Genomic DNA, 288,358 nt, shown 5'->3' with positions numbered 1-288,358 from the left:
CTTTTCATTAAGTTCAGAGAAAGAAAGATGGGTATTAAATGCATTTATCTGGGAGTACAGGTCATCGATATTTCTATCGATGTCTACTAATCGTTTGTTATATTCTTCAATGAGTAAACTCATCATCTGGCTAGAGCATGATTTTAGGATGTTTTCCCAAGCCATTTTGAAGGAGGAGTCAATATTATCAAAGGATGGGAAGATCTGGACCCTGAGACCTAAAGGGTTCAGATCTTCTTTGATATATTCCTCGAAAGTTTTAGTATGCCAATAAAGTGAGGATTTCTTTTCTAGCCACTTAGTGAGATTGAAAAACAAAAATGATAGTTCTGATTCTATTGATTCGTTTTGTCCATATTCTTTCTGAAAATTGTTTGCAAATGCAACCCAAGCTTGCCCTATAAATTCGGCCATAATTATGGCTAGAGATGTACATTAAAATAGAAAAGATATAATTGGTAGTACAAATAGGGGGGAGGGGCCAAAGAGAGAGAAAAAAAAGGGAAAGGGGGAAAACCCCTCTGGGTATCTTCTACCCTAGTTGAGATATAGTCAGTATGATTGGACTACCAAAACAGTCTGGAAGACCATTAGTCAGGAAGAAGTATGAATCACCTCTCTATTTTTGAAGAGATGCCCCAGGGATTTTACGGGTGAGAGGGGGAGAGGGAGTAAAATTGTAGTAAATAGTGAATATAGGATTGGTATAGATCAGGTGGTCAAAAATATGTAAAAATATATACTTTATTCAAAATTAGACATAAATTGGAAGTTTAAAAACAATAGATATATCATACAGCTACTGCACTATATCATGATAATGAGAGTTCTAATACGAGGAACACATGCATACATGATACATTTAGGGATCCAACATGTTTCGGAATATTATGGATGTAATTCCTTCTTCAGGGATTTCCTGTGCAGTTGTATTATACAGTCTGAAAAGTGCATGAATAAACATACCAATCAGAATATATCAATAGTATCAAAAGTATCAAAATACAGTGTAATGAGCATACATAGAATAGGGACTTGGGAAGGGAAGACAGAAAAATAATTGGTAATAGTAAGGAGACTTACTAGTTCACACCGATTGTAATTGTTACATGGACCAATGGCGAGTAGCCCTCCAAATTCTGATCCCCCAAATTGCCAGGCAAAAATATATTTGTATTATGATGTATAAATCCCTGAAGAAGGAATTACATCCATAATATTCTGAAACATGTTGGATACCTAAATGTATCATGTATGCATGTGTTCCTCGTATTAGAACTCTCATTATCATGATATAGTGCAGTAGCTGTATGATATATCTATTGTTTTTAAACTTCCAATTTATGTCTAATTTTGAATAAAGTATATATTTTTACATATTTTTTTTTTTGTTTACAAACTTTTTTTATTTGGTACAAAGAAATAGCACAAAAAGCTTATTGACATATGCCATAAAATGTACAAAGTAATTTCTACAAAAAGGAATAACAATATATATTAAGCGGTTCTTGAATAGAGTATAAATTTATATATAAATATAGCAATTCCTATTATACATTAAACTGTATATTCATATTTTGACCACCTGGTCTATACCAATCCTATATTCACTATTTACTACAATTTTACTCCCTCTCCCCCTCTCACCCATAAAATCCCTGGGGCATCTCTTCAAAAATATATTTTTTCCTATGGTTTTGGGATGAGGTGAGAGGTGATTCATACTTCTTCCTAGACTAACGGTCTTCCAGACAGTTTTGGTTGTCCAATCATACTGACTATATGACACTGAAGATAGTGCCTCGGGATGCTATGATTGGTGCGTCCCTTTTTAATACTAGTTATGTGCTCATTTGCCCTCACTGAAAGTGTTCTTATGGTGCGACCCACATATTGTCTCCCACATTGGCACGTGATCAGATAGACAATATACCGAGTTTGACACGTCAGAAAATGCTTAATCTGATATTCCCTCCCCGTAGAAGTAGAAACAAAGGTTTCAGTTCTCCTACGTCCACAAAAGTTGTGCAAGCATACATTACATCTGCGGCAGGGAAAAAATCCCTTCATATTGTGGAAAAAGGACCCGGTGATCGGGTGATCCGTTACATTGGGGGCGGTCTGTCCACTTATTGGTAGTGCGCCTCTGTAGATCATTCCACCTTGTTCTGGGAGTAAAGGGCCTGGTACTAGACTGCTCTTTAGAACTTTCCAGTGTCTGGATAAAATATCCTTAATTTGTTTGTATTGTACTGAGAAATTAGTAAAAAAAGACCATCTATGTTTATTATTCTGTACGTGTTTCGGTTGTTCAGATAGCAGAAAATTTCTGTCCACCAAAGAGATTTTATTAATCTCTTCATCTAAATCTGAGGGATTATAACCTTTATCGATGAATCTAGATCGAAGAATATTGGCTTGATGAAAATAGTCAGGAAGGTTCGTACAATTACGTCTGATACGTGTAAGTTGGCTCCGAGGCACCGACTTCAACCAAGTTGCATGATGGCAACTATCAACCGGAATGGAATGTATCCATTCCGGTCGGTAGACTTGAAGAATGTTTTAGTCTCTGTTTTAGTCTCTATTTGATTATTAACTGCTTGCATAATTTATTATGTATGTTCTGTCTATACTTCTGGATAGATTAGACCTACAGTCGCTTTTTTACCACACTGTGATGAGTCGCTGGTTATCTATGCATGCTGGGTCGCATATTTATATAGACATCTATTTTGCGATTTGGCATAGACACCCTGTTTTCTAACTCTATTAATGTATCAGTATATCTTGTACATTGTGTCCAGAGTATACACTTATATCCCCTGTTATGTGGAATATCACTTCCGGAGGTTATGGCTAATATCTATTTTTATTTTTTCATGTTCATTTTATTTTTATTAGTTTTCTGTTTTTTCAGCTTCGGAATGGGGATACATTCCTAAGATTTACAATCGTTATACTTTTATGATTTTTCCTATACTTCTCTGTATTTGTTGTCCATTTTTGGTGTTGCTGTTAAGATTTTCATCTTGAGGCATGCACCGCATTTGCGCTTCAAGACCTATCATCTAGTTATTTCCGGTTTTTGTATGGTTAGCCCGTGGTTTGATACCATTGGCCCATACCCTGACCGTCCTTATACTGTCACGTGACTCCATTGATTCACTTGATAGGTCTGACCGATAACCAATGGCTGTTCACGCTGACGGCACGTGACCACTCACGTCCATCGGACAGTCAAGTATTGTTTTCATTGGACGGTGATAGTGAGGTCTGGTTTGCTGTCTACCTAGCCATCCCCTATTCGTCTATCCTCATCACATGACGACATTGACGCCAGTTCTGTGAACCCAGAAGTTAGATTCCACATGGCGTAAACAGGTGTTTTAATGTTGGCATCATATTTTATATATAAATAAGCATATCAGTGGCAAGCAGGCATATACCCCAGTTGAAGTCCTTGAGGACGAAATGCGTCGGGTTGGATATGCTTGCTGAGCCACTAATTTATACAAGTGCTTTTTACTCTGGCAATTTTTATTCTGCCCCTATCTGTTTTGGGAGCCAGATGAACTTTTAAAATAAATTTTCTATGCGGATTTACACCATGTGGAGGCATTCTTCCTTTTCTTTTGAGAAATCCTATCCTTTATAAGAGGATTGAAGACCAAGGCTGGTTAACCCACTACAGCTGTGCAACTAAGGGGAGCTCTAATCCAGAGAACATCCCTTTCCTGAGGGTTGGTGAGTAATGACCAGGGATCTCTACGGATTCTCCTCCGGATACAGCTCACTTACTTCCTCCGGGTTAACCATCCCATCCACCGAATTCCGGTACAAGCCTGTTTGACTCGCTGCCTCTGGCATGTGAGTCCATCTGTTCCGGTAAGGGTATTCCAGCTTCCTTATTCCAATTTTGCAAGCTCTGATCAATATCATTCAAGTGTCTACACCAACATCGTGCATACTGATCAAATTCATCCCATATGTTTATTGAAGACACTAAAGTCGTTCACAGGAGCGTTTGACACACGTCCATGTGAACTTAATCTTTTTCCATCAGGGGTGTCAGTTTCCTACCAATTTGATCTCAGGAACTCTCCTGATTCACGTTGTTTACAGACCTTTTTTCACGTTGTATATAGTGTTGGACTCTTATTGGAGATAACACTTACTTTATATGTTATAAAAGTAATATCTACTTATACACTATGTATACACTTTACAGGTTTATTAGTGTTATTTTGGGTATACATGTCTATTATTAATTTTTTTTGGTACATATATTCTTTTATACACAATATTGTATCTACATTTGAATCTTCTGTCGGCCTGGTGGCTACCAGGAGGCTATTTATTTATCTGGGTATCTAGGGATACCCATTTATATCACATGTTGAACATACTCACCTACTTGCACTCTTACACGTGTATGTTTATAATTCCAGTCTTTCAGTTTATTACTCACAACAAATATTTTCTACACTTGATGACTCTGGTGTTTTATTCAATATTTACTGTGCTACTGACCCCCAGAGCCACATTCTGGTTAGGTTTTTGTACAGTAATAGACACCACTTAGCGCCACATTTTTTGTTAAACTTTTTATAAGACTTAGCAAGAATATGATAAAAAAAATCCCCTTAAGAAAGTGTACAGGGCAAAAGAAAAGGAGAGGTAGGATCTGATGTTAAGAATAATAATAGGGAAGATCATATCATCAGAATGAAAGGAGAAAAAAAATCTGAACCATTTCTTAAACTGGCCATGCTTGAAGTCATGGTAGCTGTATTAGTGCACTTGCAACAGAAACAATTGAGCACTGTCCATGATACTTTTTTAATTGCACTAACATACAGTTTTTCAGGACAGGCTTTCAGGGTCCCCTTCTTCCAGGTCATAGCAGTACTAATTCACAAAAGTTTTATCAGAATGTTAAAAAAAGAATATTTCTGAGGGATAGGAAAAAGAAACAAAAAAGGAAAAAGAAACACACACAAACAAATGTATATGGCAATTGTAATAAAACTAGCATTGTTAGTGAGATAATACAGAGGGAGAGCTATAGACTGGGGGGATGACAGTCACATAGGGGGTCCTAAAACTGTTGGATAATGAGTAAAGAAACCCATATCTAAATTTAGGCCGTTATCTTTTGTGTCTCTATAATGATGTCAGAGATTTAAAAGAGTGGGAATTACATTCTCTAAATGCATGTTATTTTGACAATAGTCATGGATATGAGCCATCCAAGGCCACATTTTTGGCACTGGATTACATTTAAATGCCAAAAAGAATGATCTGAAAAATCTCTTAATAAAGTCAGAATGCAAGTGGATTTATGAACTGAAAGCTACAACATATTCCATTTGAAATGACAAACAGAGCCTTTCCCCCATTTTTATGATAGATTGTTAAATTATATGTATTTTTGTTTTTATGTTCCCTGCCCAATGGATGTGGCCCCACAACAGGATGTACGCAGTATGGGAACCTTGTGGTTCCTCTTTGTTTTTGGTGAGATAAGCTTTTCAGTCACACTCCTCCCCTTAGGCCCCATGTCCTGATTTTAATCACTTATGGGTGTTGGATTTCGTTTAAGAATTTTCTAGGGGTTTGACATGTGGCAATATTAGCCTTTATCCTGACATCTACCTATCTAGCTCAGTAAGATCTTCATTTTCACTCTGTAGATTTCCTCCATTGCACCCCAAAAACTAGATTCTATCAGCTTTAAGGGATATTTAACTATTTGGGAGAACATGGCTACCCTCATATCCAGACAAAGGCGCTCTCTAACCTGAACAACTTTTCTGAAGCAGGAAAGGGAAATAATTTAACTTCAAGATTGTATGTGGCTCCTGTCAGTGTATTATGAGCATATCAGAGTGTCCTGACAACTGTCATGATCGCAGCTTGTGCCATTCAACAATACATGAAAAGTTTGAATGGCAAGAGTTGTTTTTTCCTTTTTTTCTGCAATTTTTTATTTTTTTTCTATTTTTTATTTTGTAATGTTCATTTTATGGTGTTATGGCATATTTATAGAAAACAAGTAAATGTGTCGCCTTTTTTTGGAGATACTGCATGTAAGTGCTTGTCCTGTTTGGCAACATCTCTGACAAAACTGAAAATAGGAACTGAGATTTGTTATGAAACTACACATCAGGGGACCCACACTGTTACTGGGAGGCTATGGGGAATATGGAAATCCATATTCAGATGCCTTGCAGTTCTAGCTCCCTACAATTGTTCCTGACACCCTTCTTCCTCTCCTGCAAACATCTAGGCCTCACGTATACCTATATTCACACATTTTTTAGTTTGTGGCTATGGTTCTTGGATACAAGATTTATGCTTCCTGCAACTAAACATGTTTATAATTGCTAACCCTCACAAACCTTTTTTTGTAATCATATTCCTACAAATGAAATAAAAGTTTGACATAAACCTGTTAGACCTATTATTCCTGTTTGAATTTGTCTGTTTTCTCTGCAGTATTTTCATTTTTTTATTTAGAAACTATGTATGCCATTACTAACAGGTAAATGAAAGGAGTCAGTATAACTTAACAGGAAAAACACAATAGATTAATCAATAGCTGTCTAAAACACTTACTGTATGTCTTAAACAATGAGCTACAAACATTGTTTTTCCTTTTACACAAAAAAAAGGTGATTCTGCCACAAAGATTGGAAAAATGCAGCTGGTGAATTCCCAACAAACTCTTCATTTTTCTCAAAGTTAGGAAAACTGTTGGGTGTGGACTGCCACTACAAAGATTCTGGCTGTTCCTTTAAGGCTGAAAAAAGCTCACCTGAGACAGCTCTTACATGGAAATGATGGTTAGTAACCAGCTCCTTGTTGTCCATGTTTAAAGCAGTGTGCTCTTGCTTGACCCAGCTTTTTTCCGCTTTATCTGTCCCAGACAAATGGCAAATGAGGTTTAATGTGGAGAAATGTAAAATAATGCACTTGGGGGCAAGAAACATAAATGCAAATTATTCACTAGGTGGAAAACCTCTGGGAGGATCAAGGATGGATAAGGATCTAGGAGTCAGATTGAGTAATAGCATGCAATGTCAAGCTGCAGCTAACCAAGCAGGCAGAATATTAGCATGCATAAAAAAAGGGATATACTCCAGGGATAAAACTATAATTCTGCCACTTTATAAAGCCCTGGTTAGGCCACATCTGGAGTATTCTGTCCAGTTCTGGTCACTGGTACTCAGAAGGGATGTGCTGGAGCTAGAGAGAGTCCAAAGAAGGGCAACAAAATTAATAAGGGGACTGGAGGACCTCAATTATGAGGACCGGCAGCAAACACAAAATTTATTCTTGCTGAAGTGAGGCTTGAGGGGGGACATGATCGCAATCTACAAATACCTCAATGGGGATCCCAGTATAGGAAAAAACTATTCAGTCCCAGGGAGTGTATGAGGACACGGGCCACACATTTAGACTGGAGGAGAAGCAGTGTAACCTTAAACTGCGCAGGGGGTTCTTCACTGTCAGGGCAATAAGGATGTGGAACTCTCTCCCACAAATGGTGGTGGCTGCAGGGAGTATGGATATTTTTAAAAGACTATTGGATGTACAGCTTAAAAAACACAACATACAGGTATATGGGAAATTATTACGAACACTGACACACGTACACCTACACAGGTTGACCTGGATGGACTATTGTCTTTTTTTTTCAGCTTTACCTACTATGTAACTATGTAACTATATGTAGCGGGCACCTACTTTTAAGCAGGTGACCTTTCTTGTTAGCTTTCTGTTACAGGTAAATTTAGACAGGCTGATGCTATTTGCAGCAGGCCTGTTTTGTTTGATTTCCATATTTGAGTGACAGGTGGTTTATGGGTTTATGTGTTGGTCTCGGCCAATCATTAATTTGCTTGGTAATCCCGGGACTCTCATATAAAAAGGGGGTCACATGGTGCCCGGAAAGTTCGAGTCCAGCCCTGCTCTGAGGAGCGAGAGAGCCAGCCTGGTTCCCAGAGGGGAAGTTGGAGGTTTTCCCCTCCGGGGAGCCAACGGAGCTTCACCTTAGCGAGAATTGTGGAGATCCGGTCCTCATGGAGGAACAGATGACATCTTGCCGCATGTAGTCGTGGATGTTGCAGGTCGCCCTTGCGGGGAGGGGAACAGGCCACAAAGAGATAGAGAAAACCGAGGATCATTGCGGATGAAGTAGCAACATAGTGGAAAGAAACTGTGCGATTGATCGTTTATGAGTGGCACATGGACTATTGATCACGTGATTGAAAGCCCAAGGGAAAGGTACTGCCAGAGACTGAGGGTTGTTGGTGCACAAGTCAGTGAGATGGGCAGTAATGGCCTATGACTTTGAGTTCAGCATTGCCCCGGGATTCCAATCAGTCAAGCGGGAGGAGTTATTCAGATTGGCTCTCCTTTAGCTTAATTTAGAAGTACCATGTCGGTGGGAAGTAGTGGTAAAGAGGTAGCGGTGAAGCTGCAAGCACACATGTAGAGATATGGATCGTTCTTTTAAAGTTATCCAGATGAAGAAGTTATTCAGAGTGACTCTTTATCAAATCATTCTCTATCAAATCTACTTCCATCGTCCCTGATTGAAGAGATCATTGGAAAATGATTTCTTGATGACCTGCAATTGTACTCAGATTTTCCTGTATGATTCATTGAAAGATGACAATGTAACAGAAGAGCATCTCAAAGGAAGTCCTTCTCCCATCCCAGCTTATGTTGATGAATAAAGCATTAATTAAAAGCATTAAGGACTGTGCCTTTTAAATCTATGGGCTGCGAGGGTTGAGTAGTAAACGTGAATTACAGATATAGCAAATATTCAGCCGCTCCTTCGGGGGTAACCGCTACATATATATACTGTATAGTTATTAATAGAGATACCTCCAGATGAATGTTGTAGCAGAGTTCATTTGCAGGGGCCCCTGAGGATGATCGCAAAGCAGTGTTTGCCTTGATGTCGGAGACTTGAAAATGAAATCTGTGATGATCGAGAGATCCTCCAACCATTGTCCAACCAGCCTGGATTGCAGCTTTTCAAAGGCAGAAATTGTGGTGTGGCTTTGGAACGCAAAGTAAGCCTATCTACTATGCATCTTATTCCCTAGTAGCTTCTACTCTGTCAAGCAATTGGCCCTCTAACTACCAAGTGGCCATCAGATGTCTAACCTGGCTCAGGCCTTTGCTGGTTACTGAGCTCTGAGGTAAAACTAGTTATAGAATCCCAGACCAAAAGAGGCAGGGTTAGCTGTATATAAACTTTATTGCAATGAACAGGTTCACCTACTATCATACAGCAAGGTGACCACTATAGACACACATCGTATCACAAACTAGTATAGTGCATGTGAGATAACAAGGGGACAGATATAATTCTGTTACTGGTCTGTAGAGATATACAGTATATATACAATCACCGGCCACTTTATTAGGTACACCTGTTCAATAGCTTGATAACACAAATTGCCAATCAGCCACTCACATGGCAGCAACTCAATGCATTTAGGCATCTAGACGTGGTGAAAACAACTTGCTGAAGTTCAAACTGAGCATTAGAATAGGGAAGAAAGGGGATTTAAGTGACTTTGTTCGTGGCATGGTTGTTGGTGCCAGACGGGCTTGTTTGAATATTTCAAAAACTGCTGATCTGGGATTTTCACGCATAACCATCTCTAGGGTTTACAGAGAATAGTCCAAAAAAGAGAAAATATCCAGTGAGCAGCAGTTGTGTGGACGAAAATACATAGTTGACGCCAAAGGTCAGAGGAGAATGGGCAGATTAATTTGAGATGATAGAAAGGCAACAATAACTCAAATAACCACTCATTATAACCAAGGTATGCAGAGTACCATCTCTGAATGCACAACACATCGACCTTGAAGCAAATGGGCTGCAGCAGCAGAAGACAACACTGGGTGCCACTCCTGTCAGCTAAGAACAGAAAACTGAGGCTTCAATTTGTACAGGCTCACCAAAATTGGACAATAGAAGATTGGAAAAATATTGCCTGGTCTGATGAGTCTCGATTTCAGCTGTGACATTCAGATGGTAGGGTCAGAGTTTGGCGTTAGGGATGAGCTCGATGTTCGGGTTGAACACAAGTTTGACTCAAACATCGGGTGTTCGCCAATTGGCTGAAGAACTAACATTATGGGGCGTTTGCGGGAAATTCGAGCGCCCATGGAACGCCCCATAATGCACTGCGAGATCTAGGCTACACTGACTGGATGCTGCAGAGTATATGTATATATATAGATATATATATATATCTATATATATATATATCTATATATATACTCTGCAGCATCCAGTCAGTGTAGCCTAGATCTACATTCTACAGTGCAGCATCCAGTGCTATATCTACAGTGCATTCCGTGTTGTACTGTTTCTTTTTTTGAATCAAATCCTTTTTTTTATTTTATATGAAAACGACATTGACACAGTACAGAGTCTTGTGGATCTACAATCCAATCGGACACAGTCGGTGGATGTGGAGTGGTCCACTTAAGAGCAATCTGTCTACGGGCAACAAAAAGTGCGTGCCTTATAGTATTACCAGTAGGGGAGGTGTAGATGGAGGTGTCACAGTAACCCAATATACGTGTAAGCGGTTCAACCCGGAATATTAATATCCAATACCCTATTTAAGGTACCAATCACCTCCACCCAGTATCTTTGAAGTTTTGGACATCGCCACAAAAGATGTATTAATGTACCTGTGTTACCGCATCTAGCACAGGCTGGCTCAGATTTCAGTCCAGTTGCACAGAGAAACTGCAGAGTTCTATAGACCCTATGGAGAATAAAAATCTGGGTCAGTCTGTGTGATGGAGAAAGAGACACCCTGCATGGGGACCGGAGGACATTGTCCCAAATCTCCCAAATCTCCTCAGAGATGGGACCAATATCTTTCTCCCAGCCAACCTGAGAACAGATGGGGAAGTTCAATAGAAACCCACCTGACAGTACCTTATAAGTAACTGAGGTAAGACCCTTTGTTGACCCTGCCCATACTATGTTATCTAAGACAGGGATAGAGGGGAAAAATATCTTAGCAGAAGAAAACTGGGCATGTAGAGCATGTCTTAATTGAAGGAATTGGTAAAACCAGTTGGATTCTACAGAGAACTCTCCCCTCAGATCTTCAAAGTATACCATTCTGATATAGCTGAGCTAAAGTGGTTATTCCCAGTTTTGCCCATCTCTGAAAGTCTCTAAGAGCTGAAATTTGAGAAAGTCTATAATTTTCCCATATGGGAGTGGTATTGTGGGATATGAGACACCCAACATTTTTTTAGTAGGCATATCAGCAAGCAAGACACCCCCTCTTGCACCATCGAGGACAAAGAGTTGAGACCGGCCCTTAAATGCAAAAGAAAATAATCGTCGAGCAGGAAAGGATATCTGTTCAGACTCCTATCTGGCAAAATGCTGTAATTGGGAGGCGAGAAAATGTAGCCTTGGATTAGGAGCTGCCAGGCCACCGACATTTGTGGGATGCTGTAAAGTCTCCAGTTTGATACGAGGGATTTGTTCCGCCATATTAATCACCTAAATACAGTGTTTATCTTAATAAAGATCCCGATGGGTATCCAAATCGGGGCATTATGTAAAAAATAGAGAAGCTGAGGCATCCATATCATTTTTATTAAATTGATACGACCTATTAGCGATAAAGGGAGCCTAGTCCAGGTTTTACTCTGATTTTGAAATCTAATAAGTAATGGAAATATATTATCTACAATATATGACTGTGGGGAGTCCGACATAGTTATACCCAAGTATTTTATAGATGATACAACCTTAAAATGAGAACGTATAGGTGGTAGTGGATACGGAAGGGGGTCTAAAGGCATCAACATGGATTTCTCCCAGTTTATACCTAGACTGAAAAACCTTCCAAACTCCATAACATCTTCCATTACTACCGGCAGGGATGAACAGACATTAGACATGAAAAAGAGATAGTGATATCTTTTCCTCCATGTCTCCCCTAATCAGACCAGTAACATCAGGAGAGGCCCGTATAAGACATGTCAAAGGCTCTATGGCCAGGGCAAAAAGCAGGGGAGACAGCGGACACCCCTGCCTAGTGCCCCAGAAAAGTCTGAAACTAGGTGATTGAAAGCCATTCATCCTAACCGATGCCCCCCGGAGCAGTGTATAACAACCGGACCCACTTACAAAAACCACAGCCAAGCCCGAATTTATCAAGAATGGCCCACAAATATGGGCATTCGACACAATCAAAGGCCTTGATTGCGTCTAGTGCTAAGAAAGCATAGTTTGAATGGCCCGGGGCCGGAACCTGCATATTTAAATATGCACGTCTGATATTAAATGCAGTTGATTTGTTGGACATAAATCCTACCTGATCTGGATGAATAATACTGTTAATAACCTTATTTAGTCTAGTTGCAAGTATCTTCACAAGAATTTTAACGTCTGTAGATAATAGAGAAATTGGTCTATAAGATTCAGGGTGTAGCAAATTTTTATCCTTTTTGGGTATGACTACTATTACGGATTGTCCCGTAGAGTCTGGGAGCTGGCCCATATGAAAAGCCTCATTTAGTGTGCTAAGAAGAGCGGGAAGCAATTCTTTATTATATTTTTTATAGGTCTCAATAGGGAGGCCAACGGTCCCTGGGGCCTTGGCATTGGGAAAACTAGCCACTGCATTTTCTACTTCCATTAAAGTGAGTGGGGCATTGAGAATTTCTCTCTCTTCTATTGAAATAGCTGGGAGATCAATACTGGTGTACTGTTTCTACTACTTTTCTGTTGGTGTACACAGTACACAATACAGTGCAGCCATAGTACAGTTGCTACTACATTTCTGGTGGTGTACACAGTACACAATACAGTGCAGCCGTAGTACAGTTGTTACTACATTTCTGGTGGTGTACACAGTACACAATACAGTATAGTGTAGTGTTGCAAAACAAAATCCCCATCATGTCCGGAAGGCCACCAAGGAGAGGCAGATGCTTACAGGCCAATAAAAGAGGGCAAGCAGGCTCTGTGTCTACAGTCAATAGTGCTGGTCGTGGAAATGGTGCATCCTCTGCAGTTGGCCGTGGGGCACGCTTGACCTTTTTTTCTGCTGCTGGGGCAGGGACAGAAAAATTGGGCCTTTGGTGGTGGTGGTGCCACAACACTGTAACCCCTCACAGATACTCTTGTTGGGTGCAGGAATGGGCCCTGCTGTGAAATATTAGATCAGAAATTGTAATTACATGGCCCTGTTAAACAGGGACAGAAAAATTGGGCCTTAGGCAGTGGTGGTGGTGCCCTAAACCAAAAATATTGTTGGAAGCTAGAATCATCAAGATTGAGAAGGAATAGAATAGTCATTCAGTCTTCAAGGGATCCCACATCCATAAAAAAATCAATCAGTTACATCAGCATCAGGTGCTTGATAGCTGCTGCTGATCTAAGATTGATTCATTTTTATGAATGTGAGCCTATCAACGGAGTCTGTGGACAAGCGCACTCTATGATCCGTTACAAACCCTCCAGCAGCACTGAATATGCGTTCAGAAAGAACACTGGATGCAGGACAGGCCAGTAGCTCAATTGCATATTGAGCTTGTTCTGGCCAGTGGTACATCCTCAAGACCCAGTAACCCAGTGGATGCTCTGTTGGAAAAGTCTCCAAGTCTGCTCTTGCCCCTAGATATTCATGCACCATGTAATGCAGATGCTGGTGTTGGTTGCTTGAACCAATCAGACCTTGGCGCTGAGAACTGAAAAATTATCTAAAGGCATCGGTCAGCCGGTAACCTTCTACACCGCTCTTCCTCTGACTGGACAAAGACTCAGCAACACGTTGTCCAGCACCAGGAAATTGTAAACCTGCCAGGGTCTGGAAATGCATTGCACAAACCTTTCTTCAAGGCCTCCTGAAGATGCTTCATCATCTGCTCCCTCTGCGAAAGCAGGATGAGTTCTGCAACCTTACCCTTGTAACGTGGATGAAGAAGGGTTGCCAGCCAGTAATGATCCCTCTCCTTGATACTGTTAGAGAAATTATACTTTAAATGTCAGTTATGAAAGACGCCATTTTGTTTATCATGGCCTAGAAATAAACTATAGATAATATGGAGTCAGCAATATATGGACTCAGTAATATAAAATGCTTAGATCTGCAGTTTTGCATATATCCTGTATTTTTGTGTTGACTTGGGGAGTTTTCAAGTCAGTATCCTGTAACCATTGTTAGATGAAGATAAAGTCTATAACAGACACTTCCACCTTTCCTGTTACGTCCAGAATAAAGTTGAAAATACATGAGACTGGGCATGTTTTAAGACAGGAATGGGGGGTGTCCAGGGCTTATAAAAAAGACATGTACCACAGTATTTTCCTTAGAAATGACGATGACAGCATGAACATGTAATGCTATTCATTTCTCTTGCATATGCAATAAATATTACCTTGATGCCCGAGGACGGTCTGAGACGGTGAATTATTTCCCTAACAGATACCATGAATTTTAGGGTCCTTTCGCAGGCTTTGCAGAATCAGGGAGGCCATGCAGCGCAAGTTTGCAGAGGCATTCGATTCTGAGTCCTCTGGGTCACTAAGGATCACATGATCCGTAACAACCTCCTCCCAGCCACGCACAACTCCTTGGGTTTCTGGGGACTGAAAGTCATCCCTTGAAGACTGCTGCTGAGTGTTATCCTCCACGTCCATGCTGACACAATCCTCCTCCTCCTCCTCCTCTTCTTCCTGTGTGTTTGGCAGGCATGCAGGAATACAATCTGGATAAAGGGGACCTTGAGAGGTAAGGAAGTCCTCCTCTTCCTCCCGCTGTTCTGCCTCAAGTGCCCTGTCCATTATTCCATGAAGCGTGTGCTCCAACAGGAAGATAAGAGGGACAGTATCACTGATGCATGCAATGTCACTGCTCACCATCCTCGTGGCCTCCTCAAATGGTGACAGGACAGTGCATGCATCCTTGATCAGTAGCCACTGGCATGGCAAAAAGAAGCCAAGCTCCCCTGACCCTGTCCTAGTGCCATACTCGCACAGGTACTCATTGATGGCCCTCTGCTGCGTGTGCAGCTGCTGCAGCATTGCCAACATTGAGTTCCACCTGATGGACATGTCACAAATGAGGCGGTTGGTGGGCAGGTTGAATTCCCTTTGAATGTCAGCCAGTCGAGCACTGACATTGTATGACCGGCGGAAACGACCACAGACTTTTCTGGCCTGCCTCAGGAGATCTTGTAAGCCTGGGTACCTGCTCAAGAACTGCTGCACCACCAAATTCGGCATGTGTGCCAAACATGGAACATGGGTCAAATGTCCCTGTCGGAGGGTGGAGAGAAGGCTGGTGCCATTGTCGCATACAACCATTCCTGGCTGAAGCTGGCGTGGCGTCAACCACCTCTTAGCCTGCCCCTGCAGAGCTGACAGAATCTCTGCCCCAGTGTGGCTCCTGTCCCCTAAGCAGACCAACTCATGCACCGCATGGCATCTTTTTGCCTGAGTGCTTGTGTAGCCCCTTGAATGCTTATGGAGCATCGCTGGTTCAGAGGACAAATCTGCAGAAGAGGCCATAGAGGAAGAAGAAGAGGAGGGGGTGGAGGAGAGAGAATCACCACTAGCATTTTGGAGGTGTTGTGGCGGAACAAGCTCCAACAATACTGAACCCTGTCCTGCATCATTCCCAGCTGCCAGCAGAGTTACCCAGTGCGCCGTGAAGGAAAGGTAACATCGCTCCCCATGCCTGCTAGACCATGAGTCAGCAGTAATATACACCTTACTGCTGACCACCCTGTCCAACGAGACTAAAAAATTGCCTTCCACATGCCGGTAGAGAGCCGGAATGGCATTCCATCAAAAAAAATGGTGTTTTGGAAAATGCAACACACACAGCACATTCCACAAATTCATGAAAGGGGGCAGAGTCTACCAGCTGAAAAGGCAGCAGTTGCAGTGCTAGCAATTTGACCAAGCTAGCATTCAGGTGCTGAGCATGTGGATGGCTGGGACAGAATTTCTTTTTACAGTTTAGCAACTGGGGTAGGGAAATTTGCCTGCTTAAATCAGATGGTGGTGTACTGCTAGCAGATTGGCTGCAAGTACTTGGGACATCTATTGCTATACCTTCATTCCTCTCAGTGCAGATTTTTGAGAGGAATGGAGGTATAGTAGGGTTGGAGATCCCAGATGAGGGGCAAGGAGAAGTCCAACTTTTTCTTTGATGTGGGTCTTTCAAGTGCTGTTGCCAACGGACCTGTTGCCTTATGAGTTTATGTGAAATCTCCATTAATAGCTGTAAAATATTGTAATTATGAATATATTTCATTTAGCTTATGTAGCGCTGACAACTGTTGTTTCTAGCTCTTTGTGTAATATTCAGTACAATAGTTGTGTTAGTGCCATCTTGTGGACAATTGATAAAGTACAATAAGTTTACGTCTCAGAATTAAGTGACACGGAAGTGATTCATTGTTTACTTTGGAACTGCAGCTATGACCCACCCACAATGTTTCTGGACAAAGTGAGAACTGAACTGCATTGTGGGGGGATATAAAAGGGTAAGCAGAGGGCATTTTAGGTCTGTTATGCCTGGGACGCGTGGCCTGCCAGCAGAACTCTGTGGGTGTGTGTGTCCCACAGGGTTGCGGCCTACCTGGCGAAGGAGCAGAGCAGATGTAGTATCCTGCCATCGCATTGTGGTGAGCTGGACAAGAGACGTGATAGTTCTGGAAGACCCGTGGGGAGGTTACTGAGGACTCCCGGTTGTTTGTGAACAGAACAATGTGACAGCGTGGTGGTGCCTCCATACGGGACTGAGAACTGCTGAACCGGAGACATCCACCTGCTTGGATCCTGTGGGGTGAGAGGGTTGACACCCAGAAGTTTATTTGAGTATTACACACACATCTTTAGAACTGTACAGAGTGTTGCTGGGACTGATAGTTCCACGGAACAAGTTAAGTCGGAGAGCATTGCATCCGAATAGACTTCAGTGTTCAAGAGCGGATGTTAGATGTTTGTTTCTTCATATAAAGACACCTAGTTACCCTATTGGATTACAATTGTTTTAGTGTGTTATACTACACTGAGCAACACCCAGGAGGAACCTCTTTGCGGATTACAATTATAAAAGCTAGCGAAGACTGAAGACGTCAGGACTACCTTTTCATTGCAGGGCCCTGCATTTTAGTATAGTGACTTTAAAGTCTAGAGCAGAGGGAGCTCCCGGGTATAGATTCATACTGGTATATACATATACATTTCTGTGATTGTTATTGATTGTCATAATCATTTCTTATACTATCACACTACGTTGGTGTGATAGTATATTCTTTGAAATAACTCTTTATATAAATATATTACTTACTCAAAGAAAGAAGTTATTTTTGGTCATTATTGAAGTTTGTGTGCAGTGTTGTCATTCCTCCTACAGGTGGAGCTACCAGCGCCCAGGTAGAGGTAACCCTAATTGTAAGTGTATATTGTGGGTTAAAGTTAAGGCTCATATTGTGTCAACACTGCACTACAGTTGTGTCAAGGGGAGTAAACAATTTAAGAAGGGTGTAGAGCAAAGAGGACAGGCCCACTTAAACCAGCAGCTCCACCGAGAGTTATTGCTACGTGTGGGGGCTCTAACTGTCACTCTAAAGCCAAGCAAAGCACCCTCTTAATAACCCTAGAATGGATCACTGCGGCACAGTGGTGTGAAGCGGAAGGTGTCCGCTCAGAAGCGAGCGTAGCCATGAAACTCTGGGGAGAAGGAACACATTAACCAAGTGGTGAAAACACTATCCACAGGACAAAGAGCCAAGGTGGTCGCAGTAAGACCTGATCATGAGACATGCCGCACCTATGCCTTATTACAATGGAGGAAGGGAGTTCTGGAAAACTTCAAGGGTGAAAGTGTTGAGCTCGCTGACAAGACAAAATTTCACCTGACCCACCCAAGAGAGCAGGGGGAGGATCCTGCCACCTTCTCTCAGATGAGTTTAACAAGAGTCAGAGGTCCATCGCAGTCAGCACCGGCTGCAATTGAGCCTTGCAAAGGGTAAGGAGAATCCCATTGGGAGACCTTGAAGACCTCCGAGAACAGCTGGCTGAGCTAAAAAGGACTGGTATTATCAAAGAGTCCAGGAGTCCATACGCCATTCTGATAGTGGTGGTGAGGAAGAAAAATGGGTCACTCCGGCTGTGTATCGACTACAGGACTCTGAACCGACGGACCATCCCAGATCAATACACTACCCCCCGTATAGAAGATGCCCTACAGAGCTTGTCAGGGGCGAAGTGGTTCAGTGTATTAGATCTGAAGAGTGGCTATTATCAGATCCCCATGAGTCCTGAGGATAAGGAGAAGACTGCTTTCATCACCCCCGTGGGGTTCTATGAATTCAACTGGATGCCACAAGGTCTGTCTGGAGCCCCAGCAACTTTCCAGCGGCTCATGGAGAAGACAGTAGGCGACATGAATTTTATTGAGGTCTTAGTATACTTAGATAATATCATTGTGTTTGGGCAAACTATTGAAGAGCATGAAGAGCGACTGGAAAAAGTTCTAAAGAGGTTACATGAAGAGGGTTTGAAACTTTCAATGGAGAAGTGTCAATTCTACCAATCTTCAGTGAACTATCTGGGGCACATTGTGTCTGAAGAAGGGATAGCAACTGATCCTTAGAAATTGGAAGCTGTTACCTCTTGGCCAAGGCCCACGAATGTAACTGAGCTCAGGTCCTTCCTAGGACCTTCCTTCCTAGGATTCTGCTCCTATTACCGGAGGTTTGTGGAGGGGTTTGCAAAAATCACCCACTCACAGAATTACTAAAGAATCAGGAGGAGGCTGATGTGGATTCGGAGAAACCTGGGAGACAAAAAGAAGGGCCCCGGAAGAAAAAGGAATCTATTCTGGATCAGTGGACTCAGGAATGTGAGGAGACATTCAGTCTACTGAAAAAGAGTCTTACAACTGCTCCAGTGTTAGCTTATGCAGATCCTACCAAGCCCTATGAACTGCACTTGGATGCCAGCCGAGTTGGGCTGGGTGGAGTGCTCTATCAGGATCACAATGGACAATTAAGGCCTGTTGCTTATGTGAGCCGAAGCTTGTCTCCTGCTGAGAAGGACTACCCAACTCTTAAACTTGAGTTTCTGGCCTTGAAGTGTGTTGTGGTAGACAAGCTGAGGGATTATCTTTATGGTGCCGAATTTGTAGTGAAAACAGATAACAACCCCCTCACATACTTATTCACCACCGCAAAATTGGACGCCACAGGCCATAGGTGGTTGGCTGCTCTCTCAACATTCTCCTTTAGCCTGAAATACAGACCGGAAGCAGGCAACAGAGATGCAGATGCGCTGTCAAGAAGACCCCACAGTCCCCTGAGCTCCCAAGAGGATTGGACTCAACTTGCCCCAGATGGGGTAAGAGCCCTTTGTGAAGGAGGCGTTAAGCAGGAGAAAGGTGGAGCCAGAGCTGAAGAGATTGGAGTGACTACGGCAGGAGTACCCAGGTATTACTGCAATGTCTCCCAGATTGCTGCGGAGGGTTTACCTAAATTATCAAGAAAAGTTCTTAGGAAAGATCAACAAGAGGATCCACTCTGCAGCCTGGTATTGGAAGCTCTGTAGGGTAAACACCCTGACCTACTTTTGAAAAGCGCCCGAAAAGAAGCTCTATTGTTACACAAAGAGTGGGATCGGTTGCAGTTGTTGCAAGGGGTGGTCTACTGAAGGGGCCCCTCTGAAGATCTGGAGGAGAAGTGGCAACTGTTGCTGCCAGAAAAGCACAGAGAGACAGTGTGGACATTTGGGGTCAGAAGGAACTCTTCAATTGATAAGAGATAGATTCTACTAGCCTTACATGAGGAAAGAAGTGGAGAGTTACTGTCACTCCTGCCATAGGTGTATCCAGAGAAAGACTCTGCCACAACGGGCAGCCCTAATGGGACATTTATCAAGCCAAGGCCCCATGGATCTAGTTTGCATAGACTTCCTGTGTTTAGAATCTGACTTGAGTGGGCAAGGAAATATTCTGGTTGTCACAGACCATTTTACCAGATATGCTCAGGCTTTCTCCACGAAAGATCAGAAGGCAGTCACAGTGGCAAAGACATTAGTGGAGAAATTCTTCGTCCATTACGGTTTACCACAGAGGATCCACTCAGACCAGGGAAGGTACTTTGAGAGTACACTCATCAGGAGGTTGCTGGATCAACTGGGGACACCCTATCATCCGCAAGGAGACCCTCAGCCGGAGAGGTTTAATAGAACTCTTTTTAATATGTTGGGGACATTAACCTCCGAGCAAAAGCCCAACTGGAGTAAGCATATTGCCGCTTTAGTACATGCATACAACAGCACCAAGAGTGACGTCACAGGATATTCACCTTATCGGCTGATGTTTGGGCGTGAGGCTAGGTTACCAGTGGACCTGGCTTTTGGAACTTCTCTGGATCATACATCAGAAGCTTCCCATCGAGGATATGCAAATAGGCTGAGAAAGAGTCTGAAGGTTGCTTATGAGAAGGCACAGACCATGTCAGAAAATCGGGAGAACAGGAATAAGAGAAACTTTGATCTTAAAGTAAGGGTCCAAGATCTTCAACCAGGTGACCGAGTCTTACTAAGGAATCTGGGTATTCCTGGCAAACACAAGTTGGCAAATCGATGGAGATCACAGCCATACCTTGTGTGTAAACAGTTCCCAGGGTTCCCAGTATTTGAAATCAGGCCAGAAGGAAGTGCTGGACCAACTAAAACTTGGCATCGGAATCACCTTTTGCCCCTTACTGATGCAGTCAGGATAATCCCCGAAGAGGAATTATCATCCACATCAGAAGTTGCACAACGGCCTACAACTAGGTCCCAGTCTGGGACTTCAGCAACTGAAGACAATAAGGAAAGAGAGATGGACATTAGCTGGTTGTGGTCATCTAATATACCCGAAACTTAAGCGAGTGTTTCATCACTCACAGCTGAGGAGAGTAGTGAGGCCCTCAGGCCAGAAGCTCCAGAGTTTGTACCATTGTCTGGAGGAGCTGAATAGTGTTTATCTCCCACTGAAGTAGAAGAAAGTGGTGTTCAGCCAGAAATAGGGGACACACCAAAAAAACAAAGGGAAAAGAGGAACATTCGCCCACCCAAGAGACTAACATACGATACATTGGGTGAGTGTTCTGAAACAACAAGATTACCAGCAGAAGGAACATTGATGAGCCTAGTTCCTCCTCAGTCAGTCTGGACAATGAGAACCCTGCTTCACCCCTTGGCACACCTGTATCCGATACTAAAGTGACAATTGTGGGTACACAGAGTAGCTTTCCAACACCTCAGAATTGGTGGGAGGCTCCCCTGTCGGTCCTGTGTTCTCGTTTAGAGGCTAAGATGTGTAGCAGAAAGAAGGTTCTTCATATCTTTGGGGACCAAAGATTTAGAGCAGGGGGAGTATGTAGCGGTGACAACTGTTGTTTCTAGCTCTTTGTGTAATATTCAGTACAATAGTTGTGTTAGTGCCATCTTGTGGACAATTGATAAAGTACAATAAGTTTGCGTCTCAGAATTAAGTGACACGGAAGTGATTCATTGTTTACTTTGGAACTGCAGCTATGACCCACCCACAATGCTTCTGGACAAAGTGAGAACTGAACTGTATTGTGGGGGGATATAAAAGGGTAAGCAGCGGCCATTTTAGGTCTGTTGTGCCTGAGACACGTGGCCAGCCAGCAGAACTCTGTGGGTGTGTGTGTCCCACAGGGTTGCGGCCTACCTGGCGAAGGAGCAAAGCAGCTGTAGTATTCTGCCATCGCATCACAGTGAGCTGGACAAGAGACGTGATCGTTCCGGAAGACCCGCGGGGAGGTAACCGAGGACTCCCGGTTATTTGTGAATGGAACAGTGTGACGGCGTGGTGGTGCCTCCATACGGGACTGAGAACTGCTGAACCGGAGACATCCACCTGCTTGGATCCTGTGTGGTGAGAGGGTTGACACCCAGAAGTTTATTTGAGTATTACACACACATCTTTAGAACTGTACAGAGTGTTGCTGGGACTGATAGTGCCAGGGAACAAGTTAAGTCGGAGAGCATTGCATCCGAATAAACTTCAGTGTTCAAGAGCGGATGTTAGATGTTTGTTTCTTCATATAAAGACACCTAGTTACCCTATTGATTACAATTGTTTTAGTGTGTTATACTACACTGAGCAACACCCAGGAGGAACCTCTTTGCGGATTACAATTATAAAAGCTAGCGAAGACTGAAGACGTCAGGACTACCTTTTCATTGCAGGGCCCTGTATTTTAGTATAGTGACTTTAAAGTCTAGCGCAGAGGGAGCTCCCGGGTATAGATTCATACTGGTATATACATATACTGTACATTTCTGTGATTGTTATTGATTGTCATAATCATTTCTTATACTATCACACTACGTTGGTGTGATAGTATATTCTTTGAAATAACTCTTTATATAAATATATTACTTACTCAAAGAAAGAAGTTATTTTTGGTCATTATTGAAGTTTGTGTGCAGTGTTGTCATTCCTCCTACAGGTGGAGCTACCAGCGCCCAGGTAGAGGTAACCCTAATTGTAAGTGTATATTGTGGGTTAAAGTTAAGGCTCATATTGTGTTAACACTGCACTACAGTTGTGTCAAGGGGAGTGAACAATTTAAGAAGGGTGTAGAGCAAAGAGGACAGGCCCGCTTAAACCAGCAGCTCCACCGAGAGTTATTGCTACACTTGTATCTATGTAGGGCGGAACATATTATCTTCACAGAAATCTCTGGTAGACCAGACAAGTCGGTGCCTAGGCTTGTGTATGCAAATAATGGGATCTAAACCTCATTGTTTTAAACATACTTCAAAGGATCCCATGCTGAGATATGCAATGAAGGGAGGCCAACTCGTAATCAATACTTAACTTCCCAGAAAAATTCAAGTTAATCTCCTGCTCAGAATAGTAACAAGGATTTGCATTAAAGGGAGCTGACTTATGCAAAGTACAGGGATTGGAGATGTAGCCAGTCCTTAACCAGGAATAGGGAAGCTCACCAATCAGAGTCACGCTATGCCAACCAATGAGGCATCAGCCTGTAATGATATACACAGACTAGATGGGAGGGAAACACACACTTTTATGGGAGAGCAGGCATCCGAATGGAACCTTGGTGCAAAGGGTAATTATGGGAAAGTTCTGCATTTTACTTGTAACTAAATATGTTTGTAGATTAATGTTTTAAGGAATATACTCTGTATTCCTTCATGTAATTCTCTTATTTTAACCTAATATTTTCTTCCTTGGTGTAGACTATAGAAAGATGGTTGTGTCTTAGATAGATTTTCAGCTACTCACCAATAAATGTTGTTATTGTGTTAAAGCTTTCACTCATGGTCAAAGAACTCTCATTTAACCCAAATCATGTCTGAGAGATATTAAAACTCAAATATAGTATACCGGAAACAGAATGCATGGAAGGTCATCATATGTCTGGTCAAGCATGTGGTGCCCAAGCGGCTGCTGTTCTGGCCACGCTTGATCCGCTTCAGACATAGGTTGCAAACAGCAACAGTGCGATCTGCTGCACTCGTGTCCAAAAAAGCCCACACCAAGGAACTTTTCAAAATCTGCGGGGAGTCAGCAGCGCCCTGCTACTGCAGAGCTCTGTGGTGTGATGCAGTAGGGTGGCTGCCCTTAAGCTGCCCCCTAGAGGACATCCTGCCTTGTTGGAGTTGTGCCTCCTCCTTCTCCTCTATTCTATCAGACACCCAAGTAGAGTCAGTGACCTCATCATCCCCTCCCTTCTCGTCACTGGAGCAAATTTGGCACTATGCTGCAGCTGGGGGAACATGACTGCCAGTTTCTTGTCCTTCTTGGGCACCCCCCCTCTAGGCTCCCTTCCTCAACCTGGAAACCAACACCGAAGCCTTCAAATCGCTGTTCATCCTCCAGCAGCATGTACCCGACACTGTGGTTGAATAGTTCGGGGGACTCTTCCGTGCATGATGGTGGGGCTATGGAAGGAGTGACTGTGGACAAGGAGCCGGTGGAATAGGCTGCTTTGGCAGCTACAAAGGAAGGCAAACTACTCTGAGCCTGGGTGACAGAGGATGAGGACGGCTTTGTTATCCACTCCATCAAGTCTTCTACATGTTCTGGCTCAATAACACGGCTAGCAGCAGAGAAATTGGACAAGCGTGCCCCACGGCCACCTGCAGAAGATGCACCATGTCCAAGACCAGCACTGTTGACTGTAGAAACAGAGCCTGCTTGCCCTCTTTTAGTGGCCTGTGAGCATCTGCCTCTCCTCTCCTATGGCTGCACTGTATTGTGTACTGTGTACACCACCAGGAAAGTAGTAGCAACTGCACTACGGCTGCACTGTATTGTAATTACAATTTTTGATCTAATATTTCACAGCAGGCCCCGTTCCTGGGCCCAACAAGAGTATCGGTGAGGGGTTACAGTGTTGTGTTACCACCACCACCACCTAAGGCCCAATTTTTCTGCCCCTGTTTAACAGGGGCATGTAATTGCAATTCTTGATCTAATATTTCACAGCAGGGCCCGTTCCTGCGCCCACCAAGAGTAACTGTGACAGGTTACAGTGTTGTGGAACCACCACCACCATCAGCACCAAAGGCCCAATTTTTCTGCCTCTGTTTAACAGGGGCATGTAATTACAATTCTTGATCTAATATTTCATAGCAGGGCTCGTACCTGCGCCCACCAAGAGTAACTGTGAGGGGTTACAGTGTTGTGGCACCACCACCCAAGGCCAAATTTTTCTGCCCCTGTTTAACACAGACATTTAATTACAATTTTTAAAATAATATTTGACAGCAGGGCCTGTTCCTGCGCCCAACAAGATTAACTGTGATGGGTAACAGTGTTCTGGCACCACCAACACCTAAGGCCCAATTTTCTTCAGAGTATATAGGGCAGGCCGTATACTATATATACTTCTGTTCAGAGTATATAGTGCCTGGGGGCCCCCACGCCATTATTTTTTAAAATTTGGATGCTGGGTTCCCCTTAATAACCATACCAGACCCAAAGAGCCTTATAATGGGCTGGGGGGGACCCACGTCGTTTTTCTTAATGATTTCATCTATATTGTCGGGACATTACAGCCGCAAGCAATTTTAAATGACTTTATCCTTTAGAAATTTAATTTTGCTGTGGTATTATTCTAAACATGGGAAAACTGCGCCACTTTAGAGGCATACTATAGACACACCCCCAGGCACGATATTTAAAGGAATATTTCATTTTTATTGTTTCACTTTAAGCATTATTAAAATCACTGCTCCCGAAAAAAAGGCAGTTTTTAAAACTTTTTTTTGCATTGATACATGTCCACCGGGGTAGGACCCGGGTCCCCAAACACTTTTAGGGCAAAAACTTGCATATAAGCCTTTAAAATTAGCACTTTTGATTTTTCACATTTGTGTCCCATAGACTTTAACTATGTTCGCGTGTTCGAACAAACTTTTTTGCATGTTCGGATGTTCTGGTGCGAACCGAACCGGGGGTGGGGGTTCGGCTCATCCCTATTTGGCGTAAACAACATGAAAGCATGGATCCATCCTGCCTTGTATTAACGGTTCAGGCTGATGGTGGTGATGTAATGGTGTGGGGGATATTTTCTTGGAACACTTTTGGCCCCTTAGTACCAATTGAGCATCGTTTAAATGCCATGGCCTACCTGAGTATTGTTGCTGACCATGTCCATCCCTTTATGACTGATTTCTTGAACATGACAATGAGTTCACTGTACTCAAATGGCCTCCACAGTCACTAGATCTCAATCCATTTAAGCACCTTTGGGATGTGGTAGAACAGGAGATTTGCATCATGGATGTGCAACCAACAAATCCGCAGCAACTGCGTGAGGTGCCATGTTGAACTTCCAGTGACCAGTATGAGAGAGTGAGAGTGATAACACCAAATCTAACACACCTGCTCCCCATTCACACCTGAGACCTTGTAACACTAACGAGTCACATGACACCAGGGTGGAAAAATTGCTAATTGAACCCAATTTGGACATTTTCACTTAGGAGTGTACTCACTTTTGTTGCCAGCAGTTTAGACACTAATGGCTGTTTGTTGAGTTATTTTGAGGGGACAGCAAATTTACACTGTTATACAAGCTGTACACTCACTACTTTACATTGTAGCAAAGTGTCATTTCTTCAGTGTTGTCACATGAAAAGATATAATAAAATATTTTTATTACTATTACTTTTGTGAGACACTGTATATATATATACATATATACATACACACACACATACACACATATACAGTATATATACACAGTATCTCACAAAAGTGAGTACACCCCTCACATTTTTGTAAATATCTTATTATACCTTTTCATGTGACAACACTGAAGAAATGACACTTTGCTACAAAATAAATTAGTGAGTAGGGATGGTCCTGATGTTCGAGTTGAACGTAAGCTCGACTCGAACATCGGGTGTTCGCCTGTTTGCAGAATAGTGAACAAATTAGGGTGTTCGCGGCAAATTCGAAAGCCGCAGAACACCCTTTAAAAGTATATGGGAGAAATCAAAAGTGCTAATTTTAAAGGCTTATATGCAAGTTATTGTCATAAAAAGTGTTTGGGGACCTGGGTCCCGCCCAAGGGGACAGGTATCAATGCAAAAAAAGATTTAAAAACGTCCGTTTTTTCAGGAGCAGTGATTTTAATAATGCTTAAAGTGAAACAATAAAAGTGTAATATTCCTTTAAATTTCATACCTAGGGGGGTGTCTATAGTATGCCTGTAAAGTGGCACGTTTCCCGTGTTTATAACAGTCTGAGAGCAAAATGACATTTCTAAAGGAAAAAAAAGTAATTTAAAAGTACTCGCGGCTATAATGAATTGTCGGTCCCGGTAATACACATAAAAGTTCATTGATAAAAATGGCATGGGATTCCCCCACAGGGGAACCCCGAACCAAAATTTAAAAAATGTAAAAAAAAATGCGTGGGGGTCCCCCCAAATTCCATACCAGGCCCTTCAGGTCTGGTATTTATATTAAGGGGAATGATTAAAAAAATGGCATGGGGGTCCCCCTCAAAATCCATACCAGACGGATTTTAAGGGGAACCCCGTGCCAAATTTTTTTTTTAAAATGGCGTGGGGTCCCCCCAAAAATCCATACCAGACCCTTATCCGTGCACGCAACCTGGCAGGCCGCAGGAAAAGAGGGGGGACGAGAGAGCGCCCCCCTCCTGAACCGTACCAAGCTACATTCCCTCAACATTGGGAGGATGCTTTGGGGTAGCCCCCCAAAGAACCTTGTCCCCATGTTGATGGGGAGAAGGGCCTCATTCCCACAACCCTTGCCCGGTGGTTGTGGGGGTCTGTGGGCGGGGGGCATATCGGAATCTGGAAGCCCCCTTTAACAAGGGGACCCCCAGATCCCGCCCCCCCTGTGTGAAATGGTAACGGGGTACCCCTACCATTTCACAAAAAATGTGTGAAAATGATAAAAAAAACACAATACATGCCTTGGGACAAGTCCTTTATTAAAAAAATAAAGAGTCTTCTTCTTCTCGTGCTACGACAGACCGAAAAGAAAAAAAAAAAAAGCTGCATGCCGCCTATGGTAGGGGTACATTTGTACCCCTTTACCATTTCACACGGGGGGCGGGATCTGGGGGTCCCCTTGTTAAAGGGGGCTTCCAGATTCCAATAAGCCCCCCACCCACAGACCCCCACAACCACTGGGCAAGGGTTGTGGGGATGGGGCCCTTCTCCCCATCAACATGGGGGCAAAGTGCTTTGGGGGGCTACCTCCCAATGTTGAGGGCATGTGGCCTGGTACGGTTCAGGAGGGGGGGCACTCTCTCATCCCCCCCTCTTTTCCTGCAGCCTGCCAGGTTGCGTGTTTGGCTAAGGGTCTGGTATGGATTTTTACGGGGACCCCACACCATTTTTTTTTAATTTGGCACGGGGTTCCCCTTAAAATTCATACCAGACCTGAAGGGTCTGGTATGGATTTTGAGGGGGACCCCCACGCCATTTTTAAAAAAAATTTGGCACGGGTTTGACCCTTAATATCCATACCAGACTTAAAGGGCCTGGAATGGAATTTGGGGGGACCCCCCACACATTTTTTTTTACATTTTGGTTCGGGGTTCCCCTGTGGGGGAATCCCATGCCATTTTTTTTATCAATGAACTTTTATGTACTTTTAAATGACTTTTTTTCCTTTAGAAATGTCATTTTGCTCTTGGACTGTTGTAAACACGGGAAACATGCGCCACTTTACAGGCATACTATAGACACCTCCCAGGTATGAAATTTAAAGGAATATTACACTTTTATTGTTTCATGTTAAGCATTATTAAAATCACTGCTCCCGAAAAAAACATCAGTTTTTAAAACAGTTTTTTGCATTGATACATGTCCCCTGGGGCAGGACCCGGGTCCCCAAACACTTTTTAAGACAATACCATGCATATAAGTCTTTAAAATTAGCACTTTTGATTTTTCATGTTCATGTCCCATAGACTTTAACAGTGTTCGAACAAATGTTTTTCCTGTTCGCATGTTCTGGTGCGAACCGAACCGGGGGGTGTTCGGCCCATGTAAAGTAGTGAGTGTACAGCTTGCATAACAGTGTACATTTGCTGTCCCCTCAAAATAACTCAACACACAGCCATTAAAGTGGTTAATCCACTTATATAAAAACTTCACATCTGCACTGCAATAAACCAGTAAATGTCCCTGTGCCTGTGTTAGGTAAAAAATATGCTTATCTGTATGTATAACAGCGCGACTCCCATTGCTCAGCTGCCTCTTCGGGTCTCCTCTCCTTCTGACTTACAGCTCCAGTCAGCGGGGTCGAGCGCTCCCGCTGACGTCAGCCGGGGAGGAGGGGAGAGAGCGAAAGCCGAATCAGCTGAGCGCCAGGGAGCCGCGCTGTTATACATACAAATAAGCATATTTTTTTACCTAACACAGGCACAGGGACATTTACTGGTATATTAGGGCGCAGATGGGATGTTTTTTAATGAAATATGAGAGCAGCTGGAGCAGGGGGAAAGGGGGGGAGCGGGCACTGACACGCCGAGAGGGGAGGGGGGAAGGAGGACAGAGGAGACACAGAAGAGCAGGCTGCATATGACGGAGGCACGCAAACAGACCACGATGTCAGGGGCTCAGCAGGCATGATTATCGAGGTCTGTTTGCAGAGGGGAGGGTATAGCTAGGAAAGATCAACCAGGTATTACAGGTGTTACAGGGTGCCAAATTACACAGCACAAGCACTGTGCTGTGTAACATGCAGTAAGGGAACAGGGCAGACAGGGGCAAGGTGCAGATATCATGGCTCTGTCCTGAGTGGCTCTGTCACAAGTGATGTGCAGTTTTACCGCCGCAGATATCAATTCTGATCATGTCTTCTCCTCTGCTTTTTTACAGGTAAATGTCTATCCATCTGTACGCTCTACTCTGCTGAACTGACATTACTGTAACATATTTGGTAAATGTCTATTCATCTGTATGCTCTACTCTGCTGAACTGACATTACTGTAACATATTTGGTAAATGTCTTCTGCTGTCATATCTTTAAACTTCTATATTTAATGCTAGCTAGATAACAACCACACTACAATAGCAACATTACTGGTGATTGATTCTCAACCCCATTTGGCTTGAGTGATCAAGAGATGTAATTAGCTTTACGACCCTAGCCTGTGTCTGGTATTGGCCAACTGCTCTCCCATATTCAGGTGTCTCAAATCAGACCCTATGATGACCAATAGAGAAATGCATGCCTGCTCAGTCTCCCTATAATTGTAAAGCAGACTATGGGGTGGCACAGACAGGAGCAAGGCACAGACATCATGGCTCTGTCACGAGTGATGCGCAGTTTCACCGTCGCAGTTTCCCCAAAGCAGGATAACTAAAGCTGGATGAAGATACAACAAGAACTCTGCTCCACTCTGCAAGACGGCAAGCAAACCAGCATTTGACATTTATTTTATATCAAGTCAGATTCCCACTCTATCCACTAACATGCTCCTCATTCTCTTCCTTCTCATATCAGTGTCTTCTATCCTCAAATTATCCTTACTCTACCCTTCCTCTCTACCCTGCAGCATGCACATATCACCCTCACTCCTACCCTCTCCCTACTATTGCACCCATCATCTCCTGCATTTGCTGCACTCACATGCTGGCATAAACACCAGGGCCACTAGACACGTGCGCTCATGCACATCCCACTCCCATCTTTCCTTCCTCACCCTCCTCCTCCTAGTCTCAGGTGACATTTCTCCTAATCCTGGTACGCCATTTTCAAAATGCAAGCCACATCTCCAATACCCCTCCCTCTCTGGCAACCACCGCAATCCACTTAATTTAGTTTCTATCCCCCTGCTTCCTCAAAGCAGCCCACCTATCTCATGCGCCCTTTGGAATGCCCGCTTCATCTGTAACAAGCTAACATCTGTACATGACCTCTTCATCTCTCATGGCTTTAACATACTCACCATAACCTAAACCTGGCTTCAAAATTTGGACTCAGCTTCTCCTGCTGCTCTCTCCCATGGTGGCCTCCATTGGACTCACTCCCCCAGACCCAACGGACAGAAAGGAGGTGGAGTTGGATTCCTTCTATCCCCACAAAGCACCTTCCAAGTCCTTCATATCCCTCGCTCTCTTCTTTTGAGATGCACTGTTTTCGTCTGTTTTGTCCTATTTCTGTGAGGATTGCAGCAATGTATCGGCCTCCTGGACCGGTGTCGCGCTTTCTTGATGGCTTTGCTGCCTGGATACCCTACTTTCTCTCCTCTGAAATACCCACGATCATTCTTGGTGACTTAAACATTCCTGTCAATGTTAACAATCCAGCTACAGCTAAACTTCTCGACTTAACCTCATCTTTTGACCTAACACAATGGACACATACTTCCACTCACTCCAATAGTAATACCCTTGACCTTGTATTCTCCCATCTCTGCAACCCTGGCAACCTCACAAACACCCCCCTTCCTCTCTCTGATCACAACCTCATTAGTTTCACTGTATCCTTGCCTCCAACCACCCATCCCTCCAAGCAGCAAACAATTACTTGTAGGAACCTTCGCCACCTTAACCCTTCTCTATTCTGCTACTGACCACCTATATAATATAATCTCTCCCCTGTCCTGTCCTGACCTGGCCACCTCGCTCCCATCATCACTAGATGCACTTGCTCCTCTAACCACACACAGAATCAGGCCTCGACTGTTACAACCCTGGCAAACTGACAACACTAGAAATCTCAAGAGACATTGTCGCGCTCTCGAACCACTGTGGCGTAAAACCAAATGCCTGCAAGACTTCACCCTATATAAATCTGCCCTTCTAAAATACAATTCCTGCCTCCATGCTGCCAAACAAGCCTACTTTGTTTCTCTTATTAATACTTTGTCATCCAGTCCCCGTCGGCTCTTCTCAACCTTTAACTCTCTGCTTTGTCCCCCACCCCCTCTGCCCACTAACTCACTCACTGCCCAAGAGATTGCCAATCATTTCAAAGACAAGATTGATGCAATTCTCCACTGTACGTACATCTTCCCCACCCAACATACCTGGCCTAACAGCACATTCGACACTCTCCTCTTTTGAATTGGCTACTACTGAAGAGGTTACAAAACTTCTCATATGCCCACCTAACCAATTGTCCCTTGGATCCTATTCCCTCACAACTACTAAGGTCACCCTCTTATTCTATCCTATGCTCCCTCACTCACATCTTTAATCTCTCCCTCTCTAGTGGCACCTTCCCCTCCCCTCTAAAACATGCGCAGATCACTCCCATACTTAAAAAGCCCTCACTGGACCCCACCAATCTAAACAACTTTAGACCCATCTCATTGCTCCCAATCACCGCTAAACTTCTAGAATGCTTAGTCTATAACCGTCTTAGCTCCTACCTCAGTGAAAATAACCTTCTTGACCCATTACAGTCTAGCTTTTGCTCGCATTACTCCATGGAAACTGCCTTACTAAAACTCACTAACGATTTACTAACTGCTAAAACCAACAGCCAATACTCCATACTCCTACTATTTGACCTCTCTGCGGCCTCTGATACTGTTGACCACCCACTCCTTCTCAATAAACTACATTCCCTTGGCCTCCGAGATTCTGCTCTATCCTGGTTCTCTGCCTATTTATCACAGTGCTCCTTCAGTGTCACCTACAACTCTGTCTCCTCCTCTCCATTGCCCCTTTCTGTGGGGGTCCCCCCAAGGCTCTGTCCTTGGACCCCTTCTCTTCTCTATCTACACCTCCTCCCTTGGTCACTTGATAACTGCCCACGGCTTCCAATACCATTTATACGCCGATGACACCCAAATCTGTCTACTCCTCACCTCACTCCTTCAGTCTCCTCTCGCATTACTAACTTACTAACTGACATATCAGCATGGATGTCGCACCACTTCCTTAAACTAAATCTCTCTAAAACTGAGCTATTAATATTCCCCCCTGCACATGCCCCCTCCATGACTTTTCCATCAAAATCAACAATGCAACCATCAGGCCCTCCCCTCACGCCAGGGTACTAGGTGTAATCTTAGACTCTGTTTTGTCATTTCAGCCCAAGTCCAATCATTGTCAAAAGCTTGTAGAATTCACCTCTGTAACATCTCTAAAATTTGCCCCTTTTTAACAAATGAAACCACCAAGCTCCTCATTCACTCCCTTGATATCTCTCGCCTTGACTATTGCAACTCCCTTCCCATTGGCCTGCCTCTTCATAAGCCATCCCCTCTTCAGTCTATCATGAATGCTGCTGCCAGACTTATCCACCTTACCAACCGCTCAGTGTCTGCCAACCCTCTCCTCCAATCCCTACACTGGCTCCCAGTCACCCAGCGATTTAAATTCAAAATACTGACCACAACATACAAAGCCATTCACAACCCTGCCCCAAGCTACATCACCAATCTTGTCTCCAAATATCACCCAAATCGTCCCCTCTTCTCTTCTCTTGACCTCCTACTCTCAAGCTCTCTCATCTCCTCCTCCCATGCTCATCTCCAGGATTTCTCCAGAGCCTCTCCCATCCTCTGGAACTCGCTACCTCCACTGGTCCGGCTATCCCCTACTCTTGCTACCTTCAGGTGATCCCTGAAAACTCATCTCTTCAGGGAAGCCTATCATGTCTCCAACTAATCTCCTACCACTTCAATCAGCTCATTCCCCACAGTTACAACCTTTTGTACCACCTGCCTCATCCTATTAGATTGTAAGCTCTTCTGAGCAGGACCGTCTTAATCCTCTTGTATTTTATTGTATTGGAACTGTATTGTCTCCTTTTATATTGTAAAGCGCTGCGTAAACTGTTGGTGCTATATAAATCCTGTATAATAATAATAATAGAATCTGTGTTTTTTTGGGGGGTTAACAAACACTTTAATGTCTAAACCGCTGGCAACAAAAGTGAGTACACCCCTAAGTGAAAATGTCCAAATTGGGCCAAATTAGCCATTTTCCCTCCCCGGTATCATGTAACCCGTTAGTGTTACAAGGTCTCACGTGTGAATGTGGAGCAGGTGTGTTAAATTTGGTGTTATCACTCTCACTCTCTCATACTGGTCACTGGAAGTTCAAAATGGCGCTTCATGACAAAGAACTCTCTGAGTCTATTGCTCTACATAAAGGTGGCCTAGGCTATAAGAAGATTGCCAAGACCCTGAAATGGAGCTGCAGCATGGTGATAAAAGACCATACAGCGGTTTAACAGGACAGGTTCCACTCAGAACAGGCCTTGCGATGATCGACCAAAGAAGTTGAGTGCACGTGCTCAGTGTCATATCCAGAGGTTGTCTTTGGGAAATAGACATATGAGTGCTGCCAGCATTGCTGCAGAGGTTAAAGGGGTGGGGGGGTCAACCTGTCAGTTGTCACACCATACGCCGCACACTGCATCAAATTGGTCTGCATGGTTGTCGTCCCAGAAGGAAGCCTCTTCTAAAGATGATGCACAAGAAAGCCCGCAAACAGTTTGCTGAAGACAAGCAGACTAAGGACATTGATTACTGGAACCATTTCCTGTGGTCTGATGAGACCAAGATAAACTTATTTGGTTCAGATGGTGTCAAGCGTGTGTGGCCGCAACCAGGTGAGGAGTACAAAGACAAGTATGTCTTGCCTACAGTCAAGCATGGTGGTGAGAGTGTCATGGTATGGGGCTGCATGAGTGCTGCCACCACTGGGGAGCTACAGTTTATTGAGGGAACCATGAATGCCAACATGTACTGTGACATATTGAAGCAGAGCATGATCCCCTCCCTTCGGAGACTGGGCCGCAGGGCAGTATTCCAACAATGGCAACATGTACTGTGACATACTGAAGCAAAGCACATCTCCTCCCTTCTGAGAGTATTCGGGCTGTATTCCAACATAATAACGACCCCAAACACACCTTCAAGACGAACCACTGCCTTGCTAAAGAAGCTGAGGGTAAAGGTGATGGACTGGCCAAGCATGTCTCCAGACCTAAACCCTATTGAGCATCTGTGGGACATCCTCAAACAGAAGGTGGAGGAGCACAAGGTCTCTAACATCTACCAGCTTTGTGATGTCATCATGGAGGAGTGGAAGAGGACTCCAGTGGCAACCTGTGAAGCTCTGGTGAACACCATGTCCAATAGGGTTAAGGCAGTGCTGGAAAATAATGGTAGCCACACAAAATATTGACACTTTGGGCCCAATTTGGACATTTTCACTTAGGGGTGTACTCACTTTTGTTGCCAGCGGTTTAGATATTAATGGCTGTGTGTTGAGTTATTTTGAAGGGACAGCAAATTTACACTGTTATACAAGCTTTACACTCACTACTTTACATTGTAGCAAAGTGTCATTTAGTGTTGTCACATGAAAAGATATAATAAAATATTTACAAAAATGTGAGGGGTGTACTCACTTTTGTGAGATACTGTATCTATATCTATATATATCTATCTATATCTATGTCTATATCTATATATATGATGGGCAACAATAGTAAACCCTCAAACATAGGAGCACTTGTCTAATAATCCCTGTTTCTAGTCTGGATTCAGCAACAGTTCTTCCATGGACGGGATATGTATTAGAATTTCTCTTTCTCACTTTCTCCGTCCAGGAGAAAATACAATCGCTAAACTCAAATCTCTCAACAGAAAAAACACTCAGCTCCCTAAATAAGGCATTACTACAAACAGCAGACTCAGTAGCGCCAAAATGCAGAACACTCATCCGCAAAAAAACTCAAGATGGTTTAATGGCACGCTTACACTACTCAAGCAAGAATGTAGAAGAGCTGAAAGAGCGTGGAGAAGAAACCCTACCAAGGAAAACCACACAAACTACAAAGTACTCACTGGGAAATACCACAAAGCAATCTTCAAAGCCAAAAAAGAACATTTCTCGAACACCATCTCAACTGCCTTAAACCGGCCACGGGAACTTTTCAAAATAGTCGCCCAGTCAATGAACCCAACCTGCTTAAAGCCCCCAGCAAAAGATACTCAAGAATTCTGCAATGAGTTATCAAATTTCTTCATTGACAAAATCGACAACATTCGGAAATCAATTCAACAGAAAAAAACAACCAACTTTACCCAACCAAAGCAAAAAGAGGATATCAACACAAACATCACACAACCACCGGACTTCTTCCTGACCCCAATCACCACTGACACGACTAAAGACATTATGAGAAGCCTTCGAGACAGCACATCACCAAATGACATGATTCCCACGAAACTCCTTAAAGCATGCTCCGACATCCTGGCTCCCACTATAACACACCTCATAAATCAGTCGTTCAAAGAAGGGATTGTGCCAACCACCCTCAAGCAAGGCATCGTCAAACCCCTGCTAAAGAAACCTAATCTCGACCCTAAGGACCCTAACTACAGCAGACCGATAACAAGCCTTAACACCATCTCCAAGATTATGGAGAAAGCTGTAGTACAACAGCTACAACGCCACCTGGACACACATCAACTTCTGGACACTCTACAATCAGGCTTCCGCCCTGGCCATGGCACAGAAACTGCACTTCTAAAAATATGGGATGATGCCCTCGAAGCAGCAGATGACGGAGAATCATGCCTCTTGGTACTGTAGACCTCAGTGCTGCCTTTGATACAGTGGACCACAATACTCTACTTGTCCGCCTCACAGAAGTAGCAGGAGCCACAGATTCTAGTCTAAAATGGTTTGAATCCTTCTTAGAGAATCGGTCGCAGACAGTGAAACTAGGAGCTTTCACCTCTGAAACCCAAACAATCTCCTGTGGAGTCCCTCAGGGTTCACCAGTGTTATTCAACATCTACATCCGCCCACTCCTCAAAATCATCAAAAAATCAGACCTCTGCTTCCACTCATACGCTAACGACACCCAAATCTACTTTCGGATCACCGGACAAAAAGACCACCATCAGCAATTAGAGAAATGCCTCACTTTGATAGATGACTGGATGACCATTAGTTCCCTCAAACTCAACGGGTCAAAAACAGAACTTCTTCTCCTACACGCTAACCAAAGTGCCAAAACCAAGACCCCGTGGACTCCTACCACCATCTTAGGACAAACTATCTCTCCGCGCACCAAAGCCAAGAGTCTTGGAATTATCTTTGACTCAGAAATGACAATGGATGCACAAATAGGATCAGTAGTTAGCGGATCTCACCATCTCCTCCGCCTGCTACGCAGACTCATACCCTTCATCCCAGAAGAGGGAAAAGCAGCAGTAGTTGGAACAATCATCAATTCCCGACTCGACTACGCAAACTCACTCTACATAGGATTACCCCAATATCAGCTTGCGCGCCTACAGGCCATCCAAAACGCGGCGGCAAGACTGCTAACAGGAAAAAAACCCTGGGAGTCCATCTCCCCATCCCTGAGGAGCCTACATTGGCTAACCGTAAAGAATAGGATCACATTTAAGACCCTCTGCCTCACCCACAAATGCATAGAAGGTAACGCCCCTCAATACCTCCGAGAGAAAATAAAACACTACACTCCCAATCACAATCTGCGATCATCTAACCAAAACCTCCTCCTCATTCCCAAATACCACTACAAAGCAAGGGGAGAACGAAGATTCGTAGTCCAGGGACCTCGGCAATGGTATGCTCTTCGGACTCACATCCGCATGGAAGAAAACTATCTGGCCTTCAGGAAAAAACTCAAGACCTTCCTCTTCTAAGAGGATGACAGCACAAAACGCATTAGCACCTTGAGGCGATTCAGTTCGCATTTGCAGCGCTTTACAAAAAATCATTAATTCATTCATTCATTCATTCAGGGACAGGAAGTGCTATGCATAATTAATTCTGTCATAAGTATCCCATCTATTTACAAAGACAGATGTCTTTTTACAAAGGCAGCAGCTCCCCCCACTCCCCACTCCATTTCCCCCACACACAGAGAGAAAGATAGATAAATAGATAGATAGGTGCATGAACTCAACCATGCCCGCACTGAACCCTGGGCACCTGCATCTCTCTTATTCCTGTCCTGCACTCAGTGGGAGCTGCTCAGGAGATAAGATCTGTGGGAGCAGATGGGAGGCAAGGTGACATCACCAACACACCTCCTACACACTACTAGTTTCAACCACTGAGTTGAACAAAAAAAACCTGACAGCGCAGGTCAGAGCCACTGTACTAACATTGCAATGTTAGTACAGTGATCTCCCCTGCTGAGATATTGGCTGGTCAGCAGATCTTTTTCGGTCATGAGCCTTCAACAGAAGCTGGCCATTCGGATCGCCTGCCATACACACGGGCCGAATGTCAGTTTTCTATTGAACGACATTTGGCCCGTGTGTACTAGGCTTAGGGAGGACTGGCACAACTGGTAGTGACATTGATAAACCAGGGACACCTACAAACATTTAAATGCAGGAGGGATTTGTACAGCAAGTTCATAGCATAAAACAAAACATCTACTTGCCTGAGAAACTAACTTAATTATTTTGTTAGATGCTTACAAGATAGGTTTATGCATAGATGCACAGCTGCTCCCTTCTAGTCTCTTCCACCAAGTTGTGTAACTGTTATGCCGCGTACACACAATCGGAATTTCCAACAACAAAACCATGGATTTTTTTCCGATGGATGTTAGCTCAAACTTGTCTTGCATACACACAGTCACACAAATGTTGTCGGAAATTCCGAACTTGAGAATGCGGTGACGTACAAGACGTATGACGAGCCGAGAAAAAGGAAGTTTAATAGCCAGTGCGGCTCCTTCTGCTTGATTCTGAGCATGCGTGAGCTTTTGTGCGACGGACTTGTGTACACACAATCGCACTTTCCGACAAGTGAAGTTGGCGGAAAATTTGAGAACCTGCTCTCAAACATTTGTGGCCGGAAATTCCGACAGCAAATTTTCGATGCAGCCTACACATGGTCGGACTTTCCGACAACAAGCTCACATTGAACATTTCCCGTTGGAAAGTCCGACCATGTGTATGCGGCAATATTGTTCAAAACATCACATATAATTACAGAAATAATACATTGTAATATGTTGCGATCAGCACAACAGGGCGATCATAGAGCGACAACACAATTCTTTCTCTACGTATTTTTCAGACACACAGTCCACTTCTCTGGGCGAACAGGAATGGGAAGATCTAGCATATACAAACCAATAAGACAAAATATGAATATCCTTTCATACATGTCAAATTATGAATATAATATTCTCATGTGTTTGTCAGCAGCATCAGATTTGTAACACAACTAATTAAAAAGCTCATGTCAGTGTTCTCACGCACCTGTCAGTTCCAACATGCAGTTGCAGGGGTCCCTAAGGGATACATCAGAGGATATATGTTTGCCTAGCCAGGCTCCTAACTGTAGTAACCATAAGCATAATAAGATAATATTTTATATATTATTATGTATTTAATAATATATAATGTATATGTATATATAGTATCTCACAAAAGTGAGTACACCCCTCACATTTTTGTAAATATTTTATTATATCTTTTCATGTGACAACACTGAAGAAATTACACTTTGCTACAATGTAAAGTAGTGAGTGTACAGCTTGTATAACAGTGTAAATTTGCTGTCCCCTCAAAATAACTCAATACACAGCCATTAATGTCTAAACCGCTGACAACAAAAGTGAGTACATCCCTATGTGAACATGACCAAATTGGGCCCAAAGTGTCAATATTTTGTGTGGCTACCATTACTTTCCAGCACTGCCTTAACCCTATTGAACATGGTGTTCACCAGAGCTTCACAGGTTGCCACTGGAGTCCTCTTCCACTCCTCCATGATGACATCACAAAGCTGGTGGATGTTAGAGACCTTGTGCTCCGCCACCTTCTGTTTGAGGATGTCCCACAGATATTTTGTGTGGCCACCATTATTTTCCAGCACTGCCTTAACCCTCTTAGGCATGGAGTTCACCAGAGCTTCACAGGTTGCCACTGGAGTTCTCTTCCACTCCTCCATGACGACATCACAAAGCTGGTGCATGTTAGAGACCTGGTGCTCCTCCACATTCCATTTGAAGGTGTCCCACAGATGCTCAATAGGGCTTAGGTCAGGAGACATGCTTGGCCAGTCCATCATCTTTACCCTCAGCTTCTTTAACAAGGCAGTGGTCATCTTGTAGGTGTGTTTGGGGTCTTTATCATGTTGGAATACTGCCCTGCGGCCCTGTCTCCGAAGGGAGGGGATCGTGCTTTGCTTCAGTATGTCAAAGTACATGTTGCCATTCATGGTTCCCTCAATGAACTGTAGCTCTCCAGTGTCGGCAGCACTAATGCAGCCCCAGACCATAACACTCCCACCACCATGCTTGACTGTAGGCAAGACACACTTGTCTTTGTACTCCTCACCAGGTTGCCGCCACACACGCTTGACACTATCTGAACCAAATAAGTTTATCTTGGTCTCATCAGACCACAGGACACAGTTCCAGTAATCCATGTCCTTAGTAGGGATGAGCCGAACACCCCCCGGTTTGGTTCGCACCAGAGCCTGCGAACAGACTGAAAATTTGCACGAACGTTAGAACCCCATTGACGTCTATGGGACTTGAACGTTCAAAATCAAAAGTGCTCATTTTAAAGGCTAATTTGCATGGTATTGTCCTAAAAAGGGTTTGGGGACCCGTGTCCTGCCCCAGGGGACATGTATCAATGTAAAAAAAGTTTTAAAAACGTCCGTTTTTTCGGGAGCAGTGATTTTAATGATGCTTAAAGTGAAAAAAAAGTGAAATATTCCTTTAAATATCGTACCTGGGGGGTGTCTATAGTATGCCTGCAAAGTGGCGCGTGTTTCCAGTGCTTAGAACAGTCCCTGCACAAAATTTTTAAAAGGAAAAAAAGTCATTTAAAACTGCTTGCGGCTTTAATGTAATGTCGGGTCCTGGCAATATGGATGAAAATCAGTGAGACAAATGGCATGTCCATTACCAGGCCCTTTGGGTCTTGTATGGATATTAAGGGGAACCCCGCACCCAAATTAAAAAAGGAAAGGTGTGGGGCCCCCAGGCCCTATATAATCTGAACAGCAGTATACAGGCGGTGCAAACAAGACAGGGACTGTAGGTTTGTTGTTAAGTAGAATCTCTTTGTAATTTTGAACTGGTACATTTTTAACGTGTTTAGCTCAAGCCAAAAAATCTATTTTAAGCTTTTTGGAAAACATAGGGAAGGGTTATCACCCCTGTGACATTTGTTTTGCTGTCTGTGCTCCTCTTCAGAAGATTTCACCTCACTTTTTGTCCCAATGACAAATGTTTTTTTGAAAATTTGGGTTTTTTTGTGAAACAAGGATTGGTGATAAAGCATCAGTGGAAAGGAGAAAAGTTTTTCCCATATTAACTCTTACAGGAGAGAATTTCCCTTCCTAGGGGTAGATTTCATCTCACTTTCTGTTGTCTCCTTCCGTTTGCAAGTAGGAGTCGTTTGTAAGTTGGATGTTTGAAAGTAGGGGCCTGCCCTATATACTCAGCAGAAATTTGGGCCTTAGGTGTTGTTGTGGCCACAACACTGTAAGCCCCCACAGGGCCCTGCTGGGAAATATTAGATCAAGAATTGTAATTACATGCCCCTGTTGAACAGGGGCAGAAAAATTGGGCCTTTGGTGGTGGTGGTGGTGCCACAACACTGTAAGTCCTCACAGATACTCTTGGTGGGCGCAGAAACGGGTCCTGCTGTGAAATATTTGATCAAGAATTCTAATTACATGTCCCTGTTGAACAGGGGCTGAGAAATTGGGCCTTAGGCACTGGTGCTGGTGCCACAACACTGGAACCCCTCACAGATGCTCTAGTTGGAGCGCAGGAACTAGCCCTGCTGCAAAGAATTGCATCAAAAATTTTACTTACACGCCCCTGTTAAACAGGAGCTGAAAAATTGGGCCTTAGGCACTGGTGCTGGTGCCACAACACTGCAACCCCTCACAGATACTCTAGTTGGAGTGCAGGAACTAGCCCTGCTGCAAAGAATTGCATCAAAAATTGTAATTACATGCCCCTGTTAAACAGGGGCTGAAAAATTGGGCCTTAGACACTGGTGCTGGTGACACAACACTGAAACCCCTCAGAGATACTCTAGTTGGAGCGCAGGAACTAGCTCTGCTGCAAAGAATTGCATCAAAAATTGTACTTACATGCCCCTGTTAAACAGGGGCTGAAAAATTGGGCCTTAGGCACACTGTCTGGATAAAGGGGGCCTTGAGAGCTAGGGAAGTCCTCCTCTTCCTGCCTCTGTTCTGCCTTAAGTGCCCTGTCCATTATTCCACGCAGCGTGTGCTCCAACAGGTGGACAAGGGGGACAGTGTCACTGATAGGGATGAGCCGAACACCCCCCTGTTCGGTTCGCACCAGAACATGCGAACAGGAAAAAAGTTCGTTCGAACATGCGAACACCGTTAAAGTCTATGGGACACGAACATGAATAATCAAAAGTGCTAATTTTCAAGGCTTATATGCAAGTTATTGTCATAAAAAGTGTTTGGGGACCTGGGTCCTGCCCCAGGGGACATGGATCAATGCAAAAAAAAGTTTTAAAAACGGCCGTTTTTTCAGGAGCAGTGATTTTAATAATGCTTAAAGTCAAACAATAAAAGTGTAATATCCCTTTAAATTTCGTACCTGGGGGGTGTCTATAGTGTGCCTGTAAAGGGGCGCATGTTTCCTGTGTTTAGAACAGTCTGACAGCAAAATGACATTTTGAAGGAAAAAACTCATTTAAAACTACCCGCGGCTATTGCATTGCTGACAATACACATAGAAGTTCATTGATAAAAACGGCATGGGAATTCCCCAAAGGGGAACCCCGAACCAAAATTTAAAAAAAAAATGACGTGGGGGTCCCCCTAAATTCCATACCAGGCCCTTCAGGTCTGGTATGGATATTAAGGGGAACCCCGGCCAAAATTAAAAAAAAAAAATGACGTGGGGTTCCCCCTAAATTCCATACCAGACCCTTCAGGTCTGGTATGGATTTTAAGGGGAACCCCGCACCAAAAAAAAAAAAAAAAAAACGGCGTGGGGTCCCCCCAAAAATCCATACCAGACCCTTATCCGAGCACGCAACCTGGCAGGCCGCAGGAAAAGAGGGGGGGACGAGAGTGCGGCCCCCCCTCCCTCCTGAACCGTACCAGGCCACATGCCCTCAACATTGGGAGGGTGCTTTGGGGTAGCCCCCCAAAACACCTTGTCCCCATGTTGATGAGGACAAGGGCCTTATCCCCACAACCCTGGCCGGTGGTTGTGGGGGTCTGCGGGCGGGGGGCTTATCGGAATCTGGAAGCCCCCTTTAACAAGGTGACCCCCAGATCCCGGCCCCCCCCCTGTGTGAAATGGTAAGGGGGTACATAAGTACCCCTACCATTTCACGAAAAAAGTGTCAAAAATGTTAAAAATGACAAGAGACAGTTTTTGACAATTCCTTTATTTAAATGCTTCTTCTTTCTTCTATCTTCCTTCATCTTCTGGTTCTTCTGGCTCTTCTGGTTCTTCTGGTTCTTCCTCCGGCGTTCTCGTCCAGCATCTCCTCCGCGGCGTCTTCTGTCTTCTTCTCCTCGGGCCGCTCCGCACCCATGGCATGGGGGGGAGGCTCCCGCTCTTCTCTTCTTCTCTTCTTCTTTTCTTCTTTTCTTCTTTTCTTCTCTTCTTCTCTTCTTCTTCATTTTCTTCTCCGGGCCGCTCCGCAATCCATGCTGGCATGGAGGGAGGCTCCCGCTGTGTGACGGCGCTCCTCGTCTGACAGTTCTTAAATAACGGGGGGGGGGCGGGGCCACCCGGTGACCCCGCCCCCTCTGACGCACGGTGACTTGACGGGACTTCCCTGTGACGTCACGGGGAATGCCACAGGGAAGTCCCGTCAAGTCACCGTGCGTCAGAGGGGGGCGGGGTCACCGGGTGGCCCCACCCCCCGTTATTTAAGAACTGTCAGACGAGGAGCGCCGTCACACAGCGGGAGCCTCCCTCCATGCCAGCATGGATTGCGGAGCGGCCCGGAGAAGAAAATGAAGAAGAAGAGAAGAAGAGAAGAAAAGAAGAAAAGAAGAAAAGAAGAAGAGAAGAGCGGGAGCCTCCCCCCCATGCCATGGGTGCGGAGCGGCCCGAGGAGAAGAAGACAGAAGACGCCGCGGAGGAGATGCTGGACGAGAACGCCGGAGGAAGAACCAGAAGAACCAGAAGAGCCAGAAGAACCAGAAGATGAAGGAAGATAGAAGAAAGAAGAAGCATTTAAATAAAGGAATTGTCAAAAACTGTCTCTTGTCATTTTTAACATTTTTGACACTTTTTTCGTGAAATGGTAGGGGTACTTATGTACCCCCTTACCATTTCACACAGGGGGGGGGCCGGGATCTGGGGGTCACCTTGTTAAAGGGGGCTTCCAGATTCCGATAAGCCCCCCGCCCGCAGACCCCCACAACCACCGGCCAGGGTTGTGGGGATGAGGCCCTTGTCCTCATCAACATGGGGACAAGGTGTTTTGGGGGGCTACCCCAAAGCACCCTCCCAATGTTGAGGGCATGTGGCCTGGTACGGTTCAGGAGGGAGGGGGGGCCGCACTCTCGTCCCCCCCTCTTTTCCTGCGGCCTGCCAGGTTGCGTGCTCGGATAAGGGTCTGGTATGGATTTTTGGGGGGACCCCACGCCGTTTTTTTTTTTTTTTTTTGGTGCGGGGTTCCCCTTAAAACCCATACCAGACCTGAAGGGTCTGGTATGGAATTTAGGGGGAACCCCACGTCATTTTTTTTTTAAATTTTGGCCGGGGTTCCCCTTAATATCCATACCAGACCTGAAGGGCCTGGTATGGAATTTAGGGGGACCCCCACGTCATTTTTTTTTTTAAATTTTGGTTCGGGGTTCCCCTTTGGGGAATTCCCATGCCATTTTTATCAATGAACTTCTATGTGTATTGTCGGCAATGCAATAGCCGCGGGTAGTTTTAAATGAGTTTTTTCCTTCAAAATGTCATTTTGCTGTCAGACTGTTCTAAACACAGGAAACATGCGCCCCTTTACAGGCACACTATAGACACCCCCCAGGTACGAAATTTAAAGGGATATTACACTTTTATTGATTGACTTTAAGTATTATTAAAATCACTGCTCCTGAAAAAACGGCCGTTTTTAAAACTTTTTTTTGCATTGATCCATGTCCCCTGGGGCAGGACCCAGGTCCCCAAACACTTTTTATGACAATAACTTGCATATTAGCCTTTAAAATTAGCACTTTTGATTTCTCCCATAGACTTTTAAAGGGTGTTCCGCGGCATTCGAATTTGCCGCGAACACCCCAAATTGTTCGCTGTTCGGTGAACTTGCGAACAGCCAATGTTCGAGTCGAACATGAGTTCGACTCGAACTCGAAGCTCATCCCTAGTCACTGATGCATGCACTGTCACTGCTCACCATCCTCGTGGCCTCCTCAAATGGTGACAGGACAGTGCATGCATCCCTGATCATGGTCCACTGGCGTGGGGAAAAAAAAACATGCTCCCCTGACCCTGTCCTGGTGCCATAGTCGCACAGGTACTCATTGATGGCCTTCTGCTGCATGTGCAGCCGCTGTAGCATGGCCAACATTTAGTTCCAATTGGCATATCACAGATTAGGCCGTTCTTGGGCAGGTTAAATTCCTTTTGGAGGTCTGCCAGCCGAGCACTGGCATTATATGACCGGCGGAAATGCACACAGACTTCCCTGGCCTGCCTCAGGACATCCTGTAAGCCCGGGTACCTGCCCAAGAACCGCTGCCCCACCAAGTTAAGGACGTGAGCCAAACAGGGCACATGGGTCATTTGTCCCTGTCGGAGGGCGGAGAGGAGGTTGGTGCCATTGTCGCAAACCACCATTCCTGCCTTAACTTGGTGTGGCGTCAACCACCTCTGAACCTGCCCCTGCAGAGCTGACAGAGCCTCTGCCCCAGTGTGGCTCCTGTCCCCCAAGCACACCAGCTCAAGCACCGCATGGCATCTTTTGGCCTGCATACTTGAGTAGCCCCTTGAACGCCTATGGAGCACCACTGGTTCCGAGGACAAAGCACAGGAAGAGGCCATGGAGGAAGAAGAAGAGAAGGGGGTGGAGGAGAGAGGTGTGTCAGAATCATTAGTAGTGGCATTTTGGAGGCGTGGTGGCGGAACAACCTCCAACACTACTGCACCTTGTCCTACATCCTTCCCAGCTGCCAGCAGAGTCACCCAATGCGCCGTGAAACTTAGGTAACGTCCCTGTCCATACCTGCTGGACCATGAGTCAGCGGTAATATGCACCTTACCACTGACCGCCCTGTCCAGCGAGGCATGGACATTGCCTTCCACATGCCGGTAGAGAGCCGGAATCGCCTTCCGTGAGAAAAAGTGGCATTTGGGTATCTGCCACTGAGGAACTGCACATTCCACAAACTCACGGAAGGGGGGCAGAGTCTACCAACTGAAAAGGTAGCAGTTGAAGTGCTAGCAATTTTGCCAAGCTAGCATTCAACCGCTAAGCATGTGGATGGCTGGGAGTGAACTTCTTTCGGCAGTGCAGGGAAATTTGCCTGGTACAATCTGACGTTGGTGTACCAAAAGCAGATTGCCCACAAGCAGGGCTGGACTGGAACAAAAATGTGGCCCTGGACTTCATCCAGACCGGCCCGGGGCATAGCACATCAGGGTACATAGCACATTAGGGCATGGGGCACATTAGGGCACATCATGGCACATAGCACATGGGGGCACATCAGGGCTTGGGGCACATTATGGCACATGGCACATTATGGGGCACATCAGGGCCCATTATGGGGCACATTGTTTACTAGCCAGCATGCAGAGTAGCACAGGAAGCGTCTGTGATAGGTTCTCTCTCATGTCATGCTGCTCCCCGGCGCCCCCTCCTCTCTTCTCGTCCATCCCCATTTGCTTGTGACATCATCTGGGATGGACGAGAAGAGAGGAGGGGCCGCCGGGGAGCAGCGTGACATGAGAGAGAACCTATCACAGACACTTCCTGCGCTACTCTGCATGCTGGCTAAATCTCGATCTACCCATCAGGCGCCAGCTGTCGGCGATTGAAGGGTAGATCGCTGCGGGTCTCCGATGCAATAGGCGGCCGCTGAAACCGGCCCACTGAGCCATCGGCCCACCGGGAAACTCCCGGTAGACCCGATGGCCAGTCCATCCCTGCCCACATGTACTTGGCTGTGACACATCTAATTCTACACCTTCATTCCTCTCAGTGCAGGTCTCAGAGAGGAATGAAGATATAGTGGGGTTGGAGATCTCAGCTAATGAGGAGCAAGGAGAGGTCCTCTTTGTTCTTTGGTGTGGGTCTTTTAGATACGCTTGCCAACGAACTGCATAGCAGGTCAACATATGTCTGGTCAAGCATGTGGTGCTCAAGCGGGAGAAGTTTTGGCCACGCGAGATACGCTTGAGACATATGTTGCAAATAGCAGCGGTGCGATCTGATGCACTCGTCTCAAAAAAGACCCACACCAAAGAACTTTTGGAATAACGCGCAGAGACAGCAGTGCCCTGCACATGCGGAGCTTTGCAGTGTGATGTAGTCAGTGTGCTGCCCTTAGGCTGGCCCCTGGAGGGCATCCTGCCTTGTTGGTGATGTGCCTCCTCCTCCTCCTCTCTCCTATCAGGCACCCACGTTGAGTCAGTGACCTCATCATCCCCTCCCTCCTCATCACTGGAGCAAACCTGGCAGTATGCTGCAGCAGGGGGAGCATGACTGCCAGATTGCTGTCCTTCTTGGGCACCCCCCCGTCTGTGCTCATGTTACTGCCTTCCTCTAGCTCAGTATCATCATCAGAGCCTTTTAAACGCTGGGCATCCTCCTGGAGCATGTACCCAACACTGTGGTCAAACAGTTCGAGGGACTCCTCAGGAGGACATGGTGGGGCTAGGGAAGGAGTCACTGATGCCACTGAGAGGCCGCGTTGGCAGCTGCTTTGCCAGACAAAGTACCCTGAGCATGGGTGAGAGAGGATGATGAGGATGAGGACGGCTTGGTCATCCACTCGACCAAGTCTTCCGCATGTTACGGCTCAACACGGCCAGCTGCCGAAAAAAAGGCCAAGCGTGTCTCACAGTCACGTGCTGATGAGGATGCACTGTCTCCACGACCAGCACTGTTGCCTCTAGACACAGAGCCTGCTTGCCCTCTTTTATTGGCTTGTGACTGTTTGCCTCTCCTTTTCTCCTTTTTGGCCTTCCAGACATACTAATGGTCTGCAGTGAGATGTAGGTGCACTAAGCTGGGATATATATATATATATATATATATATATATATATATATATATACTGATACTGCAGCTAGCAAAATCAACTGCCTGCCTGTAGTATGAGAACACCACCAATCTTCTACAGGTAGCTTTAGATGAACACTGTGCAGAGGTCGCACTACACTAGCTTGTAGCTTTAGCTGAACACTGTGCAGAGAATGCACTACACCAATGTTAAAATAATGTAGCTGCCTGTGGTAGTGATATGATCAGGAAAACACCACCAATCTTCTACAGGTAGCTTTAGCTGAACACTGTGCAGAGGTCGCACTAGACTAACGTGTAAATAATGTAGCTGCCTGCAGTAGTGATAGGATCAGGAAAACACCACCAACCTTCTACAGATAGCTTTAGCTGAAGACTGTGCAGAGTACGCACTACACTAATGTTAAAATAATGTAGCTGCCTGCGGTAGTGATAGGATCAGGAAAACACCACCGGCCTTCTACAGATAGCTTTATCTGAACACTGTCAAGAGGACATACTACACTAAAATTAAAATAATGTAGCTGCCTGCGGTAGTGATAGGATCAGGAAAACACCACCAACCTTCTACAGGTAGCTTTAGCTGAACACTGTGCAGAGGTCGCACTACACTAACGTGCAAATAATGTAGCTGCATGCGGTAGTGATAGGATCAGAGAAACACCACCAACCTTCTACAGATAGCTTTAGCTGAACACTGTGCAGAGGTCACACTACACTAACGTGTAAATAATGTAGCTGCCTGCGGTAGTGATAGGATCTGGAAAACACCACCAACCTTCTACAGGTAGCTTTAGCTGAACACTGTGCAGAGGTCGCACTACACTAACTTGTAGCTTTAGCTGAACACTGTTCAGAGGACGCACCACACTAACTTGTAGCTTTAGCTGAACACTGTGCAGAGGTCGCACTACACTAACTTGTAGCTTTAGCTGAACACTGTTCAGAGGACGCACTACACTAACTTGTAGCTTTAGCTGAACACTGTGCAGAGGTCACACTACACTAACTTGTAGCTTTAGCTGAACACTGTGAGGAGGACGCACTACACTAACTTGTAGCTTTAGCTGAACACTGTGCACTACACTAACTTGTAGCTTTAGCTGAACAATGTTCAGAGGATGCACTACACTAACTTGTAGCTTTAGCTGAACACTGTTCAGAGGACGCACTACACTAACTTGTAGCTTTAGCTGAACACTGTGCACTACACTAACTTGTAGCTTTAGCTGAACACTGTGAGGAGGAAGCACTACACTAACTTGTAGCTTTAACTGAACACTGTTCAGAGGACGCACTACACTAACTTGTAGCTTTAGCTGAACACTGAGCACTACACTAACTTGTAGCTTAAGCTGGATACTGTTCAGAGGACGCACTACACTAACTTGTAGCTTTAGCTGAACACTGTGCGGAGGCCGCACTACACTAACTTGTAGCTTTAGCTGAACACTGTGAGGAGGATGCACTACACTAACTTGTAGCTTTGGCTGAACACTGTTCAGAGAACGCACTACACTAACTTGTAGCTTTAGCTGAACACTGTGCAGAGGTTGCACTACACTAACTTGTAGCTTTAGCTGAACACTGTGAGGAGGACCCACTACACTAACTTGTAGCTTTAGCTGAACACTGTGAGGAGGACGCACTACACTAACTTGTAGCTTTAGCTGAACACTGTGTACTACACTAACTTGTAGCTTTAGCTGAACACTGTTCAGAGGACGCACTACACTAACTTGTAGCTTTAGCTGAACACTGTGCAGAGGTCGCACTACACTAACTTGTAGCTTTAGCTGAACACTGTGCAGAGGTCGCACTACACTAACTTGTAGCTTTAGCTGAACACTGTGAGGAGGACGCACTGAAAGAAAAAAGAGAAAGAGGGGGTTTGAGAAAAAGGGGACTAATCGTATACAAACCTGCATCATAAGGCCTACCTCGATGGGAGATAAGAATGTAGATAGCTGAATACCAGATGCTGTCAAGCTCAGCCTAAAAATGGCTCAGCCGCAGTGGATGGTGGAAGATCTAAATATAAACAATAAAGTATGAATTACACTGCCAATTGCTATAGCTACATAAGTATATAGCGGAACAACAACCAAGTTCTGCAAAAGAGAAAAGGAATACTAACTAGCTGATTCAAAAACTAAAGGTGCAGCCATCACTGCAAACACAGAAGGCCTAACCTTATGTGAAGGGATAAACACCAAACTAATCCTGTACACAGTGGTCATGGGCTGTTCCCTTACAAAGCAACAGCAGTAGAATATCAATAGACAGGGTTAGGCTGGAATTTTGTGAATAACCATCAATGCAGTTGTGCAGCGGTCAAAAACAGGTCATCTATAGGGGCAACACAAAAACTCAGTGTCACCAAACGTAGGATTGACATCCAAATGCACAATACCTCAAATTGGGGGCATTAGGGAACAAGCACTTACCAGGCTCTAGTAGCAATGAACATGATGCCCGAACGCCAAGGCGCCATGGACAGAAGTGGCGTGGTACTAGGCTACGCTAGGAGCCTTTAGTACACGTCCCAATCAGGTGTGCAACCAGTGCAACACCTGACTCGGCTGACCAAGGCTGTGCGCGCATCCATGTAAGTCTGTGCATGCGCAGTGACCGCCAGGCCAGCTACCAAAGACACGGACAAGTGGACGGAGCGCCGCCGTGCAGGTGACAGGACTGGGAGCTCCCCCTAGTGGTTCCTCCTAGCAGGCAGTGTGTAAACACTGCACAGCACCGATGGAATGGGCAAAAAGATGGAAACAAACGCTGCGAGGAGAGCCAAAGCCCACAAACAGAGGGAGAGACTAAAACCACAGGCCTGGACCTGGAGCTGCAAAACTCATCCCCTGAATGGGGCGGAATGCGGCTACCCGGCTGCACATGTGACTGAGTGAACCAGCAAGCTAGTGGAGTCCAGGGGTTGGCATCACCCAGGTCCTAATTACAGGCCCGAAACGCAGGGCCGGTAAACATCAATATAAAGTGATAACAACCATGAAAGGGGGATAAAAACCCCTTCATGGTGCATAGAGCTCAAAAATACACAAATTAACAGTAAATAAATGCAAACATCTTGTGATATTCAATAAGACTAAAATTCAAGACTCTTGACATACTGGCACAATGAATATGGCAAAAACAGCTGAACAGAACGAACTCCATAAACTGGAGTATATTCATAAAATGCTAAACAAATCAGGATCAAAAAGGCAGAAGAGGGGACAGAAGGATCACCAATCTAACACAAGAGAGAATGGACTAATAATATAACTGTATACTCTAAATTATGGACATCATAAGTTTATTAAAAAATAAAATAAGAACCAAAGAAGGAAATTGCCTAGCCAAGGTAAGATTTGTAAGATTGTACTTCATTGATACCTGGCCAGCGTGTAGCATTCAGGCGTTCAATCCATTTCGCCCCCTTTTGGAGTACCCTTCTGTCCCAGTCACCCCCTCTTGGATCCTGTGGGATCACTGCCAATGCAATGAAGGTTGCAACAGAGGTGTCAAATCTATGGCAGAGATCAATATGCTTACTGATAGGACTGAGCATCTTACCATTAGCTATATAATAAACATGATCTCGTATCCTTTGCCAAAAGTGGCGGATGGTCTTGCCAACATAAAAAAACCCACATTTACAAGTCATCAAATAGACCACCCCCTGGGTATTACAGACAGCCAGGAAGTATGGGCGAAAAATCTCGCCATTTGGTAGTTGGAATCTCTGGCCCATGGAAATCCAGGGACAGAAGGGGCAATGCCCACAAATCCGTATACCCATTTGGTTAGTTGTATGGTCCTGTAGGGGCATAAAATGGCTTTTGGTCAGCTTGTCACGTAGAGACGGTGCTCTTTTGAACACAATCTCCGGATGATCACTAACATATTTACCTAGGATGGGGTCCTCATGTAAAATGTGCCAATGTTGTTGTAGTACATTACGTAATTGGTACTGCTGGTATGAATAGTGTGTAATAAACTTGACTGTTGAATGCTCATCTACCTTAGTTTTGTTCTTGTAAAGCAGTGTATTCCTAACTTGGTAACAGGCTTTGTTGAAAGCCTTATGAAGAAGTGACTTTGAATACCCGCGTTTAAGGAGTCGATCCCTGAGTAAGTTAGCATGGTATTTAAAATCGCTGTCAACGGTACAATTCCTTCTAAGCCGAATATATTGTGCGTAGGGGATACTACGCACTAGTGTGGAGGGATGTGCACTCAAAGCGTGCAGAATCGTATTCCCTGCTGTTTCCTTACGATAAAGTGTAGTGGCCAAGCAATTATTCAGATCTTTGTAGATCATCAGATCAAGAAAGGAGATTTTATGACTATTGCTGTTGACAGTGAACTTCAAATTGAAAGTGTTGATGTTAAGGTGATCAACAAAGGAAAACAGTGCTTGTTGGGACCCACCCCAGATAATGAATATATTGTCGATATATCTTAACCATAACAATACCTCGCTGGTATAGTTACTGAGTTGTTCATTAGAGAATAAATCACGTTCCCACCCCCCCAGGTACAGATTGGCGTAAGCTGGGGCACAGCAAGTGCCCATGGCCACGCCCTGTACCTGGAGGTAGTGGGGACCGTGAAACATGAAACAATTGTGTGTCAAAATGAAAAATAGTAGTCTCAATATGAATTCATTAAACGGCCATAGATGATGATCTTCCTCCATAAGGAAGGAGCGAGCCATCCCAACGCCTTGCTCGTGAGGGATGCTGGAGTACAAAGCCTCAACATCCAGAGTCACGAGCAGGGCGTCGGGAGGGAGTCTCTTTTATTGACTGTTCAGAGAACGCACTACACTAACTTGTAGCTTTAGCTGAACACTGTGCAGAGGTCGCACTACACTAACTTGTAGCTTTAGCTGAACACTGTGAGGAGGACCCACTACACTAACTTGTAGTTTTAGCTGAACACTGTGAGGAGGATGCACTACACTAAGTTGTAGCTTTAGCTGAACACTGTGCACTACACAAACTTGTAGCTTTAGCTGAACACTGTTCATAGGACGCACTACACTAACTTGTAGCTTTAGCTGAACACTGTGCAGAGGTCGCACTACACTAACTTGTAGCTTTAGCTGAACACTGTGCAGAGGTCACACTAATCTAACTTGTAGCTTTAGCTGAACACTGTGAAGAGGATGCACTACACTAATTGTAAATAGTCTAGCTGCCTGACTGTGGTACTAATAGGATCAGAAGAACACCAGCAATTTTCTTCAGGTAGCTGTAGATACTGTAACAACAAGCCTGCTTGTCAGTAGGAAGATAATAACAGGAACGGATCTAGCTAAACTGAATACAGTGTATATATATATATATATATATACACACACACAACACCTGGGATGCATATATATACACAATACACTGTAAGTGCAGCTAACTGACTGACTGTCCTGCCTAATCTATCTAACTTAAATCAAATGACACTATCTCTCTGTCTCTGTCTCTCAACGCCGAAACACACTACACAGGGCCGCCGTCCAGGCGGCCTTGTATAGTGTGGGGTGTGTACTAAACCCCCCCGAGCCATAATTGGCCAAAGCCACCCTGGCTTTGGCCAATTACAGCTCTCTCTACAGACGGTGCTGTGATTGGCCAAGCATGCAGGTCATAGTGCATGCTTGGCCAATCATCAGCCAGCAATGCACTGCGAAGCCGCAGTGAATTATGGGCCGTGACGCACCACACGAATTTGGCGCGAACGGCCCATATCATTCGCAATACGGCGAACGGCGAACAGACGATGTTCAAGTCAAACATGGGTTCGACACGAACACGAAGCTCATCCCTAGTCCTTAGTCTGCTTGTCTTCAGCAAACTGTTTGCCGGCTTTCTTGTGCATCATCTTTAGAAGAGGCTTCCTTCTGGGAGGACAGCCATGCAGACCAATTTGATGCAGTGTGCGGTGTATGGTCTGACCACTGACAGGCTAACCCCCCCACCCCTTCAACCTCTGCAGCAATGCTGGCAGCACTCATACGTCTATTTCCCAAAGACAACCTCTAGATATGACGCTGAGCACGTGCACTCAACTTCTTTGGTCGATCATGGCGAGGCCTGTTCTGAGTGAAACCTGTCCTGTTAAACCGCTGTATGGTCTTGGCCACCGTGCTGCAGCTCAGTTTCAGGGTCTTGGCAATCTTCTTATAGCCTAGCCACTTGCTGACCAGTCGCCGTCATTATACTGCGGCAGGTCGGCACGATCCCGCGAGCTGTCGTAGCTATACGTTGGCGCCTTTAAGTGGGATAGCAGGCACGCGCACATGCACCTGCTGCACTGCGGGAGTGCCGATGCTTGTGGCCAACAGTCGCAATGACCGTCGACCACGAGCGATCGTGGGCATGCGAGGCAGAACAGGGACGTGTGTGTAAACACACAAATCCCTGTTCTGTTCTGTGAGGAGAGACAGATCGTGAGTTCCTAATAGCTAGGGACCACGATCTGTCATCCCTTCTAGTCAGTCCCCTCCCCCTACAGTTAGAACACACAGTTAACCCCTTGATTGCCCCCTAGTTTTAACCCCTTCCCTGCCAGTGACATTTATACAGTAATCAGTGCATTTTTATAGCACCGTTCGCTGTATAATTGTCAATCATCCCAAAAATGTGTCAAAAGTGTCCAATGTGTCCGCCACAATGTTGCAGTCATGATAAAAATCGCAGATCGCCGCCATTACTAGTAAAAAAAAAAAAAATATATATATATATATATATATATATATATATATATATATATATATATATATATAAATGCCATAAATCTAGCCCCTATTTTGTAGACACTATAACTTTCGCGCAAATCAATCAATATATGCCTATTGCAATTTTTATTACCAAAAATATGTAGAAGAATACATATCGGCCTAAACCCAAAAAAAAAATAGCTTTTTTTAAAAAAAATTTAAAATTTATTATAGCAAAAAGTACAAAATATTGTGTTTTTTTTCAAAATCGACGCTCTTTTTTTGTTTATAGCACAAAAAATAAAAACCACAGAGATTATGAAATACCACCAAAAGAAAGCTCTATTTATGGGAAAAAAAGGACGTCAATTTTGTTTGGGTACAGCATTGCACGACCACACAATTGTCAGTTAAAGCGACGCAGTGCTGAATCGCAAAAAATGCTCTGGTCATTGAGCAGCCCAATCTTCCAGGGCTGAAGTGGCTAGGCCATCTTTATGTAGAGCAACACTTCTTTTTTTCAGATCCTCAGAGAGTTCTTTGCCATGAGGTACCATGTTGAACTTCCAGTGACCAGTATGAGAGAGTGAGAGTGATAACACCAAATTTAACAAACTTGCTCCCCATTCACACCTGAGACCTTGTAACACTAACGAGTCACATGACACCGGGGAGGGAAAATGGCTAATTGGGCCTAATTTGGTCATGTTCACTTAGGGTTGTACTCACTTTTGTTGCCAGCGGTTTAGACATTAATGGCTGTGTGTTGAGTTATTTTGAGGGGACACCAAATTTACACTGTTATACAAGCTGTACACTCACTACTTTACATTGTAGCAAAGTGTCATTTCTTCAGTGTTGTCACATGAAAAGATATAATAAGATATTTACAAAAATGTGAGGGGTGTACTCACTTTTGTGAGATACTGTGTATATATATATATATATATATATATATATATATATATTCTCTGCATGACAGAATAACATCAAAGCACACCATCGCCATGCATGTGCACCCATAACATCACAGTGCATAAAGTCAGGTACAAGTGAGCACGGAGCTGCCAGAAACCTTGTTTTGCCATGCCTATTTCAAACTATCGTACCACCCTCACCCCTGAATACAGGAAAAGGGAATTAATGTTGTACCTCACTTAAGGCAGACAAATTCTGTCCATCCATAGGCATTCCAGCTGAAAAAGGACTTCTAAGATATATGTGAAACATATACAGCAATTCATAAAACCACCATCAACATGAAAACCATGTATCAATCTATCCAACTGTTGGGATTATCAGCCTTTTTTATGTGTCTATAAAAATGATTTGAGACTAATAATTTCACTTTCTCCAGGCCAATAATTTGCCAGGAATGAATATGTTTTTATCTCATATTGTAACAGATGGTGGTCAAAGTCCACCCCCCCCCCAAGATATACCCAATCAAGGGCTGCAAATTTAACCTGAACATTTTCATTTTTATGATGGATAGCTGAATGTCTCCCTGTTGAGGTGTTGAAATGCTGCTGGCTGCAGATGATTGCGGGTGCCATTAATTCTTAATGGCGCTCCAAAGCATTTCACAAACACAGATGGATTCGTGGTCACAAAAAAGTGTTGCGCCTGTCATACTTTTTGTGCATATTCCCGTGCATTTTGCAGCCTATTGAAATGAATGGGCAGTCAAAAACAGGCTGTATGGGAAGGTTTTTATGGTGTAAACCACACCTGAAAGAGAGAGCCCCTAGTGTAAGCCAGCTCAGATACAAAAAGGCCTGTGGACAGCTGACTAATTAGTGAGCATTGGAACTAGCACTGGAGACTTTCCCATTCAAAGGTGTACAAAGTCTCCAGGTTTCAGAACCTAGACCAGAACTATTAGGCAAAATTCACACCGATTTGCTTCAGATTTGGCTGCAGGCATAGCGGTGATTTTCATGTAGTTAACCCATGCTTTCCTGTAGACTTCAATTAGATCGAGCAGTCATGGTGCATTTTCTGAAAGTGCACCAAACGTCCTGCGCTTTCCGAAAATCCACCATAACCTCCTGATCTAATAGAAGTCTATAGGAAAGCGCTGGTAGAGGCTTGGTTCACATCTATGCAGTTTGATTTTGATCATTTCTGCAGTGCTTTTTGCTGTGTGTTTTGCGGTTTTGCTGTAATTTGCATTTTGCATTTTTTGTGGTTTTTTTTTTTTTGGGCACTTTGTTGTTGGGCAGATTAAAAAAAAGAAAAATGTGCCAAATTGTGGCAAAAAACGCACTATATGCTTTGCTGCAGCTTCTCCTTTGAAGACTATTGAATCAAAAAAGCAGTTTTGCATTTAAAAAAGTCCCTGACCCTTTCCAAAAATGCATTGGCTGAAAAAAGCATAGATGTGAAAGTGTTCCATGGGAAACCATGTTTATTGAACTGTAGTGTGCCCCTCCTTCCCCTGCAGTCTCCTGGGACATATCACATCACAGTGTCTCCTGGGACACATCACATATCCCAGAGGATTACAGGACAATTCATAAGGCGCAGTAAGACTCGCGCATGTGCAATAGGAATCCAGCTGTGAAGCCGCAAGGTTTCACTTCCTGTTTCCCATACTTCAGATGACGGCGCCTGCACCCGAAGCCAATTGAAGAATCGGCTCAGGTGAGGACATCGCTGGATCCAAGGACAGGTAAGTGTCCTTATACTAAAAGACAGCAGCTACAATATTTATATCCTGCTATAATAAAAATTGCATCATGTGATTGGAAATATGCTGTAACTACAGTATTTGTAGCTGCTGACTTTTAGTTTTTTTTAAAGTGATTGTAAAGTCTCCTTTTTTTTTTCTATAAAATAATAAACATTATATATACCTGCTCTGTGCAGTGGTTTTGCACAGAGCAGCCCAGATCCTCCTCTTCTTGAGTCCCTCTTCTGCTTTCCTGGCCCCTCCCTCCTGTCAAATGCCCACACAGCAAGCAGCTTGCTATGGGGCCACCCAAGCCGAGCTGCAGCTCCGTGTGTCCATTCAGATACAAAGCCCTGGTTCGGCCATGCCCAATCTCTCTCCTGATTGGCTGAGAAACCTAAATGACACATATACACCATTTACAATCCTGCTAGTCAATTTCTCACAATATATATTTATATACACATATAAAATACATAGACACTGAATATTTACATAAAAATACAGGTACTTTATATAATATATGTATATAGTATGTGTATATGTTTATATAACAGTTAAATATATCAAATAGAATAAAATAGATACAGATATCACCTTAATTGACAGGGTTGAGTTTATCAATGTATCAACTGGCGATTAGAGTAATAATAATTATGACATTATTAAAGGTAATATACTACAATAAAAAACTGAAAACACCTGAAGGGGTGAGTGGTCCTAAATAATGCACAGACCTAATACCAATAAATTCTTTGCGAGATTTCTCACAAAAACTTTGATTAAAAGGAGTAAAAAATATCATTACACCAAGCTGACTTAAGAAGCAAAAGGAATTAATTGGAGTTAAAACAACAAACAAATATTAGCTAAACCACATGTGCAGCCAATACCAGCATATAATTGGGGTGACTGCTGGTGGAAAAAAGCAGTAAAGAGAGGATATATGGAATGAGACTTACTAGTGAAATTTATAATGAGGCATGGTTTAAAAGGATGGAAAATATAACAGGTGGAAGTTGTTGCAAAACTTAGTACTAGAATAAGACCTAACTAGGCAAAAGTATCAAATGACCCAACAGACAAGAAATAAATTGTCGCAAATAATGCAGTATCTGTAAAACGAAGACCTTGAGAAAAAAAATGTCAAACTGTGTACAATATTGAGTTACCTTAGCATGCCTTATAATGTAAAATAAAAAGCACTCAGTTGGAACTATAAATTCTCAGGTCTCGAAGGGTTATGAAATGATGATCATGGTATTAAAAATGACCACTCTGTATCATTTTATAACCATTATCACAAACAGTAATTTCTTCCGTCCAACCGCTTTCTCTATTGCAATATTTTATTGCATTAAAAATATAACTAAAGATTTTTTTTATAGTTTTGGATAGAGTGGAGAGGGATTAAAACATCTGTCAGTTAGTGGCATCACTAGGGTTGGTGTCACCTGGTTCTGTAAAACATGGTTTTCTGTTAGGGAAATAATTCACCGTCTCAGACCGTCCTCGGGCATCAAGGTAATATTTATTGCATATGCAAGAGAAATGAATTACACGTTCATGCAGCCATCATCATTTCTAAGGAAAATACTGTGGTACATGTCTTTTATAAGCCCTGGACACCCCCCTTTCCTGTCTTAAAACATGCCCAGTCTCATGTATTTTCAACTTTATTCTGGACAGAACAGGAAAGGTGGAAGTGTCTGTTACAGACTGTTATCTTCATATAACAATGGTTACAGGATACTGACTTGAAAACTCCCCAAGCCAACACAAAAATACAGGATATATTCAAAACTGCACATCTAAGCATATTATATTGCTGAGTATATATATATATTGCTAACTCCATATTATCACTATAGCTTATTTCTAGGCCATGATAAACAAAATGGCGTCTTTCATAACTGACATTTAAAGTATAATTTCTCTAACATCTCCCCCCTTTTATACTCATAATGTCAATACTTCAAATATCCAGGTTATTTTATTTTACCAGGTATTATCATTTAGACAGATGAGTCCTTAGCGAGAGTTGTAAATTCATCATCAGGTTCCGAGTATAGTTCCGTGTCGCTCTGGAGGAGCATAGTTTTTTGTTAAAGATGTGTCAATCAGTCTTTGAAGAATTCCCCTAATACAGGGAATGCAGCAACATCCACACAATGTAAGAACTGCGGCTGCCATGACAATAGAGATAAGCAAACTTTTTGCAAGATCACCCCATTTACCAAACCATTTTTCGAAAAGTCCCGTCAGGGGGTTCTCTACACCAGAGTTCTCAGCCAATTCTTCAGATAGCATTTGTAGGCCTTGTAAGGCTTTGGCGATACTTCCATCAGGTGCTGTATTGTTTGGAATAAAAGTGCAGCAGAAGGTGCCGAACATTTTGCATACCCCGCCCCTTTCTGCCAGCAACATATCCAACGCTATACGGTTCTGCCACGCTGTCAAAGAGGTGGCGTCCAATTGTGCTGCTATACCTTTGATAGCATCTCTGGTATAATTCACAAACCTCTGCTGGTTGTAGTAGATGTAGTTTATCAAGTCAACGTTCTTGTTGGGCTGGACCCATATGAAGAGTGAGGTGAGTCCTGCTGTTATTTGATTCTGCGCTTTAAATTCATCTGGAACTCCTCGTGGAACACCTATTTCGTCTATATACACTCGGTTGTCAAATGAGCCTTGTGGTGTTTCTCTCTTAATTCGTTTAAAAAAGTATTTACCTGGTAATTTCATTGATTTATCACTTATAGGAACTATATAAAAGGGAAGCAGCAATCGGGTAAGGGCACAACTACCCCCCCATCTGGGTGGCAGTCTGGGCCTTAGTCTCTTATCTCCACACAGCCACCAAACATCAGCCAATTGCCGTTTCTGTTCCTGAAACCATTTTAGTTGGTACTTAATGTCTGTAGTAAGGATTGTAGTTGCACAGTATTTAGGGGATAGGGTGCCAACATTTGTACCATTACTGTCATTGTTAGAAAAACAAGTAAAATTTCCTGGTAATGCTTGTACTGATGGGGGTATACTTTGCATTTTAGTCTTAGGGTAACTCTTTTTCTCATTTGCACATTCCGACCCAGTAATATTTTCTGAAAACATTCTTATTATACAAGTCAAGTCAGTTTCCTCTTCAGGGAGAGGAACGGTGGCTAATTGTGGTCTTGGATTTGCACAAGAAATACAATCACCTAACCCTTTAGATTGGGTTGTGTATCTGACCCACTCTATCCACTCATTTTTGTCTCCAAATCCTGTTTCTATACTTAATTGTTCTTTATAGGTAAAATCTGTTTTGACCAAAGAGGGATTAAGTTTAAACTGTGTTGGTTCTGGGGCTGGGGTGATCTGACCAGGGGTTACAACCTTAATAGTAATTCTCCCTAGTAGATCACCCTGACTTGCCCTATATACTCCTAGTCCATAAACTCCAGCATCTGATACCTGTGGGGTTTTTTTTGTTATTGAAATGGGATTACACTTCCCACGTATAGTACGGTACTGGTAGCTCCCAGTCCACCCCCGGCGGCTATATATTGATATACGTTCTACCTGATCCTTCCTCTGTTCAGGGATCACGGCAGAACTAGCAAGCCATCCGTCATCATCGGATGACCACCATACATCAGCCCATGTACTGCATTCTGGAGTAGAGCATAGATATTTGCCATCAAAGACATACCTTTGATGCCCAATGTCTATGACCTGACTGAGATCAAATCGTATGGTGGTGGTCTTACCCTGTGTAACAGTTATGGTGGCACCGTCTGGTCCCTTCGTCATCTGTCTTTCCCCCCTTTGACCCATTATGCTCAACATCGGGATAAGGTCAAGAAGCACATAAATTCCCACAACTATGCCCACTATTATCAATATGGCAAAAAGTATTCTCCCCCTCCATGTCTTGGTAAAATACCCTGGCTCGAACAAAAGTCTCTCTCTGGGTCTTCCCTCCACCCCTATGAGTCCATATTGCACCATGTTCTTCCTCTGTTGTGTGGTAGTTAATTCGTAATCAGTTTTTTACTCAAATAGTGTGCCTTCTTGCAGTGGGTGAGATGTGTCCAAGGTATCCGTTCCACGATTTTTACTGCAGTAGGGGTAGACAACAATACTTGATAGGGTCCTTCCCACCTGGGGTCAGACCAAGTCTTTCTCTTTATTATTTTTATCCAGACCCAATCTCCAGGTTGTACAAGATCTTCCTGCTCTGATTTAGTCTCTTGACCTGTAAGAGAATTTGGGCATAGGAGTTCTTTAGTTGTTAGCAACTTCCTCATATAATTTGCCAGTTCATAGTCCATTTCCTCGTCATCTCGAGTAAATGCTCTAAGTTGTGGAATATAATAAGGTTTACCATACAGCATTTCATACGGTGTTAGTCCTTTAGCAGTAGGGGTAATTCTTGTATTCAACAATGCCATTGGCAAACACTGAACCCAGTTTTTTCCTGTCTCCTCTATCAATTTTCTTAGTTTACTCTTTAAGGTACCATTGTGTCTCTCCACTGTGCCCGCAGATTGTGGGTGGTAGACACAGTGGTTCTTTAAGTCAATATTGTACCATTTACCAATTTGTTGTATCGTTCGGTTTACAAAATGGGAGCCGTTGTCACTGTAAATCACAGAGGGGATTCCTTGATGTGGAATCACCTCTTTGATTAGTACTTTGGCCACTGACTGCCCATCTGGGTGTGTCATAGGAAAAGCTTCCACCCATTTCGTAAACATGTCAACAATAATCAGACAGAACTTTTTATTCTCACATTTGTTCAATTCAATAAAATCCATGCATATCGTGTGAAATGGATAAGGGGGTTGTGAGAAATGGCCCCTTAAGGGTCTTAGAGCACCTTGAGCATGGTATCTGTTACAAAGCGGACATGTGAGGCAAAAATTTCTAGAATAGTTCGTAAACCCATATGTTGTGAACACCATGTTGATCACCTGCACCATCCCTCCTTTTGAGATATGGGCTTGCCCATGACTCAATAATGCAGCATATCTAAAAAGTGATGTAGGTAAGATGGGTTTACCTTCTGTACTTGTGTATATACCATTGACCAGCGTTGCCCCTTTAGATAACCACTTTTGTTTTTCACCTGCCGGTGATGTTTTCTGCATTTCTGATAACCATGTTTTATCAATAGCTTTCCGTACCCCATCATTTTCTTGGGGACCTGTATAGTATATGTGTGTTTTTTGCGGTCCTGTAGCAGCTTCCCTTGCGGTCTTGTCTGCTAGTGCATTCCCTAGAGTAATTGGATCTGTTCCCTTTCTATGTGCTGTACATTTACAAATAGCCACTTGTGTTGGTTTCTGTACATTTTCTAGAAGGGCAAGGATAAGATCTCTATGTGAGATTGGTTTACCTGTGGACGTAATCATACCCCTATTTTTCCATTGCTGGGCAAATATGTGTATAGTAGAAAAAGCGTATTGACTGTCTGTATAAATATTTATTTTCTTCCCTTCCCCTAGACTACAGGCCCTAGATAGGGCAATAATTTCAGCTTGTTGTGCGGAGTTTGAACTGGGAAGGGGTCTGGCTTCAATGACCTGGTCATGTGTTACTACAGCGTATGCCGTTTGATTTACCCCTTTATCGTCCTTTTTACAAGACCCATCAACAAAAAAGGTAATGTCAGCATCGGGAAAGGGAATATCAGTGAGATCCTTCCTAGGGAGTACCGTTCATCAATTTGTGCTATACAATCATGTGGATCCCCATCACTAGGTGTTGGTAACAGTGTGGCTGGGTTCAATGTGGTACACCTCTCGATTGTAATGTGAGGCTGTCCCAAAAGAGTAGTCATACATGATAGATGCCTGGCAGGAGATAAATAGGAGATTTTGTCTTGCAGTAAGATTACTGAAATGGCATGTGGGACTTTAAGTACCAGGGGGTGGAACAGTACTATCAGTGCAGAGGACTGTATGGCCAATGAGGCTGCTACTACAGCTTGTACACAGTGGGGCAAACTCCGGGCTACTGGATCTAATTTAGTGGAATAGAATGCAATTGGTTTGTGCTTGTCCCCATAAACTTGTGTAAGAACAGAAGTCATGTACCCTTCCTTACAATCTACAGTCTGAAAAAAGGTTTTACTGTAATTCGGAAGGCTAAGTACAGCGGAACCTACAATGAGGTGCTTTATCTTTGTAAATGCATCCTCTGCTTGCACATTCCACTGAATGGAATCTTTTGCAGCCATTAGTGAACCATAGATGAGATCAGAAAGAGGCGCCACCTCCGTAGCATAATTTGCTATCCATGCTCTACAGAAATTTGCCATGCCAAGAAATGACATCATTTCTTTTTTGGTACGTGGTTTGGGGGCTTGAAGGATGGCCTCTTTTCGGATCTCATCCAAATGTCTACCTTCTTGAGATAAAATATAACCCAGGTATTTCACCTTTTCTTTCCACAGTTGCAATTTGTCTTTGCTGACCTTGTGACCTTGGTCTGCGAGGAAATGCATGAGAGCCAAGGTGTCAATTTTACATTGTTGCTCTGTAGGAGCCGCTACCAGAATGTCATCCACATACAAGAGAATTTGGCTCCCACTGGGAGGTACAAACCGAGACAAATTATTGGACATTTCTTGTGAGAATATAGTTGGACTTTCACAATATCCCTGGGGTAACCTGGTGTATGTGTATTTTTTTTTTTTGTACGTAAATGCAAACCAGAACTGACTATCTTTGTGTAAGGGAATGGAAAAGAAAGCATTACTGATATCGATGACAGAAAATACCTTATTCTCTGGGTGGAGGTCGTTCAGGAGGACATGCGGGTCTGGGACCACTGGGGCCCTCGGTAATACGGCCCTATTGACCGCCTGTAAATCCTGCACGAGTCTCCACCCATCTTCCCCTCCCTTCTGCTTCCTAACTGGGAACAAGGGCGTATTGCATGGTGAATCTGGGCATTCAATGATGACACCTTTTGCTAATAATTCCTTTATCAAGGGATCTACACCCTCTTCAGCGTCTTTCCTCAGTGGATATTGTTTTTGGTGAGGCCTCATTGTACTCTTAGGGGTTATTTGGACTTCACTGGCTGTTTTAATTAGGCCCACGTCCGTCTTTCCTCTTGACCACAAGATATCGGGGACGTCTTTTAGGGCATCCTCTTCCTCTTGGGTCAAAAGTGTCAGTCACTGTCTTTTGTCACAAATTTTAATCATGTGAGTTCTGGGTATACACTTAACAAACCACGTCAATTTGTACCTCCAAATCCCTCTAGATTTTAGTTCCTCGTCTGTCAATTGGACCCAGTCCGTGATAAGTTCTCCTAGCTCATGCCATGATACCTTGGGGTTCCGGGTGACCGAAACATGAGGTACAGTATCCTGCCTGTATATTTGCAGAATAGGCTGTGGTAGGAGACAAGTAGCCATGCTATTTCCTTCCTTATCACAGTACAAGTATTTTAAGAGAACTTCAGTGTTAGTGAGACTCATTAACTGTTTCTCATAGGACTTATCGGGCCCAGAGGTCTTTTTGTAATACATGGTGCAATAGAGGTTTGTCTGGACCTTATACCTTTTCCTCTCAGGCTCTTCTTCAATTATTTCTGTCAGGGTTTTGGGTATATTTAAGCCCTCAGTTTGCAAATCCAGGCTGTACCAGTATCGGGGCTCATTATCCACGGCTGTGATTTGTTTTTCACACAGCCGATGGGCTTTGAGACCTCCCTCCACTGGTACGACAGAAATATCAAGAGCGTGCAACATGTCTCTACCCAACAAATTAACAGGACATTTAGTTGAAATTACAATTTTACACTGAGCCTTTTTACCTGTCTGTGGATCTTCCACAGTAAGGCCTTCGGACACGGCCTCCTGGTGCATCAACCCATTTGCAGATTTCACATATACTACACCTTTTTTCTTTACCCCTGGGGGCATATCCAGTGGGTGTATTAGGGTCCTACAAGCCCCAGTGTCACAAAGAAATGTTACCCATCTACCCTTCACAACCAAGGTTATTTCTGGTTTGACTTCAGCATGCAAACAAGTTTCAACAGCGCATACATCCAAAATTTCAGATTCTTTCTCATCATTTTCTTCTGTATCTCTCTCTGCAGACATACCAACATCTAGTCATGCTTCTTCCTCTCTGTTTGACCTACATTCTTTTGCCAAGTGACCTCTTTTACCACACAGGAAACACTCCCCTCTCTTCTTTTTCCCCTCATAATCTTGAATGCGGGGCCTTGTTCGAGTGTTTCCCATCCTTCTGTTCTCCTTCTCAATGACATACACATCATTACCTTCATCTACCATAAGCACTTTCCCTTTCTTTACTCTCTTTTTTGATTGGAAGTGCCGCTCAGCATGCCTCGCATACTCAATCAGCTCCTGAAGTCTGCAGATCCTATGGTTGATCATGTGTTTGGTAACAAAACTTGATATAGGGGGAAGCAGCCCCTTCAAGATTGCATTCTTTAACTGTTGTTCATATGGGCTATCGTTTACTTGATTTACTGGGACTTCTATTCCAGAGTGATTATTGAAAATCTCCCTCATCCTAACAATGAAATTGTCCACTGTTTCCTCTTCTCCCTGCACACACTGATTTATAATGGACCAGTCGGCTCGACGTATCCATCTATTCTCTATCCTTGCTATAAGAGCATTTCTCCTGTTTTCCAGTGCTGCATCATCATGAGGCAACACAACTCCCTGATTGTTTAATCCACTCCAATCTCCCACTACATGATGCCAGTCGGGACCCAGGATCTGTCTGATGACCTGCTCTATTTCCCTTACATTGAGATGATAGCTAGCAATCATTCCCATGATACCATCTCTGAATTGAGCTATGTTTACCTTGGGATGTGGTATCCCTTCAGTAGCTTTTTTAACATCCTCAGGGGTCCAGGGACGATAGACCATCATAGTGTTGGGGACTACTATACCTCCTACATTTTGTCCTGCCCTAGGGTTGGGAACTTCAATTAGTGGAAATTCTTCCTCTCCACATTCTGTTTGTTCCCCTGCTGTGGGGGTTATCAATTTGTTCACCAGGTCCCCAAGAAATTTTGTAACTGTTGCTGTAAGGGGCGTCCCTTGTGGACTCCTCTGGACAGCAAGGGTCATCTTGAGAGGGGGTTTAGCTACAGCCATAGGAGAATCGGTTGCATCTGTGGGTGACCCAGGTGACCACGGAGGAACAACAAACAGTGGAGAGTCAGGTTGCATGGTAAAAGGGTTATTCGTCGATAGTCGGGAGGTCAATGGGGGTGACTTATTGCATGCCTCTGTCCCATATGGTGGTGGGGACTGCAGGTCTGCAATAGGATATAGGGAATTGGGAGCGGATATTTCAGTCGGAGGGGGAGCAGCAACTGTCAGTGAGGTTGGAGAGGTCTCCAAAGTATGTGCGGGGGCTGTCGGGTGCATTTGGTTTGTTACGTTTTGTTCAGTCAATACTTGCTGAACTAAACTTCGGAGGATGGTCATATTATTGTCCTCCTCTTTGTCCAAAAACATATCTGAATTTAACCTACGGTTAGCCTCCTCAAGCCATTTCTTTGCCTGGGGAAGGCCTAATTTCTTCTGTTTCCTTATTTTCGTGCCGGCATCATTTTTAAGCTTTCTACACAGTTTTACACAACAATCCTTATTTAAAGATGCATCAAAATCATACTTTGTTTTCCACATTTTAAGAAATTTCACATTCTCTTTGTCTAGGCTACACATATACTTAGCATCCTCATTCATACCAACAGATTTTCCATGGATCATACCCATTTAGTTTATCGTGCACACGGAGCTCTTTTTTTGTTAATGTCTTCTCACAATGACACAACACACGCACACAGTATCTTATCACTTGCAATCACTCACAGACTTTCTAGTCGTGATATATCACTTCTAGATTACTGATCTTGTGTATTGCTAAAACACTGGTGTCTTAGAGAATTACAGAATTACGAGGAGACTGAATTCTCCCGACTGTTCTTTCATCCTATTAAAACATTTAATATTTCAGTCCTTGATCCAAGGATATTTATGTGCCTGCTCAGGATTAATACAACATATGAGGCAGGCATGAACACTGCGGTCCGCCAAATGTCCTCTGTTTGTTACCTGGAAATCTATCAGGCCACACCCTTGTATCAACAGAGGGGGGGGGGGGTTCTTTATCTGGAAGTATTTTTGATCCAAGGGTATTTATATGCCTAGAAATCTATCAGGCCACACCCTTGTATCAACAGGGGGTTCTTTAGGTTTTGATCTAGGAGTATTTATGTGTCCCCAAGGGATTTTCTGCAGTTTACAAGGCTGTCTGGATCTAAGATCCAATCGACAAATTTCCTTTATCTGCACCCGGATATTAGTATGGGACCATACCCCTATATCAAATGACTATTAACCAGAAGAATCAAACAAGAACACACAAGAGAGAACACCCGCAGTGCTCGACTGCCGCCAGGTCGCCCTGAGCGCGTCTTCCCAAAACACGGGCTAGTCACTAGGTCTGCCCATCCAGGATGGGCACAGACGGATCTATACGGGGAATACGTGACCACTTATTTCCCCTCAACAAGAGTAAAGCAGATAGGACAGAAACAGATAAACATTCAATCAATCTCTATATTGTATGTATATATTCAAATCCCTTATTCATCAAATTCCTAATCAAGTCTAACACAAAAGGTTAATAATAAAATAAAAATAAAAATCTTACCTTGTCCCGAGAGCGGTCTCTTGTGCTGATCCGGTAAGTCGCTGCCCGGGAGGCACTAGTTCAGCGGACCGGCCTCTTTTTAACCTCTAATTTGAGATGGAGGACTTACAGTTTTGCCGTACGGTCATCGGTCACTGTTGGCCAGTGCGTCTCGGGGAATTGGACTCCCGGCTCGAAAGACCAAATTGTTAGGGAAATAATTCACCGTCTCAGACCGTCCTCGGGCATCAAGGTAATATTTATTGCATATGCAAGAGAAATGAATTACACGTTCATGCAGCCATCATCATTTCTAAGGAAAATACTGTGGTACATGTCTTTTATAAGCCCTGGACACCCCCCTTTCCTGTCTTAAAACATGCCCAGTCTCATGTATTTTCAACTTTATTCTGGACAGAACAGGAAAGGTGGAAGTGTCTGTTACAGACTGTTATCTTCATATAACAATGGTTACAGGATACTGACTTGAAAACTCCCCAAGTCAACACAAAAATACAGGATATATTCAAAACTGCACATCTAAGCATATTATATTGCTGAGTATATATATATTGCTAACTCCATATTATCACTATAGCTTATTTCTAGGCCATGATAAACAAAATGGCGTCTTTCATAACTGACATTTAAATTATAATTTCTCTAACATTTTCCCCCCAATAATTTTTTTCCCATATATTTTTACCCTACTGTTTTCTCTCTGTTCTCCTTTCTTTCCCCTTTTCTCTCTCTCTCTCTCTCTCTCTCTCTCTATCCAGCTTTCTTTTTTATAATTGTATTTTCTATTTAATTTCCAAGAAGAAACAAAAGAGAGCATAAGGAACAAAATGAAAATATGACAGAATACAAAAAAAATTTCAAAAGTAGCATTGAACATAAAATCTCTGCAGGTATTACAGATGTAAACTTATCAAATCAGTACAATAAAACAGGGAGATCAGAGCTCAAATTACTCACAAACTAGGCTCATGAAATCAGTGAACTATTATGGGTTCGTAGTCAAGAAAAGTTATACACAGGAAATGTGTACTGAAACATAGCAATGGGAAATGCCAGATTAAAGAGTCATGGCAAATGGGCACCAGACTCAGACTGGTCCCAACCAGGGGCGGATCCAGGGGGGGGCAACGGGGCAATTGCCCCCTCCGAGAAATGCAGGTGACTGTGAGAGAGCCGCCGGGCGGCTCCGTGAGTGAAAGAGGAGCCGGGCGGCTTCGTGACTGAGAGAGCCGCTGGGCGGCTCCGTGACTGAGAGAGCCGCTGGGCGGCTCGGTGACTGAGGGAGCCGCTGGGCGGCTCGGTGACTGAGGGAGCCGCTGGGGGGCTCGGTGACTGAGAGAGCCGCTGGGCGGCTCCGTGACTGAGAGAGCCGCTGGGCGGCTCCGTGACTGAGAGAGCCGCTGGGCGGCTCGGTGACTGAGGGAGCCGCTGGGCGGCTCGGTGACTGAGGGAGCCGCTGGGCGGCTCGTGACTGAGGGAGCCGCTGGGCGGCTCCGTAAGTGAGGGAGCCGCCGGGCGGCTCCATAGGCGAGAGAGAGCCGCCGCTCAATGTGTTTGTGGGCGGGCTGCTGCCTGCTGGCCAATCAGGGAGCCGGCGGGCGGGAGAGCAGAGAGATGACATCATCTCTCTCCGCCTGGCGCCCGCCCCGCATCCCTGCAGTTCAACTTCCCCCCCTCCATGCAGGTAGCTGCGGCAGCAGAGAGATTACATCATCTCTCTGCTGCCTGTCTCTGGGACACAAGAGACCACCTTAGCAGGTGGCAAGTGACAGGCGACGTGGCAAGTGACAATCCGCAACATGTGGCAGGCGACGTGGCAAGTGACAATCCGCAACGTGGCAAGTGACAATCTGCATCTGGTGTCAGGCGACGTGGCAAGTGACAATCTGCATCTGGTGACAGGTGACGTGGCAAGTGACAATCTGCAACATGTGGCAGGCGACGTGGCAAGTGACATGGCAAGTGACAATCCGCAATGTGGCAGGCGACGTGGCAAGTGACAATCTGCATCTGGTGACAGGCGACGTGGCAAGTGACAATCCGCAATGTGGCAGGCGACGTGGCAAGTGACATGGCAAGTGACAATCTGCACAGTGGCAGGCGACGTGGCAAGTGACATGGCAAATGACAATCTGCAACGTGGCAGGCGACGTGGCAAGTGACAATCTGCATCTGGTGACAGGCGACGTGGCAAGTGACAATCTGCATCTAGTGACAGGTGACATGGCAAGTGACACACTCGGGGCTCCCACTGATTCTGCATTATGGTGAGTTAAACTATTTAATTTTTTATAACAATGTAATTATAGTAATAATGCGCTTCAATCATCCTGACACCATAACAACCATGGTGCCGTGATGATTGAAGCGCCAACACCAGCCATTTCCCCAATAAATGTACCCCAAAAAAATATATTTTCTGGCAGTGCCCCTCCCGAGACTAGACTCTGGATCCGCCCCTGGTCCCAACACTCCCAGATTTTATTAAATTGTGGAATGACATCATGTACGGTAGCAGTTAGGTATTCTATTCTCTGGATTCCAGCTATGAGCTGAAGTAATCGAGAACAAGACGGAGGTGTATTTGACAACCCGCAAAGTGGAATAACTCTCCTGGCAGCCAAGAGGATGTAAAAAAACAATCATTTAATAGGTTTGGCAATACCAGAGAAGGGAAGATCCAGTAACTGATGAACAGGATCAAGCGGAAGGGACAAATCTAACACTTTCTGGAGCAACATCATCACCTCAGTCCACAAGGGCTGTATCATAGGACATTGCCAGAAAATATGAAACAGTGATCCTACTCAAAGTCCACAACGCCAACACATGGCTGAGCAGGACGGCTCTTGCCTATGTATGACCTCCGGAGTCCTATAACAGAACATCAGGATTTCAAGAGTAGTATCGCTCTGCATCACGCATTTGGAGGATTTAAAAGCAGAAGACCAGATCTTATCCAACCTGGAGAAGTAATAGGCTGCTGTAACAGATGTGCCCACTTGCGCATGTAGGAATGAGTACCTCAGTAAGAGGTGTAGTATTATGGATTATGTGATATATAAAGAACACTAATGCCGCGTACACACGAGCGGACTTTCTGGCATACTTGGTCTGGCGGACCAGAGTCCGCCAAACAATCCGATCGTGTGTAGGCTCTGGCGGATTTTTTTTCCCAAAAAGTCCGCCGTACCTAGATTTGAAACATGTTTCAAATCTTAGTCCGCTGGACTCCGTTCCTGACGGAAAGTCCTTTCGTCTGTATGCTGGTCGGACAGGGTATTGCATCTCGCGCTCGCTGCAATAGGAAAAACAAATTTTCCTATTGCGGCGAGAGCGGGGCATCCCAGGCCCTTAGGTCTGGTATGGATTTTAGGGGAAACCCCCATGCCGAAAAAACGGCGTAGGGTCCCCCCTAAAATCCATACCAGACCCTGATCCGAGCATGTAGCCCGGCCGGTCAGGAAAGGGGGTGGGGATGAGCGAGCGCCCCCCCCTCCTAAACCGTACCAGGCCGCATGCCCTCAACATGGGGGGTGGGTGCTCTGGGGGAGGGGGGCCCTGCGGGCCCCCCCCACCCCAAAGCACCTTGTCACCATGTTGATGAGGACAGGGGTCTCTTCCCAACAACCCTGGCGGTTGGTTGTCGGGGTCTGCAGGTGGGGGGCTTATCGGAATCTGGGAGCCCCCTATAATAAGAGGGCCCCCAGATCCCTGCCCCCCACCCTAATGTGAATGAGTATGGGGTACATGGTACCCCTACCCATCTACCTAGAGAAAAAGTGTCAATAATAAAACACACTACACAGGTTTTTAAAATAATTTATTAGACAGCTCCGATGGGGTCGTCCTCCAGCTTCAGGGGTCTTCTTCCGGCTTCGGGGGTCCCTCCGGTTCCTCTTCTCCCGGCGTCCGGTTGGTTCTTCTCCGCTCTCTGGCCTCTTCACCCGGTGTTCCAGTTCTTCTGCCGGCTCCTCCCCTGTCTTCATGCCGCTCTTTTGCCAGCGGAGGCCCCGACTTCTGGCTTCTTGTCTTCTTGGCTCATCAACATGGGGACAAGGTGCTTTGGGGGAGGGGGGGCCCCGCAGGGTGCCCCCCTCCCCCAAAGCACCCACCCCCATGTTGAGGGCATGCGGCCTGGTATGGTTCAGAAGGGGGGGTGCTCGCTCGTCCCCACCCCCTTTCCTGACTGGCCGGGCTGCGTGCTCAGATCGGGGTCTGGTATGGATTTTAGGGGGGACCCCGCGCCGTTTTTTCGGCGTAGGGGGTTCCCTTTATAATCCATACCAGACTTAAGGGCCTGTGTGCCCTGCGACGGGGCTCGCAAGGTGTCAATCTCGCCGATATAAGCGGCAAGATTCACTTCCTTTTCTAGTCCCGTCATACCCGAGTCATGTTCAAAATGAACGGACTTGGCCGTGTGTGGGCAAGTCCGTTCATTCTGAAAGTCCACTGTAACTCCGGCGAAAGTCCGTCGGAAAGATGGACCTAGCCTGCCGGAAAGTCTGGTTGTGTGTAGGCAAGTCCGTCCGTTCAGGTAGTCCGCCGGAAAGTCAGGCGGAAAGACTGTCGGACCAAGTCTGCTGGAAAGTCCGCTTGTGTGTACGAGGCATAATAAGTGTAACTGGTGGGGACCCTAGGCACACAAGTATTCAAAAGAAGTAGGTTTATCTAGAGTTATTAGATGGGGACAAAGAATGAAAAAAAAAAAGTCAGTCTCTCTCTCTCTCTCTCTCTCTCTCTCTCTCTCCCTTTTACTTTGTCTTCGCCCCTTTCACCTCCCTCTCCGGGGCCGGATTTACATCTCAGGAGCCTATAGGCAGTGGACTCTGAAGTGCCCACAACTTTTTTTTTGCACACATATGGGAAATAAAATGTACATTTTGTACACTTCAAATAAAGCTTGTGCAAATAAAAGGGGAGCAGTGTGATGCACTCAATTGTGCATCACATTGCCCCTTAGCAGCCTGCAACGCAGAGCAGCTGGAGTGCCAAATTGCTCCAGCTGCTCTGCAATTTCATAATGTTTCAGTGTGAATTCACCCTAAGAGGGAAAGAGGGGGTGGAGGGATAGAGACAGAAGGGGGAGGGGGAGTTTGAGGAGAGATAGGAATAGGAGAGAGATGGGGGAGATGGGAAAGTAAGAAAGAGATGGATGGAGTGGAGAGAGGGAGGGGGTGAGAGAGGAAGGGGGCTGAGAGAAAGGGAGATGGTGGGTTGGAGGGAGGGAGATGGGGGTGTGGGGTGAGAGAGAGGGGGTGGGTGGTGAGAGAGAGAGGAGGAAAGGGGGGTGACAGAAGGGGGGAGGTGGGGGTGAAAGAGAGAGAGGGGGTAGAGGGTGAGTGAGAAAGAGAGGGAGTGGGAGTGAGAGAGAGAGGGGGTGGGGGGTGAGAGAGAAAGAGAAGAGGGTGGGGGTGACAGAGAGGGGGGAGAGGGGGTGGGGGTGAGGGAGAGATAGAGGGGTGGGGTGAATAAGAGAAAGAGAAGGGGGGAGAGAAAGGGAGTGGGGAGTGACAGGGGGTGAGAGAGGGGGGTGAGAGAGAGGGGGTGGGGTAAGAAAGAGGGGGTTGAGAGGGGTGGGGAGTGACAGAGGGGGGTGAGAGAGGGGGGTGAGGGAGAGAGAAAGGTGGGGATGACAGAGAGAGGGGGAGTGACAGAGAGGGGGTGGGGGTGAGAGATGGGGGGTGGAAGTGAGAGAGAGATGGGGGTGAGAGAGGGAGAGGGGGATAAGAGAGGGGGAGGTGGTGGGGGGTGAGTAGGGGGGGGCAGAGAGGGGGTGGGGGGAGAGAGAGGAGGAAGGGGGTGACAGAGAGGGGGTGAGGACGGGGGTGAGAGAGAAAAGAGGGTAGGGGGTGAGTGAGAAAGAGAGAGAGAGGGGGTGGGGTGACAGAGAGGGGGTGAGAGAGAGAGGGGTGGGGTGAGTAAGAGAGAGAAAGAGAGGGGGGGTGGTGAATGAGAGAGAGAGAGGGTGTGAGAGAGAGGAGGGTGGGGAGTGATGGGGGGTGAGAGAGGGGTTGAGAGAGAGAGAGAGAGGGTAGGGGTGAGAGAGGGGGTGGGGCTGACAAAGGGAGGTGAGGGGGAGAGGGAAAGAGAGGTGGGGGTGACATGGGGGAGTGAGAGAGAAGGTGTGGGGAGTGAGAGAGAGAGGGGGTGGGGTGAGAGATTGGGTGAGAGAGGGAGATGGGGGTGAGAGAGGGAGAGGGGGTGGGGGGTAAGTAAGGGGTGGCAGATAGGGGTGGAGGGAGAGAGAGGAGGGTGGGGAGTGATGGGGGGTGAGAGAGGGGTTGAGAGAGAGAGAGAGGGTAGGGGTGAGTGTGAGAGGGGGTGGGGCTGACAAAGGGGGGTGAGGGGGAGAGGGAAAGAGAGGTGGGGGTGACATGGGGGAGTGAGAGAGAAGGTGTGGGGAGTGAGAGAGAGAGGGGGTGGGGTGAGAGATTGGGTGAGAGAGGGAGATGGGGGTGAGAGAGGGAGAGGGGGTGGGGGGTAAGTAAGGGGTGGCAGATAGGGGGTGGAGGGAGAGAGAGGGGGTGGGGGTGAGGGGGGTGAGAGAGAGGAGGGAGGTTGTGACAGGGAGGGGGTGGAGGGAGAGAGAGAGGGGCTGGGGGATGAGGTGGGGGGTGATAGAGAGGAGTAAGGGAGTGACAGAGAGGGGGTGAGGGGGCTCACCAATTGGACACAGATGAAAAAAAACTGGCAGGGGATATAATCCTCCCTTGAAATGAAAAAAAATGTTCTGCTCCACCTAACATCCGCCTGCCCGCATTGTACTGACATACTGGTACGTCGCTGCCTATGTCTGGGTTTGGGGAGCGTGCATGTGCACCTCCTGCCAGCTCCCACTGTAATTGTACACAGCGGGATCCTGTCTGCAGGTCCCAGCCAATGATTCATGGTCGAAACGTGCTGATGGGTTGTGTACATTCACAGCCGAGAACTCTATGTTGAAATTTAACACAGAGCTCTATGCACAGGGAGGGATCTGTCAGTTTCTTGTCCCTGCAAAGCAGGGATGAGACATTGAGAGATCATTAGTAAAAAGCAGCACACTGTATGCACACACTACACATAGTTAGGCACATATTTAACCCCTTGATCTCCCTAGATGTTATCCCCTTCCCAGCCAGTGTCATTAGTACAGTGACAGTGTATATTTTTAGCACTGATCACTGTATTAATCGCACTGGTGATGTCAGTGGCAGTTAGTTAGTTCCCCTCAGTGGCAGTTAGTGGCAGATTGTCCACCACAATATCGCAGTCCTGGTATAAGTCGTTGATTGCCACCATTAGTAGTATAAAAAAATACAAATGACAGTATATACTGTTTGTAGACACTATAACTTTCATGCAAACCAATCCCAATAAGTGTTATTGGGTCTTTTTTTCCTCAAAAACATGTAGCAGAATACATTTTGCCCTAAATATATAAAGAAATCTTTTTTTTTTTTATTTGATATGATTTATAGCAGAAAGTAAAAAATATTGTTATTTTTTTTTTCAAGATGTTTGGTCTTTTTCATTTATATCACAAAACATAAAAATCCCAGTGCTGATTAAATACCACGAATAGAAAGCTCTATTTGTGTGGGGAAAAATGGCATAAATTTACTTTGTGTACAATGTTGCATGACTGCACAATCGGCAGTTAGTAGCACAGTGCCGAATTGCAAAAAAGCAAAAGTCGGATGTGAGCTTTTGGTCAGAATATCCGACCGTGTGTATGCTCCATCTGACTTTTGCTGGCAGAATTCCAGCCAGCAAAAGATTGGGTGCAGGTTCTCTATTTTTCGGTCGGAAAAAGTTCCTATCCGAAAATGTGTTCGTCTGTATGCAATTAATTCGGACGTGCAAAAAATCACGCATGCTCGGAAACAATTTGACGCATGCTCGGAAGCATTGAACTTTATTTTCTCTGGTCGTCATAGTGTTGTACATCTCCGTGTTCTTGACGGTAGAAAGTTCAGTGAACTTTAGTGTGACCGTGTGTATGCAAGGCAAACTTGAACGGAATTCTGTCGAAAAAACCATCCAAGATTTTTCTGATGGAATTTCTGATCGTGTGTAAGGGGCATTAGTCGTGAAGGGGGGTAAAATCTTCCAGGGGCTGAAGTAGTTAATTGCCAAGGGTTATGTATCTCTCAGATAATACTCTGAGTCACAAGGTTTTGTGTCTAGGATATTCTATATTTAGGGATTCCATACAGCTAAAGTTTGAGCTATAGTGTGTAGCTTTATCTACAGTTCCAGGGAAAATGAAATATAGTTCTTGGCTTTTTGTTATGTCTTTTCTCTCTGTTTGGTTTGGTCTATTGTTCATTTATTTAAAAGAAAAAACTTGCATTGAAAAAAGGCAATAAAACATCCACAATTGCTGTGATAAAAATTCTCATGGCAATAATCTGAAATAAGCTTCACAAGGGGCCTCTGCTGTATACAGGACATCTAAAGAGTACATTGCACATCGAGGAACAAATTATGTGGCAATACCAAGTAATGCTTAAAAAAAAGAAAAAAAAAAAATGACACTTTTTTAGGTGTTAACCTGCAAAACTAACAGAAGCATATCTGATCTTAATAAGTATTCTAATTAAGCTTCAAACCTCCAATGTGATAACCTTTTTATAGAAGCCAGATACATTCTGACAAAATGGGCTTACAGTATAATGTGCTGTGGTGATGCTACTAATTATGGTGACTATTTTTATTATTACTTTTACAAAATGAACATTTTTCAAAAGAACAGATATTTAAAAATGTGGTTCATTTCATGTATTACTATAGTTTTAAGGGTTTGTTATCCCCCCCCAAAAAAAATAGATCCTGAACCCTTAAAGCAGATTACACAGCACAGTGCTTGTGCTGTGTAATCTGCCCCCCTCTAAAGTGAAAAAAAAAACCTGGCTGATCCTGCCACTTCCTGTACCCTCTCTCTGCGCTGACCACAAAAACTGGGGCTACTGAGCCCTGACCACCGTGGTCAGTGTAAGTACCTTCGTCATCAGCAGCCCTGCTCAGCTCTCCTCTCTCCCCCTCACCCCCTCCTCCCTGTCTGTCAGCTCTGTGTTGTGTGTCTCTGTGTCTCCCCCCCCCCCATCCCGCCGCAGCTATTATTAGAAATAACATTTTATTAATGGTCATTGCCAGCCCCTCTATTATAGTTAGGCACAGCACACTGCTTTAATCTTTTATAAAAAGGAGGCTTGTAAATACAGATTTAGCGCAATCTGCTGGCTGGTCATGTGACTTTTGGCCGGTCTCCAGGACTACTGCAAGAGAGGCTGAGTGGCCATGTGACCTCCCCGGTTGATGTCAGAGGGAGATCTCAGCCCCTCCTGCAGTATCCATGTATCGGAGTTGTACAGCAGCCGCGAGTAACGTGACCGGCCTGAAGATCAGCCTAAATTGGTATTTACAAGCCTCGTTTTTATAAAAGACTGATGCAGTGTGCTATGTCTAACTATAACAGAGGGGCTGGCAGTGGTTTGTATTAATGGGTTCGCAAACACTTTAATTTAGAAATAACATTTAAAATACACAAATACTTTTAACCTGTTACCGCCCGCCCACCATCATATGACGGCGGAGCGGTGCGGCTCTTGTTCTGGGCCGCCGTCATATGACGGCGGCTGGCTTACACAGGGCAAGCGCGTGATCGCGGGCACGCAGCCCTGCTCTGTTGGTGTCGCCGTGTCCCCGGGACACCGACAGGGGTGAACAGCCATTGGGCATGGCTGTTCACCATGTGATCGGCCGCGATTACATCACGGCCGATCACAAAGGGTATTCCCGCTTTAGACCGCGCATGCGCGTGATCGGGAGCACGCAGCGCGGTCACGTCGGTGGCGGCGTGTTCCCAGGAACACTCCTCGTCACCGACAAGGGTAAACAGCCAATGGCTGGTGGCAGTTTACCACGTGATCGGCTGTGATCCATTCACAGCCGATCACTAACTGTAAACATAGACCGGTTACTAGCTGTCATCGGCTCTTCTCTCCTCACACACCATTTCCAGTGTGAGGAGAGAAGAGCCAGGAGCAGTGAGTGACCAATCTATGTGTGTTCTGTAGTGTACTGCACCAACACCACAAAGAGAACCTGTCACATCGCCCCCCCAATTACAGCTGTCACCCAACAGTCACCGCATCAGTACTTAAAAAAGTGCACCTGTCACCCATCAGTGCCCACAAAGTGCACCTGTCACCCGTCAGTGCCCACAAAGTGCACCTGTCACCGTCAGAGACTGCCGTCAGCGGTGCACCTGTCACCCTTCAGTGACCGTCATCAGTGACCGCCATCAGTGACCGTCGTCAGTGACCCATCCGTGACCCTCATCTGTCACCTATCAGTCCAATAAAGCGCACCAGTCACCATCAGAGACTGCCATCAGTGACTGTCAACCGTTACCTGTCACCTGTCACCGACCAGTGACCGTCGCACGTCACCGATCACCTGTCGCCCATCAGTGACCGTCACCTGTCACCGATCACCTGTCACCCATCAGTGACCATCACCTGTCGCCCATCAGTAACCGTAATTTGTCACCTGTCACACAGCCCATCAGAAAAAATGTCCAAAAGATTTTATACAAGTGAGGAGGCGTTCCAGATCCTCTCATGACTGATGAAAACAGCGGGGAGCTCTCATCAGATTCAAATGCCAATTCCTGTGAGTTTGAACCGATCGAAAGTAGTAGATTGGCAAACGATTCAGAGGAAGAATGGATCCCTCCTAAAAGAGCAATATACCCCAGGATTAAATTCCCAGTACTAGCGCTGCTGCCAGAGATAGACCCCAAAACCAAAGGCCCAGTCCTAGAGCTGCCGCCAGTGAAAGGCCACAAGAAATGCCCAGTACTAGCTCTTCCGCAGCATCATGCCCAAATGCCAGCACAGGAACTCCAACTACCAGCACTGGAGTGCCACGTCCCCCAAGAGCCAGGGCGGCTACATATCTCCCAGAAGGTCTTGCCAATCCAACATGGCTGCCTTCCGACTCAGGATCAGCAAGAATTCTCCCTTTCACGGCACAGCCAGGTGTGCAGGCCAATACCCAAAATGTTTCTGCAATTGATTGTTTTAATGTATTTTTGCCTAACACTTTGCTGCAACTCATCGTGGACCAGACGAATTTATATGCCCAGAAGCATATTGCCAACAACCCCCAATCTTCTTACGCCCGTCCATTCGAGTGGAAGGATTTGACTCTGGAGGAGTTCAAAATGTTTATGGGCCTCACCATAAACATGGGGCTTAGAAAAAAAAATGAAGGACATGCCTATTGGTCCACCCACCCCATTCACCACATGCCCATTTACTCTTCTGTAATGCCCAGGTCCCGATACGAAATGATAATGCGCTTCCTTCATTTCAATGACAACACCCAGTGCCCTCCCCGCAATCATCCAAATTACGATAAATTATATAAACTTCGCCCACTCATTAATTTCTTTTCCCAACGATTTGCAGAACTCTATGTCCCCGATAAGCGTATATGTGTAGATGAGTCCCTGGTACCCTTTTCTGGCCGGCTAGGAATAAAACAATACATTCCTAGCAAAAGGGCCAAATACGGAGTGAAATTTTATAAGCTTTGCGAGAGAGTCACGGGATATCTGTATGCCTTCCGCATATACGAAGGAAGAGATTCCCAGCTCCAGCCCCCTGAGTGCCCGGCCTACATGGGCACAACTGGTAAAATTGTATGGGACCTGGCCTACCCACTGCTGAATAAAGGTTACCACATATACCTGGATAACTTTTATACCAGCCTGCCCCTTTTCAAACACCTATACCTCGCACAAACCCTGGTCTGTGGAATCTCCAGAAAGAATAGAAAGGGCTTCCCACAAGCCATAGTAAACAAGAAATTGCGAAGGGGAGAAAGAGCAACTTTGAGATGCAACAAAGTGCTGGCCTTGAGGTGGAAGAATACCAGGAATGTGCACATGATGTCCACCATCCATGACGACACTACAGTTCAGAGAAGACGAGGTCCCATTGTAAAGCCAAAATGTGTACAAGATTACAATCTGTACATGGGGGGGGGTGGATTTCAACGACCAAATGCTTCAGCCCTATTTAGCAATAAGGAGGTCCCGTTTCTGGTACAAGAAAGTAGCACTCTATTTAATTCATTTGCCCATTTATAATGTCTACATAATTTACACCAAATCCACCGAAAGCCCTGCCCACTTCCTAAAATTCATTGAAGAAGTTGTCTCGTCCCTCATCTACCATCAAAGACCCCCCCAGAAAACCTTTGCTCTGATGCTGTAAGCCGACTGCATGAACGCCACTTTCCGGACCACATTCCCCCATCTGAAGCAGGCCGAAGACGCCAAAAAAGATGTCGAGTATGCAGCAGTAAAGGATTTCGAAGAGATACCAGCTACCATTGTCCCCAGTGTCCCCTTGAACCCGGCCTTTGCATTGGTGAATGCTTCAGACTATATCACACATCCCTTAAATATTTACCCATATTCTTAACCACTTCCCCATTTTCATGATCTGTGCTGACCATTTCCCATGCTTCCTCAAATAACCATTCCACTGCCTTCTATGTGAACTGACCCTGGCCTGTTTTTTGACTATGCCTCTGCCAACCGTTTGGACTGCTTACATGTGAACCGACCCTGGCCTGTTTTACCAACTACGCTTCTGCCTACTGTTTGGACTGCTTTCATGTGAACTGACCCTGGCCTGTTTTACCAACTATGCTTCTGCCTAATGTTTGGACTGCTTACATGTGAACTGACCATGGCCTGTTTTACCAACTACGCTTCTGCCCACCACTTGGACTGCTTGCACGTCATCTGACCCTGGCCTGTTTTACGGACTTTGCTTTTGCCTACCGCTTGGACTGATCTGTTGCCCTGCTACTGTAGGACACAGGGGTCTCACATGTGAGGGGCTCCAGAAATGTTTTTCCGGATGGAGAAAACAATTTTTTTTGTTGTCTCCGGGTTTCATAATTTCCGGATTAGGGTCTGGAGTCCGGAGGCTTTGGGTGGGTTGAAGCCTCTACCCCTGTGCCCCTGTGCACAGGTCTTACCTGATTGCGGCCTTCAGCCTGCTGCTGACTTACTGCCGCCATCCCCCTGCCTGCAGCGTAAACTGACCACACCTCTGCCTGCTACCTGGACTATGGAAATAATTAGCTGTAGCAAGAGGCAGTATGTTTATGAAGGGCTGGAGAGCGGTACAATAATGAGTGCAGGGAGGTAACGGTGTACCAGGACCAATATTATGGCTGTGTTGGCTGTCTCTGCCTGGACAATTTCTATGGACAAATGCTTTGGCTGTGCTGACGATATCCTTGTGCTGACTATAGACAATATTCCTGCCTGCTGCCTGGATAATTACTATTGTTGCTAAGCACATCCCTGCCTGCTGCCTGCTGCCTGCACCAATTCTCTCCTCTGGGGACACTACTAAAACCACAGGTAATACTTTTTTTTTACCCTTTCCTCAATAGAATTTATTTTGGAGTGTAATTTTTGGTATGTAAATGCAATGTGTTAGAAATATAAGGGTCTTCAAAAATAATAGGTTGTCAGGAAATTAGATGTGTAATTTATGCTTGTAGAACGCCTGAAGGTGCTACTTCAATGGTGGGCCTCTGTATGTGGTCAGGCTGTGTAAAAGTCTCACACATGTGGTATCGCTATACTCAGGAGGAGTAGCAGAATGTATTTTGGGGTGTCATTTTTGCTATGTACATGCTATGTGTTGGAAATATCTTAAAAATGGACAACTTTGTGGAAAAAAAGTGCGTTTTCATGTTTTTTTCACATTTTCCAAAAACTTCTGGAAAAAAATGAACCGTTCAAAAGACTCATTATGCCTCATAGATTATACATTTGGGTGTCTGCTTTCCAAAATGGGGTCATTTTGTGGGCATTTCCATTGTCCTGGGGCTCCAGGGCCTTCAAAACTGTAATAGGTGGTTGAGAAATGAGATGTGTAATTTATGCTCCTAGAATGCCTGAAGGTGCTACTTCACTGGCGGGCCTCTGTATGTGGCCAGGCTGTGTAAAAGTCTCACACATGTGGTATAGCCATACTCAGGAGGAGTAGCAGAATGTATTTTGGGGTGTCATTTTTGTTATGTACATGCTATGCGTTGGAAATATCTTAAAAATGGACAACTTTGTGGAAAAAAAATGCGTTTTCATTTTTTTCCCACATTTTCCAAAAACTTCTGGAAAAAAATGGACACTTCAAAAGACTCATTATGCCTCATAGATTATACGTTGGGGTGTCTGCCTTCCAAAACAGGGTCATTTTGTGGGTGTTTCCATTGTCCTGGGGCTCCAGGGCCTTCAAAACTGTAATAGGTGGTTGAGAAATGAGATGTGCAATTTATGCTCCTAGAATGCCTGAAGGTGCTACTTCTCTGGCGGGCCTCTGTATGTGGCCAGGCTGTGTAAAAGTCTCACACATGTGGTATCGCCATACTCAGGAGGAGTAGCAGAATGTATTTTGGGGTGTCATTTTTGCTATGTACATGCTATGCGTTGGAAATATCTTAAAAATGGACAACTTTGTGGGAAAAAAATGCGTTTTAATTTTTTTCCCACATTTTCCAAAAACTTCTGGAAAAAAATGAACCTTTCAAAACACTCATTATGCCTCATAGATTATACGTTGGGGTGTCTGCTTTCCAAAATTGTGTCATTTTGTGGGTATTTGTACTTTCCTGGCTTGTTAGTGTCTCATGAAATTAGATAAGTCTTCAGTACATCAGGTGTGATCAGGTGTGATCAATTTTCAATGATTTGCACCATAGCTTGTAGACTCTATAACTTTCACAAAAACCAAATAATATACACTAATTAGGGTTATTTTTACCAAAGATATGTAGTCGTATAAATTTTGGCCAAAATTTATGAAGAAATATTACTAATTTGCTAAATTTTATGACAGAAACAAAGAAAAAGGCATTTTTTCACCAAATTTTCAGTCTTTTTTTATTTATAGCACAAAAAAATAAAAAACCCACTAGTGATTAAATACCACCAAAAGAAAGCTCTATTCGTGTGAAAAAAAGGACGCAAATTTCATTTGGGTACAGTGTTGCATGACTGAGTAATTGTCATTCAAAGTGTGAGAGCGCTGAAAGCTGAAAATTGGTCTGGGCAGGAAGGGGGTGAAAGTGCCCTGTAGGCAAGTGGTTAAATAACATGCTTTTGGGGATGCTTTAACCCTTTTGCTGACAAATCCTGCAGATTGCATTGCATTACATTGTTTCCTGGCTATGCTGGCAGGGGACACTGAGAGGTGGACCCGGAAGTGATGTCAAACACGTCGCTTTCCAGGTCAGCAACAAGAAGGGGAGGAGAGCGGACGTGTGTACATTCTGCTCCCTCCCCTCTACCCAGCGGCACCCACTATGTTGGTCACGGGCAGTGACGGTGCGTCCATTAAGGGTGCACGGGCGCCGCCCCCTCTCTCCAGCCACCCCCCTCTATGACTAATGGATAAATTAATGCATTGCATGAATCTATCCATGGCCACCGCCACCCCTATTCAGGCGTCCAGCCCCTTTTTGGACACTGGGCACCTGATATACAGAGGCGAGGGGGTGTTTTTGAAGCACCTGATTAGAGCCATGGGCTCTAATAGGTTAAAAAAAGGTGAACTGCGAGCGCAGAGCATTGTGCTCACAGTTCACCTAGGTGTGTTGGAACGGGTCTGTTACCTGTCACCTGATTGGCTGAAAGAACAGGCACTGCGATTGAAACTATCAGAATGAGGGGAGGAGACGCATGGAGGACACAGGAGCTGCTGTCTGACCTGCTGTAAGGTCCCACCACTCGCCACTGTCACCCACATGCCTGACCCGCCACCGAGACAGGGTAAGTGCCAGGCAGATGGTGAGCGGGTAGAGGGGGTCACAGTGGCAGCATTGAATGGGGCACAGTGGCACTATTTGATGGACACAGTGGCAGCATTTGATGGAGCACAGTGGCAGCATTTGATAGGGCATAGTGGCAGAATTTGATGGGGCACAGTGGCACTATTTGATGGGCACAGTGGCAGCATTTGATGGGCACAGTGGCATCATTTTATGGGGCACAGTGGCAGCATTTGATGGGCACAGTGGCACAATTTGATGGAGCACAGTGGCAGTATTTGATGGGGCATAGTGGCAGCATTTGATGGGGCACAGTGGCATTATTTGATGGGCACAGTGGCAGCATTTGATGGGCACAGTGGCATCATTTTATGGGGCACAGTGGCAGCATTTGATGGGCACAGTGGCAGCATTTGATGGAGCACAGTGGCAGCATTTGATGGAGCACAGTGGCAGCATTTGATGGGGCATAGTGGCATTATTTGATGGGCACAGTGGCATCATTTTATGGGCACAGTGGCATCATTTTTTGGGGCACAGTGGCAGCATTTGATGGGCACAGTGGCAGCATTTGATGGGCACAGTGGCAGCATTTAATGGCACAGTGGCTGTGTTTGATGGCACAGTGGCTGCGTTTGATGGGCTCAGTGGCTGCAATTGATGGGCACAGTGACTGGGTTTGATGACACAGTGGCTGCGTTTGATGGCACAGAGGCTGCGTTTGATGGGCACAGTGGCTTTGTTTGATGGCACAGTGGCTGCGTTTGATGGCACAGTGGTTGCGTTTCATGGGCACAGTGGCTGCATTTGATTGGGCACAGTGGCTGTGTTTCATGGGCACGGTGGCTACAAATGATTGGCACAGTGGCTGCATTTGATGGCACAGTGGCAGCGTTTGATGGCACAGTGGCTGCAATTGACGAGCACAGTGGCTGCATTTGATGGTCACAGTGGCTGCGTTTGATGAGCACAGTGGCTGTGTTTGATGGGCACAGTGGTTGCGTTTAATGAGGTGCAGTGGCTGCAATTGATGGGCACAGTGGCTGCATTTGATGGGCACAGTGGTTGCGTTTGATGGGGCGCAGTGGCTGCATTTGATGGGCACAGTGGTTGTGTTTGATTGGGCGCAGTGGCTGCAATTGATGGGCACAGTGGCTGCATTTGATGGGCACAGTGGCTGCATTTGATGGTCACAGTGGCTGCGTTTGATGAGCACAGTGGCTGCGTTTGATGGGCACAGTGGTTGCGCTTGATGTGGAGCAGTGGCTGCAATTGATGGGCACTGTGGCTACATTTGATGGGCACAATGGCTGCATTTGATGGACACAGAGAGGCTGCAATTGATGTTTTTTTTCAGAATTTTTCAGTTTGTTTGCGCCCCCCAAAAAATTTTAAGCACCAGCCGCCACTGGTCACAGGCCTGCAAATGGGCAAGTGGAGCCCAGGATACATAACAGGGGCATGCGCGGGAGAGGGCTGTTACCAGGGTGTGTGGAAGCAATTGGGCTGAATGCTTCCACCTCAAAGGCAGGAGTCTGCATGTCAGATTTACACACAATCCCAGTGGCTATAGCCACTGAGAATTTGTGTGAAACCCCCCGATGTCAGGTCTGTACTTTGTATGTACCTGGCAGCAAAAGGTGTTAAAGTTGTGCATGGTGTTTTACAGAACAGTACATTTTCCACACACATCCTCAGTGACAGTGTACACTGCCAGTGCATAGTTGGCATTGAAACTATTTTTTTTTACAATTATCTTGGCTTATAGTGGTATGTATTTGTTTTTTGCATTGCAACATTTCCCCCATTTCAATTCCCTAGAAATGACCAGAATTTAAAAACAGGACCCCCCAATTTCCCCACAGACTTCAGTGGGATTCCCTAGATTAAACTTAGGCAGATTCTAAAGGGATACTGGGTGTGCTAGGTTAGGGTGTGAGTGATATATGTGAGATGGTTTAGGAGTACACAGTTGTTTTCTTTCAAACAATGCAGTGGCCAAGTATTTACTTGTTGGTAACCAAAAGAAAGATTATGTCCTCTCTTCCACCTGGAGTGTTGGGCTCTATGTACAGTTTTCTAGGCAATTGCTATACTTTTCTGTGAGAAAGACAGAGTGAGTGAGCTTGGAAGGGAAATTCACCCTCTATAACCGTCCTGGTGGCCATTATTATTAGGAGTTTAAAACAAATGTTGGGTTGTCACCAGAACAAGAATAGAGGGGAAATCTTCCAATGGGGACACTAGAGCTGGTGACCCTGGTAACAGCCAGGGATTTCCCCACTTTGGAGGAATGTTCTCTCACTTGCTGCGTTTGCTATTGGAAAGGAAGTGAAGGGAAATCTCCCCAATGGGACACAGATGTAAAAAAGAAAAACATACATACTTACAGGGATTATAACCTTTCCTTACTCAATCCAAAATAAGAAAAAGTTTCCTACCTGTCTCTAATCTCTCCCTATGCAATGGGTCATTTTCCTTACTTTCTCCTAAAAACGTGTTTGCTGTATCTGCTTATAAAGTATTAGCTGGAGTCTGGCTTCAATTCGTTGTATTTAAACCCGCCAGTCACCCAGACTTCCCGTAAACTAAAGCCTCATACACAGCATCGGACTTCAAACAAACTTTTCTGTGGATTTCTGTCCATAGGGCGTTGGCCGTGAACTTGGTATGCATACAGGCGGCAGGACTTTTTGAGCCAACTTTCACCAAATCACGTGGTTTTTCAGGTCTTTACCGCCACCCTTTGGTCAACTTCTGTATTGTTGTCTGATCTTTTGCATTGGTTCTGAGCATGCGTGTTTGTACTTTGGACTAAAGTCCAATGTACTTGTGTACACACGATAGGATTTTGCACCATAGGACTTTTGTTGCCGGAAAGTTTGTCTGTTTGCACAGCAAACATTTGTCCGATGAAAACCGAAAAGTTTGTCCGATGGAGCGTACACACGGTCGGATTTTTCCTTAACCACTTGAGCCCCGGACCATTATGCTGCCTAAGGACCAGAGGTCTTTTTCCAATTTGGCACTGCGTCGCTTTAACTGCTAATTGCGCGGTCATGCAATGCTGTACCCAAATGAAATTTGCGTCCTTTTCTTCCCACAAATAGAGCTTTCTTTTGATGGTATTTGATCACCTCTGCGGTTTTTATTTTTTGCGCTATAAACGGAAAAAGACCGAAAATTTTGAAAAAAAATGATATTTTCTACTTTTTGTTATAAAAAAAATCCAATAAACTAAATTTTAGTCATACATTTAGGCCAAAATGTATTCGGCCACATGTCTTTGGTAAAAAAAATGTCAATAAGCGTATATTTATTGGTTTACGCAAAAGTTATAGCGTCTACAAACTAGGGTACATTTTCTGTAATTTACACAGCTTTTAGTTTATGACTGCCTATGTCATTTCTTGAGGTGCTAAAATGGCAGGGCAAAACCCCCCCAAGTGACCCCATTTTGGAAAGTAGACACCCCAAGGAAATTGCTGAGAGGCATGTTGAACCCATTGAATATTTATTTTTTTTGTCCCAAGTGATTGAATAATGACAAAAAAAAAAAAAAAAAAAATATTTACAAAAAGTTGTCACTAAATGATATATTGCTCACACAGGCCATGGGCCTATGTGGAATTGCACCCCAAAATACATTAAGCTGCTTCTCCTGAGTATGGGGATACCACATGTGTGGGACTTTTTGGGAGCCTAGCCGCGTACGGGGCCCCGAAAACCAATCACCGCCTTCAGGATTTCTAAGGGTGTAAATTTTTGATTTTACTCCTCACTACCTATCACAGTTTCGGAGGCCATGGAATGCCCAGGTGGCACAAAACCCCCCAAAATGACCCCATTTTGGAAAGTAGACACCCCAAACAGTCTAGAGGCTAATTAGCCGCTAGGATTGCTTTTACATGAAAGCCGACCGCTGGCTGAAAAGAATGATACCAAGATGATACCTAAATCTGCAGGCATCATTCTGGTATAACCACTCAAAGTCGTGAATGGCGTACCTGAAGACAAAAAAATGGTTAACAATAAAGCACAGTAAACGGTAAAGTATAAAAAATTGCATACCTGAAAAGCAAACATGATAAAACATAATAACAATAAAACATTGCAGAATAGAATACAGTAAAAAAGAGCAGAACAATAGAGAGAGAATAGAGAGAGAGAGAACAATAAAACGACAACTATTTTTTTTTATTTTATATATATTTTTTTTTTTTGACACTTTTTTTGTAACTAACTTTTGTAACTGTAACCGGTTCCAGGTTCGGGTCTCACAAAATGCGATGGCATCTTGGGAGACCCTGTGAAAGTGTGCCTAGTCTGTGGAATGCTGTACCCTACGCTAATACTCAACTAGTGAATGGTAGCGTTCAAAACATTCACCAATGCAAAGACCAGGATTGCCAGGACAGGAGGGACAATAATAGCGGGTGTCACGCCTATATCCGCGCTTCCTGCAGACACAACATCTTTTTTGGGGGGGTTCGTTGGGTAGGGGTACTCGGGAGGACATAAAGAAAATGCCTCTCATGCAGCCGACTGCATTTGGTTGGGGATGTGAATGGGGGAAGTACGGGCGCTGCAGAAGCGGTGGGTTCCCAATTAGGATTGGCGAATGCAGCAGGAAGGGCATTATGGGCACGATGGGCCTGTGTTTGTCTTTTTGGTGGCAGCGGGACACTACTTGTGCTTGCCACCTCACCAGCTTGAACTGCACTTATGGGACTCGCCACGTCACCAAGTGTTGCTGCAGCGCTGGTTTGACTACGACCGGGGTGTACTAGGCCACTGGTGCTTGCCAGTTCACCAAAACGCTACCAAAAAAACTGTTAGCGATCGCAGGGATCAGGCCTGACTCTGCGAACGCTGCAGTTATGTGTTTAGTGTTTTGTAAGTGACAGTGATCGATCGATACTGCACTTGGGTGGGCTGGGCTGGGCCGGGCGGAGGGGCAAAACGCAGGTGCTAGCAGGTATCTGGGCTGATCCCGCTAACACTGCGTTTTTGGGAACCCTAAACTGCTGGGGACGCTAGTATAGATCTGATCGGATCAGATATTGATCCGTTCAGATACTATACCACTAAGAGAGGCGTATGCTGCGTGCGTGGGTGTTAGCGGTACTGGCGCTAACCTGACGCTGCCTGGGGCTGGTGCTTGCCAGTTCACCAAAACGCTACCAAAAAAACTGTTAGCGATCGCAGGGATCAGGCCTGACTCTGCGAACGCTGCAGTTATGCGTTTAGTGTTTTGTAAGGGACAATGATCGATCGATACTGCACTTGGGTGGGCCGGGCCGGGCTGGGCGGAGGGGGCAAAACGCAGGTGCTAGCAGGTATCTGGGCTGATCCCGCTAACACTGCGTTTTTGGGAACCCTAAACTGCTGGGGACGCTAGTATAGATCTGATCGGATCAGATATTGATCCGATCAGATACTATACCACTAAGGGAGGTGTACGGTGCGTGCGTGGGTGTTAGCGCTACTGGCGCTAACCTGATGCTGCCTGGTGCTTGCTTGCCAGTTCAACAAAATGCTACCAAAAAAACTGTTAGCGATCGCAGAGATCAGGCCTGACTCTGCGAACGCTGCAGTTATGCGTTTAGTGTTTTGTAAGTGACAGCGATCGATCGATACTGCACTTGGGTGGGCCGGGCGGAGGGGCAAAACGCAGGTGCTAGCGGGTATCTGGGCTGATCCTGCTAACACTGCGTTTTTGGGAACCCTAAACTGCTGGGGACGCTAGTATAGATCTGATCGGATCAGATATTGATCCGATCAGATACTATACCACTAAGGGAGGCGCATGCTGCGTGCGTGGGTGTTAGCGGTACTGGCGCTAATCTGACGCTGCCTGGGGCGACGCATATCACCGCCGGGCGATCAGGGGGCTAAACCTTTATTCGGTAATAAACGGCGGGTGCCCTGACACTATAAAAAATAAACGAACTAACCAGCGTCAACCGTAACGTTTATACGGTGATCAGTGGTGAAAGGGTTAACTAGGGGGCAATCAAGGGGTTAAAACATTTATTAGATAGTATATGGGGGTCCCTGACGCTATAAAACGCTGACGGCGAACCTAAATATTTACGTCCCTAACTAGCGTCACCAGTGACACTAATACAGCGATCATAAAAATGATCGCTTAGCGACACTGGTGACAGGGGGTGATCAAGGGGTTAAAACTTTATTAGGGGGGGTTAGGGGGGTACCCTAGACCTAAAGGGGGGTAATACTAACTGTCCCAACACTGTAACTGTCACAATCTGACACTATGCAGTAATCAGAAAAAAAAAAAACCTGCTGGTGTCAGTTTGTGACGGGGGGGGGGTGATTGGGGGGGGGATCGGGGGGGGGGATCGGGGTGTTTTGTATGCCTGGCATGTTCTACTGTGTGTGTAGTGTGTTGTGCACTCACATTGATGTCTTCTCCCCTCGGCGCTGGAACGGAAACTACCGAGCCGAGGGGAGATGACATCATTTCCTTTGCTGCTGTTTAGCATACAGCAGCAAAGGAATGTTCCCATTGGCCGGCGGCGATCGCGAGGGGGGGGCCACGAACGGATGGCCTCCCCCTCATCTCGGATCGCCGGGGAACAGAACGGGACCGCCTCGGGCACCGGGGGGGGGTCCGATCGGACCCCCCACCCGCGGAAGGCAAATCACGTACATGTACGTGATTTTGCCTGCCCGTGCCGCTTTGCCGACGTAAATCGGCGTTAGGCGGTCCTTAAGTGGTTAAAACAGGTAATTTGCATGTTTGTTGTCAAAAAGTCAGATCGTGTATATGGGCCGTAACAATGCTGCTGTCCAAAGGTTCCTCCTGTGCTATTTCAACTAGAGTGGGGGCATTCTAATATAGGAGGAGTGTTATTGGCCAGATCACCAGGTAAAAACAGAGAGAAAAAAGCCTAAAATAAGAGACTGAATGCAGCCACCACATCTAATGATTGGTTAGCTGCAATATATTACATTTTTGGTTTTGGATTTAATACCGTGCTAACTATCCTGTATGCATAGGTGATAATTTACTAAACCTGGAGAGTGCAAAATCTGGTGCAGCTCTGCAATGAAACCAATCAGTTTTACAGCGGTTTATTTCTTTTAATTTATTCAGTAGACATTTAATTTATTCAGTGTAAATTGTTGCCCAATAAAATTGTAACAATTGTGTAATTTATTAAATATAAAATGTGTGGACTGCAACCCAGCTATGAATCTAGTGAAGCTGAGCATGATAGCCAATCAGCTTCTAGCGTCAGCTTGTTCAATTAACCACTTCCTTATCACACTATAGCCGAAAGACGGCTACAGAGCGGCTCTCTGGTTCTCCCTGGGACATCATCCGGCGCGCTCTGTGATAACTGTGTCCTTCGGACACAGCTGATCACAGATTGTGGTCATGGCCAATCACAGCGGCCCTTTACCACGTGAACAGCTATGTCTATTCACAGCTGATCACAATGTAAATAGAGCTTCTGGTTATTGGCTTTCCTTTCCTCATGTGCTGTCACAGCGTGAAGAGAGGAGAGCATGTAACCAGCAATCCTGACAGGGGACATGCACACAGATAATCAGGGTACTGATGATCAGTGCCCTGATCATCAGTGCAGCCCTATCAGTGCCAATTAGTGCCCATCAGTGCTACCTATCAGTTCTGCATATCAGTGCCCATCAGTGCCGCTGCATATCAGTGCCCATCAATGCTGCATATCAGTGTCCATCAATGCCACCTATCAGTGCCCATCAGTGCCGTCTATCAGTGTCGCCTATCAGAGCCGCTGATGAGTGCCTCAGTGCCGCATATCAGTGGCACCTTATCAGTGCCCATCAGTGCTGCCTCATTAGTGCCCATCAGTGCTGCCTCGTTAGTGCCGCCTATCAGTGCTCATTAGTGCTTATCAGTCCCGCATATCAGTGCCGAATCATCAGTGCCCATCAGTGCTGCTTCATTAGTGCCCATCAGTGCAGCCTCATCAGCGCACATCAGTGAAGAAGAAAAATTACTTATTTGCAAAATTGTATAACATTTTTCAAAATGTTCTGTCATTTTTTTGTTTGTTTAGCAAAAAATAAAAACCCAGGGGTGATTAAATACCACCAAAAGAAAGCTCTATCTGTCTCAAAAAGTGATAAAAATGTCATGTTGGTACAGTGTTGCATGACCACGCAATTGTCATTCAAAGTGCGACAACGCTGAAAGCTGAAAATTGGTATGGGCAGGAAAAGGGTATAAGTGCCCAGAAAGCAAGTGATTAAGCTTTTGGTAATAAAACCTGGAAGTTGATTGGTTTCTTTGCAGAGCTGCACCAGATTTTGCACTCTCCAGTTGTAGTAAATAACCCCCTTTGAATCCCATTAGTTTATGCAGAGTAACACAGTTTATTTAAGACACCTTGATAAATAAAAATGTTAAAGTGGTTGTAAAACTTTTTTTTCCCTAAATTAAAAAGATGTTATACTTACCAGCTCTGTGCAATGGTTCTGCACAGAGTGGCATCATACCTCCTCTTCTGGAGTCCCCCACTGTCCACTCCTTCTGTTCTCTAAGTGCCCCCATAGCAAATCACCCGCTATGGCAGCACTCATGCAGGCATGCTCCTGAGCTGGGCTGTATGTACCCATAAAAAACACAGAATGCGACTCGCCCCTGCCCACCTGCTTCTATCGTTTTTTGCAACCAGCGGCTGGCTTTCTCATGAAAGCTTTCTGAGCGGTTTATGAGCTGCTGGAATGTTTTCCGCAGAGTTAGGAGGGGACATTTCCCCACCCCTCTTGCCACCCGCCAGTGTTTCTCGGGCTTACCATTTCGTTTGGTTTGGCTGGCTGCTCCCATAGGCGATCAAAGAATAGATACTCTTTGATCACCTCTATAACCTTGGAGGACCAGAGCGACTTTAAGATGTCACTTCTGGCCCAGACTGGAAGTAATAGTTTTAAAAAAAAAATAAAATATAACTTTTTTTATCTTTTGCTTTTAACCACTAGCTGCCCAACCACTGTCATATGACGGTAGGACGAGGCAGCTCTCATTCTGGGCAGACGTCATATGACGTGATCGCCCTCCCGAGCCACTAGGGGGCACGCGCGCGCCAGCCACGTCACTGGGGACCCGATGCGCGTGCCTGGGGGCCGCAATGTCCGCCAGGCACCTGCGATTGCCCAGCAACCGAGCAGGACCATGGATCTGTGTGTGTAAACACACAGATCCACATCCTGTCAGAGAGGAGAGGAGACCGATGTGTGTCCCTTGTACATAGGGACACCCATCGGTCACCTCCACCAGTCAGTCCCCTCCCCCCACAGTTAGAATCACCTCCCTAGGACACACATTAACCCCTCGATCACCCCTCGATCACCCCCTAGTGTAAGCCCCCTAGAGCTTACTTTTGGTGGTATTTAATCACCTCTGGGTTTTTTATTTTTTGCGCTATAAATGAAAAAAGACTGAAAATTTTTTTTAAAAAATGCATTTTTCTTTGTTTCTGTGGTAAAATTTTGCAAATGATTAATTTTTCTTCATAAATTTTGGCCACAGTTTATACTGCTACATATCTTTAGTAAAAATAACCAAAATTAGTGGATATTATTTGGTCTTTGTGAAAGTTAGAGAGTCTACAAGCTATGGTGCAAATCATAAAAAATTGATCACACTTGATGTACTGATGGCCTATCTCATTTCTTGCGACCCAAACAAGTCAGGAAAGTACAAATACCCCCCAAATTACCTATTTTTTGAAAGTAGACAATCCAAGGTATTTAGTAAGATGCATGGTGAGGTTTTTGATGTTGTCATTTTTTCCCACAATTCTTTGCAAAATTAAGATTTTTTTTCCCCACAAAATTGTCATTGTAATAGGTTTTTTCTCTCACATGGCATGTATATACTACAAATAACACCCCAAAATACATTCTGCTACTCCTGCTGAATATTACGATACCACATGTGTGTGACTTTTCCACAGCCCAGCCACATACAGAGGCCCAACATGCAGGGAACACCATCAGGTGTTCTAAGAGCATAAATTATACATCTAACTTGTTGACTACCTATTACACTTTTGAAAGCCCTAGAGCACCAGGACAATGACAAGTGACACTGATGTGGCACTGATGACAGATAGCACTGATACGTGGCACTGATGGCACGTGACACTGATGACAGATGGCACTAATACGTGACACTGATCACAGATGCCACTAATATGTGACACTGATGACACGTGGCACTGATGACAGATGGCACTAATACGTGGCACTGATGACAGATGGCACTAATACATGGCACTGATGACACGTGACACTGATGACAGATGGCACTGATACGTGGCACTGATGACACGTGACACTGATAACAGATGGCACATGGCACTGGGGGCAGGTGGCACTGGAGACAGGTGGCACTGGGGACAAATGGCACTGATAGGTGGCATTTGGGACAGATGGCACTGATAGGTGGCACTGGGGAACAGGTGGCACTGGGGACAGATGGCACTGTGGGTACTGTGTTGTGTTAGTGTGGCACTGTAATGTGTGATTTTTTCACTCATGCTGCAGCACGGAAGCTCTCCCTCCTCACACGCAGTCTCTGTGTGAGGAGGGAGAGCAGGCAATGAGAGATGATCTCATATGTTTACATATGAGATCGTCTCTCATTGGACACTCCAATCGAGTGCTAAATGGCGGCTGTGATTGGCCATTTAGCACGATCTGTGATTGGCTGTGTCCAAGGGACACGGCCAACACAGATTTCCCCTGATGTGCACCCACTGCGGTGTGCAGGGAGGATGTAAACAGGAGGACGTCCAGGGATGCCCTCCCAGCAATTGAGCGCTGTGTGGTAGCTGTCTTTCACAAGGTGGTTAAAGTGTGACATGTTAGGTATCTATTTACTCAGTGTAACATTATCTTTCATATTTTAAGTGTCCTTATAATAAGAATCAGCAGCAGTGTTTGTAGCTTCTGACTTTTATTTTTTTCTGAAGGAGCCTGGAGCTCCGCTCATGGACCCTCCCAAGAAAGAAAAAAAGCTCTCTAGCAATACACACCAATCTGAGCATTTGCAGCCTTACTCCAAAGGCTCTGTCTTATCCGGACTTGTGCAGGTAGGGGAGTATCTGTGCGTACAAGATCAAGCAGCCTTTCTACATAATGCAGAGGATTAACCCCTTAGGTTCTACAGAGAGTATAACAAGCATGCTTTACTGCACATATAGACTGATTTTATGATTGTGGGTTCAGTAACACTTTAACCCCTTGATCGTCCTAGATGGTAACACCTTCCCAGGCAGTGTCATAAGCACAATGACAGTGGATAGTATTAGGACTGATCACTGTATCAGTGTCACTGGAAATGTCAGTGTCAGCTAGTCAACTGCCCTTCAGTATCAGTTAGTGCCAGATTGCCCGCTGCACTAACGCCATCCCATTATAAGTCTCTGATCACCACCATAAGCAGTATCAAAAAATTTAAAAATGTTATAATGTTATATTAATTTTAATATATATATCTATATATATCTATATCTATATCTATATATATATATATATATATATATATATATATATATATATATATATATATATATATATATATATAGATCTATATCTATATCTATAGATATAGATATAGATCTATATATATATATATATATATATATATATATATATATAGATAGAGATCTATATATATATAGATAGAGATCTATATATATATAGATAGAGATATATATATCTATATATATACCATAGTTTTTAGACGCTATAGCTTTCACGCAAACCAATTAATATACACTTATTGGGATTTTTTTTTCTACCAAAGACATGTAGCAGAATACATTTTGGCCAAACTTTATGAAGAAATTAGAATTTTTTAATTTACTTTTTATTGGTTATGTTTTATAGCAGAAAGTAAAAAAATTTAGTTTTTTTTTTTTTACATTTACGGTCTTTTTCATATATATATATATATATATATATATATATATATATATATGTGTGTATATATATATATATATATATATATATATATATATATATACCCCAGTGGTGATCCAATACCATCAAAAGAAAGCTCTATTTGTGTAAAAGAAATTATATACATTTTGTTTGTGTGCAGTGTTGCATGACTGAACAATTACAAGTTAGAAGAGCACAGTGCCGAATAGCAAAAAATGGCCTGGGTAAAACCTTCTGGTGCTGAGGTGGTTACGTTTCCCTTGTTAATATGTAATATTCTAATTGCCATTTGAAAGTAAGTTGTTTAGATGTTCACTGCAAAGTACAAGAAATATAAATAATACAGTTTAGAAAATGAAACATCCAAAAGGATTTACATATGTTTCAGGTGAAATGGAGAGACAATTGATTTGTCAAAAGATTGAATACAAAGTATACACTGATGCCTGTTAATCTGTTAATACATTGTAACCACAGACATAAACCAAGTGTGCTGGCCATGGTGCTGATCTTGTCTGCCCCCAGTTATCACAGCAAACTACAGGACCTGACGTGAATTCACTTCTTTGGATTATTTACAAAAACAACCAAGAATGTGCGATATGTTTAACTCAAACCAAAAATGTCTTAAAGCAAAATAATAAGAAAAAATGGCAAAGGTCCACTATAGCGAAAATGTTGCATTTTGATAAGTGCACATGGTCTATAATAGATGAACGATTAGGTATACACACTGGCATATATCACTATATTGCATTTAGTTTAGTGCTTAAAGCTGAAATTTGGGAAGAACTATCTTTGAATATCTATAATAGTAGAATAGTGCATGTCTCTAAAAGCCTGCCGTAAAAGCCTACCTGCTTACTGTTTCTTACAGGGGAACATTAAAGTGTTACTAAACCCACAATAGTAAAATCAGGCTGTATATGCAGTAAAGCATGCTTGTTGTACTCACTGTGGAACCCAAGGGGTTATTCCTCTGCATTGTGCTGCTTGATTCTGTATGCACAGATCCTCTCCTCCCTGCATTGTCCCCCAGGACAAGTCCAGATAAGACAGAGACTTTGGAGTCATTCTGCACATGCTCAGTTTGGTGTGTATTGCTAAAGAGTTTTTTTTTTTTTTTCTTGTTAGAGTGCATGTGATCAAAAAGTGTAGCTGCTGACTTTGATTAACCGCTTGCAGTCCAGCTCACGCAGATATACTGTGGCAGGTCTGCAGCACTGCGCGAATTGCCGTACCTGTACGTCGGCTTGCACAGGCACAGCTGCGGGCGGCACGCTCTAAAGCATGCCCGACGGTCGGGCGGATTCAATGTCCACTGGCGACCAGCGATCGCCTAGTACAGAGGCAGCATGGGGATCTGCCAGTGTAAACAAGCGGATCCCCGTTCTGACGGGAGACATGACAGAGATTTACTGTTGCCAGTGATCTCTGTCATGTCCCAGTGAGCCCATCCCCCCTACAGTTAGAACACACCCAGGGCACACACTTAACACCTTGATCGCCCACTAGTGTTAACCCCTTCCCTGCCTGTGCCATTTTTATATTGATCAGTGCATTTTCATATCACTGATCAATGCAATAATGTCACTGGTCCCCAAAAAGTGTCATTTGTGGTCAGATTTGTCTGCCGCAATGTCGAGGTCTTGCTAAAAATCGCAGATTGCCGCCATTACTAGTAAAAACAATAAAAAAAATAAAAGTCCCTAAATATATCCCATTCCAGTATATATACCATAGTTTGTAGGCAGTAAAACTTTCTTGCAAACCAATCAGTATAGACTTGTTGGGAATTTTTTTTATTAAAGACATGCAGTAGAATACATTTTGGACACCATTTTGGACACCATTTATGAAGACATTTGATTTTTGTTTTATTTCTTTTTGGAGATGTTTTGTAGCAGAAAGTAAAAACTTTTTTTTTTTAAATGTTTTTTGTTTTTATTTTCATGTATAATAAAAAAGAACTGTGGTGATCAAATACCACCAAAAGAAAGCTATATTTGTGTGAAAACTATTATATACATTTTCTTTGGGTTTAGCGTTGCATGGCCAGATAATTACCAAAAAATTGCCTGGTCATAAAGGGAGGCAAAATCTTCAGAAAAATGTACAATCAACAGTACATAAACATGATTATTGTTTTAAAATGTACTATAAAGATCACAGATAGCAACACCAGTCATACTGGATTGTTGGACTGTTGCTATTTATTATCTTTTTGGGAGATTTTATTTAAAGTTGAGATACACTTCTTTTTTTTTACCTGTTAATTACTAAAAAAAAAAAAAAAAAAAAAAAAAAGAAAACACAACAAAAACACAAAACAAATAATAAAATGGCACAAAAAATTACCCTTTACAGTAGTTGGGTAGTTGTAGTTAAGCTACACTTTATTTGTTTTAAGTAAGTTTAACGTGTTTATTACTATAAAAAACAAACACAAATCAAAACAAATAATACAAAAAAACCCCACAAAAAGCGACCCTTTACAGGAGTTGAGTAGTTGTGGTTGAGCTACACTTTATTTGTTTTAGGTAAGTATAACTTGTTTATTACTAAAAAAAAAAATTTTAAAATTACAAAACAAATAAGAAAATAAAAAACAAACAAAAACCCAAGAAAACAAAAACAAAATCCAAAACAAATAATAAAAAAAAAAAACCAAAAAACGACCATTTACAATAGTTGAGTAGTTGAGCTACACTGTATTTGTTTTAGGTATAAGTATAACTTGTTTATTACAAAAAAGAAAAACAAACAAAAATCAAAACAAATAATACAAAAAAAAAAAAAAAAATACTCTTCACAGTAGTGAGTAGTTGTAGTTGAACTACACTGCTTGTTTTTGGTAAGTATAACTTGTTTATTACTATACAAATACAAACAAAAATAAAACCAAATGATACAAAAAAAAATCCACAAAAAATGACCCTTTACAGTAGTCGAGTAGTCGTAGTTGAGCTACACTTTATTTATTTTAGGCAAGTAGAACTTGTTTATTACTAAAAAAAAATAATAATTACAAAACAAATAATAAAAGAATGAAAAAAACAAACAGAAACAACCCCCACGAAACCAAAACAAACGTTATTTCTTTTAGCTAAGTATAACTTATTTATTACTGAAAACAAACAAAACAACAACTTAAATAAAACAAAACAAATAATTGAAAAAAAAACACAAAAAACTACCCTTTACAGTTGTTGAATAGCTGTAGTTGAGCTACACTTTCTTTGTTTTACGTAAGCATAACTTATTTATTACTAAAAAAAAGCAAACAAAAACAGCAAAAAACAAAAAAGAAAAAAAGAAGAAAAACGACCGTTTACAATGACCTTAGGCATTGCACATAACCCTGATTATTTGTAGATATGTCTAGAGCAGAGTGAGATGAGGGTTGGTGAGGGAAATGAGGGCAGTAGGGAGGGGTGGCTGTATAGAAGGGATCTGTGTGCTCTCCCTCAATGTAAACACGATGAGCAGTTCCATAAATGAGTCACATGTGTGTGAGTCAGCTGTCACAGGCAGAGCTGTCACAGGCAGAGCTGTCACCTCGGCTGCCTACGATCATGAAAACACAGACGTTCCCAGGCAGAACTAATAGACGATCGGTGACACGTGCAGCAGCTCCAGGTTGGACGGTCAGGGCGATGTATGAATGGAAGGCTGGCATGCCACGAAGAGGACTAGAGACCGAGCACAGAGCGGACAGAGCCCCCTCCTCCCCTCCGTCTCACAGGTGATTACTGGCAGCGAGCCGCGCGCTCTCTGTGGGCGGGACCTGTACGCTGAGAGCTGTGGGAGGGGCCAGAGCTATATAACGGGGGTGCGCACGCAGGCTGCTCGGCTCCCTGGGCTGAGTGAGCGGAGAGCATCAGGTTGCCGGTGAAATCTAGAAAAAGAGAAGGAGGAAGTGGGGGGGAGCCGGCGGCTGTAGTAGCGGGGCTGAAGGAGGAGGAGGAGGGGGCCGCCGCCGCCGCTTCCCCTGCCCGCCCTCCCCTCCGCTCACCTTTATGGACGAACACCTCAGCCTCCTGCACTCCCCTCCGCCGTCCTCGGCCAGGCACCGCACCAACAGCAACATTGTTAACCCGGGCTACACGGACGCGGAGCAGGAGAGTATGACGGTGGTGGCGTGCGATAACCTCATGGAGGAAGCGGCCGCCCTCCCGGGACAACACTCCTCCGAGGGCTATGAGCAGGACGAGCATGAGTGCTGCGAGCGGGTGGTCATCAACATATCTGGCCTCCGCTTTGAGACCCAACTGAAGACTTTAGCCCAGTTCCCTGACACCTTACTGGGCGACCCTAAGAAGAGGATGAGATACTTCGACCCGCTCCGCAACGAGTACTTCTTCGATCGCAACCGACCCAGCTTCGACGCCATCCTCTACTACTACCAGTCCGGGGGGCGCATCCGCCGACCTGTCAACGTGCCCATAGACATCTTCTCTGAGGAGATCCGCTTCTATGAGCTGGGCGAGGAGGCCATGGAGAAGTTCCGAGAGGATGAGGGTTTCATCAGAGAAGAGGAGAGACCCTTACCCTCCAATGATTTCCAGCGCCAGGTCTGGCTGCTCTTCGAGTACCCGGAGAGTTCAGGTCCCGCGCGGGGCATTGCTATCGTCTCAGTTCTGGTCATCCTCATCTCCATTGTCATCTTCTGCCTGGAGACTTTGCCCGAGTTCCGGGACGACAAGGAGTACAACGGGCCGCCAGTGCTACCCCAGCTTAACAGCACCGGTCCCTTCCTGAGCAGCTCCTTCACCGACCCATTCTTCGTGGTGGAGACCCTGTGCATCATCTGGTTCTCCTTCGAGCTCCTGGTCAGGTTCTTCGCCTGCCCCAGCAAAGCCACCTTCTCCAAGAACATCATGAACATCATCGACATCGTGGCCATCATCCCTTACTTTATCACTCTGGGCACCGAACTGGCCGAGCGCCAGGGGAATGGGCAGCAGGCCATGTCTCTGGCTATCCTCAGGGTCATCCGCTTGGTCAGGGTCTTCAGGATCTTCAAGCTGTCCAGGCACTCCAAGGGGCTGCAGATCCTGGGGCAAACCCTGAAGGCCAGCATGAGGGAGCTTGGGTTGCTCATCTTCTTTCTCTTCATCGGAGTCATCCTCTTTTCCAGTGCTGTCTACTTCGCCGAGGCTGATGATCCATCTTCTGGCTTCAGCAGCATCCCTGATGCCTTCTGGTGGGCAGTGGTCACCATGACCACAGTGGGCTACGGGGACATGCACCCGATCACCATTGGTGGTAAGATCGTGGGCTCCTTGTGTGCCATCGCAGGGGTGCTCACCATTGCCTTACCAGTGCCCGTCATAGTGTCCAACTTCAACTACTTCTACCACCGGGAGACCGAAGGTGAGGAGCAAGCCCAGTACCTCCATGTCGGGAGCTGCCAACACTTGTCATCCAACGAGGACCTAAAAAAGACCCGTAGCAATTCCATCCTTAGTAAATCGGAGTACATGGTGATCGAGGAAGGGGTGAGCCCAGGGCCCTTCAAGCAGCCCAGCTTTAAGACTGCCAACTGTACCACCAACAACCCCAACTGTGTGAACATCAAGAAGATCTTCACCGACGTGTAACCATCGCACCACCGATGGATGGAAGGGCTCCACCAACCAGCCGATCTGGAGAAATGTCACCACCATCGACATTGGTGTCTCCCACTTTTTTCATTTTTAAGGAGAAGGAAGCTGTGCTCACACTATAGGAGGAGATCAGAAGTGGCGCTAGAAGGCAGAGTCGTTCCAGGAGGCTGCACATCTCTTATTTTTAATATTTACAAACAAAAAAGGGAAAGTCCCTACTTTTTTTTTATTGGCCATAAAATGAAGTGCTGCTTTGTAGTCTACCAACTAGTAAACAGTTGCTGTCGACAGATCAACATTTACCTCCAAAGCCTTTTTTTAAATTAATTTATTTCATGTTCCTTTTTTAAATTCGGATTATGATCATCTCACCCTTTTTGTGGAGACCACATGAAAGCACAGAACTTGTATCTGTGAACAAACCTTTTACTCTATTGGGTAGGTGTACTAAGCAAATTCGTTATTAATTAGGATTATGCTAATTATTATTATTATTTATGTTACCCTTTTTTAAGTTTGGAATGTTACGATCATCATCTCACCCTTTTTTGTGGACACCACCTCAAAGCGCAGAACTCATATCTGTGAACAAAGCTTTTACTCTATTAGCAGCATTCGGTAGGTGTACTAACCAAATTCATTTTTAATTAGGATTCTGATAAGCGATGATGAATTTATAGCCTAGCTGAAAAAAAAAACCTGAACTGCAAAACTGTGTAGAAATCCTTCTCTGATTAGTGCCAAGTTTCTATTGTTGTAAACCATAAGGCAGAGGAATCTTTCTGCCTTGTGTGGATACTGTTATGTGTTGACAGTCTACATGCTAGAAGATTAAACTGCTGGACTTGCTTTTCATCGGAAGTTACTAATTCTGACCTGGGTGATGCAGTTTCCATAGCAACCTGGGGTTTCCTGAGAAACCCAGTTGTCATGGCATCCTTGTTTCCATAACAACCGATCCAGATGGTTTCCAACTTACAGAGACGCTGCTGCTGTTAGGAAAAAAAAAAACGCTCAGAGAAAGTTCATTCCAGGGAGATTTGCTGAAAATGGGAACCTTACATGTGAACAAGGAGATGTGGAGCCAAACCAGACCACACTGTGAAGGGCACACTAATGCTTCCAAAGACAATGATGGAAATCATAAAAAAAAAAAAAAAAAAGATTAATAGGAAAAAGATAAAGAAGGCAATTGATTCTAATGGAAAAAAAAGATCCTCAGTTATAGCAAGTCTGCAGTGAGGAGCAAAACATACAACAGGTCTTTGTCCAGAAAAAATCAGCTGTAGCATTCCAATAAAGCACTTTATCAGCGGAAAACACATCAGCACTTACATGACTTTTTAAAGCAAGCCAATAAACAAGCCTTATAAAGAACAATAAGAGGGTCTTAAGGCAACTAGCACTACAAGTGTCAGCCTGGTTTTGCCAGACCCGTTCACCAGGGAGTGATGGAACCTTAGAAAGGTGAGAATTTTATTTACGAAATGTTACCTTTTGTCTTTTTCTGTGAAATGTTTTGTGATGTTATTTAAACATCTCTAGGCTGGGTGCTCCACATAAAATAATATTGCTACATGCTTATATAACATTAGTTATGGTTGTTTCTGATATCTAGGTAAACAAGTCAGTCTTTCTTTGTAAAGTGGTTGTAAGTCTTATCAAATATGAACAAAGCATAAGCCTCTATAGCAGGGGGTCTCCAAATGTTCTTAGCAAAGGGCCAGTTTATTGTCCTTCAGACTTAAGTTAGGGCCGGACTATGACCAGCAGTGGTGGAAGTTTTCATGGCATCAGTGAGAGTAAACATTGCCACATTTGATATTAGGGGGAGAATCAGTGTCCCATCATTGGTATCAGGGGGGGGAATAGTGTCCCATCATTGGTATCAGTGGGAGGAATAGTGTCCCATCATTGGTATCAGTGGGAGGAATAGTGTCTTATCATTGGTATGAGTTGGAGGAATTGTGTTCCATCATTGGTATCAGTGGGAGTAATAGTGTCTTATCATTAGTATCAGTGGGTGGAATAGTGTCCCATTATTGGTATCAGTGGGAGGAATAGTGTCCCATCATTGGTATCAGTGAGAGGAATAGTGTCCCATCATTGGTATCAGTGGGAGGAATAGTGTCCCATCATTGGTATTAGTGGGAGGAATTGTGCTCCATCATTGCTATCAGTGGAAGGAATAGTGTCCCATCATTGGTATTAGTGGGAGGAACAGTGTCCCATCATTGGTATCAATGAGAGGAATAGTATCCCATCATTGGTATCAGTGGGTGGAACAGTATCCCATCATTGGTATCAATGAGAGGAATAGTATCCCATCATTGGTATCAGTGGGAGGACTAGTGTCCCATCATTGGTATCAGCGGGAGGAATAGTGTCCCATTATTGGTATCAGTGGGAGTAATTGTGTCCTATCATTAGTATCAGTGGGAGGAATAGTGTCCCATCATTGGTATCAGTGGGAGCAATAGCGTCCCATCAATAGTATCAGTGGGAGGAATCGTGTCCCATCATTGGTATCAGTGGGAGGAATAGTGTCCCACCATTGGTATCAGTTGGAGATATAGTGTCCCATCATTGGTATCAATGAGAGGCTTAGTGCCCCATCATTGGTGTCAGTGGGAGGAATAGTGTCTCATCATTGGTATTAGTGGGAGGAATAGTGTCCCATCATTGGTATCAGAGGGAGGAATAGTGTCCCATCATTGGTATCAATGGGAGGTATAGTGCCGCATCATTGGTGTCAGTGGGAGGAATAGTGTCTCATCATTGGTATTAGTGGGAGGAATAGTGTCCTATCGATGGTATCACTGGGAGGAATAGCGCCCCATTGGGAGATATTGTACTTCATTGTTGGTGTCAGTTGGCAGAACAGTGTCTCGCATCATCTCACATCAGTGGTAGGAGCAGTGTCCCAAGGGCCATATAAAGACAGGCAAAGGGCCGCAGTTTGGAGACCACTGCTCTATAGCATGGGTGCTCAAACCGTGACCCATCAGATGTGGCAAAACTACAAGTCCCATCATGCCTTTGCCTTTGGGAGTCATGCTTGTACCTGTTAGCCTTGCAATGCCTCATGGGACTTGTACCTGCCAGCCTTGCAATGCTTCATGGGGTTTGTTGTTATGCAACAGCTGGGGGGCCACAGGTTGGACATCCCTTCTCTATAGTGTGTACTTGTCTCAATTATGAGCTCTTAGTGTAATTTCTGTCTGCTGCCTTGTACCTCTGCTATCAGCATAAATCACTTCTGATAAGTTTCCCTGACACTAAAAGAAAAATGGTGACAAGGGAGGAATCTCCAGCTGATTGACAGCCTCGGCTCTGTTTCTGTGTGCTGTGTGGGTGTGTCCCTTCCTTCAAATCATCTCTCAGAACTCTCCTCACTGAGCTCTGCAGAGTGTAATTTCAGCTCTCTGCCCCCTTTTTTTTGATAGCTCAGCCATGCTTGATAAATTCTTCGCTTTGAACAATTGTAGAGAAGAGAAGACCGCAAATAAACAGATACAACTTATGTAGGACTATTTGTTTAATCGCTGTGTATCACCTGAGGCCAGTCGCTTTACTGGGTATGGCTCCATGTACACTGAAGCTCATAAACGTCCGTTTTTGGGAGTTTGGGCGTTTTTTAACAGCCCATAAACTCCCCTCTATGTTATCCTATGTGTCCATGCACACATGGACGTTTTTGGACGTTTATCAGCAGTGGAGTTTATGGGCTGTTTTCTGAACGCCATAAAATCGCATGCAGGAGTCGTTTTTCTGACCACAAAAAACGCCAAACGCTCATAAACACAGATAAATGCTCAAAAAAATGGCTCACCAGCGTTTTTTACAGTTTTTGATCCATTGAAAATATAAATATTTTATTATTTTTTTTGTTAAGATTAAAAACGTCTGTAAACGAAACACTGCTAAACGTGAGTTACCGCATTTAGCAGCGTTTACAGGCTGTTACAGGCATTTGGCGTTTCAAATGCCTCTGAACACCCGTCTGAACCCGTTTTTTTGGTTCCAAAAAATGCTTCTAAACTCAACTGCCTAGAAACGACTATAAACGACCCTGTGTACATGTACTGATAAGATAACATAGAGGAGAGTTCAGGGGCAGCTAAAAAAAAATGATCAACTGCTCCGAAACGCCCGTTTACCAGCAGCAGTGTACATGTGGCCTTAGGAGCTTTTGCCATATTTTGCCAAAGCTCCTAAACTCAACTCCATAAAAGCCTGTGTGTCAATATCCACATAGGCTTTTAGCAGTTTAGGAGCTGCCACAGTTAGGTGAGGTTCAATCTCTCTCAACCTCCCTCTTCTGAACATGGAAGAATCACATTCAGGATAGAAACTTTTTGATTGCCGGCCGCAGAAAAACGCAAAACTGCGGCAAACTCGTGGTGCAATTTTGCTGCGTCTTGTGTTTTCCTGCAGCCGCAGTACATGTAGCCAGGGTGTACATGAAGCTTTACAGACGAATGTGAGCCTGGAACTTCACTGTTCTGATTTTCTCAGTATCTAGTTTTGCTGTGTAAGCCCTGGTTCACACTTGTGCGACATGAAAGCAGCACCACTTCAAGTGTGACAAGTTGCATTTTTACTGATAAGAAGCACTCCTATTTGCTGGATCAGTGGGTTTGTTTTTAACCCTCACCTCTGCTTCCTGGTCATCCTTGCTGCCCTAAAAACTTCCTACCAAGCACAATCCATTCACAACTGAGTTTAGCGGAACACGCTGTTCCCGCTCACGTTTTTTTGTGCACAGCTTTTGTGCGGGTTGCCGCACGATCAGAAATGCGCAGATCCAAATGCAGAATAAATGGTAATGCAAGCGTGACGCAAATTTTCGAAACGCATGGCAAAGAATGCATTTTCTTGCGGGTTGCTGTGCATTCAGAAAGGCGCAGATGCAAATGAATGGTAACGCAAGCATGACGCATATTGCTGTGCCTTTTAGAAAGGCATAGCAAAGTGTGCGTTTTCTTGTGAGATGTCTTGCGTTTGGAAACGCTCAGATGCAAATGGATGGTAGGTAAAGCTCTGCGTAAACTGTTGGTGCTATATAAATCCTGTATAAGAAGAATAATAATAATAATAATATGCAAGCGCAACACGTGTTTCTGTGCATTTTTTAAAATGCAAGGACAAAGCGTGCATTTTCTTGGGGGTTGCCGTGCATTCAGAAAGGTGCAGATGCAAATGAATGGCAATGCAAGTGCAACATGTGTTGCTGTGCGTTTTTGAAACACTTGGCAAATCGTGCATCTTCTTGCAGTTTGCCGTACATACAGAAAAAAGCAAATGGGAATGAATGGTAATGCAAACGTGACATGCATTTTTGAAACCCACGACAAAGAGTGCATTACGTTCAGAAATGCTCAGATGTGAATGCAGGATAATGCAGGCTAATTGCTTATGACACCCCAATCGTGGTTAGCAGACGTGTGTTTTGCTGCATGACAAAACATGCTACAAATGTGACAAAATGTGTAACACTCCATGACCAAAGAGGTTGAGCTACTTTAGGGCATTTGTTCCACTTAGGGCAGCCCATTTAACTGAATAGGCTCCCCTATGCCCGATGCATTCAGATGTGAAAAATGCGCAAAAAAAAATGCAAGAGGGAATGTGTGTTTCTACTGTGCTCAAGTGTGAATGGGATTTGCTAGGAAGGAAGATTTTAGGCAGCAAGGATGACCAGGGAGGATAGGTGAGGGGTAAAAAAAAAGTGAGAAGTAGAAAAAGTAGAAGTCTATGGGGCCAAGTCGCACTAAAGCCCCGTACACACGGGCAATATGTCAGGAGACATTTGCCGGTTCAAAAAAAAAAATAAACGACCAACATTCTGCCCGTGTGTATGTTGGTCTGTCTGACAGAAGCTGACAATTTGGTCTGCTTCTGTCAGTTTGCATACTGGAAAACCAGCCCCTGTGTCCCCCGCGTCCCCCGGGGCATCCCCCTGTCAGAACACGACAACTCAGTGGGCGAGATCGCTGAACTAACCTCGCATGGTTAGTACAGGGGCTCCGACTGAAGCTGACAGTTTTTTTTGTGCAACCCAGCTGTACAGCTGTAGTGTACCAGGCTTTAGAGTGGCACAAAAGTAGTGAACTATTTTTTTTCGTCGCTAAAGTTAAGGCAATTAAGACACACCCATTGAAATGCATGGGATGCAACTTCGAAGTCCTAAGTCGCATGACAAGTCGCATTGGTGTGAACCAGGGCTTACAAGTGAACGTGAAACCGGAACTTCACTATTCTGATCTGCTCAGTCATTATCTAGTTTTGCTGTGTAAAGGAAATTTAGGTCTATTAGAAATGTGAAATACCACAGAAGGTGTATTGCACTTTTGTATTGAGACTGCAAAAAGTGTCAGTTACCCAGAGAGGTCAAAATATTCAGGAGTTGAGGGGAATCAAAAGTTTTTATTCTAGTTCTTCCATGAATTCTAGTGGCTTATCAGTGTGTGGCTAAATAATTTTTGGCTATAAGCAAACAACTTAAACCGATATAACACTGCATCTGAGCACCACAAACCGAAATCGCACTTTCATTCATTCTTAATATTCAAAGCAAACTCATCCATCCATCCATGTTTCCATGCTTTAGTTTGTTTAGAAATGCTGGGGAAAAAAACACCCCCTAGCATTTCTGTCCGTGGCCCAGTGGCGTCTCCAGCTTTCATATTTAGGGGGGGGGGGCACATGGGGGGACAGGGACAAAAGTAGGGGGGCCAGCTATAAAAATGATACAGTATCTCACAAAAGTGAGTACACTCCTCACATTTTTGTAAATATTTTATTCTATCTTTTCATGTGACAACACTGAAGAAATGACACTTTGCTACAATGTAAAGTAGTGAGTGTACAGCTTGTATAACAGTGTAAATTTGCTGTCCCCTCAAAATAACTCAACACACAACCATTAATGTCTAAACCGCTGGCAACAAACGTGAGTACACCCCTAAGTGAAAATGTCCAAATTGGGGCCAAAGTGTCAATATTTTGTGTGGCGACCATTATTTTCCTCCCAGCACTCTGACCCCTCTACACCCCAGATATCCACCCAGCACTCTGACCCCTCTACATCTCAGATATCCCCCCAGCACTCTGACCCCTCTACATCTCAGATATCCCCCCAGCACTCTGATCCCTCTACACCCCAGATATCCCCCCAGCACTCTGACCCCTCTACACCCCAGATATCCCCCAGCACTCTGACCCCTCTACACCCCAGATATCCCCCCAGCACTCTGATCCCTCTACACCCTAGAAATCCCCCCAGCACTCTGACCCCTCTACACCCCAGATATCCCCCCAGCACTCTGACCCCTCTACACCCCAGATATCCCCCCAGCACTCTGACCCCTCTACACCGCAGATATCCCTCCAGCACTCTGAACCCTCTACATCCCAGATATCCCCCTAGCACTCTGACCCCTCTACATCTTAGATATCCCCCCAGCACTCTGATCCCTCTACACCCCAGATATCCCCCCAGCACTCTGACCCCTCTACATCCCAGATATCCCCCCAGCACTCTGACCGCTCTACACCCCAGATATCCCCCAGCACTCTGACCCCTCTACACCCCAGATATCCCCCCAGCACTCTGACCCCTCTACATCTCAGATATCCCCCCAGCACTCTGACCCCTCTATATCTCAGATATCCCCCCAGCACTCTTATCCCTCTAACAACCTAGATATCCCCCCAGCACTCTGACCCCTCTACACCCCCGATATCCCCCAGCACTCTGACCCCTCTACATCTCAGATATCCCCCCAGCACTCTGATCCCTCTACATCCTAGATATCCCCCCACGCTCTGACCCCTCTACACCCTAGATATCCCCCAGCACTCTGACCCCTCTACACCCCAGATATCCCCCAGCACTCTGACCCCTCTACACCCCAGATATCCCCCCAGCACTCTGACCCCTCTACATCTCAGATATCCCCCCAGAACTCTGATCCCTCTTCATCCTAGATATCCCCCCAGTGCTCTGACCCCTCTACACCCCAGATATCCCCCAGCACTCTGACCCCTCTACATCTCAGATATCCCCCCAGAACTCTGATCCCTCTACAGCCTAGATATCCCCCCAGCGCTCTGACCCCTCTACACCCCAGATATCCCCCAGCACTCTGACCCCTCTACACCCCAGATATCCCCACAGCACTCTGACCCCTCTACACCCCAGATATCCCCCCAGCACTCTGAACCCTCTACATCCCAGATATCCCCCCAGCACTCTGACCCCTCTACATCCCAGACCTCCCTTTCTGTGCACACTGAATCCCGGGACTCACAAACTTCTCTGCAGCTGACAGTCTACTGTTGTGTTTTCTCCACCCTAATGCCCCATACACACGGTTGGATTTTCAGATGTTCGATGGGAGTTTGTTGTCGGAAATTCCGACCGTGTGTAGGCTCCATCAGACATTTTCCATTGGAATTTTATGTCACACAAAATTTGAGATCTGGATCTCCAATTTTCCGACAACAAAGTCCGTTGTCATAAATTCCGATCGTGTGTACACAATTCCGATGCACAAAGTTCCACACATGCTCGGAATCAAGCAGAAGAGCTGCACTGGCTATTAAACTTCATTTTTCTTGGCTCGTCGTACGTATTGTACGTCACCACGTTCTTGACTTTCGGAATTTCCGAAAAGATTTGTGTGACCGTGTGTATGCAAGACAAGTTTGAACCAACATCTGTTGGAAAAAAATCCATGGATTTTGTTGTCGGAATGTCCGATCGTGTGTACAGGGCATAAGTGTGAATGCAGAATGCAGAGTGCAACTGACATGATGTGTTTTTACTTTATTAGGTGACCATGTGTGCTATTTAATCAACCTATACATTAACCCCTTGCCGACCGGCTCACGCTGATATACGTCGGCAGATGGGCACGTACAGGCAGATTAACATACCTGTATGTTGCCCTTTAAGAAGCGGTTTGCAGGCGACCTCCGTGAGTGTGATCGCGGGTCCCGCGGACTCGATGTCCGCGGGGATACCTGCGATCATCTCACGGAGAGGAAGAGCGGGGAAATGCTGATGTAAACAAGCATTTCCCCATTCTGCCTAGTGACAGGACACTGATCACAGCTCCATGTAATCGGGAGCGGTGATCAGTGTCGTGTCACACATAGCCATGCCCCCCCCCCCACAGTTAGAATCACTCCCTAGGACACACTTAACCCCTACAGTGCCACCTAGTGGTTAACCCCTTCACTGCCAGTCACATTTACACAGTAATCAATGCATTTTTAATCGCAATGATCGATGTATAAATGTGAATGGTCCCAAAATTGCACCAAAAGTGTCCGATCTGTCTGTCATAATGTCGCAGTCATGATAAAAATCGCTGATCGCCGCCATTATTAGTAAAAAAAAAAATTATTAATAAAAATGCCATAAAACTACCCCCTATTTTGTAGACACAAACCAATCAATAAACGCTTGTTGCGATTTTTTTTTACCAAAAATATGTAGAAGAATACGTATCAGCCTAAACTTAGGAAAAAAAATGTTTTTATATATTTTTTGGGGATATTTATTATAGCAAAAAATTTTAAAAAAGTGTTTTTTTAAAAATTGTCGCTATTTTTGTTTATAGCACAAAAAATAAAAACCGCAGAGGTGATCAAATACCACCAAAAGAAATCTCTATTTGTGGGGAAAAGAGGACGTCAATTTTGTTTGGAAGCAACGTCGCACGACCGCGCAATTGTCAGTTAAAGCGACGCAGTGCTGAATCGCAAAAAGTGCTCTGGTCTTTGGGCAGCCAAATGGTCCGGGGCTTAAGTGGTTAACAGTAAGGAGTATAGAAAGGTAGCTCAGACTAGTGTCTTTTGCTGTGCAGTGTGATCTGGACTGCAAAAAGTACCACATTTATTGTTCAAATTTAGGCAAAGCTGTGTGAATTAGCCTAGATAGGCATAATAGCTGCAAAATACCAACTGCTGTTGCAGTGGAAGTTATGGAAGTGATGTGCTGTCTCCACCAGACTCCTCACACCAGTCATGAACAGCGGCTGTTTCGGTCAATAGGGTATTCTTGACACAGATCTCCTGCTGAACCAGAGCAGTCTGTGTTGATGGGGGAATCAAGCTAATTTTTTTCCTGCAACCTTTGGTTACAAGAAAGAAATTTGCTTCATCTATGGCTGGCCTTGGAGGAGAGTTGAGCATAGTACACATGGGCCGGATGTCAAGCGGCATTGGCCGGTTCAATAAAAAATGGCGACATGCGGCCCATGTGTACTACAGTTGGTCCGACAGAAGCCGGCCATTCGGCCGACTGCTGTCGAAGAGGCATGACCAAAAAAAGGTCCTCCAATCAAGTCCTGATCAGCACTCTCAGTCAATGGCGTGTTCCGGTGGAGGGGGGGGGGGGGTAGTAGGCCCCCGTTGGCACCCCTGTCAGAACACAATAGAACAGCAGGGGAGATTGCAGTACTAACTTTGCATAGTTAGTACAGCGGCTCCTCCTGAACTGTCAGTTTTTTTTTTCATTCAGCCCTGCCACAAAAAAACTACTAGTGTGTACTAGGCTTTAGTTAAATGTATAATATTCTTTGACCTTAATCTTACATTGTCAGTAATTGCTACTTGTGCACATGTTAAACATGGCGAAACCTGTTTTGACCTTCATGACCTTTGTTTTTTTTCTATGCAAATTTAGGCTGTTGTTAATCGGATTTTAAAATTACAATATAAGGGCAGGTCAGTAAGTAAGTACATACGTCTGGGGGTGAAGAAAATTGTAACTGCTTTTAGTTGTGGTGCCCAGGAGCCACAATTACAGCATATTTTTGCCTATAGACATTCACTGCAAAAAACGCTGTCCATGGCTACATGCGTGTAAACTCCGGCAGTTGTGTTTACATGCTCATGCATATGAACATATTTTTCAAAACATACAATTACAATTTGTAAAGAAAATGCCCATATGTGTGTAAGTGTTGATGCCGATATTTACTTGTATGTAGCCACGCAGAGCATTTTTTGTATTGAATGTCTATGGGCAAAGGTACACTGCAGCTATGGCCCCCATGTGCCACAACTGCAACCCTAAATTATTCTGTACACCTATATGCTTTATATTACTGCGAGAGCGTAAACTTCACATTGTCATCTTAACTTTATATTGATTTTTATACATATTAGCATATTATGTGAAACAAGAATTTTAAGGGCATTTACATGAAAATTGCCAAGCTTTAAAGTGGAACTATAGTCAAAAAGAAAAATTACATATTTGATGCAGTCTGTCAGCAGCATTAATGCAGCAGGTTTTGTTTGTTTGCATCCCCACTGTAACATAGTTTTATTACTTGTTGATCTGCTGGTAGATACCTTAAAGTAGAACTATAAGCAAACCTTTTTTTTTTTTTCATTTTAGACAGAGCAAGGGAAGATTATAACCCATCAGATTTTTTTTCTCCGACTGTGTCCCATTGCGGAGATTTCCCTTCACTTCCTGTCCCATAGCCAAACAGGATGTGAAAGAAAATCCTTGCAAATTAGGGAAACTCCTTGGGGGCCCCCCATGTCACCAGAACTAGTGTTCCCACTGGAAGATTTCCCTCTATTACTTTTCTGGGGACAACCCAAAATTTCGGATTTTTTTTTACTTTTACTTTCAGTGGTAATAGTAAACAGGACAAATAGAGAGGGTGAATTTCCCTAATGGGGGCACAGACAGCAAAAAGAAACTGACAAACATTCAAATCCCATCTGCACTTTATCTAAAATTTAAAAAAAGTTTTGCATTTAGTCACACTTTAAAAGGTTGACAATGTGTTTGTTCTGTAGTGAAATCTCAGAGCAGACCTATCACCCTGTGGACAGCGTGGTCTTAAATGGACATGTAATTTTTTATGGACTTTAAGCACAAAACATGTAAAATTACCCTTTCACTGCCACGGATGTAGTGTTTACTATATGTACACAGCAACGGGGGGGGGGGGGGGGGTACACAAAATGCATGTAAGTTTCACAAGTTGACTGTCGGCTTTCAGATGTAAGTGATCCAGTGGCTGTACAGCCATCAGATCGCTTCCACGAACCCCCTGCATGCGTGGCCCCTCACGCGATCCCTCCACTATATTTCTCAGGCTGTGCTGTCCCTCCTGCAGGCCCAAGACCAGAATGGCAGGTATCGCAGAGTGGAGGGGAGGGAAACCATTCATTCGCTGATCTCCACCAGTTAGTAAGAACCCATAAATGACGTGTGTTATGTCACTTGCAGTTTCAGCTGTCCCCTTTGGCCAGGGCAGAGTCAATGGAGAGCAATTTGTGCTCCATTAGCTTCAGCAGAGGGCAGAGGTGACATCAGGGGAGAACCTGTCACAGCAAAATGCTATCTCATAGGGGGCTTCTCAGCCCTCTTTGTGATAGCAATACAGTTAAGTGGGAAAAAAAGTGTAGAAACCTAACTAAAGTCAAATGTGAAAAGCTTGTGAGCAGGCTATTTATGAGCAGGTTGGCTGGCAAAATAAAATAGTTGCAGTGGTAGATTTGTTCACCCGCGCTGTATAGTATACAATAGTAGTATATAGTAACTGTCATGGTTATTAAGGAGCGGGTGGCTGTCGTGTTTCCCCGCTTACAGCTGATGACTCGTCGGTTGTTGAGAACATGGCAGACGCCCGCTCCTTAACAAACAGGTTGTTTACTGGTTGTTAAGGATGCCGGTGGCTGCCGGTTCCTTAAATATTGCATGCTGGGACCACTACTTATTCACTGCATGGAATTTTTTTTTTTTCCGCTAATTGACTTTCACTTCTGTTTCATGCAGTATTTATTAAACTTTTTTGCTTTATGCGCTAAATACCACATAAAGCAGTAGTGAATTGACATTTTCAGGATCTCATGCGGTATTTGGGAAAACGCCTAAATACCACATGCGATCTGGTTCTGTGAATGGAACCCAGCATGTTTTACTAGCATCAGTTCATGCGTTTGAAAGGAAAACAACAGAGCTCATGGGCTTCTCAATGTTAACTTTATGCTCCAGATATACTGTACTGTCTCCTTGAAGTAAGTAAAGCTTAAAAGGGGGAAATATACATCTTTCATGATTAAAGTGTACCTATGGTCAAAATAGAAAAACATATTCATTGATTCAAATCAGTATTCGTTTCTACATTGTATTTCAAATATTTCTAGTCCACTCTTATTCATTTGAATAATCTTGAAGTTTGTAAACTTACTTTATGAAGATCTCCACATATTTATTTCCTTGAATTCTGTGACACATATTCACTATGCCCTGTGAGTAGGCATTGCTGTGTCATACATTTCACAGATCCTGCCTTCTGAACTACAGAGGTGCCGAGAGGAAGAGATTCAGGAGGCGGAGTCAGTACAGGAATCACTGCTTGTAGATGGCAAGGTACCATGGGATATATAGTCCTCAAAAATCAAGAGTAAACAGCAGAGCAGAAGCTGCAAAGCATTCAGAGAATATTGTGGAAAGAGATGACCAGCAGACAAGCAGAATTACCAACATGAAGGAGATTTTTCAAGTAAGCTTATATTGGATTGTCAGGATTAACTTTTTTGATCATACAGTACAGGTCATGGGCTTAGATTTAGGCCTTTTTCATACGTGGCAAATATATGCTTGCCCCATGCAGGGCTCTGTTTTACTGGCACAGGAATACACAAGTGTTGTCTGCATCCCCGTGCTGGCAGTCTCATTGTTGTCCTATGGGACACACAAGCTGCATGGACACAGTCAGTGTTTCCCGATATGACATCTGTGTGGGTGAAGGTACCCAAACTCACCCTGTATGCATTTAGAGACCCACACCAGCACATATGTTATCTTGAGACACAGCAGCGGTGTCCGTGCAGCTGCTGTGTTCCAATAGACAACAATGGGACTACCGACACAGGGTTGCATGCAATACCTATGCATTCCTGTGCAAGTAAAACAAGACCCATGTGAACCAGGCCTTAGATGGCTGGATTATATTTTTGTACCTTCAGGCTATTGGACACTGGCAAACATAAATGTTAGGACTTCCATATAACCCTTCAATATAACACCTCCCACTGACAGTTATTTTCAGTTGTTTGCTAGTGTTCTAAGGTGATGGATGCTTTTTCTTCTCTACTGAATGTTTACTTTTTCTGATTCATTTTTTTTTCTAATATCCCCAGCCCTCCTGGCTACTTACTCAGCTTTCAGAACAGTATCATGGGCATGCCACTGGGACCAGACACCGAACCCCACCAAAACGATGGAAGAAGCAGGGCCTTCCATGTAAAGTGCTTTGGGCACTGAATTCTTTAGTTGGCACTTCTCCCTGGAACGTTGTGCTGTGTGTAACAAAGCTGGTGCATGCCAGTCCCTGAAGACCCCTTTGGGGGTATACTTTTCCAAAGAAAGTGAAGCACGGGGGGGGGGACCATTCCCACTTAAATATGTATTTCTCAGGTTGGTAAGTAAGGAACCTGTTCCTTTTAACAACTTGCAGACCCACCACAGTACATATACTGCAGTGGGGCGACACATGCAGGTGCCTGTTTTGGGTTTAGGAGCGCACTGCTGATTGCGGATCCTGGTAGTCAGGGCCCAATGATCACAATGTCAAAAAAAAAGGTTAAACAATTGAATAAAAATTATTTGTTTTATTTATTTTTTAACATAGAATCACTAGTCAGTATCCCTGATTGCCACCAAATCATTCATATGATGATGCTGTACTGCACTGGTGACTGTATGTAATAAAAAAATTGTGATAACAAAAAAAAAGTTTTAATTTCCTAATTTTCAAAAAAATTGTGACAAAAATTAAAACTTCAAAAAACCCACTATGCCTCTTACTAAATGCCTCATGTCTACTTTCCAAAGGGGGTAATTTGGGTGGAATTTGTACTGGTCTAGTAGTTTAGGGCCTAAAGAAATGAGATAGAAGTAGAAAATATATTATTTTTTACAAAATGTTTGCCTTTTTTAATTTATATAAAAAAAAGCAAACAAAAACCTAGTGGTGATCAAATACCACCAAAAGAAAGCTCTGTTTGTGTGAAAGATAAAGGAGTGTGAATGATAAAAATTTAATTTTGTTAATGTTGCATGACTGCGTAATTGTTAAATTGGCGTAGTGTTGAAAAGCAAAAAATGGTCTGGTCATGAAGGGCTAAAACCTTCCGGAGGTCAAGTGGTTAAAATCTTCCCCTTTGTTTTCCATTGCCCAATCCTTTCCTGACATTTTTGGAGGGGCTATTCTGGGAATGGCATGGCTGTTTTGTGCAATAGCCCTTTTTAGGGCTACCTGTCTCTTTCTTTAATGTAGTTTATTTTACCTGGGCCAGTTTATAGCCAGGCTTATGCTGCTGGTGTTTACTCTCTTGGCTTTAGAGGTTTATAGACAGTTGTAGTTGTGACTGATACTGTGAGAGGAACTCAGTCACACATTTTGGAGGACTCCTAATGCGCTGCTCACTATCAGTGGTTTCTGTTTTCAGCTGTTTTTTACCCCAAGAGGGCACTTACTGTTTGGAACACCATACTAGCTTCCCTAATGAGCTGTTTAACCCCTACCTTACCATGCTGATGAGTACCTTGAGTGTTTTTTTTTTCTCACCATTATGGAAAATAATAAGCGGAGGGAGGATAGCATTAAGGAGCTTTTGGGCAAACCTTTTGCCAGTGGGTCCATTAAGGAGGGTATTCTTTCTACCATTACTGATCCTTCAGTAGTTGCATTTATCATCCTTCTGCCTTTTCCTCCTCTTCCATTACTGAATTACCGTTTCTCCTGCTTGTTCCCCTATGGCATATTTTATGTGGAAACTCACCGCCATGTTGGAACCTTCCAGCCACAGGGGCTTTGGGTTTTTCTGTCTCAGTCCCTCATGAACTCTGATTTGGCTTGTGTCCTGCTGGAGGACAGAGAGGAGGAGGGTGCGCTTTTCTAACTCAAAGGAATCTACACAGGAAGAGTCTATTTTAGCACTGTTGGATGAGGTTAGCTCCTGTTTAAAGTTGGAGCCTCTGGCACTGTCCAACCAAAAGTTACGAGTATGGGCTCTAAGAAGGCTTCTAAGCTGATCAAGACCTTTCCTTTGCACTTTGTGGTAGAGGAGGCATTATACGGTGCCTGCTCGCATCCTAAAAAGTTTGTTATAGCTCCAATGCTTTTCGCAGCAGTATCCAATGGAAGAGGAGTTTTAGAAAAATGGCCAGTTCCTTCTATGGATCCTGCTGTTGCCTACCTCAACATTGCAATACATTCCTTCTGCATTGCAATACATTCCTTCCAGACTGCATTGTAATACATTCCTTCCAGACTATGCTAGCCAGGGAAAGTGACAGGGTGACCCAGGAGTGACGCAATACACGTCGCTTTCTGGGTTATAACAAGATGGGGAGAAGAGTGGGCGTCTGTTCACTCTCCTCCCTCCCCTCCATCCGCCGGCACCCACCATGTCGGTCCTGGGCCTGGAGCTCGGAATACATGGCAGGGCTGCGTGTGTTGGGGGGGGGGGGGGTGGTGCTGTAGCCGGGAGTGTGTGAAAGCAATCAGGAGTCTGCTTGTTAGTTTTACACACAATCTCAGTGGCTGCAGCCATTGGATTGTGTGTAAAGCCCCCTGCTGTCTGGACCTAGTAGAGAAAAGGTTAAATAGGTTTACACTTAAATAGAACTTACATTGCCCCAACCTCCTCTCCTAGGGTCCCCTGCTGGCATTCCTTCCTTTCGGTGAGTGCCCCCACAGAAAGCCGCTTTCTATGGGAGCACTTACGTGGGCTCGCTCCTGAGCCTTTGCTGTCTGTGTCTCGGCCCTGCCCCCCGCTCCTCCCTCGTCACTCTCATTGATTAACAGTAGCAGGCGCCAATGACTTTAGATGCCACAGCAAAGCCTTTGAGACCAGGAAGTGAGGGGAGAGAGTTGCAGATGTGTGCACAGTGCTGGATCAAGTGAGGGGTCAGGTAAGTAAAAAAAGGGGGGGGGCGTGTAAGGGGGCCGTACTGATGCCTAAACATTTTTTTACATTAATGCAAGGAATGCATTAAGGTAAAAATATTTAGCCTTCAAATTGAAAATTGAAAAATTGAACCTCAGACACCAATGTTTTCAATTAAATATTTTCCTCAGTAGCCACAGAGCATATGAATCCATGTTGTGTGCACCAAGCCTTTCCAAACTAGGATATTACTTTGTAAAAGTAGCAGTTACATCATCATTGTGATGTACATAGCCTGTGCAGAGAACAAAGCTGTGGAATGAATCTAGCAGGCTCCACACCCAGTATAGCCTGCCTGCAGAAAACTACAGGCGGGAGCAGATACAAGACCAGTCACCTTGCACAAGGAGAGAGAACAGCAGTGAGCTGTCCTAATACAAGAAGCTCATGCACAGAGGCAAAGTTTCACACTGGATTACTGCACAGATCTGGAAGAAATGTACAAACCACAACCAAGATTCAAACAACAATACACATGCCTCTTGTATTTAAATACTACTTGTTTATCTTAGTGTTCAGATTTAAAAGGGAGTGAGGTAGTCACTGTACATAATTTAATCTATTTTTGTTAACCATGAAAGTTTTAAATGCAATCAAACGTTTGCTTTAAACTTAAATATATGATGATCTGTATCCTTCTTACAACATACAGTATATTGTGGTGGCAAGTGATCTGTATGATGGAAAGTAGGTCTTATTGCTAGGATATCAAAAAATTCTGCGCGGCCAAACAAAGGATAAACATAAGCAGCTAACACGACCAATGGAATATGGGGTCCTTCCCCACTGCCGCCATTCTTCTTACAGCGCTAATTTTAGTATTTCATGTGAGTGTACCCTTTTTTAAATAAATTTGGTATATTTTATACGGAATTACACTATGTGGTCTCTCTCCTTCTCATCCCATTCCATGGCCAACTGCTCTTCATCATCACCCTGAGGGACCTACTAAGCTATTGGTTGGCCTCCGAATTTTCATTTCCATCATCTTTCTGGAACGATCATCACCACACACCACCCAAGCCTGATTTGACCCAGCTGGGCGTATGCTCCTTTGGGTCAACGCCATCTGGTAAGCCTTCCTAATGTTGGTGGTGGTGCTTCCCCTCTGTGATCACCTTTGATGTCACACATATGATACATTCTTTGCACGAAGTTACCGGAATAGTATCTGTTTATCCACAAGCTTCATATCTATGGAGGATTGTTTGAGCTTTTTGTGATACCTGGAATCATTAGTTGGACATTTTTGTTTTTGTTGAAAGTCTAGCGCTACACATTTTGTTTTGCCTGTAGGTCTTATTGCTACTATGGCCGTTTGCTGAAAGTAATAATTAAAACCCGATACCATCAATGATAATGCTAAAACCAGTGATTATGGGTGTGGGTTAAAGTGGTTGTAAACTCTGTACCCTGTAGGTACTGTAAATATCTCTTAAACTTGCAAAGATTAGGAGATATTCACTATATACGCTTTTGCCTATGTCATCAACACATGCACACTGAAGGAACGGCCCGCTGGTGCACAGGAGTGACATCATCGCAGCTTCAGCCAATCACAGCGCCGGAGCCCGCGAACCCGGAAGTAACTCCGGTGAAAGATGTCGGCCGTGTACTTGGTGTGCCAGCACCGATTCAGGGCATCATTCTAAGGTAAGTATTTCATAATGATCTAGTATGCGATGCCCTCTTCTTTTTCGGTCCCCCTCTGGCGGTCCTGGCTCCCACCCCAGCCCCTCCCCCTCCGAGTGCCCCCCAATAGCAAGCCTTTTGCTATGAGGGCATTCAAACAGGCTCGCTCCTGCTTGGGCATTGTCCATTCACACACAGAACAGGGCTTGGCCCCTGCCCCCTGCCCCCTGCTCTCTCCTCATTGGTTCATTGGCTGTGATTGACAGCCGTAGGAGCCAATGGCTTCCACTGCTTTGTGAGCCAATGAGGAGAGAGACACCCCAGGTAAGCCACTGCTCTCATACACATTACTGGATTGAGAAGGGGCTCAGGTAAGTATAAGGGGGGCTGGGGGGGGGAGCTGCACAGAGATGATTTTTTAATGCATAGAAAGTATCAAGGTAAAATACCTTCTGCCTTTAGAACCACTTTACCTCTAAACTGATGACCTGTAAAGGCTTTTAAATTGAGAATTTTTGGTACCATGTTTTTTTTTTTTTTTTTGTGATTTCACTGATGTACACAATTTCAAGACTAAGACTGGCCATACATAGTCAAATTTCGAAAGAATTTTCTTTTAAAAATCAGAAATTTCATGTGTTTTGTGACCCAATGATGCCACCATTGATTTCCAAATTCGACCAACTAAGCCTTCAATTACATGTTGCTACAGAAAATAATTTTCGCGTCTGAGAATCTTCTTTTCATTCCAGGAATTTTCTTTTCTTGCACTCATGTGCATTTCTTTTTCAATTACGTTTCTCGCACGATTCTCCCATCATTGATAAGAAAATCATTCATTTTTCAAAATATTTCCAACATGTCCGATTACTCAAATTCGATGGCTGCATGAAAATCGGCTGTTGCTGCAGCCCACTAATGGTGTGAAATTCTAATGAAAATTCTTAGATAAGATTTTTGAAAGTAAATTCTTTTGAAATGTGACCCATGTATGGCCTGCCTAAGGCCCCTTTCACATTAGTTGTTTCACAATCATTTACCGTGATTTTGCCGCGACTTGAAGCAAAGCCTGTGTAATGTTAAGGTCTATGGACCGCAAGTCGCATCAAAGTCAGACCAAAGTAGTGCAGGGACTACTTTGAAGTCGCTGCGATTTGGAGTCACTCAGATATGAATGGTACTCATTGAAAATCATGGGGTATGACTTGTCATGCAACTTTGCAGTCCCAAGTCGCAGGACAAGTCGCAGAAGTGTTAAGGGGCCTTAACATGTTTGGTATCTGTTCACTCAATGCAACACCATTTTTTATAATTTACCCAAAATTTGGTAAAATATCGGCTGTTGCTGCAGCCCACTAATGGTGTGAAATTCTAATGAAAATTCTTAGATTGTGATTTTGTTAGTTTGCACTAAAATTAATTTTGGTTTATTTTCTTCCTGAAAATATGTGTTTTTGATATGTATTTTCAACTGCTAATATGAGATTGTAGGGTGGGTGTGGCGCTGCTTAGGTTAAATTGTGTTTATACATGCTGCAATATGTGTCTTAGCAACAGGATGTGCAAAAAACATGTGACCAATCAAGATATAGTTAAAAAACGTACATGCCAGCTATAACTTCAATATAGAGTACAGTCATATTGCAATAAAATGAAAGTGCCAGAGAACTAGCAGTGCAGAAAAAACATTAAAGTGACAAGTGCTGTAATTCATAATTCCATTAGTGATTCGGTAAAAAAGTGACATGTGCTTACACAAAAATTGAACCTTCGCTTTTTGGAACCCTCCCCCCCTCCGGTGTCACATTTGGCACCTTTCAGGGGGGAGGGGGGTGCAGATACCTGTCTAATACAGGTATTTGCACCCACTTCCGAGCGTAGACTCCCACGGAAGTCTATGCCACTTCCCGCCCCCCCCACGCTGTCTGCTGGGACACACACGGGTCCCAGAGACAGCGGGGACCGTTCTGATTGCGCAGCGTGACTCGCGCATGCACAGTAGGGAACCGAGAAGTGAAGCCACAAGGCTTTATTTCCTGATTTCCTTACAGAAGATGGCGGTGGCAGCACACGAGAGCCGAGCGACAGTTTGACCTCGGGTGCCGACATCGCTGGACCCTGAGACAGGTAAGTGTCCTTATTTTAAAAGTCAGCACCTGCAGTATTTGTAACTGCTGACATTTAATTTTTTTTTTCGCGGGACTCCCTCTTTAAGATTATTAGTCCTTGGTGTAATGCTGCAAGGGATCGCTTGAAAGTATATATAGTGCTAAAAAAAAAAAAAAAATCACAGGATCCCCAATAACCATGCGCTGTGCCGGTGTCTCCACTCATACTCCCCCTCTTATGCCGCTCTCACCAGAAAGCTCCCCCCTCTAGGGGGTATCCAGCATTCACAGCATTGTGGCTGCATATAGATTCCCAGTACAAGCAGATGGCTGTTACTCCTTTCTCTTTAACTTCCACTGCCCCAGCAGTCTCATATATATTCAACGATAATAAAGGCCTTCATAGCATAATCCTGCTTGAAAGATTTGTTAAAAGTAAATAGTAGTGCACTTACATGAGTTAACCACTTCAATACAGGGCACCTATACACCTTCCTGCCCAGACCAATTTTCAGCTTTCAGTGCTGTCGCAGTTTGAATGACAATTGCGCGGTCATCCAACACTGTACCCAAACTAAACTTTTATCATTTTGTTCCTACAAATAGAGCTTTCTTTTGGTGGTATTTGATCACCTCTGCGGTTTTTATTTTTTGCTAAACAAATAAAAAAAGACAGAGAATTTTTCTCTTTCACTGATGGGCACTGATAAGGCAGCACTGACAGGCACTGATACGGCAGCACTGATGAGGTGGCACCAATGAGCAGGCACTGACGGGCACTGACGATGGGCACTGGTAGGCGGCACTGATGGGCACTGATAGGCGGCACTGATGGGTGGCACTGATATGCAGCACTGATGGGCATTGATAGGCGGCACTGATGGGCACTCATGGGTGGCACTGGATGGCACTGGTTGGCACTGATAGGCACTGAAAGGCGGCTCTGCTGGGCACTGATAGGGTGGCACTGATAGGCGGCACTGATGGGCACTGATAGGTGGCACTGCTGGGCACTGATGGGCACTGATAGGCGGCACTGCTGGGCACTGATACGCGGCACTGATATGAGGCACTGATAGGCATCCCTGGTGGCACTGGCAGTGGAAGGCATTGGAGTGGGCACTGATTGGCAGCTGCCTGGGCACAGATTGGCAACTGCCTGGGCACATATTGGTATTTCCCTGGGGATCTAGGGGGCATACCTGGTGGTCCAGTGTGGTGGCCATTATGGTGGTCCTGGGCGGCTTCCCTGGTGGTCCTGGGTGGGATCCGAGGGGGGGCTGTGCTGATAAATAATCAGCACAGACCCCCCCTGTCAGGAGAGCAGCCAATCGACTCTCCTCTACTTGCGTCTGTCAGACGCGAGTGAGGAAAATCCGATCACCGGCTCTTCCTATGTACATCGTGATCAGCTGTGATTGGACACGGCTGATCACGTGGTAAAGAGTCTCCGTCAGAGAGACTCTTTACCTAGATCAGAGACTCTTTACCTAGATCTCAATTGCGGTGTGTCAGATGACACAATGCAACAACGATCGCCGCATATCCTGATCACGTCATATGACGTCCGGTCAGGATATTGAAACCACTTTGCCGCCGTCATTTTGCTATATGACGGGCGGCAAGTGGTTAAAATGATTACAAGCGGTTTGTATGTAAAACCAGGTAGTCCAGGACGTGATGTGCTCCACGAACCCAAACCGGAAGTGATGCAATGACGCTGTAGCGTTGATAAATAACTGCGCAAATATTGTGTAACATAAAAATTGCAGATAACACAATTTGCACAAATTGAACAAAATATATACTCTTTGGGGGCAAAAAATAAATAAAATTGCCCCAGTAGACAAGTGGTTAAAGTGTTTGCTACCCCAGCATTTCATATTGCTGATATGTGCCTGCTGTACCATGTACTTGTATGAAAAAGTATCCTGTTCTCTTTGTATTGCTCCCTTTGTGGGAAATCCCTGGTGTTCCTGTCAGTGTGCTCTCCTCCAATGATCAAACTTGTCCTGACGCACCTTCCCATGGACAGTCTTTCACTGGGAATCTCAGTGTCTTGCTGTTTCTCCTCCCTAAGCTCTTATGCAGATGAGAACAGAGTAGAATTGCACTAAAATTTTGGGGGCCGAAAATTGTGTTTTCGGCTTTTTGCCGATAGAGAAAAAGGTGCCGATAATGGCGCCGAGAACACATGCGATTTTGACGCAATTTTATTGTGATTTTACCACGATTTTACCACAATTTTACTGTGCTTATGGTGTGTTTTTTCATAGATTGTGTGACTCAGAAACCATATCAAAAACGTGATACAGTTGCATTACTAATGCGTTCTTGCTGCTTTTCAATGCATTTCAATGGGGAGGTGTGTTTTTGGTGTTTTTTTTTTAACTGACCAAAAATGCAGCAAGCAAGATTTTTAACACCACAACGGACCAGTGTGAAGACAAAAATAGAACTTAAAGGGATGCATTTTTCTTGAGCTTTTCTTGTGCTAAAGGTGCCGATAATGGCGACAATAAATTCATATTCATTTACATTTATGATAATAATTTAAAAATCCAATATAATACAATTATAAATACAAATATATATTTTCATTGTCATTTTCGGTTTCGACCAAGTGCATCCTGAATTTTCAGTTTCGGCACCAAAATTTCAATTGAGTGCACTTCTAGAACAGAGGGAATGTGATCACTTATAAAAAAAGGGAAAAAAGGTATTTGGTTTTTTAAATCTATACACAAATGTTTTGCCTTTCATTTCAGTTTTAAAATGAATGGGTTATTTTACAAGGCGGTCGTTTACAATTGCTTTAAGGGGCTCTTGTTTAATTTCTGAATTAAGTGCTATTTAAAATGCTACTGCAGTATATGATCTCCAGACAAATACTCCAATTTAATTTAAAATGTCACATTTTCAGTGAATGAAATGCTCTTATATAAGTGAGGGATGGAATGAGGAGCATTGACATTATAGCATATGAGCAAAATTATGGTATAAAGACAGAGATAGTCCAAAGCAAAACCATTTGGCTGTGATGCCATGTCCAGTGGCTCTTTAATTTGCAATAAATGTTATAAATGATCACTGCTTTATTTAGTAAACATTTATATTACAGAAACAACATACATTAGTATTCCCGTTTTGTGAGAAAGATAGGTGGACCTTACAAATACATTTGCTTTTGGTTGGCCATAGCATGGCAGATTCCATAGGCAAATATGCTTGAAGCAACCCCTGCCATCACTGCCTGTGAAGATTGTCTCTGCCAACACTGCTCAGTAAGAGTAGATTTACTGTAGACATGTGTCTAAAACTCCCTTTCCTCTGAAGCCCGATCTGCATTCGGATTGCACTCCAGAGGCTATAGACAGGCAGCGAGGAAGCGATGCCACGCCTCCTTACCGCCTGTTTTAACCACTTCCTGCCAAAGCCTGTTCTGACAAATCTGCTTTTTTATTTGCTAGAAAATTAATTAGAACTCTAAAACATTATATGTTTTTAAGCAGAGGCCCTAGAGAATAAAATGGTGGGTGTTGCAATTTTTTATGTCATGCAGTATTTGCACAGCGGTTTTTCAAATGCTCCCCAGTGCAATGGGAGAGCCTGGGAAGGCCGTGGGAGGGGGAGACCGCTTCTGCCGCATGAAAACGCAATTCAGTGGCTTGTATAGCTTTTACTTTATTCAGCATTTCCAGCTGTAAGAAAAATAGGTTGTGACTGCAGCTGCAGCCAGGGCCCTAGTATAACCATTTCAACCAGAGGACGTAGGGGTATGTCCTATTGGAGGAAGTGGTTAGCTCCATTTTGCCGACAAAGGCGCCACAACCACGTGCATTCTACAAGTTTGTGGGGCATTTGCATTGCTTCCTCATTTACTTGAATGTGTATGTAGCTACCTGTTGGGTAAACTTTGCTGCAGGCACAAAGTGAAGCATCGCGACCGTGGCATTTAAACACAATTCGCTGCCTATTGCAGCTTAAAGTGTTTGTAAAGGCAATTTTCTTTTTAAATAACAAACATGGTATACTTACCTGCTTTGTGCAATGGTTTTGCACAGAGAAGTCCCAATCTTCTTCAGGAGTCCCCTGCTGTTGCTCTGGGCCCCTCCCCCCTACCTCATGCGTGCTCACTCTCAAGCCCCGCTCTCTATGTCCATAAGACACAGAGCATGGCTCAGCCCTGCCCCCCGCTCCCTCCTCACTGGCTGTGATTGGCAGAAGCGGGATCCAATGGCTCCTGCTGTTGCATTTCAGCCAATGAGGAGGGAGAGACCTGGGAAAGCAATTGCATCGCTGGATCAAGATCAGGCTTAGGTAAGTGTTGAGGGGGCTGATGGGGCAGCTGCACACTGAAGGTTTTTTACCTTCAGCCCTTAGAACCACATCAAAAGCGTGGCTCAACCGTGCACTTTTGCCACCCCCCCCCCCCCCCCCCCACCGCACTATTAAATGAAGCCTTCAAGTGATCACTACCTTTCGCTAACAACTGTAGAATGAAGATCTACCACCTATGGGTGAAATCATTGTAGTCTGCGAAATATGATGAAGATGAAATCAGGGGCATAAAACTTGGTCTAGAACCATCTAAGCACTCCTCCTTTACTTCCTGAAAGTACATATATAAAGTATGAAACATTAAAACATCTGTCCTCTTTAGTTGTTCAATTATGAAGTGTAGATTTCAGAACCCCAAATGAGAAAGAAAATGTTGAATTCTGATTAAATCTATGGTTTATAATACTTTGCACACTGCTTTTGAATTACCTTCAGTGAAGCACAACCCAGCATAAAGAACTGCACATTTTGTAGTTGGCTTTTGTGTTGTAAATGACCCACATAGTGTAATCTTCTTTTCTTTAATAAGCAGGGATAGCAAGTAAAACTATACTGTGAGAGCTATAATTTTTTTATGACATGTATATACTAAGCTCTTAGTAAGGCTTAATAAGAACTGCTAGAAGGATTACTATGGTGTTCTTTTTTATAATATATATTGAATAAAGTATATTTTTGGGAAGAAAAATATATTTTAATGCAATGTTTTACTTGATAAAAGCTAAATTATGCCATTTTAAAGTCATCATCTCAACTGCTGCGTACATCAGTGTTGTTTCAGTAAAACTGGCACAAATATGAGGGATTCAGATGGATGGTATGAAAAACTAAATCACTAAGAAAAGAAAACCTTAACTAAATGTTAATGAAATCTACATTCTTATTAAAAATATGCTTTTTTAGTGTACACAAACAGAATATATGTAACCAATTGTGTCTGCGCTAAAATGCATATAAAAAGAAAGATAGTGCAAAAATATTTCTAATATAATAAAACCATAATTATTGTGCCAATAAAGTCATATACATAGGAATATACATATAATAAGTGCAATCCTTATATAAAAAATCCTCAAAAGTGCATCATGCAAAAAGGGAAAAATATATAAATATAGCTATAAACGTAAAATCCAAGTGCTGTTCTTGTGACAATCAAGTGTCCAATCAAAATATAATCGGCTGATTAAAACCGGAACATAAAGTGCAAATAATCAGTGTCCATAAATGAAGTGTCCATCATGCGTCTCCTAAATGGTGTCCATATCACAACATGCTTAATGTGCTCTCCTGTGGTCACCCAATTGTGCTTGCGCTCACCTCTAAGCGTGTGACACGGTAGTTAAACGGTGTCTAACACGCATTGGAGCCACTCCTGGGCTCATTCAGGGTACGTTGGTGTGTATTCCAATCCTCTCAGGTAAAACCAAATGACATTCATATAAAAGAAAGAGAAAGGTCCATGGTGTAATACAGCTAGGGATTTATTAAAAGAAAAAGATATTCCTCCAGGAGGGTACTCACAATCTGCAGGTGCTTTAGTGCACCAAACTATCTAAGGTATGATGTATAAACCACGGCTCGTATGGCGTCTGGTGTGGTGTGTATCACCTCCTTCTCTGCTGACAGCTCCGTCTTACCCCTCCCCGACGCGTATTCGGCACAGGGATCATGTGCCTTCCTCTGGGGGATACCACCCCCCAAAACCCCTCCCCCCCACACACCCTCCAAATAACATAAAATAGTGGGTGTGGTCATATTTCACAAACAGTAGAAGGGTCTTAAAGGGGCATTAAATATCAGGATTGCATTACATACAGAGTGCAGAGTTCATGGGGGTTACACACAGAGTGCAGAGCTGTCACTTGTAAACACAGAAACCAGACTTCTGTGTTTACAAGTGATTGTGGTGAGCAGGCACCAAAAGGTCTGAGCCAGAGGTGGTGGAACTGAGTTCCACCATGTTCCCCCTGAAAAAAAGCCCTGTATACAGTGGTTATAAAAAGTCTACACACCCCTATTAAAATGTCAGCTTTCTGTGATGTAGAACTTTTTACACATTCAAACTCATGACTCACTTCAATAGGAGTCAGTACAATCCTGCCATCATTTAAAGTACCTCTTATTAACCCCAAATAAAGTTCAGCTGATCTAGTAGATCTTTCCTGACATTTTCTTAGTCAAATCCTACAGCAAAAGCCATGGTCCGCAGAGAGCTTCCAAAGCATCAGAGGGATCTCATTGTTAAAAGGTATCAGTCAGGAGAAGGGTACAAAAGAATTTCCAAGGCATTAGATACCATGGAACACAGTGAAGACAGTCATCATCATCAAGTGGAGAAAATATGGCACAACAGTGATATTACCAAGAACTGGACGGCCCTCCAAAATTAATAAAAAGAGAAGAAAACTGGTCAGGGAGGCTGCCAAGAGGTCTACAGCAACATTAAAGGAGCTGCAGGAATGTCTGGCAAGTACTGGCTGTGAGGTACATGTGACAACAATCTCCCGTATTCTTCATATGTCTGGGCTACTATGGGGTAGAGTGGCAAGACGGAAGCCTTTTCTTACAAAGAAAAGCATCCATCCAAATTTGCCATCCATCCATTTGCAAAAACACATCTCAAGTCTCCCAAAAGCATGTGGGAAAACGTGTTATGGTCTAATGAAACCAAGGTTGAACTTTTTGGCCATAATTCCAAAAAATATGTTTGGCACAAAAACAACACTGCGCATCACCAAAAGAACACCATACCCACAATGAAACATGGTAGTGGCAGCATCTTGCTTTGGGGCTATTTTTCTTCAGCAAGAACAGGGGCCTTAGTCAAGGTAGGGGGAATTATGAACAGTTCCAAATACCAGTCAATATTGGCACAAAACCTTGAGGCTTCTGCTAGAATGATGAAACATGAAGAAGAACTTCATCTTTTAGCATGATGACAACCCAAAGCATACATACAAATCAGCAAAGGAATGGCTTCACCAGAAGAAGATTAAAGTTTTGGGATGGCCCAGCCAGAGCCCAGACCTTAATCCGATTGATAATCTGTGGGGTGATCTGAAGAGGGCTGTGCACAGGAGATGCCCTTGCAATCTGACAGATTTGGAGTGTTTTTGCAAAGAAGAGTGGGCAAATATTGCCAAGTCAAGATGTGCCATGCTGATAGACTCATACCCAAAAACACTGAGTGCTGTAATAAAATCAAAAGGTGCTTCAACAAAGTATTAGTTTAACGGCTTCAGCCCCAGAAGGATTACTCCCTATCTGACCAGCGCACTTTTTGCGATACGGCACTGCATCACTTTAACTGACAATTGCGCGGTCGCACAACGTTGCACCCAAACAAAATTGACGTCCTTTTTTTCCCCACAAATAGAGCTTTCTTTTGGTGGTATTTAATCACCTCTGCGGTTTTTATTTTTTGCGCTATAAACAAAAAAAAAAAACGACAATTTTGAAAAGCAATATTTTTTACTTTTTGCTATAATAAATATCCCCAAAAAATATATAAAAAAAACAAATTTCTTTCTCAGTTTAGGCTGATATGTATTCTTCTACATATTTTTGGTAAAAATAATTGCAGTAAACGTATATTGATTGGTTTTCGCAAAAGTTATAGCATCTACAAAATAGGGGATAGATTTATGGCATTTTTATTATTAATTTTTTTTTATTAGTAATGCGGCGATCTGAGAATTTTATCGTGACTGCGACATTATGTTGAACACTTTTGACACTATTTTGAGACCATTGTCATTTATACAGTGATCAGTGCTATAAAAATGCACTGATTACTGTGTAAATGACACTGGCAGGGAAGGGGTTAAACACTAGGGGGCAATCAAGGGGTTAAGTGTGTCCTTGGGAGTGATTCTAACTGTAGGGGGATTGTCTCACTAGAACATGACAGAGATCACTGCTCCCGATGTCATGTTGCTAGGCAGAACAGGGAAATGCCTTGTTTAGTGCCTTGTTTGCCTTCATCTCCCCGTTCTGCCGCTCCATGACACGATCGCGGACCCCACAGCGGACATCGAGTCTGCGGGACCCGCAGGCACTCTCATGGGGTGCGCAGCGCACAATGCCGCAATTTAAAGGGGACATACCCGTACGCCCATTTGCCCAACCGTGCCATTGTGCCGACGGACATTGTTGTGCGCTGGTCGGCAAGGGGTTAAGGGTGTGCACACTTATGCAACCATATTATTTTAGTTTTTATTTTTACTTCCCTCCACCTAAGAGATTTCAGTTTGTTGTTCAACTGAGTTGTACAGTTTATACTTTTTATATCCACTGTGTGTGTGTGTGTGTGTGTATATATATATATATATATATATATATATATATATATATATACATATACACACTGTCAGGTCCATAAATATTGGGACATCAACACAAATCTAATCTTTTTGGCTCTATACACCACCACAATAGATTTGAAATGAAACGAACAAGATGTGCTTTAACTGCAGACTTTCAGCTTTAATTTGAGGGTATTTACATCCAAATCAGGTGAACGGTGTAGGAATTACAACAGTTTGTATATGTGCCTCACACTTTTTAAGGGACCAAAAGTAATGGGACAATTGGCTGCTCAGCTGTTCCATGGCCAGATGTGTGTTATTCCCTCATTATCCCATTAAAAAGGAGCAGATAAAAGGTCCGGAGTTAATTTCAAGTGTGCTATTTGCATTTGGAATCTGTTGCTGTCAATATGAGATCCAAAGAGCTGTCACTATCAGTGAAGCAAGCCATCATTAGGCTTAAAAAACAAAACAAACCCATCAGAGAGATAACAAAAACATTAGGTGTGGCCAAATCAACTGTTTGGAACATCCTTAAAAAGAAAGAATGCACCGGTGAGCTCAGCAACACCAAAAGACCCGGAAGTCCATGGAAAACAACTGTGGTGGATGACCAAAGAATTATTTCCCTGGTGAATAAAACACCCTTCACCGGTCAAGAACACTCTCCAGGAGGTAGGTGTATGTGTGTCAAAGTCAACAATCAAGAGAAGACTTCACCAGAGTGAATACAGAGGGTTCACCACAAGATGTAAACCATTGGTGAGCCTCAAAAACATGAAGACCAGATTAGAGTTTGCCAAACAACATCTAAAAAAGCCTTCACAGTTCTGGAACAACATCCTATGGACAGATGAGACCAAGATCAACTTATACCAGAGTGATGGGAAGAGAAGAGTATGGAGAAGGAAAGGAACTGCTCATGATCCAAAGCATACCACCTCATCAGTGAAGCATGGTGGTGGTAGTGTCATGGCGTGGGCATGTATGGCTGCCAATGGAACTGGTTCTCTTGTATTTATTGATGATGTGACTGCTGACAAAAGCAGCAGGATGAATTCTGAAGTGTTTCGGGCAATCTGCTCATATTCAGCAAAATGCTTCAGAACTCATTGGACGGCGCTTCACAGTGCAGATGGACAATGACCCGAAGCATACCTCGAAAGCAACCAAAGAGTTTTTTAAGGAAAAGAAGTGGAATGTTATGCAATGACCAACTCAATCACCTGACCTGAATCCGATTGAGCATGCATTTCAGTTGCTGAAGACAAAACTGAAGGGAAAATGCTCCAAGAACAAGCAGGAACTGAAGACAGTTGCAGTAGAGGCCTGGCAGAGCATCAGAAGGGATGAAACCCAGTGTCTAGTGATGTCTATGTGTTCCAGACTTCAGGCTGTAACTGACTGCAAAGGATTTGCAACTAAGTATTAAAAAGTGAAAGTTTGATGGATGATTGTTAATCTGTCTCATTACTTTTGGTCCCTTAAAAAGTGGGAGGCACATATACAAACTGTTGTAATTCCTACACAGTCCACCTGATTTGGATGTAAATACCCTCAAATTAAAGCTGAAAGTCTGCAGTTAAAGCACATCTTGTTCGTTTCATTTCAAATCCATTGTGGTGGTGTATAGAGCCAAAAAGATTAGAATTGTGTCGATGTCCCAATATTTATGGACCTGACTGTATATATATTTTTTTTTTTTTTTTTTTTTTTTTTTTTTTTTTTTTTTTTTTTACTTTTTCCCTTTATCTTCTCCAGTAGTGGACAGCCCTCATAAATGCAGAGAGTGATTCTTACAATATGTCAAGGCCATTTTTGTGCATGAATACACTATAAATGAAGGGCATCATGGTGCCACCTTCTCAAGAGGCAGGTACATGACATACTTCATTCATGGTGTGTTCTCAGACTTTCAGGTTGAACAATATTGGGAATCAATCATACCCCGAATACTTATGCCGCGTACACACGGCCGGACTTCCCAACAGAAAAAGTCAGATGGGAGCTTTCGGTCGGACATTCTGACCGTGTGTATGCCCCATCTGACTTTTTCTATCAGCATTTCCAACGGACTCAGATATAGAACATGTTCTAAATCTCTCCGTCGGAAATGCCGACGGAGTTTTGCTCGTTAGCAAGTCTGGCTGTGTGTACGTGGCATAGGGACATCTTGCTGGGAAAAAGAAGTACTGAGGGGAAAAACTTCAGATTAAATGCAAGTCTTTCAGCCTGAGCTGCTTTTTTATTTGTTACCTTGGAGCCCTAGTATTAAAAGGGTTCTAAAGGCTGAATGATTTTTACCCTAATGTATTCTCTACAGCCCCCCCCCCCCCCCCCCATATACCTACCTGAGCCTGATCTCGATCCAGCACTGTGCCTGAAAGCAGCAGCTTTCTTTGCTCTCTCCCTCCTCAGCAGCTCCTGCTCCAGTGAGGAGGGACCCATGGGGCGCAGGGCCCCCTTCACTTTACAACCCCCATTAACTCACCCCCTCCCTTTTACTGTACATCAGTGTCCTTAGTCCCCATTTCACATCACAGTTCTCCTTTTATAGCATAGACCCCTTCATCTCACAGCACTCCTTTTTAAATCACAGTTTCCATTTACATCAGTAGTGTTCCCAGTCTCCCCCTTCACCACAATCCTCCTTTACATCAGCGTCCCCCTCAACTGGGACTGTTTAGGTTTTGTTAAGGTAAGAGATAACTGGGTCCATATCGCTGAGGGACTATGTTTTCAGAAACCATCCTTTAATAAGATATTGCTAAGGAAAGCATTGGGAGGTGTGAAATTTTTCCAGGGTGCGTCCAGTCACTGTATAACACTGGCTCTATGAGTGAGTGAACAGAAAAGGTCTTAGAGGGTCGGGGAAGGTTCAGGGAGCCCATTCTAGAGATCTTAGGGTGCTCTGACCCAGGCTGCCCTATGGAAAGGCAGGAACATACCTCATTAGCAAATACTGAAAATGTATCCTTTAGTTTAGAATAGGCATCACTAAATGGTGGACCAGACTTTGCCTGAATGACAGTCTTATCTGGAACGCCACTTAGCAGCCTGAGTGTCCTCTACTGGGTTCCCCCCCCCACCTTGCCACTGCTGTCATCCACATCAGGGCAAAGGTACTATTAATAAAATAGGATAAAATCCTTTACTTGGAGACAAGACATAGATCCCTCCCCTGTGTTCTTTATGATCTCCCTATTGCTCGCTACAAAACTGAAGCTAGCTGGAAGTGGGATGGGTTATAAAGGGGACGTCACTGCAGCTTATTTTGGCAGTGTCCAGTCACATGAAAGCATCTGTCTTTAACCCATGGTTGCAACTTAAGATCCTGTGTCCTGTACTGTTTTCTGCCAAATATTTAAATATGTTCATGGTATTGTAAAAACAAAATACTAAATCAAGACCTCCAAGAAATGGTGGAAAAATTATTTGTGGTTAAAAAGTTATTGTTTAATTAAACAACTGCCTGCCAAAATTTTCAAACATTGGTCAGATTACGAATATTTGGATTAACCCTGAAATTTAATAGGTTAAAGCATATCTAAACTCAAATACAAAAATATAAAAAATTATTTCCTGCTTACTAGACCTAAGATATGGCTGCATTACTGTTTTTTTTCAGGCTTTTTTCTTTTGTTCTTTTTTGCTTATCTAAAAAATAATGCCTTCTGTCCCTTCATGTCTATTCTTTCTTTTCCACTGTATCTCTGGTGACAGTCAAAGTATCACAAAGGCTGGGTTTTAAACACATTGCATAGTTAATCTTCATTACATGGAGGATTTATGAGACCAGTAGTTTACACAGTGAACCAGTTCAGCTCTTTGGACGTAAAGTATGTAATATGTCTAAAGAGTGAAGGGTTAAGCACAAGCTGATGGCTGCATGGGTGCTCAACCTGTGGCCCTCCAGCTGTTGCAGAACTACAAGTCCCATCATGCCTCTGCCTTTGGGAGCCACGCTTGTAACTGTCAGCCTTGCAATGCCTCATGAGACTTGTAGTTTTGCAATAGCTAGAGGGCCACAGGTTGAGCACCCATGGCTTAAAGTGAAAGTCATTGGTTGCTGTATAGCCGCCAATGACTTTCACAGTGTGGGTGGCGCTCCCCTCCCCCTCTTACCGGGAAACTATCACTCCCTACATCCCTCATCCCCCTTCCCTGGCAGGAGCCCCCCTCCGATAATCTAGTAAGCTTCAATAAATGCATTTTTCAGTTTTAAACTTAGATATGCTTTTAATGAAAATCAGGCATGCGTGGTGCCTGATAAAATGTTTAGGCAGAATCCAGTGGAACTAATGAGCCCTGAAATCCAGGCAATTTAGTCATGTGCTGTTAGTGAGGCTAAACATCAAAATGAGGGACAAATACTGTAGGTGCATGTGGTGGAAAAGGACCACTTGACTTGAAAAAAAGTGGAAAAGGGCCAGACCTTGACTTTTAAAGCTAAATTGAGATTTTCATATCCAAGTTTGTCACATATTTCCAGGCTACTAGGATGTTTGTGGAACTACTAGCTGCTTTATCTTTCGTCTTGTTACTAGCTGAAGTTTATTGTATGGGCTTACTTTAGGGTGGGTGCTCCACTATTTGAACCTCTGTATGAATGGGCCATCAGACAGAATATAGCTATAATCTCTGCAGCTGGTTCCCCCTAGTGCTACAACCTCTAACTTACTTGTGCCAGGTCCCTTAGCTAGGCCTATAACAGTTAAATAGTTTGGCATGAAATGGGTCCCTTCTGAGTTACAGTAACTGCTGTAGCACACAAGTTGCTATATCCGCTTCTACATGCAGCAATTAATTAAAAATTAACCTAATTCAGATTCCTTTTTTTAACTGTCGCTGAAGTGGATTATAATTGGGTCAATTTGCCAATTAAGTAAAGCCCGTCAAATTAATATCTTTATTTATAAATACATTTACCAGATCAGAGGACCAAAAAGAAATGTAAAAATATGCTGTGCTTCTTTGTATCTCTAAATGCATGCTCATCAACAACTCTAAAGTCATTTTTTATATTGTGTTGTTCTTTATTATAGTACACAACATCTCTCACATCCACTGCTGCAGCTCACAGGCTGTTATACCAGCTTGCACTTGCAGCACCCTTGCAGAAAGAGGATTAAAATAATGATTCTGAAGGAGAAAGCCTTTTCAGTTAAAGTGGGAACCAGTGATAGGCAGATTAATTCACCCAATGTGAGATTTGTCTCAGATTAATGATGGGGTACATTTTAAAAAGATCCACTTAATACAAGTGGGAAACAGCACAACAATTATTATCTGCTAATAATATTAAATTGGTGTCATGAAAAACATAATTTCTAAGCTCTGAAAAAAAACTAGATCATTAGTTAAAGGGGATTTCTAGTTAAAGCCAAATTACAAAATTATAAGGTGTACATTGTTACAGCAGAGCTGCAGCTAAAAATAACAAGATACAAATGAATTACAATTATAAGAATGTGAATTCACAAGACCCATAATAATGAGAGGACCTTAAGCTCGGTTTACACTGTTGTGGGTGGTTTCGCAGCCAAAACACGCTGCTCTTTTGCAGACACATGGGGGTGCCATTCATTCTCAATGGAACCCCATGCATTGAAAAATGCAGTGTTTTCGGGTGCAGGAAATTGCTTGTAAATTTTCATGCAAAAGCATCATGCGATTTCTGTGAGGCTGCGAATTTAAGAAGTTGCAGGGACCTTTTCCGTGTGTTATCCCGCAGGTACAGCTGCCCATTCAATTGACGCAAGCTGCACAGAACGTGACAGTGTGAACCTAACCTAACTGATAGTCCTCTTTCTTCTTCATACCTGCCTAACCTGTCAGTTATTTAGGCGGACCTGATCATAAGCTGTGTGTTAGTCTATGGGCAGCTGGATGTTAGTGGACATGCGCCTGTTTAAATCTGATTACCTCCCAGTTAAGTTCGTGCAGCAAACACTAACAGTAAACTATTATCTAATTGCACAGGGTGCATTTTTACTGGCATCTTTATATCTGTATGTTCTTAACATTTTCAAGATCAACAATATCAATAAAAAAAAAAAACTACAAAAATTTGAAGTTTGAACCCAACTCCAACCAAAATTGTTCTCTTGCAGTTTGGAATAGAGTGGAGAAAACTTAAAATTTCTTTAATTTTTTTCTAAAAAGACAAACGTACTAACCATTTCCCACACTATAGAATATGTTTTCTTTCTCGTTTATACAGGACATAGCTTTTAGAGACTATTGGGTTATACTGCCAGTCTCCAGGATTTGAAGACTGGCAGCCAGCATTCTTTAGTTTTTTGCTAGTGTCCTAGGAGTATGGATGTCTTTACTGAGAAAAGTTACATTTTTTTTGTTACTAGCCATTTCATCTTTTTTCAAAATAATTTTTCGCTTCAATCAAGACTTCATGTACACGTTGCTTGAGCTGGTCTCTTCATGCAGTCATCAGGACCAGTGTATTCTCAACAATAATTTTAGAGGCTGAATACAGACCCTGCTGAACCAAAGATTGTGGGGCCTGCCTTGAATGTAACCTTTGGGTAAAGGGTCTGCTTGTGGCATTTTCCAGGCCTTTGTGTACTGGGTCCAAAGCCATGGCACAGCCTCTGGTGTGACCAAGTCTCTGAAGACTCATTTATGAGTGGGCCACATGGGCTGAGCATTGGGAGGTACAACATTTATTGGAACTGTTAGGCGCCATATGCCACCTGTTTTCTGTGCTTTATAGTGGTATATCTGGATGACCTCCATCGAGCAAACTGTCAGCGTATATTTTAACCAACAACATAATGAGGACTGTCCAGACCTTAACTGCTTGCCAACCTGCCACATTACATATACTGTGGCGGAGCGGCTTTGGGTATGCATGCCCCCGTCCGGCTGCTCCCTTGTGATGTAACACAGCAGGAGTTTGTCAACAGATGAACACAGGGAACAGAAGACAGCAGAGGAAAGAAACAAATAGATGTGTAGTCAAAAGCAGCACACAGTACACACATTGACATTTGTTAGGCACATACTGTATTTATTGGTGTATAACACTCACTTTTTCACCATGAAAATCGGGTGCAAATAGCGTCTGCGTGTTATACGCCAATACTTCAATTTTAGCTGACTCTGAGGGGACAGGGAGGGGGGCGGGATGAGCGCCGTCAGATTAAATACAGTGAGAATCTCCTGTTTACTTGGCGGCCTCTGTAATAGAAAGTCCCGTCTCCTGGGCCGCCATTGGGCCACTGTTCTGTCTATCATAGGAGATTCTCACTGTATGTAATCTGTCGGCGCTTGTCCCGCCCCCCTCCCTGTCCCCTCTAGGCTGCAGATGGGCATCGATCAGGCTGCATTGATGGCAGTGGTGAGGCTGCTGCATTGATGGCAATGGCAAGGCTGCTACATTGATGGCAATGGTGAGGCTGCATTGATGTAGACTAATGAGGCTGCATTGATGGCACTTGTGAGGCTGCAGATGGGCATTGATCGGGCTGCATTGATAGCATTGGTGAGGCTGCAGATGGGCACTGACCCTTATTTTGCTTCAAAATTCCTTATTAAAAATTAAAGTTTTTTTCCTGAAACTTCCCTCTTAAAATTAATGTGCGTGTTATACGCCTGTGCGTGTTATACGCCGATAAATACGGTAATTAATCCCTTGATTGTCCCTAAATGTTAACTCCTTCCCAGCCAGTGCCATTAGTACATTGACAGTGTATTTCAGGCATCACAAAATGGCGGCAGCGGTCTTGCTATTTACGAGCCTGTTCTTCTCGCAGCTGTCACGCTTTCATCTTCGCAGAGCCGACAGCAGGAGGACAGTTCTGGAGGGAGAGCGGGAGCTGACCGAGGTAAATAAGCCAGTGATTGGTTGCAACGATGAAAGGTGATTCAAGCAACCAATCACCAGCTTGCAGCTTCCCTCCTCCATTCAGATCTGCTATGCCTCCCGTCCTCATGTAATGTGGGAAGGGGGAGAGGCGCTGAGTACTGCAATGAAGACGCTGAGTACTATAATGTGTTTGGGCGCTGAGTACTGTAATGTGGGGGGATGTTAAGGCTGAGTACTGTATTGTCAGGAGAGGGGGCTGAGTACTGTAAAGTGGGGGCTAAGGAAAGTAATGAGGGGAAGTGAGTACTGTAATTGGGGGGTCTTAGGACAGTAATATGGGGGAGCTGGGGACGGTAATAGGGGAACTGAGTTCTGTAATGGGGGGGTTTGAGGACAGTAATGTGTGTGTGTGGGGGGCTGAGGACTGTAAAGGGGGAGTGTCTGAGGACAGTAATGTACGGGGGCTGAGGAATGTAACGGGGGGAACTGAGTACTGTAATGGGGGATCTGAGGACAGTAATGTGGGGAAGCTGAGGATGGTAATAGGGGAACTGAGTACTGTAATGGGGGGGGTCTGAGGACAGTAATGTGGGGGGTTGGGGGGGGGGCTGAGGACTGTAATAAGGGAACTGAGTACTATAATGGTGGGGGTGGTCTGCGGATATTAATGTAGGGGGGGGGGCTGAAGACTGTAATGTGGGGAAGCTGAGGATGGTATTAGGGGAAGTACTGTAGTGGGGGGGAGTCTGTGGACAGTAATGTGGGGAGAGGGGTGAGGACTATAATGAGGGAACTGAGTATTGTAATGGTGGGGGGGGGGGTGGTCTGAGGACAGTAATGTGGGGGGGGGGCTGAGGACTGTAATGGGGGAACTAAGTACTGTAATCTGGGGGGATCTGAGGACAGTAATGTGGGGGGGGGCAAGGACAATGTGGGGGATATGAGTACTGTAATGGGGGGGGGGGGGCTGAGGACAGTACTGTTGGAGGGTGTTTATGTCAAGGGGGTTATGATAACACCACTGTGAAGGGGGATCTTGATGTGAAGGGAAGGGAACTGTGATGTGCAGTGGACACTGTGGAATTGATGTAAGGATGGGATTGTGGTATGGGGCTTAGTTCAGTTCTGTGCATGCGCATTTGCTTGCGCATGTCACAGGTAGGTCACCCCATTCATTTTAATGGGCTGCACTACCCATGAGAAATGTGGGGAAACAAGTCCCTGGCTCTTTAGAATAGAATAGAATAGAAAGGAATAGAATAGAATAAAAAAATAGAATAAAATAGATTATAACCATCTTCTGAAATTCCAATAGAATAGAAAAGAATATAATTAAAAAAACAATAGAATAGAATAGAATAGATATAATGTAAACATTTTCCAATATTTAAATAAAATCAATTTGAATTTGAATAGAATAAAAAATAGAATAGAATTAATATATCCATCTTCCTATTCTAATCTATTCTTTGCTATTCTATTCAAATTCGAATTGATTCTATTTGAATTTTGGGAAATGGTTATATTCTTTCTATTCTAATCCATACTGTTCTTTTTTTAACTATATTATTTTTTTTTGTTTATTCTATTCTAGTCTATTCTTTTCTATTCTATTATTTTATTTTCTAGTTTATCTTATTCTTTTCTATTCAAATTCATATTGGTTCTATTAGAATTTTGGGAAATGGTTATATTCTTTCTATTCTAGTCTATTGTTTTTTTAATTATATTCTTTTCTATTCTACTATAGTTTATTCTATTCTTTTTTCTATTATATTCTTTTCTATTCTATTTTCTTATGTTTTCAAATTCAAATGTATTCAATTGAAATTTGAATTTTTAGAAGATGGTTATATTCTTTCTATGTTATTCTGTTCTATTTGTTGCTATTATATTCTAGTCTATTCTGTTCTTTTATTTTCTATGCTATTTTGTTCAGTTTTACTTTATTATATTCTATTCTTTTACTTTCTGTTATATTCTTTTCTAGTGTTTTTTCTATTCTGTTGCTTTATTTTCTATTATATTTTATTCTCTTTGGAAATTGGAAAACCATTCGAATTTGAAAAGTATTCAAAACGATTTGAATTTGAATTTTGGCCGATTTTTGTTTTTTGTTATTTCACTTCGGAATGAAACGAACCGCACATGCCTAGTATTGACTCAGGGGGCTGAATACAAATGCACGTCACATTTTTCACATATTTATTTGTAAAATAATTTTGAAAACCATTTATCATTTTCCTTCCACTTCACAATTATGTGCCACTTTGTGTTGGTCTATCACATAAAATTCCAATAAAATACAGCTATGCTTTTGGTTGTAACATGACAAAACGTGGAAAATTTCAAGGGGTATGAATACTTTTTCAAGGCACCGTATATATATATATATATATATATATATATATATATATATATATATATATATGATGACTTTGGGTATTTTAGCTCGTTGGTAGCGCCAAACAGTGAGTCCACTCCACAAAGTTTTGTTTTAAAGCTTTTTCTGCCCACTTTTATTGAAGAGAATACATTTTTACAGCAGAATAATTTCCCCCACAGGGGTTCTCCCCATCAATGTGTCAATACAAACAGTATTCCACCTTGTGGCTCTTCTTTGCAGTATCTATGCATAGGCCTTGGTCCTCCAGACTGTCAAACACACAGCCCCTAGTGCTCGTGCACTAAACGCTGAACCTTCCTCAGCTCTGACTGTTTCTCCGACAGCTCCCTGCTGCTACATCCTTTACAGGCTTGGCCTTTTACTGTCCCAGCATGGATAGTATGGTGGGGCCACTAAACTCATAGCTCCCAACTGTCCCTGATTTCAAGGGACTGTCCCTGATTTGGAGCAATGTCCCTCTGTCCCTCTTTCCTCCATTTGTCCCTCATTTTGGTCTGATCTATATAATTGTATATAAAATGCACTATTTTTCTTTCAAAAAGTGTTTCCCAGTGCTAAACCTTTCATTCAATTTCTAAATTGCTACATTTGTCAATTTTAAAAGCCAATATAAAGGAATATTAGTGGTAAAAAAGTAAACTTGTTGATTCATTTACATTTTTTTGGGTTATGTCCCCTTTAAGGGGTGTGACAGGGGCGTGTCCTATGCCTACATACGTTTTCTAGTAGTAGAGTGAATAAATTCAGTTCCTGAATTCCTAATCTTTCCTCATAGCTGAGCTCCTCCATGCCTGAACTGAACTGCATATTCCAGATGAGGTCTTACTAATGATTTATACAGGGGCAAAATGATCTCTCTCTCTCTGGAGTCCATACCTCTCCTAATACCAGAAAGGATTTTACTTGCTTTGGAAACCGCAGTTTGGCATTGCATATTATTATTGAGCTTATGATCTACCAAAACCCCCAGATCCTTCTCCACCATTGATTCCCCCAGTTGTACTCCTCCTAGTATGTATGATGCATGCATATTCTTAGTCCCCAAGTGCATAACTTTACATTTATCAACATTAAACCTCATCTGCCACATAGTCGCCTAATTAGACATTATTTATTAGTGCATTGAGGTTGGCTTGTAAATTGGAGACATCCTGTTAGGAAGTTAATCCACTGCATAGCATGGAGTGTCACATCTATGTATATTTATATACATAAATTGGGGGTTCTAAGTAATTTTCTAGCAAAAAAAAATGATTTTAACTTGAAACCAACAAATGTCAGAAAAAGGTTTAGTGTTTAAGTGGTTAAACTTTTTTCACTTATATAGGAAGTCTATTCCATTGACAAACTGTTACAATGTTTATACTTAAGTTCAACTGATAAAGAATGTTTTGTTTCTTGGCAGACTGCCCGGTTTTTCTCTTCCTTTCTTTTGAGGGCTGTGGCTTCAGAAGAGCAGAGAGAATTCTTTGCATAAAAAGAATTGTGAAACGCTTTAGTCAAGATCGCGATAACGATTCTTGACGATTAATCACGATAACAATTCTTGACGATTAATTGTGCAGCTCTAATATATATATATATATATATATATATATATATATATATATATATAAATATAAATATAATACATGAAATACATAAAACATAGAGAGAGAGAGATTCTACTATTTTTACTGTTTCACAATATAAATGCATTCCTTATAGTAGTGATTATCTGCAGCTGAGCTGCAGATATTTGTTTTTGTACTATAAAGAGCTAATTTTTGTTTTTTAAACCCAGCATGACAGGTGATTAAAAAAACATACTGCTACTATTAAATATCTTAGTGACAGGCACAGGTAGCTTATTATTCTGAGAGTAAATTCGATATTTGGTCCTCTAACCACATAGCCGGTTATTTATATTTACCACTGCATATAGATATTCAATAATATTTCTTTTTAACTTGAGATGTAACCGCTTCAGTCCCGGAAGATTTTAACCCCTTCCTGACCAGAGCACTTTTTGCGATTCGGCACTGTGTCACTTTAACTGACAATTGTGCGGTCGTGCGACGCTGCACCCAAACAAAATTGATGTCCATTTTTTCCCACAAATAGAGCTTTCTTTTGGTGGTACTTGATCACCTCTGGGGTTTTTATTTTTTGCGCTATAAACAAAAAAAGAGCGACAATTTTGAAAAAGACCCATTATTTTTTACTTTTTGCTATAATAAATATCCCCCAAAAATATATGAAAATTTTTTTTCCTCAGTTTAGGCTGATATGTATTCTTCTACATATTTTTGGTAAAAAAAAATCGCAATAAGCGTATATTGATTGGTTTGCGCAAAAGTTATAGCGTCTACAAAATAGGGGATAGTTTTATGGCATTTTTATTTTTATTTTCTTTATCAGTAATGGCGGCGATCTGCAATTTTTATTGGTACTGCGACATTATAGCGGACACATCGGATACTTTTGACACTATTTTGGGACCATTGTCATTTATACAGTGATCAGTGCTATAAAAATGCACTACTTACTGTGTAAAAGATACTGGCAGTGAATGGGGTTAACCACTAGGGGGAGATGAAGGGGTTAAGTGTGTCCTAGGGAGTGATTCTAACTGTGGGGGGGTGGGCTTCAAGTCACATGACAGCGATCACCGCTCCCGATGACAGGGAGCAATGATCTCTGTCACGATACAAGCCAGAACAGGTAAATGCCTTGTTTACATTCGGGGCACTTCCCCGTTCTGAGGCTCTGTGACACAATCGCCGGGAGACCGGCAGACATCGATTCGGCCGATCCCACGGGCACGGTCACGCTGTATGCTGCTGTGCGCATGCGCACCTGCTATCCCCGGGTCTTAAAGGGGACGTACAGGTATGCCCATTTGCCCACTGCTGCCATTGTGCCGACGTATATCGGTCAGCAAGTGGTTAACTAAATTGCACACCACAATTTTTTTTTTGTTTAGGTTTTTATCCGATTAATCGAAACAATAATCAGCCAACTAATTGATTATGAAAATAATTGTTAGTTGCAGCCCTAAAATATACCAGTGAAAACTTCCTATTATAGCCTGCAAGAAATCTTGGAGTATCTATACTTGCTGTGCTCTCTGCCTGGACTGTTTTCACTTAGCGTTATTCTCTGCTATCTCGGCAGACTACAAAACACCTCCCCATATTATGGAAATGAGGGGTCGGTTTTATGTAGTCCCAACACACTCCCTTTCTTAGGGTATTAACACTGCTCAATACAGTTGTCATCCTAAAATCCCTTTCACACTGAGGTGGTTTTCAGGCGTGTTAGCCCTAGAAATAGCGCCTGTAAAGCGCCTGAATACCGCCTCCCATTCATTTCAGAGTGACTTTTCACACTGGGGCGGTGCACTTGCGGGATGTTAGGAAAAGTCCTGCAAGCAGCATCTTTGGGGCGGATTAGGAGCGCTGTATACAGCCTTCCCAAAACACCCTTCTTCTAAAGTGCCTGAAAAGCACTTCGGAAGTGCCGCAACACGGGCGTTTTTAACCCCAAAAGCGCTGCCTAAAGAGCGGTAAAGCGCGGCTAAAACGAGTGGCACTTTACCGCTAACAGCCGATGATTTCAGTGTGAAAGCAGCCTAAGAAAGAAAGTGTGATAATGTTAGAATTAAAAATAAATAGAAAAAAGTATGAAACTTAAACAACTGACACTTCTAAGGACTGCTGTGCTGCAATACTATACATTTTCTTGGGTTTAGATATGCTTTAACCACTTCACCCCCGGAAGGATTTACCCACTTCCTGACCAGGCCATTATTTGCGATACAGCACTGCGTTAATTTAACTGACAATTGCGTGGTCATGCAATGCTGTACCCAAACAAAATTGATGTCCTTTTTTTCCCACAAATAGAGCTTTCTTTTGGGGGTATTTGATCACCTCTGCGATTTTGATTTTTACTTTTTGTTATAATAAATGTCCCCAAAAAAAAAATGTCTTCATCAGTTTAGGCTAATATGTATTCTACATATTTTTGGTAAAAAAAATTGCAATAAGCGTATATTGATTAGTTTGCGCAAAAGTTATAGTGTCTACAAAATAGGGGATATACTGTATTTATGGCATTTTTATAATTTTTTTTTTTTTTACTAGTAATGGTGGTGATCAGCGATTTTTAGCAGGACGACATTGCAGCGGACAGATCAGACACTTTTGACATTGGACCATTGACACTTATACAGCGACCAGAGCTAAAAATAGCCACTGATTACTGTATAAAATGTGACTTACAGGGAAGTGGTTAACACTAGAGGGAGATCAAGGGGTTAAATGTTCCCTAGGGAGATGTTTCTAACTGTGGGGGGAGTGTACTGACAGGGAGTAGAGAGAGATCGCTGTTCCTGATCACTAGGAACAGCAGATCCCTCTCTACTCCCCTGTCAGAATGGGCATCTGTTTGTTTACATACTCAGATCCCCGTTCTGGCTCTCTATGGAGCAATCGCGGGTGGCCGGCGGACATGGTGGCCACCAGCCACACGTATCGGCGCAGTGATTATACCTCTTAAAGCGGCCGACGTACACATACGGCGGTTTGCGCAGCCGTGCCAACCTGCCGCCGTATAACAGCAAGGTCAGCAAGAGGTTATAGATCTAATTTGCCTTGGGAAAATAAATTCCCTTTGATGAAAATAAGATTAGAGTGGTTCTAAAGCCAAAAAGTTTTTATTTACATTAATACATTCTGTGCATTAAGGTAAAAAAACTTCCAGTCGCTGGTAGTTGCATTGGCCCCTGCTGATGTCAGTCAAATCCTGTGAGGAGGGAGAAGAGTTAGGTCGGGGATGAGCCGCACTGTGTGTGTCTATGGACACACACAGCCTGGCTCCGGAGCACACCCGCATGTGTGCCCCTATAGGAATTGGCTTCATAGAGGCGGAGCAGAGAGTGCCAGCAGGAAACCCCAGAATAAGAGGTTCGAGGCTGCTCTGTGCAATACCCTTGCACAGAGTAGGGAAGTATAATAACTTTTTTTATTCTAGTTAAAAAAAACCCTGACTTTACAACCACTATAAGAGAAGGGTGACAGATATGTAAAGCTTTCTTCATTTCTTAAAAAAAAAACACATTTCCTTTTTTAGAAAACAATTGCATTTTTTACTCATTTCTATCTGAAAACTCATAAAGTGAAATTAATAGATAGGACACAAGGTCCTAACTCTGTTCAAATTAAAATATGAGAAATTCTAGGTTAAGAGTTGCATTATGGAATTCTGCTACTCTTCCTCCTAGTGCTGTCTTATACTGCATATTTTATGATGTATAAATAAAATATAAGATACCCAAGGAGATATATCCAAATTTCTCTGCTCCAAAACCTTGCCCAAACACAAAAACTATTGTGTTGTATCAAGTGACCTTACGTGCCATAAGATTTTGGCTCAGATTTCTGAGTAACAAGTGAAAGGGAAGACCTGCAGATCAGATCCTGAAAAAAAGAGTGCACAGTGGATGACTATAGAGCTAAAACCGAAATTGTTATGTACTGAGAAAACAGGCAGCAATTTGATATATCATCTATAATAGAAATGTTGTTGTGTGGCCAAATGGACATCTTGGGTATTTCTAGGAAATAAAACAATTACATGAACAATACAGGCATAAATGATGCAGGGAAAATATAGATAATGTAAAGTGTTTCTAACGCTTAAACATTGAGGACCAGGCATTTTCTGGCACTTTTTGTTTACTGGTGAAAATCATTATTTTTTTTTTTTTGCTAGAAAATTACTTAGAACTCCCCAAACATGTTTTTTTTTAAAAGCAGAGGCCCTAGAGAATAAATTGGTGGATCTTGCAATTTTTTACATGGTATTTGCGCAGCAGTTTTCAAATGCAATTTTTGGGAAAAAATACACCTTTTTCAATTTTAATGCAACAAAACACAATACATAACCCATTTTTTTTGCGTAATATGAAAGATCATGTCACTACGAGTAAATAGATACCAAACATGTCACGCTTTAAAATTGCCCAAGCCTGCGCAACAGCGACAAAGTAAATTTTACTATCCATAGGTGACGTTTTAAAAGCCTTTACACAGGTTACTATTTTAGATTTACAGAGGAGGTCTAGTAGTGGAATTACTAGCCATGATCCGTTGTTCGCGGCAATACCTTACATTGGTGGGACGATCACTGTTTGGCTGCGTGCGGGACCGACACACACATTCGTCTTTGCGTACTAGCATGAGGGGACAGGGTGCACCTTACATTTTTTATTTTTTAATTATTCATTATTTTATTATTATAAAATATTATTATTATTTTTTTTTTTTTTTTTTTTTTTTTTTTTTTACACTGTAGCTTTCAATTATTTTTTTCTTTGATAACTTTTATTGCTGTCACAGGGAATGTAAACATCATTAGGCATGTGACAGGCACTAATTATGGTGGGATCTGGGGTCAACAAGACTCCAAATCCCTCTTTTGCACTGGAAAGCATTCAAAACGCCAAGATCTGCATTTTTGAATACTTTCAATTTTCAAAAAATGGCGGCGTTGACATCCAAGTAAACCAGAAGTGATGTCATGTAATCACTTCTGGGTTACCATAGCATAGACCCGATCAAAGCTGATGCCAGCTTTGTATGGATCTCTGACTAGCCAGCAGACATGCCAGCTAGTAGCTTGGGTCTCCCAGTGGGACAGGGGGAGAGCCCGAGAGAGCCATGGAAGGCGGTGGGAGGGGGGATGTCCCCTTCCGCTGCTTGTAATAGCAGTCGAGTGGCTAGCCAACCGTTGGCTATAAAAAACGGTACCGCGATGATTGCACAGACAAGGCAAGTATAACATGTATTACAGACACATATCAGAAATATGAAATGTTGGGGCAACATAATACACTTTAAAGTGGCAACCTAATGACCATGTGATCTATTTTTCATAAAATGATTTCCTGCTGTGCTTTTTCCCATCTTTTAACATCCTCTGTAAGCTCCTGAACCTCTCCATCTCACTTCTGTTTGTTTGGGATGAGTAGTGTGCCTTAGTTCTTTGCACACTACCAAATCCCATAGTCCCTGGTCCATCTCAGGAGCAAGCAAGAGGTTGGCTACATTGGGACCATAGAGGACAAGCATAGACACTCTCTAACAAAAAGACAGATCACAGCAGAAAAAAAAAAGAATGGAAGATTTTGAGGAGGCTGAGAGCAATATGATACTTTTTGCATTTAAGAATACATTCTTCATCCATTGGCTGCTTACATAATAAATAGAGCAAATACAGGTGGAAACTGATGGCAAATCCTGTTGAATCCAGGGTCAAATCTCTTTTGTTTAGTAACTTCTTGATAAATGGACTCCTAAGTATGCACACCTCATTTACAAAGCTCTTTGAATGTTTCTTCTCAAGTGCACGCAGCTGCAGTGTTAATAAAATAGTTATTTATATTAAAGCATAAGTAAAACCAAAGAGAACTGCATATAGTGAGGCATGATGCCAGGCATACTGAAAATGGATTTTGGGTTTGCATACACTTTTAGCCATCTTTCACACAGGCGTTCCGAACAGGTCCACCTGTTGGTCCTTCAGGAATACCTGATCAGAAGGTCCATGCAGCCCTGTGGACAGACAGGTGTAAACAGACTTTTGTCCGATTACACCTGCCTACCTGGAAGAGGACCAGACTGGATATGCAGAGCGCATCAGAGGTAGCCTAAAGTAAATGGACACCCATCTACATACACCCTACCACCCATAGAGCTGATGGGTCCACCCGTGTCCGCTCTGCATAAACTGAGCGTGCATGGATGTGACATCCGTCTTGGCTCCGATCAGCAGGGGATCACCTCACAGATCCCTTTCTGATCATTACAGGTTTTACTCCATGTGAAAGGATCCTTCAAATGAAAAATGTTTTCAGCTATTTACAATAGGAAAGACCAGAATAGTTATCTTATCCATAACAAGACAGGTTTGTTCTAGAAAAATGACTTCTACTATCTTAACTGGCTGCTATTACCTGATTTTCTTCACTACTTTGCCTAACAGAGGACCAATGGACTTCACTGATAACAATTTTGCTCAAAAGAAAATTATACTCTTTCTTATAGCAGTCAGTTCAGTTTTACTGGCTGTCATTTTACCTTTAACCAGCTGTTGTTTGTCCTTTACTTACCAGCAAAGGACAAATGACAGAAGGGATTTGATTGCTTTGGTTTACAGCTCCTCTTATCACTGATCCTGTTTTCATAAATAAGCCCCATTCTGTGTTTGATGAATACTGAAACAGATCATGAATGCCAGAATGAAACTAAAGTTAGTAGCTATGGTCCAGCAATTACTGCGGGCACAGTAAACTATACACAAAGTCTCCATAGGAACCAATGATTTCATTTTTAAATTATAATTTTGGTGTGGTAACTGTGGGGTAGACAGCATAGCAGAAGAAATGCATAATGATTTTAGTCAAAAGGAACCCCAAACAAACAAAACAAACAAAATTACCTGCTATGGTGCTGTATATAGTTATTGCTGCTGTGCTAATTTGGTAACTAACTATGTAGGTAAACTTATAAAGATAATTAAACAAAAAAAATTGTTGTTAAAAGGAAAGCGGTGGGTCAGACAATTGTGCTCTCAGCCTCACCCTGTGCAGAAATTTTCCAGCTCCTGGAACAACAATCTAGGCACAAGCACACTGAGAGTGATCAACACTGGGGTCAGTTAGCTCCACAGTTAACTCTTTACACACACAAATGGTAGCCACCACCATTCACAGCATTTGCTGTAGTAATTCTGACCTTTAGGAAATGTCTGTTGCATGCGCTGCCACACCAAGAAAGGAGTGTAACAGAGTATCAAATATGGTAGCCTTCACAGAGGTGCAGATTTTTTAGTTATGAGTTACTCCATTCAGAGATTCAGCTTAAAGTGTTAGTTCACATTTACAGAAAAAAAAATGTAAAGGTGAACTAACACTGGACACCCTCCCTTCTTGCTTGGTCCCTGCTGTACTTACCTCTGATGTTGCCAAACTGTTAGCATTCCCGCAGCTGCTCCAGGGGTCTGGGGATTTGAAATGCTGCTTCTGTGTCAGCACTTCCAGCATGGTCTAGACAGATTCTTTTTGGTCACATTGATGGCGATGACCAATCAGAATTTATTTGGTCTGTCCCAGAAGTGCTTACAGAGAAGGAGAAGAGTGGGGATTTCAAATGCTGACAGCTTGGCAACCCTGGAGATACATACAGCGGAGACCGGGCGGTGCTGCCTGAGCTTCCCCAGCTGTCTGGGCTCAGCGATGGGCGGGCGCCCTCTGTGATTGGCTGCTGCACACAGACATGTGTGTGCGCAGTGATGGACAGATCTGGCTTTGGCGGGAGATCGCGGCTCGCCCTCGCCTTGTTGTCCAGGTCTCACTGCTGGCTGGGGGGGCTTCCACCACATTCAGCATATGGGAGACAAGAAGAGCCTAGGTGAGTGGTGGCTGTGCACCTGCCGTGCCGGGGCCAGGCTGACTGGAGACGAGCAGGCTCAGCAGTGACTGGGATATTAACTCCTAGGGGGGAGAAACATGTGTGCCCACACTCTTATTTCAGTGGCTGGTCGCTGGTTCTCCAATTCCTATAGTTCTGCAGACTGCTTGTTTATTAGATATCCGAGTCCATGTACTAGATTCCTGAGTCTATCTGGCTCACATGGACTCAGGAATCTAGTAAACAACAAGCAGTGTGCAGAACTTTATCAGCTTTCAATGTCATGCTGTCAGGGCTGTTGACAAAGGACAAACACAATGCATTCATTCCCAACCCTTAGTTTCCTTTTGAAGAAGGAATAGGAGGAGGACCAGCGTCTAGCCACTGAAGTAAGAATAGGGTGGGTTTCCAACCCCCCCTCCACTCTGCCCTGCTGATGCACCCCCTCTGCCCTGCTGACACTCCCCTCTGCCCTGCTGATGTTCCCTCCCCCTCTGTCCTGCTGATGTTTCCTCCCCCTGCCCTGCTGACGTTCCCTCCCCTTGCCCTGCTGACCTTCCCTCCCCTTGCCCTGCTAACGTTCCCCTCCCCCTGCTCTGCTAACCCCCCCATGCCCTGCTTGCACCCCCCCCTGCCCTGCTGGCATTCCCCCCTTCTGCTCTGCTGATGTTCCCTCCCTCTGCCCTGCTGATGTTCCCTCCCTCTGTCCTGCTGGCGTCCCCCCCTCTGCCCTGCTGGCATTCCCTCCTTTGCCTTGCTGGTGTTCCCTCCCCCTCTGCCCTGCTGGCGTTCCCTCCCCCTCTGTCCTGCTGGCGTTCCCTCCCCCCTGCCCTGCTGATGTCCCCCCCTGCCCTGCTGGCGTTCCCACCCCCACGCCCTGCTGGCGTTCCCTCCCTCTCTGTCCTGCTCATGTTCCCTCCCCCTACCCTGCTGACGTTCCCTCCCCTTATGCCCTTCTGACTCCCATCCTCTCCCTTGCTGACGCCCATCCTCTGCCCTGTTGACCCCTATCCTCTGCCCTGTTGACCCCTGTCCTCTTCCCTGCAGACCCCTGTCCTCTTCCCTGCAGACCCCTGTCCTCCTCCCTGCTGACCCCTGTCCTCTGCCCTGCTGATCCCTGTCCTCTGCCCTGCTGACTGTGTCCTATTCCCTGCTGATTGCATCCTATGGCCTGCTGACCCATTCTCTGCCCTGCCGAACTCTGTACACTGTCCTACTAATTCCTGCCCAATGCACTGCTGACCCCCTGTCCTCTAACCCCTGTCTTCTGCTTTGCTGACCCCTGTCCTCTGCCCTGCTGACCTCCTATCCTGTGCCCCCTGACATTTTTAGTGCACCCCCACATCAGACAGGCTAGATTCAGTCCACATCAGACAGGCTAGATCCTGCCTGCTCTCATTTTGGACTGGTAATTAACCAGCTATTGGGAACTACTAATTCAGAAGTGCAAGAATTGGACTGGCTTGAGGTGTGAAGGTGCAGGAATTAGGGTGATCTGAGGTATAAAGATGCTGGGAAGATCTGAGATGTGAAGGTGCATGAATTTGGATGATCGGAGGTGAGCTGGTGCAGGAACTGCAGCTGTTCTGAGGTGTGAAGGTGCAAGAACTGGGGTGATGTGAGGTGTGCTGGTGCAGGAATTGGGGTGCTCTGAGGTGTCCTGGTGCAAGAATTTTGGCTGATCTGAGGTGTGAAGGTACTGGAAGGGATTGGGGTGATCTGAGGTGTGATGGTGCAGGGATTGGGTGATCTGAGGTGTGATGGTGCAAGAATTGGGGTGATCTGCGGTGTGAAGGTGCAGTAACTGGGGTCATCTGAGGTGTGATGGTGCACGAATCAGGGGTGATCTGAAATGTGAAGGTGCAGGAATTGGGGCTAATCTGAGATGTGAAGGTGCAGGAATTGGGCTGATCTGAGGTGTGAAGGTGCAGGAACTGGAGTGATCTGAGGTGTGAAGGTGAAGGAATTGGGGTGGTCCGAAGTGTGAAGGTGCAGGAATTGGGGTGTTCTGAGGTTTGTTTGCGCAGGAATTGGGCTGATTTGAGGAGTAAAGGTGCAGGATTTTGGGCTGATCTGAGATCTGAAGAAATTTGGACTGATCTGAGTTGGAAAGGTGCTGGATTTGTGGTGATCTAAGGTGGGAAGGTGAAAATTTGGGATGATGTATGCAAGGCCCAGGGGACTTCCACTCGGCGAGTCTCTCACTTCTCCTGCCAGCATCTTCCTGCACCTCCTCGGGGACACACCGTCCCTCAGGGCTGACATTGTAGGTAGGTACTATGTGCACTGCTCTCTATAAAGTAAAATAAAAAATGAAAATAAATTTGAGTATACTGGTATTACTTTACATCAGTATTTTCTTCATATACAACACATGTGCTTAGGTAACTGGTTTAATACTGTTCTAGTGGAAAAAACTCTGGGTGCGCAACTGACTTGCCTTGCCTCAGATGCTGACAACCTATGCTATGCCACTGCCCTTAGGCTTACACTTGGATAGCTTTTGAAGAATGATCCGTGCTAGATCTGCTGCCAGGCATGCAGAAGGTGTTTTTTTTTTTTTTTTTTTTTTTTTTTTACCAAACAGTGAGTTTTAATGGGACTAATGGCCTTATTGAATTGAACTTTTGACTGGTGGTGCTGCTTGTCAACTCGACAAGCCACATGAAATTTGCCATGGCACTGGCTCAAAGCATCAGGTTCTTGGCATATGTACAGCCCCCTTCGGCTGTATGGTAACTTTTAGGTGGGTAGTTGGGGGCTCAACCACCTGTTTTAATTAACCTACGGCCACCCACATGAAAAAAGTCTTAGGCCCCTTTCACACCAGCGGACCAATGAGGTCCGCCTGTCCGTTGTTCAGGCGGACCTGATTGGGCCAACCATTGTCCACTATGGGCGACGGACCCACCAGGCATCCAATCTGACAAAATCCGCTGAAAACAGATACATGTCGATACGTTCGCATCCCTCCAGCAGGTCGGATCGGATGACAATCATATGGAAATGCACATGCAGTCTATTTCCGACCGCCCCATAGAGGAGAGCGGGCTGTGTCCTTGTCCGCTCTGCATAGCGAACCTGTCATCTGCCTGCTCAGTGGGGATCAGTGGACAGATCCCCTGCTGAGCAGGCGTATTCCACTTGAACGGATCTGCCCCATGTGAAAGGGGCCGTAGCCACCCTGGCGGTATGATTATGTCAGATTTTTGCGTCTCAAAGTGGTACATTGTTTTGCATAGAAATTTGGTGTTTTATATTGTAGGCCTGTAACTCATATGCCGCATACACACGATCTGACTTTCCACCAACAAAACCATGGATTTTTGTTCGAAGGTTGTTGGCTCAAACTTGTCTTGCATACACACGGTCACACAAATGTTGGCCAACAATTACAAACGTGGGAAGGCAGTGACGTACAAGACGTATGACGAGCCGAGAAAAAGGAAGTTCAATAGCCAGTGCGGCTCCTTCTGTTTGATTCCGAGCATGCGTGAACTTTTGTGCGACGGACTTGTGTACACACGATCAAACTTTCCGACAACAAAGTTTTGTTGGCAGAAAATTTGAGAACCTGCTATCAAACATTTGTTGGCGGAAAGTCCGACAGCAAATGTTCGATGGAGCCTACACACTGTTGGACTTTCCAGCAACAAGCTCACATCCAACATTTCCCGTCAGAAAATCCGACCGTGTGTATGCGGCATTAGGAACAACTCACTTAAATCTGTCCAAACAAGAGTCTAGTAGATATCCCGGGTATGATAAAGTTTGAAACATGAAATCATAAATTATAATATAATAACTATAAATAATTATAAAAAATAATAATAATAAAATGAATTTCCTCACGATTCACTATGGCTCAATTCTGCAAGTGTTCTAATTTACTATCGCTGTTTTCTAGCTGGTCTAAAACCACTTTTGACGTAAAACACTTTTTGGTTGCTATGGGCAATATCAAGTTTCCAGGCAGAAAAAACTGTATATATAATATAAACGTGCATGCAGGGCACTGAACAGAGCACTAGGGACAAAATGGATGTGAAATGATATGAATTGATACAGTAATGTAAACTGTGTTATGTTTTGTGTACTTTTTAAATAAGCTGCCGGGCTCCGCCCCCATGCGTTACGATGCTCGTAGGGAACAGAGCCTGGCACACAGAGGCATCAGGCAGAAGACACAGCACGCAGACACAGCGGGGGACATTGCAGGATCCTGGGAACAAGGTAAGTAACCTGCACCAGGATTCTGCAATGCAATCCAAAGTGTGGCTCGGGGTTACCACTAATGGTACTGAAATTTAATCCCGAGCCACACTCTGGAATACCGCCAGGGAGATTAACCTCAGTTTATAGCTTATAGCAGTGGTTCTCATTTCCTGTCCTCAGGGCCCACTAACAGGCCAGGTTTACAAGATAACTGAAATACATCACAGGTGATATCATTTGCTGCTTAGTGATTGCAGTATTCTAGTCTGCATCTCCCCAAGGTAATACTTAAAGTCCTGAACCTCTGGCTTATAGCTACGTATCAGTCTATTTTACTACAGTATGCCAAAATTTATTATCTTGGTTGATGTAGAGCTTCTCAACATGTTTCTTGGGCCAACTGACCCACTTTCTTAAGAGACATATAGAGGAAAATGTCTGTAATATAAATTACAGTTCAGAATATGACTCCTCATGTTCCATATTCATTATACATTTTTTATTTACATGTTATATTCTCATACAACTTACTTTGAACAGACATTCAGACTAGAAACCACACCCCTATTCACCAAGCAGTAGGCCAAAATGAGGGGGGAAGGAGAGAGGTGGGAAACAGAGAGAGATCGAAAAAAGAGGATAACATCAATATATTCTCCTTCAAAACATAAACACATCAAAATATCCATTTAATTGTGCTACTTACAGTATATATCTATATACCAATCATCTATAACATTATGACCACCCATTATAACCCTTTGAGGCATGGACTCCACTAGACCACTGAAGGGATGCTGTGGTATCTGGCACTAAGCCGTCATTAGCAGATCCTTTGAGTCCTGTAAGTTGCAAGGTGGAACCTCCATGGATCGGGATTGTTTTTCTAGCAGATTCCACAGACACTCGATTGGATTGATATCTGGACAATTTGGAGGCCAAGTCAACAAATCAAACTCATTGTTGTGTTCCTTAAATTGTTCTTGAATCCATTAGAACAGGCCACCTTCTTCCATTGCTCTGTGGTCCAGTTTTGATTTTCACGTGCCAATTGCTGCTGACTTAGGAATTTTTTGGATAAATGAGGGTGGCACGTTGCTCAATACTACTTCCCCATTTGTTCTGCCCAGTTTGAAATTTGTCAAAACTCATTATTCTATCAGTAAATCTCTATTTTTTTTCTACTATTTTATTAAATCTACAGTACTCAAAGAGAAACTTCACATAAGTAAGAGAAAATTAAAATTCAGCAGCCTTAAGTACTGTAGCTGATGATTTTTGATAAACAGATACTCACCAGCCCTTGCAGTCCGGCGCTGTCTTCCACGCAGCCCATGTTTCCCAGGCTTCCTGGTCCTTTGCACCTCCATTTTGTTTTAGGAGCAGTCTGTCACTTCCTAATGATTCCCTACATGTGCGCGACTGGTCCTGCAACCTCGTGGGAAGTGTGACATTATTCCAGGAGGCTGCAGGCAAGCTGAGTAGGTGTCATCCTTTCCTAGGTGAGTTAGTGGGAGCAGGTACTACCAAAAAAAAGGTACTCAATCCCCGAAGAGAAAAAAAAATTCCTAACAGGCTGAGGGAGAAGAGAAAGAAGGTAAAAAGTGGAACTTTAGTCTGAAAATTAAGTCCTGCTAGATCAGTTCATGCTGGCCCCTTTTGGTGGTAGAACATTAAATAAATAAACATTAAGTACCTGTACTGTTTAAAATCCAGTAATACACTGTCTCTTCATGCTCTGCACATGCCTGGTTGCTCTCTTTTTAAGCACTTTGCCATATTTGTAGAAGCCGATCTGCTGTTAGCCTAAAGCAGAGGTAGTTAATTAAAATTCAAGGAGGTCCGGTCACTAAAAATAATTTCCAGCCGAGGTCCAAATCACAAGTCTGTGCCATGAAAAACTGTACGTGTCTTCTTTCCTTTTTTGGGGCAAACCACACGCTCTTGTGTTTTTCTTACTGTTTCCTCCACACACTCTGATAATGCTCTAAATGTAAATGTCCTCAATAGTGTTCCCCCTTACATCAAGTGCCCCTACCAGTTATTAATTACATTGGGTGCCCCCATCAGATTACCCCCATAAATCAGTTGCCACCATCAGGGCACCCTCTTATATCAGGTGTCCCTATCAGAGTGCCCCCTTACATCAGGTATTCCAGACAAAGTGCTCACTTACATCAGGTTTCTACATCAGAAGGCCCCCTTACGTCTGGTGTCTCTCATCAGTGTGCCCCCTTAAATCATTTTTACCACATCATGGTGCCCCCTTATATTAGGTGCCGTCATAATAGTGCTCCTTTAAATCAGGTGTCCCCATCACATCAGGTGTGCCCATCAGAGTGCCCCTTTACATGAGGTGTCCCCAACAGAGTGCCTCCTTACACCAGATTTCCCCATCAGGGTGCCCCTTTACATCAGGTGCCCCCGTCACAGTGCCACCTTACATCTGGTATTCCTGTCAGGGTGCACCCTTACATCAGGTGTCCCCATCACATCAGGTATCCCCATCATAGTGCTCCTTTACATCAGGCATTCCTGTCAGAGTGCCCCCTTACATCAGGTGTCCCCATCACATCAGGCGTGCCCATCAGTGTGCCCCCTTAACATAATATGTGCCCATCAGCATGCCCTTTATTTTATGTTAAAGGTCACTCTGATGGGCACATTTTATGTTAAGGGGTGCTTTAATGGGCACACTTTATGTTAAGGGGCACTCTAATGGGCACAACAAAATGTGCCCATCAGTGTGAACCTTAACATAAAATATGCCCATCAGAATGCCCCTTATTTTATGTTAAGGGGTACACTGATGGGCATACTTTATGCAAAGGGCCACTCTGATAAGCACATTTTGTTGTGCCCACCAGAGTGAACCTTAACCTAAAATGTGCCCATCAGAGTGCCCCTTTAGAGAAAATGTGCCCATCATTGTGTCCCTGTATATAATACATCCCACATACCTTGAGGGCAGGTAAGAAGTTGCAGAGGGACTGCGCAGGTGTTCCGTCAGATTAGGCGACCTGTCAGATTTCGGACTCTTGCTGGAGGGGGCGGGGCACGCATCATACCCCATGGCTGGTAAGGAGTGAGAGCCAGGAGCTGCAAGAAAATGAGCAGCAGGGGGCGGCCGCACACATGACGTCACGCCTTGTTTCGTGGCCTAGCCGCGAGATAGGCAGCAGCAGGGGGCGGGATGCACATGCAATGTCATTGGCTGCAGGGACGCCCTCAGTTCCTGCAATCAATAGCGGCGGAGCAGAGGCACTTTACACTGGCAGCCTGACGGTCCAAACAAAAGCATCACTCGGTCTGTGTTTGGACCGCGGGCAGCCATTTGATGACGGCTGGCCTAAAGATTTAGTGCTGTTCAAGGGCTCTGGGTTTCAGCAAAAAAAAGTTACAGCATGCACAGCAATTTTCGGACCTTCATTATTAATGTGGAATCTATGTTCCTTGCTAAAGAACATTATTTTTATCAAGTTTTAAATTTCTGCTATAAATTTCAGTGGAAGGCCCACGGTAAAGCAGAGTTCCACCCAAAAGTGGAACTTCTGCTCATTTGTCTCCTCTCCCCCTCCAGTACCACAATTGGCACCTTTCGGGGGGAGGGGGGACAGGATACCTGTCGTTGACGGGTATCGTTGATGCCCATGACATCACTGCGGGGCTCCCTCCTCCTCTCCCTGTCGCCGGGCCAGTAGGAGAGAGGAGCGGGGCCTTGCGCATGCGCAGTAGGGTTCCCGGCGTGATGCGGACATTGCTGGACTCCAGGACAGGTAAGTGTCTGATTATAAAAGCCAGCAGCTGCAGTATGTGTAGCTGTTGGCTTTTAATTTATTTTTTTTGGGCGGAACACCGCTTTAACTACATTATTTAATAAAGTACGTGAAAATCGAGTAACACAATAGACAATCTTCTATATATTTTAAGGCAGTAGTCCTTCTAAAAGTAAATAGGGTATGCTCTGTTGACCTGGTTTAATATTGACATGACCTTCAATTTACACATTCACATTGATTTATTTGGCACCACAAGCTGAAATAACATTTTATCAATGAGCAGCACCAAAAATAGTTGCTGATGTTGTACATAGGAGATGATGCTTCTCATGTGTCATTGTAATTGTAGATTTTATTCCTGCTTGTAAAGAATGACTTTGTTAAAGTCAGAACATGTTTATAACAGTTTTTATCTTCTATTTTTAATGATCTGATCAGTGTCTCCAAGAGCAGGGAGAAAGCAGCCTTGAGCCAACCGTATTTGGATGCACAGACTTTATAAGGACCTGTGTCATTTAGGCACTGCTTCTCTCCAACAATGCAGTTTAGAAGGAGGTCAAATGCAAGTCAGAAGTAGGTCAATTCTAAGTCAAATGCATCTGCCAAAGTCTAAATGATTTCAGAGTTGTCCCAAACAGATGTCAAATGCAAATAATGCACCTGAAAACAAGCTGCATTTGTACACCAACACAATCCTGAAGCCTAACTGATACAGGCTCTAAGGTCACATACATAGAGTGAGCAAGGGAACCTGTCTGTTTTGTTCATAGAATCAGTTTTAAAAGGAGTTCTATGGTCACAGCATACATACACTTAATTTTTTAACATTAGCATTGCAATAGCAAAACTGTACATACAGTAGCCTTTATACAGTGTATTTGACAATCTTATATAAGCTTACCTGACAAATCTCTTTTCGTGTTATGAGCACTGACTGTTTCCACAACTTCCTGGACTTCCTTTCACTCTTTGTAGCTCCTCCTCAGTTTCTAAGACTACATATCTCATGGTACCCTGCTGCTTGCAAGTAATTCCTGTACTGACTCCCTTTCCTGAAGCTCCACCTCTTAACACCTTGGCCATTCAGAAGGCAGGCTATGTGGAATGTGTGACACAGCAGTGTCTCCTTGCAGGGCATAATGAACAGGTGTCACAGGATTCAAGGAAGTAAATGAATGTGATTCTTCATAAAATAGGTTTACAAACTTCAGAGTAGTTCAGATTGTTTTGAGTAGGCTAGATATAATTGAAATTATTATTATACAGGATTTAAGCTCAGCACCAATAGTTTGCACAGAGCTTTACAAAATGAAGACAGATATTACAGTTACAATACAATTTGGTACAAGAGGAATCAGAAGGCACTGCTTGTTAGAGTTCACAATCTAAGAGGGAGGGTCAAGTGATACAAAAGGTAATAACTGTGGGGTAAGAGCTGATGGAGACAATAAAATCACAGTGTATTAGTGAGAAGCAGGATAGGCTTCTTTAAAGAGGAGGGTTTTCAGGGATCGTCTAAAGATGGATAGATTAAGAAATAGTCAAACAGATTAGGGTAGGGAGTTGCAAAGGATGGGAGAAGCTTCGGAGAATTCCTGGAGGCGAGCATGGGAGGAGGTGACAAGGGAGCTAGAGAGAAGGAGGTCTTGGGAGGACCGGAGCGATTTAATTGATATTTTGAGATCAGGTTAGTGATGTAGCTGGAGGCAGCATTGTGGATGACTTTGTAAGTTATTCTTAGTACTTTGAATTGTTTTCGTTGGTGAGCTGAAGCCAGTGGATGGGATTGGCAGAGAGGGGTAGCAGACACTGAATGGTTGGTAAGGTGGATGAGTGTCAGCAGCATTCATGATGGACTGAAGGAGGGATAGCCTATGTAAAGGTAATCCAATGAGGAGGGAGTCGCAATAGTCGAGGCGAGAGATGACTAGGGAGTGAATTAGATGCTTTGTGGTGGTATTGGTTAAAAAGGGGTGTATTCTGTTGCTACATTGCCCAATCCCAGGCTTATTCACTCGTTAGCAGAAATTGATGACCTACTTGTTTCTAGCCGCCAAAAGAACGATTGCCCAGGCATGGAATAAATCTACAGTCCCTTTCCAGGGAGTGGGGGACCGCTTGACAGCCATGATGGTTAATGAACAAATGTCCAGTATTCTTAACACTCATGCTAAGTTTCATAACCACTACAGCCGGAAGATTTGGCTGCTCAATGACCAGGCCATTTTTTGCGATACGGCACTATGTCGCTTTAACTGACAATTGCGCGGGCATGAGACGATGTACCAAGAAAAAATTGACGTCCTTTTTTTCCCCACAAATAGAGCTTTCTTTTGGTGGTATTTGATCACCTCTGTGGTTTTTATTTTTTGCGCTATAAACAAAAGAAGAGCGACAATTTTGAAAAAAAACACAGTATCTTTTACTTTTTGCTATAATAAATATCCCAATTTTTTTTAAACAAATTCTTTCCTCAGTTTAGGCCGATATTTATTCTTCTACATATTTTTGATAAAAAAAATTGCAATAAGCGTATATTGATTGGTTTGCGCAAAAGTTATAGCATCTACAAAATAGGGGATAGATTTATGGCATTTTTATTATTATTTTTTATTTTTTACTAGTAATGGCGATGATCTGCGATTTTTATCGGGACTGCGATATTGCGGCGGACAAATTTGACACTTTTTTGAGACCACTGAACACATTTTTGAGACCATTGACAATTATACAGCGATCAGTGCTATAAAAAAAGTGATTACTGTATAAATGTCACTGGCAGGGAAGGGGTTAACACTAGGGGGCAATCATGGGGTTAATTGTGTTTCCTAGTGTGTGTTCTAACTGTAGGGGGGATGGGACTGACTAGGGGAGGAGAGAGATCGGTGTTCATACTTAGTATGAACACACAATCTGTCTTCTCTCCCCTGAGAGAACTGGGATTTGTGTGTTTACACACACTCAGATCCCGGTTCTCGCTCTGTCACGAGCGATCATGGGTGCCCGGAGGTCATCGAGCCCGCCGGGCACTCGCATCAGTTCCAGGCACACATCGGCTCCGGGCTCGCCTCCTCCTTCACCCAGGGGAGCCAACCTGCCTCAGTACGGCGACGGCTGGTCTGGAACTGGTTAAAGTTTGGTTGACGTATGACTTCCATGATCTTTCTCCGGCAAGTGTGGGTCGGCTTTAACTGGTATCTTGAGCAATTCTGGGTCCCCTATGCTTCCACTCTCTCTCTTACTTTACCCTCACTTTCTCCCTTTTCTTTCCTTACTGTTCTTTCTTTTTATCCTGTCTGATCTAAGCCATCTTTAGTTGGCTACAGATGCCCCGGACTATTTACCAAAAAAATTATTAGGAGCTGGGTCCTGGTCTATTTTGCAATCTCTGGGGTTTACTCCAAACTAAATGTATGTTGCGTTTAAGATTTCTGTGCTCATTTAAACGGGAGGCCTTCCTTCTTTTGTTTATGTGGTGTATTTTGTGTTCTTTATGCCGCCAGTCATAGCCCCTATGTGGGCAGACTATGTGCTTTTGATATTACAATATATGTTAATGACATACCTACAATAAAAAAATATTGAACCAGAGAAAGGGGTGTATTCTGGAGATGTTGCAGAGGTTGAGGTGGCATGATGTGGGCCAGGAAGGGCAGTTCAGAGTCAAGGGTTACCCCTAGCACCCTGGCATGTGGGGACAGACTGATAGTTGTGCCATTGATCTTGACAGAGAAGTCAGGGGAAAGGGCACGTGGCAAGGGAAATATTATGAGCTCGGTTTTGGATAGATTGAGTTTGAGGAAGTGGTGTCACATCCAGTTAGATATGTCTGTTTTGTAAATCAGTGATATGTGAGGAAACTGATGGGGTAATCTGAGGGGTAGAGAGATAGATTTGGGTGTCATCAACGTAGAAATGATATTGAAAACCATGGGAAGCTATCAGCTGACCCAGGGATGAGGTGTAGATGGAGAATACAATTTGGAATTGAATGTATGATTTAAAATTAGATTATAATGGGTCCGATAGGTCAGACAGAGGTCAATCCGTAATGGTGGGTGGAATGGGGGAAGATGGGAGGAAGGCTCTGGCAGGTGATAAGAAGGTTCCCATGTTACAAACAGCCACTAGAAATGGTACTATTTGTACTACAAAAAATATGCAAAATATGACAATGAATTAAAGTGCTTGTTCACCAATGCCAAAAGCCTGCCATATAAAATTGGTAAGTTGGAGGCTTTGGTGCATGAAGAGAACTTCTAATTTTATTATTATTATACAGGATTTATAAAGCGCCTACGGTTTATGCAGCACTTTACATTATAGAGGGGGACTGTACAATTACAATACAGTTCAATACAAAAGGAAAAGAAGGGCCCTGCTCATGGAGCGTAAAATCTAAAAGGAGGGGGAGGTGGTATAAAAGGTAATAGCTGCAGGGGATGATTTGATGGGGGTGACTCAAGTACAGTTTTTGGGCGGAGGTGGGATAGGCTTCCCTGAATAAATTTGTTTTTAGGGATCGCCTAAATCTGGACAGGGTAGGAGCTGACTGGACATACTGGGGCAGGAAGTTCTAGAGGATGGGAGAGATTCTGGAGAAATCCTGGAGGTGAGCGTGGGAGGAGGTAACAAGGGAGCTAGAGAGCAAGATGTCTTGGGAGGAGTGGAGAGGACGATATGGGCGATATCTGCAGATGAGGTTGGTGATGTAGCTGGGGCAATGTTGTGGATTGCTTTGTATGTTTTGGTTAGTGTTTTAAATTTTATACGATAAGTTAGGGAAAGCCAATAAAGAACGTGGCAGAGAGGAGCAGCAGTCACAGATCGTAAGGTGTATTAGTGTCTAGCAGCAGCATTCATAATAGACTGAAGAGGGCATAGCTGGTGTAAAGATAGACCAGTGAGTTGGGAGTTGCAGTAGTCAAGGAGAGGTCATAGTCTAGGCATGTGTGGAAGGACCAATGGTTGTGCTGTTCACCTCAGTGGTAAAGTCATGGGGGGGCATTGGGAGAGAAGAAATATTTCAAGATCAGTTTTAGAAAGATTGAGTTTGAGGAAGTAGTGTGACATCCATACTAATATGTTTCTCAGTAAATTTGTGATATGTGAGGAGATTGAGAGGGAGAATTGAGGAGTGGAGAGATAGATCTGGGTGTCGTTGGCGTAGAGGTGGTATTGGAAGCCATGAGAGGTTATCAACTTACCCAGGGAAGAGGTATAGAGAGAGAATAGGAGGGGCCCAGGGACGGAGCCTTGAGGTACACCAACACAAAGAAGAGGAGCAGAGAAGATGGTATTGTGTGTGACATTGAAAGTGCACTGAAATAGGTAAGAGGAGAACCAGGAAAGAGCAAAGGCACAGAGGCCAAGGGAGTGGAGTTTAGTGAGGGGGAGTGGGTGGTCAATTGTGTCAAAGGCAGCGGAAAGGTCTAAGAGTGTAAGTACTGGCCGTTGTTTATAGCTGTTAGTAGGTCATTAGTGAGTTTTAGTAGGGCAGTTTCAGTGGAATGTTGTGGGTGGAAAATGGACTGTAGGGGATCGATAAGATTGTTGTCAGTGAGGTAGCAACTCATGTGGTTGTGGACAAGGCATTCAAGAAGCTTGGAGGCAAATTGGAGCAGGGAGATGGGTCTTAAGTCATTCAAACAGGCGGAGTTCAGTGAGGTTTTTTATGTATGGTGGTAACCAGTGCATGTTTGAGCTGGGAGGGAAAGGTGCCAGAGGAGAAGGAGAGGTTTAAGATGTGGCTTCGAGAGTTTAGGACAGAGCAGGAAAAGGGTCACAGTAATTGTGAGGGGACAGGTGGTGAGGGGAGCCGTGGAAAGGAGTTTGGCAACTTCCTCAGCGGTAACAAGTCTGAAGGAGGAAAGTGTTAAGTGTGGTGCTGGACCTGGCGTGTTGGTTGGAGGAGAAAGCTGGATGCTGGATATCTCACGAATTTTGTTGATTTTGAAATGATTGGCAATCTCCCGGGCAGTAAGTTGGTGGGTGGGGGCAGTGGGGGTGAAGTAATGAGTTAAGTGTAGAAATGAGTTGATGATGATTGGATGAGAGGGTTTTGATAAGAGCAGTGTAGTATGTTTGTTTAGCAGTGTGGAAGCAGGAGTTGAATTTGAGAAGGGCAGATTTTTAGATGGTGAAGTCTTGCAGGAATTTAGTTTTACACCATGCTCGCTCAAGAGCACGGCCGCATCTCTTGAGACTTATGGTGTCACCTGTTTGCCAGGGTTGTAGTAGGCGGGGCTTGGTCCTACGTTTAGAGAGAGGAGCGAGTGTGTCCAGGGAGGATGACAGTATGTTGTTGTAGACAAAAATGGCCAGGTCTGGGCAGGACGAGGGGTGCAATTTTGTATCATAAAGGCAGTCAGTAGCAGAATGAAGAAGGGAAGGCTAAAGGTGGTGAAGGTTTCTGTGGGTAACTGTTTGCAGGTTGGAGACATGGGAGGTAGGAGACAGGGAGAGTGTGAAACTAATAAGGCTGTGATTGGAGAGAGGAAAATGGATGTTAGAGAGGTTGAAGGGAGTGCAGAGGCAGAAAAACGAGGTTGAGAGTGTTACCATTGAAGTAAGTGGTGGTTTGTGTCCATTTGCTACAGCAGGGGAAAAAATTTCTTCCTGATCACCCGAGAGGCAATCGCATTTTCCCTGGATCAACTTTACCTATAAATGTTAGTACCCAGTTTTATTATGTACATTTAGGAAAGAATCCAGGCCTTTTTTAAAGCAATCTACTGAGCTTACCAGAACCACCTTTGGAGGGAGTCTATTCCACATTTCCACAGCTCTTACTTTGAAGAAACCTTTCCATATTTGGAGATGAAATCTTTTTTACCCTAGACGTAAAGAGTGCCCCCTTGTTTTCTGTGATGGCATTAAAGTGAATGACTCAACATATCAAGTTCACTACATGGACCACTTATGTATTTGTACACGTTGATCATATCCCTTGTTAATCACCCCTTCTCAGAGAATAAATTCAGTTCCTTTAACCTTTCCTCATTCCTCTTATCAGTTTGGTTGCCCTTCTCTGCACTTTCTCCAGTTCCCTGATATCCTTTTTGAGAACTGGTGCCAAAAACTAGTGTTCCTTCATTTTTATATTTTTAAAAAGTTATTTTCTTACTATTTATAGCCATTACACTTTGGCCGTGAGCCACATAGTTTTTTTTTTTTAGCCTTTTAAACGTATTGCCCATGGAAAAATACTTTGCAGTGAGTTTGCATATAGTCTTTTTGAAGAATTACCATTTCTGTTCTTTGTCCATTGATGCCAATATTCCCTCCCAGTCTAAGTCCTGGAGAGCAGCCCTCTCATCCTTGGAAAATTTTCTCTCTTAAAGTTAAGTGTTTTTATCTTTCCCGTATGTGTTTGTTGCTTACAGCTAACATTAAATGAAATCATGTTATGGTCACTGCTACCCAGATGTTCTTTTATATGAATATTGGTAATAAGCTCTGAATGGTTTGAGATTGCCAGGTCCAGCAGAGTGTCATTCCTAGTCGGGGCCTCAATAAACTGGACCATAACATTGTCCTGTAATAGGTTTATAAACTTTTGCCCTTTCACTGTCCCAGCAGTGCCATTACTCCAGTCAATTTCCGGGTAGTTAACCACTTGCCGACCGCCTGCCGTCGTTATACGTCAGCTGTTTGAAGAGGAGTATCATTGTTATGGCAGCATCTAGCTGCCATAACCCCGGTATCCTCTTCAACCCTTGTAGCAGGGAGACAGCAAACCATTTGTTTGAGGCGATCCTGGCGACAAATTATTCTATCAGTTTAGAAGCAGCTAAAACCTATGTGACTCATGGTCAAAGTTAACCACTTCAGCCCCGGAAGATTTTACCCCATTCCTGACCAGAGCACTTTTTGCGATTCGGCACTGCGTCTCTTTAACTGACAATTGCGCGGCCGTGTGACGTTGCACCCAAACAAAATTGACGTCCTTTTTTCCCCACAAATAGAGCTTTCTTTTGGTGGTATTTGATCACCCCTGCGGTTTTTATTTTTTGCGCTATAAACAAAAAAAGAGCAACACTTTTAAGAAAAAAGCTATATTTTTTACATTTTACTATAATAAATATCCCCGAAAAATATATAAAAAAACATTTTTTTCCTCAGTTTAGGCCGATATGTATTCTTCTACATATTTTTAGTTAAAAAATCGCAATAAGCGTATATTGATTCGTTTGCGCAAAAGTTATAGCGTCTACAAAATAGGGGATAGTTTTATGGCATTTTTATTATTATTTTTTTTATTAGTAATGGTGGTGATCTTTTTATTGTGACTGTGACATTATGGCGGACACATCGGACACTTTTGACACAATTTTGGGACCATTGTCATTTATACAGTGATCAGTGCTATAAAAATGCACTGATTACTGTGTAAATAACACTGGCAGGGAAGGGGTTAACTATTAGTGGGTGATGAAGGGGTTAAGTGTGTCCTAGGGAGTGATTCTAACTGTGGGGGGGATGGGCTACAACTCACATGACAGCGATCACTGCTCCCGATGACAGGGAGCAGTGATCTCTGTCATGTCACAAGGCAAAACGGGGAAATGCCTTGTTTACATAGGCACTTCCCCGTTCTGCGGCTCCGTGACATGATCGCCACGCTGTACGTGGCGGGTACGGGTGCCTGCTAGCCCCCCCAATTAAAGGGAACGTAGAGGTACGCCTGTTTGCCCTCTGCTGCCATTGTGCCGAAGTAATTCGGCATGCAGCGGTCGGCAAGTGGTTAAAAAAGCTATAAATAATAAGAAAAGAGCTTTAAAAATATAAAAATGAAGGTCAAAAAGAAGGACAGATTGCAAAAGAGAGTAGAACAAACCCAAAAAAATTCAAATATATTAATAGTAAAAAGGTCAGGTCTGAGCATGTAAGGCTAATACAAAAAAATCCAGAATGGGTGACTGGATACAAAGAGAAGGTATATTTATTAAATATACCTTCTTCAGGTTGTCAAAGTTGCCAAACTAATTTGATTTCTTTTTCTGAGGAGGTATTCAAAACCGTAGACAAAGGAGTGGCTATAGATATACTGTAATATACTTGGATTTTGCAAAAGTGTTTGAAACGGTTCCCCACACATGGCTAATGTAAGGTAAAGTCTACAGGCTTGCAAAGATAAATTTGTAAGTGGATAGAAAACTGGCCAAAAGACTGAATTCAGAAAGTAGTGGTTAATCCCTTTGCGCCTAAGGCTCGGTTCACACTAGGACAACTTGGGATCCGACTTGTAAGCCCTCAAGTCGCCCCAAGTCGCCCCAGAAAGAGATTCACATTACAGTGAATGGGAGCGTCTTAATAGACACTACTGAAGTCGCTCCGACTTCAGAGCGTACTCCCTGTACTACTTGGATCCGACTTGGTAGGCGACCTGTACCATAGAAATCAATGGAAGTCGCCTCCAAGTCGGATCTCCATCTACAGTCAAGCGACTTTGCAGGGAAAAAATTTAGTTTGCCCAGGCAAACCTCTCCCTCCCAGAGAGCTGATTATCCTGTGATTGGCCACAGCCAAAGTCGCCTGTCCTGGAGGCGACTTGAAGTCGCGTTGTAATTTGCTAAAGTCGCGCTGAAGTCGCGTTGAAGTCGCCGTACAAAGTCGCGCTGAAATCGTGTTGCCCCTGTGTGAACCGAGCCTAAGGGTAAAACAAATATTATTGCCTTAAGCACAATTTTGTAACTTTGACATGCGTTAGTAAACCTGTACATATCATCACAACTACTTTGTGCATCCAGGTGGATTATACATAATGTATCTTTTAGGACAAATTGGGCTTTCATTTGGTGGTAAATGGTAATGGAGATCCTGATTTTTTTATTGTCAAAGGAAAAGTATCCCAAAATAGTAAACATTTTTTTTTAATATAGCTGTATATTTCATGCTACTACCATAACCTTCCATTAAAGTGGAGTTCCACACAAAAATGGAACTTCCGCTTTTCGTAATCCTCCACGCTCCGGTGTCACATTTGGCACCTTTCAGGGGGGGAGGGGGGAGCAGATACCTGTCTAATACGGGTATTTTGCTCCCACTTTCGGGTATCTATGCCACTTCCCCAACCCCCCGCTGTCTTCTGGGAGACACACGGGTCCCAGGAGACAGCAGGGACCAGTGGAAACGTGCAGCGCAAGTCACGCATGCACAGTATGGAATCAGGAAGTGAAGCTGCAAGGCTTCACTTCCTGATTCCCTTACCAAAGATGGTGGTGGCAGCACCTGAGAGCCAAGGGATAGATCGGCTTCGGGTGCCGACATTGCAGGCGCCCTGGACAGGTAATATTTTAAAAGTCAGCAGCTGCAGTATTTGTAGCTTCTGACTTAAAAAAAAAAAATCGACAGAACTCCGCTTTAAAGAACAACCCCAAATAAACTCTTGTGCTCCTGATGATCGCAGCAATATCACATATGTGTATGTTATTTGTTGTTTGTACCTGTAGTACAGCCCAGGGACAATAATGCGTATTTTCCTACCTAAAACTGACACTAACTGACACTGATACAAATTTAAAAGAAATAAAATAAATCCTGCCCCAAAAAATACTGACCCTGATCGCTCGGTGCCAAGGGATTAATGACATACTCAAAATGGTCTAAGGTTATTAGTAGTGTACCCCAAGGTTCAGTGTTGGGATCCTTACTTTTTAATACTGTATATTTATAAATGATATAGAGTCTTGGATTAAAAGTACCATTTTTGTCTTATCAGGTGACACCAAGCGATGATAAATTAAAGCGGAGTTCCGCCCGCCCCTTTAAAAATTAAAAGCCAGCAGCTACACATACTGCAGCTGCTGACTTTTAACATTAGGACACTTACCTTTCCTGGAGTCCATCGATGTCTGCACCACAGCTGATGTTTCCATCGGCTGGTCAGGTTCTGCCGCCACCATTGCGAGTAAGGGTACCCAGCAGTGTAGCCTTTCGGCTTCACGACAAGGTTCCTACTACGCATGCGCAAAGCTAACTGCGCTCAATCACTGGCCCAGCTGGAGGGGAGGGAGGAGGAGGGGGACCGAGCTGCTGATGTAATTCACCCAGAAGTGGGGACAGGGTACCTGTAAAAAAACAGTATCCGCTCCCCCCTCCTTTGGGGGGGAATCAGTTAAGCAGAAGTTCCACTTTTGGGTGGAACTCCGCTTTAGGTCCTGAGAGGATGTCTCCAACCTACAAGCCAATCAATGCACTATTTAATTTGGCCACTATGTATCAAATGAGGTTTATTGTTGATAAATGTAAAGTTATGCACTTGGGGGCTAAGAATATGCATGTATCATACATACTAGGGGGAGTACAACTGGGAAAATCAATGGTGGAGAAGGATCTGGGTGCTCTGGTAGATCATAAGCTCAATAATAGCATGCAATGCCAAACTGTGGTTTCCAAAGTGATCAAAGTCCTTTGGAGAATTGGAGAAAGTGCAGCGAACGGCAACTAAACTGATAAGAGGTATGGAGGAGCTCAGCTATGAGGAAATTATTCTCTTTTGAGAAGAGGAGATTGAGGGTGGATATGATCAACATATATAACTACATAAGTGGTCCATGTAATGAACTTGGTGTTGAGTTATTCACTTTAACCACTTCAGCCCCAGAAGGATTGCCCCCTTCCTGACCATGCCATTTTTTGTGATACGGCACTGCATCGTTTTAACTGACAATTGCGTGGTCATGCGAGATTGTACCCAAACAAAATTGACGTCCTTTTTTTTCCCCACAAATAGAGCTTTCTTTTATTGGTATTTGATCACCTCTGAGGTTTTTATTTTTTGCGCTATAAACAAAAAAAGAGCAACAATTTTGAAAAAACACAATATTTTGTACTTTTTGCTATAATAAATATCCCAAAAAAATTCCTTCATCAGTTTAGGGTAATTATTATTATTATTATTATTCAGGATTTATATAGCGCCAACAGTTTACGCAGCGCTTTATATGTATTCTTCTACATATTTTTGGTAAAAAAATCGCAATAAGCGTACATTGATTGTTTACACTTAAGTTACAGCGTCTACAAAATAGGGGATAGATTTATGTCATTTTTATTATTATTTTTATTCTTTACTAGTAATGGCGGCGATCTGCGATTTTTATTGGGATTGCGACATTGTGGCGGACAGATTGGACATTTTTAACACTTTTTCGGGACCATTGACATTTATACAGCTATCAGAGCTAAAAATAGCCACTGATTACTGTATAAATGTAACTGGCAGGGAAGGGGTTAACACTAAGGGGCGATCAAGGGGTTAAATGTGTTCCCTAACGGGTGTTTCTAACTGTAGGGGGGTGTGACTGACTGAGGGAGGAGACATATCATTGTTCCTACTCAGTAGGAACACACGATCTGTCTCTACTCCCCTGACAGAACCGGGATTTGTGTGTTTACACACACAGATTCCTGTTCTTGTTCTGTCAGGAGCGATCGCAGGTGCTCGGCGGACATCGCACCCGCCTTGCACGCACATTGGCTCTGGGGACACGCTGCGGGTGCGCGCCTGCTATAGCGTCTTAAAGAGCCGAAGTATAGCTACGGCAATTTGCGCAGCCGTGCCAACCTGCCACAGTATAACTGCGGCGGCTGGTCGGCAAGTGCTAAAGGTCATCACAGAGGACAAGGAGGCAGTCTTTACGTCTAGAGGAAAAGAGATTTAACCACTTGACCACTGGGCACTTAAACCCCCTTCCTAACCAGACCAATTTTCAGCTTTCGGTGCTCTCACACTTTGAATGACAATTACTCAGTCATGCAACACTGTACCCATATGAAATTTTTGTCCTTTTTTCACACAAATAGAGCTTTCTTTTGGTGGTATTTAACCGGTTCAATACAGGGCATTTTCACCTTCCTTCCCAGGCCAATTTTTAGTTATCAGCGCTGTCGCATTTTAAACGGCAATTGCACGGTCGTGCGACGTTGTACCCAAAAAAAATTTACATCCTTTTTTCTCCACAAATAGAGCTTTCTTTTGATGGTATTCGATCACCTCTGCGGTTTTTATTTTTTGCGCTATAAACAAAAGAAGAGCGACAATTTTGAAAAAAACACAATATTTTTTACTTTTTGCTATAATCAATATCCCAATTTAAAAAAAAAAAAATAAATTTTTTCCTCAGTTTTGGCCGATACGTATTCTTCTACATATTTTTGGTAAAAAAAAAATCGCAATAAGCGTATATTGATTGGTTTGCGCAAAAGTTATAGGGTGTACAAAATACGGGATAGATTTATGGCATTTTTAAAAAAAAATTATTTATTTTTTTTAGCGGCGATCGCAATTTTTTTTCGTGACTGCAACATTATGGCGGACACATCGGACACTTTTGACACATTTTTGGGACCATTCACATTTATACAGCGATCAATGCTATAAAATTGCATTGATTACTGTGTAAATGTGACAGGCAGTGAAGGGGTTAACCACTAGGGGGAGACGAGGGGTTAAATATGTTTCCTAAGGGAGTGTTTCTAACTGTAGGGGGCGGGGACGTACAAGGGGAGGAGACCGATCAGTGTTCCGCTGTACTAGGAACACAGATCGCTCTCCTCACAACTGACAGGACGTGGATCTGTGTGTTTACACACACAGATCCACGGTCCAGCCCGGTTAACGGGCAATCGCGGGTGCCCGGTGGACATCACGGCCGCCGGGCACACACACTGGGTCCCGAGCAACGCGGCGGGCGCGCACCCCCTAGACGGCTGGGAATCCCAGGCCATCATATGACGTCCACCCAGGATGGGAGATCCCATCTGTGGACGTCATATGTCTATGGCTGGGTTTGGAAGTGGTTAATCACCGCTGGGTTTTTTATTTTTTGCGCTATAAATCAAAAAAGACTGAAAATTTGATAAAAAAAAAATTCTTTGTTTCTGTTAAAATTTATTGCAGAGTATTAGCAGAGTATTGGCGAGTATTGGCGAGTATTGGCAGAGTATTGGCGAGTATTGGTAGAGTATTGGCGAGTATTGGCGAGTATTGGCGAGTATTGACGAGTATTGGTAGAGTATTGGCAGAGTATTGGCAGAGTATTGGCAGAGTATTGGTAGAGTATTGGCGAGTATTGGCAGGGTATTGGCGAGTATTGGCAGAGTATTGGCGAGTATTGGCGAGTATTGGCGAGTATTGGTAGAGTATTGGCGAGTATTGGCAGAGTATTGGCGAGTATTGGCGAGTTTTGCAGTGTTGCAGAGTATTGCACAGTGTTGCAGAGTATTGCACAATGTTGCAGAGTATTGCACAATGTTGCAGAGTATTGAACAGTGTTGCAGAGTATTGCACAGTGTTGCAGAGTATTGCACAGTGTTGCACAGTGTTGCACAGTATTGCAGTTTTACAGAGTATTGCAGAGTATTGTAGTATTGCAGAGTATTGCAGATTATTTACATTGAGCAGCGCTGCTGCAATCTCTCCCCCTCTCCCCTCGCACTGTACCGATCGGTACACAGAGAGAAGGGAGGAACCGGCGTCATGACATGACGCCGGTTTGTTTACATGTGATGGCTCCGTCATTTGACGGAACGATCACGTGGTAAACGGCCGCGATCAGCGGCTATTTACCGTGATCCGTGATGCGGCCCCGGCGGTCACGGATGTTCCCGGGTGCGCGCCCCAGGGGGCGCGCGGGAGCATCATTCTGGAATGACGCCCCACGGACATCCACCCAGAACTAGCCGACCGCGCTGTAGCCATCTTTCGGCTATGGCTCGGTCGGCAAGTGGTTAAAGGGTAACTCCACTTTCGTGGGGAAAAAAAATGGCAAATCAAGAAAAAATAATATAACATGGATAATTGTAATACAAGTCATATTGAATGTTATTAAAAATGACCTTTCCTTTTCGATCTACAGCCGCTGCAATTTTCTATAAATGTAATGCAATATGGCTACATAGAGTTGTTCTGTACACAGAATGTGTACTGACCACTCCCGGAAACATAATTTCCTGCTTATGTGATTGGCTCACCAAATTTCCCAGAAGTCTGCCTAAGATACAAGTCAGATTTCAGGCATCCCCTGCAACAAAAATGTCATTTTTAGTGAGATACTCCCAATAGGAACACGTCTAAAGGGATGCAGGCCCAGCAGCTTTCCTCATTAGTGCTCTGAAGCTGCCACAGCTGACTGATAATTATGAAACCACTCCCATTAGACCTACTCAGCCAAGAGACACAGACAAACACACATAGATTTCTTCAGAATAACAAAAGGTAGGAATCTGCAACAAAAACTGTTATAATCTTTGTAATGTACATAGATCACCCAGAGGGGAGTGTTTTTTTCTCAACAAAAGTGGAGTTATGCTTTAACCTCCAAATACGGAAAAGCTTCTTCACAGTAAGAGCTGTGAAAATGTGGACTAGACTCCCTCAAGAACTGGTCAGCACAGTAGATTGTTTTAAGAAAGGCCTGGATTTTTTCCTAAATATATAACTGGATACTAATATTTATAGGTAAAGTAGATCCAGGGAACATCCAATTGCCTCTTGGGGGATCGGGAAGGAATTTCTTTTCCCTGCTGGAGCAAATAGGATCATGTTTTTTTTTTTGGGGGGGGTTGCCTTCCTCTGAATCAATTGTGGGTAAATGAATTGTATATAAATGTTTTCGATTTGTGTGTGTGTGTATGTTTTTTTTCTATGGGTTGACCTAGATCAGGGGTCTCCAAACTTTCTAAAGAAATGGCCAGTTTATTTTCCTTTACACTATAGGAGGGCTGGACTGTGGCCAGTGAGAGTAGAAAATGCCTGGGACCTGGTGGTTAGTGAGAGTAAAAGAAAATTACGCAGTGTCTGTGGTCAATATAAGGAGGAATAGTGCCCCATCATGGGTATTATTGGGAGGAATAGTGTCCCATCATTGGTATTAGTGGGAGGAATAGTGCCCCATCATTGGTGTCAGTGGAAGGAATAGTGTCCCATCATTGGTGTCAGTGGGAGGAATAGTGCCCCATCATTGGTGTCAGTGGAAGGAATAGTGCCCCATCATTGGTGTCAGTGGAAGGAATAGTGCCCCATCATTGGTGTCAGTGGGAGGAATAGTGTCCCATCATTGGTGTCAATGGGAGGAATAGTGCCCCAACAATTGGTATTAGTGGGAGGAATAGTGTCCCATCATTGATGTCAGTAGAAGGGATAGTGCCCTATCTCTGGTAACAGTGGGAAGAAAAATGGCCTATCGTTGGTGTCAGTAGAAGAAAAAGGGCCCAGCCATTGGCATCAGTGAGAGGGATTATTCCCCACGGTAACTATGTAACATTTTAACTCCAGATATACTTTAAATCATAATTTCAAAATAAAAAGAACAAAATTCCCTAATACATTTGTAATACAAGAAGCTACTTACCCATGACTACTCTTGATGTACAGTTTGAAGCACACAACATGTTATATATTAGAAAATAAACAATTTTACATTTATATATTCTAGGCCACTGGTTCTCAACCTCAACAGGCCATCTTTTGAATTTCTCTTAGATAAAATAGCTGTCCAAAATACCAAGCCATTGACTCTGATGCAAGATAAAGGAAAACCTGCAAACATGGCCTGTTGGGGGTACTTGAGGACTGAGGTTGAGAACCAGTGTTCTAGGCAACAACTGGCCATTATATGCTGTTCCCTTCAACAGTGAATTAATCTCCCCTCCATAAAATCCCTTTATTGAATAATTGCCGCCTGCTGGTGGTAACCGTTTTTTGAGCTTCAGTGCAGAAACAGCTGTAGCTCAGAATCCAAAAAAAGAACCATCAAGTGTTTTCAGCCTGGTATTATGTAATGCTACTGGTGGTATTTACCCCAACCAGAGTTCTCATTTAAAATCAGTTTAGCACTTGGAAGTGATACATGAATCTAATAGAAATGCAAACAAAAGGAATTTTTTCTCTAGTTAAAAGCTGAAATCCAGGTACCTTTTTTTTATTATTTGCTGCTTTGCACCTTTTAAAGTAAAAAAAAATAGGACTTTTCACCGCAAAACTTACTTTATCCCCTTAAAATATTTTAAAGGCTAATATACTAAGTTATTAAACTTGAAACCAAAAATGTAATATATTGTAGCTTACCAATCATTAGATGTGGTGGCTGCCTTAGTGTTCTTTTTTTCAACTGGTTATCTGGCCAGTAACACGCCTTCTGTATTGGAGTGCCCCCACTCTGGATGAAGGAGTACAGGGGGCACATTTGGACAGCAGCATTGTCCATCCGAGTGTTAGATGTTCTAGCAAATTTAGATACACTAATAATTTGAAACCAAACTCCAGCTAACTTTTACAGCAGTTACAACATTTCCCCCCTGTTTAGATAAAGGTTTTACATATACAACAACATAAAAAGCTGATCATTGTAAGCACCCCTGTCAGCGGTAAATGGTTTCATCCCTATAACTGCTACAGCTGAAGGACAGTTTGTTCTTTTGAAAAACAACAGACTTATTGGCCAGATCCCCAGGTAAAAGTATTGAAAAGAAAGCTTTAAAAATAAAACACATGTAGCCATCACATCTAAGAATTGGTAAGCTGAAATTTAATAAATATTTGCTTCTGGCTTTAATACTTCTATAACCACTTGCGGACTGCCCGCCATCATTATACGACAGCTGTTTGAAGAGGGATATCGTTGTTATGGCAGCAGCTAGCTGCCATAACCCCGGTAACCTCTTCTTCAGCGGGCGGTCCGCTTTCAGATAAAAGATTTGCCACAAGATCACTTCTATCAGGGCAGGAGAGGGCCCCCCCCTTCCGCCACGCTCCGGTTGTCTCCGCCGCTTACCGGAGCCGTCATAGTGGCTGAAACAATTGCGTCTGCTCTCCTCTGAGCCTGGATGCCGAGTGAGGGGAAGATGGCCCCCACTCAGCTCCATAGCATTGAATGACATATTTTTTTTTTTTATTGCATCTTAAAATGCGACCGTGTGTATGCTCCATCAGACTTTTGCTGGCCGAATTCCAGCCAGCAAAAGATTGGGAGCAGGTTCTCAATTTTTCGGTCGGAAAAAGTTCCTATCCGAAAATGCGATTGTCTGTACCAATTCCGATGTGCAAAATTCCTATGTATGCTCGGAAACAATTCGACGCATGCTCAGAAGCTTTGAACTTCATTTTCTCGGCTCGTCGTAGTGTTGTAGAAATTTTTAAATGTCGCCTATGGAGATTTTTAAAGGTAAAACTTTGTCATCATTCCACGAGCGGGCGCAATTTTGAAGCGTGACATGCTGGGTATCAATTTACTCGGCGTAACATTATCTTTCACAATATAAAAAAAATTGGGCTAACTTTACTGTTGTCTTATTTTTTCATTCAAAAAAAGTGTATTATTTCCCCAAAAAAGTGCACAGACTACTGTGCAAATACGGTGTGACAGAAAGTATTGCAATGACCGCCATTTTATTCTCTAGGGTGTCTGAAGAAAAAATACATAATGTTTGGGGGTTCTAAGTAATTTTCATCAAAAAAAAAAAAAAATGATTTTAACTTGTAAACACCGAATCTGAAAAATAAGCCCGGTTCTTAGATGGTTAACTTTCTCATAAAGTTTATTCTGTGATCTTCTCTGATCTTCTTTGTTACCGGGGACTGAATTCAGAAGTAAACCCTGTCAACTGCCAGTCTACTGTCCAGTGAGACTTCCTTAGTGGGTCAGTAAGGCCTGGTTCACAGCTCAGTGTTTTTCAGTGCGTTTTTAGTTTACAGAAACGCACCACAGTTAATTTAACATGGTTTCCTATGGGTTTTATTCACATCTCTGCGTTTTCCACTGGTGCGTTCTTTAGAAAGGGTTAGGGACTTTTTTTCCGCAGTAGGTTGCTTTTTTTGGTTCCATAGACTTCAATAGAAACACATCAAAAAAGCAAGCACTGCGTTTTTGATGCATTTCTGCTGCATTTTTGCTGGTTTCTCCTGCATGACAACAAACATTTCCCAAAAACGCAAAACACATCAAAAACGCAAATTTCTAAACTTGTCCTTCCTTTTTTCTGCTCAAAAACATCCCAACGATTATCGATTTTGTGCCCATTAACTGTCCGAAAAACAAACAAACTGGCCAAATGACCGACTTTCGGATGATTTTTCGTATAGTGCATGGCCAGCATTACACTCCTCCCTCCAGATTAACAATGCTGCTGTCTAAATACAACCCCCTTTTCATCAGAGTGGAGGCACTCAATAATACAGGAGGTGTGTTACTGGCCAGATCACCAGGTAAAAACAGAGAAAAAAAAAACTTAAAAAGAAAACTAATGCAGCCACCACATCTAATGATTGATAAGCTGCAATATTTTACATTTTTGGTATTGGGTTTAATACCTCTTTAAAGGACACAGGCCTCACCTTTCTGTGCTTTTTTATCTTACTCCTATAGCTGCTTCTCTACAAATTGAGGCATGCTGGGAGGAGGTTATACAAGACTCATCACTTCCATAATTGTTTCAAATGTCCAAATCCACCTGGAGGCAGCATTATAACCCATCTGTCTCTGAATCCTGTGTCTCTTAACCACTTTCAAACCACCTGACCGCAATGTACTACGGACGGGCAGACCATGCAGGCAAAGTGACATAATGGTACGTCGCTGTCTGCTTCCGGGTTTAGCGCATACATTCCCATTTGAAGTCGCTGATCACTGCCATTAGTAGTATAAAAAAATATATGTCAATTCCAATATATATATATATATATATATATATATATATATATATCATAGTTTAAAGAGGCTATAACTTTCATGCAAACCAATCAGTATACACTTATTGGGATTTTTTTACCAGATACAAGTAGCAGAATACATTTTGGCCTAAATTCTGAAAAAAAATGTTTTTCTCATTGGATATGTTTTATATCAGAAAGTAAAAAATATTTTTTAAAAAATGGCATGGGGATCCCCCCAAAATCCATACCAGACCCTTATCCCAGCGCACGACCTGTCAGGCCGCAGGAAAAGGGGGGGGACAAGAGAGCCCCCCCCTCCTGAACCGTATCAGGCCACATTCCTTCAACATGGGGAGGGTGCTTTGGGGTCCCCCAAAACACCTTGTCCCCGTGTTGATGGGGACAAGGGCCTCATCCCCACAACCCTTGCCCGGTGATTGTGGGGGGCTTATCGGAATCAACAAGGGGGCCCCCCAGATCCCACCCTGTACCCCTACTCATTCACCAAAAAAAGTGCCAAAAGAGTAAAAATGACAGGAGACAGTTTTGGACAATTCCTTTATTTAAAAAAAAAAAGTGTCCCGCTATGTAAATCCACAGCGCCGACGGTCCCGAAAAAAACCCCAAAAACTGAAAAACTCTGCCTCAATGGGAGGCGCCCCGCCGACTGCAGCATTTTCACGATGACAGCTCTTATATATCCAAAGGCGGGGCCACTGTGTGATGTGAACGGGTGACCCTGCCCCCCTCTGATGTCACCTGACATCACATGATGTCAGAAGGGGCGGAGTCACCCGATTACAGCACCGGGTAGCCCCGCCCTTGGTTATATAAGAGCTGTCATAGCATAGGCTGCAGTCGGCGGGACGCCTCCCATCGAGGCAGAGTTTTAATGTTTTTGGATTTTTTTTGGTCCATCGGTGCTGTGATTGAAGATGGATGGACATCGCGTAACACTTTTTTTTTTTTAAATAAAGGAATTGTCAAAAACTGTCACCTGTCATTTTGACTTTTTTGACACTTTTTTGCCTGGTACAGTTCAGGAGGGGGGGCACTCTCTCGTCCCCCTCTTTTCCTGCAGCCTGCCAGATTGCGTGCTCGGATAAGGGTCTGGTGTGGCTTTTGGGAGGGACCCCCACGCCATTTTTTTATTTTGGCCCGGGGTTCCCCTTAATATTCATACCAGACCCGAAGGACCTGTTATGGACTGGGGAAGGGGGGACCCACGCTGTTTTTTTCAATGATTTTTATCTATATTGCTGGCATCTGACAATACATTACAGCCGTGAGCAATTTTAAATGCCATTTTTTCCTTTAGAAATGTCATTTTGCTGTGGTACTGTTATGAACATGGGAAGGATGCGCTACTTTACACGCAGACTAAGAAGACCCCCAGGCACGATATTTAAAGGCATGTTTCATTTTTATTGTTTCACTTTAAGCATTATTAAAATCACTGCTCCTGAAAAAAATGGCCATTTTAAAAACTTTTTTTTGCATTGATACATGTCCCCTGGGGCAGGACCTGGGTCCCCAAACACTTTTTATGACAATAACTTGCATATAAGCCTTTAAAATGAGCCCTTTTGATTTTTCACGTTCGTGTTCCATAGACTTTAAAGGTGTTTGCGTGTTCGAACAAATTTTTTGCCTGTTCACATGTTCTGCTGCGAACCGAACCGGGGGGGTGGTGTTCAGCTCATCCCTAGTTGGAATCCATGCGTCCGGCGCAATGTAGATTAGGGGTCCGGTGCTTGGATTAGGGGGGGCGGTGCCCCGTATGGATGGGCCGCCACTGCTAAATAGCTAAAAATGGCCTGTTAATAATCTCTAAAAAATGGACTTGAGTGTAAGTACAAAAATCTTTTTTTTTTTTTTTTTTTTTTTTTTTTTATTAGGTCTGGCAGTGCTTTCTTTAGTGTTTATAATGCAGAAAGACAATTATTCTGAAATTCCATAGGACCAAGACGAGGTTCTCTGTCCAACGCCGTACAGTCATAACACCATCAGGTTGGAACATGAGTAAACACAATATGGGCTGAAAAAGTGGGATCCAGGCCAAGCATAATATTCTATCAATATGGCTCAACATGTCTCAATGATAATCATTCCTTCTTTCTCTCTCAAATACATTTGAACAGTTTTATAATAACACAAAGAGCAATAATGATGAGCAAAATCATTTCTGATTGCTTTCTGTAGATTACTGCGCTTTACATTTTTTGGTCTGACCGGAGAGCTTCCTGAGGTTTTAAACATTGAGTGCTAACCAAATAAATGTTGAGTTGCCAGTTGCACTGGCCTCCATTGCATCAGCTTGATAAATAGAAACAGTACATTGTATAGCAACAGTATATTATTCAGAACATCTACATAACAAGTGGAATGATGAATCCATAGCATTCTGTCTTCCATAACCAGGACCCAGGGGACCCTTCATTTGACTTTGTATGATAAATAACGACTTAATTGCAGTGGGATGTTCTCTCATTGCATGTTTGGTTTCCCCTGTGCATCTTTTCCTATGTCGGCAAAGAATACTAATTCTTAGGAGAATTTCACTTGGATTGCTCCTTGCATCAAAATTTGAAGGGCATTTAATTGTTCATACATTTATTTCACTTTTACAATAAGCAAAGACAACCATTTTTTTACAGGTCCATTTATATCTACATGACCTTTGACTCTATGAAGCTTATTGATTGAATGTTATTTGTGAAAATGTAAATTCTCACATTGAGATCCAGGCGATGGTATCATTTAGCACATTTGGTCTTCTCAGCAGACAAATCCAGCGCTGGAGAAATGAGTATGCAAACAAGGTGCTGAGTATACAGTACATTAGGGCAGTATAGTGTTTTTGACTTGGAGTTACAAGGCAAGTTAATTTTGACATCAAATTTCAAATTTAGTTCTAGTCGTAGTCTTTTGACTAAAATACCATTTTAGTTTTAGTCGTATTTTAGTAATCTGAATAATTTTTGTTGTATTTAGTCGACTAAAATCTAATGGGTTTAGTTAAATTGCAATCTAATTAAATTGTAGTCACTTGACCTCCAGAATATTTACTCCCCTTCCAGACCAGGCCATTTTTTGCGATACGGCATTGTGTTACTTTAACTGACAATTGCGCTATTGTGCGACACTGTGCCCAAATAAAAATGTCCTTTTTTCCTACAAATAGAGCTTTCTCATGCTATGTACACACGATAGGATTTTCCAGAAACAAAACCGTGGATTTTTTTCCGAAGGATGTTGGCTCAAACTTGTTTTGCATACACACGGTCACACAAATGTTGCCGGAAATTCCGAACGTCAAGAACGCGGTGACGTACAACACGTATGACGAGCCGAGAAAAATGAAGTTCAATAGCCAGTGCGGCTCTTCTGCTTGATTCTGAGCATGCGTGGACTTTTGTGTGTCGGAATTGTGTACTTGTCTTGTTGTCGGAAAATTTGAGAACCTGCTCTCAAACATTTGTTGGTGGAAATTCTGACAACAAATGTTCTGTGGAGCATACACACAGTCGGACTTTCCGACAACAAGCTCACATCGAACATTTGTTGTCGGAAAATCCTATCGTGTGTACGGCCCATTTGGCCCGCCCTCAAAGCTTCTTTGGCCTCTTGTACACTGCAGCTTGAAAAATTAATTAACATATTGTGAACGTGAGAATAAGTTTGCGCGCATGCATGTGAAAATGTGCGAAATTGTGTGAATGCATATGCGTGAAAATATGTAATAATACACGCAAATACATAGAAAAAAAAACCCGGCTTAGGCCTCTTGTACACTGCAGCTTGAAAAAGCTCAGTACAGATTATTTTTTTACTGAGCTAAAATACAGCCCATTAATTGTAATGTGTCTATGCACACAGGTGCGTAAACAAGAGCCGCGTATTCTTCAGTAAAAAAAAAAATTAAAAATAGAAAAATCAGCATTTATGGTCAGTAATTTATGCCTCATGCACAAATCTACGCACGTTTGCGTCCAAATGTGCACAGATTTGTCCATTGACATTGTCAACGTGACAACAAGCTTCCGCACATGCGCGAAAATTGCGCAAACTCATATGCGCAAATATGCACGAAAATACATTTAAAAAAAATAATACACGTCTGAAAAAGTAGATGCTAAAACTTGTGTGTAAAAGGCTTTTTGGTGGTATTTGATCACCTCTGTGTTTTTTTATTTTTTACACTATAAACAAAAAATGGCCGACGATTTTGAAAAAAAAAATAGATATTTTTTATACATCCAATAAAATTTTTTTTAAAAATTTAATTTCTTCATCAATTTAGGCCAATATGTATTCTGCTACACATTTTTGGTAAAAAAAAAAATCTCAATAAGCGTATATTGATTGGTTTGTGCAAATGTTATAGCGTCTACAATCTATCGGATATTTTTATGATTTTATTTTTTACTAGTAATGGCGGCGATCAGTGACTTATAGCGAGACTGCAATATTACGACGGACAAATCGGACACCTGACACTTTTTGGGGACCAGTGACACTAATACAGTGATTGGTACCAAAAATATGCACTGTCACTGTACTAATGACAATGGCTGGGATGGGGTTAACATCAGGGGCGATAAAAGGGTTAACTCTGTGCCTAACCTGTGCTTTCTCACTGTGTGGGAGGTGCTTTGCAGTACCACAGGATCAATACCTTCCCTTCTGACAGAACAGCCTTGTTTACACAGGCAGATTGCAGTTCTGCCTGTGTACTGTCTAATCAGCGGGTGTCGGCAGACATTGAGTCCACGGTACCCGCTGCTGGGCTCCTGCTGTGTGTGATCATACGGGAGTGGGTTGGTGGCAGCGTACTAGGTACGTAATCTGGCACAGAGTGCCCATCCTTCTGCAGTATTTGTACGGTGGGCGGTCCGCAAGTGGTTATGCATTTCTCTAGACAAACTCATTATATACTCCTGGAGTAAAAATCTAATAACGTGTTATTACAGTATTTATGGTTTTACAGTTTGAACATAAAATACTACAGACAAAGATTTAGCCGTTGTGATATATAATGTCTTAATAAATAAAACCAGGAGTGCAACTTTAAAATATATAAAAAAAAAACTAAAAAACTGTAAACTCTATTGGCTGTAATGCCATTGCACAAATTACCTAAATATATTACCAACATAAATATTAAGAAAAAAATTAGGGTTGCACCGATACCGATTATTAGTACGAGTACCGATACTTTTGGTTAAGTACTCGCCAATACTGAGTATTGATACTTTGTGGTGCGTTTTGTGTCAATACAAAAGATTGTTGCAAATGGCACTGCAAAGAATCACATTCGATTTGAACAGGAATGCGGTGCGATTCCTGCCCGAATTGCATGCGATTTCCCTCACTGCTCCTGTGTATGTGTGTGTATAGAAAGAGAAAAGCACCATCTAGTGGGCAGTTTAAAAAATTTTAGTACTCACAGTACATGCATTATGTTACCAAAAGTATTGGGACGCCTGCCTTTACATGAAGTTTAATGGCAGTCTGTAGTGTTCAGTATTGAGTTGGCCCAACCTTTGCACCTATAAGAGCTTTAACTCTTCTGGGAAGGCTGTCCACAAGGTTTAGGAGTCTGTCTATGGGAATGTTTGACCATTCTTCCAGAAGAGCATTTGTGAGGTCAGGCACTAATGTGGACAAGAAGGCCTAGCTCGCAGTCTCCGCTCTAATTCATCCCAAAGGTGTTCTATCCAGTTGAGGTCAGGACTCTGTGCAGGCCAGTCAAGTTCCTCCACCCCAAACTCGCTCATCCATGTCTTTATGAACCTTGTTTGTGCACTCAATATTGAACCCTACATACTAAGACTGGGATGCCATTAAAATTCATGTGTGTGTAAAGGCTTCCCGGCCCGTTCCTTAACAACCAGCTATTCACCGCGCTCTGATTGAGCAAAGCCTTGCACCTGGCTGTCGGTCAGGTGCATTGCTTCAGTCAATCAGGGCTTAGAATGCAATGTGCAGCGCGCAGTGCATTGTGGGGTGCTCCGATACCTAAAACCGATACTTTTGCTGTGCGATTTGAGCCCATAAAAAAAGCTCAAAATCGCACTGCAAAGAATCACATGTGATTTGAACAGGAATGCGGTGCGATTCCTGTCCAAATCACATGCGGTTTCCTGCACCGCTCCTGTGTGAACCCAGGCTTGTTAGAGCGACTTCAGCCTGGGTTCACACAGGAGCAATGTGGAAATCGCATGTGATTTGGACAGAAATTGCTCTGCATTCCTGTTCAAATCACATGCGATTTCATGCAGTGCAATTTGAGCCCATTAATTTTGTATTGATTTAAATTGCACCACACAGTATTAGTAATTGTTATCAGCGAGTACTTGAGCACAAGTATTGGTACTAGTATTCGCTCTTGAAGAACAGGTATCAATTTATCTCTAGTATATATACTATCAGCGACTTATAGTGTGACTGTGATAGGGTGTTGGGAAATCTAGCGCTAACAGACACTGGCTGGATGGGTCACTAACTGACACTGATGTTGCTGGTGACACTAATACAGTGATTAGTGATAATACTGTACATTGACACTGTCATTAACAAGTGTAATGTGTGCTGTGTTTACTTAATAATCTGGCAATTTTTTCTCCCAGCTTTTCAGATAGAAGCAACATTCAGAGTGCTGTTCTCAGTACACAGAGTTCTATGTGTTTGTTAAACACTAAACTTTGTGTGTGATTGAACACAGCCGATCAGCAGGTTTCAGTCAAAATCATTGGCTGAAACCTGCTGCCAAACTTGTGCTGTGTCCAATCACAGATTGGGTCGCCAGGGGGCGCACGTATGCGTGGACCAAACCCAGAAGCAAGCTAGGAACGTACATGTACGTTGCTGAGCCTGCACCTGCCGCCCACTCACAGGTTAATAGGACTAGGCTAGAAAAAATTGCAATACAATTTGGAAATGAACATATGATTTTATATTTTGACCATAGATACACTTTAAAGTGGCCCCTCCACCCAAAAGGGGAAGCTCCGCTTGTCTGCCTGCTCCCCCCTCCGTTGCCACATTTGGTACCTTTGGGGGGGTACCTGGTTTTGACAGGTACCGGCTCCCACTTCCAGCTCAGTTTGCCGCCAGTAAGCTGAAAGTTGCCTCCACCCCTCCTTCTCCCTGCAGCACGATTCGCGCATGCACAATAGGAAACCGGCTGTGAAGCCCCAAGGCTTCACTGCCGGCTTCCCTTGCCAAAATGGCAGCGGCAGCACCCGAGAGCCAATTCAAGAATCGGCTCGGATGAGGACACCGCTGGATGCCTGGACAGGTAAGTGGCTGATAGTTGTAGTAGAAGTTTTTTTCTTGGGGGGAGGGGACCTCTTGTAAACCAGGACTTGTATTTGTATGCTGAAAATTATAGACTGCTTTAATAGTCCACAACCAAAATATAGTTTGCATTGTTTAGTACAAAATGATAAGGGGGAATTATTTTCATTGATCCTGAAAGTATTGAATGTGGGCTCATAAGCTGCTTTGAAATTAAAGTGCAATGTTGAAAACATGAAATGTTCTCATTACACAGCCAGTATAAAGTTTGCATTACCTGGTCCTTTGAGATATAAGCGCAATGCTGGAGACAATGTGCACATTTTAGCACCAGTTCCCCAATTTGAGCATTCTTTCCTGGACAGTAAAATGTATCCCATGATGTTTTATATATTAGTTATAGATGTTTGATGAGAAGGCATGGCTTGCTGTTAAAATGTCAAAAGTGTTCACTGTCCAGACTCTGTGCAGGCCACTTGAGTTCCTCCACATCAGGGGTCAACAAATCATCAATCATGGTCTACCCCTCAATCTTGGGCAGGTGACAGGTAGATTGTGTCCCTTCCCTGCCGTCCGGAACCTGGACAGGAGTGGGGGCAGCATTTACTGGAACCGATCTTCTGTATTTTGCTCCTGCAGCAGCTGAAAGCTGGTTTCTCCTCCTCTCCCTTCCTCTGGCTTTCAGCTGCTGCAGGAGGATAATACAGGGGATCGGTTCCTGTAAATGCACCCCCGCCACCTCTCCTGCCTGGGTTCTCCTTCCTTCTGCTGCCCAGGCCCCTCATGTGCTCCCCTGGTTCCCCTATCACACCACTGCTGGCTTCCCCCACTCTCTCACCGACTGCTGTGTGGGTACTGACCCACTCACTGCGTTCATTCATAACTGAAGCTTAGTAAACTGTATTTAGACCCCTAATATTTTCTGGACTCTGTTTAGACCCCTGATATTTCACCAAAGCCCCCCAAAAGGGCTGCTAAAAAAATACATGTAAAAAATAATATGTACCTGGCTTTGTACACCAGAATTCATTAAAAAAAGAGTGGATTGGGGAAATACCACATTATGGCCACTAGATGACGCTTGGAATCATAGGAATTAAAGTGTTTTAAAGTCTCAAGCTGGGTTCACATTTATGAGAATTGGATGTAGGGAGCTGCAGCCATAACCCCGGTATAACCCCTTGCAGTCAATCACATACATGTACGCAATTTGGCAGCAAGTGGTTAAGGTTTGACAAGAAAACCTGGAATTTCATTGGTTTCCATGCAGAGCTGCACCAGATTTTGCACGCTCCAGTTTTAGTAAATAAACCCCTTAAACTGTATGTATCAGTATACATAGAATGCTTGTTAGCAACATATTACAATACTGTATATGTTAAAGTTCTGTAGAAATCTTAAGTCATATTTTTAATAGTTATATCTGTATGACCAAGGCCTCTGATTATCTATGAACTGGCTGTAAAAAAAATGTCAAAATAGGGTCTTGCATCTTATATAACACTATAGAAAATTACATAATAAGCAATATAACAATAATAAAGTGTGAATTATTGTTTTCTGTATTACTAGTGATATAATAATGACTTTAACCACTAGATGGCAGTACTACCAAACTTTTTCTTAATTATGTTCCAAGATAAACCACTACCATTACATAACGTAAAAAAATATGTATGCTGCATTTAAACAAGTGAGTAATCCAAAACTTGGTCTGCTGGCAGTTTTCCCAGTCTGCCCAATTGATTATGTTGATGGAATTTAGAACCACCAACCCTCTTTTTTTGTAGGTCTTCTTCTAAACATGCTTAAAAAAGCCTGCCCCTCCTATCTTTCTCATTAGCCTATGGAAACCTGTAGATGCACTAAGTTTTTATGGTGCTATGGCCAGAAAGTGTGATACCAGACTGTTTTGTGAGAGCCAAGGGCCAAAATCTGACTCCCACATAAAATACAAGCCCAGCTCTGAAGGTCACTGGGCCCCTTGGTCATATCCTTGCCCAGCAGGAGGTGTGGGAATGTCAGTGGATTTTTTGTGCATCATATCTGGTGACATGATGAATAGAGACTTTCCCCTCCCAAATAAGTTGTTAAAGTAGTGCTTTGGACTTTACTTGTTCTTAACTGTGCAAAGAAAATATGAAAACAAAGCAAAAAAAAAAAAAAAAATCCTCAAATTACTGAGGTCTTTCATCTACTTTGAACTGTACCAGGTCTTGTGAAAAAAAAAACAACTCTCTAAGGCAATGGTTCTCAACCTGGGGGGTCGAATGATGATTTGCCAGGGGTTACAGAATCCTGGGCTGTTCCTGAAGCTCGCACCAGCCTCCTAGCCTTTTTGCGGCTTCCCAGCTGGGCTGTTCCTGGAGCCCGCGGCTGCCCACTCAGCCTCTTTGCAGCCGCCCATTCAGTTCATGGCATGGCTGGGGGTCAGAGACTAGAGGTCAGCTGACTGGTGAGGAATGTGAAGTGGGAGGGGCTGGAGGAGACCCTCTCTCCTGATTTTGGCATAGGTGTCACTGCTATGAGACACAGTGAGTAAGTAACACTACCTGTGATTATAGTTGCCATTAAAGGTCCCCACTACAGTTCTCAGATCAGCAGATGACCTTGATCAAGAGCACCCAAGTTGGCTGATCAGAACTTCCCCCAGCACTGCCACTCATGCCAACTCTCCACCAGCACTGCCACTCATCCCATTCCCCCCACCAGCACTGCCACTCATCCCAACTCCCAGCCAGCACTGCCATTCATCCCAACTCCCCGCCAGCACTGCCACTCGTCCCATTCCCCCCACCAGCACTGCCACTCATCCCAACTCCCCGCCAGCACTGCCACTCATCCAATTCCCCCCACCAGCACTGCCACTCATTCCATTCCCCCCACCAGCACTGCCACTCATTCCATTCCCCCCACCAGCATTGCCACTCATCCCACCCCCCCACCAAAGAGTAAGAGAAGGAATAAAAATAGTGAATACATGGAAGGGAGAGGAAAAGAGGGGGAGGAACAAAGAAAAGGGGAGAGAAAGAATAAGAGAAAGAACAAGAAAGACAGCTAGAGAGAGGGATGGGGAAAAAAACAAGAAATTAGGATGGATAGAGATAAAAGGGAAAGAAAGGAGAACAAAGAGAAAGAGTGATACATCCTAAAATGTACCATAAGGTGTTTTAATACTGTACGAGTGGAAGGGACTCAGGGAGCGCTAAATGTCCGTGGGTTAGGGGTGCAAATTACTTGTATTGCCTTGGGTGCTGACAACCCACACTACGAAAATAAATTTACTGTTAGGGGTCCCCACAACTTGGGAAATTTTATCAAGGGGTCACGTCACTAGAAAGGTTGAGAACCACTGCTCTAAGGTTACATCAGATGGCACAACTTCTAGCTACAAAATAGGAAAAGTAAAAAAAAGGGGAGGGTCGCTGTTATATCTGATCTAGTGTAATGGTTGTGATCAAACCTGCTCTGATTTTAACTTTTTGTGCAAAGGTCAGGCTTGACCCTGCCATATTGGTTTTTGAGCTTTCTTGTTGGACAAAAAAGTGATGGCCACCCTTAGTGACTGAGGGTAAAACACATGAATATTCCTAAGCACAATTTTTCAACTGTGATATGTGTCAGTAAAACTGCACATGTCATCACAACTACTTTGTGTATACGGGTGGATTATACCTTGTTTTTTTCAGGACATATTGGGCTTGCTTTTATGAATGGTAACGGATAACTCGTGTTTATTTATTTATTTTTTATTTATCAAAGGAAAACCCAAAAAAGTAAAAAAAAAACAAAAACATTTTTTTAAATTTAGCTGTATATTTCTTGCTATTACTATAATTTACCACCAAAGAACAACCTGACATAAATTCTTCTGCTCCTGACAAATGCAGCGATACATCATATGTGTATGTTAGTTGTTGTTTGTACCCGTAGTGGGGCCCAGAAACAATAGTGTGCATTTTGCATTTTTTTATTCTGCTTAAAAAACACTGGCACTGATACCAATTTAAAAAATGTAAAAAAAAAAAATATGCTCAAAATATACTGACCATGACTTTTAACCCTGACCTTTGACCCTAACACTAACCCTGGCAAACCTTGAGCTATGTATTTTTTAAATTTTTTTTTATTTTAACCTCTTGCTTACTGGGCACTTAAACCCCCCTCCTACCCAGACCAATTTTCAGCTTTCAGCGCTGTCACACTTTGAATGACAATTGCACGGTCATGCTTCACTGTACTCAAATGAAATTTTTATCATTTTTTTTCACACAAATGGAGCTTTCTTTTGGTGGTATTCAATCACTGCTGGGGTTTTTATTTTTGGCTAAACAAATAAAAAAAGACAAAAAAAAAACAAAAAACATGTTTCATAGTTTTGTTATAAAATTTTGCAAACGGGTAATTTTTCTCCTTCATCGATATTCGTTCGCTCATGAGGCTGCAGTGATGGGCACTGATGGGCTGCACTGACGGGCACAGATAAGGCGACTCCGATAGGCACAGATAGGCGACAGCGATAGGCACAGATAAGACGACACTGATGGGCACTGATAAGACGGCACTGATAGGCACAGATAAGACGACACTGATGGGCACTGATAAGAAGGCACTGGGTGGCACTGGTGGGTGGCACTGATAAGTGGCACTGATGGGTGGCACTGATAAATGTCACTGATGGGCACTTGTAGGTGGCACTGATGGGCACTGGTAGGTGGCACTGATGGGCACTGGTAGGTGGCACTGGTAGGTAATATTGATAGGCAGCACTGGTGATGACGCACTGTGGGCACTGATGGGTGGCACTGTGGGCACTGATGGGTGGCACTGTGGGCACTGATGGGTGACACTATGGGCACTGGTAGGTGGCGCTGGTAGGCACTGGTAGGTGAGGCTAGTGGGCACAGAAGCCTCTCCACGATCACGGACCAATGTCCCTCTCGCAGCCGCCGGTGACCGGCTTTCCTTTTTCTCCTCACGCTACCAGCGTGAAGTAGCAGGCCTTGTCACTGCAGAACGTGTAGAGGCAGTCACAAAGTTAATGAGGAGTCCCATGATACCATCTACAGCATGTTTAAGCTATTGGGGAGTTTACTCTCAAGAATGTTTTAATTTTTTTTTTTTTTTTTTGCATTTAGACTGCAACACAATTATGTATTTAAAACTGAGATTTGTTAAGAAAAATTGGTAACAAAATATATTCACCAGTTGTCTGTGCTCACAAATAAAATCCAGAGTGTTCACTCTGCCCCCCCCCACTCCCACCCCCATTTTGGGGGGCGAGATATCTGTTTGCTTTAATACAAATTGGACATTATAACCAATCCCCTCTCCACCTAAATAGAATTTCTGTAATTAATGGCATTCATAAAGATGTTAAACAGTGCACTCTGCATCTTATCTCCTCTTAGACATATGAGATGCAAGGTGCTAAAAATGAAGCAGTGTTTTTTTAAAGCATTAAGAGTGCTTCACTGCTCTTTCGCATCACTTATGCATCTTTGGAGATATGAAACGCATTGCAGACTTAAATGCAAGTAAATTTCCAGCTTGCTAATGGATTCCTGCAGCCAGCTTGCTCATGGTATCAGCAGCCAGAAGAGTTGTACATGGTGGAGTTCGAGATAGAGCTGTATTTAGATTAACTGTTTTTCTAGTACCTTAGCTTGTTTAGGTAGTTTTTTTTTTTTTTTTAATTCTTTATTTATTATTTTGTATAAATATATAACAATACAATCCCCGTGGGGAAGAGTCATCGGACAAAACCGCTGTAAAATATTTAAACAAAGCTCAATATCCCCTCATACCCCCCGACCCATCCTCCCTACCCCCCCCCCCCCCCCCCAGGACCGTGCTAGTTCAATGGAGTATGAATCCATATACTTTCGCTTATGATAAATCTGCAATCTCCTTCAGATAATCCCAAGTCCCTTTGAACTTGGTCCAGGCGGCCCATCTCCCTGCTTGCTCTTCTTCTTTAGGTTCAATTCCTCCCTTGTCTAACTGTTCGATGTTATATATATCATTGAGACTGATCAACCAATCTCGAGTACAAGGCCTCGAGACATTCATCCAGTTCAAAGATATCTGTCTCTTGGCTTCGTCCAACAAAATAGGGACTAGGGAAGACTTGTAGTTTTTTACCGAGTCCGAGGTCTTGTGGAGAAGACAGACCCATGGGTCCTCGTCTATTGTTATTCCAGTAATGACTTTTATTAACCTTAGTACTTTTCCCCAGAAGGTTTTTATAACGGGACACTCCCACCAGATATGGGCCATTGTTCCTAAAACTGGGCAGCCTCTCCAGCAGGTGTTTGGTTTAGTCCTGTCCATTTTACTGACCCTATCTGGGGTAGCGTACCATCTCGCGAGGCATTTAAAATGGCTTTCTGTTCTTCTGGTGTCTGTTGCTACATAGTGGGCCATCTTCAGGATCTTTTCTATCCCCACTTCGCTGCATTGAGACCCCAATTCCAGTTCCCACTTTTTGATATAGGGGGGTGTCTCCAATTCCTCCTCAGTTCCCAAGATCTTATAAATTTGTGTTATTGCCCTTCCTGTCTGTTCCTTTATACAGAGCTGCTCAAAAGGTCTAAGTTCTTCCATACTCCTAAGTGGCTTGGGAAGTCTCTCTATGAAATGGGAGAGCTGAAGAAACCTCCATCTGTTCATTACCCAAAGATTAGATTCTGTACTTAGTTCTGAAAATGTGCGAATTTGCCCCTTGTGTAAAAAGTGTTTCAATTGAACCGTGTCACCCTTTAGCCAGTTTCCTCCTACCTCCCTCCTCCCTGGCTCGAAAAAAATATTATCTTTCATGTGTATCAGTGGTGAGTTGTATGACCATTTATTCTTACAGTGTATCCTATCCCAATGTTTAAATGTGTTTTGCGTTAGTTGTGATGTGAGAGTGCTCAGTGTTCTAAACTTTGGGGGATTCCAAAGTGCCTGTCCTAAATTTGTGTTTCTCAGAAAGTGTTCAATGTGAACCCAACGTTTGTCTGTGTCTTTTTTGTTCCATTCCGTGATCCTAGATAGCACTACTGCACTGTAATATCTGTTAAAATCCGGTAAAGCAATTCCCCCTTTTTTCTTCCCCCTGCTAAGAACTGTGTAGGCAATGCGTGGTTTTTTACCCCCCCAAACTGCTCCACTTATTAGCCTCCTAAGGGCCTTCAGAAAATACCCGGGTAGAGGGATGGGCAGCATTTGAAATTTAAACAGGATCTTGGGTGTTAGACTCATTTTTATCGCATTGACTCGCCCAAGCCACGAGAGAGGTCTGGTCTGGAGTCTTCTCGCTTCTCGTCTGGTATCGTCAAGCATAGGTAAAAAATTTTTAACAAAAATTCTATTGAAGGAGTTGGCAAGTTTTATCCCCAGATATTCCATCTCCTCTTTCCATGGGAAAGGGAAAACTGCAGCCAAGTGGCTTTCTTCTTGTTTGCTTATGTTTATATTTAAACATTCGGATTTACTGGAATTAATTTTGAAATTCGAAACTTCTCCATATTTTTTAATAATGTGGAGTAAATTGGGAAGAGTTATTCTAGGGTTGGTAACGAAGAATACAATATCGTCAGCGAAAGCCGCTAGTTTGTGCTCCTCCGTTCCAACCCTTACTCCTCCACAGTCCACATTTTTGCGGATGGTAGACAGCAGCGGTTCAAGGGTCAGGACGAACAAGAGAGGGGACAGGGGGCAGCCCTGCCTTGTTCCATTGAGCATCCTGAATGGCTTAGAAGTAGTCCCGTTTACTCTCACCGTCCCTGCCGGGTTACTGTATAAAGCCCTGACCCAGGAGATGAACCTCTGACCAAACCCTAGGGCCTCTAGAGTGTTTAACATGAACCCCCAGTCTACCCTGTCAAAAGCTTTTTCAGCGTCGATTGACAGGAATAGAGCTGGGGGTCCACCTTGTTTACATACTTCTGATAGGAGCACCGCCCTGACCCCATTGTCCCTGCACTGTCTCCCTTTGACAAATCCTGCCTGGTCCGGGTGCACAAGATCTGTCATTTTTTCTTTAAGCCTGTTTGCTAAGACTTTTGCGTAGAGCTTGACATCTGCATTCAGAAGGGAGATTGGTCTATAACTAGAACACAACCTGACGTCCTTCCCTTCCTTCTGAATAAGTGTGATTGTAGCTGTCAAGGCCTCTATAGTCAGTTCATCACCTGTTCCAAGTCCATTCCAAAAGTGGCAAAGCCTCGGGACCAGGATATGTTCCATCTTCTTAAGGTAAAGAGAGGTGAAACCATCCGGGCCCGGACCTTTCCTCTTTGGAGACTCCCTTAGTGCTGCCAAGATTTCTTCTTCTTCAAAAGGTCTATCCAGCCGTTCTCTATCCTCTGCTGACAGACCCCCTAGTCCCGCCTCCTTCAGGAACTCCTTGCTCCTGTCCGAACGAGATAAATCTTCTACTCCCCGTTGCCCTAAAGAGTATAAATCCCTGTAATACTTTTGAAATTCGTCTGCTATGGCCTTGTTCGTCACTCTTACTGCCCCTTCTTTGCTAAGTATTTTCTCCACAAAGTTCCTGCTTTTCTTTTTCTTAAGTATCCTGGCCAGGTGTTTACTGGGCTTGTTGGCCCAGAAATAGTTGTTTCTGGTTATAGCGTTTATAGCTCTCTTGGCTTCTAGGTCCATCATGTCTCTTAACTCCTCCCTCTTGGCAACTAGTGCATGGTAGCTATCTAGATCCCGGCCCTTAGCTTTTTTATGTGATTGTTCCAAGGTAAAGATTTCCTCTATCAATTTTCCTCTGGCTTCTCTTTTCTTTTTTTTCAGACCTGCACCTATTGAGATTAAGATACCCCTTATATAGGCTTTGTGTGTGTCCCATAGTAAGGCTGGTGACACGTCCCCCGTGTCATTTACTTTAAAGAAAAAATCTGCCTCTTCTTGAAGTCTCTCTATAATTTCGGGATCTCTCAATAGATCTTCGTTCAGTTTCCATGAATAGGGGCGCCCTTGCCCGTCTGGTATTCTAATCTGCATAGCGATCGGGGAGTGGTCTGATAGGGTCATTACTTCTATTTTTGTTTCCTTGATCCAATCTAACAGGCTATGATCAATAAGGAAGTAGTCTAGCCTGGAGTAGGTCCCGTGCACAGGGGAGAAGAACGTGTAGTCTCTCTCTTTAGGATGCTGAAGCCTCCAGACATCCATTAACTGACTTTGGTGTAGCTTGTGCCTGATAACCCTGAGTGCCACCTTCCCTGTCCCCTGTGCACGGGACGTACTGTCCAATTCTGGTTCCAAACAAAAGTTTAAGTCCCCTCCCAAGATTACCACGCCCTCTCCGAACTCAGACAGTTTTTTCAAGATCTGACCTAGAAAGACCGTCGGTTTCTTATTGGGGCAATAGACGTTTACTAGGGTGACCAGTTTAGGACCTAAGTTGCCTTTTAGAAAGATAAAGCGGCCATCAGGATCTACCAATCTTTCTCTTAGGGAGAAGTTTATGTTCTTTGAAAGCCCAATGGCGACTCCCCTCGACCCCCTATCTGGGGAGTCCCCATAGAACCACTGAGGGAACCTAGTTGAGAAGAGCCTAATTCTAGTGTCGAGAGTCAGGTGAGTCTCTTGTAGAAAGATTACATCTCCCCTTAGTCGTTCCAGCTCTTTTAAAATGTTATGTCTTTTACAGGGCGAGTTTAGGCCTTTCACGTTATATGAAATGAATTTAAGTTCCAGCATAACTGGGGATTGGCTCATCTATAAAGTCCTCCCGTAATCCTAGCACGTCCTGTGACACCCTCCCCATTCCACCCACCCAATACCCTACCCCCCTCCCCCCCCCCCCCCCCCCCCCGTGGTGAAATTAACACCCTGAGTCCCCCAGGTTAGAACTTCTCTCGTTCCAATCTTCAGAACTCCCTCCTCAGGGTGAAGCTCCAACGAGAGCTCTAGCATTTACACTCCCTCCCAATGGAGAGGAGTGTATGAGAGGTATCTTGTCTCCTTAATACGGTAAAACCGTCCCCGAGCCCCCGCCCCCCCCACCCCACACCCCCCAAGCACAACAAGTCACAACACCACCCAGCACCCCCCCGGCTCCCGTTTTAGCTTGAGGCTCCAGACCCTCCCCCTGCTGCATACCAGACGGGAGAGGGGAAGAGACAAGGGAAGGGAGGGGGGGGGGGGCGACCGGGAGAGAAAAAAAAAAACACCCCTCTCCACCATCCCACACCCCCCCCCCCCCCCGCCACCCCAACCACAGGTCAGAACATTCTAGTGTTTTAGTCCTCTGAGTCTCTCAATCAAATTTAACCTGAGACATATCTGGGATGGGGATGCCCAGGCTGTCACAGAAGTCCCGTGCTTCCTCCATATATCTCATCCTGCTTGATCTACCGTCCTTTAGGACAATCAGGGATGTTGGGAACCCCCAGCTGTATTTGAGATTTGCTTTCCTTAACTGCTCCAGGATTGGTCTCATCTGTCTTCTACGGGCAAGTGTTCCTGCAGAGAGGTCGGAAAATATCTGTAGCTCTTTATCTTCAAACATTATGGGGGGGGCTCTCTTTAAGATCTTCCATATTTTCTCCTTATCTTCGTATTGGTGGAATTTAACTATCACATCTCTAGGAGAGTCCTGTTTTACATGCGTAGGCCTTCTTACTCTGTGTACCCGGTCTATCAAGATGGGCTCTTCTATTCGCTTTCCCATTATAGGGTTAAAGATTTTTTTCATCTTTTCCCCTAGATCCTCGCCCTGTTGCTCTGGGATTGACCTGATGCGTAAGTTTTGTCGCCGACTTTGATTCTCCTGTTCCTCCAGTCGAAATATCATATTGCGGTTTTCAATTCGCAATTTGTTAAGTTGATCTTTTAATTCGGAGATTTCTTTGGTGTGGCGCTCTGTGACCTCCTCCACCTCCTCCACCCGACGCAGGAGGTGACCCATGTCTGCTCGGACATTAGATATTTCAGATTTTATCACACTTTCTAACTTGGTAAACATTTCTATGAGATCTGTTTTACTTGGTACGAGCGCCATTATCCTTTGTTCTTCCGCCGAGCTCCAGACAGATGCCCCCTCCATATCCAATTCTTCGCGGACTTTGTCCCCCTGGCCCCCTTTTTGCTTCTGTTGCTCTTTCTTTTTTTCTTTTGACCCTGTTTGTTTTGTCTCCATACTAGGGCTTTTGGCGCTTGCTTCTTTTAAATATTTTTGGATGGAGCTGGTGTTGAGGCTATCTCTGGTACTCTGGGGTTCAGTTGTTCGCGTTGAGCGGCCTCTCATGCTTTCACCTCCTGCTGCTGTTTACAGCTACCCCTTGATCAGGTCTGTTTGCCCTGGGCCTAATGTCCGCCCAAAGAGCTGAAATTATCCTGTAAATACCCTCACTATATGGGTGGGAGGAGAGGGGAGTAAAAAAAAGAAGGGGGGGGGGTAATACACCCCACCGCCTCGTGTCGTCCGCAAAGTTCAGAGCTCCAAAAGTCCGACCAGTCTACAGTCCAGGGAAAGATGGTCCCACTCACAGCTGGCCTTGGTACGATTCACCGGGGATGTTATGTCTAGGGAAGATTTAGTTGCACCTCTGCTTTGGCTACTGTGCATTTTACATTCCCCTTTTCTTTCCTAACTACCTCCTTCCTCTCCCCCTTGTCCCCGCCTCCCCCAGGCCTCCCCCTTTCCAAAAAAAAAGATAGCCTGTGGGGTTTTATTCGCACCAAAAAGTCAAATGAGGAAAAGTAGGAATGAAGAGCAGGCTCTTGGCCCACTTTTTACCACCCCGGGAAGAAAGTTATCTGTACCCAGCCTTGTTGAAAAAATCAGACATCCTCTAATTTTCCTCTAATTCCTGCTGATACTCTATTCTTGTGTTAATGAGAGAAAACACTGTTCATTGGTCAGGCAGTTGTCAAATATCAAGCTGCTAGTGCTGGGTTTAAGAGACCGGGGTTATATTGTTGGTTTTACAGCATTTCAATCATTATTTATTTTGTCCACAGTTTTCCAATTTGTATTATATGTGACTAGGGGTTCAGTCAGATGTGTTGTTTCCCTACCGTACCAATGGTGAGTCGCGGGAACACGTCCTGAGTTAGGATCCCCAGCCTCTGAGACTTTCACGGTGTCAGTCTCTAGAGAGATCATCTGCCAGGAATGCTGCTTGAGTGTGTGCAGCCTAAACTCTGCTCCTCAGCGTGGACGGGAGAGTGGCTCGTGGATGGCGTCTTCCTCTGTCTACTCAGCGGAGGGGGGGACAGGGGGAGGGGGGGGGACGGGAGGCGAGGCGGAACGGCTCAGGAAGCGGTCACCGTGCCTAGCCCGGACCGTGTCTCAGCCGTCTCTCACACGGCGAAGCATCCGGGCGCTCTGTCACTGCACCTCCGCCAGAGCTGACGCTGGGCTCCTCCCTCGTGCGGACGTCACACGCCCATCCCCAGCTTGCTGCTTGCTTGTTTAGGTAGTTGATCTTACTGCTGCCCTGCCTGCAACTCCACAGACAACTGTCGTTTTTTTAGGTTTCTAGTAATCTCTGCAGATACTTCTGCTCCTCTATTAGCCAGACAATGTTTCTGATTCTGTAAGGTGGCATAGTACCTGGCTAGCAGCATACATTGTGCCACAGATCGTTTCAATGAAATTACTGGAGCACTTTAGTTTGCTAGTAAATCACTAGTTTATTCATGTAAGGTATAAGAAATAATAGCAGTTTCTTGTTGGGTAGTTTACAGTTAGGGTGGATGGCATATATTCATAGTTGACCAAAATATTTGGTAGTCATTTGGTTGATTACTTTCTGGCAATTGCTTGTAATCATATTTGCGTTTCCAGATGTATGTAAAGTGGTTAAAATGGACTGAAAATTGCCAAATGGTTGTACAGCTTTAGTGCTACTGCAGGAAATCTTTGGGTGATTGTATTTTATCATTTTGTTCACACATACAGAGCTTTTTTTTGGTGGTATTTAATCACCACTGTGTTTTTATCCTTTGCTAAATAAACGAAAAAAGACTGAAGATTTTGAAAAAAAATGTGTTTTTCTTAATTTCTGTTATAAAATTTTGCAAATTTTCCAAACTATGATATATATCTGAAAAGAATCTAACTTCTTGAGGCCCTAAAATGCCAGGACAGGACAAATACCCCCCAAATAACCCCATTTTGGAAAGTTAACAGTCCAAGGTATTTAGTAAAAGGCATGGTGAGTTTTTTGATGTTTTAATTTTTGGGAAAATTAAGAAATGAAAATAAAAAATGTTCACATTTTTTTTTCTACATACTGTCCCCAGTGCAGTACAGCGTTATCATATAACTGGTGTGGTGGTGATCAGTAACACAAACTGGCGACAGTATGGAGAAAAAAATGTTATACTTTTTTACAATTTTTTATTTAATACATTTTTTTTACTACTTTTTTTCCACACTGTGACCCGAGCAATATAATGTTACTATAGTAACATTGTACTACTCTGGGAAAGTGATCACAATTTTTTTTATATATATATATTATGTTTGCTTATTGCAGTGTATTACATTGCTATAAGCAAGCATTTTACTGAATGAAACTGAATCATTCAGTCTGCTTTGTTGTGATTAGCTGTTATTGGTTTAAGCTAATCACATGGTACAGACGGGCTTTGATTGGTCGGGTCTGTACCATGTGATCAAATTGACCAATCACAACTGGCAACATTACACAGTGGATGGCATGAAAGGAAGCCATCTATTGGGTACAACTGTCATGTGACCTGCTGTGATTCTTCACATGACAGCAATCATTGCTTCCTGACAGGACGTTATTTGACACCCAGTCATGATGGGAACACCACTGCTCGGCCGTCAATCTGCTTTTGGCCGGGCGGGAACTGGTAAAATAAGGGATTGTTGAGCAATTCATCTTCTGTTTCCTTTGGATAACAAAAATAGAGACCAATTACTACATGCTTTAATTGCAGCTTTGTGTGGTTGTGAAAGCTCGATTGCCTATCCACTTTCCTCCCAAATAGTACACCCCTCACATTTTTGTAAATATTTTATTATATCTTTTCATGTGACAACACTGAAGAAATTAAACTTTGCTGCAATGTAAAGTAGTGAGTGTACAACTTGTATAACAGTGTAAATTTGCTGTCCTCTCAAAATAACTCAACACAAAGCCAATATTGTCTAAACCACTGGGATAAAAAAGTGAGTACACCCTTAAGTAAAAATGTCCAAATTGGGCCCAAAGTGTCAATACTTTGTGTGGCCATCATTATTTTCCAGCACTGCCTTAACCCCCTTGGGCATGGAGTTCACCAGAGCTTCACAGATTGCCACTGGAGTCCTCTTCCACTCCTCCATGACAACATCATGGAGCTGGTGGATTTTAGAGACCTTGCGCTCCTCCACCTTCCGTTTGAGGATGCCCCACAGATGCTCAATAGGGTTTAGGTCTGGAGACATACTTGGCCAGTCCATCACCTTTACCCTCAGCTTCTTTAGCAAGGCAGTGGTCGTCTGGGAGGTGTGTTTGGGATCGTTATGTTGGAATACTGCCCTGCGGCCCAGTCTTTGAACGGAGGGGTTCATGCTCTGCTTCAGTATGTCACAGTCAATGTTGGCATTCATGGTTCCCTTAATGAACTGTAGCTCCCCAGTGCCGGCACACTTGTCTTTGTACTCCTCTCCTGGTCGCCACCACACACGCTTGACACCATCTGAACCGAATACGTTTATCTTGGTCTCATCAGACCACAGGACGTGGTTTCAGTAATCCATGTCCTTAGTCTGCTTGTCTTCAGCAAACTGGTTGTGGGCTTTCTTGTGCATCATCTTTAGAAGAGGCTTCCTTCTGGGATAACAGCCATGCAGACCAATGTGATGCAGGGTGCAGCGTATGGTCTGAGCACTGATAGGCTGACCCCACACCCCTTCAACCTCTGCAGCAATGCTGGCAGCACATGTGCACTCAAATTCTTTGGTCAACCATGGCACGGCCTGTTCTAAGTGGATCCTGTTAAACCACTGTATGGTCTTTGCCACCGTACTGCAGCTCAGTTTCAGGGTCTTGGCAATCTTCTTATAGCCTAGGCCATCTTTATGTAGAACAACAATTCTTTTTTTCAGATCCTCAGAGAGTTCTTTGCCATGAGCTGCCATGTTGAACTTCCAGTGACCAGTATGAGAGAGTGAGAGCGATAACACCAAATTTAACACGCTTGCTCCCCATTCACACCTGAGACCTTCTAACACTAACGATTCACATAACACCGGGGAGGGAAAATGGATAATTGGGCCCAATTTGGACATTTTACTTAGGGGTATACTCATTTGTTGCCAGCGGTTTAGACATTAATGACTGTGTGTTGAGGTATTTTGAGGGGACAGCAAATTTACACTGTTATACAAGCTGTACACTCACTACTTTACATTGTAGCAAAGTGTAATTTCTTCAGTGTTGTCACATGAAAAGATAGAATAAAATATTTACAAAAATGTGAGGGATGTACTCACTTTTGTGAGATACTGTATTTATATATACTATATATAAATGTTTCCCAGCATGGTGACCTGAGCTGGGTATACATTTATAAATATACCCTCTGTTGAGAGCCAGCAGCCAACACTTTGCTGCACAGCTGGTGACTCTTAATCCTGGCTATCACTGACACCTTGGGTCCCTACCAATGGACAGAAACTAATTAGAATGGCTATATCAAATAAGTATGTGATCGCCATGTCCACTGTGACATAGTGATTACACGTGTGCTAGAGGCTTCACAGAAAAAATAGCCATTGACCTGCAGATGAACATTGTCAAGTTCAGGATGCAGTGGAATCTGCAGTACAATATATTTAATACATTTGCAGAATTAAAAATAATAACTAAGAAATAGGGAAAGATGTTTTCATATTTTTGTCAGTGAGTAATAAAAAAAGAAAACAGCAGTGTTTTTAGTAGTAAAAATAAACAATTATTGAGGTTTGTAAATTAGTCAGTGTTATTTTCAGGTTAACCGCTTCAGCCCCGGAAGAATTTACCCCCTTCCTGACCAGAGCACTTTTTGCTATTCGGTACTGCGTCGCTTTAACTGACAATTGCGCGGTCGTGCGACGTGGCTCCCAAACAAAATTGACGTCCTTTTTTTCCCACAAATAGAGCTTTCTTTTGGTGGTATTTGATCACCACTGTGATTTTTATTTTTTGCGCTATAAACAAAATAAGAGCGACAATTTTGAAAAAAAAATGCATTATTTTTTACATTTTGCTATAATTAATATCCCTCAAAAATATATAAAAAAACATTTTTTTTCCTCAGTTTAGGCCGATCGTATTCTTCTACATATTTTTGGTAAAAAAAAAATCGCAATAAGCGTTTATTGATTGGTTTGCGCAAAAGTTATAGCGTTTACTAAATAGGGGATAGTTTTTATGGCATTTTTATTAATAATTTTTTTTTTACTAGTAATGGCAGCGATCAGCAATTTTTATTGTGACTGCCACGTTATGGCGGACATGTCAGACATTTTTGACACATTTTTGGGACCATTGTCATTTATACAGCGATCAGTGCGATTAAAAATGCACTGATTACTGTGTAAATTACACTGGCAGTGAAGGGGTTAACCACTAGGTGGCGGGGAGGGGTTAAGTGTGTCCTAGGGGAGTGATTACTAACTGTAGGGGGATGGGCTAGCTGTGTCATTACTCTGATCACAGCTCCCGATGATAGGGAGCTGTGATCAGTGACACTTGTCACTAGGCAGAACGGGGAGATGCTGTTTACATCAGCATCTCCCCGTTCGTCCTCTCCGTGAGGCGTTCACGGGTATCCCCGCGGCAATCGAGTCCGCGGGACCCGCAACCCGGCTCCACCGGCGGCGCGCATGCAATGGCATGGTGCGGAATTCAAAGTGACATATGTTCACGATGCTAAATGTGGCTTGGACATCTAGGTATCAGTGAAAACTCAGCCATACTAATTATGATACTAAATATCTCTTAAAATGCAGCTCACCCTTCTCATTAAACACTGACTCTAAAATATTCTAATTTCATGCTATAAAACACAGTGTTCATACTCACAAAGACACTAAAGCATTTGTTTTGTGTAGCGTGAAATATACCTGATTGATCCTGCCTTCAGCTGTCCCTCCCATCTTCTCTGTGTCCCCATTGTAGGCTGAGATTGTGTAGACCAGCTGGCATACTCTACTGAGCATGCTCCATATCAGTTCCCTTCTAAATTCTTAATTTCCTCCTTTCTTTCTTCTGTTTAGCCCACATGACTATAGCATCACAGGGTATACACAGCGGTAAATTACACTCCCTTCCTCCCTCTTCCATGTCCTCCTATTGCTAAACACTATGGGGATGGGATATAGAATGCTGACTAATTACATTCACTAAGAAACTCACAAAAAGCTTAGTTTTAATATATATCAGTATTAAATATATTTACTATATATATCGGTAGAAAATAATAGAAACCTTCGCGCCAGTGGTGTCGATAGCAGATACTATATATGAATTACATATACTGGTGGTACATCTAGTAAGAAAACATTCCCAACAATAAAAAAAAAATTGGTGGAAATATGTAAACAATCAGTGTAAGCTGCTCCCCAATTTTTGAATAATCAAAAAAATAGATAATCAAAAAAAGATGTAAGAAAGATAGGGGGCGCTAGATACCATAATAATCAAGTGCTCTAAATAAATATATCTCCTGCATTACCAAGAAAATGCAAATGTAAGAAAGCTAGGGGGCGCTAGATACCATACTATTCAAGTGCTCTAAATAAATATATCTCCTGCATTACCAAAAAAATGAAAATCATAATAATGACAAATCATAATTAGATTACACATTGAAGTGCCCACAATAGTGAAAAAAATATATATAGTGATTGATTGTCCACATAAAAAAGTGATAGAAGTAGTTGAAGTGATATCTTTCAATATTATCCCAATCTTGTTGCTGAAAACAAAAGGTTTTCCATCACCAAAGAAAAAATAAGAAAGGAAAAACACCTCGAAGTAGTAGATATCTGCTTACCAGATACCAATGACTCCTTTAGTTAAAAAGAGAGTCACTAGCACTTGTGCAGGGTTGTGCCTGCTCACATGGATGGCCGGACTGTGGTTGGTATTATAGGCATGGATCGTTCCCGTCAAGCTCATTCAAGATAGGATAAGGATACATAGGAAACAAAAACAGTCTCCATAGCGTAAAACCATTTATTAAAAAAGTAAACAAATTAAAAAGCCAAATGGCCGCTTACATTGGTGGGTGCCTACCCGGCACTGGGGCTGCTTGCATGTCAGTGTGACTTCGCAGTCAGAAATAGCCTTTCATGTCTCCTCCACGCTGGTGTGCGTTCCAGCTTACACAGGGGGGCAGCCAAAGGATCCGGATGTTGTTGGGTGATAGGACATGTGACCACGTACGTGGTCGGAGCGGTACGTGGTCACATGTCCTATTGTTACGTAAATATATGCAAATGTGTTCCTAAAAAGGTATATAGAACTGAATGGGACTTTAATTGTGCCTCTAAGAAGTATAAATAGATGAAAAACAATTAAAGAAAAAATACATAATTTTTTTTTTATTCAGTATAATATATTACAGTTAATACGGTTGAAATGGATTCAGGGTGTGCAAATCCCTGATTTTAACAGAGTTATGACCTACGTATTTCGCGGACGAGGCCGCTTCGTCAGGGCCTTTGAGAATGGCACAATGTGATCACGTGTAGATTCTACAAATTAACCATCAATTAATATTGCATAGATTTATAAAGTTACATCAGTGAGGGCTGGAATATAATATATATATAGACATTGATGCATAAATTTATACAGAGGTATGTATTTAATGAGAAATTGTTAACAATATTTGCTAAACAGATCTAGATGTTTTATAAAGTATTCAACAGACAAATATAGCTGCATTATCAGGCCACTAGAGGTGTGTATGACGATGCTAATCAACGTGTGTAGTTAAGCAGTGATCAACTCTATACTGTTAAATGTTTAAACAGGTAATTCTGTGGTTGTATATAAGAAGGAAATGAGAATTTATATATATAAATATAAGTCATATTATTCTATCAAAAAGTTTTTGTTTTTTTTCCCACTCACCTGGGAACTGTAATTGGAGGGTACCGGTTCGGCGGGACAATGTGAGGTCTTTGTGCTCGTGGAAATATTCCAACCCCAACCCTCCTCAACCGAGAGGAAAAAGGGCAGGCCCCTATATATGCAGATGAAAGAGCATGGTAAACTAAATGGTTGAAAGATGATAATAGTAATAATAGACACCTCCAAAGACAAATTGAGGTGTCAACCACAACTGAGGAAAGCAGAACAGAGTAGAACAGAGTCATATCTACTCTGTTCTGCTTTCCTCAGTTGTGGTTGACACCTCCATTTGTCTTTGGAGGTGTCTATTATTACTGTTATTATCTTTCAACCATTTAGTTTACCATGCTCTTTCATCTGCATACATAGGGGCCTGCCCATTTTCCTCTCGGTTGAGGAGGGTTGGGGTTGGAATATTCCCACGAGCACAAAGGCCTCACATTGTCCCGCCGAGCCGGTACCCTCCAATTACAGTTCCCAGGTGAGTGGGAAAAAACAAACAAAAACTTTTTGATAGAATAATATGACTTATATTTATATATATAAATTCTCATTTCCTTCTTATATAAAACCACAGCATTACCTGTTTAAACATTTAACAGTGTAGAGTTGATCACTGCTTAACCTCATACGTTGACTAGCATCGCCATACACACCTCTAGTGGCCTGATAATGCAGCTATATTTGTCTGTTGAGTACTTTATAAAACATCTAGATCTGTTTAGTAAATATTGTTAACAATTTCTCATTAAACATATACCTCTGTATAAATTTATGCATCAATGTCTATATACATTTTATATTCTAGCCCTCACTGATGTAACTTTATAAATCTATGCAATATTAATTGATGTTCTATTTGTAGAATCTACACGTGATCACATTGTGCCATTCTCAAAGGCCCTGACAAAGCGCCCTCGTCCGCAAAACACATAGGCCATAACTCTGTTAAAATCAGGGATTTGCACACCCTGAATCCATTTCAACCGTATTAACTGTAATGTATTAACTGTTTTTATACTGAATAAAATAAAATAATGTATTTTTTCATTAATTGTTTTTCATCTATTTAAACTTCTTAGAGGCACAATTAAAGTCACATTCAGTTCTATATACCTTTTTGGGAACACATTTGCATAAATATATTTACTATAATTGCTAATACCTGTAAGGTTAAAAAAATGATTCAGATGCCTTCTGAACAAATTGAAAGCTAATGTCAATCATCCTTCATTCTGCCTACATTAATGCACAAAAAAATAACCATTTAATGTTCAATAAAGATTTATAGGGATCTGTAAAATGGTTATTTGATATTTATAATCTTATGCCGCGTACACACGAGCGGAGCTTTTCAACGTATATTCCAACCGTGTGTATGCCCCATCTGACTTTTTCCGTCGAAAGTTCGACGGAACTAATTACTATCGGAAAAACCGCTCGTCTGTATGCTGTTCCGACGCGCAAAAAACGACGCATGCGCTGAAGCAAGTACGAGACGGAAGCTATTGGCTACTGGCTATTGAACTTCCGTTTTCTAGTCCCGTCGTACGTGTTCGTCACCGCGTTCTGGAAGGTCGGAATTTGGTGTGACCGTGTGTATGCAAGACAGCTTGAGCGAAATTCTGTTGGAACTACCTCGGAAAAACCTTCAGAGTTTATTCCGACGGCAACACCGGTCGTGTGTACAAGGCATGATTTGAATTGCTCTTCTAAAAACAGTTTTTGTTTTTTTTTGTCATGTGACTGGCACAACACCAATCAGGGCTGGCCAGATATAGACTCACACTGTAGAGAGCATACATTAGCAGAGTAATAGATGTTTGAAAAAAAAGTTGAAGTTTGAAAAGTATCTGAAACAATACTGCATCTTGGGCACCCCTCCGGTGTCACATTTGGCACCTTTCAGGGGGGTGCAGATACCTGTCTAAGACAGGTATTTGCACCCACTTCCGGCATAGACTCCCATGGGAGTCTACGCCTCTTCCCGTCCCCACCGCGCTGTCTCCTGGGAACACACAGCTCCCATGAGAGAGCGGGGACCACTTGGGACGCGCAGCGCAACTCGCGCATGCGCAGTAGGGAACCGGGAAGTGAAACCGCAACGCTTCACTTCCTTATTCCCTCACCTAGGATGGCGGCGGCAGCTGCCGAGAACCGAGCGGGTTCTCGGCGTCCCCTGCCGACATCGCTGGACCCTGGGACAGGTAAGTGGCCATGTATTAAAAGTCAGCAGCTGCAGTATTTGTAGCTGCTGGCTTTTAATATTTTTTTTTTTTTGGCAGTGTGGGTGAACCCCCGCTTTAAGGGGAAATGTACTCCATAAATGAACATTGTCCCCAATGCCAAAAAGCATTCCAGCATATTGCTGGGACAAAAAGAATCTTGTAATTCCGCTTTTGTGCCGTGGAAGAAATTGATATTTTGTAGGTAAAGGTGAATGCCTTTTTCCAGTCAGAATCTTTTTTTGGTGATACTCAGTTCCATTTTCCATTTATACACAGTTAGGCATATGTGAGTATTTTCTCCAAATAATAAGCTTTAAACTGTGAAAACTAAGCAGCAAAGAAAGCTCCTAAAGCACTAGGATCCAGGATAAATTGTCTTAAGCAAGGCATGTAATGTAACTACTCCACTGAGAGACACACCAATTCCATAAAACAACTGTAACGTTGCTTACCTTGCTTGAGACAATTTTTTTTTTTTTCCAATATATTTTTATTAATTTCAAAGTTTTTCACAAATAACAACAAACTATACACAAACCAATACAGTCGTCCTGAATACATGTTGATAGCTGAGATGTTCATTAATTGTATAATTACTATCTTATAGGATAAACACCTCCCTCGAAAAAAAAAAAAAAAAACAAAAAAAATCCCACAATATTCAGGACAGAAGGAAAAAAAAAAATCAAAAACCCAGGGAAAAACATATTTCCTGACAGACTCCATGGCAGCATACGTATGGGTTAATCCTGCCTCTCATACCTCATAGGACCCCACCCCCATAAATCTTTGCTTCTAGTCAGAGACCGTGTTCCTTTTTTGTCCTCCTCCTAGGACCAAGGTTACGTCTTACCTTATGCAGGTTTCTGCGGTCCAGTCCTGGTTGCACAAATTTTGATGGCGGTTTTTATTTCTGGAGTCCAGCAATCCCAGCTATTAGCAGGGTGGATACGGGCGACAAATGCAATGCCATGAAGAGCTTACTGGCCTGGCCATTGGCAGCCAAGCGGCAACTTGGCCAAACGTTCTAGCTATTAACGGGAGGTCCTTCCTGAAATGCCACGGTCGTGCAGTGAGTGATCGCTCCCAGTTCCAGGCTGGATCGAGATCGTGCCGTGGTGGTATTGTATATCTTTTTTTATATACATGGCAGCAGTGTTTGTTTATGTTGTCTGTCTAGCTGAATCTGTTTGTTTCCTCTGGCTCTATGGCGGCTGGAGTGCATCTGCGTTCCAGTCCGCCGCTTCTTCCAGGTTGTCTGCGCATCTGCGAACCCCGTCCGAGATCGAGGCTTGGTTCGCTCATGCGCAGTCCCGGTAAGATGGCGGCGGTCGTGGATGCGCGCGAGCTCCGCTGGGCGATGTTGGCCCCATCGTAAGAGCGCCGGGGGAGCGGTGACGTCATCGTCGGCGCCAAGTTTAAATGGCTGTCAGATACAGCTATTACTTGAAATATCCTGCGGGCTCAGGCGGCGGCTTCCTGGTGCACTTGTTTGAAGTTACTAAGGTAGAAAGCTATGCTGCTGGCTGATGATGACTTGCTATGGCTTGTGTTACCTCTTTTGATTTTAGGTTTGATCTTTTCAGTTACCAAGCTTTTTGCTATGGATGTGTCACCGCCCCCCAGTGGCCAACCCTTACGCTGCAGATAGGAATCTTTTCCTTCTGCTTGTCTGTTTGGGTTATTCACCTGGAGCCTGTTTATTCCCTTTTTTCTTTCCCTCAACCCCTCTAGGTCTGAACATCGGGATTGGGCACTCGAATATAATAACCATTCTAGATCACAACATTCCATCATTCCTCATCAAGATTATAGGCGTCCTAGATCATCTTCTAGATGTCATAGTAAAGAACTCAAATCTGGATCTGGGCACCATTCTCACCACCATTCTAGCCACTCTGGAAGAAAAGTTTGCTGGGGATGTAGGGCTCAGGTCCCGGAATGTTATTCCCGAGCCGTAAGGGAAAGTGGAGATGGAGACCATCAAGTGGAGGCACTGGTCAGCAAGGGGGTTCAGGAATCCCTGAGCATATCTGACTCCAACCGTACCATCATTCCTCCTGTTGACCCAGCACCAGTCCTTGTGCAGGATGACCCTGAGGCTCCGGGTCCCTCTCAGCATAACCGCTCCTTAAGTGAAGCCTCAGACAGTGAGGTGGAAGGAGTTAACCCTGGAACGGGTTTTGATTTTTTTCTCTACAGGAGCACCCCAACTTTCCCATTTTTGGGTGAACTTGGTCAAATCATTACAGATGAATGGGGTGGCGTGGAAAGAAAAAAAAACAAAAAACGCGCTACAATCTAAAATAGCAAAAATGTACCCATTCAAAAGTGAGGATGTGAAACATCTAGAGTCGGCACCTCTCATCGATGCAGCTTTAATGAGGTTGGTGAGGCACGTCACACTCCCTCTGGAAGACACCGTTTCCTTTAAGGACGGTTTGGAGAGGAATATAGATACGGACCTCAAACGTATATATATATATATATATATATATATATATATATATATATATATATATATATATATATATATATATATATATATATATATATATATATATGTATATTACAGCAGGTATGGCCTGTAAGCCAGCTCTGGCCCTTGCAGCCTTGTCCAAAGTGATAGAGGCCTGGACAGATTAAGTGGATTCTACCTTGGGAAGCATCTCTGAGGAGACGGCCAGGAGCATACTGATACATGAACTGAGGATGGCGTCGGTCTTTTGGGAGAAGCCTCCCTTAACATTATTTGCCTGGTAGCACGCGTCATGCTGTCTTCCGTCACAGCTAAACGTGCCTTGTGGCTGCACCCTTGGGTAGCTGATCCTGCCTCGAAACAGGCATGGTGCAGGATTCCCTTTGAGGGCTCCTCCCTCTTGGGGAACAAGCTTGACAGTGCTATCACCCATGCCACGGCGGGTAAGTCAGGGTTCCTTCCCCAGGATCGTCACCTTCTAGGTCAGAGAAGAGCTCAACCCAGGCAAGATCAGGATTATGCAAGAGATGCTCGTCATTATAAGCCTGGTAGCGAGTTAGGGAAGAACTGGAAGAGAAACCAGCCTTCTGGCCTGAAATCCTCAAAGGGAACATCTTCTGGTGGACGTGAGGCCTCCAAGTCTTTTTGATATTGGGCCGGCCCAGATGGAGCAGGCTGGGGCTTGGTTACTTCAGTTCCAGCATGTCTGGGCAGCCTCGATAAAGGATTTTTGGACTGTCAAAACGGTCTCCTGAGGTAATTCTTGGACGTTTGTCAGTTCACCCACACTTCAGTTTGTACCCACAGTCTTGCTTTGTTTAAAAAAAAAAAAAAAAAAGAAAACAAGTCTTGCTATCATATGCAGACTCTCTTGTGGCTCAGGGCGCCGCTATACAAGTTCCAACAGGCGAAAGATTTCAAGGGATTTACTCACCCCTTTTCATGGTTCTGAAAAAGAACAGCTCCTGGAGGCCAGTCATAGACTTGACCCGCTTGAATTCTTTTATCAAAAAGGAAAATTTCAAGATGGAGTCGCTCACAATACGTCAGACAATTTAACCACTACTGGCTTGTGTCCATAGATCTGAAAGATGCCTATTTCCATGTCCCGATAGCAGAGGAGTTCCAGAAGTATCTTCGACTTGCAGTAGACCAAGTAAACCTCCAATTTACATGTATCCCGTTCGGGCTTACAACAGCGCCTCGGGTATTTTCAAAGCTCTTATTGGCTATCATGGCACTAACCAGGACCAGAGGTATCCGGTTACATCACTATCTGGACGATCTGCTGTTACTCTCTCGAGACAAGGAGCAGCTGTTAATACATCGATCTCAGGTCATCTCCACTCTGACTGAGTTTGGTTGGCTGTTGAACAGAGAAAAGAGCCATCTAGAGCCTACACAGTCCCTGATATTCCTCGGATCTCAATTTAATACACTAAAGAGTACCATCTCCTTGCCCCTAGAGAAAGTTCCAGTGATTCGTGACAGAATTCGCCTCGCAATGGCTTCTCCTCTTCTCAGGGCCTCACAGTGCCTCAAGATAATAGGCACCATGGTAATCACAGCCCCCATGGTAAAATGGGCGCAATGGAAGATGTGGCCCTTTCAAAAGGGTTTCCTCCAGCAGTGGGATCCGGGGTCTCGAAATCATTTTATCCAGTTAACCCCGTCCATGCGAGAGAGCTGGTGGCTACTACGGAAGAATCTCCTCAATTGCCATTCCATAGCACCCATCTCCTGGATCACGATCACAATGGATGCTAGCGACAGAGGCTGGAGCACTCTTTTCCTGATGGAGGTAGCTCAGGGGAAATGGGACTTTCCATCCCAAAGGATAGTATTGAATGTTCTAGAGCTCTGAGCAGCCTCTGTGCTCTACAAGCATTTCTTCACTTGACAAGGGGTGCCTCAGTTCTCCTAAGACTGGACAACATATCAGCAGTCTCATACATTAAAAGACAGGGAGACACTCGCTGCTGAGGGAAGTGGAGCCACTCAGAACGTCTGGGCAGACTTTCTCTCAAGGGTGTACCTAGACAACAACGAATGGTCTCTCCACACTGAGGTCTTCAGTTGGGTCCTGTCTCTGGGAATTGTACCAGAAGTGGACCTGTTTGCCTCTCCATGCAACTTCAAGATGAAGAGGTACTACACGAGATGTCGTTGTCCCCAGGCCTTCAGAGTGGATGCCCTGACAGATCCGTGGAGGTTCCACAGGGCCTATGCCTTTTTCGCCGGTACCTGTCATTCTCCAGTTTTTGTCAAGACTCAGGTGCGAAGAGGCCGAAATAGCGGCGATAGTCCCGTACTGGCCAAACATGCCATGGTTTCTTCTGCTGTTACAACTCAGCTTCCGGGATCCAGTTCCTCTCCCATCAAGACCAGATCTCCTGTTGCAGGGAACGACTCTTCATTCCCAACCCATCTGCACCTGATGACTTGGTTTTTGAGAGGGGGAGGCTGGAGGCCGAGGTTGCCCAAGCAGGGCTATCTCTACGTTGCTGAACGCCAGGAGTGCAAGTACCAACAAAGTCTACCAAAGGATTTGGTCAAAATTTGCAGACTACATTTCTATCACTGGTAGTTCTTCGATCCAAAGACACAGGATATCCTAGGTTTTCTTCAAACAGGCCTGGATTTGTCCTCATCAGTTAGCTCCTTGCGAGTTCAGGTTTCTGTAATCTCTGCCTTCACGGGTATATCCCGGGCTAGACACTTTCTTATTAGGCGAAGGAGCAATAAGGCTCAGATCTTAGAGAAAACCAAAGAAAACCAAGATTTTCCAAATGGGACCTTCCCCTTGTCCTAGATTTCTTCTCAGGAAGAGAAATGCAACACATGGGTCAGCTATGTATGAAGGAATCTTTCTCTCAAAAGTTGTCTTCCTGGTGGCCATAACATCGGCTAAAAGGGTTTCCGAAATTGTTTCTCTAGGATTCAAGGAGCCATTCCTTACTTTCTTCCTGATCGAGTAGTCTTGATTCCTATGCTAGGATCAAATCCCAAAGTAACATCCGTATTTTACAAGAATCAGGAGATTGTTCTTCCATCCTTTCGGTCAGCTGAGAACTCTAGTATTCATCCTTTTAGATGTTGGAGAAGTTTTAAAGCAATACTTAGAAGCCACAGCTTCTTTTCGCCAAGTCTGAGCATCTGTTCATTTTCTTCCACAGGAAAAACAAGGGATTGTGTGCTTCTTCTAGAACCATCACAGCCTGGATTGTTCAGGCCATTCAGTGGGCTTATAAGGTTAAGGGTCTGGCTCCTCCAGAGGCAGTAACCGCTCATTATACCAGGTGTGTTTCTATATCATGGGCAGTCTCCCGACATGTATCCCTGGAAGTAATTTGTAAAGCGGCCTCACGGTCGTCGATTAACACATTTATGACGCACTATTGCGTAGAGCCGACTTATTTGTCTTCGGTTAAATTTGGTTTGCATGTATTATCTATTGACGATGCCAATTAAACCTTTTTCTCTTTAACCAGCAATTGCCCACCCAGGTGTGTATGGCTAGTTATTTCCCATACGTATGCTGCCATGGAGTCTGTCAGGATAACGGAAAATTTATATCAAATACTTACCGTAATTTTCCTTTTCTGATGGACTCCATGGCAGCAGGAGTTCCCTCCCATTTGCTGGAGTAGGCTAAGTTACGGAACACGGTCTCTGACTAGAAGCAAAGATTTATGGGAGTGGGGTCCTATGAGGTATGAGAGGCTGGATTAACCCATATGTATGCTGCCATGGAGTCCATCAGGAAAGGAAAATTACGGTAAGTATTTGATATAAATTTTCCGTTATAATGGTGTCTCACATTAATACAATTACAGGTTCTTTCTTCAACTTTTTACAGGTTTAAAACAAAGCTAGAGTATTTATGTTCCAAAAAAAAAAAATAGTCTTAAGAGTTAAAAAAATTCCAAAAACTTTGATGAATGTTTAAATGTTATCCAGGTCTGCCACACCCCATTAAACTTCTGTATAGTATCATTATTTTCAGCTACCAATATCTCCATATGCATAATACCATTAAGAGTCTCAATCCACTCCAGAATTGAGGGAGCAATAGAGGTTTTCCAGTATCTGGGTATCAATTGCCTAATAGCTGAGAGAAAAAAAGAGATTTTTTTGTTTTAGATAATGATCAAGGTAAAAGAGATAAGAGAGCTACTTCAACCGAGTTGTTGATTGATTCACCCATAGCACAATTATATAAACTAATTACTTGATCCCATAATTTGTAAATAGGGGGACAAGCATATATCTGAATGTGATGGAGAAATTCGATTCAAATTAACTGGAGTACGATACCATCTAGATAGCAGTTTAAAATTGCGCTCTTGAGTATCACAAGCTATTGAAAGTTTATGGGTATTGCTAAAAATTTGCTCCCAATCTTCCTCTTGTATTAATCTATTTAGATCCATTTCCCATTTGGCCGTATATGATGGTAAACCAGGTGAGTTAAAAATAGATAATAACGTATATATCTTAGATATAGTATGTGTTGGTGGTTCCAAAGATATACATAGCTGCTCAAAATCTGTAGGCGGTCGATGGATAGAATGTTTCGGTGTTAAAGAGGAGTAAAAACTCTGCAGGTGCAGATAAACAAGCCAAATACCTTTTTTCTGATCGTGTAGAGCTTGAAAATTTACAAATGGCATAAAGGTATCTTCCAAAATCATATGTCTAATCTGGGGCTAATAAAATTTGTCCCAGCTTAGAATAACATTTGAATGCACACCAATAGATAGAGAAGGATTGTCTATTAAAGAAGTGAGTGGAGCTGGGATAGTAGACAGAGGGAATAATTTTAAACAGTGATGCCAACTCTCCAAAACCGTATAAGTGAGCCAAGGCCAAGAAGACCGTGATCCTATATCTTTGAAACAGAACCACAAGGCAGCTTTAGGATTCAAGGGGAAGAGCCAATTTCCAGTTGAACCCATTGTTTATCGTCGGGGTGATGGAACCAATCTAGAATACAAGAGAATATAGCTGCTTTATAATAACACTCAAAATCTGGCAAAGCTGCTCTTCCATGATTTTTGGATCGGCAAAGTGTTTTCCAGTTAATTCGAGATTTGATATTTTTCCAAACAAATTGTGATAGAAAACTGTTCAATTTTTAAAAAAATGTTTTAGGTAATTTAATGGGTAAGGTTTGGAATAAATATAAATACTTGGGGAGGGTATCAATCTTAATAGAATTAATACGGCCAAACTATGATAAAGAAAGCTTCGACCATGATAACAATTCCGTTTGTGTTCGTAATAGAAGTGGGAGAACATTTATCTCGTAAACCAATGTAAGTTCTGTTGGAATTTTAACTCCTAAATATTCCACTGCTACTTCTTGCCAGTGAAAGGGAAATAACGCTGCCAATGAAGTAACCTCGTCTTTAGGTAAAGAGATATTTAATAAGTCAGATTTTGTTAGATTTATCTTGAAATTGCTTAGGTATCCAAATTGATTGATTTCTTTTAAAACAGAGGGAATACTTATTCTTGGTGATGTTATATAAAGTAAAACATCATCTGCATAAAGTGAGGTTTTATAGTCTCATTAATAGTAATACCATGAATAGAAGGATTATTGCTTAAGGCTATTGCTAGGTGTTCCATTGTGATCACATAAAGTAATGGAGATAACGGACAACCCTGATGGGTACCATTATTAATCTTAAATATATTAGAGAAAGTACCATTTATTCGTACCTGAGCAGAGGGAGTTATATATAGCGCCATGATTTTATCTATCAAATTATCCACCACATTAATCTGGCAAAGTGAGTGAAGTAAAAATCTCCAATTTAAGCGATCAAATGCTTTTTCAGCATCGATTGAAAGCAGGCAAGCTGGAATATGTTGTTTCTGTGCCAAGGAAATTAATGAGAGAGTCTTACTGGTGTTGCTTGAGACAATTAATCCCGGATCCTAATTCTTTAGGAACTTTCTTTGCTGCTTGGTTTATGTTACTTCCTCCCAGAAGTATTTTCCCAGCGGCTGCGATCCATGGGGCTGATATCCATTGTTTTTTAACATTATCTGTTGCTCTTCAGCAGGCGCCTGATCATCTTATGTGGCTTTTCAAACTGTGAAACTAGGTGGTCTGGCCTCTGTGTTATAGCTAGTACTGTTTTAAAAGTTGTATAAAGTCTAGTAAGCAAGGACTTTGGCACCAAGGAGCAGAGATAGTGAGACAGCTGGGGGTACTCCATCCAGGCTACTCGTTGGTTTTGACACATTGGAAGCAAATCTGTGCATGGAGGGTGTTTATAGCTTGTAGAGTATGTCCAATTGTGGTGCTGACAGATCTATGCCATATTAAAAAGCAAGATAGATGTAAGGCTGGTGGAAACTCGTGATTACAGAACAGTGTGATCAGAGGATTTGGGTGAGCAGAGAGGGCTTTGGTCAAATATCTATCCCTGATATGTAGATTGAATTGGAGTACCAAGAAGATATTTGGGTCCGGATGAAAGGCCAAGGCATCCCCACGGGAGAGTCGAGACTCGGATTGGTGAGGTTCTTCCCCAGTTTGACTCACTGTTTTGTAGTCTTATTATAGAACCAGTTAATTATTCTAATTAGAGAATCTGTATAGTATAAGGGGGTGTCTGGCAAGTCCTCCGCTTTGTTTTGGTAGAGTAAGGGCATTTTTATGTATCCTGGATCTCTTTTTTCCCATATAAATTTCCCAATTAAGCGAGTGACTTGTGGAAGGAAGTCAGGAAGTGGAGAAATGGTTGTGGTTTAGGCAGTGTATCCATTTTGATTATATTATGTCCAGACCATCTTGGTTTATTATAAGAATGTAAGCAAATGCAAATGAAACACAACATAGATTAAGTTTATTGCTGCTAAGTCATTTAGATTGTTGATAATATATGTACTGTGATATCTGACCAAAGATCTTATTAGAGCTTCTTATGCTGTGTACACACGACCGGTTTTTCCGTCACAATAAACTCTGACAGTTTTTCTGACGGACTTCCGACGGAGTTCAGCTGAAACGGACTTGCGTACATACGATCACACCAAAGTCCAATCGTTTGGAACGCGGTGACGTACAACACGTAAAAGGAAGTTAAATAGCCAATAGCTGCCCTTGCGTCGTTTTTGGTCCGTCAGAATAGCATACAGACGAACGGTTTTTCCCGATAGGAATTTATTCCGTCGGAAAGATTTAAAACATGTTCGTTTTCTAGGTCGGTCAGACTTTTCTAAAGAAAAAGTCCGATGTAGCCCACACACGATCGGAATATCCGATAAAATGATTCCGTCTGACCTTTTCTGCCAGAAAGACCGGTCGTGTGTACGCGGCATTAGAGTTAGTATGGAATCTGATAGAATTTTTTTAGTGCAAATCCTCGCTAACGTGTTATGGGAGAGTGCCATCATTTTAGGTCAAATACCAATCTTGGAAAAGAAACCCCCAACCTATGCTATCAAACACTTTTTTTACGATAATAGATAAGGCAGGTTGTGATACTGTTTCTTTAGACATACTTTATTAGAGAAATGGTTTTATTAGTGTTATAGGGGGCCTTACAACCAGGCATGGATTATGTTAGGGATCAACAGTTTAAGTCTGTTAGCAAAGAGTTTTCAAATACATGAGGATCCTTTTGGTATAACAATGATGTGAGTTTCCAAGGGAGGAGGGAAAGGCTGAGTAAGGGAAGCAGCATTGTATGGTTTGGCAAGTATAGGAGACAGAATGCCTTTAAAAATGTTATTAAAGTGAGGAAAAAAGCCATCTAGGAATGGACTTAACTCTTCTTTAAGCAAGTAATAGTGATTGCCACCTTCTCTTGGAAAAGTTGTTCTAGTGCTTCTACTTCTAGCAGTGGGATGATAGGAAAAACATTTTCTTGTATGCATGTTCTTATAATATATTCCAGCGAGGAACATCTATATCACGAAAATAACCAGGAATGTTATAAAGCTTTTTATGAAAGAACTGGTATTAAAAAGATTTCACCTTGCCCGCAGCTGCACACTGCATAGATTGAAGATGTGTTTGCTCAACCTGTAAGGGAATCCAATCTCAGCTATGTGCTGTGTGGGGAGGACGAGATCTGCCGAGTGCCCAGGCTGTGTGCAGCGCAGGGATGGGAGGCAGAGTTCTGCTGAGTGCCCTGCCACCAGTGACCCTGTCCTCTTCTCTGCTAATCATTATCTTCTGCCCTGCTGACCTCTGTACAGTGCCCTACTGACCCCTGTCCACTGCCCTGCCGATCCCCTGCACACTGACCCATTGACCCCTGTACACTGCCCTGCTGACCCTTGTCCTCTGCTCTGCTGACCCCTTGTTCTCTGCCCTGATTACCCCTGTGGCATTTAGAGGTTTGAGCAAACCATTTCACAATGACAGGGGTTCTTACAATGGCTACCTTTTATTTATGTATGTAAAACCTTTATCTCAAAAGAATAAGAAAACAATTTCTGTAACTCCTTATAAAGTGTCAGCTTTAACTTGTTAGTCACTTTTATCAAGTCAGTCTATATCTACTAGTCCAATTAACACTACATTCTCCACTGATTGACAGTGCTGCTGCCCCAAGGGTGGCTACGTTGTTCCTCCATAGATGCAGTAGAGGAGCGAATGTAGCCACACTAAGACAGGAGGTTTGTTACTGGTGTGTTTATGTTTATGTCTACTTTACAGTGTTCTGTAAATTGCTGTATGATATGTAGGTGGCGCAAAAATATATAAATGTGTGGACACATTCATGATAGGGATATATACTGTATATAGTATAGATTGTCATTTGTGAATAGGCCTATTTTATCAGAAGTAATTTTCCAAAACTTTATTTCTTACATGTCTTATATTTTTTTCAGCAAAAGATTTCCAAAGGCCTGCATTATACCAGATGCAAGATTGTTTTGCCTTAGACATTTTCCAAAAACTGGAAAATGTAGGAACATGTAACTCCACAAAGAAATCCATGTAGTAGAAGAAGCCTCAAATGACAGCTCTACACAGAAGAATGGAGTGAACAAAATGTGAAAGACTCTATATCAAGAGATATTGCAGTACGTTGACCAATGAAAGACATGGTCTCTTATGAATATTTTATTTCTATTTTTATAAAAATGTGTTCTTAGTCTTCTGTTCTACACAAGTGCATTATGTTGAAGAAGTTCTGTTAAAATATGAAACATACACAGATTCAGTGCAATATGTCTTAGAGGGAAAAGACACAATCTAGATGCAAAAATATTTTTTTTGATCTTTGGCATCCTGTAAGTAGAAGTCTGTAACTTGTCTCAGTGCTGCTAATTGATGTTGTGATGGACTGGGAAAATTGAAACTGTGCATCTTTTTGTATCAGTTACCAGCTCAGCATTGTTGTCATATCATTGTCCTATCTCAAATTACGCTGCAAGCTTTATTTTTTACTGTGTTACTTAATATATATTTTTGTTACGTATATATGTGCAACATTGGGATTTAAATGTACTGTACCAAAGGCTTTACTGTATGTCCTGTTTCCTCCATTTAGCTGTTACTTTTATATATATATATGTATTGCACTGCAGTAACAAACCAGACACCTTCGGGATCAAATTTTCTGTTGATTTTTGTCCATAAGCACAATATTTTGTTCTTTATAAACATAAGAATCAATATTTTTTTTTTTGTATCTTTTGGGCATGTTTAATAAGGAAGTGTTTCTCAGCATGCTGGGAAATATATTATATATTGCTGCTAATAATAGAGTGTGCCCCTTTCCAGAGAAAGAGAATAATGATTTTATTGTTTCACTGGGTTAGGTACAACAGCTGAGGTGGTTAGTAGGGATTAGCTTGGGAGTTTTCAGATCCTAGTCAGCTTCCTAGCAGGCATGTTCATATGGGTTGGGACTAGGATCCACAAATGCCTGAGCTCATCCCTAGTGGTAATTAGTAGTGATTACTTTAAGTAAGGAAAGGTTACCTTGCAAGACTCATACCTTGCTTATAGCAGGTAATAATTTTTCACCTATAATCAGCCTAGAGCAATCAGATCCAAGTACAACTGATGCCGATTAGTTGCTGTGGGTTACATCTATTGAATTACTAGTTTTCGCCTTATTAAATAAGCCCACGTTTGTCCACTTTAGTTTTCCATTGCACAATTTTTGACATGCTAGGGCATGGGTGCTCAACTTGTGGCCCTCCAGCTGTTGCGGAACTACACGTCCCATGAGGCATTGCAAGGCTGACAGGTATCCCAAAGGCTCCTAAAGGCAGAGGCATGATGGGACTTGTAGTTTCGCAACAGCTGGAGGGCCACAGGTTGAGCACCCATGTGCTAGGGCTATGCTAATGATTTTAATATCTCAGTTACACACTGGAAATTTCATGAGATTTAATGTAAACAGCTACACGAGAGATTACTAGTGGCATGACTGAGCGATTCATCTCCCAGCATTCTCCTGCAGTAGCACTAAGAATGATTTTTGTGCTAGGAGCTATTTCTCTAAGATTTAGGACACGACTACACTGGCGAGTAATTCTCTTTGCTATTGCTACTGCTTGTGTACAACACACTGAAATCAATCCATTTTTAAATAACAATATAATTATCAAATAGTTAATTCTTTTAGTAGCATAGAAATCTAATCGCCCACGTAGCCCTAGTCCTAGGCTACATGTGTTTTACTATCAACTGACAATGCTCCATCAAGATTTCCCTAAAAATTCAGAGCAAAGTCATCCATAAGAACCCTTTCACATTGACAGCGCCCGCTGTTAGGGATAAAGCACTGCTAGTTTTAGTGGCGCTTTTCAGCCGCTAGCAGGGGGGCGGTTTTAACCTTAAAAAAGGGTTCAAAAATCCAGTTTTGCACCACTTTCAAATCGCTGCCCATTCATTGCAATGGGCAGGGCATTTTGGGAGCACTAAATACAGCACTCCCAACCCACCCATAGATGCTGCTTGCAGGACTTTTGATAACGTCCCGCAAGCACACCGCCCCAGTGTGAGAAGTCACACTGCAGTGAATGGGAGGCAGTTTTCAGGCGCTTAGCAGAGGCTATTTCTAGCGCTAAAGCACCTGAAAACAGCCCCAGTGTGAAAGGGGTCTAAAATCTGCTGTTCTTGAGACTCTCATATACAATATTTGCCAGCTACATGTGCAATGCACACAAGGGCTGTTGAACTTTCAGATAAATACATATATAAAAAAAACAATGCATTTACCTTTTTGTTCAGTCTAGAAAGAGAATGAACCCTGTATGTACAGTAGGCAAATCTGTCTTCTGGTACATTTAACGCAAGCTCTAGAAACTCTGGTTTTATTTTTTTTTTACATTACCCTAAACTGTCAGAGCATTTGAAATAAACTACCCCATTATAAATGCTGCTTCATTATAACTACTTCTACACTAAATCAGCTCAGTGATATATGTGCTTGTACCCAGTGATTAATGAGCAGCCATTGGGACAACAAAGAAAATCTTATAATTCAGTGTTTCATCAGGTGGTTTCCTGATCTGCCTTTTTCTTTTTTTTTATGGATATTCAAAACACTTTGTCTAATGCTTTAGTAAATTATGTGTTGCTTGAACAGAATACTGAAGTTATATGTGTTGTCAGTAAAAACTTGTCTTGCCTATGTTTGTTATGGCTGTAAACACTGGTTGTAACCTCCTGTACCAATTTAGAGAACAAAACAATTAGAAGCTGAAGTTTAGGTATTTTTTTTTAACTTTGCATAGTTACATTGGTCCAAGTTGGACCAATGTAAATATGCATAACTCATATCTGACTGATCCTTGCATAAGTTGCAAATCACTCTAGCAGTCGCTCCTACTACAGTGATAGCAGCAGTTGTCCGGGGCCATTGCTGAGAGGATTCAAGCTCAGCACTGCCACCCTTATGCCACGTACACACAGTCAGATTTTCCGACAAGAAATGTTGGATGTGAGCTTGTTGTTGGAAAGTCTGACCGTGTGTATGCTCCATCGAACATTTGCTGTCGGAACTTTCCTCCAACAGATGTTTGATAGCAGGTTCTCAAATTTTCAGCCAACAAAACTTTGTTGTCGGAACTTCCGATTGTGTGTACACAAGTACGACGCACAAAAGTTCACGCATGCTCGGAATCAAGCAGAAGGAGCCGCACTGGCTATTGAACTTCCTTTTTCGCGGCTCGTCGTACGTCTTGTATGTCACCACGTTCCCACGTTCGTAATTGTTGGCCAACATTTTTTTTGTGTGTATACAAGACAAGTTTGAGCCAACATCCTTCAAACAAAAAATCCATGGTTTTGTTGTCGGAAATTCTGATCGTGTGTGTACGGGGCATTAGAGTACTCCTTAAATTTATTCAAGGCATTATTTATTTGGAAGAGGTGCAGAGCGTGACATCACCACCCCCTCCCCACTTTATCCAATCAGAAAATGCCTTGCATTTATTTAAAAAAAATACCAGGCGTTCTCTGATTGCCAGCAGCGCGCAAGATGACCTGTAGACTGCTGCTTACGTTGTAGCAGCAGCGACTACTGCTTTTATATGCAACTTCCAGAAGGATCGGTCAGGTATGTGATATGGATACATACATTGGTCCAAGCTAGACCAATGTAACTTTGCAAGAACAATCATACCTAAACTTCAAATTTAAAGTGAATTTGTGAGTGAACAAATATGGCAGCTATCATTGCTGTGTTTTTGTAATGGTGCAGGCTTCGGGGCTTTCATCTTAACCTGACTTTACTACTTAGGATGGCCATACATTATACAATTTGTTTGTACTATTTTCCTTTAGATTTACCTAAGCCATATAATGAGGTCAAACTGAAACACTTTCAATTTGTATGCAATCAGGCAGGGATTGCAGCACAGTAAAACCTTGGTTTGCGAGCATAATTCATTCCAGAAACATGCTTGTAATCCAAAGCACTTGTATATCAAAGCATTTTTTTACAAGGCATAAACGAGAAGAGAGGCACCTCTAAGTGTAGCAATAAGTTGCTAAATGTTGTACCTTCATTAAATGTAACCATATTGCTACACTTAGAGGCTCCTCTCTTCCTTTGTATACACAGTTGTGACATGACGCTACTCTTATATCAAGACTTCGTTTGTATATCAAGGCAAAATTTATTAAAACATTTTGCTTGTCTTGCAAAACGCTCTCAAACCAAGTTACTCTCAAGCCAAGGTTTTACTGTACCTAGTTGAAGGTAAATCTTCAGCAAATTGAATAAGAAAATTGTATAATGAGTAAGCCAATGAGATAAGCAAGCAGTGAACTCCAAACTCTTGTCTTTCATGCTTGTTTCAGGTCAGTTATGATGATCTCATGTTGCATATACAATGTGCCAAACTTGGAGCTACAGGTCAGAGAATCAGGGAAGCATGATTTCCCCAAATTCTTAAAATTGCTGCTTTAGGTTTTTTGGATGTTCATATGAAACTCTTGACTCATAAACTCAATCTGTATGAAAGCACACAAATGAAGCATAACTCACTAATTCATAAAGTTAATATCTGGGAATTGCAGTTCTGGAGCCAGCACCTAAAAAACAAATAAGCAAAGACAGCTCTTGTGTGCCTATCCTCACAGTTTCCCTTTAACATTCTTTTTAACTGTTTTGTAACTGGCACTTAGAACACGGAATAGGATAAAGCTTATCATTCTCAATGTGGTGTATGTAGAATGTAGCATTTTTCACAAACTGTATACATTACCCAATTGTATTTTAACCCTTAGGGTTAATCTACAGGTGCAATTTTTAATTTTCCTGGTTGAGCAATTTAATTGTTTATTGGCAATCACCTCATATGTAATACATTGAAAGCGAACCTGTGGCCAAGTCCTGTTCAGCAAACTGTAATATAAAATATATTGTACCTTTTAAAACCATTCATTATTTAGTATTAATAAAGTAAATAACATCATTGCTTAGAAATCAGCACCTGTATTAACATGTGAATTACTGCTTTCTGTCAATTTGCTATTTTACCTTTTCCCCTGAAGGCTCACCCTTCCAACTATGATGGTACAAAATGTTGACCTTCCTTGGCAGTGAATAGGCTTACAAGTCTCACATGATCTCTTTAATGACATACAGTGTCTACAGTTTGCAGAGCATGATGCCATCACATGATTCCAGGGAATCACTTGACCACTGCCCACTAGAGATTAATTCAACATCTTAGCAGTGTATTTACATTATCTCTGTATGATTTGACTGTGACTAATGGCCAATTCCTATGTCTTGGTCTCTCAGCTGAAATTTGTATGGTGGCATGCACAGCGCAATGCACTATGTTTAATCAACACTCTTGGGCTTTTGTGTGCTTCTGATAACACCTGTAAGGTTTTTATTACTAGTTATGTCAAAGGTTTGTGTTTTCATGATTTTGAACTGGGCACAAGTAATCTTTAGGTGTGCTGTAGATTATGTGATCTATAAGGAAAGGTTAAACTGAGAATAAAATCACTAATTTAATTTTAATTGTCAATCACAAAAGTATGCCTGTTTGGTGAAAGTGATGAATTTGCAAAGGGCGTGTCACTGCAGTGTCAGGAAGCACAGAGGCGCACATTGGTGCAGTGGTGGCGAGTGCTGAGGCAAGCCTAGGTACAGTGCCAAGCTTTGGTGCAGTGGCAAGTGAAGTGGGGGCATATGGGAAAGCTGGTGAGAGCAGGAGGGGAGTCAGGCACAGTGATGGGATTGTGTGTCTGTGTGGCGTCGAGGAAAGGGGTGTTCTAGCTAAATGGTGGGGAGAAGGGTGGCTGTAGGCACAGTGGTGAGTGGTTCCTTTGTGGGAACTGACAGCTCTAACTCCAGAACAGAGGCAGCAGAGGTAAGCAGTTGGTGCTATGAGCTTGCAGGTTGGAGATTACAGTGAGGACCACTCCAGTTGTTGTAGGTTCTGCTGGTCTACATTTAAATGTTGTAGTAGTCACACAATGGTATTACCTTGCTACCACTACTGCACATGCGCTGTGTATTGGCTCCATTTTAGGTTATCCCAAAGGTTCTAAACTTCCCACAAAGCAAGACATTTAGTTACAGTGCTGCTGACCTCCTCTAACCTGGTAAACATTGCGGCAGAATGCTGGTGGACTGGGTGCAAGAACTGTATGAGTATACAATAGAGGAGTCTGGTTGGTTAGATCATCACAGTGGGAGGGAGGGAAAGGGTAAGTCCAACAACCAAATGTATCCTTTATTTCATTTACCTTCAAGGTGTCTTATTTTAAATACATTATATGTATCATTCCTCCATCTTAAAACTATCTAACCTTTATCATAATTTTTATGAAACTAACTGGAACTAAAATTTTATTCCTGTATTCTGCTTTTACAATAAGTATAAGATGTTGTTTTTAATAAGCCTGTGAGTTTGGGACAGTCATGGTTAGTGCTGTAACAGACTTTCTGTTTTATGTTCAATTGTAGCACATTTGAACATAGCACAGAAGAGCTACAGCTGGGATGTTGGCATATATTATACACTAATTGAAAAGTTTCCTGCTAATTTGGCAGGGTTCATATAAAGGACTCTACATAGTTCAGATCAGTGGAGCAGTGTTGGCTGAATGTTGTATAAAGATAAAGTCGTTTTTGTTGTTGATAGATTAAGTCTCAATCCATGCACTTTCAGGACCCAATAACCTTTGCTTCCCCAACATTCTGCCATAGTAGGCACAGGCCAGTTGGTCCTTGCCTCATTTTAAAATGTGGTCCTGACCTGTCCTGGATTGAGCACAGCAAGGTGAATGTTATTTGCATACTACATTTGACATACACAATCCCAGGACTGTTTGTTTGCTATGTTAAAGCAGTTGTAAAGGCAGACATTCTTTATTGTAATGCATTCTATGCATTACGATAAAAAAACCTTTTGTGTGTAGCAGCCTCCCCAGCATCCCCTAATTAATTAATTAATTACCTGAGTCCCATCTCTATCCAGCATTGTCCACGAATGTCTAAGCCATCTGGTACACTGCAGTGGTGCCATTGTCTGTCAATCAAAGTCAGTCAGCCAATCAGGGGAGAGAGGGGGCGAGGCCGGGTCTGGGTTAAGTGTCTGAATGGACACATGGAGCTGTGACATGGCTCGGGTGCCCCCATGGGGAGCTGCTGACTGAGGGGGCACTCGATAGGAGGGGGGCCAGGAGCAGCAAGAGGGACCCGAGAAGAGGAGGATCTGCACAGAGGAGGTAAGTATAAGTATATGTTTGTTATTTGTAAAAAAAAAAAAAAAGACTTTACAATCACTTTAAGTTGCCTGTAGATTAACCGCTTCAGCCCCGGAAGATTTTACCCTCTTCCTGACCAGAGCACTTTTTACAATTTAGCACTGCATCGCTTTAACTAACAATCGCGCAGTCGTTCAACGCTGTACCCAAATGAAATTTGCGTCCTTTTTTTTCCCACAAATAGAGCTTTCTTTTGGTGGTATTTGATCACCTCTGCGGTTTTTTTTTTTTGCGCTAAAAAACAAAAAAAGAGCTACAATTTTTTTAAAAAAAAAAACAATATTTTTTACTTTTTGCTATACTAAATATCCTCCAAAATTAAAAAAAAAAAATTCTTCATCAGTTTAGACCAATATATATTCTTCTACATATTTTTGGTAAAAAAATCTCAATAAGTGTATATTGATTGGTTTGCGCAAAAGTTATAGCAGCTACAAACTATGGGAAAGATTTATGGCTTTTTAATAATTTTTTATTATTTTTTATTTTTTTCACTAGTAATGGCAGTGAGCTGTGATTTTTAGCGGTACTGCGACATTGCATCGGACAGATCGAACACTTTTGACACTTTTTTGGGACTATTGACAATTATACATCTATCAGTGCTATAAATATGCACTGATTACTGTGTAAATGTCACTGGCAGAGAAGGGGTTAACACTAGGGGGCGATCAAGGGGTTAAATGTGTGTTCCCTCAGTGTGTTCTAACTGTATGGGGGTGGGAGTGACTAGGAGAGAAGATATATAATTTTTCCTATTTAGTAGGAACAAACAATATGTTTCCTCTTCCCTGACAGCACAGGGATTTGTGTGTTTACACACACAAATCCCCATGCTGGCGCTCGTGCACACGATCGCACATGGCCAGCGACGATCGTGCTCGCCGGCCACGCGCATTGGGTCCCCCACTGTGCAGCGGGCGCACGCGCCCTCTGGTGGCTGAAAAGCGGTAGGACGCCCCCGTATGGGGTTTTTGCCCAGGAGAGCCATTCTGCCGCAGTATATCTGCGTGAGCCAGTCGGGAACAGATTAAGAGGCACCAAATATATAAGCAACAACATTTAAGCAATAAAAATTTCATTGAGTGTATGTCTCAGGATTTGTTTAATTCAGTTTGAGTGAAAAATATGTGCATTTGATTTAACCACCATTTATTCAGTAAATAGTCACACAATTTCATTGAGTGTAAAAATTTCATTGAGTGTATGTCTCAGAATTTCTTTAATTCGGTTTGAGTGAAAAATATGTGCATTTTATTTAACTATCATTTATTCAGTATACTAGGGAAAAATGTGAATGAGCACACTGTAAGGTTCGCTAAATAATGGACCATGTTTTATATAATAAAAGCAGAGTGTGAGGTTAGTCATGTGTTGTGGCCAGTAGTGATGTACTTTCTAGTCAGCAAATTTTCAAAAGCCAAAACATTTATACCTGTTGAATCACAAATAAACCTGCTGATATCTGTGATCAGAGCTTGAATCTCAGTAATCAGCCCTTACCATCTACTCATCACATTTGAGTCTCAGTCCTTAGTGTATTACAGATAATTAGCATTTTCTTGGTTCACTGCTAAAGGACATATAGTAGAAAACCATGTGCCATTTCCCTGATCCAACCCCTTCTGGAGTTTTACCTTGAACTTCTGTGAGCGCAGAGCCCTCAAGCTTTTGGCTTGTTGCTAAATTAATGTTCCAGCATCTTCTGCACTTGCTGTCTGCATTGTCCACAAGGCAGTCCTTCCACCTGCTATCTGCATTGTCCACAAGACAGTCCTTTCTGTGGTATGTTTTTCAATGCTGTGCCTGTTGTCCCATGACATCTGTAGTAGAGACAGACTGGCCATAGATGAGTCAGTTTCTTTTATTCAACCAGCAGTTTGAACAAAAAAAGCTGACCCAATTCCCCTCCCCAATGTGTCTTTTTATTCCTACAGTGGGGAGACTTACCTGCCGTCAGTATACACAGATTAACGTTGCAGGCTATAGCAGAAATTTTCCAGCAGGGCAATTGAATGGAGGTCAATTGGTAGACTGACTTCTGTTCAATCACAGAGCCCACACATGGATCAAAATGTGGCGAGTCCCTGCTGAACCAATTGAATTTCGATCCATGTAGGGGCAGCCTAAGCACATATCAAATGTCTGGCGTTTTATTATTGTGTGAGAGTTCTGTGCTTGCTAAGTCCTGTCTTTTCTTGCCAAGCTTCTCTCTTGCTGTAGATGTTTCATGGCTGATGCAAACAGCTGCTCCTCAATTTCAGGTGAGAGGGTCAACAATTCATACATGACCCAAAATTATTGAATGTGTTTTGTCCCTCCTGCTTATCTCATTTTCATGTCTCCATGTTTTCAAGACATATAAATCTCCTGTCCCACCCATTCAGATTACAATAACGAATTAATGCATGTGCACACATTTGTTAGTTTTTTTTTTTATAGTTGTTTGCACCCTGACAATTGATGCTAAATGCCACTTCAAATTGTGGAGAGTGGGGCTTTGGTTAGCACCAACGTTGTACCACATCTTCGCTTTTTATGCTGAAATTCACATAACTTTATTTCATGGTAAGCTTTTGATAACTTTTCTTTAGTCTGTATATGCAATAAATACCTCTCATCGTATCGTTTAGCTCTAAAATACAGTATTCACAGACACTGAGGCTCTATTTTGCAAATATGACATTAGCTCAATAATGCTAAGTTTGCTATAAACACGTCTTGGTTGTTAGTCTACCAAATTAGGTAATTTCATGCAAATGTGGAATACAGCATTGCATAAATGTGGTTCTGGCCTCTCCAGATGGAGAAATAATTACTTTCACCTCCAAACCTGATAAACATACACGGACTGCTGGATATGTTTCCTACTGTTCTTGTTAAACATTGGAAATGGTAGACAGGACATGTGCTGCTTGCTCTTGCTGAGTAAGTCAGACTATATGCACCAGGACCCAGATGTTTTCTCAGGGAAATGTTTGTCTTTCTTTGACCAATCTTTAACTGGAAATATAGGCTACAATCTAAGTGTACAATCTACTAATTTTAGAATATTACAGAGCTCTAAATCTGTTAGGACTAACATAAGATCCAATCTATTCAAGGCCTAGTTAAAAAGTGATGAAACAAGTTGGAATTTTTGTAATAAATCTAAGCAGATTGAAAACCTGATCACTGATATAATGCTGGCCATGCATGTAGCAATATTCAATATAGCGATGAAAGAATAATTTTTCAGAAATTCGTTTGGTGGTGGTTTAACGTCTCTCTCACGTGGGCGCTGGTTGGCACCGCCTGGAGCTGTGTGCAGGCATGGGTGTCAGTGCCCATATGAAAGAGGCCATTAGCTGAACTCAAGAAGTTATCTGTATTTTATACTTACATTGTTCCAGCTTGGCACAATGTATTGTATGTGTGCAAATCTCATGCCTGATGGACCATTAAGTAAGCTGAAAATCACAGTAGTAGTCGGCACTATTACAGTGAGCGTTGCGATCTTCTGGGTCTTGCTCAGGTTCTATGTGGGAGGCTTTTACTCTGCACACATGAACACCTCACTGCCCCTCCTCTCTTCCTTTTTCCATCAAAAAACACAAGGCGTTCTATGAATGGTGACAGCAGTGCCTCTGTGGAGAGGGGAAGCAGTTTGCACAGAACCTGAGCAGGACCTGAAAATTGCAGCCATACCTGTAGTAGCAGTGGCTGTGATTTTCAGCTTCTCCAGCAGCCCATCTGGTATGAGATATACCTACATTGTGCCAAGCTAGACAAAGGCAAGTATGCAGTAAGGATCATACCTGGCATTCAGTTTTCAAGAAATGTTTCCGCAAATAAAACAGTCAGTTCTACTGAAAAAACAGTCAAATTAGATCAAAGCCGTTTCTTCTCTGTTGTGTCAAACTGTTGTTCAAGCTAAAAAGATTGTTATAAACAATTAGCTCTATAATTGATTGTATATCATTAAAACCAATTTTGTTTTTTATGTGCCCTTTTTTTACATTTGGCTTGCAAGACGTTTTTACTTTCGGGCTGTGCGCCCTAAACATTTTTTTTTAAATTAGTATTGCAGTTTGTTATCTACTGTGTAGAAACTATAGGATGTTAGGATGACATCACTACAGAGCCAAATGTGCACATTTTACAGTTCTTGCACTTTCATGCCTTTAAAATACATACTCTCCACTTTTAAATGGTGAATTTGCAAGTAAATAATGTTGGTGATTGTACAATGAACACCATCATCTGATGATTTTTTTTTTTTGTGTATGTCTCAATAGTGGATATGTGGCTATGTTGCATTCAGCACTTTATAAATATGCTTTCAAGATTATACAGTCAGATTGCATCAGGTGTGGCCAGCATTATATAAAGCGTTACACAGTTTACTGCTTCTTTCCTTTTGTAAGGATGGAAGGATCAGCCTTGACATGCAAAGTTTTTATAACAAATTGGAAAGGTACATTGATTTTTTAAATTGGGGGCAAGATCTAGTCCTTTAGGTTTACCATTGGTTTATCATATATGAAATGCCTTCAACCACAATATTACGGTACAATATCTACAATATTCAGGGAATTCGTTTTGAGGAAGATGATGGTTACAATGTATCTAAACCCCAAACTAAAAATGTAATAAATTGCAGCTTACCAGACCCTAAATGTAGTGGCTGCAATAGTTTTTTAAGGCTTTTTTTTCACCTGGTTATCTTCTGAATAACACATGTCTTGCCCTTTCATGTCTACACTGGTTTCTCTATTGTTTCTACTGAGGCAACCATGGTTGTCACTCAGGATGAACCTCAAGCATGTCTGCCTTTGTTTATCTCCAGTAAATGGTGAAACTAGTAGTTTAAACAAAAATATAATGTTCTTTATGCTTTCAGGAATAGACAAGAACATTACCTGCAAGATCACCTGATATTTTCTGTTCTTGCAGAAACTGTTCTTCTTAGTCTGAAAAGTGAAAACAAATGTATGCACCGCATTTAAGGACTGGTAAGCTATAATATGTTAAATTTGTGATTTTTTGTTTAGATACACTTCTATATGACCTAAATTGATCAGAATATTTTTAATGGCTTAAGTCCACCCATACATAATATCACAGTATTAAGAGAACGTTGGTGAGTTGATGGACATGCTGGATGCTTACATTTCATCAATGACTACAGCAATGGGTTGTCATCAGAATAATGTAGTCAATTAGTTATCAAAGAACACTTGGTTGGTAGAACTTGACTTATTTGTTGGGCTGGATGTTTTTTTGGCATGTATTTACAATGGTGGGAGCACAAGAGATTACATTATTGTCATTGCTATGTTTTGAGGGGTAAAAGCTGCTGATGAGTGTATCAGTCCTATGATTTTAAACCAATTCTATGAGAACAGCTTGTGTGCACTTTGACCTTTTAGCGCACGATAAAAGGGAAAACCTTTGGGTGGTGTGACACCCCTGTTCGTGCTTGATCCTGTCATTTGGTATGGACATTCTTTATTAAGCTCCTCTGCCTTCAGTTCTGCTACTGCTCACTTTGTTACCATGTTCTGGTTGCAAAGGAACTGAGGAAAGGGAGGCCAACATTAGGATATATCACAAGAGCAACATACAAAGGTGGCAGGTTTCTATCATCGACTTAGTTCCCTCCACTTTAAAATATAACGTTCTCCTTTAAATATCTAATGATGTAACCCCTGTCCACTGTTAGCAGCAAAGCATTTCAGTTAGTATTGGTGTCATATTTTTCAATAGCTCTTGTTAAAAACATTTTAGTACACTTAGCCAACAGTGCAGTAACTTTCCCGTTACAACCTTTCATGTCCTTTAGAAACCCCAGCAGTTACCATATTGTAGGCTGCAAACCATGTTCTATTCCCAACCATTTTTGGTTCAGCCTTGGCAGCAGGTTAAATTTATATGGACACATTTCAGTGCAATTATTATGCCTGCTTTAGCGTTGTAGTGAAAATATCATGAATTGTGACATCACGGAAATAATGAATGTACTCGTATTATACAGATATATTTAAAGAAGTCACTTTCTTCATTAAGAGATATTATTTGGAATTTTGGCCTACAGGTTTGAATCCCTGGGTTGTTTCTTAAATAGGGAAAAAATGTATTTTTTTTTACAGCACTTCATATTAAATCTTGAATCATTTTCTTGTTTTTACGTTATTGCAAGAATGTTTGAACATAAACTGTTATATGTGTTTAAATTATGTATTCATGTCGTCATATCAAAATAAACAATGTTCATGAGCTTTTTTACTTGTTACGTTATTTCTAATTTTTATTGTTTTTATTTGTGGAAATGGTTTCCACACTTCACAGATCTATTACCCAGCTGCTACCGATCCATCATATATAAGCAGGAAGTAAACAAAAAGGTTGTTCCTTAAACAAAACTAAAGGCTTTTTGGGATAATCTTATCGCATGGTTTGTTTTGGGAAAGCTGCAAAATTCTCATTACACAGCTATAAATGGTTACAACAGCAAATGTATTACTGGGCAAACTAAGACCCCTTTCACACTGACAACGGGGCGCGTTGTTAGCGGTAAAGCGCCGCTAGTTTTATCTGCACTTTACCATAGTTTTAGCAGCGCTTTTCATCCGCTAGCGGGGTGCTTTTAATTCCTGCTAGCTAGAAAGCGTTAATAGCAGCTGCCCACTCATTTCAATGGGCAGGGGTGGTGGAGGAGCGGTGTATACACCACTCCTCCACCACCCCAAAGATGCTGCTTGCAGGACTTTTTCTAACGTCCTGCAAACGCACCGCCCCAGTGTGAAAGCACTTGGGCTCTCACACTGGGGCTGCAGGGGAGGCGTTTTTCAGGTGCTTTAAAGGCATTATTTTTTAGCCCAAAAGCACCTGAAAAATGCCCCAGTGTGAAAGAGGTCTAAAAAGCATTCTCTGGGGAGATATTTTAAAGTGGTTGTTAACCCAATTGCCCCCAATTAATCAGGCACACAGTACATGGTTCCCTAAGCTTTGCAGCATCTTCTTCTTATTTGTTTTTTGTGTAAATACATTTTTATTAGCCTTTTTTAGCTCTGTCACTTGCCTTATTTCATCTCTATATCGGAGCCGAGGTAGCTGATTAGGAGGGACACAGATTCGTTCTGGCTATGCAAAATATGTCAGAAAAGGGATCTCTTATCTTCCTCCCTGTGGCCGTCAATGCAGAGGAGAGGGAAGAGGGGCGGAGGGGGGCGGGGCTGTGAGTGTAGGCGATCGTCCTTTGTCACTCCAGACTACATGTTGACAGGAAGAGGGGGGAGCTGAAAACAGGCAGAGAGGAGACCTGCAGATGACACAGACATGCATTTAGACCATGGTATCTTAGCTCAGCAGCCATGATAATTGTGGTCTGTTCTCAGGGGGGGAGGCAGGAGCTGGCAGGATCAAACAGGTATTGTGAGAGATACAGAGAAGTAGTGCAAAAAGCACCAAGCTGCAGCTTGCACATTAAAGGGACAGAAGCAGCATTTTCTTTTTTGAGGTTAACAAATGCTTTAACCAAGATACTGAAAAAAAAATGTGAAATGAAAGTACGTCTGCGAAAGTTCTCATTTATCCAAGTCACGGTATATCTGTTAAAAGCTAGGCACATTCAACTGGTTCTGTAACTGTAACTTTGACAAAATTTTTATAGCTTGTCCAATCCACAAGTACTAATGAGTGTCACAAAAATAACTCAACATTTATATCCAAACGGGTCGCACCAACACCTTGATCCAATTACCATGACAAGGCATATGTTATGGTCTAAAGACGGATGGGAGGTGTATGCTCTAGTTACTTATCGCCTGCCTTGGTGTCAGGAAGTCTTCATAAATGTTAATCCTTTGATTTACATGCATGAAGGTGTGAATTGTTCTCAAAATGCTAGGGTAGAGAAGTTAAAATGGCATTATATGTAGAAGACAGATGATGAATTGGACATTGAAGTCTACAGCAAACCCACCCACACAGACCTGTTGAAGAGGCTCTTGTACTCATCAACTTGGGGCAAGGCACTTTGCCAGGGGAGTCCCTCCCTGACAAGGTACACCCTCATGTTAGTTCTCCCCCCTCCTCCATTTCTGGCCTAGCAGGCTGCATGGTCGGGAATGGTATGGATTTTCTTTCATGCTTTTTAAATGGGATTTTTCCTTAAAGTGATATTAAACACACTGTTTAATTTACATTGTCCCTTCTATTTCTGTATAGGGATGATGGCAGTGTAATTATTTTAATAAGAAAAACATCTAAGTACCTTTTTCCTAAATCAATACACAGCTGTCACATGACCCAGCCCTTTCCCAGCCTGTCTGCAGGAGGAGCTTCTGCTGTTGGTCAGAAATGAAAAAATAAAGAAAAACAGCCTTTGGAATACAGAATAAAAATAAATAAATAATAACGATAAACTGTTTTAAATTGTCATACAAATATATATTTAAAATCAAATCTTTATTATATTTTGGCAATAACATGGTGTGGGTGGGATTTCTGCCAGTCAAAGGCTCCCCAGCCTGTGTTTTAGAATAAAGTGAAGCCTCCATCAATCTACATGTAATAATCTGCTTCAATTGTGTTTAGCTGGTTAGTGGGCATTGAGGAGGAGGGAGGGAGTGGGCTACCACTGTGTATGCGTCCACATTTGTGACTCTATAGTCACATGGGCTGCTCAAATGTGGTAGGCAGGAAATGCTCAGCATAGAAACTTACTGAAAACTGAGCATGTGCAGAGCTGCCAACACTGCTCTGCAAAATCTTTAGTTGAATTGGGGATATGGACAGAAGGTGGAGATAGAGAACAGCAGGGTCAACCAGGTTTTGTACAGAATACAGGAAACAAATCCCATAGTGACTGAGTGTGCATGAACAGAATGTAATACACCATTTATTTATATATTTTTTATGTGGGTTTAGTGACACTTTAACACCCATACCAGACCTTCATCAAGACCATCAAGGATAAGGGTCTGGTAGGTACTTTTAGATGAATCTTACACCACATTTTTGTGTGGGGATCTCCCATTAACATCTGTTATCATCTAGAAAAAAAAGGGTCTGATATAGACAAAGGAAATCCCTGACTGTTTACGAACAGAAGCTGTAGAAGCTGTTGCATTTTTTTCTCTTTGCAAATGTTCATGTTTAGTGCCAGATTCAGTAGCTGAACTTTAGTCATGTTCTGCAAATCTGTCTTGAAGCTAACCCAGGTATATTCAGTTCATTCCTTTTTTTGACTACCACCACCAACTGCAACACAAACTGGGTGTTATTCGAACTATGTAACATCAGGCTGGGATGAAAACAAGAGACACAGACAGACTCTAAAGAATAAGAACACAGCACAGACATCCCAGGAGTTCTTCAAAAGTATATGGCTACCCAGACTGGACTTCCATTAACCACTTCCCTACTGGGCACTTTTACCCTCTTCCTGCCCAGACCAGTTTTCAGCTTTCAATGCCCTGATTATCAGTGTCGATGTCCCTTTAACACAAGCCGGTTATCGTCTCTCTTCTTCTTTCCTCACACTGACAATGTGAGGAAAGAAATGCCAATAACCGGCTTTTACATCCCGTGATCAGCTGGCATTGGACACAGCTGATCATGTGGTAAAGGGCAGCTCGGGCGGTGATCACAGAGAGCGCCGCAGGGAGCACGCGGGCAACACCATCATGGAACTTCTTTCATGGACGCCCTCCCGGCAAAGTAAGCCTGCGCTTAAGCCATCTTTTGGCTATAGCGCAGGCAGGAAGTGGTTAAAACATCCACAAGCTCAAGCAAAATGCAGGACCAGTGAATAGAGGGGAGAAGAAAAACACATGAAATAAAAATTGTTATCCTATATTTAGCTGGAGTGCTGGAAAAACTCAGAACAATTTTTAACCACTTCCCGCCCACCATATAACAGAATGACATGCGCAAAGTGGTTGTTATCCTGACTGGACGTCATATGACATCCAGCAGGATAAGCCGCAATCGCCGCCCGCCAGGGCACGCAGCGCTGCGATCGTTGGCGTGGTGTGTCAGTCTGACACATCGCATCACCCATCTCGGTAAAGAGCCTCTGACAAAGGCTCTTTACCATGTGATCAGCCGTGTCCAATCACAACGTAAACAGGAACAGCCGTGTATTGGCTTTTCTTCCACTTGCGCTGACAGACGCAAATAGAGGAGAGACGATCAGCTGCTCTCCTGACAGGGGGGTCTACGCTGATTGATTATTGGTACAGCCCCCCAGGCTGCCCACCAGGGATGCCCACCCAGGACCACCAGGTATGCCCACCCATGACCACCAGGGTTGCAAATCAGTCCAAATCAGCCCATTAGAGGTGCCAATCAGTGCCCATTAGAGGTGCCTATCAGTGCCCATCAGTGCCACCTATAAGTGCCCATCAGTGTGGCTTTTCAGTGCCCATCAGGGTTGCCGATCAGTGCCCATCAGTGCCACCTATGAGTGCCCATCAGTGTCACCTATCAATTTCCATCAGTGCCACCTATCAGTGCCCATCAGTGTTGCCTATCAATGCCCATCAGTGCTGCATATTAGTGCCTCATCATCAGTGCCACCTCATTAGTGCTACCTGATCAGTGCCCATCAGTGCCACCTTATTAGTGCCCGTCAGTGCAGCCCCATCAGTGCCCATCAGTGAAGGAGAAAACGTACTTATTTACAAAGTTTTATAACAGAAACAAAGAAAAATTATTTTTTCAAAATTTTCAGCCTTTTTTAACCACTTGCCGACCGCCTAACGCAGATATGGCAGAATGGCACGAGCAGGCAAAATCACGTACCTGGTACGTGATCTGCTTTCCGCGGGTGCCCGAGGCGGTTGGCTTCGTTAGGGGAGCGATCCAGGCTGAGGGGGAGACCACTCATTCGTGGCCACCCCCTCGCTATCACTCCCAACAAATTAAAATCTTCCTCTGCTGCTGTAATGTAAACAGCGGCAGAGGAAGTGATGTAATCTCTCCTTGAGTCGGTATTTTCTGTTCCGGCACCAAGGAGAGAAGACATCTGAGTAAGTGCACAACACTACACTAACAGTAAAACACACTAGGCACACATTTCACCCCCCATCACCCCCGATCACCCCCCTGTACCCCCTGTCACAGTGACACCAATAGCAGTTTTTTTTTTTCTGGTTACTGCATTGGTGTCAGTTTGTGACAGTTATAAGTGGTAGGGCAGTTAGGGTTAGCCCCCTTTAGGTCTAGGATACCCCCCTAACCCCCCCAATAAAGTTTTAACCCCTTGATCACCCCCGTCGCCAGTGTCACTTAGCGATCGTTTTTCTGAACGCTGTATTAGTGTCACTGGTGACGCTAGTTAGGGAGATAAGTATTTAGGTTCGCCGTCAGCGTTTTATAGCGTCAGGGACCCCCCCCCATATACTACCTAGTAAAGGTTTTAACCCCCTGATTGCCCCCTAGTTAACCCTTTCACCAGTGTAACCGTATAACTGTTACGGGTGACGCTGTTTATTTTTTATAGTGTCAGGGCACCCGCCGTTTATTACCTAATAAAGGTTTAACCCCTTGATCGCCCAGCGGTGATATAAGTTGGGTTTTAGGGTCAGATAGGGTCTGCGTCACCCCAGGTAGCCTCAGGTTAGTGCCAGTAGCACTAACACCTACGCATGCAGCATACACCTCCCTTAGTGGTATAGTATCTGAACGGATCAATATCCCAGCAGTTTAGGGTTCCCAAAAATGCAGTGTTAGCGGGATCAGCCCAGATAACTGCTAGCACCTGCGTTTTGCCCCTCCGCCCAGCCCAGCTCAGCCCACCCAAGTGCAGTATCGATCGATCACTGTCACTTACAAAATACTAAACACATAACTGCAGCATTTGCAGAGTCAGGCCTGATCCCTGTGATCGCTAACAGTTTTTTTGGTAGCGTTTTGGTGAACTGGCAAGCACCAGCCCCAGGCAGTGTCAGGTTAGTGCCAGTAGCGCTAACACCCACGCATGCACCGTACACCTCCCTTAGTGGTATAGTATCTGAACGGATCGATATCTGATCCGATCAGATCTATACTAGCGTCCCCAGCAGTTTAGGGTTCCCAAAAACGCAGTGTTAGCGGGATCAGCCCAGATACCTGCTAGCACCTGCGTTTTGCCCCTCCGCCCAGCCCACCCAAGTGCAGTATCGATCGATCACTGTCACTTACTAAACACATAACTGCAGCATTCGCAGAGTCAGGCCTGATCCCTGCAATTGCTAACAGTTTTTATGGTAGCATTTTGGTAAACTGGCAAGCACCAGCAGCCTAGTACACCCCGGTCATAGTCAAACCAGCAACACTTGGTGATGTGGAGAGTCCCATAAGTGCAGTTGAAGCTGGTGAGGTGGCAAGCACAAGTAGTGTTCCGCTGCCATCAAGAAGAAGACAAACACAGGCCTGTCGTGCCCATAGTGCCCTTCCTGCTGCATTCGCCAATCCTAATTGGGAACCCACCACTTCTGCAGCACCCGTACTTCCCCCATTCACATCCCCAACCAAATGCAGTCGGTTGCATGAGAGGCATTTTCTTTATGTCCTCCCAAGTACCCCTACCCAACGAACCCCCGCCAAAAAAGATGTTGTGTCTGCAGCAAGCGCGGTTATAGGGCACCCGCTATTATTGTCCCTCCTGTCCTGACAATCCTGGTCTTTGCATTGGTGAATGTTTAGAACGCTACCATACACTAGTTGAGTATTAGCGTAGGGTACAGCATTGCACAGACTAGGGACACTTTCACAGGGTCTCCCAAGATGCCATCGCATTTTCAGAGACCCGAACCTGGAACTGGTTATAGTTATAAAAGTTACAGTTACAAAAAAAGTGTAAAAAAAAAAAAACACAAAAAAATATAAAATAAAAAAAACAAAAATAGTTGTTGTTTTATTGTTCTTTCTCTCTCTATTCTCTCTCTATTGTTCTGCTCTTTTTTACTGTATTCTATTCTGCAATGTTGTATTATTATTATGTTTTATCATGTTTGCTTTTCAGGTATGCAATTTTTTATACTTTACTGTTTACTGTGTTTTATTGTTAACCATTTTTTTGTTTTCAGGTACGCCATTCAGCTGCAGAGCGTATTTATTTATCTTGACAGCAACAGCGTTTGCTCCCACGATACATAAAGCCGTGACTCCAGCGCTGTCGGAGGTGATATATGCCGAAGCATGGGGGCAGCAGGGGCGGAGGAGCGATTTGCTCCTAACTTTTGGGGCGGATGCCCCCATGCTTCGGCATATATAAATGGTGGATGTATGACGATCACTAGAAGTGGGTGGATGAAGGGAAGTATTCTAATGGTGGGCATACCCACCAATCAATCTCTTTTTTTCATGCAGCCCACAGGCTGCATGAAAAAAAAGATTACAGTATATGCCCAACAAAGACCAGCAACGTACTGGTATGTTGCTGGACTTTGAGTGGTTATACCAGAATGATGCCTGCAGGTTTAGGTATCATCTTGGTATCATTCTTTTCAGCCAGCGGTCGGCTTTCATGTAAAAGCAATCCTAGTGCCTAATTAGCCTCTAGACCTCTAGTCTTTTACAAGCAGTGGGAGGGAATGTCCCCCCCCCCCCCACTGTCTTCCATGTTTTTCTCTGGCTCTCCTGTCCCAACAGGGAACCTGAGAATGCAGCCGGTGATTCGGCCAGCTGACCATAGAGCTGATCAGAGACCAGAATGGCTCCAATCGTCTCTATGGCCTAAGAAACCTGAAGCTACAAGCATTTCATGACTTAGATTTCACCGGATGTAAACAGCGCCATTGTGAAATTGGGAAAGCATTTTATCACACTGATCTTGGTGTGGTCAGATGCTTTGAGGGCAGAGGAGAGATCTAGGGTCTAATAGACCCCATTTTTTTCAAAAAAGAGTACCTGTCTCTACCTATTGCTATCATAGGGGATATTTTCATTCCCTGACATAATAATAAAAACGATTAAAAAAAAAAAAAAAAAAGGAACAGTTTAAAAATAAGATAAAAAAGGCAAAAAAAATAATAAAGAAAAAAAAGCACCCCTGTCCCCCCCTGCTCTCGCGCAAAGGCGAACGCAAGCGTTGGTCTGGCATCAAATGTAAACAACAATTGCACCGTGCATGTGAGGTATCACCGCGAAGGTCAGATTGAGGTCAGTAATTTTAGCAGTAGACCTCCTCTGTAAATCTAAAGTGGTAACCTGTAAAGACTTTTAAAGGCTTTTAAAAATGTATGTAGTTTGTGCGCAATTTTAAAGCATGTCATGTTTGGTATCCATGTACTCAGCCTAAGATCATCTTTTTTATTTCATCAAACATTTGTGCAATATAGTGTGTTTTAGTGCATTAAAATTTAAAAAAGTGTGTTTTTTCCCCAAAAAATGCGTTTGAAAAATCGCTATGTAAATACTGTGTGAAAAAAATGAAACACCCACCATTTTAATATGTAGGGCCTTTGCTTTAAAAAAAAATATATAATGTTTGGGGGTTCAAAGTAATTTTCTTGCAAAAACAAATGATTTTTTCATGTAAACAAATAATGTCAGAAAGGGCTTTGTCTTCAAGTGGTTAGAAGAGCGGGTGATATGTGACATAAGCTTCTAAATGTTGTGCATAACATGCCAGGACAGTTCAAAACCCCCCCAAATGACCCCAATTTGGAAAGTAGACACCCCAAGCTATTTGGCATGTCGAGTCCATGGAATATTTTATATTGTGACAAAAGTTGCGGGAAAAAGACACTTTTTTTTCTTTTTTTGCACAAAGTTGTCACTAAATGATATATTGCTCAAACATGCCATGGGAATATGTGAAATTACACCCCAAAATACATTCTGTTGCTTCTCCTGAGTACGGGGATACCACATGTGTGAGACTTTTTGGGAGCCTAGCCGCATACGGGACCCCAAAAACCAAGCACCGCCTTCAGTGTTTCTAAGGGTGTAAATTTTTTATTTCACTCCTCACTGCCTATCACAGTTTCGGAGGCCATGGAATGCCCAGATGGCACAACCCCCCCCTCCCAAATGACCCCATTTTGGAAAGTAGACACCCCAAGCTATTTTCTGAGAGGTATGGTGAGTATTTTGAGTCTGTACTGGGACCACTGGGACCAATGGTAGGGCCGGCCCTGCCTGTTTGGATATAAATGTTGGGGTATTTTTCTGAAACTCATCAGAACTAAAGAAGTGGCTTGGACAAGCTTTGAAACATCTTCAACAAGTTGACTGACTTACTGCTACTAGTGAGTAACATGAAAGGTGTGGAAAACATTTTACATACTGTATGTGTATATATGTGTATATATACAGTAAATATAAATATATATATATATATATATATATATATATATATATATATATATATATATATATATATATATATATATATAAAAAAAAATATATAAATATTATATTTTATTCATTTCTCTCCTGATGCTTTTCTAATGGTCTGTATATTAACAAATTGCTGAAAATGGACTTAAAGTCACATCTTCATTACTAGGAGGGCATATATTTTTGACTGATTTACTAAAGTGGTACATTTTTCATTTTGCTCAGTCAAGCAATATTCACTTCTGTCACCTAGTCAGATGAAATGCCTAATTATCTCTGTGCACATTTGGGTGTTCAGTGTGAATAGAGGCCTACTTGGGAAACTTAAAAAAAAGTTCTCCTTTAGGGCTCATTTACACTTGTAGTCAGGGGATGATAAAAAAACAAGTGGCTAAGTCAGTGTTTCTCAAACTTTTTTGTCTTGTGGCGCACCAAAAAGATCTAAAAATTTTCACGGCACACCTGAAAAGATTTAACAATTTTTGAAGACGTCATTAATAAAGTGTTGGAAGGTAGCCGGGCATTACACAAGCCGAAGGGCATGATGAGATACTCGTAGTGGCCAAAACGGATACGGAAGGTGGTTTTCCACTCGTCCCCCTGCCGTATGCGGATGAGGTTGTAAGCTCCAGTGGCGTAACTAGAACCTTCAGGGCCCCGGTGCAAGAAATCATGAAGGGCCCCCCTGACCCCCAGCTGGGGCCCTTTCCTCCAAGCCGATGGCATAAATGCCAAGGCCCGGTCGCAAGTGTGATGTTTGTGACCCTGGTAGTTCTGCCACTGGCGTCTGTTTTTTTTATTTTTATTGTATTTTTCTACCATTTATTTATTGTTTTACAATATTATTTTATAAAAAATATTTTAATTTTTTTTTTAAGAGTTGGGGGGCTTTGGTGAGATATCAGGGGTCTAAGCAGACCTCTGATGTTTCACCTTTGAGAACGAGAAAGAAGATTGAGAGCACAGCCTCAGCTGCACAGAATGAATGGACAGGAATAGCTCTGTATAGAGCTGCCCCTTTATTCGCAAACTGAAGCATAGTAAATACAGTTTACTATGTTTCAGTTATGAATAGATTGAGTCCGTGATCGGTATGGATCACTGACTCTCCATGCAGATACCCTACAGCAGCTGCCAGGAGAGGGGAGGGGGGGACTCTGCTGAGCTGTGGGGACAAGGGGAGGGGCCAGGAGAGAGCGGGGGGGGCAGGAAAAAGTACAGGGGGGCTGGAGAGCACACGGGGGGCAGCAGAAAGAAGCTGCATAGGAGGCGTGGTGGGTGCGGCTGCATATAGAGGAACTGATCTTTCCATTTCCCCCACTTCTCATCTCCTTTCAGCAGCTGCAGGAGAATGGAGAGATCCGTTTCTCTGTATCAGTGTTTCTCAACATTTCTTCAACATTTTAGTCAAGGTGCAACATATTGGCTCTTCACTGCCTGTCAAATGCCTCTGAAAAGCGATCTGCATCGCTTTTCAGAGGAATGGTATTTTCTTGTTGGTATTATGAACCCCCCTAAAAAATCTGTTCTGATCGCAAAGAAAAAGGGGGTCAGAATTACAAGTAATGTGTATACATACACACATGTAAACACACGTACGCAAATACACACATATACATATAAATACATGCACACACATAGACGCACACACATAAACGCACACACATGAGCAAACACACAAACATGCACATATAACTCTATACACATGCAGACACACATATAACTCTATACACATGCGCACACACATATAACTCTATACACATGCGCGCACACATAACTCTATACATATGCACACACACATGCGCACACACATATAACTCTATACACATGCACACACATGCGCACACACATATAACTCTATACACATGCACACACATGCGCACACACATGTAAACATACACATGCACACAAATAAACGCACACACACATATAAAACACACACACATGCAGACACACACATATAAGCACACACACATGCAGACACACACACATGCAGACACACACATATAAGCACACACACATGCAGACACACACACATGCAGACACACACATATAAGCACACACACATGCATACAAACATATATAGATCGCCTTTTTAAAAATCTGTAGCTGCAGCTCTGTACCTTAAACTCTCCATGCTGGGTACTGCACTGTAGGGGGAGGCAGAGAGCACAGCACACAGTGTGCTAGACACGTCTCACCTACTTTCACTTTGTGACCGAGCTCCTGCACTGCCAAATGATTTACGCATCGGCTGAGGATGAGGGAGCTCGGTCCCATATGCAGCCACCGCTCGGGGAGAGGGGGGCACACGGGCCCCCTGCAGCATGGGGCCCAGTCGCAATGGCGACTTTTGCGACCCCTATACTTCCGCCCCTGGTAAGCTCCCCTCAGGTCAAGTTTAGTAAAAATAGTAGCAGAACGAAGTCTTTGAAAAAGCTCAGGAACCAAGGGAAGAGGGTAACAGTTTTTCACCGTAATTTTGTTCAGGTCCCGGTAATCTACACATGGCCGTAGTGAATGGTCCTTCTTCTCCACAAAGAATATTCCCGCCCCGGCAGGTGAGGTAGAAGGGCGAATGAAGCCTTTCTGGAGGCTCTCATCAATATATTCCTTTAGAGCTGCTAATTCTTTCTCAGACAGTGGAAAGATCAGACCAAACGGAATAGCAGCCCCAGAAAGGAGCTCAATGGGGCAATCGTAAGCCCTGTGTGGAGGTAAGGTGTCTGCTCCCCGTTTGCTGAATACATCAAGGAACTCGTGATAGGCCCCAGGCACCTTTTGGCAGAGCTCAGCATCAACGTCCATACACAACAGGGTGGTGGGTGCAACAGTAGGATTGGACAGACAGTGCTTCTGGCAGTAAGATGATTGGTACTTGATACTGCCTGATTTCCAATCAACCACCAGGTTATGGGCCTGTAGCCATGGTAGACCCAAAATGACAGGGTACAGAGGTGAAGAAATGGCATCTAGATGCAAAAGTTCTTTGTGACCGGTAGAGGTCGTAGTTAACAGTGGAGGGGTTTCCTGGGTCACCAATCCGGACTTTATACGAGAGCCATCAGCCAGAAATACGGTAAGTCCCTGCTCTTTGGATTGAAGAGGAATACCTTGTTGGGCAGCAAATGCCAGATCAACGAAGCAACTGCACGCCCCAGAGTCCACAATTGCAGTAGCTAACACGCTTCTCCCTGGGAGCTGAAAGGTAACAGGAAGTGCCAATTGAGCAGAAGTTGCTGGCGGGACCACCTGACTTGCTGGAGAAGCAGAGGGGGATCCACGTCCCTTAGCAGGACAAGTCCATACATAGTGACCCGCCCCGCCGCAGTAGAGGCAGAAGTTGCCTTGAAGACGTTGTGTCCGTTCCTCAGGTGACAGCGACGGGCGAATCAGGCCTAGTCGTGTGGGTGTTAAAGTCTCTAATGCAGGAAAGGCCAACTTGACAGATGTCGGCCGAACAGGAACTGGAAACTTAGGCATCATCCATACAGATTGGGAAGGAACTGCTGACTTCTCCCGCCTGCGCTCTCGCAGACGACGGTCGACCTGAATTGATAATGTAATTAAGTCCTCCAGGGTACTTGGAGCACCCACACGAGCCAACTCGTCTTTCAAGTCTTCCGATAACCCCTGGTGAAACTGATGTCGCAGGGCTGCATTATTAGAGCCGGTATCTGCACTCCAGCACCTGAAATCCATTATATAGTCCTCGACCGATCTGCGGCCTTGTTGAAGTGCATGGAGAGAGGACTCGGCAGTAGTGGTTAGTAGAGGGTCCTCATATAATTTGGACATTGCCTGGAAGAAAGAGGACATAGTATTTAGTTGTAAGTCCTTTTTTTCCCAACAGACGATGAGCCCAGGTTTGGGGCTCACCTTGAAGTAGGGATTTAATGAACCCCACCTTTGTAGTCTCTGCAGAAAAAGTCTGTGGCTGGAGTGAAAAATAAAGCTGACAGGCATTGCGGAATGCTCTGAACTTAGTCCGGTCTCCAGAAAATCTGTCAGGAGTAGGTACTCGTGGTTCTGGGGATGTCATCATTGCAGCGGGAATGGCCGAAGAGAGCTGGACTTGCACATGCTCCACAAGACGCACGTATTTCTCCTGCAGGGACTTGACCACTTGAGTAAGGCCTGTGAGACATTGGCAGACTTCATGTAGGGGAGAGGTTCCTCCTGCAGGCTCAGTCATGACTGCTTGGTACTGTCACGTACCTGATGGCGAGCCTGACGTGTAGAGGAAGGCCTCCCGTACAACTCCGGGTTAAGGGCCGCTGGTAGTGGAACAGATGGTGCTGGAGCACGGTGGAGTAAGAGTGCCTATGGAACTCCCGAAGTCTGTGCAGGAAGTTGCCGGAAACACACAGGTGGACGTCTGGACTTGACTGGAAGCAGACAGGAGCGTAGCTGGATCACTGGCAGGTATCGACAGCAGAGAGACAGATCAGATGACACAGCTGGCAGGAACGTAGTCAGGTCACAGGCAGATTTGGCAACGGCTAGGCAGATCAGGTACAACAGCAGGCAGGAGAGAGGTCAGGTCACAGGCAGGTTCGGCAGCAGGTAGGCAGATCAGGTATAACAGCAGGCAGGAGAGAAGTCAGGTCACAGGCAGGTTCAGCAGCAGGTAGGCAGATCAGGTACAAACAGCAGGCAGGAGAGAGGTCAGGTCACAGGCAGGTTCGGTAGCAGGTAGGCAGATCAGGTACAAACAGCAGGCAGGAGAGAAGTCAGGTAGCAGGCCAGAACGGTAATCGGAAGTCAACACAGGTAGCAAGAATTCAGGTACACGCTGTAGACCAAGCAGCAACCAGCCAGTACTAAGTCTGTGTTTAAATAGGCCGTCTGGCGCCAGTTCTGATGACAGGCGTGTGCACGCGCACGCGAATGCGCGATCGCGCACGCGCATTTACTGATGCGCCCGTGGTTGTTCTGTGAATCCTTTACTGGCGCCTGCGCACAGGTGTGTGCCTGCGAGCATCAGCTGTATTCTGCAGACGACTTCCCTGACACAGCCATTCAGATCCTAAAAATATATTTCATGCCAATCCCATCAGCATTTCTGAAATCTTATCTTACACATCTATAGATTGTATGTACAGCCTATCTCAAAGCCTGGACATGACCCCTCCATAGTAGTGGGCAGCATGGGTTAGAGTTGGGACAAGGGTTGTTAACTCCTTCCTCCCCAGCAGCACTTCACACAGGCAAGCGGGGCCGCCTCACCTCAGGCAGGTGCAGGTGGACACTGGACAGGTACCTCTCTCAAAAGTGTGGTGCTCATGCTCCCTTCCCTCAGACTCAGGATCTGAGCCACGCAGCACTGGAGACGATGGAAGGAGGTGGGTGGAGCCAAAATTGAGTCACTAGGCGCGGAGCGCCGGAAGAGGAATTTAAAACCTCCTTCGCCCTGAATGCTGGGGCCTCGCTCTCTCCTTGAGATGTTGTGACATCACTTGTTGCTAGATGCCAGGCCACAGGCAATCCTAGCAGCCAGTGTGGTGGCCCCAGTAAAGGCCAGCAGAGGATCGGCCTGCCGCCCTGGACTTGGGGCTAATAATGTAAAATGAGCACTACGAGATCCGGGGCTTTTTGGGGGCCCACTTGGGGCTATAGCCCGGGTCAGCCCCCCCTTGACGCTTCCCATGGCACACCTGCAATTCTCCTGCGGCACACAGTTTGAGAAACACTGGGCTAAGCCATGTTTGTCAAACCCCCCTGATTGTTCCCCTAAGCTATAAAGACAGCTGGGCAGGGTGGTACACATGCCACAGCCATGACCCTTTGATTCACGGCCACGGCAAAAATCCCCCTGTTGTGTTCAATGGGCAGTACCACTGGGAATGTACCTGGGTTTGGTTAGTCCAAAACTACATACAAAATGGCTATATATATTAGTCAAAATGTGTGTATTTATTCTCCATGTGTACACATTTTCTAGCATGAACTATTTTAGGTAGGTAATACACATTTGGAATCTCGGTTGTTTCAGCAGGAAACAGCCGAGATTCAAACCGCGTATGGGCAGGCTAAATATACCAAGTCGATCGATCGATAAGCCTGGGTACAACCAGAATACAGAATTTGACATACAATTAACACTAGCGGCTGCTAAAGCTACTAGCAATAATCACTGTCTTCCCCCAGCGGGGAGTCGACTTCCCACCAGGCCGGGAGAAGATAATGGCCTGGCAGGAGGGATTCCCGTATCAACACTGTGTGTGTTGAAGGGGGAATCGAGCAAATTTATTTCCTGCAACCTATGGTTGCAGGAAATAAATTTGCTCCATGTATGGCCAGCTTTACTATACATTGCCAAAGGTCAAAGCTGCATCTTAGCCAAAATAAGCTAATTAAAATAATTATTTTGTTCTCTTTTTCAGATACATGTATGCTTATAACATGATAACTCTACGAACTCTACTGAAACTGGAAGCTGGAAAAAAACAGGCTTCATGTTGAAGTTTATTCACATTCAAAATTGTTAGCCTTTCCCCAGGAAATCATTCATAATACTTGACAGTTAACAGCTAAATGCCTCCGCATGATATCAGATGTTGAAATGATACCACCAATTTATATTTAGTCCCCACAGCTGTTCTTTTTTTGCAGTTAAATCAACCTACCTATTTAAGCTGTTTGTTTAATTCAAAAATACGATTCTGTGAAATGTGTACAGGGTATGTTACAATGCCAATGAATGGATGCAGAATGGTGCAGTCAGTCACTATTCTTCTAAGCTATGCGTAAATGAAAAAAGGAAGAGATTGCAATACCAATAAAAGGTGAGTTCAGAGCACTATACTATAGCTAGATCATTTTATAGATGCTTTATAATTAAAGATATGCTTAACTGTCTAGTTAAAAAAAGGCTTGATTAACAATCCCATAGTGATGACCTTCTCTTTGTAAAAATAGGAAAGGACAAATTTATATTAATGGGATTTCTGATAGAAATAAATGCTGCATCACTATGTAACCTGCGTTAAAGGACTATAAACTATAACAGTTCCCATCAAGCCTACACATATTACCAAGATTAATGTGAAGTCACATCCAACTACCTCAAGGCACGAGTGAATCTGAACTAAAATGTTATTTATATATCACCTATTTGCCTATACTCTCTCTTTCCCATTTTTTTTTTAATCATATTTGCGAATCAGCGGATCAATGGCTGGTATGAATGTCTTCTTGACCATCTTTACCTGGCATCCCCTCATGGGAAATTAAAAAGTTGCCTGCTTGTCATAGCTGGGACTGCCAGTAGAAGTGCTGCAAGGGAGGACTGGGTTCAGTAAGCTTTGCCAAAAGCGGTCAGCATACCTTTCCAGATCCCGTTCACTCTGTGGATGGGCCGGTCAAGCCTGCAGTCAAGGAGTCACACATTATTATTATTATTATTATTCCCCTCCAAGCAGTGGAGTCTGATGTAGTTTGACATGCTGTGACCGTGTTAGTGGCAATATTTAACAGTTAAAGCTTTAGACTTCTTGCTTCATTTTAATTTTTGTATTCAGGGTTACAATGGCTTCAGGGGTGGTTCTCATATTGTTTGGGCTTGTAGTCTTCTTAGAACAATTACTGGTTACTAATAATTGGCACTGTTGTAGGACTATTTGTTAATTTTAGGATTTTTTTTTTTTTTTTACACACTTTTACAAAATCACTACTTACTGTCATACACAAGTCTGATGAACACTGTTATATGCCTACAAGACATATTTCTATTGGAGTGGACTAGCCTGCAAGAGAGACGGGAATTCCCTGTGAGCCGGAAGTGTATGGCCGAAAAATGATGTAAAGTTGTTGATAGATGTAAAGATCTGTCATTTTACCCATAGCTGGGAGCTTATTGGAAATCACCTGTAATGATGGCTTTTTGTCAGGTTATTAGCTCCCGGGTTTGTAGACTAATGACTAATGTCTTTAACCTTAAGCTGCATAGCTGTTTTTTTTTCACTGTCAGGGCAGTAAGAATGTGGAACTCTCTTCCACAATTGGTGGTGTCAGTGGGGAGTATTGATATTTTTAAAAGACTCTTGGACGTGCATCTTAAAGAACACAACATACCGGGATATGGGAAATGATTATGCTCACTGACACACGTACACCTACACAGGTTGAACTGGATGGACTATTGTCTTTATTCAACCTTACCAACTATGTAAAGTTAAATGCCTTGCTGCATGAATGTTTATAAACATAGTGACGTCACGCTGTGCACGAGCACTTGACAGTCACTTCCTGAGGAGAGGAGGAGGAATGGTAGGGGTGAGGAAGCAAGAACAGAGAGTGTCTGGATGGGACGACAGTGAATGGAATAGAACAGGGGGACCATCACTGTGCTCGTGTGTGATCGGACCTAAAATCAATGCCAAAGGAACACCTGGGCTTACCCCAAATCTCAACTCAATTCTGATCTAACTCTGATCCTTCACTCTTCATTATAGATGAATGAAAAAATCAGTGCTGAGAGTAACAACACCAAACATCCGAGGCCAAATGCAATGGCTTCAAGTTTTTTTTTTTTTTAAAGAAGTACACTTTAATTAAATATTTAACCCCAGACTATATTAGTAAAAAAAAAAAAAATGATCAAAAGAGCAATTATGAGATTGGCCAGTGTCATTCATGTCATGTGACTATTAATTATTATTATACAAATTAATAATTTATATAGCGCCAACAGTTTGCACAGTGCTTTACAACATGAGGGCAGACAGTATAGTTACAATACAATTCAATACAGGAGGATTCAGAGGGCCCTGCTCGTTAGAGCTTACAATCTAGAAGAGAGGGGAACTGGAAGAGATACAGTGGGGATCGAAAGTTTGGGCACCCCAGGTAAAAATGTATATTAATTTGCATAACAAAGCCAAGAAAAGATGGAAACATCTCCAAATGGCATCAAATTACAGATTAGACATTCTTATAATATGTCAAAAAAAGTTAGATTTTATTTCCATCATTTACACTTTCAAAATTACAGAAAACAAAAAAATGGCATCTGAAAAAGTTTGGGCACCCTGCAGAGTTAATATCTTGTACTGCCCCCTTTGGCAAGTATCACAGCTTGTAAACGCTTTTTGTAGCCAGCCAAGAGTCTTTCAATTCTTGTTTGAGGTATCTTTGCCCATTCTTCCTTACAAAAGTTTTCCAGTTCTTTGAGATTTCTGGGCTGTCTGTCATGCACTGCTGTTTTAAGGTCTATCCATAGATTTTCAATAATGTTGAGGTCAGGAGATTGTGAAGGCCATGGCAAAACCTTAAGTTTACGCCTCTTGATGTAATCCCCCATGGATTTTGAGGTGTGTTTAGGATCATTATCCATTTGTAGAAGCCATCCTCTCTTTAACTTCAGCTTTTTCACAGATAGCATCAAGTTACCATCCAAAATTTGCTGAAATTTTATTGAATCCATTTTTCCTTCTACTCGGGAAATGTTCCCTGTGCCACTGGCTGCAATACAACCCCAAAGCATGATTGATCCACCCCCATGCTTAACAGTAAGACAGAGGTTCTTTTCATTAAATTCTGTGCCCTTTCTTCTCCAAACGTACCTTTGCTCATTTCGGCCAAAAAGTTCTATTTTAACCTCATCGGTCCACAGAACTTGTTTCCAAAAGCCTCAGGCTTGTCTATATGTTCATTTGTAAAGTTTAAATGCTGATTTTTATGGTGAGGACGTAGAAGAGGTTTTCTTCTGATGACTCTTCCATGAAGACCATATTTTACAAGTATCTCTTTATAGTGGAATAGTGTACCACAACTCCAGTGTCTGCCAGATCTTTCTGGAGGGATCGTGCAGTCAAACATGGGTTTTGAATTGCTTTTCTCACAATCCTGCAAGCTGTTCTGTCTGATATTTTTCTTGGTCTTCCAGATCTTGCTTTAACTTCCACTGTTCCTGATGACTGCCATTTCTTAATTACATTCCGAACAGAGGATATTGACATCTGAAAACGCTTTGCTATCTTCTTATAGCCTTCTCCAGCTTTGTGAGCGTCAACTATTTTCAGTTTCAGTTTTCTAGACAACTGCTTAGAAGAACCCATGGTGCTGATTGTTGGGGCAAGGTCAAATGAGTCTGGCCATTTAAAACCTTTGAGATTGACATCACCTGGGATTCCCAGACGATGATTGAGAACAATCCATGACACTGGCAGGTCTCAGCTTTGCAAAGGGGGCAGTGCATGCTATAAATTCTGCAGGGTGCCCAACTTTTGCAGACGCCATTTTTTTGTTTTCTGTAATTTTGAAAGTGTAAATGATGGAAATAAAATCTAACTTTTTTTGACATATTATAAGAATGTCTAATCTGTAATTTGATGCCATTTGGAGATTTTTCTATCTTTCCTTGGCTTTGTTATGCATATTAATACACATTTTTACCTGGGGTGCCCAAACTTTCAATCCCCACTGTAGATGCTTTATAATTAAAGGTATGCTTAACTGTCTAGTTAAAAAAAAAGGCTCGATTAACAATCCCATAGTGATGACCTTCTAATTGTAAAAAGAGGAAAGGATAAATTTATAATAATGGGATTTCTGATAGAAATAAATGCTGCATCACTATGAAACCTGCGTTAAAGGACTATAAACTATAACAGTTCCCATCAAGCCTACGCATATTAACAAGATTAATGTGAAGTCACATCCAACTACCTCAAGGCACGAGTGAATCTGAACTAAAATGTTATTTATATACCACCTATTTGCCTATACTCTCTCTTTCTCATTTTTTTTTATCATATTTGTAAATCAGCGGATCAATAGCGGATATGAATGTCTTCTTGACCATCAACCACTTAGAACCCAGACTCTTAAAGTGGTCCTAAACTCAAAAGGTTTTTTTTTCCTTTAATGCATTCTCTGCATTAAGCTAAAAAAAAACCCAATATACACTATATTACCAAAAGTAATGCCTTTACATGCACATGATGAACTTAATGACATCCCATTCTTAGTCTGTAGGGTTCACTAATGAGTTGGCCCACCTTTTGCAGATATAACAGCTTCAACTCTTCTGGGAAGGCTGTGTAGGAGTGTGTCTATGGGAATGTTTGACCATTCTTCCAGAAGCGCATTTGCGAGATCAGACACTAATGTTGGATGAGAAGGGCTCGCAGTCTCCGCTCCAAATTCATCCCAAAGGTGTTCTATCGGGACACGTGTATTTCTACTTTAGCAGCCAAATTGGGATAACACCTACTATATATTAACCACTTGCCGACCGCCTTCCGCATATATATTGTGGCATGTGCTGTCATATATAATGGAGACTCAGCAGAAAGGATTGTCGTAGTGGTGCTTGTCTTGTGACTTCTATCTCTGCCTTGTTAAAGCTTGTAGGAGGAATTTTTACACAGCACTGGCTGTCCTCTCAGGATCCAGGACCCCAAACCCTCTGTCTGGACAGTGCTGATTGGCCCTGTGCTGATCACATGCACCCTCTCAAGAAAAAAAAGCAAAACTCTCTAGCAATACACACCAAACTGAGCATGTGCAGCCCGACTCCAGTAACTCTGTCTTATCCCGGCCTGTTTTGGAGTCAGTGGAAGAAAGAGAGGATCAGAAAAGGCAGGATCAAACAGCCTTTTTACACAATGCAGAGGATTAACCCCTTAGGTTCCACAGAGAGTATAACAAGCACGCTTTACTGCATATACAGACAGATTTTACTGTTGTGGGTTTAGTAACCCTTTAAAAACAAAACGCTGCTTTTTTGGTTCAATAGACTTCAATGGAAAAGTTGCAGAAAAGCATGTAGTATGTTTTTGCCGCAATTTGTGTTTTGTGTTTTTTAATTCACCCAACAACAAATTGACATAAAACGCATCAAAAAACACGTGAAAAAAGTTATTCCTGTACTGACCTCCCCTACTGAGACTCCTCCTCTCGGCACCTCTGTAGCTCAGAAGGCAGGCTCTGTGAATTCTTTGACACGGCACTACCTACTCACTGTGCATAGCAAATATGTATCATAGAATTCAAGGAAGTAAATGTGTAAGGATCTAAATAAAGTAAGTTTACAAACTTCAGGACAGTTCAGATAAATAAAATTATGCTAGAAATTATTTTTAAAAATGTAGAAATTAATATATGATTTGAAATGTAATTTAAATACTATTTACTGGAAATACAATATTGTTTCCCTTTAAATTGCAAACATGACACCTTTCCCATGAGGACAGCTGTAGAATCATATAGTAGAACTAATTGCTCATAGTTGTCTAAAAGCACTCTCTTTTCTTTTTATAACAAACACACCATAAATCAAACAGCAATGTAAAAAGCAATACTGGCGTAACTTTTCTTGTTACTATTAAAATGATCACTGTTTAGAAGTTAGCACGTGAATAGGCTGAAACTCTTGAATGTACAACATTTCTAGTTTAGACAATAATGTGGTTTCTGAAAAAGACTTGATGACACAAAAACATATTAGAAAAGATAATTTACAGACAGCCTTCTCCAAAAACATCAGTCTGCAGTTTACGGGAAGTTTCTTACAGTACACATGATCATTTCCACAAATTGGAAGTATCAGTTTGATACTAATTGACACTGTTGGAAAAAAATCTTTTCCCCAGAAGGGGAAAGAGGAAAGAAAAGGCTACAAAAGTGACAAAGAGTGTGGACTGCTGTTAGTTAAAAAGTGAAAGAATTTGATTGAAAATCAAAGATGTAATCATCTAAAACCATGATGCTGCAATTACAGCCACGGAGGTGAGGGACATAAAATTGCTCAGCATTGCTGGGGAAGCATGCCAGCATGTGTCAAAACACAAACACATACAAAAAACATATAACAGAAACGTCCGGACGCCGGGTAGATTGGCACATGGGGCACCACCACGGCAAATGCCGTAAATCAATAATCACTGAATAATACTAGGTGGGGCAACCCTGTGTCAACCCCTTGGAGGCTTGAGCAAAGGGAGAGATGGAACTGGGGCTAACTGTGGATGAAGGGGATGGGGACTGCCACTATGACCGATACTGGTGTCCCAGATCGTGAAATTAGTCACGGAGCCCTCATTCATCACGGATGCAGTTCATCGGAACTGCAGTGATCCGAGACTGAGAGGAGAGCTCTGGCCACCCCGAATGCAGTGGCTAAGGTGCTGGGGATGCAATATCAAGCATCTTTCCTGGTGTTAGTGAAAATCCCGGGGGCTATTGGTCACAGTTCAGTAGGTGTCACCCGCAAGCTAGTGGACCTCTTTAGCTGTGGCTGCGGTGGTAGGCTGGGCACCAGCGTGTGACAGTCACCATAGGGTGAGTGTACTGGGGAGCAGCCATATGGAGGTGGGGGGGATGGCAGGGGAATATTGGATAAATAGACTTGCAATGGAGTAGACACATTAAACAAGTAACGGTCTCAGGTAAAGATAATGGTACTCCCAGAGGATCCTCAGTCCATGTCCATCAGCTGGTGTCCCCTCATGGGAAATTAATAAGTTGCCTGCTTGTCCTAGCTGGGACTGACAGTAGAAGTGCTGCAAGGGAGGACTGGGTTTAGTCAGTTTCGCCAAAAGCTGTCAACATCCCTTTCCAGATCCTGTTCACTCTGTGGATGGGCCAGTCAAGCCTGCAGTCAAGGAGTCACACATTATTATTATTATTATTCCCCTCCAAGCAGTGGAGTCTTCTCGTGTACTTGCCAACAGAACAGGGGATAAAGGAGTGGCATTCAGGCAGTGATGACGTTAATGCGTTTCGCTGTGCAATTGCGTAGCTTTGTCAGAACAATCGGGTGGATATCCGAGGGCTCCTTTTCACAGCATCCTTAACTCGGATAGAGTTGCCCCTACCCAGTTGTCTTAAAGGAGCCTGATGTAGTTTGACATGCTGTGACCGTGTTAGTGGCAATATTTAACAGTTAAAGCTTTAGACTTCTTGCTTCATTTTAATTTTTGTATTCAGGGTTACAATGGCTTCAGGGGTGGTTCTCATCTTGTTTGGGCTCGTAGTCTTCTTAGAGCATTACTTGTTACTAATAATTGGCACTGTTGTAGGACTATTTGTTAATTTTAGGATTTATTTATTTTTTACACAGAAAAAATCACTACTTATTGTCATACACAAGTCTGATGAACGCTGTCATATGCCTACAGGACATATTTCTAGCCTGCAGGAGAGACAGGGGAATTCCCTGTGAGCCAGAAGTGTGTGGCCGAAAAATTATGTAAAGTTGTTGATAGATGTAAAGGTCTGTCATTTTACCCATTCAGAGTGCCTTGCTCGTTAGAGCTTACAATCTAGGAGAGAGGGGAACCAAAAGGGGTTGATGGAGTTTAATCCTTTACATATATATTCTGCAGTTCACATTCAATGCAAACATTTTTTAAAAATACAATGAAAATATGACCGTAATTAACTGACAATTCTGTTGTTGTGCAACACTGTACCCAATAAAATTTTTGTACTTTTTTTCCCCACAACTAGAGCTTTCTTTTGGTGGTATTTGATCACCTCTGCTGTTTTTATTTTTTTGTGCTATAAATAAAAAGAGACCAACAATTTTGAAAAAAAACTCAATATTTTTTACTTTCTCCTATAAAACATACCCAATAAAAAAAATGTAAAAAATCTAATATCTTCATCAATTTGGGCCAATAAGTATTCTGCTGCATATTTTTGGTAAAACAATTCCCAATAAGCGTATATTGATTGGTTTGCACAAAAGTTGTAGGAAAGTTGAAGGAAGGGGTTAACATCAGAGAAGATCAAAGGGTTAACTGTGTGCCTAGGTTAGGCTTACCCACTGTGAGGGAGGTGCTTTGACTAGGGGACGGCAAAGATCAGTGTTCCTGCTTTGTAATCAGCTGGTGCAGATGGACATTGAGTCCTGCTAGGTACGTGATTTGGCACAGAGTGGCCGCATATATCTGCAGTGGGTGGTCGTTAAGTGGTTAAGGCCCTCCCGCTGTTAGCGTAATTTGGCCACATCCACCATTAGGTGGTGTCTTCTTCAAAAGTAATCGCTGTTCCAGGTATTTCCACATCTTTGGGCTTGTTGAATACCTGCTGTTCCCACCACATGCTGTAATTCCACTTGCCAGATCCTATGTCTTGTAGTGATGGGTAGCACAGTAGTTAGCACTTCTGCCTAGCAGCACTAGGGTCACCGATCCAAATCTCAAGAAGGACACTACCTGCCTAGAGTTTGCATGTTCTCCCTGTGCCTGTGTGGGTTTCCTTCAGGTACTCCAGTGTCCTCCCACATTCCAAAGACATGCTGGTAGGTTAATTGGCTCTTGTCTAAATTGGCCCTAGTATGTGTATGTATGAATGTGAGTTAGGGACCTTAGATTGTTAGCTCCTTGAGGGCAGGGACTGATGTAAATGTATAATATATATGTAAAGTGCTGTGTAAATTGACGGCACTATATAAGTACCTGTAATAAATAATGTATGAGCTTATAGAGGAACCACAGTGTGAGGCATCAGGAGCAGATATTTAACACACCTAAAAGTGTGGCGTGCCTGTAGCTGCTAGGGAGCAGTAAAATGGGGCTCCTTCTTTTCCCTGGGGAACCCAGAGTCCCAGTCTACCCCTGTTTGTATTACCTTTCTCTTGCAAATGGTCAAAGCAAAGTGACAGTGAAGGTTCTCATATGTCCAGGTCATTGTATAGCAAGTAATAATTGTTGAAGATGTTTTGCCACTCATTCAAGTAGAATCCTTGGTTCTGAGTGTCAGGAACTTACCCCAGCATTTAGTAGACACAGAAAGTAATACTCGTATCCCATATGGGACTGAAGTGTAAGAAAAAAATCAGAAGAACTTCTAAAAAACATCTCATCCCAGTGTTGTTCAAGCCCAGCAACAGACCCAATACCCAGACACAAGTGAAGTAACGTGGGTTGTTCTACAGGTCAGGACTCAGTAATCTTTATACACCTTAGGAGAATGGGCATTTTTTAAGGACTTATCCATATACGGTAAAATAACTAGAACATCCTCACTATGGGGTTGATTTACTAAAACTGGAGAGTTCAAAATCTGGCGCAGCTGTGCATGGCAGCCAATCAGCTTCAGCTTGTTTAATTAAACTTTGACAAAAAAACTGGAAACTGATTGGTTTCTATGCAAAGCTGCACCAGATTTTGCACTCTCCAGTTTTAGTAAATCAACCCCTATCTATCATCAGGACACCATCAGCACAATAATTGACAAATGTCACATGTGAGGAATATGAAAAAAAAAGCCATGCAGAAACCCTCACTCAAAGTCTGTGTCTGTGAGAGGTAAAGCCGCATAAGAATGAAGATACAATGTGCATACCGTAAAGATGAAATACTCTACTTTCCAACTTGTTGATGGTGCTTGGATGGCATATAGTGAGTGAAGAATTCCTAGTGATTTATATGGATAAGCGTATTAATGTACGATACTTTGATATGTACAGTATGTAACTGGAACCTGTGAAATATGTACAGTATGTACACTATATGGATACTGATGTTTATTTGTTCATTTTCAGATGGATTAGACAAGTGACTGAATGACTGTATATGGCATTAAATATCTACCCTGTCCCAATGAAGTAGATATACTGCGAGAGACATTGACGGGTTTTTGTTCAAAATATGGTAGTATGTAATTAATCTTACTAGGGTCTAATGCTGTATCTAATGTAATGCACATATGTATACAATCTATATGTTTTACATATGTACAATGATAATTTTTAACCTTTGTACACAATAAAAATCATATAATTTTTATTATTTTTATGGTCTCTCTTAAGTTGCCTGAAAAACATCCTATTCATTTTTATAAACGGAAACAAGAACAGGATATAGAATGAAAAACCTTTAAGGATCTTTGTGTGCTTTTTGGTTACTTTTGGTTATTTGTATTTGATATTTATAAGCTGGAAACACCTACCTTCCAAGTTTGGACACACAATCCTTTCCCAGTTATTAGCTGGGGAATCTTGAACTAGTAGTCAGAGAAGACAGTGCTAGCTTATATTTAATGGGCAGCAAGGAAACCATTAGGCCCACTCTTGGGCATCAGCCTAGTAAAAGCTTAGTTACTTATACAACCTCATACATATTAGATGACAAGGGATTTGTCTGCTCTTAAAACACTGTGAAGGTGCCTGAAAACTCCTTGCCATACTGTTTTTCTGTACAGACAGAGCTGCACACAAAGCAAACAATAGATTGTATGCAGGAATCAGTTAACACATGCTACACAAGGATGGACAAATTAAATAAAATAGTTGTGGTTTGCTTTACTATGGCACATTTTTTATTACTACTATTCAAAATCTCATAAGTAATAATAGCAGGCACAATAACAATGGTGACAAAGTAGTAATCAGAGCTTTTCATATTTGCTGTTTTGTGCATAGAAACATGAAATGTCCTTCTCTCATTACATTATCTCTATGTTAGAAACATTTAAAATTTAATTTTTCTTAACATTTCATGTTTCATGTTTCTTATCTAAATGCCTATAGCTCTGTTTTAAGGTAATGACAATTGCTGGCAAAGATTCCATGTAGCTTAAGGAGATTAGAACAGCCAACACACAAGAAATTCATTAAATTTGAATTCACTCTTTTTGATCTCTTTAGTTTGCTGCAGACAGTTATGATATAAATGGCTTTAAAAATCCTTCCTTTTGAATTTCTGTTTGGGTGATTTGTTTAAACTAAATTTGGAGATACATTTTTGAAATCACTTCTTTTTTCAAAGTCCAACTTTGGGAAAAATTAAAATCCTTCCTAGGTCTGGGGCACTGCAGGGGTTAAATGCTAGTTTCTATCTAGGGAAGGGAAAAGAACAATTACTTACCTGATCCTTTGCTCCCTGGCAGACAGCACTCTTCCATGCTCCAATAGAGGCTTGCTCCTCAGTGTTCTCATGTCCCACACACGACTGTGGGCTCTGAATTGGTCTTGATGACATCAGAGGACCTTAGACTTCAAGAGTGCAGGGGAGAAGAGACTGCTAGGTCCAGTCTAGCAGCATGGGAGAGCCTAAAGCAGGCCATACATGGATCGAAATTCGGTTTGGTTCAGCAAGGATCCATGCATGTGCAGGCTGGTTGTACACAAGTTGATTTATTTTGCTTTATTTTGCTATAAAACATATCCAATAAAAAAATTTTAAAAATCGAATTTCTTCATAAATTTAGGCCAAACTGAATTCTGTTACATGTCTTTGGTAAACAAAAACCCAATAAGTGTATATGAATTGATTTGTGCAAAAGTTATAGCATCTACAAACTATGGTATATATACTGGAATTTTTTTTTTTTTTTTATACTAATAATGGCAGTGATCAGCGACTTACAGTGAGACCGTGATAGTGGAGTGAACGATCTGACACTAACTGATATTGGGTGGGAACTGGGTTAAGCGTGTGCCTAACAAGTGTTAAGATGTGTAATGTGTGCTTCTCTTACTAATGTGGGTTGCTTTTACAACCCAGAGACCTGTCACCACAGGTCTCTGGGTTGTGATTGGACACAGCAGATCAGCAGGTCCTGGCCATAAATCATTGGCCAGGACTTGCTGACAAAATCTCACTGTGTCCAATCAAAGTGGGAGTGGGTGGGCGGTAGCACGCGGGCATGCGCTGGACCTGGAAACAGCAAGAGAAGACAGATGCCAAGCAGAGATAAAAGTCTCAGACTTCTCACTCCTCACCTTTATGTGCAGTTTCTGGAACCTCTTACACCTGTCCTCTGTGTTGCCATAACAGAGATACCTCAAAATATCATATTTTGTTTTAAATTGTGAAAAATCTGAATTAACACTCCCAAACAACACTTCCCTTCCCAACACAATTAAGTAACTAATGTATGCGACCCCTTTTGTGAAGCGAGGAGGAAAGAAGCAGAAATCATGTTGGGGCCAGGTAAACAGAAACCTGATAAAAAGTAAATTGACAAATAGCCATAATGGGTGGTCCGACCAAAGCTACAAAACTTTTAATTCAAGGAGAACTTGGGTAAATATGCCCTATTGTGTCAGGAGATGATATTGCTTTCCTAGTCCAACCACGATGTTGACTCAGGCTTGTTCCCCAGAACAATGGTTGAGAGACAGGTTAATATTACACATAGGCCCCTTTCACACTGAGGCGCTTGTAAACTGCCAGTAAAACACTGAGCACTTTTGAAGAGCTTTTTAAGAGCTTTTCAGGTGCTTTTGAAGCGCTTTCCATTCATTTCAATGGAGAGGGGCGTTTTCTCACTGCCCTGCCAGCGCACTGCCCCAGTGTGAAAGCATTCATTGATTTTAATGGAAATGGGTTTTCGTGAGCTTTTCAGGCACTTTTTTTTAGCATGAAAGCACCTGAAAAGCGCCTCAGTGTGAAAGGGGTCTAACTGACACGCAAAAACTGAAAGTCTCTGAACAATATGTGACTAAAATGTCTGACAAGAGAGATGGTTTGAACATTTAAAACATATACATATGTGTTATGATGATCATAAGTAATGCAAATGCTATATCTCAAATGTTTTAAGAAATTATTGATAACCTGTATACATGTTGCATTATAAATACATGTGATATTATAAGTAAGAATATGATATGTCGATATAGGATGAATGAAAAATGGTGTTTAGATACCCTTCGTGGTGGTAAAGACATAGAAGCCATGACCACATCTATATGAAAATACTCATATTACATGTGTTGTCTCAAGAAAAATAGGTTTACATAGGAGATACAGGAATCCTGTCGTTGTTCATATAAATATCCATTTTGTGTGAGTCTAATTAATCACATCTACACTCAATGATTACCGTATATTATGTACCAATTATTAGGGATCCCTAAACAGTATAGACATATATTCATATCCCCAAAATATAGATAAATATTCATTATAATAAGAAAACACATTCCTTCTTTTTAACAAAATAAGTTTAGAAAACACTTTTGGTCCTCAGACACCCCCCCAGTGGCTTAAGATAATATTACCTATGGTACCTGGCAAATCATTAAAATTCCCCAACCAATGGAGAGTGAGCCAAACCTTCTGGGCTGAGCTCATGAGAATTTTATGAGCTTATTGTCCCAAAATGGTATAAAGGTTGTGAGGGCCCTAAGGAAAGGATCACAGACCCTACACCAGATGATCCCCTGACATCAAGAAGTCTGCTGATATTTGACCACTCCCCATCTTGCTGGACCTTGTGACTGGAACCACTCGATGTGCTTAGATATTGGCGGACATCTTCCCTTTTAAGCTGATTGGTAAGATACAGATCACACAAATTCTGTTTCATCTTCTCTCTCATAATCGTAGGGATTATATTTTATAGGTTATGTATTGACGTTTATTGACTATCTAGGGGTGCGTTATTATAGCCGTGTCTTAGGGAATTCAAGCAAATATTTATATCAATTAAAATTTCTCTGATCCCAGGGAAGTTTTATTGCTCCATTTAATTTCAGAAGCTCTGTTGGTTATAATATTTATATAATAGTATCAATAATAATATAATAATTAATTTCAAATTGGCAATATTGTTCTGTTGACTTTGTGAGACATACTTTGGATTTCTTCCGGCCGGAGAAATTCGAAGAACTGTCTTCCTGAGCGACAAGGGATATTGCGTTCTTGAATATAAAGCGTAATTTACCGCACATATTTTTCCAACAGACCAATTTGGACTCCCCTGAGTAATTATATTGAGTTTTGGTTTTTCTGCTGTTTTTGATGTTTTTGAAAGTCTCAGTGAGAGAGCCAACATACTGACCAAAAAGCCTTTCCTCTAAAGCAGGGGTGCTCAACCTTCTAAAGAGGGAAGGCCACTTAAGGGAATTGGTAACTGGCCGCGGACCATAATGAACTATGGAGTTTTACCACCCACAAACCGCATATGTAAACAAGCCCTTACTATCCTGAGCACCCTATAAAGCTACTTTCATACTGATGTACTGCGACTTACTTGCGGATCAGTGTGAAAGCAGCTTAGTAGTTTTTAACCCTTTTATAAGTGCTAATACTGTATGTCCATGGCAAAAGCTATTATGCCCAGTGTACCGTATGTGTTGTTTAATACACTGACCTTCTTTTACTCTTGCTAGAAAGGATTAGAGGTGGAGTGCACTTGGTATCACTTCACCTGGGGCAGGAGGCAGCGCTACAGAGGAAACATCAGCTTATGCGGCTCTTGCTCCCTCTGTAGGTCACCTGCTCCCTCAACTGCTGGTGCCCACTCACTGCACTCTGATGCTCTGGGATGGCGGGTTGGCAAGCCCAGATTGTGATCAATGGGTTGCCGACTCCGACTCCAAGCTTATGCAAAGTCTTGTGAAAAGTTATGGAGCCTCCAACTCTAGATTAAGACCAAATCAGTATTAAAAATGTAGCATACGCTGAATTCCTCTGAAAAATCTTTCATCGAAGGATCAAGTGACTTGTAAAGCCAGCAGCAGGTTTTAGCCCAGAGAGGCCTTTTTCCTCATGTTGTTGACATATCTCCAAAGGTATGCTTGTGGCTAGCGATACCTATGTTATTGTGATTAATGGCAAGGGTCCGCAGGCAACTCCAACCAAAATGAACATAGAACAAGAAATAAAAAAGGTTGAAGGAGAAGACAAATGCACATAAAATCAACCTTCATTGCAAAACTTTAATATGTCACATCACAACTAGGAAATCTCCCTACAAAAAACAACCTCGCTGAGATTAAAAAAGTATAATAAAAATGACAATGTTGTCATCGACCAGACATAATTTATTCCACCATAAGTGGTATTAAGTGAAAATTTGTTGATACAATGTAAACGGGTTTTGACAATAGCTACAATAATGCAAAAATATCTTATTCATTGTTCATCTCCAAACAATGAATAAGATACGGATACGTTTTTCTCTCAGCAGACATTCTGATGGGAGTTCTATTAATTTATTTAGGATATTCTATTTTGTCTGCATTTTATGTTTATATATCACGCTATAGATTTATTTTGGTACAATATTTTAATTTTGAATTAGTATTACAGCTAATGTTAAATCCTTTAACCCTTTTGCTGCCAGAGCAGTTTTTGCATTTTTTGCACACATGCTTAACTACTTGCCAACCACCACACGCCGATATACGTCGGCACAAGCAAGGACCGTGTCGTGTCACGGAGCCTCAGAACGGGGACGTGCCTATGTAAACAAGGCATTTCCCCATTCTGGCTTGTGTCATGACAGAGATCACTGCTCCCTGTCATCAGGAGCGGTGATCGCTGTCATGTGACTTGAAGCCCATCCCCCCACAGTTAGAAGCACTCCCTAGGACACACTTAACCCCTTCATCGCCCCCTAGTGGTTACCCATTCACTGCCAGTATCATTTACACAGTAAGCACTGATCGCTGTATAAATGACAATGGTCCAAAATAGTGTCAAAAGTGTCCGATGTGTCTGCTATAATGTCGCAGTACCGATAAAAATCGCAGATCGCCGCCATTACTAATAAAAAAATAAAAAAACAAATAAATATGCCATAAAACTATCCCCTATTTCGTAGACGCTATAACTTTTGCGTAAACCAATCAATATACACTTATTGCGATTTTTTTACCAAAAATTTGTAGAAGAATACATATCGGCCTACACTGAGAAAAAAAATGTTTTTTTATATATATTTGAGGGATATTTATTATAGCAAAAAGTACAAAATAATGCTTTTTTTTTACAAATTGTTGCTCTTTTTTTGTTTATAGCGCAAAAAATAAAAACTGCAGAGGTGATCAAAAACCACCAAAAGAAAGCTCTATTTGTGGGGAAAAAAGGAAGTCAATTTTGTTTGGGTGCAACGTCGCACTACCGCGCAATTGTCAGTTAAAGCGATGCAGTGCCAAATCGCAAAAAGTGCTCTGGTCAGGAAGGGGGTAAAATCTTCTGGGGCTGAAGCAATCATTAAGAATAATCATTAAGAATAAGAAATCATTTTAGGCCTGAAGATTACATAAACCTCATAAAACATTATATATTTTCTGAAAGCAGACACCCTAGAGAATAAAATAGAGGTAGCTCCAATTTTTTATGTCACACGATATTACCGCAAAGGTCTAGGCCATTACCTGTGCTTTGTTAGAACCAATCGGCCGTTAGGGCAGCAACCTGAATGCTTCTATCTGACAGGCAGGCGTCTGCTGGTCAGATTTACACACAATCTGTAGCTGTAGCCCCCAGGAATGTGCCCTGGATGGTATGTATCTCCTCTTTCTGTGCTGCAAGTGTGGGGCCATTAAGGAGATGCAACAGGGGTTAATGCAGCATAGGACTAATATGGATGGAAGACACCTGTCTTACACCTGTGTGAGTTTGGGAGACAGAAAAGAAACCTCTGCTGCTGGTTGGGCTCTGTAGTGCCTTTTTGAAACGATTATGTAAAAGCATTGTTAAGCATACTCAAACACTTTGAGGCTACACAAGCATTTTTAGGTTATAGTATGCCCATTGGGGGACATTCAGAGAAAGGTTTTGTGAATACTAGGTGCCTACTCATTACCATGGGTATTCCATTGCCATGAATAAAATCAGGTTTTGACAGCTTCTTAAAGAGCAGTTTTGAATAAATGAATGCACAGCACACCTGTGGTGGGCATTTGAGAGCAACGACCATCCTAATTAGGGTACACTTAAGTTCCTCTCCTTCCCTAATGTCTCTTATCCTTGTGAGCAAGCCTAGTTGTGGTGAAATGCATCAAAGAAGTATGATTCCAGGGTTTTATATGCGATTATCTTGTTGAAAGTTAAATAATATATATGCCAGAAGGAGCTTATATTGGAGGGTGGCTTCTATTCTTCTATATTGCCTATTTGAAATTGACTCTTTTATCTTGGACATTAGGTAGCTGATCTAATCACATTTCTTTTATGCTATCGAGACTGTATTAACCTGGCAAGGAGCATTTTGAGCTTCTGTTTGCTGTATACAAGCCTTTTGAGTTGAATAAAGAAATATCCTTATGTGTCTTGGAATCTCACTGACCCCCCAAACATTACAACTGATGGAGGATGTGGGCAGACTTAAAAAACAAAACAATATTTAAAGGGGCAGTACCCTACTGAAGGCTGAACAATGGAGGAAATATTGAAGCAGTTGCTGGTGGATAATACTGCACAGCAGCAGACTAATGCAGAGCAATGCCTTGCCAATGTAGCGCTGCAGAAAAATATGGAGGTACACAGAGGGCCAGATAATTGCCATGAGAGAAACACATCAGCACAAATAAAGACTTTTTCTGAGGCAGTACAATTATTGTATCAAAGTTGTGAGCCAGTCATTATTGCACCTGGCAACCAGACCACTACCAGAGCAAGAAATGTGGACAGCAGAACACGAAGTGTGGCCCTGAGACGAATGGGTTGCCCTTAACACTCCTTTTATATAGTTACATAGTAGGTGAAGTTAAAAAAAGACACCAGTCCATCAAGTCCAACCTATGTGTGTGATTATATGTCAGTATTACATTGTATATTCCTGTATGTTGCAGTCGTTCAGGTGCTTATCTAATAGTTTCTTGAAACTATCAATGCCCCCTGCTGAGACCACCGCCTGTGGAAGGAAATTCTACACCCTTGCCGCTCTTACAGTAAAGAACCCTCTACGTAGTTTAAGGTTAATCCTCTTTTCTTCTAATTTTAATGAGTGGCCACGAGTCTTGTTAAACTGCCTTTTGTGAAAAAGTTTTATCTCTATTGTGGGGTCACCAGTATGGTATTTGTATATTGAAATCATATCCCCTCTCAAGCATCTCTTCTCCAGAGAGAATAAGTTCAGTGCTCGCAACCTTTCCTTATAACTAAGATCCTCCAGACCCTTTATTAGCTTTGTTGCCCTTCTTTGTACTCGCTCCATTTCCAGTACATCCTTCCTGAGGACTGGTGCCCAGAACTGGACAGCATACTCCAGGTGCGGCCGGGCCAGAGTCTTGTAGAGTGGGAGAATTATCGTTTTATCTCTGGAGTTGATCCCCTTTTTAATGCGTGCCAATATTCTGTTTGCTTTGTTAGCAGCAGCTTGGCATTGCATGCCATTGCTGAGCCTATCATCTACTAGGACCCCCAGGTCATTTTCCATCCTAGATTCCCCCAGAGATTCTCCCCCTGGTGTATATATTGCATTCATATTTTTTCCACCCAAATGCATTATTTTACATTTTTCTACATTGAACCTCTTTTTCCATGTAGTTGCCCACCCCATTAATTTGTTCAGATCTTATTGCAAGGTTTCCACATCCTGTGGAGAAGTTATTGCCCTGCTTCGCTTAGTATCATCTGCAAATACAGAGATTGAACTGTTTACCCCATCCTCCAGATCGTTTATGAACAAATTAAATAGGATTGGTCCCAGCACAGAACCCTGTACAAGGCATATTATGACCTCAATACTGAGGATGCTAGTGTCTCTGACCACCTGAAATGTGAGACTCTAACCCTCATGGGGGTGACAACAGCTGTCCAAGCACACACTTATGGAGCTACTGATCAGATCAGCCACCTCAGTCACAGATACACAATCTGATTTAGCAATTCCAGACCTTGACAGAACCCAAAATGATGGAGGTTCTCCATCAGAACATGGAGGTTGATCCAGGTTCTAGTCATCACTTTCTTGACTTGGGGAGTATGGTGACATTTGTGAAAAATACCCTGGTCATTGAGATACGACTGACGACCAAGATGCTATCTGCATCAATGGAGGAAAAAGGACTGCCCTCCGGTGCCTGTGTCTATTGCCACCACCTGTGGAATTGATTAACATGAGGTTGGACTGGTAAAAAATCTGGTACACTCAGTAATAGTGGGACATGACTTTCACAAATTCTGGGAAAATATGGGGAAGAAGGGGTTTGGCTGTCAGAAACCATGAATCAGACTGAGACAGAGGTACAGTTAAATCACACTTGTTTAATAATAATAATAATAATAAAAAGATAAACAGTATAAATGTAGTTAACCACTTGACAACTGGGCACTTAAACCCCCCTCCTGACCTGACCAATTTTCAGCTTTCGGTGCTCTCACACTTTGAATGACAATTACTCAGTCATGTAATACTATACCCAAATGATTTTTTTTGTCCTCTTTTTCATACAAATAGAGCTTTCTTTTGGTGGTATTCGATCACCTCTGGGTTTTTTTATTTTTTGCACTATAAATGAAAAAAACTAATTTTTCTTTGTTTCTGTGACAAAATTTTGTAAATTACTAATTTTTCTTCATAAATTTTGGCCACAATTTATACTGCTACATATCTTTGGTAAAAATAACCCAAATTAGTGGATATTATTTGGTATTTGTAAAAGTTATAGAGTCCACATGCTATAGTGCAAATCATAAAAAATTGATCACACCTGATGTACTCATTTCTTGCAACCCTAACAAGCCAGGAAAGTAGAAATACCCCCCAAATGACCCCTTTTTTGAAAGTAGACATTCCAAGGTATTTAGTAAGATGCATTGTGAGGTTTTTGATGTTGTCATTTTTCCCACAATTCTTTGCAAAACTAAGTTTTTTTTTTTTTTCCACAAAATTGTACTTGTAATAGGTTATTTCTCTCACATGGCATGTGTATACCACAAATGACATCCCAAAATACATTCTGCTACTCCTCCTGAGTATTACGATACCACATGTGTGGGACTTTTTTACAGCCTAGCCACATAGAGAGGCCCAACATGCAGGGAGCACCATCAGGAGTTCTAGGAGCATAAATTACACATCTAACTTGTTGACTATCTATAACACATTTGAAGGCCCTGGAGCACCTGGACACGTGCACTGATATGGCACTGATGACAGATGGCACTAATATGTGGCACTGCTGACATGTGGCACTGATGACAGATGGCACTAATACGTGGCACTGATGACAGATGGCACTAATAAATGGCACTGATGACAGATGGCACTAATATGTGACACTGATGGCACGTGACAGATGGCACTGATGACACGTGGCACTGATGACAGATGGCAGTAATACGTGGCACTGATGACACGTGGCACTGATGACAGATGGCACTAATATGTGGCACTGATGACAGATGGCACTAATACGTGGCATCGATGACAGATGCACTAATACGTGGCACTGATGACACGTGACACTGATAACAGATGGCACGTGACACTGAAAGGTGGCACTGATGACAGATGGCACTGATATGTGGCTGATGACATGTGACAGTGACAGGTGGCACTGGGGACAGGTGGCACTGGGGGCAGGTGGCACTGATAGGTGGCACTGGAGACAGATGGCACTGGGGACAGATGGCACTGATAGGTAGCACTGGGGACAGATGGCACTGTGTTGTGTAGTGTAGCTGATTTCTTTCACTCACCGCTGCAGCACGGAAGCTCTCCCTCCTCACACGCTGTCTCTGTGTGAGGAGGGAGAACCGGCAATGAGAGATGATCTCATATGTTTACATATGAGATCATCACCCATTGGACACTCTGATTGAGTGCTAAATGGCCACTGTGATTGGCCATTTAGCACGATCTGTGATTGGCTGTGTCCAAGGGACACGGCCAACACAGGTTTCCCCCGCCGTGCACCCGCTGCGGTGTGCACGGGGAGTGTAAACAGGAGGACGTCCAGGGACACCCTCCCGGCTGTAGCCGTCTTTCAGCTATAGCGCGGGTGCAAAGTGGTTAAAACATAGCCAGAGTTCAGGAACCGGATTGGATAGTCAGACAAGCCAAAACGTCACGGAGCCAGAGATGATCGTAGTAGAACAGCAAGCAGGCCCTGGAGCCAGAAGGAATGTCAGCCAAGCAAGTCTTTAACAGGAACAGAGGTGAGCATCTCTAGAGATGTGACCAAGGTGAAGGCAGAGATCATCTGTGCTGGACGGCTTAAATAGGCAGGACTGACATACAGGATATCATCAACAGGTGAGTCACTGTGGAGAGAAAGGAGCTGGCAATTAGCCAACAGCTGAGCAGCCAGCTTTGAGAAGGAAGGGCTGAGCCCAGCCCTGACACTGGCCAAGTGGGTAAAACCGATCTACAGCTATCAGAGGACATTATTATAGATATGCAAAATGATGATAACTTGTGTCATGTTGAGTATGATGATGTGTCTGCTTACCCGGACAAAAATGAGAAGCCCACTAGTGCCAAGTAGAAGGGTCCTGAGACTGAGCTGACTTCTGAGGTGGGAAGGGAGAATTCTCTTTAAAGGTCATGTTTAGGGAGAATGCTAAGAAGACAACCTTTAGTCCTGCCCTTTGGGTTTTGGCAAAGCTCAGATACAGGACCCTATTCTGGGTCAGTTGTATATGGTATCCTGTTTCCCCGAAAATAAGACCTAGCGTGATTGTCAGTGATGGCTGCAATATAAGCCCTACCCCTCAAATAGGCCCTACCCTGTTTCCCCCAAAATAAGCTCTACCCTGAAAATAAGACCTACAAGGACTTTAACTAGGGCTTATTTGGGGGGTAGGGCTTATATTGCAGCCATCACCGACAATCAGGCTAGGTCTTATTTTCGGGGAAACAGGGTAACAAACAGGAAATGGCCTAATTTTGTGACCAACAATGACCTTCTTTATAGGGTTACCAAGGTTTGGGAAAACACTATGGTCCAACTGTTGGTACCCCAAATGTATAGAGGAAAGATCTTTGGTCTGGCCCATAATGATGTTTTTGGGCAACACCTAGGAACTGAGAAAACCGAGGTGCATATTACTGACCGGTTATACTGGCCAGAGTTGTAAACTAAAGCAAAGAAATATTTTACCTCTTGTCCCACCTGCCAACTAATTTCACCAGTGTCGCACACCAACAGCGGTATCCCTGTCTATAACTGAGGTTTTGTATGATCAGATAGTGATGGATTTGGTAGGCCCCCTAGTTAAATTCGCCCAAGGTCACCAAAACACAGTGCTAAAAAAGTGCATAGATAGCAAAGTGGCCACATCATACTTAAACAATGCTGTACATACTGTATATTAAATAAGTATACACATCAGATGCAGCATAAAGAAAAGTGTCACATAGAAATACATAATAATATAATATAATTATAATATATAATATGATATATAATTTAATTATAATATATAATATAATAGTATAATACAAAATAATAAGTATTAAACAGTATTTTCCCAGATATTAGCAGAAAGGAACTGAGAAGGTGAGGTCCACCATTTTGAGATACAAGACCCTTTCATCAGAAGGGACCTCTAAATGTCTTGTTGAGAATTTAGTTTAGGAATACGATTAAGGGTAAGCGATATGGTTAGACTTGAGATCCAAGGGTTTGTAATGGGGGATAGGCTGAAGTTTCGGAGTGTCAGTAAATTGCTTGGCTTTAGGTTTTCTCACAAGATTACGTTTGTGCCAAAAGTTGATACAGCATGTGCAATAAGCATTGAAGCCAAATACACATCAAACATGTAAAATAATGTGCCAACCCACAATTTTTCAGAAACTAAAACTTATTATAGGAAACAAACTAAGCCAATTGTGCATCGTGGGAGTATGATTAGTCAGAATTGTTCTTAGCTTATGCTTTTATTTAATTGTTGCATCAGAAGAGGATTTGTTTGGTCTTTCTATGAATCCTAATATTACAGCTACATATGTAAGCATTTGTCTATTATAACACTTTACCATACCAAAAATGCACTGAGGTTGATTTACTAAAGGCAAATAGGCTGTTCACTTAGTAAAGGAATTCTCCTTAGCTTAAAGTCATTGATAAAATACAAGGCTCTCCCGGGGGACCACTCAGTCTGAATCTCTTTAACCACTTGCCGACCAGCCGCTGTCATTATACTGCGGCAGGTCGGCACGATCCGATCCCGCAAACCGTCATAGCTATACGTTGGTCCCTTTAGGCGGGATAGCAGGGGCACGCGCGCTACACAGCGGAGGGGTGCCGATGCTCGTGACCGTCAGTCATTGACATTTATACAGTAATCAGTGCACTTTTATAGCACTGATCACTGTATAATTGTCAATCGACCCAAAAATGTGTCAAAAGTGTCCGATGTGTCCGCCATAATGTCGTAGTCTCAATAAAAATCGCAGATCGACGCCATTACCAGTAAAAAAAATAATAATAAAAATGCCATAAATCTATCCCCTATTTTGTAGATGCTATAGTTTTTGCGCAAACCAATCAATATACGCTTTTTGCGATTTTTATTACTAAAAATATGTAGAAGAATACATATCGGCCTAAACTGAGGAAAAAATTTGCTTTTTTAAAAAAAAATTGGAGCTATTTATTACAGCAAAAAGTACAAAATATTGGAGGTTATTTACGAAAGGCAAATCCACTTTGCACTGCAAGTGCACTTGGAAGTGCAGTCGCTCTAATTTAAGGGGTAGATCTGAAATGAGTGGAAGCTCTGCTGATTTTATCATCCAATCATGTGCAAGCTAAAATGCTGTTTTTTATTTTTCTTGCATGCCCCCCTCGGATCTACAGCGACTTTACTTCCAAGTGCACTTTTAGTGCACTTTCAAGTGCACTTGCAGTGCAAAGTGGATTTTCCTTTAGTAAATAACCCCCAAAGTGTTTTTTTCAAAATTGATGCTCTTTTTTTGTTTATAGCGCAAAAAATAAAAACCACAGAGATGATCAAATACCACCAAAAGAAAGCTCTATTTGTGAGGAAAAAAAAGGACGTCAATTTTGTTTGGGTACATTGGCGCACGACCGTGCAATTGTCAGTTAAAGCGACGCAGTGCCATATCGCAAAAAATGGCCTGGTCATTGAGCAGCCAATTCTTCCGGGGCTGAAGTGGTTAATTCCAGCAGCAGACGGGAAGTCACCTATATGGCTGCTGGAGCACAGGGCCGCTTAGGGTCGGTTCACACTACAACGACTTGGGATCCGACTTGTAAGCCCTCAAGTCGCCCCAAGTCGCTTTACTTTGAGATTTGCATTATAGTCAATGAGAGCGTCTTAATTTACACTACTGAAGTCGCTCCGACTTCAGAAAAGGTTCCTGTACTGCTTCAATCTGACATGTAGGTGACTTGTACCCATAGAATTCAATGGAAGTCGCCTCCAAGTCGGATCCCCATCTATATTCAAGCGACTTTACAGGAAATAGAAAAAAAAAAGGTCACCACTACATATGCTGCCCCCTCCCTCCCTCCATCACTCTGTCACATATCACTTCCTTGAAGAACTGAATGCCATTATCTCTGTCTTGCCAATTGTAGTAGTTAGCAGAATGTCTACTAGAGCCAGGGAGGTAGTTCACCGAGAGCCCATAGACAACAAAAATCTCATAAGGCTTGTGAGACAGCGCCCATGTCTTTATGACAAATCTGATATACATTATAAAGATCAAGTAAAGAGGGACAGTGCGTGGCTGGAGATCTGCCGTGGATCGTTTGAAAATTGGGACATGATGATCATCAACGAACGTAGTGAGAAATGTAAGTTAACAACTCTATTTTACTTATGTCTGTTTGTTATGCAGGTGTTGCACAAATAAACATCCCATGAGGCATTAGGCATGATGGGACTTGTAGTTCATGAACAACTGGAAGGCCAGACTATGGACGACTATGTTTCCACTATTGCGTCCCAAAATCTTGCGCGATTTTCCAGCAATTTTTTTTTTTTGCTGCGACCTGAAGCAATGTCTGTGTAATGTTGCACCTCAAGTCGCAGTAGTGCAGGGACATACTTTGAAGTTGCTGTGATTTGAGGTTGCACAGGTATGAACGGTACTCATTGGAATTCATGGAGAACGACTTGGGGTATCACTTGTCATGCGACTTTTCAAGCCCAGATTGCATGAAAAGTCGCACAAGTGGAAACCTAGCCAAATCATGGGGTACGACTTGTCATGCAACTATAATCATGGGGTACGACTTGTCATGTGACTATAATCATGGTGTACGACTTGTCATGCGACTTTTCTGGCCCAGATCGCATGATGAAAAGTCGCACAAATGGAAATCTAGTCCCCTGGTGCAGACTATCACTCATCTGTATTCCTATTGCAGAATAGGAATCATGTTAGCTTTATGTTGTAGAATTAAATATCTTTGTTAATATATTTAGATAATGAATGATCAATATCAATACAGCCCCAAAAAAAGTATGGTTTATTTTATTATAACAGTTTATTTATATGAAACCAACTAATAGTATGTGATACATTAACCACAGTATAGCATAGTATTACAAAATTAAACTCAATACCTATACAGGCTTTCAGCAAAAAGCAAGAGCAGCAAAATATATATTAAAATAACTTAGCAATGCAGTTAGGAAATAGCATCCAATTGCCATTCTACTTCACCAGCCGGTGAAAGGAAGTATGAAGTAAATTGCTTGTGAACACTGATACCATCGCTGGATCCCCTAGTAGCACTGAGGTGTGCACTCTCCAGGTCATGCATAAGGGAATCCTCAAAACAGTACCCATCATGTACCCAAACATAATTGTGGAGCACGCATGTTGCCTTGCAGCAATAATTGCGTTTTCAAGATTTAAGGCAATAGGCGTGTGTAACAAATGCCATTTATTGGCAAGAATTCCAAAACTGCACTCAACCACCCTTCTTGCCCTTGTTAGACGATAATTAAAGACTTTCTTAGGTGTACTCAGATTCCTGTTGGAGTAAGGCCTCATTAGGTGTTGCCCCAATGCAAAAGCCTCATTGGCTATGAACACATAGGGTAGTGGGGGTTCAGTAGTTCCAGGAAGTGGACAGTTCTCAGGAATATCTAGATGATTATTTTGTAGCCTTTGACCAAGAGAGGAATTTGTAAAAATACGGGAATTGCAGCTACTTCCATAGGATCCTATATCTATATAGGTGAAGCAGTAGTTTGCACCGGGCACGGCAAGCAGTACAAAAGAGCAATATTTTTTGTAATTGAAGAACATACTTCTGCTACCAACAGGCTTAATAACATGTATGTGCTTGCCATCTATAACTGGGAAATTGCAACGACTCCAAAATAGTCTTGCAATATCTTGCCATTTATCTTGTGTTGGTCTCTTCATAACGATGGGGTTAAGCACGTCGCATATGATTTGGCAGGTTTCTTGGATGATGTAGCTGATTGTCGACCTGCCCACCAAGAACTTAAACTTAAAATTTACTTAGAACTTAATAATGTAGGCTAACTAGGGAATGACCGGGAATGACCGGTTGCCAGGTACCTGAAAGACAAAATACATAATTTATTTATTTTTCTGTTTCTTTTTTGCAGTGTCTGCAATACAAATTAGATGGAAGGGCCTGAGAGACTGTTATAAAAGATACTTACAAAAGATATCGGAGGCCAGAAGTGGATCGGGCTCTAAAAGGGTGGTACCCTATGTCCACGCAGATGAGCTGGACTTTCTGAGTCCGTACATGGAGCTGAGAGAGTGAGATAACATCTTTCATATTATAAAAGTGCTACTATACAGTTATATAAAGAAGGTTGTGCCTGACAGTATTATATCTTTATTACTTAACACAATCCAGTTGAAAAGTGGGTGAGGAAGGTCACGAGGCACCTCCGGAACCTCAAGGGTCGCAGGACCAGTGTTCCCTGGATGAAAATACGACTCAGGAGATGAACCTCTCTGACAATTCATTTAATACGCAGGAGACAGCTGGCCCTAGTCAGGTCCAAAGGCCTGAGCTTACTCAAGCAAGATCAGTGCGTACTAATAGACCACGTGGAAGGCGTGTTGAAAACAAATATAAAGGTTTGCAGACCTCATGGATCGTCTCAATCAAAAATTGGACGATCTTGAGTCTGAGGAGCATGGTTTCGGGATAATGGTGGCTGGAATGTTAAAAAAAAATTCCAGAGGACAGAAGAAACCAGGTCAAAAAAGCGGTGATGGACCTACTTGATTCCAGTGTTCGAAATGAGCAATCTATTTGCCCCTCACCAATTTTTGGACCGCCGCCACCATCCAGTCCTTATTATTCTTACTCATACCCCCCGCCATCCAGAACCCAACACTACTATTTCTCTCGCTTCAGGCCATACTCGGATGGGTATGGCAATATGCAAAATTATTCCCGTCCACCGATCCCGTATCCATCCCCGTCCCCGATTCCCTCCACCATTGGTGCACCATGTTTCCAAGGAACACAATCCCAAAGCCCTTCCACCAGCAGTGCGACCTCCCATTCTGAGTATCAACCCTTGTATCAGCAATTATGAGTTATTATTACAATTTACAAAATGGTTCTTATTCTTTGATTATACAGATAATATGTATACAGATAATATGTAAAATTAAAAAAAAGTTTATTATTCTTTGCAGATACTATGTAAAAATTAAAAAAGGTTTATTATTTTTTGATTATTGTAAAAAGTTTATTATTCTTTCATTATTGTTATATTAAAATGTTTTACTAAATTCTATGGATGTTTGTGTGCTACATTCTGCAATATATGTTTCACATTACTTTTTTGTTTTTTGGAAGAATGACAATTAGCTAGGTGGATGCAGCATCGCACCGATGTTGCATCTGTCCACTGCCGCTTCTTCACACAGAACTGAGTCAACAAACATTGTCGATGGCTCTGTTCTCTACCCTCCCTTAGCAGAGAGCTGCTGACTTTCAGTCAGCAGGTCTGCTGCTCTGCTCCTCCACACTCCTAGTAGCGCTAAACTGCGGAGTAGCATGGAACCACTTGCTAAGAGGAGTTCAGGCAGCTGGTGGATAAAGAAGTTTGGAAGTCAAGATGATGCGCTGCCTGAACTGATCTTCGTGATGTCAGCGCAGAGCCGACTTCTGACCACTGTATGCTGAAAAGGGGTCACAGGAGTACAAAAGAATTGCACTCATGTGACCCATTGGAGAAGCACAGCTACTGTTGTGCTAATGTTGTGCATCCAATAAAATATAGATTACCTTAGTGTAATAATCAGTCTTTCAGTAGGTGAGATACTCCTCCGAAATGATGTGTTCTGTCGCTCCAGATGGATGGAAAGCAGACCAAGCAATTAGTCAAAACTGTTAACAAAAAAGGAGGTAATTTACTATATTGAAACACACACATTAACCCCTATTCTCTAGGGCCAATGATAAAAAAACAGATATCTAAGATTTGGGGCTCAGAAAGACTTTATCTATTAAAAGATACGGAGTAAAAAACAAATATATAAATAAAAGTGTAGTTAAAGTGGTGTTCCACCCAAAAAAAAAAACTACATGAAAAATCCTAAAAAAAAATACAAAAAAAATTTGGATATATATATTTTTTTTTTACTCACCTCTAAATGCCTGTTGCTAGGGGGTCCCTCTTAGTCTGCCTCTTTCAGTGCCTGGGCTGGTGACATCACTTCCCCCTCGGCACAGGAAGGGCTCAGCTCTGCTCCCTCCCTCTTGTCAATCATCTGGGATCCATTACAGGTCCCAGGTGACTGAGCGGCCAATCACGGCGCTCGGCGCCACTCGCGCATGCGCAGTGGGTGCCAGGCTGTGAAGCCACAGCCCGACGCCCACAGTTGCAATGCTGGCGCCGCCGAACGGAGGGGGAGACGAGCGGAGCTTCGATCCCCCGCATCGCTGGACCCAGTGACAGGTAAGTGTCCAATTAAAAGTCAGCAGCTGCAGTATTTGTAGCTGCTGACTTTTAATTTATTTTTTTGATGGGCCCCCCTCTTTAACCACTTCCTGGCCGTCCGCGCTATAGCTGAAAGACGGCTACACGCAGACGCCAATTGCCGGGAGGACATCCCTGGACATCCTCCCATGCTTGAGCGGCCTGCATGCCCCCTGCAGGGCGCACGAGGCGCACTCTGTCATCAGCGAGTCTATGAGACTCAGCTGATCACAGATTGGACCGCTTACCACGTGATCAGCTGTCAGCCAGATCACCAGCGGAGGCGAGAGGGACATCGTTCAAAATCGTGAAGACAAATACCAGTGCCCACCAGAGCCACCTACCAGTGCCCACAATACCACCCATCCGTGCCTACAGTGTCACCTCACAGTGCCACCTATCAGTGCCTATCAGTGACAGCCAGCTATCATTGCCCATCAGTGACAGCCACCTATCATTGCCCATCAGTGACACCCATTAATGCCACCATCAGTGCCACTCATGAGTGCCAACCATCAGTGCCGTCTTATCAGTGCCCATCAGTGCCGCCTTATCTGTTCCTATAAGTGTCGCCTTATCTGTGCCCTTCAATCTCGCCTTATCTGTGCCCATCAATGTCCATCAGTGCAGCCCATCAGTGCCCATCAGTGCAGCCTCATCAGCGAATCTTTTTGAATGAGAAAAATTAACCTTTTGCAAAATTATATAACAAACTATGAAACATTGGAACCAGGAAGAGAACAGGAACAAGAATTATGTCACAAGAGCTGATTAGCTCTGATTGGCCACAGGCAAAGTCGCCTATACTGGGGGCGACTTGAAGTCATGTTGTAAATCGCTACAAGTCGCGTTGAAGTCGCCCTGCAAAGTCGCGCTGAAGTCGTGTTGCCCATGTGTGAATCGAGGCTTACTGTATGTAGCTAATGCTACTAGAGTACATTATAGCCCACTAAGCGTCTGCATTATTTTCAAATAGAAATACTTTGTTTGAGCCAGCTTGACTCAAATTAACTATTTAAAGTGACATGAAACCTGGCATTTTACTTTATTAAATGAAGCTGTGTTGATTTCCATCATCCAATGATGTGCAAGTAAAAATACAGTTTTGTTTTATTTTCCTTACATGTGATTGGGCATTCTTTGCAAAGTGAATTTTCACCACTTCTACTGCAATACATCTTTTTAATTTCTCATGCATAATGCCCCAAGCCATGAAAACATTAATCAACCTTACAGAAAGGAACTACAGCTGAGCACCTGCGCACGTTCTTAGTTGTTAGACTTCGCTGTAAAACCAACAAATTAGTCATTGAGTTATAGTCAAGCATTCTGACTCTGCTAAATTTGGTCTGGACATTTAGGTTTCAATGACTGCTGGTCACGAAAGGGTTAAACCCTTGTGCCTATAAACAGTAAAAGGGATACAAACGGGTTAACAGTATTCATAATTAAATACCTGTTTATACAGAATATTTTATTATGTTGTATCACAATTATCATTTTAAAATATTCCCTGGTAATTTGGATCTTAAATATTATGATGGAAGTCAGTACACTGGTAATAGAGTTTTTGACTTAAACTGGATTGATAGCTATGAAATGATTCTGTAAGATTTAGAACAGTTAATCTTCACTGTCAGGAAATCAATATCACTGCAAAGTTCAGACTTATAGGCTTGTACTTTAAAACATGATGATAATATAGTATACCTGCATCAGCCTGGGTTGAAAAGACTGCTGTTGCTATGGCTGGTGCATTGGCCAATACAATACATAATAATTAAAGGCTGGTCCGGCTCTGCAGTTTCTTACACTGCAGCAGCTAGGTTGACACACATTTATCATAGAGTTAAGAAAAAGTGAAAAGACAGGTGCTATGAACTTGAAAAAAAAAATAATTTCACATAAGTCAATCATATATAAATACAAATTTGCTCTGTACCAATATATTACCTATAATGATGGAGGGTTTGTCTGTGTGTAGGCAGGTACCTACAGAATGGTTAATGTTTTTTTCTGTGCTGACTCATGTTCTGTAGTTATCTGGGTCATGTCTGCAGTCTTTCCTGTAAAAATGTTACAATGTAGATGTGTGGGGGATCTGAGGGATTGATTGGCTAGATTTTCCCACCAATTTTCCCCAGATCCACATAAAAAGGGGACCCTCAGTGCTCCAAGAGAGCTGCTAGAAATACTGACAAGATGAAGGCTGTTATGCTGGGGGGTTGTGCACTCGGAGCTCCCTGCCTGAGGTACTGGGAGCCTGACGACTACTAACTGCCAAGGATAAGCTTATAGCCTTTTAGGGATCTTTGCCAAACATGGACTTTATGAACTGGTGCTACCTCTGGTGGATTATTTACCAATCATGGACTCTGCCTCTCATGGACACTAAGGACCAGTGGCGGCTGGTGGTTTTTTGTTTGGGGGGCAGCAAACAACTGAAATCCCCCACCCCGTGGCAACTCAACCCCCCCTCACCCACCCGCTGTCTGCTGGTTGGTCCACCAACACTTGCCCCATCTAGGCGGCGGGCATTGGTGGGCATCCGAGGAGCAGCAGCGGGGATCAGGCATTTGAGGAGTGGTGGTGAGGATCAGCATCCAGACATCGTCGGGGAACGGGCATCCTGGCATCGGCTTTTCTCCTCCTCGCTTCCACTGTGCATCTCCTCCCCTCCTCTTAGGTGTCCAATAGGATCACCTGTCCTTTCAACCAATCAGGTGACGGGTATCAGACCCGCTTCCCTATTGTCTGGGAGGAAGATCAGTGTTACAGCAGCGAATATTCATTCGCTGTTGCAACACACCTGGGTGGTTTCATGTCAGGGCTGGGGTCAGAGCAGGCCGCTTAGCTGTCGGTTAATTGCCAGCTCTAATCTTTCCACAGTGACTCACCTGGTGATGATATCCTGCTTGTCAGTCCTGCTGGCTACTTAAGCTGTTCAGTCCAGATCCTCTCTGCCTTCGCCTGGTCAACATATCAGAGACTCTCTTCTGTGTACCTGTGAAAGACTTGCTTGGCTGATGTCCCTTCTGGTTCCTGATCCTGCTTGCTATTTCACTACGCTGATTCTCTGGTTTCCTGATTTCCTGGCTTGTCCTATGCTGATGCCTGGCTCCCTGACGTCTTGGCTTGTCTGACTATACTTTCCAGTTATCGAACTTTGACTATGTTATGACTACATTTGGTCTGTTTACCTTTTACTATTATTATTAAACTAGTGTGATTTTTACTGCACTTCTGTCTCAGTCTGATTCATGGTTTCTGACAGTAGCCGAAGGCCATGAATTCAGAAGTTGCAGTCAATCCACTTGTTGGTAATATCAGTTTGCCATGGCATTATAGATGCACTTGAATAGCACGGCTCACCTGGAATCTCCCACTGTGGCTGCTCCGGTACAACCTGTGTTGCAGGCCGTCCCTGCTGCTGCTCCAGTCTCTGTGCAGGCACCCGCCTCGAGTATTTCCTCTATAAGAGGTTTGTCTGGTTCCGTTCCACTTCCCCAGCGATTTGGGGGTGATCCAGTCCAATGCAGAGGGTTTCTCAACCAGGTTGAGATATACTTTGAGATGCTGCCCCAGGCGTTTCCCATGGACAGAAGCTAAGTAGGTTTGCAGCTTCATGCCACTTCACTTGCCATTGAGGCTCTTGATGGAAGACCTTTACAGCTTGCCCATGTGACTCATGAGACTGTTCCATTGTCCATGACCGTAGGGGTTCTTCACCATGAGATAATCCAATTCCAAGTCATTTCCTCACCTAATTTTCCGGTGGTTATTGGTTATCCTTGGTTTCAGAGACACAACCCCTCTTTTGATTAGCTTCGTTCTGAGGTCCTTTCCTGGTTGCCACAATGCAACAAGACATGTTTTCAGAAGGTGGCTAAGGTCCTGTGCACCTCTTCACTCTCCTCCCTGCCGGAGGAGTACCGCGATTTTAGCGATGTCTTTGACAAAGGTCAAGCCCGTAGTTTGCCTCCACACCGGTCATATTATTGCGCAATTGACCTTCAACCTGGTGCCATACCCTCTCAGGGCTGGGTTTACCCTTTGTCAGTCTCGGAGGATAAGGCCATGGAAGAGAATGTTGCAGACGCACTTTCTCGAGGATTCATCCACAAGTCCTCGTCTCCTGCTGGTGCTGGTTTCTTCTTTATGAAGAAGAGTGGTGAACTGAGACCTTGTATGGATTATAGGAGTCTCAATCGTTTCATGATCAAGAATGCTTATCCAATTCCGTTGATTACAGAGTTATTTGACCGCCTCTAGGGAGCAACTGTTTTCACAAAGCTTGATTTGAGAGGGGCATACAATCTTGTGAGGATCAAGGAGAGCGAATTAATACCAGAACAGGCCATTATGAGTACCTCGTAATGCCATTTAGCCTTTGCAACACCCTGGCAGTTTTATAGGAATTTATCAACAATGTCCTCCGAGATTTGTTGCAGCTATATGTGGTGGTTTATCTCGGTGATATCCTCATATTTTCCCTAGATATCCTCATATAAGTCCCTAGAGAGCCACCATACAGAAGTCTGACGTGTGCTTCAGAAGCTGAGAGAAGACAATCTCTTGTAAATTGGAGAAGTGTGAGTTTCCATCACGAACAGGTTAAATTCTTGGGTTATGTCCTTTCCACTGCTGGTTTTTCGATGGACCAAGAGAAACTTTCTGCAGTCCAACAGTGGCCCTGACCCGTGGGCACACGTTCTCTGCAACGTCTTCTTGGCTTTGCCAATTATTATCGGAAGTTTATTCGTAACTTCTCATCCCTGGTCAAACCCCAGACGGATATGACCAGAAAGGAGTTGGTCTCCGGACTCCATTAAGGCCTTTGAGAGCCTGTTTCTGCTCCTGTGTTGGCACATCCTGATCCTACGTTACCCTTTATCCTTGAGGTTGATGCTTCTGAGACTGGAGTTGGCACCCTTCTATATTAACGTCCTACCTCTGAGAGCGCGATGCTACTTTTCCAAGAAATTGTCACCTGCTGAATGCAATTACAAGATTGGCGACAGAGAGTTGTTGGCGATCATTTTAGCCCTTAAGGTATGGAGGCATCTCCTCGAAGGTACCACTGTGCCAGTTCTCATACTTACTGACTATAAGAATGTCACATTCATGTCTGAGCCTAAACGCCTCTCCCCCAGAAGGGCGCGATGGACTCTTTTCTTGTCAAGCTTCAATTACATAGTCTCATTCTTACCCAGTACTAAGAATGTAAGGGCTGATGCTTTTTCATGACAATTTTCCTCCACTTCCAAGTTGGAATCGGTTCCTGTTCCAGTGATTCCTCCTGATTGTATTTTGGCTACGGTTCGCACCAGTCTCACTGCCTCACTGCTCCTTTGGGTGACAAGATTCTTGCTGCTCAGATCCATGCTCCTCCTGAGAAACCTTGTGACCGCTGCTTTGTCCCAGAGAGTCTCCGTACTGCTGTGCTCCAGACTTACCATTCTCCCAAGGCTGCTGGTCACCCAGGGAAGTATCAACTGTTTTGGGCCATTTCTCAACAATTCTGGTGGCCTAGTCTATGTGCTGATGTAGCCGTCTTCGTAGCTGCTTGTTCTGTGTGTGCACAGAGTAAGACACCACCACATCTTCCAGTGGGCCTCCTACAACCTATACCCAATGGAGAGAGGCCTTGGGCAACACAGTTATCCTTATGGTGGTTGATCAGTTCTCGAAAATGTCTCATTGCATTCCACTTTAGAAGTTGCCCACATCTAAGGAACTGGCTTCCATTTTTTGCTCGGGAGATCTTTCGCTTACATGGGCTACCCAAGGTGATCGTCTCAGACAGGGGTAGTCACATTGTGTCCCGATTCTAGCGAGCCTTTTGTGCACAGTTGGGAATTCAGCTTGCTTTGTTTTGCGTATCACCCTCAATCTAATGGGGCCGCAGAACGTGCCAACCAATTATTGGAGCAGTTTCTACATTGCTATATTTCTGACCATCATAAGAACTGGTCAGACCTCTTACCTTGGGTGGAGTTTGCTCACAATAGTGCCATGAATTCTGCTTCCTGATTTTCCCCGTTTATGGCAAACTATGGTTTCCAACCATCCATGTTGCCTGACTCATTTGATCCTCAGAGCATTCCTGCGTTAGAGGAGCATCTCCGTGGTCTTTGTTCCACTTGGGTACAAATCCAGGAGTCCTTGCGACATGCCAATGATGGGTACAGACTCCATGCAGACCACAGACGCCTGCCTGTGCCTTCCTACCATGTTGGGGACAGGGTCTGGCTGTCATCTCGCAACCTCCGACTCCATGTTCCCTCACTGAAATTGACACCTCGGTTTATTGGGCCTGATCCTGCTTGGTGTGAATGCAGCCTTAGGACCCATTCTTCCCCCCTGTGCATTTTGTAGCTTGAAGCTCGAAGCTCCAAAACGCTGGAGGAGAAAAAATCTATTATTCTCTATGGAGATGGTTCACATCTCCACTTCAAGTTGCCAAACGCCTGAAGCTCTAAAAGTTCTGGAGCATTTTTTTGTAGCTCGATTCAGGCAGATTTGAGCATTTTTGGTGCATTTTTTTACCATAGAAATTAATGGAAAAGTGCCTTTCGTGCATTTTTTAGTTCATTCATGCATTTTGTCATGTGTTTTTGCGCGATGTTCTGCTCAAATAAAATAAATAAATAAATAAATAAAATAGTAATAATATATGAATAAATAAATGTAAAATAAATACACAAATAACCAAAAATCTTTATAAATAAATAAAATAAAATACATTAATAATATGTAATAATACATAAATAAATTATAATTAACCCCTAACCTTAAAAAATATTAAATCAATTATTATTAATAATAATAATAATAATAATAATAATAAAATAATAATAAATGAACACCCAAACCTGGAAAAAAATAGTAATAATTTATTTATTTATTTATTTTGTGTTAGGGCTAGGGTGTTTAGTTATTTATTATTATTATTATTAAATTTTATTTTATTTAAGGGTTAGAGGTTAAGGTTAGGGGTTAATTATTTTTTTATTATTACTTAGTATTCATTTATTGACTTAATTTATTATTTATTTATGATTTGTATTTATTTGTGTATTTATTTTACATTTATGTATTAATTTATCATTATTATTATTATTATTATTATTATTATTATTATTATTATTATTATTATTAGTATTATTGGTATTAGTAGTAGTAGTATGAAAGTGGGTGTAAACTCTCACATATACCCAGTGAAGTGTACAGCCTCAGATGATACACAGGGATGAAACAAATCTCCCTACATAAGTTTAACATGTATATGTCACATGCCTCATAGCAGAGCCTGACATGGGGAGACCTCTCGTACAGCCCCGGCTCAAGGGCCACTAGTGTCATGACAGTGGTCTCAAAATGCCTGCAAAAATCTTCTTTTTTTTTCAAATAACAATTTTTATTGGTCACAGGTATATAAAAATACAAAAGAATTGTAGTTTGCTCAGTACAGAGTACAATTGGTGGACATTCAAACTGATATTCAGTAGGCACTAGGATATATTCATCTAGATAAAGTAAAGATGTAATAATTTCTTCATCCGCAAAATTCGTCAACCAACAGATTTCTATTTTGTACTGGACATAGTCCAACAATAAAGAAGAGGATATTAGAAAGAGAAAGTAGGAAAAAGGAGAATATAGGAAGGAGAGGGGATGAGGGGAGGAGGGGGGCTCTGTCGCCAGCCTAGGGTGGGTCCTCCCGCCTTTGCCAGTCCTCCCAGACTTTGTCATGTATTTCCAGTCTATCTTGTAAACGGGCTGTCATTTTTTCCATGAGCTCTATATCCTTTATTCTGGTGTAAAGATCTGTTTGAGTGGGAGGGGTCTGTTTTTTCCATCCCAGGGCAACTAGGCACCTCGCCGCCGTGATTACATGGCCCATCAGTTTCCTAGAGTGGCGAGGTATATTCAACCCAGATACCCCAAGAAGAAATAATTTCGGAGACCAGGGCACCTGTACCCCCAACAAGCGAGTCAATAGTAATTGAACTTCCGTCCAGAACGGGACTATTTTAGGGCATGACCAATAAATATGATATAGGGTCGCAAAAATCTTCTGTTGGTTGCAAAAGTGTGTGTCACCTGAGCTGGGCTGGATGGCTGAAGCAGTGGATGGCAACATGAACAGCAGATGCAGGCACAGAGCAGATAGAGGACCAGTGTCACCAGGCACTATGCAGAGCAGGACAGATGGATAACTGGATGCAGAGTCAGACAAGCCAGGTTAGCAATGGAGGATCAGGTATAAGCATAAACAGTAGCTAGAGAATGGTCAAGGTGCAGGCAGAGGTTGGCAACAGGATATTAGGCAGATGGAAAATATAACAAAGTATTTAAGGCAAGCCTAGGTCAGGATAGGAGGAGAGCAAGCGTGGTCAGGATAAGCCGGGTCAAACACAGGAATCAAGCAGAGATCACAAGAACAGGTAACGCTGCAGATCAGACAGCAATGACCTAGTGCAGCTGCTGCCCTTATATAGGCCATTTGTTGCCAGCATTAATGGCTAATGTGCTCATGCATTTTAGTGCATGCGCATAGGCATTAGCCTATGCCCAGCAAGACAGGCACCTGCAGATGCACGTCTGCACATGCGTATCTGCCTTTGCCTAGGACAGTGGTTCTCAACTCCTGTCCTCGGGACCCACTAACAGGCCAGATTTTAAGTATTACCTTGGGGAGATGCAGACTAGAATACTGCAATCACTGAGCAGAAAATGATATCACCTGTGGAGTATTTCAGTAATCTTGCAAACCTGGTCTGTTAGTGGGTCCTGAGGACAGGAGTTGAGAACCACTGGCCTAGAAGCTTCGGCTGACAGTATATCTGCTGTCTTCAGCTGTATATATCCTTTAGAAAGTGCTCTTTGTGTTACAGATTTTCTCTTCCTGGTCAGCACTGGGAGTGGATTATTTTTGTATAGCTACGGGGGAGGGACTTTGGACTTTTTAGGCACAGTCGCACAAAATTAATTACAAAAATATTTATTGAAAAAGCATATAAAAATATGCATTTGCATAAAAAGCCACAACAAATCTAATTACATATATACTCAGTAAAATTGCTGCTGAGCGAGACCATACACCTAAAGAGAGACTTGGACATGTGGACGTCATTCTATAGTAAAACGAAGATCCGAGAGTATGGTTGAACAGCAGGCAAACAGTATAGTATTTCAACATAGAAGTGTGCTAAAGTGGATTATTGACATATAGCCAAGGCAGCTGATTGGAGGAAAGGCACACACCCCCACTCTACATTGGCAAAGGAAGGAAGTAATGTGCAGATCTCTGCTGTGAGATGGCAAGCTATCTTCTAATCTATTTATAGCAGCCTTCCACGACACAAATTTCAGGTTGCCATCTCGGTGAACTTGTCAAAAGTTATCAGGCTGACAGAGAAACTGAGTAGAAGAAAAATATGGGACATAGTGCTTTGAAGAGAGATAAGAAAACACTGCAGATATATGTGCTCAGCTCAAATTTCATGAATCGGGTTTACATCTACTTTAACACCCAAACCCTAACAAAAAATAAATAAATAAACCTAACCCCTAATCCTAACCCTAACCTAACCTTAACTCTAACCCCTTACCCTACTGTAAAAATGTATAATAATAAATGAAAAATAAGAAAAAAGAAATAAAAGCTAATAGAAAAGCTAAAAAAGCTGAAATACCTAGCAAAACATGATGCAACAGATAACAGTTTTCTCTATTGGCTAATAAAAAGCTAAAAAATGCTGTATAAAAACGTGCAAGTCGCACAGAAAAACACGCCAAAATCGTGCATTAAAAACATGCAAAAAATTGCCGAAAAATGCACAAAGTCGCTACGCTCAGGTGTGAATGCAGCCTTAATGGAACTGTGATTTACGGCAAATTTGGTGATTCCAGTAGTTGCAGGGATGAATGAAAGTATGAGTTTTATTTAATGCTGCAGTATCTTTACATGAAACATCCATCATTAGAGGTAATATACTAGGTAAATAGCAAATGTCTACTTTTTTTCCCTGTAATTCTTCTGTAAAGCATTTAATTTTTCTGTTATGGAAATCTACCCAAGGCTTTTGAATTTCTCCTATGTTATTAAAACAGGAAGAATAACTAGTATACTAGTCCTAGGGAGCCATGACACGCAGTATAGCTAAATAGGTACTTCGCTGCTCCAGTGATAATATGCAGCCTACAGACTGGAAAACCCTCATTTGTTTCTTACATAACTATTTCCTTTAAAATGTGTGTAAAACCAACATTTTTTAAAGTGTTGCTTAGAGTAGGAACTGGTTAGGACCCCGATAGATTATTATTATTGTTTTTTAATTTTTTTTACTGTTTGTAAAGCCCAGACTCGCTCAGTGTTACTGAAGACCTCAAGTGTGTAGCAAATTCAAGTGTCAACTGTCAGATCTTTACTGCACTGTAGTCTGCAACTATGTGATCAACATTTCATTTTCACTCACTGTATATGTTGAGAACTAAGGTTATAGAAACCAAAAAGCAGCCTTTTTTCACAAGTCTTACAGACAAAATACATAAAACAACTATCCGGTGACATGCTGGGAAGTGGGCCGCATCTTTGTTTTATTACATTGTATATCCAGAATTAATTCACCGTACTTTGAAAAAATAAAAAAAAATGATAAAACATTGCAATAGACATAGACAGTAAGAAAAATGTATATGGTGCCTGTATAGCTCCAGCAAAATAGAAGCAGTACCTTTTTTTAGATATCCATAGTATAGTCTTACAGGCAACTTTATTGTCAGTGCTTTGACAATCTCTACAATTTGCAATCTCTAAAATCTGTGCGGCTGTGCTCTTCCACCCAGGGCCACCAACGGGGGGACAGTTCATACACATGTAGGGGGCCCCGGCATCCTGAGGGGCCCGGGTTCAGGGGCATACTGACATTCATGCACTGCCCGGGGCCCCATGTGAGTCTCCTGTCCTGGACTTCACTCAAATACTTTGTACAAATTTCTGATGGCTGCCCTGACTGGTGGACTGCGGTCCATGAATGACAGTCCTATTTGGACCGCGGCTCCACCGCTAAGCAGCCTGGGTTGTATCATCCTTTCTTCCCTCCTCCCCTCTCCTCCCTGCTGTGAAGGGGACAGGGGTGCAAGAAAGGAGGGCTGTGAAAGGGATAAAGGTGCAAGGAAAGGGGGGGCTGTAAAAGGGCCTGGAGTGCAAGAAAGGGGGGTTGTGAAGGGGATGGGGGTGCAAGGCTGTAAAAGGAACTTTTTAATTTAATAACCCTGGTTTAACGGCTCCTCCACAGGTGAGGAGTCCAGTGATGAGAAGTCACTGAATGAATGAGTATATGGGGATGTCTTTGCTGGATGGGGCTGTCTCTTTGCTATATGGGGATGTCTCTTTGCTGGATTGGGCTGTCTCTTTGCTGGATATATTGGAATGTCTCTTTGATGGATTGGGTTGTCTCTTTGCTTAATATATGGGGATGTCAATTTGCTGAATAAATGGGTATGTATCTTTGCTGAATATATGGGGATGTCTCTTTTCTGGATCGGGCTGTCTCTTTGCTGAATATATGGGGGTGTCTATTTGCTGAATTGAGCTCTCTCTTTGAAAAGGTATTGCAGTTAGTGTTAGTGTAGGGTCCTGCTCAAAAGAGTCTACCTTGTCATCTTGGTGGCAGGCTTCATATTTTTTGCCCAGAATATAATTCCTTATTTACTTAAAAGAATTAATGACTTAGAATACACTTTTCATTTTCATATATTAAGTTGTAAGAGTGTAAAAAAGTTGGTATACCGAAGGGATGGCCAGTGGGTGGATTCCGTGGGACAGCCAGTGGGCAGTCCCTGGGGAATGTTGGTGGTCAAGCCTAGGCCTAAGGCTGTGTAAAGGGCCCCAAAGTTTCTAATGGCTGCCCTGCTTTCACCTCACCTCAGGGCTCGCTGTGTATGCCAATGGCAGGCTGTTACGGTAAACTGGGGCTTCACCCCATGACTGCGCCCTTTCACCTCGCACGCACAGCCCTTATATGCAGATGACTTCTCACCGACAGACTGCATTGGTAGTCCACTCAGGTACAAGAACCCATATGTCTCAGTAAAGCTGAATTTTATTGGTTAC

At 43.0% G+C, this 288,358-nt stretch overlaps 1 protein-coding gene and 1 long non-coding RNA gene across 2 annotated transcripts; one reads left to right on the top strand and one right to left on the bottom strand.

Annotated features, from left to right (window-relative positions):
- Positions 1-58,690: 58,690 nt before the first annotated feature.
- LOC141129975 (uncharacterized) lies at positions 58,691-68,430 on the bottom strand. Its single transcript, XR_012241929.1, has 2 exons — positions 67,891-68,430; positions 58,691-61,418 (listed from the first exon to the last, which is right to left on the bottom strand). It is a non-coding gene; the product is annotated as an uncharacterized lncRNA (long non-coding RNA).
- A 29,386-nt stretch (positions 68,431-97,816) lies between these two features.
- LOC141128399 (potassium voltage-gated channel subfamily A member 3-like) lies at positions 97,817-231,628 on the top strand. The gene is made up of 2 exons (XM_073615675.1): positions 97,817-102,782; positions 218,005-231,628. Exon 1 carries the CDS (start codon positions 99,726-99,728, stop codon positions 101,307-101,309), a length of 1,584 nt encoding a protein of 527 aa, XP_073471776.1. The 5' UTR covers positions 97,817-99,725; the 3' UTR covers positions 101,310-102,782; positions 218,005-231,628.
- The last annotated feature ends 56,730 nt before the right edge of the window (positions 231,629-288,358 follow it).

Source organism: Aquarana catesbeiana, linkage group LG02, assembly GCF_042186555.1.
Source record: "Aquarana catesbeiana isolate 2022-GZ linkage group LG02, ASM4218655v1, whole genome shotgun sequence".
Taxonomy (NCBI): Eukaryota; Metazoa; Chordata; class Amphibia; order Anura; family Ranidae; genus Aquarana; species Aquarana catesbeiana.
The sequence above is the reverse complement of the archived record's forward strand: the minus strand, read 5'-3'. Positions and strand labels throughout refer to the sequence as shown.

Bases quoted from the DNA above. Each gene is read 5' to 3' on its own strand.
- LOC141128399 (XM_073615675.1), top strand. From the start codon at position 99,726: ATGGACGAACACCTCAGCCTCCTGCACTCCCCTCCGCCGTCCTCGGCC.